At 55.8% G+C, this 269121-nt stretch overlaps 23 protein-coding genes across 32 annotated transcripts in view; 12 read left to right on the top strand and 11 right to left on the bottom strand.

The window, feature by feature from the left end:
- Nucleotides 1–3569, top strand: part of TGOLN2 (trans-golgi network protein 2) — a 5188-nt gene extending 1619 nt beyond the window's left edge. For both annotated transcript variants that reach the window (XM_082298157.1, XM_082298158.1), the window contains exons 2-4: nucleotides 1–79; nucleotides 610–693; nucleotides 1214–3569. The exon at nucleotides 1–79 is cut by the window's left edge. In XM_082298157.1, coding sequence (XP_082154283.1) covers nucleotides 1–79; nucleotides 610–693; nucleotides 1214–1219 — 169 coding nt within the window. In that variant the 3' untranslated portion in view covers nucleotides 1220–3569. The remainder of the gene's footprint in view (nucleotides 80–609; nucleotides 694–1213) is intronic.
- Nucleotides 3570–8276: 4707 nt separating this feature from the next.
- RETSAT (retinol saturase) lies at nucleotides 8277–14147 on the bottom strand (the record flags this gene model as incomplete). The annotated part of the gene is made up of 11 exons (XM_082298217.1): nucleotides 8277–8447; nucleotides 8866–9025; nucleotides 9497–9663; nucleotides 9927–10036; nucleotides 10185–10323; nucleotides 10857–10976; nucleotides 11074–11271; nucleotides 11759–11960; nucleotides 12453–12697; nucleotides 13424–13606; nucleotides 13964–14147. The coding sequence occupies 11 exons, from the start codon at nucleotides 14145–14147 to the stop codon at nucleotides 8302–8304; spliced, it is 1854 nt and encodes a 617-aa protein (XP_082154343.1). The 3' UTR covers nucleotides 8277–8301.
- A 753-nt stretch (nucleotides 14148–14900) lies between these two features.
- On the top strand, nucleotides 14901–20386 carry ELMOD3 (ELMO domain containing 3). The gene is made up of 11 exons (XM_082298188.1): nucleotides 14901–14917; nucleotides 15170–15241; nucleotides 15515–15584; nucleotides 15892–15954; nucleotides 16198–16289; nucleotides 16413–16536; nucleotides 17176–17298; nucleotides 17872–18002; nucleotides 18523–18599; nucleotides 18683–18810; nucleotides 19407–20386. Exons 2-11 carry the CDS (start codon nucleotides 15173–15175, stop codon nucleotides 19568–19570), a joined length of 1041 nt encoding a protein of 346 aa, XP_082154314.1. The 5' UTR covers nucleotides 14901–14917; nucleotides 15170–15172; the 3' UTR covers nucleotides 19571–20386.
- A 981-nt stretch (nucleotides 20387–21367) lies between these two features.
- Nucleotides 21368–28995, top strand: LOC309582976 (glycerol-3-phosphate acyltransferase 2, mitochondrial-like). The gene is made up of 22 exons (XM_082298421.1): nucleotides 21368–21387; nucleotides 22039–22118; nucleotides 22750–22866; nucleotides 22938–23011; nucleotides 23935–24045; nucleotides 24230–24343; nucleotides 24997–25096; nucleotides 25168–25301; nucleotides 25379–25478; nucleotides 25562–25768; nucleotides 25965–26072; nucleotides 26257–26342; nucleotides 26428–26522; nucleotides 26627–26697; nucleotides 26922–27180; nucleotides 27628–27776; nucleotides 27919–27993; nucleotides 28075–28200; nucleotides 28280–28400; nucleotides 28503–28553; nucleotides 28661–28716; nucleotides 28793–28995. The coding sequence occupies exons 2-22, from the start codon at nucleotides 22104–22106 to the stop codon at nucleotides 28907–28909; spliced, it is 2286 nt and encodes a 761-aa protein (XP_082154547.1). The 5' UTR covers nucleotides 21368–21387; nucleotides 22039–22103; the 3' UTR covers nucleotides 28910–28995.
- Nucleotides 28950–31297, bottom strand: LOC309582977 (oxaloacetate tautomerase FAHD2B, mitochondrial-like). Of its 2 annotated transcripts, none has more exons than XM_082298422.1 (8): nucleotides 31239–31297; nucleotides 30603–30784; nucleotides 30037–30253; nucleotides 29905–29964; nucleotides 29661–29823; nucleotides 29334–29442; nucleotides 29169–29256; nucleotides 28950–29067 (listed from the first exon to the last, which is right to left on the bottom strand). In XM_082298422.1, the coding sequence occupies exons 2-8, from the start codon at nucleotides 30779–30781 to the stop codon at nucleotides 29005–29007; spliced, it is 879 nt and encodes a 292-aa protein (XP_082154548.1). In that variant the 5' UTR covers nucleotides 30782–30784; nucleotides 31239–31297; the 3' UTR covers nucleotides 28950–29004. The 2 variants fall into 2 exon arrangements, with proteins under 2 accessions (XP_082154548.1, XP_082154549.1); XM_082298423.1 differs by having other exon boundaries at nucleotides 31235–31265.
- A 965-nt stretch (nucleotides 31298–32262) lies between these two features.
- LOC309582835 (calsenilin-like) lies at nucleotides 32263–35169 on the bottom strand (the record flags this gene model as incomplete). Its single annotated transcript, XM_082298221.1, has 8 exons — nucleotides 32263–32468; nucleotides 32792–32854; nucleotides 32936–33040; nucleotides 33129–33236; nucleotides 33503–33573; nucleotides 33676–33745; nucleotides 33831–33955; nucleotides 35067–35169. 8 exons carry the CDS (start codon nucleotides 35167–35169, stop codon nucleotides 32421–32423), a joined length of 693 nt encoding a protein of 230 aa, XP_082154347.1. The 3' UTR covers nucleotides 32263–32420.
- Nucleotides 35170–36272: 1103 nt separating this feature from the next.
- Nucleotides 36273–37927, top strand: COX5B (cytochrome c oxidase subunit 5B). Its single transcript, XM_082298405.1, has 4 exons — nucleotides 36273–36408; nucleotides 36525–36598; nucleotides 37134–37233; nucleotides 37707–37927. The coding sequence occupies exons 1-4, from the start codon at nucleotides 36315–36317 to the stop codon at nucleotides 37817–37819; spliced, it is 381 nt and encodes a 126-aa protein (XP_082154531.1). The 5' UTR covers nucleotides 36273–36314; the 3' UTR covers nucleotides 37820–37927.
- Nucleotides 37928–39523: 1596 nt separating this feature from the next.
- PURB (purine rich element binding protein B) lies at nucleotides 39524–44525 on the top strand (the record flags this gene model as incomplete). Its single annotated transcript, XM_082298173.1, has 1 exon — nucleotides 39524–44525. The coding sequence occupies one exon, from the start codon at nucleotides 39524–39526 to the stop codon at nucleotides 40526–40528; it is 1005 nt and encodes a 334-aa protein (XP_082154299.1). The 3' UTR covers nucleotides 40529–44525.
- Nucleotides 44526–47255: 2730 nt separating this feature from the next.
- LOC309582981 (histone H2A.V) lies at nucleotides 47256–51993 on the top strand (the record flags this gene model as incomplete). The annotated part of the gene is made up of 5 exons (XM_082298434.1): nucleotides 47256–47444; nucleotides 50556–50633; nucleotides 51120–51233; nucleotides 51304–51433; nucleotides 51681–51993. 5 exons carry the CDS (start codon nucleotides 47256–47258, stop codon nucleotides 51740–51742), a joined length of 573 nt encoding a protein of 190 aa, XP_082154560.1. The 3' UTR covers nucleotides 51743–51993.
- A 1250-nt stretch (nucleotides 51994–53243) lies between these two features.
- MAT2A (methionine adenosyltransferase 2A) lies at nucleotides 53244–58338 on the top strand. The gene is made up of 9 exons (XM_082298399.1): nucleotides 53244–53397; nucleotides 54829–54906; nucleotides 54984–55106; nucleotides 55186–55298; nucleotides 55372–55515; nucleotides 55595–55813; nucleotides 56184–56366; nucleotides 56471–56604; nucleotides 56952–58338. The coding sequence occupies exons 1-9, from the start codon at nucleotides 53307–53309 to the stop codon at nucleotides 57052–57054; spliced, it is 1188 nt and encodes a 395-aa protein (XP_082154525.1). The 5' UTR covers nucleotides 53244–53306; the 3' UTR covers nucleotides 57055–58338.
- A 539-nt stretch (nucleotides 58339–58877) lies between these two features.
- On the bottom strand, nucleotides 58878–66074 carry GGCX (gamma-glutamyl carboxylase; the record flags this gene model as incomplete). Its single annotated transcript, XM_082298303.1, has 15 exons — nucleotides 66046–66074; nucleotides 65749–65961; nucleotides 64815–64973; nucleotides 64434–64599; nucleotides 63710–63788; nucleotides 63533–63639; nucleotides 62811–62974; nucleotides 61967–62226; nucleotides 61575–61706; nucleotides 61024–61175; nucleotides 60425–60594; nucleotides 60024–60154; nucleotides 59807–59954; nucleotides 59117–59306; nucleotides 58878–59034 (listed from the first exon to the last, which is right to left on the bottom strand). Exons 1-15 carry the CDS (start codon nucleotides 66062–66064, stop codon nucleotides 58878–58880), a joined length of 2247 nt encoding a protein of 748 aa, XP_082154429.1. The 5' UTR covers nucleotides 66065–66074.
- Nucleotides 66075–66400: 326 nt separating this feature from the next.
- On the top strand, nucleotides 66401–68653 carry VAMP8 (vesicle associated membrane protein 8). The gene is made up of 3 exons (XM_082298307.1): nucleotides 66401–66486; nucleotides 67738–67926; nucleotides 68464–68653. The coding sequence occupies exons 1-3, from the start codon at nucleotides 66484–66486 to the stop codon at nucleotides 68605–68607; spliced, it is 336 nt and encodes a 111-aa protein (XP_082154433.1). The 5' UTR covers nucleotides 66401–66483; the 3' UTR covers nucleotides 68608–68653.
- A 716-nt stretch (nucleotides 68654–69369) lies between these two features.
- LOC309582940 (uncharacterized protein) lies at nucleotides 69370–71954 on the top strand. Its single transcript, XM_082298378.1, has 3 exons — nucleotides 69370–69473; nucleotides 70219–70350; nucleotides 70858–71954. The coding sequence occupies exons 1-3, from the start codon at nucleotides 69471–69473 to the stop codon at nucleotides 71119–71121; spliced, it is 399 nt and encodes a 132-aa protein (XP_082154504.1). The 5' UTR covers nucleotides 69370–69470; the 3' UTR covers nucleotides 71122–71954.
- Nucleotides 71955–72429: 475 nt separating this feature from the next.
- Nucleotides 72430–74163, bottom strand: LOC309582925 (UPF0561 protein C2orf68). Its single transcript, XM_082298354.1, has 4 exons — nucleotides 73986–74163; nucleotides 73735–73853; nucleotides 73227–73366; nucleotides 72430–72646 (listed from the first exon to the last, which is right to left on the bottom strand). The coding sequence occupies exons 1-4, from the start codon at nucleotides 74096–74098 to the stop codon at nucleotides 72524–72526; spliced, it is 495 nt and encodes a 164-aa protein (XP_082154480.1). The 5' UTR covers nucleotides 74099–74163; the 3' UTR covers nucleotides 72430–72523.
- A 137-nt stretch (nucleotides 74164–74300) lies between these two features.
- Nucleotides 74301–80023, top strand: USP39 (ubiquitin specific peptidase 39). The gene is made up of 12 exons (XM_082298240.1): nucleotides 74301–74638; nucleotides 75260–75329; nucleotides 75416–75510; nucleotides 75967–76103; nucleotides 76368–76520; nucleotides 77072–77297; nucleotides 77672–77749; nucleotides 77823–77890; nucleotides 78404–78735; nucleotides 79315–79450; nucleotides 79533–79619; nucleotides 79717–80023. Exons 1-12 carry the CDS (start codon nucleotides 74305–74307, stop codon nucleotides 79762–79764), a joined length of 1764 nt encoding a protein of 587 aa, XP_082154366.1. The 5' UTR covers nucleotides 74301–74304; the 3' UTR covers nucleotides 79765–80023.
- A 4950-nt stretch (nucleotides 80024–84973) lies between these two features.
- On the bottom strand, nucleotides 84974–92906 carry MXD1 (MAX dimerization protein 1). Its single transcript, XM_082298431.1, has 6 exons — nucleotides 92796–92906; nucleotides 92616–92712; nucleotides 89716–89745; nucleotides 88721–88835; nucleotides 88079–88238; nucleotides 84974–88000 (listed from the first exon to the last, which is right to left on the bottom strand). Exons 1-6 carry the CDS (start codon nucleotides 92866–92868, stop codon nucleotides 87813–87815), a joined length of 663 nt encoding a protein of 220 aa, XP_082154557.1. The 5' UTR covers nucleotides 92869–92906; the 3' UTR covers nucleotides 84974–87812.
- Nucleotides 92907–93821: 915 nt separating this feature from the next.
- On the bottom strand, nucleotides 93822–96329 carry SNRNP27 (small nuclear ribonucleoprotein U4/U6.U5 subunit 27). The gene is made up of 6 exons (XM_082298193.1): nucleotides 96157–96329; nucleotides 95317–95437; nucleotides 95015–95124; nucleotides 94827–94906; nucleotides 94668–94732; nucleotides 93822–94133 (listed from the first exon to the last, which is right to left on the bottom strand). The coding sequence occupies exons 1-6, from the start codon at nucleotides 96191–96193 to the stop codon at nucleotides 94079–94081; spliced, it is 468 nt and encodes a 155-aa protein (XP_082154319.1). The 5' UTR covers nucleotides 96194–96329; the 3' UTR covers nucleotides 93822–94078.
- Nucleotides 96330–97213: 884 nt separating this feature from the next.
- LOC309582829 (beta-adducin-like) lies at nucleotides 97214–106737 on the bottom strand. Its single transcript, XM_082298215.1, has 14 exons — nucleotides 106544–106737; nucleotides 105687–105825; nucleotides 104993–105144; nucleotides 104032–104112; nucleotides 103809–103958; nucleotides 103114–103257; nucleotides 102933–103031; nucleotides 102535–102714; nucleotides 102183–102440; nucleotides 101259–101378; nucleotides 101080–101169; nucleotides 100416–100566; nucleotides 100245–100334; nucleotides 97214–99422 (listed from the first exon to the last, which is right to left on the bottom strand). Exons 1-14 carry the CDS (start codon nucleotides 106715–106717, stop codon nucleotides 99124–99126), a joined length of 2127 nt encoding a protein of 708 aa, XP_082154341.1. The 5' UTR covers nucleotides 106718–106737; the 3' UTR covers nucleotides 97214–99123.
- A 17009-nt stretch (nucleotides 106738–123746) lies between these two features.
- On the top strand, nucleotides 123747–152597 carry HK2 (hexokinase 2). Its single transcript, XM_082298339.1, has 18 exons — nucleotides 123747–123923; nucleotides 131845–132007; nucleotides 138470–138618; nucleotides 138822–138941; nucleotides 140860–140955; nucleotides 141081–141180; nucleotides 141454–141637; nucleotides 142542–142697; nucleotides 142821–143054; nucleotides 143270–143574; nucleotides 144138–144286; nucleotides 145015–145134; nucleotides 145232–145327; nucleotides 146124–146223; nucleotides 146328–146511; nucleotides 146794–146949; nucleotides 147444–147677; nucleotides 148476–152597. Exons 1-18 carry the CDS (start codon nucleotides 123861–123863, stop codon nucleotides 148618–148620), a joined length of 2754 nt encoding a protein of 917 aa, XP_082154465.1. The 5' UTR covers nucleotides 123747–123860; the 3' UTR covers nucleotides 148621–152597.
- Nucleotides 152598–153288: 691 nt separating this feature from the next.
- GMCL1 (germ cell-less 1, spermatogenesis associated) lies at nucleotides 153289–170584 on the bottom strand. Its single transcript, XM_082298374.1, has 14 exons — nucleotides 170325–170584; nucleotides 169736–169859; nucleotides 166941–167037; nucleotides 166508–166605; nucleotides 165922–166034; nucleotides 164832–164897; nucleotides 164585–164669; nucleotides 164319–164409; nucleotides 163994–164134; nucleotides 159908–159977; nucleotides 156644–156719; nucleotides 155935–156080; nucleotides 155673–155760; nucleotides 153289–154593 (listed from the first exon to the last, which is right to left on the bottom strand). Exons 1-14 carry the CDS (start codon nucleotides 170489–170491, stop codon nucleotides 154465–154467), a joined length of 1491 nt encoding a protein of 496 aa, XP_082154500.1. The 5' UTR covers nucleotides 170492–170584; the 3' UTR covers nucleotides 153289–154464.
- A 589-nt stretch (nucleotides 170585–171173) lies between these two features.
- ANXA4 (annexin A4) lies at nucleotides 171174–182004 on the bottom strand. Its single transcript, XM_082298331.1, has 13 exons — nucleotides 181766–182004; nucleotides 178453–178507; nucleotides 177302–177377; nucleotides 176816–176910; nucleotides 176423–176536; nucleotides 176162–176252; nucleotides 175428–175507; nucleotides 174978–175034; nucleotides 174461–174554; nucleotides 173865–173960; nucleotides 173372–173430; nucleotides 172966–173088; nucleotides 171174–172706 (listed from the first exon to the last, which is right to left on the bottom strand). The coding sequence occupies exons 1-13, from the start codon at nucleotides 181888–181890 to the stop codon at nucleotides 172647–172649; spliced, it is 1125 nt and encodes a 374-aa protein (XP_082154457.1). The 5' UTR covers nucleotides 181891–182004; the 3' UTR covers nucleotides 171174–172646.
- Nucleotides 182005–191438: 9434 nt separating this feature from the next.
- Nucleotides 191439–263695, top strand: AAK1 (AP2 associated kinase 1). Of its 8 annotated transcripts, none has more exons than XM_082298257.1 (22): nucleotides 191439–191617; nucleotides 191716–192024; nucleotides 216109–216227; nucleotides 218244–218352; nucleotides 220459–220601; nucleotides 225666–225787; nucleotides 227188–227269; nucleotides 229069–229201; nucleotides 230429–230532; nucleotides 231480–231559; nucleotides 232893–233047; nucleotides 233132–233406; nucleotides 233599–233814; nucleotides 236915–237141; nucleotides 237998–238155; nucleotides 238517–238633; nucleotides 240321–240416; nucleotides 247892–247993; nucleotides 249002–249103; nucleotides 249953–250063; nucleotides 252818–252922; nucleotides 262211–263695. In XM_082298257.1, the coding sequence occupies exons 2-22, from the start codon at nucleotides 191862–191864 to the stop codon at nucleotides 263341–263343; spliced, it is 3852 nt and encodes a 1283-aa protein (XP_082154383.1). In that variant the 5' UTR covers nucleotides 191439–191617; nucleotides 191716–191861; the 3' UTR covers nucleotides 263344–263695. The 8 variants fall into 8 exon arrangements, with proteins under 8 accessions (XP_082154383.1, XP_082154387.1, XP_082154384.1 ...); XM_082298261.1 differs by lacking the exon at nucleotides 262211–263695 and adding an exon at nucleotides 254523–256675; XM_082298258.1 differs by lacking the exon at nucleotides 252818–252922.
- Nucleotides 263696–263829: 134 nt separating this feature from the next.
- LOC309582860 (smad nuclear interacting protein 1-like) lies at nucleotides 263830–266300 on the bottom strand (the record flags this gene model as incomplete). Its single annotated transcript, XM_082298265.1, is given in 2 exon segments — nucleotides 263830–265567; nucleotides 265569–266300. Coding segments are annotated over 2 exon segments (942 nt in total), but the record flags the coding sequence as incomplete, so codon positions are not given.
- Between the last annotated feature and the right edge of the window lie 2821 nt (nucleotides 266301–269121).

The raw sequence follows: 269121 nt of genomic DNA, 5'->3' as shown, positions 1-269121 counted from the left end.
CAGCCACTTCTTTGCCTACCTGGTGACCACGGCCATCATCGTCGCGGCCCTGTACGTGGCCTACCACAACAAACGGAAGGTGAGCAGCCCTGCTCAAGTCCTGAGGGTTGGGACTGGGGCCCACTGAGTCCTTTCCCCTCATCCTGGCTGGTTTCTCACCAGTACCTCCTAGTTTGGTTCATGATCATGTGGTCCCAACAGCAGTGGGAGGAGCAGGGGAGTTGTGACCAGGAAAGGGGTCAGATCTGGTGGAAACTGAGTGTTCTCAGCTCTGCTGCTGATTTTCAGCTGAGAGGTGTAAGCACAAAGGGGTGTGAGATCTCTGCGTGTTTTCTGCTGAGTTTTCTGTAGCAGGTTGCACAAGATTGGGGTTGTTTTTCCTCACATAAAGCTGGTTTTGAGGGAGGAGAAAAAAACCAAATTCTTACTGTTTTCTGCTTGTTGAGCAAACCTCGTTATCTGTCGTAGCTGGGGTCAAGTACTGGGATTTATATATTTCAGGTGTCACAGGAAAAGGGTTGTAAGAGCAGGCGAATGAAAAACCACAAGTAAGCCTGTGTTGGAGGCTGCTGTCCCACTCACCCTGTCTCCATTTTTCTCTCTCCAAAGATCATTGCTTTTGCTCTGGAAGGAAAAAGATCGAAAACTGGTCGGCGGCCCAAATCTGGTGATTATCAGAGACTGGATCAAAAGGTGAGACCCAGCCCAAAGTGGGGGTTGGCGTGCCTGGTGTGCATTGGAAATACAAAATATCGGCCCTTTGCATTAGAAAGGGTCCCAAAGCCCCACCTCAGTCAGTTTGGGAAAGCAGAGTTTGGTGCAGAAGTAGGGTTTTGCCAGGAAATGGAAACAGTAACACTGAGAAATGCTGGCAGAGCTAACCCAGGGCAGAGGTGGGACGCTCTAAAGCTGGACTGTGCTGAACCACTTTGTCACTGATCCAAATGACTTGTCAGAGAGGTTTTTAGTGGGACACGGGTAGGATTTGGGGAGAAATCCCTTTCTCCTCTCCCTTGAAACCTTTTTCCACCTCTTGCTCTTCAAGGCAGATGTGCCTATAATTATTTTCTGCTGTGGGAAGAGGAAAGGGAGGAAAACAAAGGCAAGAGCTCGTGTTTGCTTTGGGAGCTCCTCAGCCCACTCAGGTCTGGACAGAGCAGCAGAGTAATTCTGAGCTTCCAGGTAGTTCCAACCTTTCCTTTTGCCTTTCCAGATCTAGATTTCTCCTGGGGTGATGATGGCCGGCGATGGGAATGCTGTGCTGCCACAGTTGGATTTCAGTCCACAGGAATGAGGGGAAACGCTTTTTGTTTTGCACCTGCACCTTGATAAAACCTCTCACTTCCCTAAATTGCTCCTTTCCCAGCTGCCTTGTCTTCCCCCTGGGTGTCTGGCTGTGGAAAAGCCAGTCCCAGAACTGCACACCCAGGACTTCTGTGTCCCAGTGCAATGGAATTTGCCATCCACTGGACTGACCCCTCCTTTTGGGGAGGGGGAATTAAGGATCTGCTGCACAATGAGCCATGGGACTGTCCCTTGCCTGGAAACGGAGCTGCCTTGGTCTCCTCCTCCTTCTCCTCCATCTCTTGGGTTTGGATGCTCAAGTTGGGAGCATGTGCATTCTCTTGCACTTGTTTGGAATTGATCCACCACAGACTTGGGTTTGGGTTTTCTCTCCCTGATCAACTTTCCAGTTCCACACCCAGGTTCCCTTTTCCACACACACTTTCCGCCATGCTGAAGCAGTTTTTGTGGTGTAGCTCAAACCCTTTGTGCTCTATGCAGCTCTTTTCCCTCCCAGTGCTCCCAGTTCAGCATTTGCACTGGGGGTGTTGGTTGTGGTGTGGTGCTGTGGAAGAGGGAAGAGGCTGGGGAAGCTCCGTGCCCTGTCAGGGATGTAGATGGGAAGATTGCTTCCTCCCCCTTGTCAGGTGTAGGAAGGAAGGAAGGAAGGAATGTAAATCTCTGAGGAGTTTGGGATGGATGAGTGAAGCTCCCAGTCCCTCAGCTCCCCCATCTGTGTTGGGCTGGTACCAGTTGAACCAAGGGCTGCCAGAGGGGTTGGTGCCCCAGTTACACCTGTGAGGTGGTTTTCATGCCTGTAATTCTACTCCTAAGAGGTTTGTTCGAGCTGGGATGTTTCTGGAGAGGGCACAAAGTACCTGCTTGGCTCCTGCTTTGGATTTTTCCAGTATAGGCAGAAAAAATGGATTTGAGGAACCCAGAGCTACTCACGCAGGCACCCAGCTGTGCCACAGCAGGTGCCAGCCGTGTGCCAGTCCCGCATTTGCCGACTGACTGCACAGGAAGGATCCCAGGACAGTTAAATTCCCTCCTGGAGGGCTTTTTTCTGGCCTTCCCAGGCTTGGGAACAATCAGCTCCTTGCTCTGTGGTCGCCTTGGACAAGGGCAGAGCCATTTCCTGGTCACTGTGAAAGCTGCAGCTCTAGTTTTGATTTCCTGATAGTTCATTCCAAGAGGGGAGAGAGGGCTTGACTTTCTCCAGACCCTAAAATCATCCTTTCCCTTTTTGCTGGCTCTTGGCAAGCACAAGGAGCATGAAAGTCCCTCTTGGCTTTAGAGAGTTCTCAGGAGTTTCCCTAGGAAACATCTAGGATGCAAAAAGGACTTCCAGGAGTTGTTCTGGAGAACAGGAGGGTGGAGGGAAAGGAAAGGGAAACAGGAATGTAACTCTCAGGGAAGAGGATGGGAACCTCATGCACCCTGCTCCAGAGCTGCTGTGGGATCAGCCGGGCTGGGGGGCTGCTTTAGGGCAGGGCTGGGGAGGGGGACACTGACTTTTGGCTGGTGACAGTGGGGAGACAAACCCTATTCCAGTGTGTGGAATTCCATGTGCTCCTGGGCTGCTCTGGCCACGATTTTTGGAGTGTGTGTGCTTTTTGGAGTGTGAGTGCTCCATGCCTGCTTTGTCCTGTTTTGTTTCTTTTTTTTAATTGAATGATAATTTAGAAAGGTGGGGGGTTTTTTTTCACCATCTACTCATTTTTCTGTCCTGGGAGCTGTTTCAAATCTCTCTTGCTCCAGGCTGTGGGAATCCCACCCTGCTGCCAACAGGGGAGGGAATATTTTGGACCTCAAACACCTCGATCCCAGGCTGAGCCAAGCACAAGCTCATTGGGGTAATGAGGATGCACCTCACGGGTCTGGGGAGAGGCAGAGCTCACATCAGGCTGACTTGGGGGGGTTTTCCCCCAAAATCTCCCTGCCAGCACTTCCCGAGGCTGGTGTGTTCTGCCAATGGTCTGGGCTGCCCGAAACCTCTGGGAATTGCTCCCAGTTTGTTGAGTTTATGGTATTTATGCAACATGTCCCAAAGGGGTCAAGGTGTGCAGAACCTTTTCCTTTTGGACACACGTGTTTTCCATGGATGGTGTCTGTCGGTACAGAGGGGTTTTTTGCCAAATATTCCTACTTTTTAGGTTTGAACGAGCACTTGATTTGTTTTCTGCTGTGAAACGCACCTTGCTTGGAAGGATCAGAATTTTTTACAGTTCTTTGTACTGTTTTTTTTATTTTCTGTGTGGCGAAGTTAGTAAATGGATTTTAAAAGACCCAAAACGCTGAGTTTTCACTTCTGTCTTGGTTTTGTTTTTTTCACATTCTTTGCATGGTTTCCGTTGACACCTGGCACCAAAGGTGCAAGGTGTCTCCTCTTCATGCAAAACCAATTTGATTTTGATAAAAACACCTGGTTTTGTGGAGCTGTTTGTGCTCAGAGCCCCGTGTGCAGCCGGAAGGAGCCCAGACAGGCCCAGGCCAGAGCGGATTTGAAGTTTCCAGTCTGATTTCCAGTATGAGCCCAGCTCCACCGGGGCTGGCATAGGGTGGTGTGAGGTCAGGGCCCAAGAGGAGATTAAACTGCTCTGGACAGAGCTTAGTCGTGAGCTCTCCTCTTGGATTTCTTCTTTCTCCTCCAGAGAGCCTCAGAGGGCAGGACATCCCAGCTTGTTGGAGCAGCAGCAACTGGGAGACTGGAAAAGAGAGTGGTGTGGCTGCTGCTGCCAGCCAGCTGTGGGAAGGGATGAGACGGTGCCTGATCCCCGGTGGATGACGAGGGTACTTCTGGGGAGTGTTTCCTGCAGCGAATGGAAGAAACTCCCTCCTTTCCCCCGCCTCTTTTCCCTAAAAGGAGGAAATCCCGCCTTCCGCTCTCCGCTCCGGTCCGGGCAGTGGCGGACGGGCCCGGCTGGAGACAGGGAGGGCCACTGGATTTCCTGGGGATGGGGTTACTGACAGCTTGCAGGAGGAAAAACGGTGAAAATGGGGAGTCAAATGAAAATTCCCATGGGGATGTGGGGTCGGGAGAGACCTTACAGACCCCCCCAGTTCCAAGCCTTGCTAGGAGGGCTCAGAGCTCTGCTCCATGTCCTTAGGATGAGTTCCCAAAAAAACCCACTGCATTGTGCTCCAAGAGCTCGCTGAACCCCTTGCCTGCTCTCACCCTGATGTGAGAGGGCTGAAAAGGTCCCAAAATACTTTGGCAGGCAGAGCAGGGGTGCTGGGGCAAGAACAGCCCCTCAAGTCAGGTCCTGTCCCTGGGCGCAGGAAGCAATGGGAGCACCCCAGGGGTGTGGAGTGTCTGGGGGGAGTCATGTTGGGGCAACTGCCCAGGAGTCAAAGTCCATGAGTGGAAATAATGTCAAATAAAATCAGAAATGCTTTGCCAGCTGGGTTGGGCGCTACTTACCAGGGCTGGCTTGCTGAGACATCCCGATAAAGGCAGTTCAGCAGAGAGGCCCGGAGGGCAGAGGAGGTTTAATGCATGAGAAACTGGGTGGAACTGAGGGGGGGCTGGGGCTGGGTCTGTGCCCTTCAACCCTCCTGACTGGAGAGCGGTGCCAGCTGGGGGTCGGGCTCTGCTCCCAGGGAACAAGGGACAGGACAAGAGGAAACAGCCTCAAGCTGTGCTGGGAGAGGTTCCGGTTGGATATTGGGAAGATTCCTCTGTGGAAGTGGCAGTCCAGGCCTGGCACAGCTGCCCAGGGCAGTGCTGGAGTCCCCATCCCTGGGGGGATTTAACAAATGTGTGGATGTGGCACTTGGGGACACGGGTCAGTGATGGCCTCGGCAGTGCGGGGGATCAGCTGGACTTGGTGGTCTCAGGGGGCTTTTCCAACCCAAATGATTCCATGGTTCTGTGAAATGCTCCTACTCCCTGACCTCTACTCTGGATCCCCAGTGAACCCAACCTTCAAACCCTGTTAACCACCCCGGGTTTATTTTATCTTATCTTCTTTGCTGAAATCTTTAAATCTTGCACGGCCTCCTGAGCAAACACGTGAGCCTGAGCTGGTCTCACTGCAGGTATTTTCCTTAGGGGCAGGGCACCAGCCAAGCAAACACATCAGCTTTGCCTCTGCAAGACAAATTCCATGGCCTGGGAAGGTTTGTTTGGATTAAAAAACCACCAAAAATGAGTGAGATAGCATTTGCAAGGTTGGAGCTCTTTTGGGTGAGAAAAGCAGGAGGAGAGGCAGGTCTGGGTCTCCTTGGAACTCTGGGAGCCATGGGGATGCTGCTGGGTGTCACTGCACTGTTCTGTGCCTAAATCAGAGGTTTCTGCTCTGCAGAGGGTCCCTGGGAAGAGGATCTGGCTTGTTAAACCCTCCTCCCAATAGCTCTGGTGCCTCAAGTTGAGCTGCTCACCTTCCCAGAGGGATTTTTGGTTGGTTTTTCTGTAACTTGTCCCTCTGTCTCCATGTGTGACAGGGAACAAGCTGCTGCTGGTCACCCCTCGGTCTCTCCCCCTCAGGACCCCTCAGGGCTGAGAACAACAGATGTCTCCAGCAGGCTGGGAGTGAGGCAGGGCCTCGGTCCCCAACCTCCAGGACCCTGCAGGAGCGTGGATCCACAGGGGCTGAGAAAGGATGCTCAGCCTGCAGGGTGAAGGGAAGGACAGGGACATTGGCTGTGCCCTGGCCCTGCTTTGTCCTATTTTTTTGGCAAAAGGAAACTCTTCTGGCTGGTGTTGGTGCGTCAGGGGCTCTCCCTTGCCTGGGCTGCAGGTGAACATCTCAGTGGTCCAGGGAGGGAGGGGGAGGTAGTCAGAGATCCGACCTGGATCAGCCTCCAGCTCTGCACTGTCACACTCCACATCTACCCCCAGTCGAATCTTCCCCCTGACAAGTCTGTGGGGAGAATGGCCACCTTGAGCTCCCCCAGTTCTGCTCTCTGGGGGCCTTGGGGATTCCCTGTGGGCCTCTAACCCCAAACAAGAATCTGTGGCTTGGGAGAGACCTTGAAGCCCATCCAGTGCCACCCCTGCCATGGGCAGGGACACCTTCCACTGTCCCAGGCAGCTCCAAGCCCCATCCAACCTGGCCTTGGACACTGCCAGGGATCCAGGGGCAGCCACAGCTGCTCTGAGCACCCTGTGCCAGGGCCTGCCCACCCTCCCAGGGAACAATTCCTGCCCAATATCCCATCTAACCCTGCCCCCTGGCAGTGGGAAGCCATTCCCTGTGTCCTGTCCCTCCAGCCCTTGTCCCCAGTCCCTCGCCAGCTCTCCTGGAGCTCCTTTAGACCCTGGAAGGGGCTCTGAGGTCTCTCCGGAGCCTTCTCTTCTCCAGGTGAGCACCTTCAGCTCTTGCAGCCTGGCTCCAGAGCAGAGGGGCTCCAGCCATCTCCATGGCCTCCTCTGGACTCTCTCCAGAAGCTCCACATCCCTCTGGTGTTGGACCCAGAGCTGGAGGAAGCTCTGCAGGTGGGGTCTCAGCTGGGCTGTGGGGCTGCAGCTGCTGGAGGTGCCCAGAGCAGCCTCCCCAGTTCACTGCTGTGCCCTGGGAAGATTTCAGAGTCCTTCAGTAGGTGTAATCTCTCTCCTCCTCCTTGGAGCTGGGTTGTGGGCCCACCTCCAGGGCCTCGGTGGAAAATTCTCCCGATGTGTTCTGATGTTGAAACAGTACAGAAGAGAAGGGAAAAACTGAAGTTCCAGGAAAACAAAGTTCAACTCTCCGTCTTCCTCCAGAGAAAGGAGCTGAAAGCTGGCTGAAAAGCAAGCAGGGTGCTTCCTCCACTCTTGCTGCTGCAGGAGGACACGGAGGAGTGTGTGTCTGTGTCCTTGAACAACTGCTTTGTAAAGTTCACTCGGCTTTTTCTTCTCCCCCCTCTCAGGCTCGGTTTAAAGGCACAGAATTAATTTCTGGGCACAGAGCAGCGATAGGGGATGCAACATCATAAAGTCACCCCAAGACAGGGGTTTTGGTGCGCACTGGGCACTTCTCCATGATCAAATCTGGAAAATCCGGGTCAGTTTCATGGGCTTTGAGCCACAGCCCAAGGTGCCCCAGTGCTAACGAAGGACTCACCGTGCTCACAGCAGTACCCCCCAGTACCAGGGAATTCCTTCTTCCCATGGCTGTCTGCTCCAGGGAGGTGGGAGGAAGGTAAGTCCATGCTGGCCAGCTGCTTTTCCTCACTTGGGGTCCAATTTGTGGCCGTTCTGCCATAATTCCTCCCCAAAACTTGGCTGGTGCAGGACAAACCCCCAGCAGCACGTTCACAAGGATGGGGCTGTCCCTTCCCCTTTCCCTTCCCATTCCACTTTCCATTCTGCCTCCCCTTCTTTTTGCCTTCTTTTTCCCTCACAACCCCCAGCCCTGCTGACCCATCATGAGGCACAAATCCCAGGATCATCATCACTATTTTATTACTTCAGTCTCATGTGCTTCCCTTCCCATCTGGAGAGGACTTTGATCCTGTTACCAAGCTTTTACCAGCAGACAGAAGGACTTTGCTGCTGCCAAAGGAGCACATGCTCATGCCACCAGTGCCTTGGGGCAATGGGGGGAGAGCAGCACCCAAACATTGGGAATGCTGGGGGGTCAGGGTCCTGCTGCTGCCAGGGATGACTTTGGAATCACTGGACAGCCTGCAAGCACCACTGCTCTCAGACAGCTCTGGGGGCTGCAGGTGGAGGTTGATGATCCTGATGGGATCAAGCAGCAGCACCCCCGGCTGCTGGGCCATGCTGGTACCTGCTGGTGCCACCTGTTTTAGGGTTATCTTGAGTTCTCTCCTGGCCATGGCTGCTCAGAGCAGCTCTTGGGGACCTTCTTCATGGCCAGGGACCAGCAATGGACATGATGGTGGAAGGTGATGCATTTTTTTTGTGGGGGTGAGGTCCAACATGATCTGTCTGGGAATGGGAACAGCATCTTCTTGGATTGAAATCCCTCAGTTTGGCAAAGAGACGGATCTGCTACAGGTGCGTGAAAGCTGAGAGTGAGTTAGGGGTGCTGTGGTGAGGAGTGGGGGTCCCTGGTGGTGCGACAGTGGGCCTTAGTCTCCCTTCTTGGAGCTGGTGGCCTGCAGGCACATCTTCAGCCACACCATGTCCAAGTAGAGGTTGCGCTTCAGGACAGCGCTGGCACAGATGATGGCTCCTTGCAGGGCTCCCATGAAACCTCCCAGGCACAAGTCCTGCCCTGAAAGGAGGCAGCAGCAGATGTGGCCCTGCTGTGAGCAGCTCTCACTCCCCATTCCATCCCAGCCAACCGTCAGTGGTGGTTCAGGCATTACCTTCCCCACATTCCAGCTGCCCCCACTCCATCCCTGGGATCTGAACCCACAACCCTCTCCCTGTCTGACCATTCCTTCTCTCCAGCAGGAAAAGGGCCTCATCCTGCCTTGGGCAAGGAGACAACCTCCCAGAGCTGGAGGAGCACAGCCCTCTCCTCCTCCCCATGTGGGACCATGGAACTCCGCTTTCCCAGCGGTTCTTCCATTGCCCCACAGCATCGCAGTGGCTCTTCCCTTTATTGCATTTCAGGATTGAAGGCTTTCTCCCCCCCATCCTGCTCCCCCAGAGCTGTCCTCATCTGAGAATGCTGGTGGCCCTGTCACCTGTCAGGTAGAGGTTGGGCACGGCCGTCTCTGCCCGCACGGCAGCAATGGCTTTGTCCTGCAGGCGGGGAATGCCGTGGTCGGCGCCGTAGAACTCCCCGCGGGGACTGGCGATGTAGTGCTGGTTGGTGAGGGGAGTCCCGCTGGAGAGGTACTCGATCTGCAGGGGACAGGGGACAGGGTGGTCTGCAGGGGTAGCAGGACCGGGGGCCATTCCAGGAACCCAGGTGTGGGGCTGGGACGGGTCTCCTTGCAGACCCTGGGCGGGTGGTTCTGGCCAGGTTTTGTCCCAGGATGTTTCTGAAGGATCATCCTGGGATGGTCATCCAGGTCTGCCCAGGTTGGATGGGGCTGGGAGCAATTTGGTCTAGTGGAAGGTGTTCCTGCCCATGACAGGGGGTGGAACTGGGTGAGCTTTAAGGTCCCTTCCAACCCAAACCATTCCATGACGCCATGGTCACTTGCCCTTGCAACATGATGAGGCAGCAGTGATGGATTGGTGCCACACTGGGCCTCATGTGCAGCAGGTCCAGCCCCAGCTCCAATGCTGGGTGGGTAGAGGGGACCCAGAGAGGAGCTGGAAGACCCCTGAACCCTGAGTTTAAGACCCCTGAACCTCGTGTTTCCTCACCCGGCCCTCGATGCGAGGGTAGAGCTTGAAGACAGTCTGCATGATGGCATCCACAAAAGTCTTCTTCAGGTCCTCATAGTCATCCCCCCTCTTGTGGACCTGCTTGTCCTTCCACTCCTCAAACCACTCGTACCTGGCGAAGGTGACGATGGCCAGCGTGGATTTACCTGCGTGAGGACAAGTCTGGGGCGCTTGTCCCTCTGCCCACCCTCATCCCACCCTGTCGCTGCCCCAAACCCGGGAGATGTCCCCAGATCTTTGGGGTTCCATGTCCTCCATCCAGATATCCCAAAGACCACATTCCATGAGCCCCGTGCTCAGCGGCTTTGATCATGTACAGCTGAGTAGAAACTCCTTGTTTGGGGTCACCAAACCCCAACAAGAGCTTTGAAGCCTCTCACAAGCATTTGTGGCTGGGTGTCAGCCTTACCTGGGTGCCTCATTTCCCAGGTGGGGTCCTTGGCTGATGGAGAGGTGACAAAGAGGAGAGGGATGTTGTTGGCAGCTTCTTCTCTGGACGAAGCCAGGTAGCGCTTCATCCTGCATGAGAGGGAAGGGCTGAGCTGGGGCTCGATGCACACCTTCCCCTGAATCCTCCTTAGGGCCAAATCCCCATTTTCTGAGTCACTGCCCAGGAATTCATCTCCTTACGCTCAACGAAGCACATCCAAGGTGAAGCCAAACCTACATTCCATCCAGGTCATTCCCTGGGAACATGAAGTAGTTGGTGGCTTCCAGCCCCAACTCTTCCCTCGAGCCGCTGAGGCCGATGAAGATGGTGAAACCCCCCTCCCCATGGGTCACCATGCGGAGCTGGGACTGGATCTCTGCAGTATGGAGGGAAAAAGGGGAATTAGTCTGTTCTGGGGGAAATCAGGCTTTTCTAGGATCCTCAGCTACAAAGAAGTGGTTTCTCCAATCCTGACCCCTTCCCACCAAATGCTGACCCTTCCCAACCACACAACCATCCCCCTTCCACCCAGCTGTGCCCCTTCCCACCTACCTCTGTCCTCTTCCACACAACCATTCCCCTTCCCCCCATCCATGCCCCTTCCATCCATCCTTGCCCCTTCCAGAAGATTTTCTGGCAAATTCCACAAATTTCGGGGCCCTGCACTGTGTTTTTCAGGGAATCCTCGCACCAAACCGGGACTTTGCAAACTACAGTCAACTTGGGCCAATTAATTTAAGCTTAATTAAAACCCCTGTGAAGAAATGAGCGGCCAGGGCTGGGCTTTGAGGGCTGTGGCACAGGAGCAACAAGGGGTTTGCCAATGTTAATTGATAAATTCACTTTCCGATGAGGCTTAGGATGGGATTAACGCTGTAACCCCACCGGAGCCCAGCGCTGATGCGGTACCTGGCAGAGCCCGTGCCTCCGCTGGCAGCAGCCTCTCGTAGGTGTTGAAGATCCCAGCATCCGAAATGACCACGGGAGCAAAGATGTCCACCAAATCCTGGCCTTTTTTGACACTCACACCTGGGAGGGAAAAGCCAGAAGGAGAAGAATGAGGTGCTGGTGAAAGGAGCCCCACTTTGGGGAGCAGCCCCACGCCCCGTTCCGGGCCGGTGCTCACCGCAGGCTCTGCCCTGGGGGTCCAGCAGGATCCTCTGCACTGGCGCCTTCCCAAACACGTTGCCTCCAGCCTTCCGGATCACGGGAATGATGTGGAAGGCAATTTCCCCAGCCCCACCCTTGGGGTACCAAGCGCCATGGAGGAAGTGGTTCACCAGGATGCTGTGCATGGAGAAGCTGGCCTTGGAGGGGAGCACACCTGGGAAAAGGGGCAGGGTTTGGGCAAATAATGAGTTTGGGGCTTATCCTGAAGATTTCAGGAGGAGGAACACCCTGGATATGACACTGCGAGGAAGGTGAGGAGCCTGGAGGAGCAGGGAGGATGTCGGGTGTGGGTGTCCCCATGGCAAAGCCTGTGGTCACCAACCTGACCAAGTCATGGGGGGCTGTAAGCCAAGCCCAGGTGCTGGGATGGAGGGAAGGGGGAGGCTCAGGGGCTATCAGGGAACATTCCCTTGTGCAGGAATGATGTCGCCCCATCGGGAAGGAGAAGAGCACAGAGGGAAAGAGATGGAGATGAGCAACGGGGATGTGTCATCTGCCGGTGACTTGGGGACAAAGATGCTGGTGAAGCATCCACCACAGCATCCCTGCAAACCTCCCAAAAGCATGGAAAAAAGGAGTTTGTTACCTTTTCTCTGTTTCTAAAGGGTTTAATGTCATCCCAGAGCCTCCTGGTCACCTACCGTAGGTAGGGAAGATGTAGCTGAGGACAGCCCGGAGCTCGGGGTTGGGGGTGAGACCATCCACCACCTCCTTGAGGCTGCGCGAGGCCAGGCGGGAGAAGGGGCAGAGGCGTGGGAGCAGCTGGGAGCGGATCAGGAGCCCGGCCAGGAACCGCGGGAGCATCTTCAGGATACCCAGCAGCACGACCCCGCGGCCGGAGCTCTGCAGGGAGAGCCTGGGGCTCACTGGCACACCCAGGGGCTCAGACACGACCCAAAGATGTTCCAAAGCATTTTTTTCCCCTTAAATTCATTGCTGGACATCCTGGGGAGCTGTGGGCAAGGGGAGTACTGGCTCCCTCAAAAAGCTTCCCTCGAAAACCTCCCTTAGGAAAAGCTTCCCCAAAAAAGCTCCCCCACTGAAACTGCTCCAAAAAGGTCCTCCCGAAAAACTCCCCCAAAAAGCTCCCTAAGAAAAAGGTTCTTCATAAAAGCTTCCTTAAAGAACTCTGCCCAAAAATCTCCCCCAAAACATCTGTGGTGCTGCATTTTTGAGGCAGAAAAGGGTGATTTTGGATTTGTTTCGCAACGCTTTTGGGGTGATGCCATTATTCCCTGGGGGTGCCCGGTACCCAGGTGCTGGGGGGGTTCCCCTCTTTGTGTGACCCCCAGATCCAAACTCCCCTCGTTTTATCCCACCCAGATCTGCCTCTACCTTCACCAACCGCTGGAACTCATCGATGGCCGCTGCCTCCCCGGGGAACTGCTCCTTCAGCCTCCGGAAATATTCCCGCTTCCCAGAATGGAGGTGGTAGGTCTTTCCAGCACCCTGGGGGTCCCCCAAAACCACGGCATCGTAGGTGGCTGGGAGCTGGGCCCACTCCAGCTGCCCATCTGTCAGCTGGTCCACCAGGAACCGCATCAAGGAGCCCTCCTGCATCTGCCCCACATAGTGGATCCCTAAAATAGACATTTTTCCTTTATTTTCCCCTTTTTTTTCTTTTATTTTCCCACCCCAGGAAGCACCAAACCCACCTCTTATTTATCCATGTCCACCCCATCAGCTCCATGTGGAAAGGAAAGGGAAAATCTGGGATACACCCATCTCCTACTTAGGGTACACAGTGCTCGCCACTGCATTTTTAATTAGGAGTTTGGGGAATTTTGTTACATTTTGGTATTTTTACTGGTTTTTTTCCACCCTGGGATGTACAGAACCCTCCTCTTATTTTTCCACCCCCCAGCCCAGCAGCTTCATATGGAAGGGAAAGGGAAAAACTGGGATATACCTGCCTCTCAACTGGGGTGAATGGCACTGGCTTTAGTGTTTTTAACTGGTAATTTTGGAATTTTGTTACTGTTTGCTATTCACCTCTGCTATAAATAATTAATCCCGGAGATTGAAAGCCGGACTTTGTCTTGCCACAAAAAGTGTGCCAGCAAGATGTGTCCTGAGGTGACATCCCCCGTGCTGGGAATTACATAGGGGCTGGATATAGGGAATTTGGCAGGTTTGGTATCCTACAGCCAGAGGATTTTGGGATGAAGAACAGGAAAATGGGTTGTCTAACGCGAGGTATGTGCTGGGGAGCCCCAGTCCTCACCCCAACGGGTGCAATTCCCACCCTGAGGGTCTCCCATGCCCCTCCCCTGGGTCCGGGGGGAATTTGGGGCACCAAATCATACCAGTGTCAAACTCAAAGCCTTTCTCGGTGAAGGTGTGGCAGCAGCCCCCCAGCTTCCCGTGCTGCTCCAGCACCAGCACACGCCAGCCGGCCTTGGCCAGCAGAGCCGCAGCCGCCAGGCCGCCCACGCCGCTGCCCACCACGATGGCATCGAGCCCCTGAGGCACTTTCTCTGGGGAGAACACTGCGGGGAAAGCAGGGAAAGTCACTGAGGGGGCACCCCACGGCATGGGGGACCCCCGAAACCACGGCGAGCAGGTGGCACGGCGGGGGTGATGCTGGGGGGGGGGACAGTGCCACCCCGGGGGGGGCTAATGAATGCTGCCGCAGGTGGAGATGCCACCGTGGGGGGGTCAGTACTGGCCCGGGGGTCCAGGACAGCCCGGGGGGTGATGCCACCCTCGGGGTGATGCCGCTCCGGGGGGATTAATGACACCGCGGGGGCGGTGCTGTCCCGGAGGATGACACCACCCTGGGGGGCCAGGGCTGTCCTGGGGGGCGGTGACACCCTGGGCTGTTGATGCCCCCGGGGGTCCCGTACCTGTCTTGACGACGGTCCTGCGCACAGCCTTGTCGGTGACGAGCGGGGCGGGCGGGCGGCGGGTGTCGGTGGCGAAGGGGTTGCGGCTGCCCGGGACCCGCGGGAGCAGCAGGGAGAGGAGCGGGAGTAGGACGATGAGGACAAGGAGAAGGAGGGCGAGGAAGAGCAGCGCCTGCAGCCACATGGTGCTGCTCCGTCCGGCCTGCGTGAGCCTCGCTCTGCCCCGCGGAGCCGGGAACAGCGGCGAGGACAGCGGGAACCGGAACAGAGGGGAAGGGGAGCGGCTGCCGCACTGGGCGGGGGGATGCGCGGGGAGGGGCGGCGGGGCGGGGGCTGGCACTGGGAGCTGGGACTAGGAAGTAGCATTGGGCACTGGGAACTGGTCCTGCACACTGGGAGTTGGGACTGTGCAGTGAGAGCTGACACTGGGCACTGGGAGCTGACACCGGGAGTTGGCGCTGGGATGCTGGGAGCTGGTACTGGCAACTGGTAGTGGGACTGGGAACTGACACTGGGCACGGGAGCTGGGACTGGGCACTGAGGGCTGGGACTGGGCACTGAGGGCTGGGACTGATCGCCACGCTCCCGACCCCGGAAGGTCCGACCGCCGTGCCGGGCAGCACCGCCGTTCCAGCTCCGCCGCCGTGCCGGGCAGCACCGCCGTGCCGGGCACCGCCGTACCGGGCAGCACCGCCGTTCCAGCTCCGCCGCCGTGCCGGGCACCGGCCCCGTTCCAGCCCCGCCGCTTGGGGCTCGCCCCGCCCCCGGCCCCGCCCCGCCCGTCTCCGCCCGCCCCCCGGGCCGCGGCTCCGCCCCGCTCAGCTCGGTGCGACCCCCGCGCGGCTGTCGCGTGGTGCACGCCGGGAGCTGTAGTCCCGTGAGCCTCCCCGGCGGGCCGAGGCGCCGACTGCAGCTCCCGGCGTGCGGCGGCCGCGGGCTGAGGGAACCCGGAGGGTCCGGGGCTTCTGAGGGGCTGAGGGGGGGCTGGAAGGGGCTCCTGAGCGGGTTGGGGGGCTCCCAAGAGGCTGAAGGGGGCCTGGGAAGGGTTCCTGAGGCGTAGGGGATACTGAGGGCTGCAGGAGGCCCTTGAGGGATGGGGAGCGCTGAGTGGCCCAGCGGGCTTCCTGAGAGCCTGGGCTGGGTTCTGGTGGGTGTCAGTCGCCGGGACTCCCCCTTCCCACCAGCTGATCCCCTCCTCTTCCCCAGGCCATGAGCGGCGCCGGGGGCTCGGAGCGGCTGGAGGAGCGGCTGGAGGAGCGGCAGCGCGTTGTCCCCCCGGCAAGTCCCCGCCCGTGCGTGTCCGGCCGGAGCCCCCGCCAGCGACACCCGCGGGGGCCCCCCACGCAGGGGTCCCAGCCCCCCACTTCCCCTCATTGCTCCATTTCTATCGTTGCAACCATAAAAAAACCATCTTGGGACCCGAAGGGGTCTGAGCCAGCTTCCTGCGGGGCACAGGGTCTGTTCCCTGGGGGAAACCCTTGGGATTCGGGGTCGGTTGGTGTTCGGGGTTTGCCGCGGGGAGTGACACTGTGTTGTCTCTGTCCCCTTCAGGTTCTAGCTCTGGGGCAGGAAGGTGTCCTGCAGGAGCTGGTGCTTGGAGCGGGGCAGCCCCCAGACCCTGGTGAGCTTTTCCTGCTTCCCTTGGATCAATCGCGGTGTTTCCTAGTGGGAAAGTCACCTGAGGGGCTGGGAAGGACTCCAGGGATCAAGTAGCGGGGCGGTCTCAGTCAAATCCATCTGGTCCCAGATTGTTCCCCCAATTCATCCAAGATAAACCTTGCAGTGCCTTGGGTGACTCCGGCTGGGATTTTCCTTGGAAAAGAGGAAATACAGCCCCAGGGTGTAATGAGGGTGTTGTGGAAGGGAGGAAACCTCCCACTCCATGCCTCCCACCCCGATCTGACTCCTGCACCCCTTCCCTTGGACAGGGATCAGCGAGGAGCAGCGCCGGGCCCGGGAGGAATGGGAGGCTCTGGAAGAGATCCAGTCAGGTACTGGGACTAACAGGGGCTGGCAGCTGGAAAGGTCCAGGAAGGGGGAAAGGACCTGCATCCTGGAGGGCAGGAGGGGTGGGGGAGAAGCTGGGGGCGTTATTTGGGGGTGGAGGGGAGGGAGGGGGTGGGAGATTCCGTTTTCCCCCAATTCCCCCTCGGCTTCATTCTCCTGGAATCGGGGATCATTCGGGGGGAGTCCGGGGTCACTGGGGGTCTGACCCACTCCCTGCCTCCCCGCAGGGTTGGGGGGCACCTCAGCCGCGCCCCCCCCTCCGATTTCCTTCACTGAGGCGCTGCAGCACTTCCAGAGCGCGGAGCTCTCCGAGAGCCGGGTACGGCCGGGCTCCGGCTCCCGCTCCGTGGTGGGAGTGTAGGCAGTAGGAGTGGGGGGCACCAGCCTCCTTCCCCTGCCTCTGGCCTCATTCCCTGATGGGTTTGGGGTGTTTCTCCTGCAGGGGAAGGTCCGCGTGCCAGGACACCGGGGCATCCTGGCTGCCCTGCTCCGCTGCCTCCGGGGGCCACCCCGGCTCCGGCCGCAGCTCCAGGGAGAGCAGGAGCTGGCGCTGGCCATGGCACAGTGTGAGTGGCCCCGGGATTCCCTTTGCACCCTGCTGGATCTCATCCCTCCTCCCTATGGACACAGCTCCAGGCAGGAGCCCTCTGGCTCCACAGCCCTTCCTGCCCCTCAGTCCAGGGGCAAACGGGATGGGATGGGATGGGAATCACCCAGTCCCTTGGCATGAAGGGGTCACACACACATGGAAACCCTGGGCCTGTGAGTTTGGGGGCTGAGTGGCCTTTTTTGGGCACCAAGGGGTTTTTTAAGGTGCCAAGTTGTGTTTTTTAGATGGTGTGAGGGCATTTTTGGTGGATGGGGGGTTTGGCTTTGGGCACTGAGGGACATCGTCTAGGCACTGTGGGGTTTTTAGGGTGTTGAGGGGTGGGTCTGGGGTCTTTTGAGTGCCAAGAGGCATCTTTTGGGTGCTGAGGGGTGTTTTTGAGGAACTGAGGGGGTTTTTACGGTGGCATGGGGCATGGGTTTGGGTGCTGGGGGGTTTTACAGTGCCAAGGGGCGTTTTTAGGTAACAAGGGGGGTTTTTTGAAGGATGTGATGTTGTTGTTTTTGGGGGCCCAGCGGTGTTTTTGGGGCACTGAGGGATGTTTCCTAGATCCCAAGAGTGTTTTTAGCCAGCTGGGGTGTTGCCTCCCTCCCTCCAGGCGCCCTGGATGACTCAGAGCGGGTGCACATGCGGATCCTCCAGACCATCTACCGGCAGCTGATGCGCTCCAGGCTGGGCTGCCCGCGCTACGGAGCACACTGGGAGCAGCTGGGCTTCCAGGGTAGGAGAGGGAGCACCCCTCTGCCCAGGGAGATTCCCATTCCCAAAATCCAACTAAACCTCCCCTGGAGCAACTCCGTTCTATCCCAGCTCCCTCAGCCACTCCCTATGCTCCAGACCCAGCTCCATTGCCCTCTCTTGGACGTGCTCCAGCACTTCAGTGTCCTTCTTGGACCCCAAAACTCCAATCCTCCCACTCCTCTCCATATCCCTACAAAATTCTCAAGGGCACTCTCAATCCCTTTATCCATAGAGGTATTAAACCAAACTGGCCCCAGTACAACATCTGGACTGGTTGGCTGGGTCATCCCAGTACCATGTTCCTAAAAAAGTTGGTAATTCCTGGAAAAGTGTGGGAATGGGAGTGGTGGGGTGGAGCAGGGGCTGGTTAATGCCCAGATGACCAAGATGATGGCCCCATTAGGGAAATTCCCTGAAAGCTTTCCCTCGGGAAAGGGAATCCCTAGGATTCTTGGATTCTGGAAGGGCAGTGACAGGGAAAACAGGGAATAAATAGCCCATGGAAGTGGGAAGGTGACAGTGAGTGGCTCCATGCTGTCTCTCACCTTCCCAGGTGTGGATCCTGGGACCGACCTGCGTGGGACAGGAATGCTGGGGCTGATGCAGATCCTCTTCTTTGTCCTGGATTCCCGGACACTGCCACTGGCACAGGAGATTTTCCAGCTCTCCCAGCACGAAACCCAGGCATGACCTTCCCCTCCTCCCTGCCAGGGAGTCTCCCTTGGAATTCCCAATGCTCTGGGAAAGGGAAGAACAAAAACCTTCTAAGTTTTTTTTGGGATGCTGAACCACCTCGTGCTGGTGAGGGGAAGAAGGTGGTGCCCAAGGAGCCCTGATCCAGGCTGGGGCTGAGCTCCAAGTGCTGTATTTATGCTGGGAGTGGGATTTTAGAGATTTGATACTGGCTTGGACTGGGATAAACAAGCTGGAGAGTTGGGCAGTAGGAAAATGGGAGTGAGGGGAGCCCATCTTCATAAATTCCACATTTTAGTCCAGGTTTAAGCATGGGTACAAGGTCTGCTCAACCCTCAGCATCCATCCAAGCCTGGATCTGTAGGGCTGTTATCCCAGTACATGGATCCCAGGGATCCACCCCATGGAATTGTGGATGCATGGATGCAGTGTCGAAGGGACGGAGGTGCCAGAGGGGAGGTGGGTTTTCCAACTGAGCTTTCATAATGCTGGAATTCTGGTTGTTTTCCAGAATTTTCCCTTCTGCATCATGTCAGTGAACATCACCCGGATGGTCATCCAGGCGCTGCGGGAGGAGCGGCTCTCCCGGTGAGGGGGTGCTGGTTTTGGAGTCTCAAACTGCATCCAGAGTCCTTCCCAGGATGTGGCTGACCCCTCTCCCCCTTTTCCAGGGAATGCAACCGGCGGCAGCAGGTCATCGGAGTGCTGAACGACCTCTACGCCGCTGCCTTCCTGCGGCTCTTCCGCCTCTGGAAGGGGCAGCACGGGACCATCGCCGACGCTGGCTTCTTCCTCAAGGGTTTGTCTGCCCCGGTTTTCCTGCCCCTAACTTTCCTTGGGGAAACAACAATCTCAAAACACCCCCCTCTGTGTTCTCAGCACATCCCAACCCAAGGCCAAGGGCTGCCCTGCCCAAGAAGTCCGAACGTTCCCAGTTTAATCCTCACACTGAGGTTTTTCCACACTTTTTCCCTATCCCAGTGCTTCAAGGGGTGTTTTTCCTCCTGTTTTGCACCCCAGAGGGATGCTGTGATGGGGCAGCTCAAGGTGGGTGACACGTGGGGACATTCCCTGCTCCCCAGGCTCGCACAGAGGCACAGCTTAACCCCCATCCATGAATTACTTACTCCAGAGAGGATTGCTGTCAGTGGAACCAATGTATCCCTTGGAGATTGGGATCCAGCTGGCACTGCTGGGCTCCAGCTTTGCCCCACCTTCCCTGGATTCCAGTGTCAGGGGGCTCAGGCTGGCACTGAGCTTTCTGTGCTCCCTCATCCCAAGGAAAGAATGAGCATGCCCTTTCCCAAGGGAAATGTCAGGACACCAGATGTATTGGACCTTTGACACCATCCAGGCCTTGCTCCCCTCAACCTTTTCCCCCTCTGACCATTCCAGAGCTGGAATTATCCACCAAAAAGAAGCCGAGGCAGCTGCTGAAATCTCTGGAAGCCTACATGAGCCGTGGCCTTCAGCCTCCCTCCTCTCCCTCCTCCCAGATCCACTTCACCAGCATTTGTGACCCTGGGGTCGAGCTGGAGGGAGATTCCCAACTGATCTGACACGGGGTGGGATGCTGCAAAGGGAATTCTGCTGGTGGATCGGCCCTTGGAGAGAGACACGCCAGTGTTCCCCCTGATTTGGGGGCTCAGGCAGGGCCAGGAGAGGTCACAGAGCCAGGATTTTGCCTGCTCCAGGTGGGAATCTCTGGAAGCGAAGGAGGAGGAGTCGGTGGAGCAGGGCATTCCATGAGCCTGGCGCTGGGATAGTCCCTCTGTCCATCCCAAATCCAGGGTCCCACCTGGGTCCTTACCCTCCCCAGGTGGAGCTGGAAGGGGGTGCCGGGTCCCTGGGTCCCATCCCAGCTCCAGCAGCGCCCAGGACAGGTAACCCCCACTTTGGGCTGCGACAGCTTCATGGGGGCTGGGTGACCCCAGGGTCACTGTGGGGTTTCAGCACCCAAAAAAGTTATTAAAGGGGGGAGATGAGGTATCTGGTGGGAAAGAGAGTTTTGAATTTGGATCCTGTGGCTGGGAGGGGGAAAGGCGAACTGGGAGTGCCCAGAGTCTGATTTGGGGTGAAAAAGGTGTTGTGGAGGAGAGAAGTGAGAGTTGAGAGCTCCAAGGAGGGGAGGAAGGGTTATTCCCTCTGGGAGCAGATCAAGGCCAGTGCTTGGGAATGTCCCCAGGCCCCTAAAAATGGGGAAAAACAGCCCCCAAAGCCCAAATCTGGAGAGAAATGAGGGGTTTTGAGGAGAGAAGTGGGAGCTGGGGGGAGAGTGGAGTATTGTGGCCCCAGCCCCCCTGAGATGGCGATGATTCCTGGGGGCTGAGAATGCTCCTGGATGGAAAAAAAATACAATAAATGGAGAAAAAGGAGCCTGGAACTGGGGTTTGCCTTCCTGATCTTGAATTATTGTGGAAATTGAAGGGATCGGGATCCCTTTCAGGTGTTCTGGGGGAACAAAGAGGTGGGGTGAGGCCGGGGGTGGTGGGGGGATGCAGGAGGATGGGAGTGCCAGGAACGGGGGGGAAGTGCAGGTGGTGTGCAGGACCAGGGAGGGATGTGGGTGCTGGGGAAGAGGTGGGTGTCACCTCTTGGGGAGGGCAGGGGAGTCTTGCACCTGTGGGAACACATCTGGGAGCGGTATCTGAGATCTGGGCTAAGGGGGGATAGAAAAAGCAAGAAAAAAGGGAAAAAGAAAGGATGGTATAAAAGGGGAATAAAAGCAAAGAGACAAGAAAAAAGGAGAGAAAAAACCAAGAAAGAAATAGAAAGGACAAGAAAAAAGGGAGGAAGAAAAAGATGAGGAAAAGGAAAAAAAGCCAAGAAAAAGGAAGGAAAGAGGACAAGTGGGGTCCCACAGGACCATGCTGACCCCTCCCTATCCTTATCCCACCCCACGAGCCTTTCTTTATATTTCCTCTGCCCTGTCCAGGTGAGGGAAGGGATGGAGTGGCTTGTGGAGCACCTGGTCTCCAACCACCATGGGCTTGTATTTTCTTTTTTGTTGTCTTTTATTTTTTCCCATTTTCCCTATCTTTTTATTTTCCCCCATTTTCCTCATTCTCTTCTTTTTTCTTTCTTGTCTTTCCCCTTTTATTCTCCCTTTTCCCCATCTTTTTTTCTCCTTTTTTCTTACTTTCTCTTCTTCCCCACCACTCTTTTCCTAGTATTTTATTTTTCGCGTTTTCCCTTGTCTTTTCCTTTCCCCCCTCCTTTCTCCTTCTTTCTTGTCTTTGCTTGTTTTCCCCTCTTTCCTGCCATTCCCATCCCCTCCCTTATCCCAGCTCCCGGGTACCGCTCCTTGGTGTGGTTCTGCAGGTGAATTGGGGCCTTTTCGGTGTTTCCAGGCCGCTGCAGCCCCTTGGGCTCGGAGGTGTGGGAGAGACAGAGCTGGGGTGGGCTCGGGCCGGGGGGCTGCTGGCCCTGGGGGGGACAGGGCCCGGGGCTGGGGCCGGGAGCCCACGGCGGGGCCCGCTGTCCCCAGGGGTGTCGGGGACCAGGGCCAGGGGGTGGCGGGCCCTTGGGGGTGATGGGGACCCGCCGGTGGCTGGGGTGGGGCTGTCCCGGGCCGGGGCAGGAGCGGGGGGTTCCGGCGGGGCCGGTTCCGGCCGGGCCGCCCGGGGGCGGAGCGGAGCCGGGCCGGGCCGGAGCGCGGGGTCTGCGGTGAGCGGGGCCGGGCGGGGCTGTGACCCCCGGAGCTCCGCAAGGGCTGTGGGGCTGAGCCCCTCCGGGCCGAGGGGGAGCGGGGCCGGTCTGGGGGTGACCCAAGGAGTCCGTGGGGGCTGTGGGGCCTGTGCGGGAGTGCTGCCCCCGCACCTCGGGGCCTGGCGGGGCTGGCGGGCCCGTGTGGGGTGTGTTTCCCCCGTCAAACCCTATAGGGGATGTGGAGTGGGAGGGGTCGGTGTGGGGTGTGCTGTCCCCCCACACATTCCCTATGGGGAACGTGTGGGGTCCTTTTCCCCGCCCCTGTTCTGTGTGTCCCAAACCTCCTGAAATCCCCCTTCCCACCTGTTTGTGTCTCCAGGATTTTTCCCAGGACCCTCGAGCACGAGTGCCTCTTCTCCCCAGTTTGGGGGCGTCCCCCCAGCCATGACACCCCCCAAGGTATGTGACACCACGGGAACCCTCCGTGCCACCAGCCTGCCCCTCATGAATCCCCTCCAAAACCCTGCCATGGTCCCCTCATTTTCCCTTTCTTTTCCTCTCCCCCAGCTACATTTTAAACCCAAATTGCTTTTTCTTCCCCTGTTTTTTAGGAAATAAAATTTGTTAACCCTACCCTACAGAAAGGGAGGGGGGGATCCCAATTTGAGAGCCAGGAGATTGGAATTCCAGTGCTCCAGGGTACCCTGTGACTCTGGCGGTGGGGGTGGAGAGGACTGATGAAGGATCTGGGGTCTCCCCGGATCCCACTGAGCCCACTCAGGCCCGTATAGCCCAGCTGATTATACTGGATCTGGGTTAATCCCACTGGATCTGTGTGTCTGAGGGAGAGAAAACCCAGTGCCTGATCCCGCCAGGGTGCTGTTTCCCCCAGAACCAGGCTGATTTCCTTGCATCCAGGTTGATCCAGGTCCACACAGTCACCAAAACGTGACACCAGCTTGTCCCAGCTAAAATTCCTTTATTCCTTGCCATTATTGAAACCCCCCCACATCACAAGCGCGTTTTGGGGTGTATCCACCCACATCTGGCATTCCCAGATGCCCCTTCCCGTTTTTCTTTCCCCCCTCAGATGCAAACGTGGATCAGCAACTCGTACCCAAAGCTGGAAGTTTTCATCCCATTCCTGGGAAAATACCACCGCCCGGTTTCGGGGCGCTGCTGCCAGACCTGCACCCCCAGGAGCTGGGTAGGAGAGTTTGGGATCCTGGGATGCCGAGGATCCGCGTTGGCAGTGACTGATCCTGTTTTTCCTGCCAGGATGGATTCTATCCCAAGGATCTCGCAGCTCTCGGGTTCTGCGACGTCAGCCGCGTGACGGAGACAGACACGCGGTAAGGATGGACGAGCTCTGTGCAGAAAACATCTGGAAAAACACTTTTCCCCCCATATTTCACCAAAATGCCCATGGGAGTCCCTCTCCATCCTCCCCGGTTCCTCATTATCACAAACCCAGCTCATTAATCAATTTTGGGAGGCTGGAAGTGGCGTCTCTGAGGGCTTGGGCTGTGCTCCAGCCATGGAATTGAGGATTTGGGGTCATGCCTTTATTTGTTTGAGCGAAACTTGGAATCTTAGTGGGAAGAAAGTGGAGGTGGAGGGTTGTTTTTCTCTCTGGCTTCAGCTGGCGTCTCTCGGAGTGAGCCTGGCTCCCAGGGAAAAGGGAAAACAGCTGCTTCCCCCTAGAAGGAGGAAAAGTACCAGGAAAGGCAAAATCCTGGTTATCCCCCCTTTTCCTGTGGGCGGGAGCTGCCCCAGAGCCATTTCCAGATATTTTCATTCTTGAGGTGCCAGATCGCTTTGGCTCCACTCCCCCTTTAGGGAGCAATCTCTGGATTATCCAGTTTTTGTTTTTTTTCTTCCCAAATCAGATCATTATCCTCTGTTCAGTTCCAAATGTTCGCATCTTCAGCTTTGAAAGGCTTGGAAGAATCCATTGGGATCACAGGGAATGCAGCTCCCCTGTCCCACTCCAGCCCTTCCTGCACGCTCTGGGATATCCCAAAGCTCCCACCCACCCCACTCTCAGTGCAGATTTGGGGGTAGATTGGGAAATTCCTGTGATTTGGGATGCCCTGAATCCCAGGTTTCCTTCCCGCTGGGCAGCCTGAAGCATCAATTCACTGGTGCCTCAACATTTCCAGCTGTGAAATGGGGAGAAACGTCTTGAATCCTGGCAAAGAGGCAGCTGGGGGGGCTCTGATCCCGATGGAAAAGCCCCCCCCCCCACCAGGATGTCACCATGTGTCCCCTCCAGGTTTCGGGGCTGGCTGGTCCGGAGGATCTGTGCGTTCCTCTCCACCTGGGAATGGAAAATTCCAGCAGAGACCCCCGGGGAGCTCCTGGAGCGGATCTGCAGCAGCAGGAGGTGGGTGGGAGCAGCCGGGGGAATCCCAGGAGCTCCCTCACCCAGGAGGGGCCGGCTCCCTGTCCTGGGGGATCCTGTTTGGTCCCTGGATCCCAGCTTGGTGTGATCCTGGAATCCACTGAGGCTCTCTGGACCCCGACACGGGGCTGCTGGGCTGCTCACCCCCTCCCCATTCCCTCCCTAGGGTGCAGGATGACCCGGGGTCCGGAGGGGATGAGGGATCCCGGCGGTGCTGGAAGGAGGAGATCTGCCAGATCCTGAGGGAAATCCAGGCCCCGCTCTCCCCTCTGCTGCTGAGGTCATGGATGGTTTGGGGAAATACTCTGGGATTCTCTGGGGGATGGGTACAGATCTTTTTGGAGATAGTCTGGGATTTTGGGGGGCTGCACATGGATCCCTTGGGTGGTTTTCTAGGATCCTTTTGGGTGATGTGCTGGCATACTTTGGGGGATATTTTGGGATCCTTTGGGAGCTGCACACAGATCTTTTGGCTGGCTGCCCTCAGGGTCCTCTCTAGCTCCTGGGGCCATTCCCCCAACTCCTTCTGAGGAGCTGGGAAAATCCAAACCCTGCAGGAGGGAGGGAAGCAGAGAAAACTTTCCCTTTCCTTCTCCCTTTCCCATCCCATCACTGACAACTGGGAATCCAGGGCTTCATTGCTGGTCTGATCCAGTGGGAATAAAGAGCACTTCTGAGCCGTCAAAGGGAAGGTATTCCCCTGGGAATAAGATCCCATCGGGGATCCCAAGTGGGGACAGGGCGATGGAGGGAATGCAGGATATCTGATGGCAGCTCTGGTTACCAGTGGAAAGGGGGATGTCTCATCACATGCAACCTTTCACGTGTTAAAAACTGGGAATTTTGAGCAGGGATGGGTTGGGGAAACTGAGGTAGGGAGGGTTTGGGGCAGCCCCATCCATGGCGAGATCCTCACTCCCAGTTTTCCCACAGGCTGTGCCACTGGCTGCTCCCCAAGCTCCTGACCCGTCTGTTCCTGGGCGTGCAGCTGCACCGGGGGCAGCTGGAGATGGTGCTGCAAGCTGCCAGGACGGTATGGAGCCCGGCCCGGTGCTCCCAGCCCCTGGAATGCCAGGAATTCACCCCGGGATCCCTTGCTTGCAGCCCGAGGTGCCGCTGGTGTTCCTGTGCAGCCACCAGTCCCAGGTGGATGGGCTGCTCCTGTCCTTCGTGCTCCTCTCCCAGGGGATCGGGGTGCCCAGGGTGACGGTGGACGCCCGGACCAGCCCTCGCCTCCGGTAAGGCGGTGGTGTGGGATGTTCCCAGAGGATCCAGGGGGATGCAGTGGTTGCCCACGGTGTCCTTCCCTCGCCAGATCCCTGCTCCAGCACCTGGGAGGGATTTTCCTGCCTTCGGGAATGGCACAGACATGGAGTGACTGGGATGAGGGGCTGCCGGGGGCTGTGCTGGATGCGGTAGGTGCACTTTGGGCTGAAAAATCCCTCTGGAGCACTCGGGAAGGTGCTGGCAGCTCCCAGAACTCCCAGTCTCTCCCCAGTACATCCAGGAGGTGCTGCGGAGCCGCCAGCCCCTCGTCCTCTTCCTGGAGGAGCCCTCGGCTTCGCTGCGGCTCGCGGACCCCGCCCGGCACTGGCTGCTCCGCGTGCTCCGGGCGCTGCGGGACGGGGCCGTGCCCGACGTCCTCATCGTCCCGGTGGGAATCGCCTATGACGTGGCTCCTGGCAGAGCGGAGCAGGATGGAGCGGTGAGAGGGGGGCCAGGGGGGTCACCGGTGCTCCCCCAAATCTCCAGGGTGGTCCCTGGGGAATGATGCTCCGCGTTCCCGTAAATCTCTGGGAAGATCCCTAGGGAGAGGCGTTGCCCCTGATCTCTGGGAGCATCCCTGGGGAGTGGCATCCCTCCAAATCTGCCATTAATCCCTCAATGCCATCTCCTCGTAGCCCCCTCGGCCCCTCGGGATCGGCACGTGTCTGCGGGCAGCATTCCAGGCCCTGCGCCGGCCCCAGGGATGTGCCCAGGTGGATTTCTCACAGCCCTTCTCCTTACGGGTACGGCAGCTGCGGATCCCCCTGGATCCATCCCGGCACTGGGAGATAATTACTGGGATGTTGGTGGGGTTTGAGGTGTCTGGGTGGATTTAGTGAATCCATCCTGGGGACATCCAGGCTCCTCCCAGCCCTGGGGATCCAGGGATCAAGTCAGCTCATGGTGCTTCTTCATCCTCGTTCCCAGGAATTTGTGGACAACCACCTCATCTGGCCATTCCTCACAGGGAATCGTCCAGAGCAGCTGCTGCTTCCCACCATCCTGGGCAGGGGGTGAGGAGCTGAGCCCTGGGCAGTGTTTCCCCTTGGATCTCTGCTCCTGGCTTCTCTCCTCACCCTTCTCATCCTGATGTCCCAGCCCGCTGGATGTTGGGAATGTGGGGACTTTGAGTCCCAGTTTGGGGACTGAAGAGGAGATTTTGGTGACGGCGCTGGGGCTGCACGCGCTGAGCGGTGAGGGGGCCGGGGGTCCCTGCATCCCCTGGGACGGCGTCCGTGCTCGGGAGTGGGCGTGGAGGTCAATCCCCCCCGGATAACGAGTCCCTCTCCTGCTGCAGATTCCAGCACCTGCTCCGCCATCACAGCCGTGGGAATCACTGCGGCGCTGCTGCTCCACAGGCACCGGGAGGTGGGACAAGCTTTCCCTCTTTCCCTTCCCTCAGAACAGCGTTCCCAGCAGGACTCCCCATGCCATAGGGCAGCATGCCCAGTGGGAATCACCCTCCTTTAACAGGGAGTCGCAGTCCTAGTGGGAATCATCCCTTCTCTTCTCAGAGCAGCATTCCCAGTGGGAATCACCCCCTCTTTTCCCCAGAGCAGCATTCCCAGCACAATCCCCCTCTGTTCCCCCAGGTCGTGCTGCTGCCCCGGCTGATGCGGGATTTCTCGGAGCTGCTGGAGCAGCTCCTGCTGCGGGGCCGGGCTGTGGGGTTCTCGGGGCAGCTGCGGGCGCTGGTGGGGCACAGCCTGCGGCAGCTGCAGCCCCCCTTGGCCCCGCACCCGCTGGGCCCCCCCAGGGCCGCGCTGGGGCCCCCCAAGGCCTCGGCCCGGGCGTGGCTGGGGCGGCTGGCGAGGGGTGTCCGGCACTGCCTGGCCGGGGAGGCCGTGGGCGGTGAGTGGGGACACTGGGAGCGGGGATGGGGCGGCACTGGTGGCACCAGGGAGCGGAGATGCCGTGGGAATCGGTGACCAGGGCTGAGTGGCACTGGGGGAATCGGTGACACCGGGGATGGGCGATGGCTGCGGTTTAGAGAACAGCAGGGGTATTGTTTATATCGTGGGGGCCGATGACATTGGGGATTTGGGACAGCAGGGATCGGTGATGCCGGGGAGATGGTGATCCTGGGGGATTTGGTGACACCAGGGGTCAGTGGCACTGGGGAAATTGGGGGTGCAGGGGATTACTGGCACTGGGAATTGGGGATGGGGGGGATCGGGGCTGCCAGAGGTGGCGGACACTGGGGGAGTTGGAGACATGGGGGATTGGGGATGCCGGGGAATTTGGTGACTCTGGGACATTAGTAATTCAGGAGAATTGGTGACAGCCCTGTCCCATCAGCCTGTGCCATCCGTGCCCTGCTGCTGGAGGTGCTGCCTGTCCTGGGTCCCCCCTCCAGCCTCACCAGGATCGTGCTGAGCCGGGACGAGCTGCTCCGCAAGATCCTGGAGCTGCTGCAGCTGCTGCCGCCAACCCTGCTGGGGCTCCAGGTGGGGACATGGGGGTGGCCTGTCATCCCCAACCCTGCTGGGGCTCCAGGTGGGGACATGGGGGTGGCCTGTCATCCCCAACCCTGCTGGGGCTCCAGGTGGGGACACGGGGGTGGCCTGTCACCCTTTTCTGTGTCCCCAGCCCTGCCAGCCACCTGACTGCCGCAGCCTGGACATCCTGGACAAGCTCATCCTTGGGGGGCTGCTGGAGGAGGAGGTGGGTGACACCCCAAGACCTCTCCTGGGGCACGGGGACAGGGTGGCTTTGAGGTGAGGTGACACTCTGTTGTCCCCCCAGGCAGAAGGTGAGCGCTGGGGTTGTGACGTGGCACCCCGGCCCTTCGTGCGGGGGCATTCCTGGGGATCCTTCACCGATGACAGCGACAGTGACAGCGAGCACGGGGTCCCCAAGCAGTGCTACAAGGTACTGGGGGGCTCCCCTGCTGCCTTCAGGCTGGGGGGAGGGTGGTCTCCCCCAAATCTGGCTGTGTGTCCCCCCACAGCTCAGCGAGCCCCAGAGTTTCCCTGGCTTCCTCCTCTTCCTCTGCCGCCTCCTGAGTCCCATCCTGCAGACCTATGGCCGGGCTGTGGAATTCCTGGAGCGACGGCCCTGGCCCCAGCCTGGTAGGACCTCCCCAAAGTAGGGAACCCCTTGGGACTCCCTGGGGCCACTGAGGCACAGCTGGAGCCCCCAGGAGCTGGGAGCTGACACCCCTTCCACTGCAGAGGCAGACTACGTGGAGGCACTGCTGGAATTCCTGGCTGAGGATGAGGATGGTGAGGGAAAGTGGGGGGGGGGTCTTGCTTTTAGGGGTCAGTGACCCCCGAGCCAGGCTCTTGGGAGGTGGCATTTGGGGGTTCCCTCGGGATCTCTCTCCCCACAGGGTATCCCGACAGGAGCCTGGCCCTGAGCTCCCTGCAGAGCTTCAAGGACATGGGGGTAACCACAGCTCCCCCAGCCCCCCAACATTCTCCTGCCCCCCCTCTGCCCTCCTGACCTCCCTGTGCCCCCCCAGGTGCTGGAGGAGCTCCAGACCCCCACTGGACCCCTCCTGCAGCTCTCCCAGCCTTTCCAGTCTGCTTCCAACCGGGAGAAGCTGGGAGCCTTCATCCACCAGTTCACCCAGCTGTAACCCCCCAGACCCATAAAGGGGCGCAGGGATCCGATGGCTCCTGGATTTATTGACCCCACGGGGGGGAGGTGGGATTTCGGGGGGTCTCTCCGCCATCAGACCACCCGGTTGCAGATGGTGCCCAGCTCCTCGATCTCACACTGCACCTCGTCCCCACGCTGCGAGGGGGGACAGGGGGACATGGTGGCATCTGTCCCCAGAGGGGTCCACTGTGTCCCACTCGCCCCCAGCCCCACCCGAGCCCCCGCTTTCCCCTCACCTGAAGGAAAACGGGCGGTTTCCGAAAGACCCCCACTCCCGCAGGGGTCCCTGTTAGCAGGATGTCCCCAGGGACCAGTGTCACGAACCTGGGGGCACACGAGGTGTCAGCCATGACCTGGTGTCAGCCTGGGCTTTGGAGGCTCCCGGCCCCCCCCATTCCTACCGGGACACCCAGGCGACGAGGGCGGGCACCCCAAAGATGAGGTGGCGGGTGCTGCTGTCCTGCATGCGCTGCCCGTTGACGCTGCAGCGGATCCACAGGTTGTGGACGTCTGCGGGAGGTGACACGGGGGACATGGGGACAGTGCCACCACGACCCCACCTCGGGGAAAAACACGGGGGAGTGGGGAACACGGGGCTGTGATGGCACCAGTGGCAGGCAAGAAAGAGTCGCTGTCCCATCCCAGTCTTGTCCCTGTCCTGTTCTCATCCCACCACTGTCCTGTTCTTGTCCCGTCCCTATTCTGTGCCCATCCCATCCCCGTCCCACCTGCCACCGCCTCCTTGGTGACGATGGCCGGCCCCAGGGGACAGAAGGTGTCGAAGGTTTTCCCCAGCAGCCACTGCCGCCCGTTGCGCCGCATCTGCCAGTCCCGGGCGCTCACGTCGTTGGCCACCGTGAACCCCAGCACGTGCTCCAGCGCCGCCGCTTCCTGGGGACAGCGGGGACCCTCTTATGGGGGGACACCCCCACAGAGCCCCCGAAGTGAGGCGGGGGCCGGGGCAGGGGGTACCTCGATGTGCCGCCCCCTCTTCCCGATGACAGCAGCCAACTCCACCTCCCAGTCCAGCTCCTGTGGGGACAGAAGGGGGGCTGGGAGTGCCATTCCCCGGGGGGCTGTGGGGGTGGGTCCCGGGGTACCCACGTTGGTGTCCTGAGGGTGCACGATGTCATCGAAGGGCCCGGTGATGGCGCTGGGGAACTTGCTGAAGATGAGGGGCTCCTTGGGGACCTTCACGCCCTGCTCCTGACAGTGGTCGTGGTAGTTGAGCCCCACGCAGATCACCTTCTCGGGGTCCCCCACGGGTGCCAGCAGCTGCACAGTCGCCCGGGGCACCCGGTGCCGCCCCGACTCCAGTGCTCTGTGGGAACAGACCCCCCCCTCGGGATCGCCCACATTTTGGGGCACCCATTTCTCAGGGGATGCACCTTTGGGGGGCCATGCACGAGGGTCAACTATATTTTAGGGACTCTCTTTTTGGGGACATCCACATTTGAGGGGACCCACTTTTTGGGGTCGGGCACTCTTGGAGGTCACACCTCGCTAGGGGTCACCCATGATTTGGAGTACCCACCTTTTTGGGGGGCCAGCTGTTGGGGTAACCCACTTTGGGGTCATCCAAAGCAGCACGCAGATTTGGGTGGACGCTCCTGGGGAGGTCCATGAGGATACCCCCTTTTGGGGTTCACTCTCCTTTGGGGAGCACCCACCTCTGGGCGAGCGCCAGCCCGCGGGGGCCGATCTCCAGGAATTCCCGCATCGATCGGGGCAGCTCCGGCTCCGCCGCGCTCAGATCCACCAGATCCCCCCCGGGCGCCTCCTCCAGCCCGAGCCGGGGCCCCCCGCCCGCGGCCCCCCGGAACCGCAGCAGCCGCAGCGCCCCGCGCATCCCCTGCGGCACCGGGGGATCCCTGACCCCGGGGGATCCCACACAACCCCAGTGCTGCAGGGTCGCTCCCCCCGATCCCAGGGGATGCCCCCCCGACCCCGCACTGCTCCGAGCCCGGAGGACATTCCCCCCATCCCGATTCCGCCCAGCCCAGTCCTGGGGATCCTGCACAAACCCACACCCGAGGGATTTCTCCCATTTCAGTCTGATCCCAAGGAATCCCCCGGCTCCGTAGGATTCTCCACGCCCCCCACATTCCCCCCACCCCGACCCCGAGTTCCGCACGGTCCCGATCCCGCACAGCTCCGATCCCAGGACCTTTATCCCACATAGCCCCGATCCTGGGAATCCCCCCGCTCCAAGGGGTGCCCCCTCCCGTCCCACACAGCCCCGGTCCAGGGGGTTCCCCTGTTCCCGGGGATCCCCCCCATCCCGGGGTCCCGGGGGTCTCACATACGCTTGTTCCCCCGTTCCGCTAGGGGGCGCCGCGGACCCCGGCACCACGCGCGTCACGTGTCACGTGTCACGTCACGTGCCGCCCCCCCGGCCTCCCGTCTGAAGGTCGCCGCGCCGAGGCCCCGCCCCCTTTTGGCCGTCCAATGGGAGCGCGAGGGGGCGGGGCCAAACTGCAACGAGAGCCAATGAGAGGAGAGCGCTGAGGGGCGGGGCCCCGGGACCGGGACCGGGACTGGGAGAGGCGTGGGAGAGGCGTGGGAGAGGCGTGGGAGATGGGAGCGGGACCGGGAACGGGACAGGGAACGGGACTGGGAGAGGCGTGGGAGATGGGAGCGGGAACGGGACTGGGAACGGGACTGGGAGAGGCGTGGGAGATGGGAGCGGGAACGGGACAGGGAGCGGGACCGGGACCGGGACCGGGAACGGGACCGGGAGAGGCATGGGAGATGGGAGCGGGACCGGGAACGGGACAGGGAGCAGGAACGGGACTGGGAACGGGACTGGGAGAGGCGTGGGAGATGGGAGCGGGAACGGGAATGGGAGAGGGGACAGGGACACGGGCAGGGATGGGGAGCGGGACAGGGACTGGGACACGGGCAGAGGTGGGGACAAGGAGCTGAGCGGGGACCGGGACACTGCGCGTCTCTCACATCCCTCTTGACTCAATTTCATCCCTAATTCGTCACTATTCGGTTTATTTATAAAATCCCCCCCTCTCCCCGCGCCTGGGGGAGGGGGAGCTGTGGCTTCATGGGGGGGTCCCCTGAGTGTTGGGGGAAGGAAGGACTGTGTGCTTTCGGTTGGTGTTTGGGGGCTCCATTTCATGGGTGCGATATGGAGACCCCCACCCAGAGGGCCCCCACATCCCGGGGGTCCCCATCTCTGAGGGTCCTCACGTCCCAGGCAGTCCCCATGTCCCGGGGGTCCCCACCCTGGGGACCCTGGGGTCGGGTTTGTGCTGTGTCAGGTCCCTGCACTGCCAAGGGTGGGGGGTCCTTGTGGAGGGGAGGCTCAGCCCCCCAAAACGGGTCCGTCTGGCAGGTGGGAGCACCGTGCCGGGGGGGCTCTGGTCGCAACGTCGTCCTTGTCCTATCCCGTCTCCGGGAGCCACGTGCTGGATTTCTCCTGACTTTGAACTTCTTGTTTGTCTGAAATAGTAGAAAAACTCCGGGGGGCCCGGGGTCTAGAGCACGTTGTGGAAGATCTGCATGGAGCTCATGATGTCCTTGTCCTGGCGGGGAGAGATCAGAGGCCCCGTGTCCCGCTCCTGACCCCCCCTCCTCCCAGCTCCCCTTCTCTTGTCACCCTTTTGCCATCTTCCTCCTGCTCCCCTCATCCTGTCCCACTCATCTGCCCCCTCCTGTCCCTACCCCGTCCCCCACATCCCACACTTCCCATAACAGTCCTCGTGTCTCCCCTGGATCCCTCTCCCAGCCGCTACTCCTGTCCCCATCCCATCCCTCCCAGGGTGACCCCTTTGTCTCCCTCTCTCCTGATGCCCCCAGAACAAAGAGGAGGAGGATGGTGCCCCCCAAGCCCCCCAGAGCCCCTCACCTCCTGGCATGTGGCCAGGAACTCCTCGAAGGTCACCACGCCGTCCCTGTTCCTGTCCATCTTCTGCAAGGGAGTGGCCAGAGCTCAGCGGGGCCACCCCTGGCCTCAGAGTGGCCCCGGGGGTGACAGTGGGGACAGTCTCACCTGGAAGAACAGCTCCACGTGCTGGGCCGGCGCGCTGGCCCCCAGGGCGGGCTCGGTGCAGCGGCCCATCATGGCATAGATGGATTTCATGATCTCCAGCATGTCCTGGGGGACACAGGGCGCTGCCAGGTCCCTGTCTGGGTGTCCCCACCCCACCAGCCCCCCAGTGTCTCCCAGTGTCCCCCAGGGTCACCTCCTTGGTGACGTAGCCGTCCTTATTCACGTCGTAGAGGTCAAACGTCCACTTCAGCTTCTGCTGCTCCGTCCCCCGCAGCAGCACCGAGAGTCCCACGGCGAAATCCTGCAGGAAGGATCGTGGCTGTGAGCGGGGAGGGACCCTCGGCCCCCTGCCCCCTCCCTCCCGCTGCCACATTGATCCCGGGCCGCCCGAGGGATTTCATTCCCTATTGATCCTGTTATTTTTACCCCCAGCGCCGCAGCGCCCGGCGCTCCCCCCACCCGCGGGGGAGTTTGGCCACAGCCTGGGAGGGGGAAGAGGAGGAGGAGGAGGGGGAAGATGTGATGAATCACGGTGCTGGCACAGCCATTCCCACCAGGAATTCCCACCTGGAAGCAGAGAGCCCCGTTGCGGTCGGCGTCGAAGGCGTCGAACAAGAAGTGGGCGTAGGAGCTGGCGTCTGCGGGGGGAGGGCGGCGGTGACTTCCCCGCACCGGGGTCGGGAGTTTCCCGGAGGGCCCCCCCAGACCCTCCTGCCGGCTCTGGGGACCCCCCGACTCACCGCCTTGAGGGAAGAACCGCGAGTAGATGAGCGTGAAGGTTTCCTCATCCACGAGGCCGCTGGGACATTCCTGGGAGAGGAGCGGCGCCGGTGACCCCGAGGGAAGCGGGGACCCGCGGATTTGGGGGGTCGGGGCGACGGACCCCCAGACTCACGTTCTTGAAGCCGCGGTAGAGGGATTGAAGCTCCGTCTTGGTGAAGTTGGTGCGAGCCAGCAGCTGCTCCAGCCCCTCGGGCTGGTGCCGGATGCTCGGGAGCTCCACATCGGCGTCGCTGCTGTCTGCCAGGAGAGACCCCCGGGCAAAGATCCCCCTTAGAAACAACCCCTCCGCCGCTAAACCCACCCCCACCCCCTTAAAACCACCCCTGTCCCCCTAAAACTACCGCCCAGCGCCTCGGCAGACCCCAAGTCTCCCTCGGGAGCCTGGAACAGCCCGGGTGCTGCATCCCGAGGGGTTTCCCACATTCCCAAGGCGCAGAACATTCCCGAGCCGCCTCTTGCCAACTGCTGCTCCCGCCCGGCCCAGCGGAAGGTAATTAATAAATGATGGTTCATTAATAATTTCAGCCTGGGAAGCCCCTGCGGAGCCGCTCAGCACAGGGGGGTGTCAGCAATTTTGGGATGGGGTTGGGAGCCCGGAAAATTCCCAGGTGCTGTCAGAGGGGGGTGAACCCCCAATTCCTGTTGAGCCGGGGGGGCCTGGGGGGCCCTGGTGTGTTTTGGGGGCTTTTGGGGATAGTGGGGGATTGGAGGGCCCTGGTGTCCCATCTCAGGGGGGTTTTGGGGGTCAGTGAGGGAGTGGGGGACCCTTGTGTCCCCTCTGAGGGAGGTTTAGGGGCTGCTGCAGGACTTGGGGCTCCCTGTGTCCCACCTCAGGAGGTTCTGGGGATCACTGTGGAGTCGAACCCCCCCAGACCCCACCTCCAGGGGCTTGTTGGGGGTCAACGCCAGCTCAGAGCCCTCCCGTCCCACCTCGGGAAGGTTTGGAGGTCACTGGGGGTCCCCGTTATCCGCTTCTGGGGGTTCACAGGGCACGGGAGCCCTGGGATGGGTGGGGGGTCTCTGGGGAGGAGGGTCTCCACCCCCCCGGGTGTTTGGGGGCCGGTGGCAGCACAACCCCCCGGGGAAGGTGGGAGCACGGCTGGGCCGTGCCTGGGGGGTTTTGGGAGCCCTGCCTGCTCCCCCCGCACCCCCAAATCCTCAGCCTTCACCCCGGACCCTCCCGGGGTGGGGAACCCCAAAACCAGCCGGTTCCACTCCGCAGAGACCAGTTAGAGGCCACCAGGTCATTTAATGCTGGGAGGAGGGACGGGGACACCCCGGGGTGGGGGAATGGTAATTAATTTAATTCAATAATTAGCATTAATTAAGGTTGGGGGGGGGGGGGTACCTTCTACAGAGATGGGCTCCAGGATGCCGAACTGCTTGAGGACGGCGATGAAGAGGAGGATGACCACGGCCACGGCGCACAGCTCCATGCCCTGGATGCCCATGGCCCCGGGGGGGATCGGGGGTGCTGCGGGAGCGCGGGGCGGGTGCTGCGCCCTCCGCCCGTGTCCGGCTGTCCTGCCCTCCTCCTCCTCCTCCCTTGGCACGCGCCCACCCCCCGGCCCCCCCGGCGCTGCTTCCCCACATTTTATTTTCAGTTTCCCAAAGAGAGTTGGGGGCTGGGGGGGGGGGACAGGGCCGCTGCCCCCGCTCCCCGCAGCACCCGTGGGTGCGGGGTTCACGGCCGGGGGGGGTCAAACCAGTGCGAGCCTCAAAATCGGGTGAAAAAAAGGTTGTTTTGCCCCCCCGCCCCCGGTGGGATCGATGGGATCGATAGGGATGAGTAAGCAGCGAGGGGAGGGGAAACTGAGGCAGGGAAGGCGGGGGGGCTGTCCCTGTTCCCCCAGAGCTGTCCCCACCCCTCTGTCGGTGTCCCACAGTCCTGGGGACATCGGCCCTGCTCCCCGAGGACTGTCCCTGTCCTCCCCGGGGCTGTCCCTGTGCCCCTAGGGGTGTCGCCTCCCCCCGTGGCCGCAGGAATGCCTCTCCGCAGTGTCCCGGGCTGGCCTTGTCCCCAAGTCTCCGGGGACATCGGCCCTGTCGCCCCGAGGCTGTCCGTGTCCCTCGGGGTGTCCCACAGGACATCCCCCGCGTACCCCGGGGCGCTGCGTCCCCGAGGCCTCAGGAGCATCTGTCCTCACCCCTCAGGGGCTGTCACGTCCCCACGGTCCCCGCCTCACCGTGCCCATCCTCCGGGATGTCTCATCCTCGCGGTCCCAGGGACACCATCCCTGTCCCCATCACCTCCAGGGTATCCCCGCCCGCCCCTCCATCCCAAGGTGTCCCATCCCGGTGGCCCCCGGGCACATCGTCCCCATCGCTCCCCTCGGGCTGTCCCATCTCCCATCCAAAATCTCGCCCTCCCCCACCCCCCCCAAGTGCCCACCGGGCCGGGACCGGGGGGGGCGTGACCGGGACCGGGGGGGGCGTGACCGGGACCGAGGGGGCGTGGTCGGGACCGGGGGCGGGGCTCTGTGGTTGTGGGCGTGGCCAAGGGCGGGGCTCCGGCCTGTGGCGCGCGGATCGCTCTCAAACCCCCAACGTCACTTCCGTTTCCGCCCGTGCCGGAAGTGCTGCTTCTCTCGCCGCCATGGCCTCAAGGTTACTGCGGGTGAGCGCAGCCCTGCGGCTCCTGCCCGCGGCGTCTGCCCGCGCCGTGCCCGCCCGCCAGCTCGGCGTGCCCGGTGAGCGGGGACCGGGGGAGCGGGGAAACGGGGGGGGGGAGCGGGGGAGGAACGAGCGGGACCAGGGAGGGGCCGGGGCGGGGTGTCTGCACCCCCGGTGTAACGGCGGCCCGCAGGGAACCTGGCCAGCGATGAGGAGCAGGCGACCGGGTTGGAGCGGAAGGTGATGAATGCCATGAACAAGGGTCTGGTGAGTGCCGTCGTGCGGCTTGGGCCGGGCCTTCGGGGGGATGGGAGCATCTGTGGGGGACTTCCCAGGGGATGGCGGGCGGCTCTGGGGCGGCTTCAGGGTTCGACTGTCCTTGGACGGGCAGAGTTTGGGGGATGGGTGTTCGGGGGAGTCGCAGGGTGTTCTAGGGGGCTCAGGGCGTGGCGAGGGGTTTGGGGTTCTTTCAGGGTTTCGGTGCCCTTGGTGGGGTCGGAGGGGGAAGGGGTGAGAGGAGCTGGGGGCCCCAGGGGGTTTGGGGAGTGCTCGGGTGGTGGCGGGGTCGTCTGAAGGGGTTGTTTCAGAGTTTCGGTGTCCTTCGAGGGTTGCAGGGTCTGGGTCTGGGGCTGGGGAGTTCTCGGGAAGGTCTGGGGGTCTCAGAGTTGGGGGAGCCTCAGGGACAGGGTGTCTGAGGGACGCCAGGGTGGGGTGGCCAGTTTGGGGTCCTCGGGGGGTGTTGGGTGTGAGGGACGGAGGGGCAGGTGGGGGTTCTGGGGCGCTCACCCTGCGGTTTCTGCAGGACCCGTACAGCATGTTCCGGCCCAAGCGCTACGCGGGCACCAAGGAGGACCCGAACCTCGTCCCCTCCATCACCAACAAGCGCATCGTGGGCTGCGTCTGTGAGTGCCCCTGTCCCTGTGTCTGCCTGTCCCGTCCCTGAGTCCTTATGTCCATCCCCGTGTCCGTGTGTCTGCCCATTCTTGTGGCTGTGTGTCCATCCCTGTGGCTGTGCTGTTCCTGTGTCCATTCCTATGTCCGTGTGTCGTCCTTTTCCTGTCCCTGTGTCCATTCTTGTGTCCGTGTGTCCGTTTTTGTGTCTGTCCTGCTCCTTTGTCTGCGTCTGTTCCCATGTCCGTGTGCCTGTCCTGTTCGTATCCGTGTGTCCATCCTTGCATCCTTACGTGTTTTTGTGTGTCCTGTCCCCTGTCCGTTTGTCTGTCCCCACGTCCATCCTGCCTGTCCCTGTGCTCCGTGCCACACTGTCCACGTCCCCTGTTCCCCTCCCCCATGCCTGTCCCTCCGTGTTCCCCTGTCACAGTGTTCTCCCTGTCCCTCCCTGTCCCTCTGTCCCACGCTGTCCCTGTGCCCCCAGGTGAGGAGGACAACAGCTGCGTGGTTTGGTTCTGGCTGCACAAGGGCGAGGCCCAGCGCTGCCCCTCCTGCGGTGCCCACTACAAACTGATCCCCCATGAGCTGCCCCACTGAGGGCCCACGGAGGGGCTCGGCTGCCCCACTCCACCCTCACCTCCCCGGGACCCCCGGGGCCCTGTTGAACCCCCCTGAACCACCCCAGATAAAGAGGTTGTGTGGAGAGCCTGACTCTGTCTGTGCTGGGGGCAGCGGGGCCACGGGGGTGTCACCGTGGGTGGGGAGGGGACATGGGGGATCTGAGTGGGACACCATGGCCTTGGAGCAGTATTTGGAGCAGGGGGACCCCATTTCAGTGTCCCTCTGCCCTGGGAGGTGCTGGGATTGGGGGCCCTGGGTGCAGCTGGGGGCAGAAAGTCTGGTGGGTCCCGTTGCTGCTTTGTCCCCTTTGGGCCTCCTTGCCCAGCCTGTGGAACACCCCTGAGCACTGAGGGGGGTGAGGTTGGTCCCGTAGCTTCTTGGGGAGATCACAGCCCCCCACACACACAAGGAACCCGCCAGTGTCCCCTGGGGGCCGGTTTGTCCCCTTGGACACGTGCTTGCCTGTCCCGTGGGTGACACCCCTGTGGGCAGGAGCCTCCTCCTGCTGATGGAGGGTCCCAGGGCACCGGTTCTGCCAGGCACCTGTGGCTCCATCTTCCCGTGAGGGGACTCGGAGGGCCCTGCCAGATGCCGGGAGATCCCCAGAGGTTCCCCAGAGATCCACACGGGACCTCAGGAGTTGTCTGAAGGTTCCCAGGTGATCCCAGGTGGCCACAGGAGATCCTCACTGGGCCACAGGAGGTTCCTGATGGTTCCCAGGAGGTCCCCCTGGGAACCCAGAGGTTCACAGATCCATGAAGGTCCCATGGGGCCACTGCAGGTTCCTGAAGGATCCTGGGAGGTCCTTGTTGGTTCCCATAAGACCCCCAGAGGCCTGGCGTGGTCCCGGGGTGTCCCCTGGGGGCTGCTGCATCCCCGGCGTGAGCCCCCCTCGGGCAGGTCCCGTCCCCAGGCAGGGGGAGGGTGGGTTCTGCCTTCCAGGCCCTGCTGAGGGCTCCGGGGGGCCCGCCCAAAGCGTGGCCCCAGCGCTACTGACGAGCAGTGATGTCATCGATGACGTCACACTGATCGTCCATGACGTCATGCACCCCCGGCTGGAGGGGGCGGAGCTGTGAGCCTCACTGACCAATCGGGCTCTGCTAGCAGTGAGTGACAGCCAGGGGGCGGGGCTTTGGCCTTCACCAACCAATGGGGGCTGCGGGAGGCTGTGATTGACAGCTGGGAATTGCGCTCGATGAACGACGGGAAGGGAGGAGCTGGGGGCGTGGCCTCAGGGACCAATAGGAGCTGCCGGCGCTCGTGACTGACAGGCGGGGGGAGGGGCTGCGCTCGGAGCAGCAGCGAGGGGAGGGGGCTGGGGGGGCCTATCGGGGGCGGGGCCCTGGGCCGCCCTGACCAGTAGGGGCCTCCGTGGCCGTGATTGACAGCTCAATAGAGCAGCGCCCGAGAGGGGAGGGGGCTGCGGGGCGGGGCCTGTGCACGGCGGCCAATGGGAGGCGTCGCGGCCGTGACTGACAGCTGGGGGCGGGACCCGGCTCGGCGGGATTGGCGGGGAGGGGGCTGCGGGGCGGGGCCCGGCGGGGGGCGGGGCTTGGCCGGGGGCGCGCGGGGACGCGGCGGGCGGGGCTCCCGGCGCACGTGACGGCGGCGGTGCGGCGGTGACGTCAGCGGTGTCGCAGCGGGGCCGGAAGCGGGCGGCGCGCGGGGCGGGCGGACAAGATGGCGGACGGGGACAGCGGCAGCGAGCGCGGCGGCGGCGGCGGGTTCGGGACCGCCCGCGGCGGGGCGGGGGGGGCCGGCCCGGCGGCGGGGCCCGGCGGCGGCGGCGCGGCCGGCCCCGAGCAGGAGACTCAGGAGTTGGCGTCCAAGCGGCTGGACATCCAGAACAAGCGCTTCTACCTGGACGTGAAGCAGAACGCCAAGGGCCGCTTCCTCAAGATCGCCGAGGTGGGCGCGGGCGGCTCCAAGAGCCGCCTCACGCTCTCCATGGCCGTGGCCGCCGAGTTCCGCGACTACCTGGGCGACTTCATCGAGCACTACGCGCAGCTGGGCCCGTCCAGCCCCGAGCAGCTGGCCCAGGCCGCGGGGCCGCCGGGCGAGGACGGCTCCGGGCCCCGCCGCGCCCTCAAGAGCGAGTTCCTGGTGCGGGAGAACCGCAAGTACTACCTGGACCTGAAGGAGAACCAGCGCGGGCGCTTCCTGCGCATCCGCCAGACCGTGAACCGCGGCCCCGGCGGCCCGGGGGGGTTCGCGGGAGGCCCCCCCGGGCTGCAGAGCGGCCAGACCATCGCGCTGCCCGCACAGGGCCTCATCGAGTTCCGCGACGCCCTGGCCAAGCTCATCGACGACTACGGGGGCGAGGAGGACGAGCTGGGCGGCCCCGGCGGCGGCGGCCCGGGCGGCGGGGGGCTCTACGGGGAGCTGCCCGAGGGCACGTCCATCACCGTGGACTCCAAGCGCTTCTTCTTCGACGTGGGCTGCAACAAGTACGGGGTGTTTCTGCGGGTCAGCGAGGTGAAGCCGTCCTACCGCAACGCCATCACCGTTCCCTACAAGGCCTGGGCCAAGTTCGGCGGCGCCTTCTGCCGCTACGCCGAGGAGATGCGCGACATCCAGGAGCGCCAGCGGGACAAGCTCTACGACCGGCGCGCCGGCCCGCCGGGACCCGGCAGCGGCAGCGGCGCCGGTGACGACTCCGACGGCGACGACGTGGACGACGACTGAGCCGATCCCCCCAGCCCTCGACCCCAACGCCGGCCCCCCACCACCCCCCCCCCGAGCCCCGGGGCGAAGGGGTCCCCAATCCCCCCTCCCAGTGACGGGGCAAAGGGGTTCCCGACCCCCCCCCCCCCCAACAGCGATGGGGCGAAGGGGTCCCTGAGCCCCCCCACCCCCCTCCCAGCGACGGGGTGAAGGGGTCTCCAAACCCCTACGTCCCCGCTCCCAGCAACGGGACGAAGGGGTCCCCGAGCCCCCCCCCCCAGCAGCGGTGGGACACGGGGGTCCCCAGGCTCCCCTGTCCTGCCGCCACCGGAGAGAGAGAAACCGGCCCGACCGTGCCGCTGCCCGCGGCCCCCCCGCCCCCTTCCCTGCTCCCACCATGGGACCCCCCGGCCCCCAGGACTCGCTGCTTTGGGGGGGGATAGGGGGTCACCCGCAGCCCCCGCCCCTCCCGGTGCCCCCCTATCAAAACCAGCACCCAAGGGCCCCGGAGCCGAGGGCCAGCGGCAGCGCTGGGGGGGCAGCGGAGGCACCTTGGACCAACGGCCGTTCCCTCGGCTTGTGAGTTTTCCTTCATTTTCATTTTCCTTTTTTTTTTTTTCCCCCTTTTCTCCTCTTTCCACTTTTTTTTTTTTTGTTTGTTTGTTTGTTTTTTTGGGATGCAAACTCCGGGCGCCCGAACTGGAACCCGCGGCTCCCTGACAATTAGGGAAGATTTCCTCGGTTTTGCCGATTTCTGGCCGTTCTTCCCCCCCCTCCCTCCCCCTGTTTCCCGCCGGGAAGGGGGAGGTGCCGGCACAAAGCACAAGGAAAAACTCGACGGGGCGAAACATCTTCCCCTTCTCACCAAATAAGGTGCCTCCGGCCCCGTTTCACCAGGACCCGCCGGAATCCGCCCCTTGGCTTCACCCAAATTGGATTTTCCGGCCCCAAATCCACAGCCACGCCCGGCCCCGGCACCTTGGGGGTGGATTTTGGAGGTTTATTGTTATTTTTTGCCTCCTTTTGTCTTTTTTTGCCCCCGTGGGCCCAGCCCTGGCGTCGCCTGGTCCCTCCAGCCACCTCCTATTAAACACATTTTTCCACTCTCAAATAGTCTTTTTTTAAAATTCTTTTTCACTCCCTCAGCTCAGTCCTGCCCTGTCCAGAATTCCGGTTTTTCACCCCGTTTTCCCATAACTCTGAACTCCATCGCTCTCATTCCAAAGTTTTGCCTCTTCTTCTCCAACGGTTTCACCACTTTTAGGACTTTTCTTTTTTTTTCCTTTTAATCCATTTTTGGGAGCCCAATCAGCTGCCTCCTTAATTTATTACCACGGATCCGGCATCTCCCTCTCTCCATATTTATTGGGAAGTGAGGAACAGCCGCAGACCCCTGGGGGACCCCCTGCGTCGCAGGGATGCCGCTGTCTGTCTGTCCGTCCGGCCGGCCGCCGGCCCCATCCCACTGCTCCCGCTGCTCTTGCTGCCGTCGCTCTTTTTAAAGGGATTTTTAAAGTGAATTTCTTCCGTTTATCCCATTTTTAAGCCTTCTCCGTCGCAAAGGACCCGGATCCCTCACTCACTCACACGGGAGCAATAGTCCTTCCTCGATGGCCGATGTGTCCGTACTGTATTTTGTACCCTCAGGCAGCTCTTTCCGGTGAATTCCTGCTGTATCCACCCATCCTCCTGGTCCTGTGTTCTTTGCCACGGAGAAAAACCATAAACCACGACGGCGACGACGGATTTGGGGGGGAAGAATGCTCCCAGCTCCGCGGGACTCACCGGCGTCCAGCCGCGGGACCTCTCCTTTTATTTTTGAAGAGGATGAGATATATATATATATATATATATATATATAAAAATATATATATATTCCTTTGGGTTTCTTTCTTTTGGCTGAATTGCGGTGATTTAGCCTTATTTCTACTCTGGGAGAGCAGCGGAATCGCTGCCGGCCCGGCCCAGCTCCAAGGAGTTGGCTAGAAATACATGGAAGAGGAGAAAAAAAAAAGGCAAAACCACCAAAATCCAGTAATAAACCCAAAAAAGCAGCTCCCAGCGTCAGCTCAGGGAGCCTTTCCTGGCCAGAGAAGTGCTGGATCCATGGACACAACCTCCCACAGCTCCATTTGGGTGGGAAGAGCAGAGCACGTCGGGGGAAGACAGCAGGAAAAAACAGCCAAAATGAGATAAAATTGGGAAAAAAGGGGATTTGAGGCGCCAGCAGGAGCGAGGGGAGTGGCCATGAGGGCTGCCATGGGGGAGGGGAGCTTGGGGGGCAATTTTGGGGTTTTTTTTTCTCTTGGAGCCCCCCAGGAGCTGTTGGGTGTTTCCCAGCAAAGGGGACAACACCGACACCTCCCCTGAGCCCCCTTCCCATCTCTGTGTATAGACATGGCTGTGTGTACATAGGTCAGATTCGGTTGGGTTTTGGGTTGAATTCTGTAGAGAATGGGCAAATTGCTTTTTTTTTTTTTTTAATTTTAAACCACAGATAGGGGGAAAAATATCCCAAATTCCTGGTACTTCCAGCTTTGCTGCCCCAGAGGGGCTGATGGAGAAGGCGATGATGGCTGTACAGACAGAATATTGGAGGTCTTGTACAACGCCCCAAAACCCACTAGAAATACCCCAGATGGCTGGGTCTGGAGCGGGTGGTGCCTCCAGGGCAAGTTCAAATAGCTTCAGTTCTTTTTGCCCTAAAAAATATGGAAGAAAATTGGGATTCTCCTGCCTTGTTTCCAGGCGATTTGGGGGTGGTGTGGGATGGTTTGGGGGGGCCGTGCCAGTGGTGGCTCCTTGTGTTGGTGACAAAACCAACCCAACCCCTCACTGGCCTCTCGTAAAAAAGCAAAAAGTGGAAAAAAATCGCAAAAAACTGGAAAAGATTTAAAAAAAAAGCAGCTGAGGGAGCACTGGGGGTATGCAGGGCGAAGCACCACAGAGCTCGGCAGGTATTCCCAGTGGGAAATCCCAGCCAGCTCCATGGATGCTCCCAGATGTTCCTGCAGGGCGAGGCCCAGCCACGGGAGCCATCGCCCTCCTCATCCTCGCGGAGCCGGTCGAGCCGGCGGCACCGGAGCCAGGCCAAGTGGAGCCGGGGGTGGGCGTTGGCGGGAGAGCCCGGAGCCGGGCGGGATGGCCGGGGAGGAGCACGGCACGGCCTGGAGCCCCTGCGGTCCAGGCCCCGGAGCAGCGGCTGACAGCGGGGCTGGCACGGGTGGCTCATCGGGCCCCAGCACATGGGCCACTCCAGCCAGGAAGCTGGGGCAGCATCGGTGGGGAGAGCACTGGATCCTCCTCCAAGAGCCGGGTGCTCTGAGGGTTGGGTTCTCTGACAGCTGGGTCCTCCAAGAATTGTATCTCCGAAAGCTGGATCCTCTGAGTGCCCGATCCTCCAAGAGCTGGATCCTTCAAGAATTGGGTCCTCCAAGAGCTGGATCCTCTGAGCACCAGATCCTTCTCAGAGTGCTAGATCCTCCTCCAAGTTGGATCCTCTGAGAGCCAGACCCTCCCAAGAGTTGGATCCTCTGAGAGTTGGACCCTCCAAACACTGGACCCTCTTCTTCGAGCTGGGTTCTTCTCCAAGTGGCAAATCCTCCTCGGAGAGTTGGATCCTCTAAGAACTGGATCCTGTGAATGTTGGATCCTCCTCCGAGCACCGGATCCTCCTCAGAGCAGCAGATACCTGGGAGCGCCACTTCCCTCCCCGAGCGCTCGCCACGACGTCCCTTTGCCGAAAAGAGAAAAAAAAAGAAAGTTTTATTCCTGTTATTTTTTTAATGAAAGAAAAACAAAAACTAAAGCAAACCTGCACTTTAGGCGGCCGGGGGGGCCGGGGCCCCTGTGTCCCTTCCCTGCGGCCGGCGGGGCGGCTCCAGGGGCCGGAGGCAGGTCCTGGGTGTTACCACTAGCGCAGACGAGGCCGACGCGACGAACTCCTCCTGCTCCGAGCACTCCTGACGTAGCAGATTTTTGCAAATGGAGTTTTACAGTCTATATTTAAAGAATTGTATGTTTGTAACAAATAAAGTATGCGGAAAAGTGAATGAAAACCAGCCCAGGCCCGACTTGCTCCTTGGGGGTGCTGTGGGGGGCCCTGGAGGGTGGAGCTGGTGCCACCGTTGTGGTGAGGGGTGGGGTGGTCACCCTGGGGCATTACAGGGACACGCAGGATTGTCGTGAAGGTGCTGGGGACACAAACAGGGAATGTGGGGTCCCCTACCTTGTCTTGAGGGGATTGCCTGACTCAGGGAGTTGGGGGTGTGAGGTACCAGCACAGGGGGGAGGGAGGAGGGTTGGTGTGGCTCAGGTGTGTTGTGTGTCCCAGCTTGGGCTGGTGTGTGCACCGGTGTAAGGTGCGTGTGGGCGTGTGAAAAGTGTGTGTAAGCCGTGTGTGCCATCACACGGCTGCCTGGTGTAGGGGTGTGTGTGTAAAGCGTGTGTAAGCCGTGTGTGCCATCACACGGCTGCCTGGCGTAGGTGTGTGTGTGTAAAGCGTGTGTAAGCCGTGTGTGCCATCACACGGCTGCCTGGCGTAGGTGTGTGTGTGTAAAGCGTGTGTAAGCCATGTGTGCCATCACACGGCTGCTCGTCGTGTGCGGGTGTGAGGCTGGGAGGGTTTGGCGTGGCTCGTGTGTGGTGTGTGTGCCATGGCTCAGGCAAGTGCGTGCACAGGTGTGAAAGGCTTGTGTGCCACGCACACGACTGCATGGCGTGTGTCAGGTGCGTGTGTCATCCCACGGCTGCGTCACACGTGCAGGTTGTTACCGGGTGTGCGCACAAGCACGGCGCCGTGCCCGCAGCTGTGTGCCGTGTCCCCTGTGTACCCGAGCCGTGTCCCCACCGGCGGTGCCGCAGCCCCCGCCCCCCGCGCTGCGGCTCCCTGCGGGCTCGGGCTCATCTGAGGACACGCGGGGACCCGCCTGCGCATGAGCCGCCGCCGCCGTCACCGCCATCACCGCCATCACCGCCACCGGGGCCTGGTGCGACCCCCGAGCCCCCCGCGGCTCCTGCCCATGCCGAGCCCCCGGCCCGCATGTCCCCGGGGCCGGGGGGAGCGGCTGCTCCGGCCCCATCCCCGGCCCCATCCCACCCCGCAGCTGCTCCGGCCCCCCCCGGCTGGACCCGGGGGTCGAGCGAGCTGGGGACAGCTGGAGGGGCCCCGGGACAGCCGGGGGGCCCCTGGTTGAGCCCGGGGGGGCCCGGCCTGCGGCAGTTGCTGCCCGGGGCAGGTGCGGGCGGCATTGCCCGCCCCGGGGCGCCGGGAGCAGCTGCGGGATGAGGGGATGGGGGCACCCTGAGCCTCCTCGGCAGCTGCAGCGAGGGGCGGGGGAGGCACGGTGCCCCCCAGCCCCTGCCCGGGGCTGGAGGGAAGCTGATGGGGCAGGGCAGGCACCCGGGGAGGACAGTGACAAGAGGCCTTCGTCATCCTCCTCCTCCTGCTCCTCCCAGCCCGTGCCTCGGCCCTGGTGCAGCCGGGGCAGGGCAGGTGTGGGAGGGGGGACTGGGGGCCGCCTTGAGCCCCCCCAGCAGCTGCAGCGAGGGGTGGGCGCTGCACGGCGCGCCTCGCCCCTGCCCATGGCAGGGAAACTGTGGCACCGAGGCCGGGAGAGCCGGGGGGGACCAGTAACAGGTGCCTCCCTCTCCCTCCCCCCAGCGCGTACCTCGGCCATGGTCAGCCTGGAGCAGAGTGGGCGCGGGGCTGGGGACACCCTGAGCCCCCGGCAGTGCAGCGAGGAGCGGGGACTGCGCGGTGCCCTCCACCCCGCCCGGTGCTGAGGGAAACTGAGGCCCGGCGGGCAGGACAGCCGGTGGCGGGCGGGGGGCACAGTGACCGCGCCGGGTGCAGCCGGGCTGGGGGCCCCGGCGGGGCTGCGCGGTGCGGAGCCCACCAGCTCCACAACCGCTGGCCTCTCACCGAGCCGAGCTCGGGAATCCCCGGTTCCATTTATGAACTCACCTCGTCACACAATCAGGTTCCATTTGACACTGGAACGGGCTCGTCATGAGAAACTGAGCCGAGTTTTTATTTACTATGACCCGTTTGTCCCGAAAAGGCGCCCCCTGCCCCCCAACAGTGCCGTGAATTTTGGGGATTTTTGGCCACACTTAACCCCTGCTGTCACCACTGACAGTCCCTTCAACTCTCAGGGTCCGCCCCAGCCCTCAGTCCGGCCCGGGGGCTGCGGGGTCCCTGTTACCTCACTACCGCTGCCCTTCTCACGCATCCTACGGGGCAGCGCTGCGTTATTTCTGTACTGCCTGAGAGAAACACAGGGACGGTCAGGCACACCGGCGGGCCTGGGTGTCCCCGGGCGGGCTCTCCTCCTGCCGGGGCCTCTCTCAGCCCCGAGCAGGGTCGGGCCATATCAGGGGTGAAGCCCCCGGCCCGGCGGAACCCTTTAGCAGGTCTAGGGCCCAGCGGGACCCTCCGGCGGGGCTCGGGGCCCTCCTGGAGCCGCCAAACTCCCGCCCCCCCGTACTCCCCTCACCGCCCACCCCCCCGCTCCCTCACACAAACACGGCCCGAGGCGGAGCGATGAAATGGGCGGGAAACACTGGCCGCTTCCTATTGGCTCTCCCGGCTGTCCGTCCGCATGACCCCGCCCCTCGCCGCGGCGCTCGTTATTTCTATTCGCCGGGCGATGACGTCACCGACGCGAGCACGCCCCGCCCTCACCCCGCTGCGTGCCGTGTGCAAAGGTAACACAGCCGTTAAACGAGCCGCGGGGCGGAGCCAGCGATGGACGGGGAAAGAAGCGGCTCGCCCATTGGGCGCCGCGGGATGTTCAAACTAGTATGGGAGGCGATGATTGGCGGCGACGCGGCGCGGTCCGCCGCCCCCGCCCGGGCGGGTCATTGTCTGGCGGCTCCTGAGGCGGGTCGGGCGCGGCGGCGGCTCTGGGGCTCGGACGGCGGCGGCGGTACCATGGTGAGGGTAGGGGTAGTCGGAGAGCTCGGGGCTCGGGGGGCCGGCCAGGACAGCGCGGCTGGGCTGAGCCGGGCCCCGTGGGGCCGCCAATGGCCGCTGCTGTCAGCCCAGGCCGGGCGGGGGACGGCCCCCGGTGCGTGACCTTGGGTCCGGCCCGGCGCTTCCTCAGTGCCCCGTGGCCGCCGCCGCCGCCTGGCTCCTGCGGAGGGGATTTGTCCTGCCTTCCAAATCCGGCCCCGCCGGTGCCGTCCAGCGCTGTCAGAGCGGTGCGGTGTCAGCCGGTGTCTCCTCGGTCGCGGCTTGTACCGGTTGCGGGCCGGTTGCACGGGAGGAAGCCCGCAACCGGCACAAGCCGTTGTCGTGGGGGAAACGTCAGTCGAGGGGGCCCGAGCGGGGTCTGTCAACCGCCCGGCGCCTCCTTCGGGGTTCCGCGGGATACATCCCAGCCCGCTTCCCGGGGGACCGGCCCGGTCCGCGGGGGAAGGAAAGGGAGGCTCGTTCTCCCCCGTGCCCCGTTCCTGTGGCCCCGTGGGGGGAATGGGGGGAGCCGGGTCTGGAGCTGTCAGCGAAGGCAGACAGGGGGATGGGGGTTAGGGAGGCTCTGTGGATCTGTGAGAGGTTCCGTGGATCTGCAGGATGTTTTGGGTTGTTCTGAGGATCCTTGAGGGGGTTCCGTGGATTTGCAGGGGGCCCGGGGGACTCCATGGATTAGCGAGAGGGTTCTGTGGTTACATAGGGGGTTTCTGGGGATTTGTGGGGGATTCGGGTGGTTCTGTGGATCCGTGGGGGATTCTGTCGTTCTGTGAAGATACCCTGTGGATCCACGGGAGGGGTTTTGTGGATCTGCAGGGGGCTTGGGGGGTTGTGTGGATCCGCAAGGGATTTCTGTGGGTTTGCAGGGGACTCGGGGGGTTCTGCGGTACCGGGTGGGGATGGGGTGGTGGGTGTTTGAGGGGATTCTGTGGACCCTTGGGGGAGTTCTGTGGATCCACAGGTGGAGTCGTGGGGGTTCCGTGGGGGGCTCTGGGATTCGCGGAGGTTCCGGAGCCAGCGGTAAGGGCCCCGATCCCTCAGCGTTAATGGAAACACCGTTGGGTTACGCAACTCCTGCTGCTGCCAAGAACTTGTGCTCGGGGATGTCTGGGAATGTGCGGCAGGAGATAAGTTGCTGTTTGAAGGGGTTTTATCCTGTTTGAAGCAACAAGAAAAAACAATGTTTGCCTGCTGTGAGGGATCCAGCGGGTCAGACCCAGGGAGGATTTAGCACGGGAATGTGCTCCCAGCGAGGGACTTTGGTGGAGAGAAGGGATGGAGATGGCACAAGGATTGCCTGAGTCCCTGGGAGCCCCAGTCCGGAGGTTGAGGAGAGAATCCTCGGGATTCGTTCCTCAGGAGGGAGGAATCCAGGAGCCTTCATTCCCAGCATGGAGTTGGATGATCTCTCATAGGGAGCTGGGGGCAGCTGGGCTGGGAGAACCTCCCCTTTTCCCTGTGCAAACCCCATGGAGGATTGGTGAAAATCAGGACAAACCTCGGGATTTCCATGGCGAGATCTTTCTTCCCTCTTTTTGGTCAACCCCCCTGTAAAGATGTATCAGGCAGGCAGCTCCAAGCTGGAAAACCTGATGGGGCAGTGGGAAAGTTCACAGCTGGCTGATAAAAGCCCTCAGTGGGAACAGCCCGTGCTTTTCCCAAAGCTGCCTTTTATTCCTAGAGGAAGGAAATATCCACAAATCCCCCTTTCCTCCCCCTTTCTTTCCCATAAATCTCCCTTTCCACCCCTCAAATCCTCCCTCCTTCCCCCCAAAATGCCCTCCCTGAGTTTTGCAGTTTTATGGAGCGATGTTTTCTCCTGATGAAAGTGACTCCTGGTGCTTCACCATTTCTCCGAGTTATCCCTGAAGACTCTCCTGTCACGGCTGCTGGGACACAGGGCGGGCTTGCCAGGTCCTGGCATCCCCAGAGCCAGATCCCCTGTGGCCTCACCCCGTGCCCTCTGCTTGTTTTAATCACCTCGGGATTAATTAATGCCCCCTCGTGACTGATTTTTTTTTTCCAATGTTTGAGCTGAAACGTAACTCCCACCTGGCTGGGATGGGACCCAGATCTTGGACATTCCCAGGTTAACCAGCATCTTGTTTTGAGGATTAATGTGCTCCACTTTCTCTCCCGGGGTCTCTGGATCATTTCAGCTCCCTCACCAAGAGCCAAAATTCCTCCTTTTTGAGGGGCTGGGGATTGTGGGATCAATATGTGCTATAAAAGCAAGGATTATGAATATCCAGGGTGTTTTCAGGCTCTCATCTCCCTGTGCTGTTGTTTCTTGTCTCTCTGTGGGCTGGAAAGCTTGGCTTTTGGGATTATTATCCCTGTTTTTTTTTACCTGGAGCTGATTTTGGGTTGCTGACGTCTTTCCCCTGGAGCGTGCAGCTCCCTCTGCCTTCCTGCGTCACCCGTGGCTTTCACCTTGTTAGGAACAGCTTTCATTAGTGATTAGTGACGTCATGGGGTCTTCCCACATCCCTGGAATGCATGGATTTCCTGACAGCGGATGGGAGAGCCCAGCAAACCCATGCTCGGCTCTTCCTTGTTACTCAGCAACTCCCAAACTCTTGGCTTTGGCATTTCCACCCCTTCCAACATGATTTTCATTAAATCCACAATTTCTTGGGCTCCCGGGTGATTTCCCAGTCTGGAGTAGGAAGGGAATTACCCCTGGATCCCACAGGATCACTTTCCCATATGCAGGAACAGGTTCCTGCCTAGTGCCCAGTGTCAATGTGTGGAGGAATCAAATCTGAAATCGAACTGGGATCACAACTGCTGGAAAAAAATGCCCAACAATGGGATTTTGGGCTGGTTTTCCCCCATCTGGCATTTTCTGGAAAATAGTGGGAATACTGGCAGCAGGAATAGGACACCTGGGTGGGGGAGCAGCTGCTGCACCCTGAAAACCTCCCTTGTCCCCTTAAGTCCGGGTGGTTTGAGAGGCCCTGAGTTGCCAGGGAGCTGCCAGATTATCCTACAGCAGGTCCCTCTGTCTTCGAATTAATGAGATTGTTTGGATTCAGGGATTAATTAGATTAATTAACAGGCCCCTTTCTCCCCCAGGCTGGTGGCAAGGCGGGCAAGGACAGCGGCAAGGCCAAGGCCAAGGCCGTGTCACGCTCCCAGAGAGCCGGGCTGCAGGTATGGCACGGGGAATCACCGGGAAACAGAATTCTGGGCAGCTGGGGGGCCCCAAACCTTCTTCTTTGTGGTCAAAACTGAATATTTTGGAATTTGGAGGCTTATGGAGCAATGAGGAGCCCTTGGGCTTGCAGAGGGGATTTGCTGTCAGGTGGCACAGAGAGGATGGGAGGATTAATTGGGAGAATTAATGATTATTTTGATAATTAATTTAAAATACAATTATTTTGTGCTATACAAGATGTAGTTACATCTTACTAAATTACATGATAGCAATATACAATATATTTATATAACAGTGTAATTTATTATTATAACAAGACATTAATACTATATATTAATTAGTAATAAATTGGATAGTGATAATTAAATCCTCTGTTTGAAGAGTTGCTCCTGGAAGCCACAGCCCAAATCAACAGTGTAGGGTGTAAATATGCACGTTGTGGGGGCTGTAGGTGTTAACGAGGTTGTTAATTGCCCCCCCAGTTCCCAGTTGGCCGCATCCACAGGCACCTGAAGACTCGGACCACCAGCCACGGGCGTGTGGGAGCCACGGCGGCCGTGTACAGCGCGGCCATCCTCGAGTACCTGACCGCTGAGGTAGGACCCCCCGTCCCCACACCCAGCACCCCTCCCCTCGGCATTCCCACCTCTTGCCGCTGTCCTGCAGGTGCTGGAGCTGGCCGGGAACGCTTCCAAGGATCTCAAAGTCAAGCGGATCACGCCCCGGCACCTGCAGCTGGCGATCCGCGGTGATGAGGAGTTGGACTCCCTGATCAAAGCCACCATTGCTGGTGGAGGTGGGTGTCATTCCCGTGTTTCCATCCTGGGGAGGGGATTTAGCAAGAAGGGGAAGTATGGGAAACCGAATAGGGATTTGGCAGTTGGCGTAAATACATGGGCTTGCTGCTTCCCTGGATTCAGACTGAGGGGGATCCACTTGATGTTCACACTGGATTTTCACAAAAAAAGGGAATTTAGGATTTCTTGGAGTTTCTTGAGAATTCTGCCAGTGACTTGACAAGAATTCTCCCTTCCTCTCTGCAGGTGTCATTCCCCACATCCACAAGTCCCTGATTGGAAAGAAGGGACAACAGAAAACGGCGTAGAAGGAGTGCGGCACCGGATCCCCCCCCGTCATCGTACTGTACCTGGGCACAGGAACATCTCGGGGATACGAGAAGTTTTTTTTAAGGAATAGTTCAAAGGAAGAGCATAGAGGATTGACTGTAGAGGAAACATTGGGATGGGTTTAGATTCTGAGTAGGACACACCGTGGGCCGTGGGGCGGCAGCCGGGGGTGGGTGAGGGGCTTGGCTGCCCCTGTGTTTTATACAAAAATGGAACCCATAAACCATTTTTTACAAAAAAGCAGACGGTCTCCAGTGGTGGCGGGGAGGGGGGGTCGGGAGGGGGTGGTCGGGACCCCCCCCCCCCGGCGCTGGGCAGAGGAGCCTGGTGCCCCCCCATGCAAATGAGCCCGCATGCAAATGCACGGTGAGGGACAAGCGCCGCCCATTATGCAAATGTTCTGGGGTGGGTGGGGCGTGCTCTGCGTGCCGGGAGCACATGGCCGCGTGTGTCCGTCTGTCTGTCTGTCCTGGACGCAGCAGTGTGTCTGTGTGTGTGTGTGTGTGTGTGCCTGTCCCGGCCGTAGGGGTGTCCATCTGTACGGTGCCCGGCGGTGCCAGCGGTCAGGCAGCCCGCAGCACAAGGGCCTGGGTGTTCACCGGACCCGGATCTGCGTCTGTCCGGGCCGTCTGTCCGGCTGTGGGTGTCAGGGTCCGTCAGGCCTGAGTGTCACTCTGTGCTGGCCACATGGGGCCTGCCCAAGCTCCCGGTGCGCCCCGTGTGTAGCAGCTGGGCACGGGGGTGCGCCGGGCCGGGCGCGGAGGCGGTGCCGGGGGGAGCCGGAGCCGGGCGGCTCCTGCACTGGCAACACCGGGTGCTGGTTGCATCAGGCGTCAAGTGGCCCCAACGGCCTAGGGCACCATCAGGGCCGTGCCCGGGCTCAGACCCGCCCCGCGGGGCCGCAGCGCCTGGGGGAGCCGCGGGCCCGGTTGCGATCGGGGGCAGGGGCAAGGGCAGGGCGGGGCCGGGCCGGGGTCGGTCCTGGCGGGCCCGAGGTCGCACAATGGCGACGCCGGTCTGCGCAAGATGGCGGCGGGGAGGCGGGGCCGTCCTCGCTGCCCGCGGGCCGTGCATTGCGCATGCGCCCTCTGTGCCGTCGCCGGACGCATGCGTGCGCCGCCGCGCGCCTCGAGCTGCCGGGCCGCGCGGGAGGCACCATGCGGCCACCACGGGGGAGTACGGCGGGGGCATCAGTGCCCGCCCCCAGCACTGCGCCATGCGGGGCAGAGGAGACTGCCTGACCGAAGGTTTAACTCTGCTGAGTGTCCAGCTGACGACGGCCCGCTCCGGGCTGCCCCGGAGGTTGAGGCCAAGCTCCGCGTTATGTAACGCTCTCCCCCTCCCCGGCTGCAGTGGTTCTGCCCCCCCGCCCCCGCGGTGCGTATTACGCTCGCCATTGGCTGGGAGCGGTAGCGGGGCGGGGCGAGGAGGCTATAACTAGAGGTGCTGAGGAAGGGGCCGCGTTCAGTCTGCCGCGGCCGTGCTTGGGTTTTGTTGTTCCTGTGTTTTCCCCTTCCGCCTGTCGCCGCCCATCGCGCCGCCATGAACGGGCAACTGAACGGTTTCCACGAGGTGTTCATCGAAGAGGGCACCTTCCTCTTCACCTCCGAATCCGTGGGCGAGGGGCACCCAGGTGCGGGCCGAGCGGGGCTGGGCGGGGCGGCGATCGCGCAGGCGCGGCCGGGCGGGGGGGGAGGAGGAGGAGGATGGTGAAGATGAAGATGAAGGAGGTGAGGATGAGGATGGAGGGGATGAGGGTGGGCCGGGGGCGTGGGGGGGGCGGTGACGCGGGCGGGCGCGCGCGCAGTGTGAGGCGGGCGCGCGCTCGCCGCATTGCGGGCCCGGCGCGCACGTGCTGCCCGCGTGGGGCGGGACACGGGGGTGACGATGGGGCGGGCGGGGGGGCCGGTGCCGCCGTGACTCAGCCGTGACTAAGCAGCTGCCGGTGCCCCCGCACCCCGCGGGACCCCCGCCGTGGGCTCCCTCCCCGCGTGGATGCCGGGGGTAAGACGGGCCTGGTGACCCGCACACACCCCCCCCCCCCCCCCCCGGGGCGGAGTGCCGCCTTCAGCCCACCCCACATCCCCCGATGGTGTCCCCGATGTCGCCCAGCCGGAGATGAAGCGTCGTGGGTCTCCCCAGATGTGCCCTCCCGCTGCAGCCGGGGGGTTACACTCCTCCCGGGGGGTGGTTGGAGCCCTCCCCAGCTCGGTACCAGCTGGTGCCGGTCTCCCCCGGTCTTTGTCCTCGCTGGTTTGGGGCACATGACCGTTAATCTCCGGAGGCAGCTGCCAACGCCCAGCGCCCGCTACTTGGGCACAGCCAGCACCCCTGAACCCCCTCAGCTCTGGCCACTCCGGCACCCACTGTCAGGGCACACCCAGCACCTCCCGAGTTCCCCTCAGCTCCAAGTCCCCCTCGGGCCCCACAGCACCCCACAGCTCTGGTCCTTCTAGCTCAAGCACCCACAAGCCCGATGGCACAACCTGCGGCTGCTCTGGGGCTCCCCCCACGCTGCCTGAGGGAGGAGGCTATGAGGTCTATTTCCTCACTCTTTCCCCCCAAAAAGCATCTGGGGGACCCCCCTCCCCTCACCCAAGCTGGGCACTGCCTTGTCCTCACCCAGATCCTGCCCGGAAGGTCGCTGCCAAGGACGCCCGCAGTCCTGGGGACACGGGTGGCCCCTGGGACACCCTGGACCCCCCCCCCACTGGCGTAAAACACCCCGGGAGCAGGAGGGAGCTGGGTGTCCGGTGGGGTATGGCTGGAACAGCTTTGCCTGGGGGCAGAGCTGCTGGAAGCTGGCATGCTGCGGATTTGGGAAGCTGGGATATGGGTCTGATCCCCTCAGTGGTGCCACAGGGCTCAGCCGTAGTTGGAGCTGGAGCTTAACTGGGACATGCCTGGAATTCCAGACTGGGGACGAGGCAAGGGCTGCGTGCACCCTGGGGGGCTCCTGGATTATGGGGCTCTGATCCCTGTGCCGGAGGCTCCGGAAGGAAGGGCTGTGCCGTGTTGGGCTGTCCCCCGCCACCGTGACGCCTCCTGCTCTCCGTGTCCCCAGATAAAATCTGTGACCAGATCAGTGATGCTGTCCTGGATGCCCACCTCAAGCAGGACCCTGATGCCAAGGTGGCATGTGGTGAGTAAGGGCACCAGGGGACAGCAGGTGGGTGACGTGGAGGTGACGCTGTGCTGACATCACTCTTGTCCCTGCAGAGACGGTTGCCAAAACCGGGATGATCCTGCTGGCGGGGGAGATCACCTCCCGGGCCAACGTAGACTACCAGAAGGTTGTCCGGGACACCATCCGGCACATTGGCTACGATGACTCCTCCAAAGGTGTGTCCCGGGGTGCCACCGCCTCAGTGACAGCACAGTGGTGGCACCGGGCTCACCACAGCCCCCTTTGTCCCCCCAGGTTTTGACTACAAGACATGCAATGTGCTGGTGGCCCTGGAGCAGCAGTCCCCGGACATCGCCCAGGGCGTGCACCTGGACCGCAGCGAGGAGGACATTGGCGCCGGTGACCAGGTGAGACCCGGGGCCGTGGGGTTGCCGTGGTGTGACCGAGGGCTGGGTGTGACCCCCTGTCCCTGTGCCACAGGGGCTGATGTTCGGCTACGCCACGGACGAGACGGAGGAGTGCATGCCCCTGACCATTGTCCTGGCGCACAAGCTCAACGCCAAGCTGGCTGAGCTGCGCCGCAGCGGAGCCCTGCCCTGGCTGCGCCCCGACTCCAAGACACAGGTGAGGTGCTGATGAGTCCCCAAAGCCCTTGGGAGCCCTTTGTTCCCCCGCCTGGCCTCTGACTGGTGTCCCCTGGCAGGTGACAGTGCAGTACATGCAGGACCGTGGGGCGGTGATCCCGATCCGGGTGCACACCATCGTGATCTCGGTGCAGCACGATGAGGACGTGTGTCTGGACGAGATGCGCGACGCGCTGAAGGAGAAGGTCATCAAGGCCGTGGTGCCGCCCAAGTACCTGGATGATGACACCATCTACCACCTGCAGCCCAGCGGCCGCTTCGTCATCGGCGGGCCCCAGGTGCAGCCGAGGGCACTGTGGTGGTGGTTCGGTGGTGGTGGTGGTGACAGTTGTGATGGCACGATGGTGGTGCTGGCAGCGACACCACGATGGTGGCAATGATGGTGCGGTGGTGGTGGCTGAGGGGTGGTGACAAGATGGTGACACAGTGGCGGTGGCACAGTGGTGACAGTTAACAGTGGTGTGATGGTGGTGGCACAGTGGTGACAATGGCACAGTGGTGGCAGAGACGGTGCGGTTATGGTGGCGGTGATAACACGACGGTGGTCACAGCATGGTGCGGTGGTTGGCAGCGGCAGCACGGCGATGGCTCGGTGGGGACGACGCTGGTGACAATACGGACAGGTTGTGACGCTGCTGTCCCCAACAGGGCGATGCGGGGCTGACGGGCCGCAAGATCATCGTGGACACGTACGGGGGCTGGGGCGCGCACGGAGGCGGCGCCTTCTCGGGCAAGGACTACACCAAGGTGGATCGCTCGGCCGCCTACGCCGCGCGCTGGGTGGCCAAGTCCCTGGTGAAGGCTGGGCTGTGCCGCAGGGTGCTGGTCCAGGTGGGTGTTGGGCTGGGTCGAGGCTGCTTCAGATGGGTGCTGCGGCCCCCCTCCCCAGCCTCTCTGGGTCCAGCCTCACCCCCACCTCCACCTGCCCCCCGCAGGTCTCGTACGCCATCGGGGTCTCGCACCCCTTGTCCATCTCCATCTTCCACTACGGCACCTCCCAGAAGAGCGAGCGGGAGCTGTTGGAGATCGTCAAGAAGAACTTCGACCTGCGGCCTGGGGTCATCGTCAGGTAACGGGCGTGGGGGGCTGTGCCGGGGGGTGGGGGTGGGTGGGGGTCCCTCCCGGAGCAGCCTGGGGACCGCCTGGCGCCCTGGACCCGGCGCGGAGCCGCTCGGCCGAACGGAGAAGGCGCGCTCGGGGCGCGGACGGGGTAAGTATCCGCCGGAGCCGAGCGCTTGGAGCTTCCCCGGAGCCGGGAGCCAGCCGGGTGCTTTGGGGAGCAACCGGGGAAGCTCCAACCGCCCCGCGGGGTGGGGAGGAGGCGGAGGCGCCGCTGCGGAACCCCCGGCCAGGCAGGGAAGGGGCGAAGGCAGGACCCCGGGGCCACCTCACTGAGTCGGGAATTGTGTATTCCAGGGATCTGGATCTGAAGAAGCCCCTCTATCAGAGGACCGCAGCCTATGGCCACTTTGGTAGGGACAGTTTCCCTTGGGAAGTGCCCAAAAAACTAAAATACTGAGGAGAAAAGAGCATTGTTAGGGCTTTTCCCCCCACTCCCGCGGGCGTAGGTTACAGAGAAGCCCGTGGGCTCTGGGGGAAAGAGCTCCCAGCCCCCCCCCAGGCTCCCCGGCCCCGCCATTGTCTCTCACCATCGTTTTGGTTGTGTGGGGACCACGTGCCTCTCCTGGAGCCCACCCCTGTGTCCCCCCAAATCCCTCCGGATGGTTTTTAACAAATCTGTCTTTACTCCGAGCTTGGAGATGGGGAAAAAGGCCCAAGTGCCCTCTCAAGCCCTCCCCCATGCCCCCACAGTCCCACTGTGGCAAGGGCCACCCCATTCTGAGTCCCAGCAGTACTGCTGTGGGGGTTACCCCATTTTATCACTCCCCATTCCCCCTTGACCCCGAATTCCACTACATCAGGGGGACCTCCCATTTTTGCTCCCACTGTCCCCCCCCCATCCTGGTGCGGGGGGGGGGACACACAAACCTCTCATTGTGGCTCCCTGTGTGTCCCTCCCCACAGTCCCCATTCCACTGGGGGGATACTCATTTTGGCTCCCCCAGTCCCACTGGTGGGGGGGGACATTTCCCATTCCACCTCCCCACCCCCCCCTGGGACCTCGCTGGTGCTGGGTTTGGTTCTTAACCCTCATTTTTAACCTCTTGTTCCAAAAATGCACATTTTGGGGGGGACACGCTAAAGCCGACCCCCAACCCCCCCCTGAGGGTTCGGTACCAGAGGAAAACATTTTACATTCTTTTTTTTTTGGGTTTTAATCCAAAAGCTGAAGCGACTCCCCAACTGCACAACTCCTCCACACCCCCCAACTTTGTCCAGATTTTGGGGGGGAAAGGGGGGCATTTGGCGCTTGATACTTGAAGGTTTGGTGTATTTATTGTGCGCCGAGGCGGGGGCGTGAGTACAGAGAAGTCCCCGCACTCAGCCGGCAGCTCCTGATCCCTGAAAGCCCCCCCTTCCCCTCCCCCTGCCCTCCCCCTGCCCCCCACCAATTTGGGGCGAAATGGGGGGGAAATGGGTTTGTTGGAGCGCCGGGGGTGCCTGGGCGTGGCGCTGGTGGCCGGTGTGGTACAGAGAAGCCGGCTTGTTTACTGCCCGCCCGGGCTCCGGCCCCCAGAGTGCCTTGGGGGGGGGCAAGGGGGGCTTTCTCCTGCCCCTGAGGATTTTTTTTTTTCTTGGTTTTACTATTTTCGGGAGGTTTCATCCGAATGTTTTGATCCACTGAATCCAAAAATGAGTTTAAAAAGAAAAGAATCTTAATAAAAGTGATGGGTTGGATGGAGCCACCTCGAGTGTGTGGGGGAAACGGCGGGGAGAGACGGGTGCAGGGGGGAGCTGAAGGGTTTGGGAAACCGAGGCACGGGGAGACAGAGAAATTGGGGTACAGGGGAAAGTGGGATATGGAGGATTAGATAGGGAGAAAGTGTAGGGGGGGACCAGGTACAGGGGAAACTGAGGCACAGGGTCCTGGGATGGGAGAAAGGGGCATGGGGGGAGCTGGGGGGGAGTGACTGAAGCACAGGAGAAATGGACGGGGGAACTGGACACAGCTGGAACGAGTATCAGGGCAGCAGGGATGGGGGACACTGGGGTTTGGGGAAATGGGCACGGGGGGAACTGGGGTGCAGGGGAGACTGGGATGGGTGAACTGGGAAGGGTTGGGGAATGTGGCTGGGGAGCTGGGGGATGGAGGGAAATGGGTACACGGGGTGGGGAACGCCCAGGGCAGGGGGAGCCAGTTACCGTGAGAATCCGGAGCACGGGGGGAAACTGAGGCACGGGAGGATTTCTGGCTTAAAAAATAGCGTTTATTTAGAGTGTTCAGAGCTCGGGGCCCCTCTGGCCCCCCCCATCGGTCTCGGGCCGAGCCTCCTCCTCCTCCCCGTTCCAGCTGGCGAAGGCCACCTCCTGCGCCAGGCGCTCCGGGGACGGGCGGCCCAGCGCCAGGTTCCGCAGCGCGATCAGCGTCATCAGGGCACTGCGGGGACAGCGGTGGGCACCGGGGGGCACGGGGGGCAACGGGGGCGGGGACAGGGGGACAAGGGGGCTTTGGGACTGACCTGCGGCGGAAGAGGACGAACTTCCTGCGGAGGAAGCGCCGGAGGCGCTGGGCCAGGCTGGACTCGTGCTCCCGCCGCTGCTGCCGCCGCTCCCGCCGCAGGAACAGAGACACCACCGGGTCCAGTGGGACCCCCGCGGGCGGGGGCTCCCCCAGGATGGGCCGCAGCTCGGGGGGCAACGGGGACTGTTCTGGGGTGGAGGCGGGAGGTGATGGGGATTTTGGGGTCCCTGTGATGCCCCCAGTCTGGTGATGGGAATTGGGGATGATGCCCTGATCTCCCCACACAGGGATTGGGGTCCTCCATGATCCCCTCAGCCCAGTGCTGCCCAGGGGCTGAGGTGATGGGGATTTTGGGGTCCCCATGTCCCCTCTGCTGCCCAGGGGATGAGGTGATGGGGATTTTGGGGTCCCTGTGACCCTAGGGCGAAAACTGACGGATTTTTGAGGGGTTGTCTTCCCACTACTCAGAAAGACGTGAGGTGCCAGGAATTGGGGGGGACCCTGTCATTCCTCCACCCCAGTGACAGGGATTGGGGGTCTTCCTGGGACCTCCCCCCATGGCGTAAGATGCTGGGGATTTTGGGGTCCCAGAAAGCAAAGTGTCAAGGATTTTGAGATTCCCAGGTGTGAGGTGTTGGGGATTCTGGGGTCCCCAGGGATGAGGTGCTGGGTATTTGGGGGTCCTCACCGGTGCCGTTGCGCACACGCTCCCGCAGCTCCCGCAGCTGCGTCAGGTTCCGCTCCAGCTGCAGCGCCGTGGTGTTGACGTACAGGTACATGTAGCACGAGGGCTCCGGGGACACCGTGTGCACCTTGTGGTACTGCCCCGCTGGCAGCTGGGGGGGGGACACGGTATCAGCATCCCCAGGCACCCCCAGGCCCCCCAGGGTCCCCCCGAGCCTCACCTGCATCCCCTCACCCTCCTGCAGCGAGTGGTTCTGCTGCTGCTCCACCAGCTCCACCAGCACCTTCCCCCGCAGGACCCGCAGGCTCGTGTTCCCCAGGTCCTCGCTCACGAAGTTCTCCAGGTACAGGCCTGGAACAGAGCTGGGTCTGTACCCCCACCCCGAAGCCCCCGGCCCTGTGCCCCCACCCTGAGCCCCCGGACACTCCTGTGCCCTGTACCCACAACCCCCCTCAACCCCAGGATTCCCCCACGCCCTGTACCCAACCCCTGAACCCCTGGGACCCTTCGTTCCCTGTACCCACTGCTGACCGCCCTCCATGCTCTGTAACCCCTGGCCCCACAAGTGCCCTGTACCCCACCCCCAGGACGCCCTGACCCCCAGGGCCCCTAGGGCCGCACCGGGGAAGTCTGCAATGAACACGGTGTCCGTGTGTCCATCCAGCTGCGCCTCCATCTCCTGCAGCTGCTGACGCCACGGAGAGAGATCCACGAGCAGCGGGAGCAGCCACGGCGTGGGGGTCCATGGGGACCATGGAGCACGGACCAGGTCCACCCGGGGGTCCACAAGTCTGGGGGAATGAGGTGTCAACACCCCTCAGCACCCCCAAATCCTGTGGGACTATAGGACCCACGGCGTGGGGTCCACAGGGACCACAACAGGTCCACCTGTGCAGATAAATCACCTGTCCCTGTGTCCTCCCCAACCTCGGCTGGAAGCAGCAGCTCCACCAGCAGCAGCACCCACAGCTGTGGGCCCACAGCTCCCACACCAGCTCCACCCGCGGGTCCCCCACCCTGTGCAGCCAAGCCCTGCGTCCCCATGTCACCCAAAACCCCGGGTATCCCTCCAGAATCCCATGTGGCCCCCACAAGATCCCGGGTACCCCAAAGGCCTCTGCCTGCAGCGACAGCACCCACAGCACGAGGTGCCCCAGGGCTCGCGTGCCCCAGCCCAGACCCACCCGCAGGCCCCCCACGGCCCCTGTCCTGTCCCCCACCTCTGCTGGAAGCGCTCGTTGATGGACACCCAAACGTCGAAGTAGATCTGGGGCTCGGTGACGTTGTAGCGCGGCAGCAGCTGGCTCAGGCAGGCCGAGTACTGCTTGAGCATGTCCGCGTGGTCCCGCCAGCGCCGGCTCTGCGTGAACGCCTGCGGGGACCGGGGGGAAACTGAGGCACGGGGGAATGAGGGACGGGGACCACAATGGGGGACGGCGGGGAAACGAGGAATAGGGGAAAACGAAGGCCAGGGGGTGTCCCATGGATGAGAGGTGATGGGGAAACATGGGCAGAAATGGAGGCACAGGGGGAAAATGAGGGATGATGGAAACTGAGGCACAGTGGGGGGCTCATGGGGGAAATCCCTGAACTTGGGAGAAATTGGGGGGGTCACCAGGCACGGCGAGAAAATGAGGGACTGGGGAAACTGAGGCCCGGGGGGGTGTCGGCTCAAAACACTGAGTTTATTTAGACGGATCAGAGTCCCCCATCCCTCCCCACCCCAGGGCCTGGCTCACCCCAGTCTCAGGTGCCGCCAGGGCTCACTCACCCCTGGTTTCAGGTAGCCCACCTCCCCGGTGAGCCCATCCCTGTAGGTGATCTTGACGTGCTGGTGGAAACGGGAATGGACCATCATGTCCCAGGAGTAGCCGTAGAGCCCGTTGGTCCAGTTGTTGTAGCCCTGGGGGGACATGGGGGGGTCACAGAGCACAGGGGTGTCCCCACCCCAGGGGACAAGGAGGGGACAGGGACCCCCATACCTACCACCAGCCCCCTTTTACCACCCTAAGTGCCCCCCCACAACACCACAAAATGTTCCCTACATGCTCCCAAATGCCCTCCACATCCCCCAACCCCCTCCCCGTGTCCCCAAACTCTTTCTTACTCTTCTCAGACCACCCCCATGTCCCCAAACCGTCTCCCCAGTCCCCCCGCGCCCACCTGGGTGATGAAGTGGGAGTAGGGCAGGAAGAGCTGCTCCAGCACGTAGAGGATGGTGAAGGCTGCAGCCAAGTGCTGGCGAGGCCGAAGGCCCCCTCGCGCCCCCCGGGCCTTGTAGTGGCAGTCAGGGCTGGGCTGGGGAGGCTCCGTGCTGGGGAGCCACCCCCGCAGCCAGGGGGGGCAGCGGGCCAGGAGCCCCCGTGGCCACTCGGGCCGGCAGAAGAGCCCGTTGGTGGCCAGCATGGTGTAGGAGAACATGCCTGGGGGGGGACACTTAGGGACCCCCACTGCACCCAGGGGTGGGGGGTGCCCCTGTCTGGGATCGGGGGGGTCCCTGCACAGGGCCAGGGTGTTTTGGGGTGTCTGGGTAGCCCTGTTGGGGACTGGGGGGGGGATTTGGGGGCCATGGAAGGGGAACTTGCTCTGGTTGGGGGTGTTTGGGGGTCCCCAGGTGCCCCTGCCCTGGCTCAGGGTGTGTTTGGGGGGTGCCCAGGTGCCCATCCCAGTCTGGGGGTGATTTAGGGGAGGGCTAAGGGGTGCCCCTGCCCAGAATGAGGCTGTTTGGGGTTGTCCTGAATGAGGGTGATTTACAGGGAGTATCTGGGTGCCCCTACTATGGATAAGGGTGATTTAAAAGGGGTTGGAGGGGTGCCCCTGCCCTGGCTCAGGGTGTTTTGGGGGTGCCCAGGGGTCCCATGCCCAGGTTGGGGGTGCTTAAGGCGAGTCATAGAGTGGCTGGGTGCCCCCACCCAGGCTCAGGCTGCTTCAGGGGGTGCCCCTGCCCAGGCTGGGGGTGCTCTGGGGGTGCCCTGGGGCTGTCTGGGGGTGCCATGTCCCCCCTCACCAATGCTGAAGAGCTGGGAGTTCATGCAATGGAAGTAGGTGACGAAGACGAGGGCGAGGGGCCGCGTGGCGTCGAAGAAGAGCAGGAAACCGGCAGAGAGGTCGAGCACCAGTCCCCCACCGTGCACCACCAGCCGGCTGGTCAGCTCCTCGGACAGCACCAGCCTGGCCACGGAGCCTTCCTCGGCATCGGCCTCACCCTGCCCCTCCTCAGCCCCACCCATCACCTCCCCCCCTTCCTCCTCCTGTCCGTCACATTCCTCATCCTCAACCCAAACCCATCCCCCTGAACCCGTCCTCATCCCATCCCATCCCTGTCCTAACCCCAGCCCATCAGCCCCCCTCCCCTCCCCATCCTCCTTCCCCCTCCCCATCGAACCTCCTTACCCTCATCCTCACTCCAACCCCATAACCCTCCTCATCCCATCCCATCCCATCCCATCCCATCCCATCCCATCCCATCCCATCTCATCCCAATCCCATCCTGTCCCACCCTCGCCTTCATCCTCATCCCTATCATCCCCCCTCACCCTCCTCTGCCCCATTCCTGTCACCCCATCCCCATTACCTCCTCCTCATCCTCACCTTGGACCCCACAATTCCACTACACCCCCATCAACTCCCCTCACCCTCCTCATCCTCACCCCAAACCACCTCTCACCCTCCTCATCCTCAGCCCACCCCTGTCCCCCTCCTCACTCTCACCCCTTCCCCTCCCCTGACCTGAAGGGTGCAAAGAGCCAGTGCCGGGCGAGGGTCCCCATGGAGAAGCCCCCGACCCAGTCGGCATCCAGCTTCTTCAGCCCCGCGATGAAGTACACGATGAACACCTGGGGGGACACGGTCAGGGAGTCCCAGGGGTGCCGGGGGGCCCCGGGGGTCCCAGGCAGGGACACCCACCTGGGCACGCAGCAGGGCGTAGTTCCACAGCGGGACGTGGGCGTTCCTCTTCTGGGGACGGAAGAGCCCATCCACAGACCTGCAGGAGCACGGGGCACCCCGGGCACAGGGGGACAAGGCCACTGTCACCCCATTGCCAGAGCCCTGGGGACACCTGTCACTGCCCCAGGGGACACACTGGCAACAGTGCCAGGGGTGACACCGGGACCTGTCCCACCGGGTGGGCACTCAGTGCCAAAGGGATATCCCCTGGGGACACAGCACCATGGGGACCCCGGGACCCGTGCCACCTGCTGGGGACATGATGGCCTGTGCCATCCCAGGGGGCCCCCGTGCCACAAGGGACCTCAGAACCTGTGCCATCCACAGGTGACCCAGTGCCACAGGGGTCCCCAGGGCCTGTGCCACCTCCTAGAGACAACGGGGCCACAGGGGATCCCAGGACTTGTGCCACCCCACAGGAACCCAATGTCATGGGGGTCCCGAGGACCTGTGCCACCCCCTGAGGACCAAGTGCCATGGGGACCTAGGGGTCTGAGCCACCCCACTGGGACCCTGGTGCCACAAGGGACCCCAAAACCTCTGCTGCCCCATGGGAACCCCAGCCCCACGTCACCACCCTGCTGCCTTGCAGAGCCCTGGGATCCCCAGTGCCCCCCATGTCCCCCGTGTCCCCACAGGCTCCCTGTGCTCTGGGGGTCCCTGCAGCCCTCCAGGTGCCCACCCGTAGCGGTCAGCGCCCAGCAGTGCCAGCTGGAAGCCCAGCAGCCCGTAGAGGTAGGAGTGGTTGTTCCAGGAGGTTTTATCCAGCAGCAGCAGGTACCAGTACGGGCACAGGAACGCGATGCAGCTCAGCCGGTAGCAGCACCCCAGCATGATGCCCAACGCTCCTGCGGGCACAGGACCCCCGGTGTACCCCCCAGCCCCTCCTGGTGCCTGTCCCCAGCCTCCCTCAGCTCCCTCCCAGTCCCAGTGTCCATCCCAGTGCCCCTTCCCACCCCAGTGCCAGTCCCCCCCGTGATTCCTGCCCGTATGCCAGCCCCGTTCCTGCCCCAGTGCTGTCCCCTGCCCATCCCGCTCCTCCCGGGCCTGTCCCAGTCCGTACCCAGGAACATGATGGTGTAGAGCAGGTACATCCAGTCCAGGGGCAGGGGCTGCAGGAAGGGCAGCAGTGGGAAGCGACACACGTCCAGCCCATCCAGGTACCGCTGGTCCAGGTGCCCCAGGCCCCGCTCCTGCGGCACATCCAAGGCCATCAGCAGCCCTGGGGGGATGAAGGGGGGTCAGTGATCCCACCAGGCCGGGGGGACCCAGGCAGCCGTCGGTCAGTGACCGTGTCCCCCCATCTGGCCGCAGGAGGCCCCAGGCGTCCGGGCGGGCACTGACCCCCTCCACCCACCCAGGCCGCTGCCCAACCTTTGTTCCGGTGCTGACGTGTCACGGCTGGACGCCACCGGCCCCCCCCGGGTGGGGGGGACCTCCCGGACCTCAGTCCCTCCACTCAAGCCCCTGAGCCCTCCCAAAGTCCCGGTGCCCCCCGGGCCCCTGGATTCCCCGAGCCCCCCCAGGCCCAGCCTCCCTGTTCCCCCAGAGTCCCCACGGAGCCCTCCCGGAGCTCCCCCATCCCTCCAGAGCCCCCCGGCCCCCGCAGCCACTCCGACCCCGCCAGCCCCCCTCCCCTGTTCCCCGTTTCCCCTCCCGAGGCCCCTCTGGCCCCCCAGCCCACGATCTCCCTGTCCCCCGCCGTACCCTCCCCGGACCCTCCCATCCCGTGCCCTCGGAGCCCCCCAGAGCCCTCCCAGCCCCCTCGGGCCCCCCCCAGCTCTTGCTCACCCTGTCCCCCCGGTGTCCCCCCGGTGTCCCCCCGGTGCCCGGTCTCCCTGTTCCGGTGCCCCCGAGCCCTGCGGTCTGTGTGCCCCTCAGAGCCCCTTGATCCCTCCAGCCCCCGGTCTCTCTGTGCCCCCGAAGCACCTCCGGCCCCGCCGGTCCCACCCAGCCCCGGTTCCCCCGGAACCCCGCGGTGCCCCTTCCCCGCGGACCGAAGGCTGCGCGGAAGGCTCCGAGCGCAGCGGGGTCCTGCGGCCGGTGCAGCAGCCGGACGAAGCGGTGCCATCGCGTCAGGTCCCGCAGCTCGAACCCCAGCAGCCGCTGCGCCAGCCCGGGGCCGGTACCGGGGGACTTGGGGGGCCCGGTGGGGTTCGGGGGCCGCCCCGCCGCCTCTCCCCGCTCCGGCCGCCTCCGCCGCGCCGGGCCTGCCGGGGGTCACAGGTCAGGGGTCATGGGGGTCACGGGGGTCACCGGGGGTCCGGCACCCCCCGCCCCGCCCCGCTCCGCACCCGCCGCCGCCGCCGCCATCGCCCCGACCTCGCCCCGCCGCCAGCGCAGCACGTGACGGCCGCGGCAGCCAATCAGCGGCGTGGGGGGCGGGGCCTCCGGGGACACACCCAGTCAAACCCCGCCCCTCCCCTCAGACTCCGCCCCCGCCTCGCGACCCCCGCCCCGGCCCGGCCTCCCCCGCCCCGGCCCGGCCCCCCCGGCCCCGCCCCCCCGGGCCCGCGACCCCCGGCCCGCCGTGACCCCCGACCCCACCCTGACCCCGGCCCCGGCCCCGCCGCTCGCCCCAGCCCCGGCACCCCCCGGCCCTACCCCGCCGCTCCCCCGGCCCGCCCCCGGCCCGCCCCCGGCCGCCGGTGCCGCCGCTCCCGGAAGCCCCGGGCAGGCGGGGCGGGTCCGGGGCCGCCGCGGGAGCGGAGCCGAGCGGGGCCGGACGGGCCATGGTGGGACAGGGGCACGGGGGGCACGGGGGGGGGGCACGGGGGGTCCCTGTGGGGGCTCCGGGGCGGCCCGTGGGGAGCGCGGGGAAGGAGCCGGGGTGTTCCTGGGTGTCCGTGGGGTGCCAAGGGGGTGTCCGTAGGGGCTGAGCGGTGCCCGTACGGGGCTTGGGGGGTCTCTTTGGGGCACGTGGGGGGGTTTGGGGTGCCCGCAGAGCGCTGGAGGAAGTGCCCAGGCTGCCGTGGGGTGCCCATAAGGTGCTTATGGGGTTCCTCTGGGGTGCGTATGGGGGGGCTGGGTGCCGAGAGGGTGCCTGTGGGATGTGGGGGGTGTCCGGGGGACCCACAGGATGCCTGGGGAAGCGCCTGTGGGGTGCTTGGGGTGGACGTGGGGCACCTGTGGGGTGCTTTTAGGTTCATATGGGGTGCCCATGGTGCATATGCGGTGCCAGGTGGGTTCACAGAAGGTGCTGGGGGTGCCTGGGGTGCCCATAAGGTGCTTAGGGGGTCTCTTTGGGGTTTCTGGGGTTCATATGGGGATCTGGGGTACGTATGGGGTGCCAAGGGGTGCACACAGCGTGCTGGGGGGTCCATGCTGTGCCTGCAGGGTGCTTGGGGATATCCATGCCTGGGGGGCGTGTGGAGTGCTCAGAGGGTGCCTACGGGGTGCTGGAGGTGTTGGGGTGTGTGGGATGCCTGTAGGGGCTCGAGGAAGCGCCCAGAATGCCTGTGGGGTGCTCAGCAGATGCTTGGGGTGGGCATGGGGTGCCTGTGAGGGACTCAGGGTGCTTATGGGGTACTTCAGAGTGTATATGGGGTATCTAGAGAGCATATGGGGTGTCTGAGATACATACGGGATGTCCTGGGGGTGCCATAGGGTGCGTGGAGAGGTGCCCAGAGTACACACAGGGTGCTTGGCAGGTGCTTGGTGTGGACCTTGGGGTGCCTTGTAGGTACTGCGGGGGCACTTTTGGGGTACGTGTAAGGTGTGTATGGGGAGCGTATGGGGAGTGCTCAGGGGGTGTATATGGGGTACCCATGGGATGCTGGGGTGCCCATGCAGGGATTGGCAGGTACCGTTGGGGTGCTTGGGGTGTTTGTAGGGTGTCCAGGGTATCTTGGGAGTGCTGGGGGTGCCCCAGGGTATGCATGGGGTGTCTGTAGGGTGGTGTGGGGTGTTCATGCGATGTTGTGGGAGTGTCCAGGACACATGTGGGGTGCTGGAGGTGCCCCCCTGACCCCTGCCCTGTGTTGCAGGCGAGGGTCCCGGGGGGGGTCCCGGCGGATGTCGCGACAGATGCCGCGGCGGGCGACGGGCGCGTGCGGGCGCTGCAGCGGGAGGTGCAGGGGGTCACCACCATCATGACCCAGAACGTGGAGCGGATCCTGGCGCGGGGGGAGAACCTGGAGCAGCTGCACAGCAAGAGCCAGGACCTGGAGGCCACTGTGAGGGGGGCACAGGGGGCGTGAGGAGGGGCATGGGGTCCCAAGGGTGGGTACAAAGCTCCCTGAGGTGACTCAAGGCCCCTGAGGTGGCACGGTGTCTCTGAGGTGGTGCAGGGCTCCTGAGGTGGCACTGGGTCCCCAGGGTGGGTGCTGGAACCCCAGGGCGAACACAGGATCCCCAGGGATCCCCAGGGGAGACCGGGGTCCCTAAGGGGACTGCAGGGTGCCCAGCGGGTTGGCAAGGGACACTTGGGTGGCAGGAGCTGTCACTAGGATGTCCGTGGGGGTCCCCAGGGTTTCAGTTGGTGTCCCCAGAGTGGCAGCAGAGGGTCCCCAGGGTGTCAGGGATGTCCCTGGGGTGGCAGTTGGGATCCCCAGGGTGTCAGGGGCGTCCCTGGGGTGGAAGTTGGGATCCCCAGTGTGTTAGGGGCATCCCTGGGGTGGCAGCTGGGATCCCCAGGGTGTCAGGGGCGTCCCTGGGGTGGCAGTTGGGGTCCCCAGGGTGTCAGGGGTGTCCCCATGTCTCTGTCCCCCCAGTCGGAGCACTTCCGCACAACATCCCAGAAGATGGCCCGGCGCTACTGGTGGAAGAATGTGAAGCTGCTCGTCATCCTCGGCCTCGTGGGCGTCATTGTCCTCGTCCTCATCATCCTCCTGGCCACTGGCACCATCCCCACCTAGAGCCAGTGTCCCCACGGAGACATGGCCACCCCAGGGCCCAAATACAGATGGGGGAAAGAACCAGTGGGACTTGTGTGTGTGTGTGTGGTGGGGGGACATGGGGACATGGGGAGGGACACAGATGGACATGGTGAGATGGGCATGGGGGGACACAGGGACGTGGGAGGACACCAAGGGGACAGATGTAGGGGCACGGGAATATGCATGGGGACACGGGGGGACCGGCCCCAGGGATGTGGGGATGTGTGGGAACACTCACGTGGGGTCATGGGGGGGACACGTGTGGGGACACAGGCATGAGGGGGTGCGTGGGGGGGTGGGTGCTGTGCCAGGGCACGGGGGGCGGTGCCAGGCACCGAGGGACAAAGGACACTGTGGTGGCACTGCCACCCTCGGAGGCTGGGTGGAAGGGGGGGAGAAGGGGGAGGGGACAGGCGGGGACAGGGACGTGGGGGCTCCTCCGAGACCCGGACATGGGGGTCCTGGTGAAGGCCCATATCTGCAGGGACCTGGGGACACCGACATGTGCGGAGCTGTGGGGCCCCTTTTCTGGGGGACAGGGCAGCCCCCAAAGCACACACGTCGGGGGGTCCTGGGGACACGGGGGCCCGGGGGGCTGTAGGGACACGGGGCTCTCCGAGGGTCCTGGGGACATGGCGGGCCCGGGGGACCCGGCTGAGTGGGGGGTCCTGGGGAGCCCCGTCCCGGGGGGTGCGGGCCGCGGTGTCCGGGGACTGCGGCCCCTCGGGGGTGGGGCGGTCCCGGTCCCTCCCGTCGGGGGCGGCCGCTGGGGCCCGAGACGGGACGGGTACAGGAACGGGCGCACCGGTACGGGACCGACACCGACCCGCGGTACCGGGACCATGGTGAGTCCCGGGCCGCCGCTGCCACCGCTTTCGCTTTCGCTTTCCGAGGGGGCAGAGCCGAGGTCGGGACCGGGATCGGAGACACGGGACCCGCCGGGCTCGGGATGCCCCGGTGCCGGTCCCGGTCCGCCCCCCGGGCTCTCCCTGCCGAAGGGAGGGACGCGGGCCCCGGGGGTGGCGGGAGGTGGCCCGCGCGGGACTTTCCGTGTCCCTGCGTGTCCCGGCCCCGCGAGTCGCTCGTGTCCCTCGCCGTGCCCCGGTGTCCCCTGACGCCGCAGTGCTCGTGTCCCCCCCGGTCCCCGTCCTCAGGTGACCCCGTGCCCACGTCCCCACGGTTTCCTGTCCCCGTGGTCCCCGTGTGCCCCCTCCCGCAGCTCCAGTATCCCTGCGGTGCCCTTGTCCCCATGGTCAGGGTGTGTTCCTAGGGTGGTATTTTCCCCATGGTCCCCGTGTCTCCATCGTCCCCATGATCTTCGTGTCCCCTGGTCCCCACATGGCCCATCCACACAGTCCCCGTGGTTCTTGTGTCCCCATGTTCCCCCAGTCCCCCTTCCTCATGGTGCCCATGTCCCCGGTGTCCCTGCCTGTCCCCGTGGCATCTCCATGTCCCCACGGTCCCGATATCCCCATGTCTGTCCCTGTGTCCCCCTGGTCCCCCTTCGCTGCAGTTCCCATATCCCCAGTGTTCCCGCAGCATCTCCCCCGTGTCCCCACGGTGTCCCCACATTGTCCCCCGTGTCCCCAGGCGGGGCTGGCGCGGTGCCAGCGCGAGGCCGAGGAGGTGGCGGAGCTGATGCGACAGAACGTGGTGCGGGCGCTGGAGCGGGAGGGGCACCTGGAGCAGCTGCAGAGCCGTGCCCAGGACCTGCGACAAGCGGTGGGACCACGGGGACACAGGGACCGGGGGAGGGAGGGGGCTTTATAGGGACATGTAAATCCGGGGACACACAGAGCCCAGGGGACACTGTAGAGGCATCAAGCCCCAGGGAGGACCGTTACAGGAACATAGGGCCTGGGGGGGACAGTATAGGGATATACAGCCCTACAAGATACATACAGAGCCCTGGGGGACACCATGGGGACATAAATCCCAGGGGTGGACTTGCTCTAGGGACATCGAGCCCTGCTGCTTCCTCCTGGGGAACTTAGAGGGCCCCAGGAGGGACAAACTATTGGGACACAGAGCTCTGGGGCGACCTATAGTCCTGGGGGGCATTGTGGGGACACAAAGGGGCTGCGGGACACTGTGGGGACATATAGCCTGGGGAGGAGGGACTCCAGGGCCATAGGAGGGCTGGGGGGGTGTTTGTCTGTTCCTATAGGTCCCCCCAACCCCTGTGTAGCCCTTGGGGGACTGTCCCCTATCCTCCCCATGTCCCCACAGAGTGAAGCCTTCACCCGCACCACACAGACGGTGACGCGGCGCCAGCGCAGGCGCCAGCGGCGGTGGCACCTGGTGGCCCTCGGCCTCGGCCTCCTCCTCCTCTTCATCCTGGGTCTGGCACTGGCGCTGGCCCTGGCACGGTCATCGCCCGGGACTGTCACCAGCACTGTCCCCACCGCACGGGGGGAGACCAAGCACCCCCCCAGCACTGCGGGGACCCTGCTGGGACCCTCTGATGACAGAACAACGGGGTCCCCACAATAAATAAACACCAGGAGCTGCGTGGGGAGACCCTACAATAACAGCAATGAGCCAGTGGGATGATCTTCAAGGAGACTCAACAACAGCAAACCTGGGGAGCTCTGGGGAAACCCTACCATAAATAAACCCTTCAATAAAATCTGCTCTGAAGAGACCCTACAATAAAAAAACCAGCAAGACTCACTCGAGGGAAACACTACAACAAGCACCAGGAGCTCCTTGGGGAGGCCCTACAGTCACAAACCAGGAAGATGAACTTCAGGAAGACCCCATAATAAATAAACACCAGGATCTGTTTTGGGCTGACCCTACAATAATTAAGGCTTCAGAATCTGATTTGGAAATACCCCACAACAACAAATCAGCAGGATGAATTCTTGAGGAGACCCTACAATAAATAAACATCAGGATATATTGGGGAAGACCCCACAACAAGAAGCCTGTGGGATCTACTTCAGGGAGACCCCACGATAAATAAACACCAGGATCTGTTTTGGGGAGACTCTACAATAACAAACCAGCAGGACCCATTCCTGGGAAACCCTACGATAAATAAGCACCAGCACATGCTTTGGGGAGACCCTACAATAACAGAGCAGTGGGGGAGATCCTACAATCCCAAACCCACAGGATGCAGGAAGATCTTACAATAACAAATGTGCCAGAGCCTCCAGGGAGATGCTACGATCAACAAACATCAGGATCTACTTCAGAGAGACCCTACAATAACAAACCCCCAGGATGATCCCTGGGAAGACCCCACAATAACAAACATGGACCTCCTCTGGGGGAACCCTGTGAGAAATAAAACACCGTAACTTTTGTTTGGAGAGACCCTGTGAAAACCAACCAACAGGACCCCATGACAGACATGCTGGACCCTCTCTGGGGAGACCCTACAGTAAATAAACACCACAATCCGCTGGGGGTAGACCCTACAATAACACAGTCATGGGACCCACCCTGGGCACACCTGGCCTTGGCCAGAGGTGCCACCAACCTGGGCTGGGGGGCAGGAAGGGGCTGTGGCCCCTCCACCACGGTGGGGAACCCAGAGGGGACCCTGGGGACACAATGGCACCCGAGGAGGGGACGGGGACTCCAGGGAGGGGGACTGGGGATCCCCAGGGACATGGTGACACCTGGTAGGGACTGGGGAGACCTGGCACCCAGTGTCACCTGCATGGGGCCACCCTGGCAGGTGGCATTGAAGGGGACAAGTGGGAACATGACACTTGGGGACCAAGGGGCCACATCGTTTCCCCCCCATGCCTCAGTTTCCCCAAGCAGTGACAGACGCCAGAGCCTCGCAGCACCTTTATTGACACCGGGGGGGAAGTGGCACCGGTCCCCGGGGTGGCACCGGTCCCATGGGGGTGGCAGTGTCCGGGGGAGTGCGGCAGCGTTACCCGGTGCCCCGGCGCTTGCTGAGCTCGTCCTGCACACGCTGGCACAGGGCCCTGCGCAGGGGGGGCTCCAGCGGGCTCCGGGCGCACACCCGGCGTGTCACCTCCTCGGCGCTGTCCCCCTGCGGCACCCACGTCACCCGCTGGGCCCACTGCCCCACAGAACCCACCCACGGCACCCCCACCGCCCCACGGCACCCCCACACAGCCCCTCAGGGAGCCCCAGCCCTACGGTACCCACGGGGCCCCACAGCGACATCCCATCCCATGGCACCCCCACCAACAGCACCCCACGGCACCCCCATGCCGTGGCAGCACCCCCTGCCCCATGGGCTCCCCCCCATCCAACGGGAACCCACCGCTCCCCCACACCCAGGGCAGCGCTCTCTGCCTGACATAACCCCCACCCACCACACCTCAGCCTCTCAGCAGCGCTCTCTGCCCCACAGAACCCCCACCCACCACACCTCAGCCTCTCAGCAGCGCTCTCTGCCCCACAGAACCCCCACCCACCACACCTCAGCTCCTCAGCAGCGCTCTCTGCCCCACAGAACCCCCACCCACCACACCTCAGCTCCTCAGCAGCGCTCTCTGCCCCACAGAACCCCCCCGCCGCACCCCCAGCCCCTCAGCAGCGCCCACCCACCGCGTCCCCGGCCTCGCCCCGCTCCGTCCCCACCCCCGGCGGTCCCGGGGCCGCACCTGGTGCACGATGACGGCCGTGACCTGCCCGTCGTCCCCCTCGTACTCGAGGCAGAAGAGCCGCGGCCCGCGGGCGGGGTCCGGGGGGGTCCCGCGGGCCTCGGGGGGGGGCCCCGCGCTGGCGTCGCCGCCGGGACCCCCTGCGGCACCTGCACCCTCAGGGGGGGCTGCCGGGGCCCCAGGCCAGCGCCCCTTGGGTGCCCCATCCCCTCCTGGAGTCCCCCCGTGCCCCCCGGCCTCGGGTGCCCCCTCCCCTCCAGCCCACCAGGGGTGCCCCCCATCCCCGCCCTCGGTCCCCCCCTTGTCCCTCCTCCCCCGGGAGGTCCCCCCGCCGCCGGGCGCCCACCCGCCCCTTCCCCACCCGTCTCCCGGGGGTTCCCGCAGGTCCCCCCACCCCTCGATGCCCCCCCAGTCCTTCAGGAGCCCCCCGCCTCCCCCCTCCGCAGCCACTGCTCGAGGTCGCCCCTGCGCGCCGCCCGGGTGCCGCCGCCCTCTCGGAGCCGCTCACCGCTGCCCCGGTGGGGCCGGTACACCTGCTGGTCGGGCCGCCGGGGCCGCGCCGGGGCCGGGGTCAGCCGCGTCCGCGCTCGGCCCCGCGCCTGCCGCACCGCGCGGTCGTACGCGTCCCTGGGCACCCCAGGGGCCGGGTTACCGGCGGGGTATCGGGGTTACGGGTGGGGGGGGGGGGAACGAGGGAGCACCGGGGCCAAACCGGCCCGGGGACGAGGGTCCCCGGCGATGCCGGGCCGGTGCCGGTACCTGGCGAGCTGGTTGCGGCGGATGTGCCGCACGAAGCCGTGGCTCATGTCCAGCCGTCCCCCCGGCCGGCAGCGCCAGCCCGGAGCCGCCGTTGTCGCCGCCGCCGCCTCCATCCCGGTACCGGGGCCGGGGGTCGGTACCGGGACGCGGCGCCTTTAAGAGCCCCGCGGGCCCGGCACGCGCACGCCGGCAGGGGGCGCCGCAGCACGCAGGCGCGGCAGCGCCGCTCCCCGCCCGCCGTCTGCGCGTGCGCGCAGCGATCCCGGCGGTTTGACACCGCCCCCGGGGCGCGCACGCGCACAGCGCCCGCGCCGCCGCCATGTCGAGCCGCGGGAGGCGGGACCGCGACCCCCGGGACGCCCGCGGGGCCTCCGCCGCCTCCGCCGCCTCCTCCGCCCGGGGCTCCTCCCGCAGCCGCCGCGACGCCGATGCCGAGCGGCCGCGGGGCCGGCGGGACGCGGAGCGGGAGCGCGCGCGGCGGGAGTCGGCGGAGGCGCTGCCGGTGGATCTCGCGCGCGTCAAGCGGGAACCGGGCACCGGCACCGGTAGCGGCGTCTGGGGGGGCTCCGGCACCGCCGCCCCCGGCGCGCCTGTGCGCGTGAAGCGGGAGCGGGAGCCGGATGGAGACTCCGACCCTGAGCCCGAGCCCGCCGGTGGGGACCGGGAGGAACGGATGGGACTCACGGGCTGAGGGGACACGGGGGACCGGGGGGATGAGGGGGGACAGGGCACCGGGATGGGCTGCGGGCACTGGGGCCGGTGTGGGGGCGCAGCAGCGTGTGGGGGAGCAGCACTGCGGGATCCGGGGGACACGAGCGGGTTTGGGAACACACCGGGTGTGGGGGAGCCGTCAGGTCGGGCGAACCGGGAACCGGGACTGTGAAGGGACGCTGGGGCGGGGGCGGGCGGTCACTGTGGTGTCCCGGAGGACGCGGGGGAAGGCGGGTCAGGGCTGTGTGCTCTCAGGAACGGAGGTGTCTTGTGAGCTGGTGGGTGAGACTCCGGGGTGTGTGAGGAGGGACACGCTGAGGGGAGGGATGGGGAATGGGGGTCTAGGGGGATCCTGGGATGGAGGGGTCACACCAGGGTGTACCGGGAGGCACCAGGACTGATCCTGGGTGTCCTGAGCTCAGCTCTGGGCAGGGTTTGGGGACACTGGGGGGAGCTGGGGCTTAGCCCCGGGGAGCTGTAATGGAGGCAGGGCTGGAGGGTGTGTCGTCCCGGTGCTTTTGGGGTCCTTGTGCTCCCTTTGTTAACACTCTCCTGCCCCCCAGTGCGCTACGGGCGCTTTGACCCCGAGGACCAGCGCAGCCGGCACTGCCCCTACCTGGACACTATCAACAAGTGGGTGACGGGGGTGTTTGGGGTCCCCCTGTCCCTGGCGGTCCCCCCAGCTCCCCCGCAGCCCTGTGACACCACCCTTCCCCCAGGAGTGTCCTGGACTTCGACTTTGAGAAGCTCTGCTCCATCTCCCTGTCCCACATCAACGTCTACGCCTGCCTCGTCTGTGGGAAGTACTTCCAGGGTAAGACCCCCCCTCGGGCTGCTGCAGGGCATGGGGACATGGGGAACACATGGGGGCTGCTGAGGGGGGCATGGGGGACACCCAGGGACTAGAGTGGGGCACAAGGAGTCTGGGATGTTGCTGAGTCCCCCAGGGGCTGTGGGGACACCCACGGACAGCGGTAATGCCGAGGGACACGGGGAACAGCCAGGCACAGGGATTCTGCCTGGGAAGGTGACAGGGAACAGCCAGGGACAGGGTGCTGTCAAGGGGTACAAAGAGGATGCTTGGAAGGGACACCATGGGGACAGCCAAGGACAGACAGGGTGGCTGCTGGGTGAACTCAGGGACCTTCCGGTGGGCACAGCTCCCCCGTATGTGGGCAGGGGATCCTTTGTGTGCCCTTTTCCTGTTTCCGTGGCTGCTCTGTGCCTGTCCCTGGTGTCCTGTGTCCCCCTGACGGCGCTGTCCCCACAGGCCGCGGGCTGAAGTCCCACGCCTACATCCACAGCGTGCAGCTGAGCCACCATGTGTTCCTCAACCTGCACACGCTCAAGTTCTACTGCCTGCCTGACAACTACGAGATCATCGACTCCTCGCTCGAGGACATCACGGTGCGGGGTGGCTCCGGGCGTACCCTGGCTCTGTGGGGCACATGTGGGGTCCCCAGTTCTGGGGAGTTGGGTTTGGATCCCCCCGGTGCTGAGGGGGTCTGGTTTGGGGTACCCCGCCTCAGAGGTGTCAGGTTGGGATCTCCCCAGCTCTGAGGGGTTTGGGTTGGGGTCCCACAGGCTCTGAGGGGTTTGGGTTGGGGTCCCCTGGCTCTGAGGGTTTTGGGTTGGGGTCCCCCAGTCTCTGAGGTCTGTCTCCCCCCACAGTACGTGCTCAAGCCCACCTTCACGGCCCAGCACATCGCCCACCTGGACAAACAGGCCAAGCTGTCCCGGGCCTACGATGGTACCACGTATCTTCCTGGCATCGTGGGGCTCAACAACATCAAGGCCAACGACTATGCCAACGCTGTGCTCCAGGTGACACCAGGGCAAAAGGCTTCCTTTCGGGGTGAAAGCCCCCAAACTGCACTGTGGGCCTGACAGGGAGGAATCCCACCTTGTTTCCTGTAGCTGTACACTGTGAGAGTGTTCAGGCTTCATTCTGGGGTGAAACCCTCCCAAAATCATGCTCTGGGGGTCTCAGGGATGAATCTCATCTCTTTTCCCACAGCATATGCACCTGGGGGGTGCTGCCTTCATTTTGGGCTAAATCCTCTCTGAAATCCTCCTAAAATCCCACTCTGGGGATTCTGAGAGTGTATCCCACCTTCTCTTCTACGGGCATTATACACCCGGGGGCTGCAGGTGGCCTTTTAAGGTGAAAGCCCCCCCCTAACCCTCCCTGAGCCCCCGCTGTGGGGCTGACAGGGATCAGCCCCACCTCTGGGTCCTTTGCACCCCAGGCTATTCTGAGATTTCCCGCGGGCTTTGCACCCGAGGCGGTGCAGGGTTTGCATAACTCCCCCAAAACCCTCCCAGATCGCCCCTCTGGGCATCCCGGGGCTGAATCCCCCCTGCTCTGTCCCCAGGCACTGTCCAATGTGCCTCCCCTGCGGAATTACTTCCTGGAGGAGGAGAACTACCGGCGCATCCAGCGCCCGCCCGGGGACATCATGTTCCTGCTGGTGCAGCGCTTCGGGGAGCTCATGAGGAAGCTCTGGAATCCCCGGAATTTCAAGGCGCACGTGTCACCCCACGAGATGCTCCAGGCTGTGGTGCTCTGCAGCAAGAAGAACTTCCAGATCACCAAGCAGGGTGGGGTTTGGGGGGACGCAGCTGGGGCTGGGGGGCAGAGCTGGGTGTGAGGGCAAGAGCTGGACCTTGGAGGCTCTGGATTTGGGGGGACAGAGCTGGATTTGGGGGGGGCAGAGCTGGAGCTTGGGGCCTTTGGATTTGGGGGGCAGTGCTGGATTTGGGGCTCTGGATGTGGAGGGCAGTGCTGGATCTGGAGGACTCTAAATTCAGGGAGCAGTGCTGGATACGGGGGCTGGGTTTGGGAGGCAGCACTGGGTGTGGGGGCTCTGGATTCGGGGTGCAGGGCTGGGTTTGGGAGGCAGCACTGGGTCTGGGGGCTCTGGATCTGGGGGGCAGAGCAGGATCCAGGCTCAGCTCCAGCTCTGCTGTTGCAGGGGATGGGGTGGAGTTCCTGTCCTGGTTCCTGAACGCGCTGCACGCGGCACTGGGCGGCACCAAGAGGAAGAAGAAGAGTGAGTGCGGGGAGGTTCTGGGGGGGCCCTCGGGGGCCGCTGTCCCCCCGCTGAGCCCCCCCTGTCCCCACAGCCATCGTCACCGATGTGTTCCAGGGCTCCATGCGCATCTTCACCAAGAAGCTGCCACACCCTGACCTGGTGGGACTGGGGGGTGCAGTGAGGGGGGGTGTTGGGGTCCAGGGAGGGCTGTCAGAATATGGCGGGGGGTGAGGGATGTTGGGGTGCAGTGTGGGGTGTTGGTGTCCAGCAGGATCCAGTGGGGGGAGTTGGGCTACAATGGGAACGGCAGGGTCTAAAAAAGCGGTGTCATGGTCTGGTGGGGGAGTGCTGGGGTCAGCTGGGGGCAGTTTGGGAGTGGTGGGGGGTGTTGGGTGTAATGGAGCACCTGGGCCAGGGGATTGGAAGTGTCCAGTGTCTCATGGGGGGGTGGGATCAAATGAGGAGTGTGGTGGGGTCAGATGAGGGATGGGGGGTGTTGGGGTGTGTGCGGGGGGGTGCCTTTGGGTACAACAAAGGGGGGTTAGGGTCCAGTGGGGGTGGCAAGGTCAAATGAGTGGTGGCAGGGTCCGGGGTGGGTGATGGGTTCTTGGGGGTGATGGCTCCAGCGGGGCTGATGTGCCCACCGGGGCTGTCCCCGCGGGTGCCCTGCAGCCGGCGGAGGAGAAGGTGCAGCTGCTGCAGAACAGCGAGTACCAGGAGCGCATGGTGGAGTCCACCTTCCTGTACCTGACCCTGGACCTGCCCACGGCGCCGCTCTACAAGGACGAGAAGGAGCAGCTCATCATCCCCCAGGTGCCCCTGTTCAGCATCCTGGCCAAGTTCAACGGTAGCACTGAGAAGGAGTACAAGACCTACAAGGAGAACTTCCTGAAGCGCTTCCAGCTGACGCGCCTGCCCCCCTACCTCATCTTCTGCATCAAGCGCTTCACCAAGAACAACTTCTTCGTGGAGAAGAACCCCACCATCGTCAACTTCCCCATCACGTGAGCCATGGGCAAGGAGCTTGCGGGGCTGGGAGCTTGTGGAGAGGGTTATAAGCACCTAAGAGGAGATTGGGGGTATCTGGGGGCGTTTGACAGTGTCTAGGGGTGGTTGTGGGTGTCTAGGGGGGCTTGAAGGCTTCTGGGGGGGATCTGTGGGTACCTGGGAGGGTTTGTAGGCATCTAGTGGAGGTTGAAAGCATCTGTGAGGGGTTGAAAGTGTTTAAGGGGGCTTTTGTGAGTATCTGAGCAGGGTTGTAAGCATCTAGCAGGCGTTTGAAGGCATCTGGTGGGGGTTGGAAACACGTGGCGTGGATTAAAACCATCTAAAGGGAGATTGTAGGTGTCTGGGGGGGTTGTGGATATCTGAGTGGGGTTTGTAGGCATCTAGGAAGGGCTGAAGGCGTCTGGGACAGTTTTGTGGGTATATGGGGGGCTGTAGGTATCTAAGGGGGTGTCATGGGCATCTGGGGGGTATTGGAACAGTCCAAGAGGGACTTGGAAGCACTTTGGGGGTGTCTGTGTGTGCTGTGGGGGTCCCCCGTGGCCGGTGCCCCCCCTGAGGCTGCGAGGGGTCCCCAGGAACGTGGACCTGCGGGAGTACCTGTCGGAGGAGGTGCAGGCCGCGCACGCCCACACCACCTACGACCTCATCGCCAACATCGTGCACGACGGGAAGCCCTCGGAGGGCTCCTACCGCATCCACGTCCTGCACCACGTGAGTGTCCCCTCCTCGGGGGGCTTGGGGGGGGCCACAGGGACCCCCCCGAGTCACCCCATCCCCTCCCGGGTCCTGGCAGGGCACAGGGAAGTGGTACGAGCTGCAGGACCTGCAGGTGACCGATATCCTGCCCCAGATGATCACCCTGTCCGAGGCCTACATCCAGGTGAGGAGGGACAGGGGGTGATGGTACCCCCAGAATGTCCCCTGACACCCCCTGAATGTCTCCTGTGTCCCCCCAACCCCCTCCTGCTCTCCTGCAGATCTGGAAGCGACGCGAGGAGGATGAGACGAACCAGCAGGGCGCCTGAGACCACCGGGGGCCCGCAGAGACCCCCTTGGGGACATCCCCAGCCCCCTAGGGGTACCCTGAGACCCCCTTTGGGAGCACCTCAAGCTCCCCAGGGACACCCAGAGACTCCCAGGGACACCCACAGCCCACCTCCATCCTCCCTTGCCCCCAGGGGAACACCCAGACAGCCCCGGGAGCACCCCTGACCCACCTGGGGACACCCCCAGTTCCCCCGGAGGTGTGCGTGTCCCAGTAAATGCCACCCATTATTTTTGTAACTTCTTTTCACGTTTTCTCTGCTTGGGGTTTGTGGTTTCTGCTGCTTCCTGTGACCCCCCAGCCCCCATCACACTCCGAAACACCCCAAAACACTGAGGCAGAGCTGCATCCAAGGTTTATTGGGCAGTGCTGGGGGGGTCCTGGTGTCCCCCTACAGCCAGACGTGCTCCTGGCAGTGCTGCAGGGCCTGTGAGGGGCACAGGGGTCAGTTGGGGTGGCAGCCCTCTGTCTCTGTCCCCCCTGTCCCCCCTGTCCCCCTGTCCCTCTGTCCCTGCTCACCTGGCAGCGCTGGGCGGCCTCTGGGCCGGAGCACCAGAAGATGGGGCCCAGGGCACAGGGGCCCGGGGGCAGGGACAGCGCGGGGGCACCGACGCCCTTGGGATCCTGTGGGGGGGACACAGGGTCAGGGGTCCCCCAAGGGTGGGGGCACCCCCAAAGCCCCCTCCACAGGGCTGTGCCTTGAGGACTCTGGCACTGTCCTCTTGAGGGAGGGTGGCACTTACTGGGGACCTTGCCGTGTCCCCAGGGCTGGTGGGACTGTGATACCCCAGGATCTGTCCCCTTGGGGCTGTGACACTCCCGGATGTGTCCCCTCGGTGCTGTGTAACCCTGGGGTGCCCTGTCACCTCCTGGGGCCTGTCCCCCCCGGCCATCCTCTTCGTGTCCCCCTCGTGTTCTCCGTGTCCCCCCTCACCTCCTCCCTGACACACTCCGCCAGCCGCACCACGACGGCCTCCAGCACCCAGGGGGGTGGCAGCGTCCCCGCGTCCGCGTTGTCCCAGTTGTCCCAGTTGTCCCCGTTGCGACAGGCGAGGAACAGGCGGCAGAGCAGGCGGGGGCCCAGGCGGCCCAGCAGCCCCTCGAGCAGCAGGGCCGCGTAGCGCTCGGCCAGGCACTGGCACGCTCCTGCCACGGGCAGCGGCAGCGCCCGGCACAGCCCGGCCACCGCCGCGGCCAGCGAGCCCACGGGGACGGCGGCCTCCGCCCGCTCCACGAGCTTGCGGCACATCCAGCACAGCGGCACCGGCAGCGCCTCCGGGGACAGCCCGGCCCCGCCGGAGCCCTGCGGGAGGGGACACCGCAACCGGGGCTGGGGACACCGCAACCGGGGCTGGGGACACCGCAACCGGGGCTGGGACACCGCAACCGGGCCTGGGGACACCGCAACCGGGGCTGGGGACACCGCAACCGGGGCTGGGACGCTGCAGCCGGGGCTGGGACACTGCAGCCGGGGCTGGGACACCGCAACCGGGGCTGGGACGCTGCAACCGGGGCTGGGACACTGCAGCTCGGGGCTGGGACACCGCAGCCGGGGCTGGGACACTGCAGCTCGGGGCTGGGGCTGCGGCGTGGCTGTGCCCCCCCGCACCGCGCTGGCCATCGCCTGCGGGGCCACCGCCACCCTCCCCCCGCTGCCCCCGGGTCCCGGTACCTGCAGGTGAGTGCCGGGCACCTCAAGGACGGGCACGGCCGGGGCGGCCCCGGGCTCTCCGTGGCACAGGTTCACCGTGGCACAGACCTGCTGGGGCTTCTGCGGGGCAGCACAGGGTCACCCGGGCACCCTGGAGTGTCCCCAAGCCCCCAGCAGCCCGCATGTCCCTGGGGGCCACAGTGTCCCCAGACCGCCTTGCCACTCATGAGGTAGAGGACCCGTAGAGGAGGCGATGGACAAGCGCCTGAACCAGGTCCCGGCACGGGATCACCACAAAAGGCAGATGCAGGCACAGAATCCTCACCACCTGATCTAGCACCACCTGCACCAGGACACCCACAGTGACACCCACAGTGACACCCACAGTGACACCCACAGTGATGGCCTCACCACCACCACCGCACCCCAGCCACACCTGTCACCGCTGCACCGCTGGTGCCCATGGGTGGCACCTGTGGCACGGCACCTGTGGCCATGGCACACACGATGGCATCCATCCTGTCGCCTTGCCACCGTGGCATCTGCTGGCATCGGCCACCACTTCTCCCCCCAGCCCAGCACCCACAGTGGCACACGTCACCATGGTGGCATCTGTAACCACGGCACCCTCAGCGGCCGCCACCACCTCATCAGCCACAGTGGCACCTCCCTGTGTGGCACTTGCTGGCACCCACCATGACGCCCAGTGGCACCTGTGCCCATGGCCCCCACGGTGACACCCAGAGTGGCCCCTGACCCCATCCCCACAGGCACCTCCTCGGTCGATTGGTTGGAGATGTGGCGGAGGAAGCCCACGAGCTGCTGGCACATGGCACAGACATCCTGCAGGAGAGGACAGCGGGGACATGTGAGACGTGGGGACACAGAGAGGTGAGACACAGGGACATGGGGATGTGAGACACGGGGACACGGGGATGTGAGACATGGGGACACGGGGATGTGGGACATGGGGATAGAGGGATGTGGGATATTGGGGAACGACAACAGAGGAAGACAGGGACACAGGGAGCATGAGGACATGGGGACGTCGTGGCACAGGGATATTGGGAGGTGGGACACTGGGACACAGGGGAACGGGGACATGGGGGATGCATGTGGACATGGCATGGGACCATGGTGGGAATATTGGGACCCCTGTGGAGTTTTGGGGACATACAGGGGGTACAGGGACAGAGGGAAGGGTGGAGGGACATCAGAGGGGTGCTGGGGACGTGGGGGGGTCTCTCACCACGTCAGGAGGTCCCTGGGTGAGGTGGGGGCAGCGCCCCAGGGCCCCACAGCGCAGCGCCGTCACCCAGTTCTGGCACCAGGCGGAGGGGGGCACCCCACAGCCCCCCCCCGGCGCCCCCAAACCTGTGGCCACTGTCAGCACCCGGCCAGGGGGACCTGGCAATCCGGGCCCCCCCCAATACACCCCCCTCAAGTCACCCTACTCCAACACCAGACCTCTTGGGGGGACCCGGGTGTGGGGGAACCCTCAACGCACCCTCCCGCTCCAATACCCCATCCCGGGGGGACCCCTGGCACTGTGACCCCCACCTCAGAACACCCACAGCCCCCAAACTCCACTCCTGCCATCATGGGGGGACCTGGGTGGAAGGAACCCCCCCATTACACCCCCTGATACCACATCCCTCCCCCACCCATCCCTCATGGGGGACCCCCGCCAGTGACAACCCCCCCAATACCCCATCCTAGCCCGAGACCCCAAGATGGGTCCCAAGGGCCCGGACCCTCACCCAAGGGCCCCCTTCCCCCCCTGCCCAGGGGCATCCAGGCATCCGCGTCCCCATCACTTCACCACAGGGTCCTTAAGGGGGTGCCCAGCTCTGGGGGTGCCCAGCCCTGCCCTGGGGGTGCCCAGCCCTGCAGGGACACTCAGCTCTAGGGGTGCCCCCGGCTGTGGGGATGCAGGGGCCCTACCTGGGGTGGTCCCGAGCAGGGCGAGGAGCAGCAGCAGTGCCAGGGCCATGGCGGGGGACAGGGCCGAGGACGGGAACAGTGGCTGGGCCATGGCAGTGCTGGCAGGGCCGAGCCCGTGGCCTCTTATAGCCCCGCAGGCGGGATGTGGCCGCTGGCACCGTGCCAGCGCACGGGGACAGGTGTGTCACACACACGGGGACACTGCGGGGCCTGCCACCCCCGCCCTGCCACTCTGCTGCTGGCCCCATGCCCCGGTGTCCCCACAGCCATGTCCTCATTGGGGTCCCCATTCAAGGGGATCCCTTTTAATGTCTCCATGTCCCCACTGAGTCCCCATTGCTGTCCCCATGTTCCCTGTTGGGGTCCCATGTCCCTACTGGGGTTCACACTGGGGTCCCCATGTCCCCCACTGGGGTCCCCCTGTCCCCATGTCCCCACACCCCCATGCCCCCCCGCACTTCTCCATGTCCCCAATCCCCCCACATCCTCTCAGCCCCACCATGTCCTCCCCACCATATCACCACCTCTCTCCCCTCTGCTGTGTCCCCACACCCCTATATTCCCATGTCCCCTTCGTGGCACCACGGTCTCACACCCCAATACTCCCCCCATGTCCCTCCATATCACCCTCCAATCCCCCCCAGCCCCCTGTGTTCCCCTGGTCCTTCATGTCCCCCCGTGTTCCCTCACCCTGCCATATCCCTCCAAAATCCCCAATGTCCCCCATGTCCCTCCGGGTTCCCCGATGTTCTCCTGTCCCCACTCCGGTACCAGTATGTCCCCCTCCGTCCCCTCCCGCTCCTGTCCCACGCCCCCTCACCCCATGTCCCCCACAGTCCCCGAATCTCCCCATGTTCTGCCCATCCCCCAGCCTCGTGCCCCGCCACCCCCTGGCTGTGGCCCCCTCTCCCCCTCGCCCCCCCGCTCCTCTTCCCGGCACGTCCCTCCCCGGTCACCACCCTGTCCCCACTCGCCACTCGAGAGCCCTCAGCGCGGGCGCGGCCGGAGGGCGGGACCCCAAGGGGGGCACCTGCCCCGGGTGAGGCACCGGGATGGGTCCCAGGCTGGCACAGCCCCCCCGTGCCCCTCGGTCACCCCGTGTACCACCCCCGTGCCCTGTCCCCCTGTCCCTCCCACGTCCTTCTGCCCCCCTCGTGCCCCCGTGTGCCCCAAATCCCCGTGCCACGCCCCGCGCCGCAGCTCCCAGTGCCAGCCCGCACCTCCCGGCTCTCCTGTGCCCCCCGTCCGGCAGCTCTGGGGCAGGGGCTGGTGCCGGTTTGCTCCGGCTGATCCAGGGGTGACCCCCGGCACAGCCCAGGGACCGGACAAGGGACAAAGCCCCGGCCCCGGGAGCGGCCGAGCCGGGAGCAGCACCGGGATAGAGCCGGGAGCAGCACCGGGATAGAGCCGGGAGCGCCTGGGAGGGCTCGGGGATGAGGAGCGGCGGAGGAAGCTGGCGGGGCTCAGCCGGGAGAGAGGAGGCTCAGGGGCGACCTCACTCCCCACAACCCCCCAGAGGAGGGTGGATCCCCATCCTCACCCTCCCCGGGCCCTTCCCGCTCCCTTCCTGCAGCAATTCCAGCTCACGTGTCTCTTTCGTAACGAAATAATTTATTTCCTAACAATCAAACAAGACAGAAATATCCATGGACACAGCAAAGATCTCCTAAAACACGGAATTCCTAAAAAAAAAAAGCACCATTCTATTGGCTTGACATGGGATTCAGCCCAACAATGGGATATTTACAGCAGGAACGGCTGGAAATGGGATCCGTGTCCACTCCCGACTGCCCAACGGAGCCGAGGCTGGGGTGGATCCACTTCTTGGGAAGCAAAAAGAACAGAAAAAATGATGGAAAAGCACAAATAAGAGGTGTCCCAAAGAATAATAAAGGAAAGGTTGAGTGGAGACGGGATGGCTCCACTGGAAAAATTAATAAGGATGAAACAAACATTTTGGTGCTTCCCGGGACTGGCGGTTCGGGATCTGCCTTCCATAAGGAAAAAGAAAGGAAAAACAACCCAAAAATGGGTGGTTTTGATTCCCACCCATCCGTGCCTTGATCCGACTCCCCCCACTCCCTGGATTTTTGTCACAACCTATAAAAAAAGTCCTTCCTGCAGCTTATTTCATAGGAATGCTGGTGGATCAGTGAATTCCAGGAAAAGGCTGGCACCACCAATGGGGACCCGGAGATTCCGGGTTAGTGCAGCGTTTTGGGGGTTCCCGGAGCACAGCCCGACAGTGCAAAGGGCCAGGAAGGGTCAGTCTGGGAGAGGAAGGAAAAAAGGGGAAAAAAAGGCGCTGGGAACTCAAAAAGGCACAAACCTGCCAAAACCCCTCATTTGTGCTGAGGCCAAACCTTCAGAATGTCCAAAACCAACCAAAAATCAGTATTTTGTACCTCTGGAAGGGTCTTCCCAAAGCGGGGAATCACCTGCCCCGAGGGTTCCACTGGGATTCCCCAGGTGAAGGATGGAGCTTGGCAAAAGCCACCTGAGCCACTGGCCCCCAAGGACTGATATTCCTCTTTTTCTTGGTGTTTTCCATCTTTTTGCCTTTTTTTCCCTCTTTTTGAAGGCGCAGGGAGTTGAGCTCGGGTGCCCATGGTCTGCAGCAATGCCGGAGTGAGAAATTCCAGCAGCTTTAAAGGAAAATTCCTTGTGGTTTGGGCTTTTTTTTTTTTTTCTCTTAGGAGCCAGCACGTAGCAAAAGAGCCAGAACCTGGGGAATTTGGGCAACTCGTGGGGCCTGAGGGCAGCTTCCCACTTCCCCAAGTGAGCCAGGAATGGGATTGGGGTGTTGAAAAGGAAAGGATAACAGGAAAAGGAGAAAGGGGGAAAGGGGAACAGAAAAGGAGAAAAGAAGGAAAGGAAAAGCAGGAAAGGAGGAGAAGGAGAAAAGGAGGAATGAAAAAGAAAAGGAAGAAAGGAAACAGGAAGGAAAGGGAAAGAAGAAAAAAGAAAAGAAAAGAACAGGGAAAAGAAAAAGAAAAAGGAAAGGAAAGGAAAGGAGAAAGGAAAGGAGAAAGGAAAGGAAAGGAAAGGAAAGGAAAGGAAAGGAAAGGAAAGGAAAGGAAAGGAAAGGAAAGGAAAGGAAAGGAAAGGAAAGGAAAGGAAAGGAAAGGAAAGGAAAGGAAAGGAAAGGAAAGGAAAGGAAAGGAAAGGAAAGGAAAAAAGAAAAAAGAAAAAAGAAAAAAAAAAAAAAGAAAAAAGAAAAGGGCAAGGACAAAGGAAAGCACTGGAGTCTCCCACTGCTCATCCCCTTGCACTCCATGGAGCATCTCGATGCCTTTCAGCACCTGTGTTTCCTGAAAGGGACTGGCAGAGCCGCCTTTGTATCCTAAACCCTTGGAGAGCTCCTTGCCGACTCCTCCCCAGGGCCTGGCCAGCTCCATGGGGCTGGAAAAGCCCTTGGACCAGCTCGAGGGGAAAAGGAAGGGGTTGGAAGCAGAGCTCTCTACATGTCAGCATTCCCAGAGCATCTCTACAAGCAGGAAGTGGTGGGAATGCTCCCTCCAGTGCATTGGGAAACGAACACACACCACGGACAGCTCACGTGTGCTCCGGCTCGGAATCCCCCTGCCCTCCGGGGCTTCCCTCCCTGTGGTGGCTTCTGGAACCCTCCACGAGCCTGGAAAAATCCCAGATCCGGGGAGTCCCGTGGGGTTATTGCTGAGCAGAGGCATCATCTTTGTGCTGAAGGGGTGGAGAGAGTCCATGGGCTCCCTCCGAGGTAGAAAAAATTGTCCCCGAGACTAGAAGCGTGGAAAGGGAATTCCAGGAGCCTGGAATGCCGTGCCACGGGAGGTGGGACGTCCCATTTGGGTTTAGGGAGGGCAGAAACTTCCCAGCCCGGAGGCGGCCGACCCGAGGGGTGAGGATGGCTCTGCGCCCCCGGAGCGCTGCTCCCCACGCCAGGAATGCTCCGGGACGACTGGGATGGGGTGTCCCTGAATATTTAGAGTCGGGGGGAAGGGACCCCCGACTGAGGCTGATCCCTGTGCCCGAAATGCTCTTTGTTCCCAACCTGGCTCCGCTCTGTCCCGGTGGAAACTCCACAAAGGGCCGGTTCTCTTTTCGGATCTGCTCCCAAAAACTCAGCTTTTTGGGTCCTGAGGATCGGGAACGTGATGTCGCCACCCAAATGTAGAGAAGATCGGGAATACCGGGCAGTGACAGCCTGGGAAAGAACCCAGGGAAGGCTCTTGAGGTCGCTGTTATTGCCAAGATATTCCCGGGCGTTTCCGCGTGTGGCTGGAATGTAGGGCCTGGCAGAGGAGATTCGGCCGGGATGAGCGGCCGGCGGTGCAAACGGAGCCCCGGGAGCAGCTGGATCGGCGGGACGCTCAGGTTTTTCCGTGCAGGGAATGCTGGGGGGGTCGGTGTGCTGGCTAACGGGATCCCAAGGGAACGGCGATGGGAAGCGCTTCCTAGATCCCGACAGGAAGCTTCCGGCTGCTCGCCAGCTTCGCCCTGGTCCCGCCGGAGCTGGAATATCCCTCGTCGCTGCCGAGGCTCTGGAGGCTCCCGCGCTCGTCCGAGTCGCTGGGGCTGCTGCTGCTCCAGTCCAGGTCGGCCGGGAGGTCGTCCGTGCTCTCCACATCCACATCCATCTCTTCTGCCAGAGGAATGGGAATGGTTGGAGTTCCAGCACGGCCAGACCCCGCGCCGGCCGTCCCCCAGCACGGGCTCTCACCTCGATCCGAGTCAGAGCGCTCGGAGGAGAGGCTGGAGCCGATGCTGTCTATCCTGACCCGCTCGATTCCCAGCTTTTCCAGCTGCCGCTGGAGGTGCCGCTGCTCCCGCTGCAGCTGCTCGATCTGGTGCAGGGCCCGGCGCTCCTGGTCCTCCAGCTTCTGCGGAGGGGGACACGGCACCCTGAGCTCCGGGATGCCCTCGGAACCACGGCACCCTGAGCTCCGGGATGCCCTCGGAACCACTTGGCATTCCCGGCCCAAACCAGCCCGGCGCAGCCACCACCGGCTCCCGAGGCACTCCCGTCTTCAACACGCCTGGGACGTGGAGCCATATGGATCCCAACTCCCGCAGTTATCCCAGCCCAGTGCTGGTGCTCTCCCAGTTACCCCAGCCTGATCCAGCACTCTCCCAGTCACCCCAGCCCAGTACCGGCTCTCTCCCAGTTATCCCAGCCTGATGTCAGTGCTCTTCCAGCTATCCCAGCCCAATTCAGCACTCCCCCAGTTACCCCAGCCCAATCCCACTCCTCCCCCCATTATCCCACCATGATGCCAGTGGTCTCCCAGTTATCCCAGCCCAACCCAGCACTTGCCCCGTACTGGGATGCTGCTCTTGGCACTGATCCCGTTTTCCAGCTCACCTGGATGTGGAGCCTGGCCCTGGTGAGGAGGCTGAGCGTCGTGTGCCGCCCGGCCGCCGCTCCCAGCGGCACCAGCCCCTTCAGCCTCTCCAGGCACAGCCGGAGCTGGGCACGCCTGGAACGGGAGCACACAGCTGGATCAGCTTCCCCAATGGCATTCCCACCCCACTGGTGTGGGAAACTGGGGTGGTGGGAGCTAAACCTGACCAGGAGCCTTCCCAGCCTCCGTGGGCTTCCAGAAACTGTGAGAAAACTGCAGCCAGGCAAAAGGATGTATTGGAAAAACCTCATGGATAAACCCTGCTGGCATCCTGGGCTGTTGGGATGATCCCAGGCAAGGAAATGCCAATAACCTTGGAATTCTGGGTGAGAATATCCACTTTTTGTCATTCTCTTCCCAAAAAGGTTCCACCTCAGGAATGCTGTTTGGTTCCTGCTGACAGCTGAAGCTGCCTAGGCTAACACCCAGCTGCAAATCCCTTGGAGTGCTTCCTTTCCCTATTTTTAGTAGGAACAGGGTGGTTTTGGATACAAAACAAAACCAGGTCCCTGCAGGAGCACTGACTGTGCTCCAGGAATCCTCCCTCTTCCTGTAACTTCTGGATTTTCTCCACATTAACAGGTAGGATGTTAATGCTGGAGGGAAACTCCAGCTCCTGGAGGAAATCCCTTTATCTGCTGAAAGCAGGGATGCTCCCAGCACATCCCAGTTTCCCTGTGTCCATTACTCCAATCCCAACATGTAGGTCAGATCCTCGGGAATGGGCTGTAACACCCATCTCTGAACCGCCCGATCCCAGGCAGCTCCAAACGGATTTTGCAATGACCTGCTGGTCTTGTTTGGGATACACTGGGAGTGAACAAGGTTTCCTCACCCAAAGGACCTCGGGATGACAACACAGGCAAAAAAAGTGGGATTTACTCAGGACAAATCTCAGCTGGAATACCTCTGGAAAAGCAATAATTCCCCCCAGCCCAGCTCCTCTGGCACTCACCTGTTCTTTTCCATCTCATTGTGTGTCGACCTGGAAAAGAAGGAAGAAGTTAATTCCTCTGCCTGATTAGGGATTAACAGTTGGGATTAACATGTAGGAATTAGCAAAGGCTCCCTGGAAAAGATGCAAACCCGAGGGGCTTCCAGAGCTCCATACCCAGGGATGGTGAATGGTGGGATGCAGCTGCAGAAATTGCCAGATAAATGGCAATAAAAGGGTCAGGAAAACCATAACATGGGATTTTTATCCAGAGACTCAAATTTAGAGTTGGGATTGGGATTAACAGTGGTATCAGTGCTGGAAGTTGCTCCATCTGGCACTGGGCAGCATCTGAGTGGTCGTGTCTGACTCCAGGATCTGGCTCAAGACTGAAACTTCGAATGTCCATGATGCTGGGAAAAGGTGGAAAACACAAGCTATGACTGATTTTCCCTCCACTGAAATCCAGGAAAGAAGCCACAGGAGGCCACACTGCTCGTGCTCCCAGGAATGGTGCTTAGGGAAGAGCAGCCTCCCTGCCTACTGACCTCCAAAAACCTACAGAGACCTCAAGCAGCTCCACTCTAATTTGGGAAAAACATTGTTACGTGCCTGAAAGCATAAATGTGGGAATAACCCACAGGCTGTTTGGAGGGGGGTGTCTACTGGGATAGCCCCACAAGATCTGGGAGTGCTGGAAAAACAAGGGATGTCACCAAAGGGAAAATAAGGGATGGACCAAAGGAAAAATGAGGGATGTCACCACCACAGTAGTGGGAGATGCTCTCTAAGGTCTCCTTCACTTTTCCAGCAGCCCTTCCTGATGGATCACCCTGCTCCAGTGGCTCTGTTGGCTTTCTGGCCATATCGGGGCCACACCTCCCACATCCCCAAAAATGTTTTTCCCACTCCAATGGCTGGGATTATCCTGGCACAATGGAAGGGCTCAGCTCTCCGGCTCCCGTGCAGTCGCTCCATTAAATGTTTTCCTGGATAAATCCATATGTTTCACACCCAGCCCTTTACCAAGGGGTTGCCATGGGCTGCAGCCTTAGGAGTTTTTTCCTTGATCCTAAATTATCCAAACACTTCCCGAGCACTGGTACGGGCAGGGGTGAAGCTCCCATCACCTCCACAATCATGAATTACAAATCCATCCTCTCTTCCACCTGGATCCTTCCTGGAACGGTTGTTTTCTCTTTTGGCTTGCATTCACCATCACCAGTATTTAGAAAAATATGAATTAATTGATGGATTTTAATTTTGGACAAAATAAACAGGGAGAGAGGGGATGGCAGCTTCACCCCGGGGCAGGTGGAGCTCCCACACCTGTGGCTCCCACATCCTCTCCAGAGCGATCTCGTGCCCACAGAGTCACTGATTATGATTCCCACCAGTTTAAACCTCAGCTGATCACCAGCTTTCCCTTCAGAATATGTTTTTTATTCCTGAAAACCGTAATAGACTGGCCTGAAGCAAACAAAATATTCTGAGAAGGAAACCTGGAGCGTGTCCAGGCAGCACAAACCCCTGGATTCACCTGGAGCCTGTTTGATTCAAGCCCAGTGGCCTCAGCTGCCCCCCGAGGGGCTCCTGACACCCCAAACCCCAGCGTGGGCGGACACGGAGCCGCCCCGGCCCTGGGAGACACCGGGAATCCCAGCACGGACAAATCCAGGTGGATTTTTTCCGGCAGCTGCCAAAGGTCGGCTGCCGTGGCGTCGCGCAGACGGGATCGCTCCCAACCAGGAAAGAAGTGACAGATGTGGTGCCATCAGGGCCTGGCTCCTCCCTGGCACGATCTGGCGCCGGTGACGTGTTGGGATGGACCTGCTGCCCCTCACAGCTTCCCCTCGGCTGGAGGCACATCCTGGAGCCAGCCCTTCCCAAAATCAGCTGAAGGTTCCCCCACCATGAGGATCCAAGTGATTTTAAGGTTATTAAAGGAATGGAATAAAGCCTCCAGGATGGTGGGATTTGCTCCTGAAATTCAATGTGGGTGCTTGGAGCCAACTTCCAACTCAGAAAAAAGGTGGTTTAGAATTTAAAATCAGCGAGGAATAAGAAGGAGGAACAACCAGGGGGGAATAAAGGGGAGGAAAAGCCAAGGAGGGATAATGGGAGGCTCAGGGTGGGTTTCAGGGTGGATAATTAAGGAGGTGACAGGAGGGTCCCCTCCACCCCTGCCAGGGCCCTGTGACAGCAGGACCTCTCTGGGCTGGTCACCCAGGGACAGAAAGGTCCCACCCACGGTGTCAGACACCCGGTGACAGGAGGACTTTGGTGACAGCAGAGCCCCACCCAGTCCTGTCACACACCCAGGGACAACTGAGCCCGGTCACCTGATGACAGGAGGGTCCCCCACTGCTGTCACCACCCAGTGACAGGAGGACCTCCCTGTACCCCAACCACCTGGAGACAGGAGGGTGCCCCCGGCTCTGTGACACCCCCAGGGGCGGCGGGGGGCCGCTACCAGAGCCCGGGGACTGGGGGGTCACCCCGGCCCGGCCACAGGCCCAGTGACAGCAGGGCCTCCCGGCGCCGGGACACCTGGGGACAGGAGCCCCCCGGGCCTGTCACACTCCTGGAGACAGAGGGACCTCAGCAGAGACTGAGCAGCGTCCTGACAGGAGGGTCCCCCCGGCCCTGTCACACACCCGGTGGCAGCGGGGCTCCACCAGAGCGCGGGGACCGGGGGGGTGACCCCGGCCAGAGGCCCAGCTACAGGGGCCTCGGCGGGCACGGACACTCGGACACGGAGCCCCCTCGGGCCCGTCACACACGCCCAGTGACAGCGGGGGCTCCCCGGGCCCGGCCGCACGGTGCGGGCGCTCCCCGGCCGGGCCAGGCGGGACCCGCAGCCCTACAGCGCCCGGGCCCTTTCGGTCCGGTTCCCCCGCCCCGCCCGGTGCTGCCGTCACCTGCCGCCGCTGCCGCTCCTCCGGGTCTTGGCGCGGCGCCGCGGGGCCTCCCCGTCCTTCCCGCCGGGTCGCAGCGAGGCGTAACCGTGCTCGGCTTCTGCGGAGACACAACGGCGGGCGCGGGTCACCGCGGGGCCCGGCCGGGGGCACCGGGGCCACCGAGGGGGGCGCGGGGGGTACCTCGCTCCCGCCGCTCCAGGAACTCGGCGGCCTCCAGCAGCATCTGGATGCCGAGGCGGGGGGGGGCGGCCATGGCGGGGCCGGGACGGGCCGCAACCGGCGCCGGGGGGGTCGCGGCGGCCTCTGCCCGCCCCGAGCGGCCGCTCCGCCAGACCCCGTGCGCGCCACGCCCCCGCCGCCGCTCATTGGCGGATGCGGAAAGAGGCCCCGCCCAGCGCCACCGCTGATTGGAGGATGGGGGCGGCCCCGCCCAGCGTCTCCACGAGCGGCCGAGAAGGAGCGTGGCCGCGCCTGAGGACACGCCCCCCGCTCGCCGCCATTGGACGAGAGCGCCACGCCCTCCTGCCATTGGTCCGACCCCCCGCGGCGCCCCGCCCACACAGCCGGCCCCGCCCCGCTGGCCGCACGCGCTGCCCTGACTCACTTCCTGCCGCCGAGCCAATGGCGAGGCCGGACGGGGAAGGGGGCGGAGCCTCGGCTACGTGCGGCAACGTGAGGCGGGCGGGGACCCCCCGGACAGGGACCCCGGGATGGGGAGAGACCCCCCCGGGATGGGGACAGACCCCCCCGGACAGTGACCCCGGGATGGGGAGAGACCCCCCCGGGATGGGGACAGACCCCCCGGACAGGGACCCCGGGATGGGGAGAGAACCCCCCGGGATGGGGACAGACCCCCCCGGACAGGGACCCCGGGATGGGGAGAGACCCCCCCGGGATGGGGACAGACCCCCCCGGACAGTGACCCCGGGATGGGGACAGACCCCCCCGGACAGGGACCCTCCCCGGGAACGGGGACAGACCCCCCCCTCCCCCCGGATGGAGACAGACACCCCGAGAACGGGGACAGACCCCCCCGGGAACAGGGACAGACCCCCCGGGAATGGGGGCCCCTGGGACAGGAACAGACACCCCCCCAGAGCTGGGACACCCCCACCCCGGTCAGGGGTCAAACCAAGATGGTATCAATTCCCAAGGATTTGTGTGAGGGGGAATCGAGGCCCTGCTTTATCTCTGAATGATAAAAAATAAAGGAAAAAATAGATCTGGGGTTTTATTAACAGGGAAACAAACCAAAAGCAGGGAAAACACAGCAAAATCCCAGCCAGAAACCGACCTTTTTTGTAAAAAAATAATAACAAAAACCCGGGAAACGGAAACTCGTGGTGGCTCTGGCTGTGGGATTTGTTGGGAACAACCCAAATTCCACTGGAATCCAGCATCGGAGCCACCCAGGAGAGTGCAGGGAAGCAAAATCCTTCCGTGGTGGGAGTCATGTCCCAGTGTCAGGCGATGAAATCCAGGGGCCTGTTGAATCCTCCTTTTCTGTTCATGTATTGCCTGGATGAGGATGGAGCCAGAGTCAGCCCTGGATCCAGGGAAATCGGGACAAAAATACCTGGGGGAGGCTGGGAACAGGACTCAGTGGCCACAGGGACCCCAGTTCCACATGGATTTGACCGAGAAATGGGCAGGAAGGCTCCCAGCGAGGAGCTGCTCTGGAGGCTGGGCTGTGTGAGGATCCCACCAGCACTGCCTGGCCCTACCCCCAGGCTCCCATCAGAAGGGGAACAGAATTGACAAAGTTGGGTGTTTTTTGGGAATAAACCAGGGGAACAGTGTCGCTTCCTGCTGCTCCCATCCTGTTCAGGCCTCACTGGGCACATCCCACCTGTTCCTAACATGTTCCTCACTCCTCATCCTGATTCCCCCATTCCCAGGGGGATCTGGAGAACTGTCACCTCTACTTTTGTGTCTCAACCTCACAAAATTCCCGTTTTCCCAAGGCCTGGAAGCCGGATCACCATGAGACAGAGGCCACAGTTACCTCACAAAACAAAATCCTCTTTCTATCCCAAAGGAGGGGGGACACACCTGTACTTCCTCTTCTGGGACACGTTGATGGCGTAGGCATTGGCGGCGCCGTCCACCTTCTTCCCCTGAGGAGAAACGTCCCAAAACCCCATGGATTATCCCCAAACAGGGCAGGTGCCACAGCGGAGCCCCCAGGAGTGGCCCCGGGCCTGTGCTCACCTTGGTGGTATCGAAGGAGGCAAACCCCATCATCTTCATCATCTCAATCTCCTCCTCTGTCTTGCCCTGCAAATCCTCCTCTGCGGGAAGAAATTCGGGCTGGGATTCCCAAAAATCTGGGTGTCCCTGGGCTGGTCCCGGCCCCACAGGGCATCTGGGAGTGTTCCAAGAGAAAAATGCCCCCTCACCTGTGATCTGCCGCTCCTTCTTGGAGTCCTTGAGCTCCTTCTTCTCCTCATCCCGGCGCTCCTTGGGCCGCACTGGTGACGAGGAGCTGGAGCGATGCCGGCGTGGGGACCTGCTGGGGCACACGAGGTGGGGCTGCAATTCCCACCTGGAAATCCCACCTGGAGCTCCCATCGTCCTCGGGTCACTCACACTGCCCTCACCTAGCTGCGCCCACCCCATGCTGGTGTCCCTGCTCTCTCCTGGATCATCCCTACTCTCACCGGAAAATCCCCGCCCTCACCTGGGTGGTCCCTGCCCTCACCTGGATCGTCTCCGGTGTGGGGAGCGGGACCGGCTCCTCCTCCTGTCCCTGTCCCGGGACCGCGATCGCTCCCGCCGCCGCCTGTCCCTGTCCCGGGACGTGGAGCGCGAGCGCCGGCGCTCTGCCCGGGGAAGGGTCAGCTCCTGCTTCCGTGCCCGCTTCCCAAAGGAAATCCCCGCAGAACATCCCAGGTCCCAAGCAGACACCCCGGGACAGCCCCTCCCAGCCCTCCCTGACCCCCCAGGACAGTTCTGGGCTGAGGGACCCCTATGGGCATCCCCAGGAGTGGAAAGAGCAGCAGGAAAAAGCTCCACCTGGAGCGGGGGGAATCATCCGGGGAGAAATCACCCGGAGGGGGCTCAGCCAGGAAGGGGGAGATCCAGCTACAGGGTGATGGTCCCCAAAAACCTGGGGAAGGTGGAGACGGGTGGGAAGAGCCGGAGGGGGGAGGAGAGGAAGAGAAGGAGAGGTGAAGGAGGAGAGGAGGAGAAGATGAGGATGGGGAGAGGGAGAAGAGAAGGAAAAGGAGATGAGGAAGAAAAGAAAAAAGAAAAGAAGGAGGAAGAGGAGGGAGAGAAGGAGAGAAGGAAAAGAATAAGGATGAGGAGGAAGAAGAGGAGGATAAGGATGAGGAGGGAGGGGGTCTCTGCTCTCCCCAGAGCGAGGAACCGGGGCCTCCCCGCCGCCCCCCGCCCTGAGGACCTCAGTCCCCGCCCGCGGGTTTGGGGGAGCCCCGGGCCCGGCCCTTCCACGCGGCTCCCCCCGTGCCCCGTCCCCCGGGTCCCCCCCGACCTCCCCCGGGGCTCCCTTGCCCCCCCGGTGCCCCCGGTGCCCCCTCACCCCGCCGCGGCGGTGACCGGGAGCGGCTGCGGCCCATGGCCCCCCTCAGCCCCGCCCTGGGGCTCCCCCGGCGCCGACGGCCCGGAGCGGGGCCGAGCCTGCGGGGGCCGAGCCGATCAGCACCGCATCAGCCCCGGCCCGCGAGCCCGCCCAGCCCGGAGAGCGAGCGGACGGCAGGAAGGGGACGGCAGGAAGGGGAGGGGAGGAAGGCGGGGCCGTCACCCTGCGCTGGCCGCTGCTCGCTCGCTGCGTCCTGCCCGGCCCGGCCCGGCCTTTCCCCGCCGCACCCTCGGTTCGGAGCCCCGGGTTCGAGCAGGCGGGCGCAGGCCGGTGCCGGCCCGGCCAGGAGTCCGAACGTGTCTGCGGCTGTGCCTGGGTTTGGTAGTGGGGGGCTCAGGAGGGGCTTCTCTGAGGAGCGGCTGGAACCTTCCCCCTGTGCGGCACCTCCAGTGCCAGCGGCTCCGGGCCGTCTCAGTGAGGGCACTGAACTGGGGAGTGCCATTCCTAAACCGTGACACCATCCCATTCTCACCCTCAGCCCCACAGCCCCTTCCCATTTCCACCTCTACCCCCGTGCCAGCCTCAGCTCCATCCCCGACCCATCCCATCCCCTCCCCTCCCCTCCCCTCCCATCCCATCCCATCCTCAGCTCCACCCCCCTCTCCACCTCCATCCCAGCCCCCACTCCGTCCCCGACCCGTTCCATTCCCATCCCATCCCCACAACCACCTCCATCCCCATCCCACCCCCTCGCCCCTCAGTCTCCGAGCGCTGCCGGGTGCCAAACACGGGGTTTATTTACACCGGCGTTCCACGCGCTCCCGGCCGCGATTGTCACACGCGGGGACATGCCACATCCCGGTGGCATTCCGGGGGGTTCAACACCCCCACCGCCACCGGGGCCCTCCTGGGCAGCCCCAGGTGGGAGGACGGATGCTGAGTCCAGCTGGACTTGCCTTTCCCCGTTGCCAACATGCGATCAGCCTCTGTTTTCCAGGGGAGGTGCAGATGCGGAGGCCCCGCATCAGGGATTTGCCCCTCCCTGCCTGCCCCTGGAGAGACCCGCACCCTGAGCCTTGCTGGATCGAGGGGAGGGAGGGTGGGGGAATTTCCCGAAGGGTGGTCCTGGGATGGGATCTTGGCCCTGTCTCCTTCCAGCTGCGCAGCCAGGACCCTCATCATGGTGATGATGCTGGCACTGGAGCCTTTGTCCCTTCCTACCTGAAACTCCCCAGAATTTCATGGGAGGGGGAAATCAATCCCACCGCTAAGCCAGTGTCCCTTGGAAAAAGGGGTGACAAAGGCCCTGGGGACAGACTCCCAGGGCCAAAGGGGTGACAAAACCCCCGGGGGAGCCTCCGGGCTGGGCTGGGGGGTGTGGCAGTGCTGTCATTCAGGAATTCCCCCCAGGTGTGACAGTGCTACCCCGGGGAGGTGACGCAGCTGTCTCTGCTGCCCTGGGTCACGAAGGGGGAACAGGCCCAGGGACAAAAACGGCCTCAAAGAGCCTTAAAATCAGTGGCAGTGAGGAACAGCCCCCCCAGTGACAGGGCTGGGGATGCAGAGGGGGCTTAGGGGCTCAGTGTGTCCCCTCGGTCCCCCCTATCCTGCAGGAGTGGGATGGGGACCTGTGGGGGGACACTGGGCAGGGGGACAAAGGCTCTCCCCAGAATCCAGGCTCAAGTTGGCCATGGGGCTCTGGCAAGATCCCTGTCTGGGGGGTCTCTCTGCTATTTTCTGTGCCCCAGTCCCTGCCTGCACCCCCCATTCTGTGGGCTTCCTGCTCTTCCAGAGGGATCCAACCCCCATGAGCTGTCTCACAGCAGCGAAAAGGTTTGAAACCACAGTGATGGCACATGGGAAAATCCTGCTGGGGTGAGAAAAGCACAAATGGGGGGTGTTCTGGGGCATTCCAGACCTCCTGGACAGGACTCCATGGATGCAGGAAGGCTCAGGGCAAGCACCCCAGGAAACTGGGAGGGTGAAGGGCTGATCCCGTTGGTTTGTCCCCAAATCCCAGCGCTGGAATGGCCGTGGGGAACATCGGCATGGCTGCGGCTCTTCCCGGGAAGGGGTTGGCCAGGAGGTTGTAATGCTGGGAGGGAAGGGAACGCCAGGAAGGATTGAACTTGTGCTGGGAATCCAGAGCTGGGAAAAGCAGGGATCCGGCATGGACAGGGTCACTGTGAGCGGAGGCCAGCGGGAATTGGCAGCGTGTGTTCATCCCGAAGTAGCACTTAGTGAGTGAGTTTTGCTCAGTTTTAAATAACACAGACAATTTCCGGAGTTTTTTTCCCCTATTTTCCCAGGTGCGGGTCGTGCAGTGAGATGGGGGCTTTTCCAGTGGTGGGAAATCCTGCTGCTCTTCCTTGGCTGGGGAGGACACAGGGTGGGGGTACCAGGAGAAGGGGATGAAGTGGTTCTTTAGCCCAGCGAGAGGAAGATCACAATCTGGGAAGGAAAAACCTCAGCTTCTCCTTCAGGAAAAGCAATCCCCTGCCTTCAGCTCTATCCCATTCTCCTGGCGAAGCGATGGACAGTTTTCCCTGGGGATGAAGCCAGTGCCATTCCAGCAGAGCTTGAAACAGAAGGTGAAGAAAATAACCACAAAACACCCTTTTCTTCCTCAAATCAAGCAGATCTGGGCTCTGGTGGAGAAAATTCAACCCTCGGCCCATGGTGGAAAGGGGCCGGAGCCCAGGAGGGAAAGTGGGGAGGGAGATGCAGCGGGAATTTCCCCAAACGGGGACCACAGTCTCTCTAAGCTCGGTGGCCACCTCCAGAGGCGGGTGACAAGGGGGACGAGGTGCCTTGTGCCAGGAGGACCCGGAAAACAGCCAGAATCCGGGGGTTTTGGGCCGCGCCTCGGCCAGACGCACGAGGCAGGAGCTGCCCCCCGCCCCGGCGCTCCCGGTCTCAGAGATCCCGGGGATCCCCGGGATGGCCACGCGCGAGGCCTTGGGAGACTCAAGATTCAATCTTTTCCTTCTTTTTGCCTTTTTTCAGGAAAGATGGGGTCCGGAATTTCTTCTTCTTTTTGGAGGGTGATTTGGAGGGTGAACCGTCGGGGGACACAGGGTTGCTGGTCACTGTCTCCTTCTCCTTGGGGGCATCCTGATCAGCATTGGGGGTTGTCCGGTCTGTCCCTCCTTTTCCAAGGTTTTCCTCAGTGCTTTGCTCTTCATCCTTCCCGTTCACCACCGCTGGTGGCTCCTTCTTGGCAGTGGAATCAGGGGGGGCTTGGCTGCCATCGGCCTTCTTATCACCTTGGGAAGGGGAGAGGGAACAGGGAATTGGGGAAGCAGCACTGGTGTTGTGGGGATTTTATCCCCTCAGATCTCCAGTGGGACCTGGGGAGGAGCAGGATTTGGCCTCCACAGGTAGAGAATGCTTGGATTTGATCCTGTCCTGCCACAGGCACCACTTCCCCGAGCCTCCCCCCTCCCTGCGGGAAGAAGCGATGTGGGATGGAGAGCCAGGAAGAGGCAGCAGGAAAAGCAGGAAGCAACAAAAAGGAGGGATTCCCCAAGGGATTTCCTAAGGGATTTCCCCTGAGTGGGGCTGGAGTGGGCCACGGAGACCGAAGATCCCCCCGAGCCCATGTCCCTTGTCCGGGGTGGCCTCTCCGTACTTACTACGGCGCCAGGGATTCAGGGATAACTCCTTGGGTGAAAGGCACACGGGGAGGAAAGAGAAAGGAGACGTTGTGGAGACAGACAGACAGACAGACAGACAGACACCACGAGACACCATGGCAGAGCCAGCAGCCCCGAGCCGCGCCCCGGCACCCGCTGTGGATTGGAACAACGGGCCCATCGCACCCGCCGGAGCGTGAGGACTGGGATGGGGGACAGGGGTGTCCCCTGCACCCCACAAAGCCACCGGCAGACACTCACATCCTCCTGCCATGAATCCCCATTGGAGCTTGGCCCCTCTGGAGCAGAGAGCCCCCGGGGACAGGCAGGGGGACACAAGGTGACAGCGAGCTGCGTCTCAACGTGGTTTGGCCACAGCTGCCCTTGTGCCCCCACTCCCGCTGCTCACTGGGACCCCACCCCTCGTTTTGGGGTGCTCATCACCCCACTCACCCTCCGTAGGCTCTGCAGGCGCTGGGGGCTCTGGAGGGGGTGGCTCTGGTGGCGGAGCCCCACTCTCCTCTGCTGCCGCGTCCTTCTCACCTGCCACAGAGAGACATGCTGGCCCCAGGTCCCCTCAGTGCCACCCAGGGCTGTTTGGGGATTTTGGGGTGTCTCTCCTACCCTGTAGGCGCTTCTTCCTCTCCACCTCCTGCTTGTATTCCTCCAGCTCCTGGTCCGTGAGCTGGCTGAAGGGGTTGGGGGGCTCTGGCTCAGGGGGAACCTCTTCCTGGCCCTCCTTGGCCTCTGCATCCCCCAAGTGGCTCTCAGTGGACTGAAAGAGACCCCCAGAGTGGTGTCACCCCCCCGGAGAGGTGCCACACCCTCTGGAGCTGTGTCAGCCCCCCCACCCTGAGCAGTGTCCCCCCTGCCCTCGGAGTGGTGCCACTGCCCCTGGACCTGTGGAATGCTGGGGAGCCAGGGAAAGGCTGGGTGCTCTGGGAAGGGGGACTTGGGGCTGGGCATGGGGGGTGGTGTGGGGCTTGGGACGAGAGCTGACATGGGGTGATAGTGGCCTGAGGATACAGTGGGAAGATGGGGGGCACACAGGGTGACAGGACTGTGTCTGGTCTCAGCAATGACACTGGTCAGCAGCTGTGACGGGGGACATGGGGTGTCATGGGCTGGCGACATGGGGTGACACGGGTGCCATAACGGGCTCCGGCTGGTCTCAGTGATGATGCTGGCCAGCAGCTGTGACTGGCGTGACATGGGCTGGGAATACCAAGCTGGGGACACGGGGTGTCTGTCACAGGGCTGGGGACACGGGGTCACACAGGTGCCATACGGGGCTGCGGCTGGTCTCGGCGATGACACTGGCCAGCAGCTGTGACTGGGGCCCGGCTGACTTCACGTCCTGACGGTTTTGCTCCCGGATCTGTGGGTGAGGACAGGGATAAATCCCCCTCCAAGGACAGGGATAACCCCCCCCAGCACCCCGAGGCCCCCCTGTCCCCCAGCCCCCACCTTGTTGCGCATCTCCAGCACCTCCTGCGGATCCGTGTAGAGCGGCACAAACTGGTTGGGGTTCTCAATGCGAATGGGGGTCCCACTGCTGCCCTTCTCCACCTCATCTGCTCTCAGCCACTGTGGGGCCGGGGAAGGAAACCCGGGAAAGGTGTTTTGGGGAGCAGGAGACCCCAGTAGTAGAGGGGAAACACCATAAATGCAGGGAGACCCCAATGGTGAAGGGAGACCCCAATGGAGAAAGGAGACCCCAATGGAGAAAGGAGACCGCAATAAACACTCCTTGCATAGAAGGAAGACCCAAGTAAATGCATCATACATAGAGGGAGGACCCCAATAATAGAGGAGGACCCCAATAAAAACATCTTGTGTAGAGGGGAGACCTCAATAAACAGGTCTTACATGGAGGGGAGACCCCAGTAAACGCATCTTGCACGAGGGAGACACCCCAATAATAGAGGGGAGACTCTTATAAACATGTCTTGTGTAGAAGGGAAGACCTCAATAAAGGCACTTTATGTAGCAGGGAGACCCTGATAAATGTGGGGAGACCCCAAACAATGCATCTTGCGTAGAGGGGAGACTGCAATAAATGCATCTTACATAGAGGGGAGACCCTGATAATAAAATGGAGACCCCTATATCTTGCATAGAGGAAGACCCCAATAAATGAGAGGAGACCCCAGTAAATGAGAGGAGACCCAAATAAATGCATCTTGCACAGAGGCAAGACCCCAATAAAGCCGATGGCACTCGGCCCCACTGGGATGGGGAGGTGGGATTTCAAAACAATCATTATTACGGGATGAAGGTGGATCCCTAGGACTTCCTACACCCCAGATTTTAGTGGGATCAATAACCAGGACACCCTCCACCTCTCTGGCTGTTGATCCCCAAGCCCCTGTCTGCCCATCTGCTCCTCACCGTGGTCTTTGTCCTCTGGCCACCGGCACTGCCCTGCGGCTCCTCGGCCAGGTTGACCCTGGTGTAGGTGTTGGGGGTGTTGAGCCACCTTGTCTTCTCCTTCTGCTGCTTCTGGGCATGCTGGCGCAGGGCGGGGGTCCCTGCGGGCTCCTCCTCGAACACGAAGGCTGTCACGGTGGCAGGGATCAGCACATCGCTCTTGGGCTTGCTCTTCTCCTGCACGAAGGGGTAGCGGTACGTGTAGCCCGTGCGGTATCCCTGGAAAAGCGCAGAGCGGGGAGTCAGGAACACGGGGATAAACCGAGGGGTTGGAGCGCAGTTTGGGGGGGGTTGGATGGGTTTTGGCGCTCACCAGGTTGTCCAACATCCTCATGAGGGCCTCGAACTCATGCTCGCCCAGGCGGCTCTTGTGCAGGGGCCCGAAGGTGGTGCCGGCACGGCGCACGGCGCCCAGGCCGTGGGGCACGCGCTGCTGGGCCCGCTCCAGCACGATCAGGTTCTCCGCGCCACCCGCGCTCGCCAGCGCTGACACCTGCGTGGGCACCGGGCACCGCTGAGCTGGGGACACTGGGGATGAGCCCCACAGCCACCCTTGTGCCCAGCGCTGGCACCCGGGGGAGTAACAGGGGTGAGACCTGGCACAGCTCAGCGGTGATGGAAGTGGGGGGCTGAGAGCTGGCACAGCTCAGGGCATGCTCCTGGCACAGGCTGCTGGGCCCACACGCAGCTCACCCCACGGTCCGCGCTCACCTGGACCTCGCAGGCGGCCTGCAGGTGGAAGATGCTGTAAAAAGCCTCCTCAGCTGTGTCCCCCAGCGCCAGCACCCCGTGGTTCCGCAGCACCAGGATCTGCAGCACCCGCGCAGGACGTCAGCGGGGCGGGCAGGGGATGGGGGGGGTGACCCCCGCGTCCCCCGGGGTGTCCCCTCACCTTGCAGGTGGGCCCAAGGCACTTCTGGAGCTCCACACGATCGGCTTCATCCTCCACCTCCCCACGGAAGTCGAAGTAGGCGACGTCCCCCAGGAGAAGAGCAGCGCGGGAGATGGGCAGGAGCCCGCAGCGCATGGCTGACACCTGGGCACGGGGGGGAACAGGGCAGGGGGGCCAAGGAACCCCAAATACCCCCAAGAAACACCAACACCCCATAAAAAGCCCACCCCCACAAAAAAACCCCAACCCTTCCAAAACTCCTCTCCAAAAATCCCATAACCCCCCAAAAAAGTCCCCAAAAATCTCCAACCCCACCAAATCCCTCCATAACCAACTTCCTAAATTTCCCCAAACTCCCCACCTCCCAAACTCCAAAATCCTTCCAAAAATGAACTGCCCACGAAGAACCCCAACCCCCAGAAAACCTCCATCACCCAATCACCCCAACCCTTCATGTGCCCCCAAAAGCTCCCAATGCCTCCAAATCCCCCAAACCCCTTCAAACTCCCAAGGCACCCAAGTCCTTCACAGCCCCTCCAAATCTCCAAGATCCCCTTGTCCCCCCAAAAAACCCAACCTCCCCAAACCCCCAATCCCCCTACGCCTCCAAAACACCCTTCCAACCTCCCAAATCCCCCCTGAACCCAGCTTCCCCAAAGGCCCCCAAGCCCCGTTCCCCCATCTGCAGCCCGTACAGCAGCAGCAGCGGGGGTGTGCAGGCGCACGATGCAGCGGATGTCGGGGCGCGCGGCGTAGATGGCGGCGTGCAGGCTGAAGCTGCGGGCGTCGGGCGCGAAGCCGGTGCTGCCCTGCTCCACCACGGCCCCCAGCACGTTCACCTTCACCTTGGGGGGCACAGCGGGCTCAGGGGGGGCTGCTCCCCCCCAGGCAGCCCCGTGGAGGGAGGGGGAGGCTCACCAGGCTGGCCGCTGTCACCTCGCTGCATGCCAGCCCCTGTGGGGCCACCAAGAAGTGCTCCTGCTCCTTGCTGACCCGCAGCTGCCATGGGGGACGGAGTGCGGTGAGAAACACGCCAAAAATATCCCCAAATAAACACCACCTCTGAACCCCGACACCTCTCTGATCGCCCCCAAACTGTTAAAAAAAAATCTCTGAAACTCCTCTCCCAACCAATACCCCGAAGGAACCCAACAACCCCAAAACCTCCAACCCCCACAGACTTTGACCCAAAATAACAACCCACAAACCCTCAAAATCCCAACCAACCTCAAATATCCAAAACCCCTCAAGAGCCCCTAAAATCACCAACATCCCTCTAGGAACCCAACAGCTCCCAACCTTGTAAGATTCACCAAACCCCCCAAAACCCCGCTAAAGAACTCCAAGTCCTAAAACTCCCCAAACCTCAACCATCCAGAACCTCCCCAGACACCCAACTCACCCCCAAAAAACCACAAAACAGCCACCCTCAATCCAAAATCCACCCAAAATCCCACACGTCAATACACAACACATTCTCCTTAACAAACTCCTCCCCAAACCCAAAACACCCCCAAACCCTCCTGTCCCCCCGTACAGGTTTTGGGGTGCTGATGGTGTTGGTGGTGTGCTCTAACTGCCCAGTTGAAAAGGTCCAGCAAACTCCAAGCCCCCCAAAACCACCAAATCCCACCAAAATAACCGAAATTCCCCCAACATCCACCTCAACCAACCCCAAACCTCCTCCAACTCCCCCAAACCCCCAGATCTCCTGTGGGGTTTTGGGGTGCTCACAGTGACAGCAGCGTGTCCCAGTTGTGCCCAGCCTATACAGGTCCAACAGGTACCAAAAGCCCCATTAACACCCAAATTCCCCCAAAACAACCCCAAATCCCCCCAAGACAACCCCAGCCCCCCATCCTGGTGTTGGGGTGCTCACAGTGACGGCAGCATGTCCCAGCTGTGCCCAGCCGTACAGGTCCAGCAGCCGGTGGATGCTGCCCACCTTGCAGCGCATCAGCCGCTCGCCCTTGGCTAGTGCTGGCCCCTCCGTCCCATGCAGGTCATTGATGGGGGTGACCGAAGCCAGCCCTGGGGATCAGGGACCCCCCATCAGCACTGGGACCCCCCCAAACCATGGGGGGTTCACCAGGGACAGGGAAGCAGAGGGCTGAGGGAATGGGTTTGGTGGCTGTCAAGGTTTGGTGGATCCAAGGGTTTGCTGGACCTCAAGGTTTGGTGGCCCCAAAAGTTTTGGGAGGTCCCCAAGGCCTCAAAGGTTTGGTGATCCCCAAGATTTGGTGGTCTTCAAAGGGTTTGGTGGCACCCCAAGATCCCAAGGAGTTGATGATTTCAAATGTTTAGGAGTCCCCAGGATCTCAAAAGTTTAGGGGCCCCACAGTTTGGTGGGCCCCAAAGGTCTCAAAAGCTTGATAACCCCAAAGGTTTTTGGTGTCTTCAAGGTCCCAAAGGTTTGGTGGTCCCAAAGCGTTTGATGCCCCTGAAGGTCGCAGTTGTTTTTGTGACCCCAAAGGTTTGGTGGCCCCCAATGTTTTGAGACTTTTCCCATCCCCCTCCCCCAATTAAACCCCTTTTGAGTGTCCCCAAACCGCCCCGTCCCCAGCCCCGCGTACCCATGGGGGAGGTGGGCAGGGTGGCGGGGGATGTGGTGGCCATGAAGTCAGCGATCTGCCGCAGTGCCCACACGTGGGATGAGTTGTTCCCCTTCTTCATCTGCTCTTGGATCAGGCTCTCCAGCTCCTCCCGGAAGGACTGCGGCACCGGGGACAAGGTGACAACGGGGTGGATGGGACCATTGGGGACATTGGGGCGGGGGCAGCATCACTGGCTCAGTGGAAGTGGCACTGCTGGCTTGGTGGCACGGTGATGGTGGCACTGGCAGTTTGGTGTCAGGTACAGCATCGCCTTGGTGGCATGGCAATAGTGGAACTGCCAGCTGGGTGACCTGGTGGTGGCGGCACTGCTGGCTTGGTACCAGTGGTACTGGCAGTTTGGTGGCTCAGTGGTGGTGCCAGCATCACCAGCCTGGTGGCAGTATCACCACTAGCTTGGTGGCACAGTGATGGTGGTGGTGACAGCATCACCAGCTTGGCGGTAGTAACATTTCCAGCTTGGTGACAGAGTGGCAATAGTGGCATCACCAGATTGGTGGCATTACCGTCTTGGTGGTGTCAGTGACCCCACTGGTTTGCTGGCACAGCTCACCGTGGCAGTGACATTGCCAGGTGGGGAGATGCACCACCATGTGGTGACAACTATTAGCTTGGGGACACGAGGGATGGGGCGGAGACAACAAAGGATGGCGCCAGGGACAAGAGGGCTGGGGTAGGGGACAGGAGGGACGGGACTGGGGACGCAAAGGAAGAGGTTGGGGACACGAAGGACAGGGTTTGGGGACAGGTGGGACGGGGCTGGAGACAGGCGGGAGGGGGTTGGGGACAGGGGGGCCAGCGTGGGGCCGGGGGCTCACCGGGCTCTGCAGGATCATTGTCACCCGCTTCTTCTGCTCCATGAGGTTGAAGTCCTGGCGCAGGTCCCCGGTCCCGCTCCGCGCCCGCAGGAACTCGGGGTCCTCCTGGGGGGGGCAGCGGGGCCCGGGGGCGGGGGGCTCGGGCAGGGGCTCGGGGCTGGCGGCCGTGCTCATCCTGCGGGACGCGGGGACACGCGGCGTCACCCCCGGAATACAGATTGGGAGAAAGCACCGAAAACACCGCGCGGCTGTGCCCGGCTGATAAGGCCCGCGGGGCCCCCGCCCTGCCCGGCGCCTTTCGGGGACGAGGGGACAGGCTGGGGACACTCGGCGGGGGGGAGTCCCCGGCTGGTGGCACTGCCCAGGCTGGGTTACACCCCTGTGAGGACGCCACAGCTGAGAACGGGCACAGCGCAGCGCACCGATGGGACCGTCGGCTGAGAACGGCACAACTCAGCACACAAACGGGTGCCGCAGCCGAGAACAGACGCAGCTCAGCGCACCGATGGAAGCAGCCACCAAGCACGGGCACAGCTCAGCGCACCGACGGGAGCAGGAGCTGAGAACAGGCACAACTCAGTGCATAGGTGGGAGCAGGGGCCAAGAATAGGCCCAGCTCAGCGCACTGATGGGAGCTGAGAACGGGCAGCTCGGCACACTGATGGGAGTGGCAGCCAAGAACGGGCACAGCTCAGCGCATCAGTGGGAGCTGCGGACGGACAGCTGGGCACACCGATGGGAGCAGCGGCTGAGAACGGGCACAGCTCCGCGCACCAATGGGAGAGGCTGCTGAGAACGGGGGCCACTCGGTGCACGGATGGGAGCTGCCGTGGGGCACAGCTCGGGTCACCCACGGGAGCCGCGGCTGGGAACGGGCACAGCTCAGCACACCCATGGGCTCTCCCCCCCGAGCCCAGTCCCGAATTGGGGTCACCCACTATCGGGGGTCGGCGCCGTGCTGCCGCCGCACCTGGGGGGGTTCCCAGCCTCCCTCCCCGCCCGCGGACCCCAAAAGGACCCTCCCATCCCCTCCCGGTCACCGTCACCGAGCGCCTCGGGGATGCTGCTGCCAAGGGCCCCCCAACCCAGGGCACCCCAAAACACAGGGTGGGGCTGGTCCCCCAAATCCCGGGGGGCGACCCCCCCAGTCCCCCCATAGCTCAGGGCAGAAGGGGACTCCCCACAAATTTTGGTGCTCGGAGCGCACCTGGCTCAGCGGGAAGGGGGTGCCATGGCCGGGATAAATCCAGGGGGGCCCCGGTGACCCCAGGCAGCAGGGCCCGAGCAGCCCCGGGAGAAGGCGGGGGGGTCTCGGGGGGCTGGGCTAGGACCCCCCAACGCTTCCCCCTCCCAGCATCCCCCCCCCCGCCTCCGCCCTCGCCGCGCCCAGCGCCGCTGCGGCAGCCGCAGGGCGGGGGGGGAGAGGGAAAATCGGGATGAAAACCGGGATGGATCCGGGGGGGGCGCAGCATCTCCCCCCCTCAGGGGTGGGGATGGGGGGAGGGGTGGGGTCGGGTACCACCGAGGGATGAAGGCCTGGGAAAGGGGGGACGGGTGGGATGCAGCCCCCCCACACCTGCATGCAGGCAGCTGGGGGTGGGGTGCGGAAAAGGGGGGGTCATCCAGCCTCCCCCCACCCTCCCCAAATCCCCCCTCCCCCGAGGGAGGCTGCGGCCGGGGGCTGCTGCCATCACCCACCTTCCTCCTCCTCCTCCTCCTCAGAGCATCCTGACAAAGGGCCGCCCCCCCCCGACACACCACGCGTGTCCCCGCACCTCCCCCCGCCCCGCCCTCCCCCCCGCACCCCCCCGGGAACTCAATCCCTGCAAATAAACAAGGGGGGACCCCCAAACCCAGCGCTGACGCTCCGACAATCCCTTCTTATCATGCAGTTGATTTGGTTTATATTAATAACCATTAATAAGCCCTTACCTGGGGGGGAGGAGCAGCTAATTACTAATTACAATTTCATAAAGCAATTAATTACAGCTCTGCCCCCCCCAACCCCCGCGTTTTAGGGGTGACAGACCCCCTGCCCCCCAATTCTGGGGTGCGGGTTTTATGGGGTGCAGGGCTCCAGGACAGGAGCGTGACCCCGAAAATGGGGGCTGAAGCCTTGAACTTGGCCTTCGGGGGGGACCCCCACGGGCCCCCCCGGATTTTTAGGGATGTCAGGAAAAACCTTAAAGAAAAGAGAAAAATTAAGACTTTTCTCACCTTTGGAATATTTTGGGGGGAAAAGGTGATTTGAAGCCCCCCTTGTTTATGCCAATATTACCCAGATGCTCCCCCAAACCCTAAGCCCATGGGTGTCCCCTCCTTGGTGCCCCCCCCAGGCTGCTCTATCCCCACCCAGGTGACACCCCAAACCCCCAGGGAGTCCCCCAAGGTGCTCTGTCCCCCCACCAGGTGCCTCTCCCGAGCTGATCCACCCCCACCCAGGTGCTCCCCCAAATTCCCAGGGTGCCCCCCCCAAGGTGCTCTGCCCCCTCCGTCTGCCCCCCACTCACCGTCCCCCCCCCCTCTGGCAGTACCCCAGGCTGGGGGAGCAGGAGGGGGGGTCCCCACGGGCATGGGGGGGCACTGCCAGGCCCCCCCAGGGACACCCCGCCAGTGTCCCCCAGCTCCTGCTCAGTCTTGAGTTCCTGGGAAAAGGGGAATTTAAAAATATATTAAAATTGGGGGGTGGCCCCCCGATAATAACATCCCCCCCCCCCAGTAATTCAATATAATTATTAAATTAATTCCAACCTCAAAAACCTCAAGCAGGAAAATCTCCACCAGGCCCCCAAGCCCCCACATTATAGGGGGGTTCTGGGTCAGTTTTGGGGCTTACCCTCAATAACAATTCAATTTATTTTGAATTTTTAAATTAATTCCAACCTGAAAAACAAGAATAAAATCCCGCAAAGCCCACATTTGGGGCATCGGGAAGATTGGGTCCCCAGAGGTGGGGGTCAATTTTAAGGCCCCTCCTCAAATAATAATTCCATTTAATTTTTATTATTAAATTAATTCCAAGCTGAAAAGTATCAAGAAAAAAAATCCCATGAACCTCCCCAAACCCCAACATTATAGGGGAGTTTGGAAGTGGAGGGTCGGTTTTGGGGTCCCCAGATGCTGGAGGTCAGTTCTGGGATGTCGCCCCCCAATAATTACATTTATTGTTAATCTTAAACTGAACTCCAAACTGAAAAATTAGAAGAAATTAGAAGAAATCTGTCCCCACTCCATATACCCCATCCCCAACCCGGCACTCCCCCTATCAGCCCCCCCACAAATTCCATATTATAAAGGGGGGGGGGGGGGGGCTGGAGACCAGGCCTCAGTTCTGGGGTGCCCCACAAAAACTTAATAATTAAAACCAAACTGAATTATTAATTCCAAGGTGAAAACCAGCAACGAAGCCTCCATCAGCCGCCCCAAATCCCTCATTCTGGGGGGCCGGCTTTGGGGTACCCACCTGGCAGCCCCCCGCGTCCCGCAGCACCGCCCGCAGCAGGCGGATGTACTGGGCGGCCGCCCGCAGCGTGTCGGCCTTGCTGGGCCGGCGGTCCCGCGGCACCAGCGGCACCAGCGCCCGGAGCCGGGAGAACCCCGTGTTGAGATTCCGGATCTGCGGGACACGGGGACCCCCGGGGAGCCGGGCAGAGACCGAGGGGGACCCCAAAGGGACCGCGGTTAGAGACCCCCAAAGGGACACAGAGAGGGGACCCCCAGGTTACACCAGGACCCCCCCAGGATCAAACGGGGATCTCTTAAAATCAAACTGGGCCCACCCCCAGGATTCAACTGGGCTCACCAGGAATAAACCAGACCTCCCCAGAATCAAAATTGGGGGTCCCCCCCACCCCGGAATTAAACTGAGCCCCCCGATTCAACCTCCCCTGGGAGTTAAAGTAGGTCCCTCACAGAATCAGACTGGGGTCTCCAGGATTAAATTCGGGCCTTCACAGGTTTAAACAGGGCTGACCAGAATTCAACCTAGAATTGAACTGTGACCCTTCCAGAATAAAACTGGGCTCCCCAAGTTTAAACTAGGCCCCATCCCAGGATTAAAACTGGGACCCCAAAATTAAACTGGCCCCTTCCATGATTAATCTAGGCTCTCCTAGAGTTAAACTGGACTCACCAGGACTAAGCATGACTCTCCTAGAATTAAACTGAGACCTCAGAATTTAACTCTGCCCCTTCTAGAATGAAACTGGCTCCTCCTAGATCTAAGTGGGTTTACCAGGATTAAATTGGAGCACCCTAGAATTAAACTTGGGTACTTGGGATTAAACCAACCTCTCCAGGATTAAATTCGGACCCCATAATTAAACCGTGTCCCTCAGGGTTAACCTGGGGTTTCTCCAGGATTAAACCAGACTTCACTCCATTAAACCAACTCCCTCTTCCCCAGGATCAAACTGGGCTCCTTGGAAATTAAACTCAGCCCCCCTAAAATTTAACCAGAGCTCCCCAGGATTAAAACAGGCTCTCCTGAAATTTAAGTGGGCCCTCCCAGGATTAAAACAGGGCCCTTCCAGGATTAGAGCCACTCCTTCAGGGTCAAATTTGGCTCCTCACAATTAAACTCACCCCTCCTAAAATTTAACCAGAGCCCCCCAAGATTAAACCGACCAACACAGGATTAAACCAAGCACTCCTAAAATTTAACTGAGGCCCTCCAGGATGAAACCCACCCCCCAAATGCGAAGTCCCCCCACACCCCCCCTGTGCTGGCACTGCTGGTGTCCCCACCTAGAGCCGCCCTGGGTGCCACCACGATGTGACACAGCCCCCCGGGTGGGATTTGGGGCGGGGGTCAGCAGGTTTTGGGGTCACTCACCCTCTCCCTCTCCTTGGCGTTGGCCGCCTGCCGCCGCTCCAGCACCTCCGCCAGGTCCCCGGTGGGCTCGTAGGCCCCAGCGGGGCCGCGCCGCAGGCGGGCGATGGTGGCTGGGCAGGGCAGGGGCCCGAAGCGCTGCCTCAGGAGCCCCTCCAGCACCTCGGGGGGCGGCGTGGGCTGCAGGACCCCCGGGACCTCTGAGGGCTGTGGGATCCCCGGGGGCTCCGAGACCTCTGAGGGCTCCAGGACCCCTGAGGGCTCTGAGAACCCTGAGGGCTGTGGGATCCCCGGGGGCTCTGAGACCCCTGAGGGCTCCAGGACCTCTGGCCACCCCCCAGCTCTGCTGGGCTCCCCCATCCCACAAAAGGAATGAAGCTGCACCCAGTGAGCTGACACTCAAAAGAGGGGGGGGAATTGATGGAAAAGGGCCTTAAATATCCAGGACTAAACAAGGCACAGGTGGGACCTGTCTGAGCCTGACAAGCGCTGGCTCTGCCTCAGTTTCCTCACCCACCATCCCAGCCTGGTATCCACAAAGAGCTGAGCCCAAAAAACGGCCCCCCAAAACCACGCTGAGGGACATTTGAGGGCCTGGCATGGGCATGGGATGGGCACCTGGATTCACTCCAGAGAGAAATGGGTTGGTTTGAGAGGCCTGGTGTGTTCCTAAAAACGTGGGAAGCACTTTTGGGTGGGGAAAACAGAAATGCGAGGTTTGATACCGCGAGGCCTGGCTCGGTAGGTGGCAGTGTTAGTCCCTGACATGCTGCAAAACTCAGGGAGGCTGGGAAAAAATGGTAAAACCTCCCTTTTTCCTCCAAAAGGTCACTTTGGGTTACCCACCATGGAGGGAGCCCCATCCCAGTCTCACCACCGGGATGGATTTCCCCTCCCCTGTGGTGTTTTCATGGGGAAACGCCCTCCAAGGGGGCTTATCCTGGTTTTCCTGGGGGTTTTGGGGGCTCCAGGAGGGAGTGGGTGCTCTGTGGTGACGTGCAGGGTTGGGGCTGCCTCAGTTTCCCCAAACCTGGAAGCACCTTCGAGGGCTGGAGACCATCCCCCGCTGCTCCGGGATCCTGGAAGTTCATTCTGTGTCCATAAGGAGAGTGAGGGTGCAGAGCAAATTGTAAAGAAACCCCTAAATGACCCTAAAATGAGCCTCAGAGGCACCTGGAAGTTAATTGAGGTTTTTCTAAGAACTTAGAAAAACCCAATTTTCTTCTCTTTAATGCTCTGTAATGAGCTTCCCTATCCCACAGCAGGATCTGGATAATCCCATTATTCCTGCCCCGATCTGGGCATAATTCTGGTATCTGACAAATTAATCTGAGGGCAGGGAGGTGTAAAGTCACGCCAGAAATGGGCCTGTGCCCAGCTGCTCACCTGTGCTCACCACACGTTGGACCCCCCAGCTGGGGTTTGTTCCTTCTCTGTGTTGGGAAGAGCTGGGAAATGCTCCAAGTTGAACGGAGGGGGATTAAATATTGAGGGAAAAATGTGGGGTGGGGGGTGGAGAAGGGGCTGGTGGAAACGGGGTTCCCCTGAAGGGAAATGAGTAGAGCCAGTGGAGAAGGAATTGGGGATTGGGATGATTTGGGGTCACAGTTACTGGGTGTGTCATGGTTGTTTGGGGTCACAGTTATTGGGGGTCAGGGTGTTTAGGGGTCACAGTTATTAGTGACCTCATTTTAGGGGTCACAGTTATTAGGATTTGGGGTCAGTAGGGGACACAGTTATTAGAGGTCATGGTTAATAGGGTTTGGGGTTATTAGGGGTCACAGTTTTAGGGGTTAAAATTACTAGCATTTGGGGTTATTAGGGATCATGGTTTTTAGGGGTCACAGTTATTAGGACACACATTTTTAAGGGGTCACTATTTTTTGGGGTCACTGTTATTAGGGATCTCATTTTTCAGGGGTTGTGTTTTTTAGGGTGACAGTTATGAGGGGGCAGGGTGATGAGGGGTCCCAGTTAGGGATGGGAGCTTGGAAAAGGCTGAACTCCTGTGAAACATCATCCCAACAACTCTGGGGCTGCTGTTTTGGGAATGCCCATTGGGAATGTTGTTTTCCAACCCCTCAGGCTCAGTTATCCCTCTCATTTTCCCTCTCTGAGCATGGACAGAGCAGCAACCAGATCCCAATGCTCCGTCCCAGGCTGCTCCCTAAATCCAGGTGTCTCCACCCCTTTGGGGTCACCCCATGCCACCCACCCCAGTGCCAGTGATCCATCAAGGATCTGACATTTGCCAACATCATGAGACTGGAAAAACGTCCCGCGGGTTTCCAGTTACTGTGGCGGGGTGGCCTGGGAAGGGGGATGGTGCCAGGGCTAATCCGGGGCCGGGGCAGCTGCTGGCATGGGATTAAACCCAGTCCTTCCTGGCATGGTCCCAAATGTCTTGAAAGTGTCTGGTCCCTGCCAGAGCTGCCGGCCTCGTGCTGGCTGCGTGCTGCCCAGATCCTGGCCATGGGTGGGGAGAGTGGGAATAAAATGTTCCAAGGGGTTTTATGGAGCTGTGGCAACACCTCCGGCCACTTCCACCTCTGCATCCTCCTCCCTGTCATGCTGCCAAACACATCCCAGGACACCTGTTCTATGGGATACATCCTGGGATTTCTGGCATCATTCATAACTTGCTCCCTGAGCTCTCCAGGAGTCGAGCCTGGGTTGGCACCAGGATCCCCATCCCACTCCCAGCGGGTTCTGGGTGCCCGGGGATGAGCTCACAGCTGCCAGTGCAGGGAAATGCGGGAGTGCAGGTATTCATATGGACAGGGAGGCTCCTGGAAAACTTCATGCTGTCATTAAAGTCATGAAATCCTCTCTCCTGCTGCTATCGGTGCTGCTGGTGACATCAGGACCGCATCTCCCAGGTGCCTTATCTTTGCCAAATATCCCGGTGCTCCCATGAGGGACACAGAGATCTCTCCTGGCTCAGTTTTCCCGGCTCACCCAAAAGTCTGAGGGGATATTTGTGAGGGACTTCCAGAGGCTGCGTTTGCCTCTCAATCCAGCCCTGGGGTCGATGCTGTGGGATTTGTGGCCGGGTAGGTTCCCACTGCAACGTTCGTGGGTCCGGGGGACATCCCAGGGACATCCTGGGGAGCATCGCCATCCTGCTGCATCCCAGGCACTCGCTCCTCCAACCCCTCCTTATGCAGGGATTATTTATCCCCCTTTTGTAATGAAGAGCAGGGGGTGGGGCGCTGGGGGGTGGGGATTGTCCCGGCCACCCACCGAGATTCCCGGGAGTCCCACGCCGGGAAGGGGCAGGTCTCACCCCCGCCATGGCTGGATTATCCATGAGGCGGGAGAGACAATAAAGGGATTTATTGGCAGAGCGAGGATTCCGGCAGGGACAGCCGGGCTGTGGGGCTCGGCACCGCTTGGATCCCCTCAACACCACCCGTTATTCCAGGGGGATATTAAACAACCCTGGCTTGGTTAAATCCAAATAATGACTAAAATCCTACTGGCACTGGTGGGAGGGAGTAAATCCGGCACAAGCAGCGATGCCCCAGCGCTCATCTCCCACCACCCAGCGCTCGCGGTTCACTGATTCCCTCATTCCTGGAGATTCCCGGGAAGCGGATGGAGCAGCCGGAGGGCCGGTGCCGGTTCTGCCGTGCCGGCCGCGGTCGGAGCGGGATGAACAAAGGCGGCTCTGTCCGTCCCGGGTGAAGGAGCCTTTGTGCGAGCTGTGGGCGGCGGAGGGAGGATCCCAGCCTGGAGCAGTCGGAGTTTTCCCCGAGCGCAGAGGAATTTTTGGAGATAAAAGAAGTTTCCCTTGGATGAAGGCGCTGTCAAACCCCCATCATGAGGCAGGTGGATGCGGGCACAGCTCGGGGTGGGGGTCTGGCTGTCCCAGGGTCCGGATGAGTCCTGGGCTGTCACCGACAGCCATGTGCCCTGAGAATGGGATGGGATGAGGATGGGTAGGGACAGGGACAGGGACAGGGACTGGGACTGGGACTGGGGCTGGGGCTGGGACAGGAAAGGGATTGGGGATGAGATGGGAGAGGAACCAGGACGGTGTAAGGGATGGGGCAGGGATGGGGATGGGGATAGGACAAGGGTGAGATAGGGACAGGGATCAGGACAGAGATGGTGACAGGGATGGAGATGAGAATGAGGGTGGGGATAGGGATGAGGACAGGGACAGGGATGAGGATGGGGATAGAGATGGCACAGGACCAGGATGCAGACATGGATGGTGTCAGGGATAGAGATGGGAATGGGGACAGAATGGAGATGAAACGGCAACAGGAACCAAGACAGGGATGGGGTCAGGGATGAGTAAGGGAACGGGATAGGGACTAGGATTGAGATGAGGATAGTGACAGTGATGGAGAAGGGTTTGGGAATGAGACAGTGACCAGGATGGGGACAAGGATGGTGTCAGGGATAGGGACAATGGGATGGGATGGGGACAAGGATCAGGATGGGGTTGAAGTGGGAACGGAAATCAAGACAGAGATGGTGGCAGGGATGGGGATGGGAGCAGGTTTGAGATGGGGATGGGGATGAAGATGGAGATGGGACAGGGCAGGGATGAGGATGGGAATGGGATTGGGACAGGGGTTGGGGCAGGGATGGGATGGGGACAGGGATGGGTATGGGAATAGGATTTGGACAGGAATCAGGATGGTGATAGGGGCAGGGATGAGGACAGGGATGGGACCAGGGCTGGAGCTCAGCTCCGCCCTGCTCCCCCAGCTCACACAGCACCTGACCAAGGGTTGGGGCTGAGCTCAGCACCTGGACTAAGATTTAGGTCTGGTCTTAACCTTTAGCCCATACAGGTGGTGCCTAAGCCCAGCCTGGAGCCTGCTGCTCCCAAATCCGAGCTTTACCCCTTCTCTCAAGCCTGTCCCTCTCTGTGATGGGAAAACCTGGGGCTGCAGCTCCATCCTCCTCCTCCCCGACAGCAATTCCTGCCTTTCCCATCCCAGATAACCCTCCAGCACTGACTGCTGGAGCTGCTGGGCCCTCCGAGCTGGATAATCTCTGTTAGAATTAATAAATGATTCAACCTTAACCCTCTTTGCCTGGCAGCTCTTCTCAGCAGCAGGGAGAGGGGCCCTGCGTGCCCACTGTCACGTAGGGATGGACCCACGGAGCCACAGGGTGGGGGAGGAGCCAGGCAGCTCTTTCCCCCCTCTTTTATCCCCCATCCGGGTTTTTGGAATTCTCCAGGACTCTCAAAGCTCCTCACAAGCACAGGAGCCGCCGCTGCTGCCATGGCAGATGCCGCAGATCCCAATTAAGCCCCTTGCCGGGTCAGATCCATGTGGGAGGCCACGTGTCCCTGTCCCACGTGTGCCCTCACACGCAACACACATTTGCACACGCATGATGGGTCTCCAGCAGACTTGGGGCCGCACGGACTCGTTCTGCCTCAGGGCTCCCAGCCCCTCCAAACACATCCATCCTTCCTCAGCAGGGGATTTTTCCATTTTATTTTCCCTCTCTGCGAAATAGGAGAGAGGATTCCTCAGTAAAACTCTCTGCACTGAAATTTGGGCTGGGGGCAAGCGAGGTCACCCCCACAGGGACAGAGCAATGCAGGGCTGATCCATGATCTGGCTGCTCCTTATTGCCGTGCCAAGGGGTGCGGAACGGGGTGCACCTCTGTGGGGGTGTCAGCGTGGGGCAGGAGGAGCCCGGACCCTCCACAGAGCATCTCATCCCAGACAGCTCCGTCATTCTCATCCCAAGGCTCCGGGATTACACCACTGCTGCTAAAATCCCATCTCCATCCGCGCGGTGCCCAGCCAATGACCTCGGCGCTGGCACGCAGGGCCTTCCTCCGCAGGGATCAGAGATGATAAAGCCCTCCCAGCCCCAGCTCGGCGCGACGAGGTCTCAGTCTCAGTCTCAGCAAACCATGGTGGATGCTCCAAGGATGATGTCCATGCACACGGAGAACGGGATGGACAGTGAAAGCTTCGCCCAGGTGAGGGGATTTTTGCCCTGGAATTCAGGATTGTGGGGGAGTTTGTGCTCCTTGTACTTGGATGAGGATCTGCGATGGATGCGGCACAAAGGGGTGAAAGGGGAGCAACAGTGGGTGTCAAGGGATCACGGGATGGGTGCTGGGGAATAAGTGATGGCAGGGTGGAGGGGAGTTGTGTCTCAAATCTCTGGCCTTGACCAGGTGGGGTGATGTCAGAGCAAGGTGGGATGAAATATTTGGGGCGATTTTCTGCCTGTCAGAGTGAACTGGTGGAAATACATGTGGCTGGGGACTTTGAGCCATGATCATTCTGTCAGGGAGCGAGGGAGATGCTGCCTGTGGTGAGTGAGGATCCCAGGAGAGACCAGCTCTGCTCCTGTGTCCCAGAGAGAGCTCCGGGCTGGACTTAGGAATCATTCTAGACTTGGGGGACCTGGGGGGTTTCAATCCTTCTCTGCCCACCAGCAGTGCCATGGCTTTTGGCTGGGATTTTGGAGGGGCAGGAGGTGGGTTCCCAGCCCCTTTCTCCCTTGCCAGCTCATCCCTGTGCCTCACCCAGACCCTGAGGATGGGCTGGCAGGCACAGCCATCTGCACGTGGCTTTCCCACGCTGGTGTGGACACTGGTCCCTGCCAGGACACCATGGGACTGAAGGGTGGGATTCTGTCACAGCTGTGCACCCGCGTCTTCCTCGAATCCAAGTTTTGGGCGATTTCCTCCGATTGGGTGGGAAGGATTTCATGGGGTAGGTGCGAGCTGGGTGTGGCTGTGGCATGGGACCATCAGGGTGGTTATCCCACTCCCAGATGAGACCCCTGGGATCCGGCTTGCTCACACCCACAGCGCTGGGAGAAAGGATGAGGGTCCCATGGCAGAGGCAAGGGAAAGCCCCCTGGCACTGAGCATTCCCTGCCCAGTCCTGCTCGTGTCCCTGCTCCAGTTTGGTGGCATCAGGGATGTGGTGTGTCCCACGCCGTGGGACGTGGCGGTGCCCACGGAAAGTGCCCCAGGAGAAACCTCCCCTTTCCGCTGTGATTGGGAAAGTGCCACACGCGGGAGTTGCTCATCCCAGGGCAGAGTGACTCAGGGTCCTGTGTCCTGACCGGGACTTTTGACCTCGGACCTGTGCCAGGTTTTGTGGCACCTGGCACAGCCTCTCTGGGATGTCGGACGGTCCTCAGCTTTCCCTGCATTTGGCCATGCTGGCTTTTGGGGACACCTTTCTTCCTGCCACAGCTCCTGCCAGCTCCAGCATCCAGGCTTTGGGTACTGGACTGGGACTTTTGGGACCTTCCTGGGATGTTGGGGACAGTGTAGCTCCTGGGAATGGAAGGGGCCAGATATCTCCTCTCCCTGTGGTGTCACGGGGCTGATCCCGTGGAGCAACCAATGGATCAGGAGATGTTTGATGGATCTGGCAGGCTCCTCTACAGCTGGATGAGCTGGCACTGCCCTGAGGGAGGTCTGGGCAGGCCAATGTCATCTTCATGGTACGGTGATTCGGGAGGTGGCAATAGGACATGCAGGGCAGGAGCTGGGAGTGGAGGGGGAAAATGGGATGTACCGGTGTGGAGTGTCCCACTACAGATTCCCCCTGGGCAGAGGGGGCTGCTTGGGGATGGAGATGATCCCTAGGTTGAGGGTCACCATCACCAGTGGAGAGTGGCCACCACAGAGGGACGGTGGCCACAAGCAAGGAACAGTGACCATCACTGGAGGCAGATGGCTGTCACTGATAGAAAGTGACCATCACTAATGGAGGGTGGCCAGCACCAGTCCTGGATGGCTGTCACCAGTCAAGGATGGCCATCTCCAGTAGAAGGTGGCCATCACCCCCAGTCCCCTCCTGGCACAGGTCTAGTGACCCCCATGCCCACCCACTCACACCCGTCTCTGGGTGCCGCTAGCCAGCCAAACCCCCTTTGGATCCCTCCTGTCCTGACTGGTGGCCTTGGTGGCTTTGAGGGTCACACAGGGTTGGGGGAGCGAGGGAAGAGCCGGAGCAGTGTGTCAGTGACACGTGAGGACGCTAAAATTAGGCGGCTCCAGCTAATCTAATTTAATCTCCCCTTTTCCGTCCGTTCTGTGGAGATTAGCCCGGCGAGTGGGGTGGGACCCAGGCTGTGGGAGCTGGGGCAGCCCAGCCCAGGGACACCCAGCCCGACCCCCGGGGAATCCCTCCGCCTGTTTTGGGGAGGGGTGGCTGTGGGGGGTGATGTTGGGGTGCAGCTGGGGTTTGGGATGGGCTGGAAATGGCTCCGGCATTATGAGATCTGCAGAGGAGCAGAAGTGGGATGGACGGACAGATGGATGGATGGATTCCCACCACCCCCAGCGCGGGCAGGGCACAGTCCTCCCCTCCCTCGCCCTTCATGGAGCAGTTTGGGATGGGCGAGCCCCCTCCCTCACCGCAGAGCCAGGGAAAGGCTGTTTCACCCAGCTCAGCCCAAGGTCACGCGCTCATCCTGCGGCTGCTGAAGAAAGAAAAGTTCTCCGACCGGTTTTCTATTCCCGGCCCCGTGCGAGGGCTGGGTCCAGCCAAGTCCAAGGTTTCCGGTGCTTTGGGTGACAGGGCAAAGTCAATAACTGGTCACCGGTGTCATCCTGGTGCCGATGGGTTCGTGTGTGTCCATGTCCTTGTCCAATGAAACCTCGTTGGAAACTATGTGGAGCAGCGCTGGAGTGATGAATCACGGGGCAGGTGATCCCAGATGAGTTCATGCCTCTCCTGGAGCAGCTCCAGCTCCGGGATCATCCCAGCTGCTCCGTGCTCGGATGGTCTGGTTCCCAATTCCTCTATCCCCACCTGTGCCTCAGTTTCCCTGGCATAAAAATGGGACATGGCCCTCAGTGGGTTCCAAACGGTCTCCTGGGGGTCCCCAGGAGCAGCAGTGCTCCATGGGGGGCTTTGCTCTGTGCTGTGGGTCAGGCTGGTCCCAGGGTTCCAGGATGCTCCGTCCCTGCTCCGGCCGCTGGGCATGGCTCTTCCTCACGCTCCGACGTTGTTATTACTGCATCACCCATCCTTAAGGAATCACATTAGAGAAATTAGAGCTGGTTGTAGCTCCAGTCCCTGCAATCAGCCGCTTCCTTTTCCTAAGGAACGCGGCATTAAATGCCGATAGATTATTACAAGCCCATGTAGTGTTGGGAAGCAGCTGGGATGCCTTGAAAAGATTTCCATTGGGAGCTTTATTCTATGAAAGGAATTCCAAAATCAACTGAAAAACCTCAAATTAAAAAAATTACTTTATTTAGAGGAACTGGTTGAGCAGAGCCCAGCTCCTCCTGTCTTTTCCCGACTAGGGTGTTATCTGGCAAATCAATGGAGTCTTGGGGAATATTTTCCCTGAATAAACTGATTCTGTGGGACAGAAGGATGAGACAGGTCCCTCATTTTGCGCAGACAGTCACTTCCTTCATCCAGCCAGGCCGGCGGCAGATGGGGAAGGCAGACAGATGTGTCCAGCTATTTTTAGGCTCAAACGCTGCTTTAATTTCAACTTAACCATGGAGAATTTGGCTTTTTAGGGTAAAAAAAAAAAGCTGGATCAGAGGGTGAATTGAAATGTAGGGGCAGTGACAGAGATTAATGGAATATCCTGAGTTGGAAGAGATCCACAAGGATCATTGAGTCCAAATCCTAAAATGCATCAGGTCATGATCTGGGGATTTAACTGGAATGCCTGACAGATTCATGGTGGGTCCAGCGGGACTGGATCCTCCAGGAAAAGGTGTCTGGTAGCAGGATTGGCTCGGCTCTGGCTTTGGTTGCTTCTCCCCCTCTTGCCTTTGAAACGGAGTTACAATTCCTTGAGCAAAACCACCAAAATGATGTAAATGGCCGCGTAGAAAGGACTCTTGAGAGGCTGAAGGCAAGAAGAGCCAGAGCTGCTCCGAACTGGTTGGGAAAGCGGCGGGAGCGGGCAGACGGGTTGGGTAACTCCTGCCCCAGGGCTGCTGGGACCGGCTCTGCTGGGAGCGGGGAGCGGGAGCCGCTCCGGAGGGCCAGGACGTGCCGCGGCCCTCGTAGGGCTCTGGGCCACCAACGCCCGGCTGCGGCCCTCGGACTCGGGGATGGAGCCGGCATGGAGCTGGGATGGAGGCGAGGCGGAAGGCGGGGTGGTGGGGGCAGATCCCAGCCCCGGTGATGCTTCCAAACGATGCTTCCCAAGGTTTTCGGGGCGCAGCGGGCACCCCCCGCCGTCCGTGGCTGCGCACGGGGAGCGGGACACGCGGGCGTCGGAGCGAGCGCCACGGGCCGCGGGGTGATGGATGCGACCTGACGGGTGCACAGGGCCGCGCACGTTCACACGCATGTGACAGCACCGGGCACACCGGGGCGGGAGCGGCAGCTGCCCGGGACACGGGCTGCGGGCACGGACACGGGCTGCGGCACACGCGTGATGCACCCCCAGAGCACCCCAAATACAACCCCCCCAGTAGATCCCCACTGGTCACCCTCACTGCACCCCAATGGATCTCCAATGGACCCCCCCCCCCACGGCACCCCCAACCTCCAGTATCCCCCCATGCACCTCCAATGGCACCCCCAGGGCACCCGCAGCCCCCCAGTGCACCCGCCATGCACCTCCCCAATGCATGACCCCCGTACGGGCCCAATACAGCCTAATTCACCCTTCGGTCCAACCCCAACCCCCCCAAAAGCACCGCCGATGCAACCCCAGTATACCCCAGTGCAACCCCCCACGCACCCCCAGCCCTCCTCAGTGCACCCCCAACACACCCGCCCAGCACCCCGCAATTCACCCCTCCGGTGCACCCCCAGCCCAGCCGTGCCCTCCTCGGTGCACTCACGGCCCCCCGGTGCACCCCCGATAGACCCTCCCAGTAACCCCCACTGCATGCCCAGAACCCCTGGCATAACCCAGCCCCCCACTGTTCCCAGTGCACCCCCCAACTGCACCCTCAGTGCCCCCCCCAGTGCAACCCCCAGCCCTCCCAGTACCCCCCCAATCCCTCCAGTGCACCCCCAATACACCCTCCCAGAGCACCCCCGGGCCCCCGTGCCCGCCCCAATGCACCCCCAGGGCTCCCCCAGTGCCCCCCAATTCACCCCTCCACTGCACCCCCAGCCCCCCAAGGCACGCCCAGTACCCTCCCAGTGCACTTTCAGCCCTTCCCAGTGCATTCCCAGTGCATTCCCAGCCCCTCAGTACCCACCCCAATTCACCTCTCCAGTGCACCCCCAACGCCCGCAATAACCCCTCAAGTGCCCTCCCAGTGCCCTCCCCACTGCCCCCAGTGCACCCCCAGTTTCCCTCCCAAATCAACCCCAGCGTCCACCCCACTGCCCCTCCAGTGCCCCACCAATGCCCCCCCCACTGCCCCCCCGGTGCCCCCCCCACTGCCCCTCCAGTGCACCCCCAGTGTCCCCCAATTCCCCCCCGGTGCCCTCCCAGTACCCCCTCGGTGCCTCCCCAATGCTCCCCCAATACCCCCCCAATGCCCCCCCCGGTGCCCCCCCAATGCTCCCCCAATACCCCCTCCATACCCTTCCCAATGACCCCCAGCTGCCCCCCCACTGCGCCCCCATTGCACCCCCAATTCCCCCCCGGTGCCCCCGCAATGCCCCCCCATTGCCCCCCTATTGCACCCCCAATGCCCCCCCGGTGTACCCCCACTGCCTCCCCAGTGCCCCCCTATTGCCCCCCTATTGTCCCCCCAATGCCCCCCCATTGCCCCCCCAGTGCCCCTCCAGTGCCCCCCCAATGCCCCCCCATTGCCCCCCCACTGCACCCCCATTGCTCCCCAATGCCCCCCCAATGCCCCCCCACTGCCCCCCCACTGCTCCCCAATGCCCCCCCATTGCCTCCCCACTGCACCCCCATTGCCCCCCAATGCCCCCCAATGCCCCCCAATGCCCCCCCACTGTCCCCCACTGCCCCCCAATGCCCCCCCACTGTCCCCCCAATGCCCCCCCACTGCCCCCCCAATGCCCCCCATTGCCCCCCCACTGCCCCCCCACTGCCCCCCCATTGCCCCCCATTGCCCCCCCACTGCCCCCCAATGCCCCCCCATTGCCCCCCCACTGCCCCCCATTGCCCCCCCCTGCCCCCCCACTGCCCCCCATTGCCCCCCCATTGCCCCCCCACTGCCCCCCCATTGCCCCCCCAATGCCCCCCATTGCCCCCCCACTGCCCCCCATTGCCCCCCCCTGCCCCCCCACTGCCCCCCAATGCCCCCCCATTGCCCCCCCACTGCCCCCCCATTGCCCCCCCAATGCCCCCCCATTGCCCCCCCACTGCCCCCCAATGCCCCCCATTGCCCCCCACTGCCCCCCCACTGCCCCCCCGTTCCCCCCCCGCGGGTGGCCCCGCCCCTCCCGCGCGCGCCGCGCACACACCCTCGCGGCTCAGCCAATGGGGAGCGGCGGAGCGGTCACGTCACCGGGGCCGGGGGAACCTCCTCAATGAGCCCGATTGGCGCGGGGAGCGCGCGGCGCTGCCGGGGCCGCTCCGCTCCGCTCCGCACCGACCCGAGCGCTCCGCTCCGCACCCGCCATGATCGCATCGCACCTCCTCGCTTACTTCTTCACCGAGCTCAACCATGACCAGGCGCAGAAGGTGAGGGGGGCGCGGGGCAGAGGGGCCGCGGGGGTGAAAGTGGGGAGGGGGAGGGAAGAAAATGGAGAGGGAGGGGGAAAGGTGGAAAGGGAAAAGTGAGGAGGAAAAGGGAAAGAAAAAGGCGAAGGGGGGAAAAAAGAAAGGGAGGAAGGAGGGAAAAGGGGAGAAGAAAAAGAGAAAAAAGGGAGGGGAAAAAAAAGGATGGTTAAAAGTAAAAACAAAAAAAAAAGCAAAACGGAAGGAAAAGGAGAAGGGGAGAGTGAGGAGGGAAAAGAGAAAAAGAAAAAGAAAAGGGATGGAAAGGGAAATAAGGGAGGGAAAGGAAGAAGAATGAAGGAAAAAAAGAGAGGGGAAAAAAAGTTGAAAAAAGAGGATGTAAAAGGAAGGAGGAAAAAAGAAAAAAGCAGAAAAGGCAAAAAGGGGAGGAAAGCAGTAAAAAGAGCAAAAAGGAGGGGAGAAAGTGGAAAAAAAAGTAAATGGGAAAAAAGAGGAAAAACGGGGAAAAAAAAGAAAGAAAACTTTCTAAAAGGGAACAGGAGGTGGAATAAGCCGGGGGCGGAGGGGAACCGGGGCGCAGCGGGCCGGGCCGGCGGGCGGAGGCCGGGGCCGCGTGCGGTACGTGCCGCGGCTGCGGGACCCCGCGTGGCCGGGCGGGCGGAGGGGGAGGAGGAGGAGAAGGAGGAGGAGGAGGAGGAGGAGGAGGAGGAAGGGGGGGAATCTCCGTGCCTCTCCCCCGCCGGAGCCGGGACCCCGCGGCCGCCCCGCGCAGCACGTGTCGCCGCTTCCCGCCGGCGCGGAGCATCCGCGGGCGCGGAGCATCCCCGGGAGCCGCTTCCTCTGCTCGCCCCCCCTCCCAGGGCACGGAGCCGAAGCCCCCGCGGGGAGCGGGGTCAGCCCGGGGCGCGGGCCAGGAGGTGCCGCTTGCAGCTCGGGTCCTGTTCCCCACGCTGTGCCCCCCCACCCCAAACCGCGCGTGTCCCCCCATCCCTGCACTGACAGCGATGGAAAACACCTTCCTGTCTTCCGTTCCCTTCATTTTGGGGGTCTGAATCCCTAATTTCGGGGTCCTGAGCTCCCCGAGCCTGTTCCCAGACTGCAGCCCCAAGCAGCAGCGTCCCGTTGGGATGCGTGGAGTGTTGGTCACCCCTCGTTCCTGAGTTCAGGCACCGGGAAAGCTCGAGTGTTCTGCTCTCCCATGACTGGGGGAGCAGCTGGCCTTTGTCTGGCCGGGACAGCGCTTAGGCTGGGCTTAATAAACTATTCCTGGAGAAAAAATGCTGGATGGGAGAGAGTGTGGAGGCTCAGGCTCTTCCTGCAGTGCTCTGCTGGCATGTGGGAACGGGGCAGAGGATCTCATCTGTGATCCCTGACACTGGGAACTGGTCCGGATTTGCTGATCTGAGTGTGAGGTGGTCGGGATTTGCAAATATCGCCATAAAAAATGAGGGAAATGCTTGGAGAGACCTGGGCTAACCCTGGAGATGACACCGGGGAAGTGAAACCTGCCACGTTGGCCCTTCGCCGGTGTTAAATAGGAAGGAAATCGAGGGAGAACATGAAAAAAAAAAAAAAAAAACGACAACAACAAAAAAACCAACCCCAACCCAACAAAGTGCAGGGAAAACTTCCCAACGCAAAGCGATCCGTAAGGAAATACGGGCTCGGCTTCTCCCTCCGCTCGCCAGTGGCCCCGGGGTTGTGCAACAGCCAAATCCACGGGAAGGGGTTGTGTAACCCGAGCAGAAATAGGCCAGCGGCACAGCCCGGCTCCGGGCTCCGGGCTGCTCACGCCTTCCTTATCGGGAGCCGGGAATAATGGAGAGGGAAAGCTTGGATGAAGGAATTCGCCTTCCTTACCCACTGGGAGAAGGGTGTGCGAAGCCTCAGGAACCGGCTTCGTTTCCCTCCCGGCTCCAAAACCCAAATTAAAAAAGTTGTTGAGATGTGAGGGAGAAAAAAAAATATCCAGGAGCTGCCGGCCGGAGCTCGGGATGCTGTGGGAGATGGCACTGCCCTCCCGGCTGCCTCCACAACTGGATTTCTCTGGGATATTTTTAAACACATTCCTGTGAATCCTCCCAGTGAGGCAAAGCTGGGAGAGAGCATGGAGCTCAGCTCGGCTCAGGGAAGGGGAGGGGGGAGAAGCCAGCTGTCCGACCTGGCTGCTGCTTCCACCCTGGGTGTCAAAATTATTCCTGGTTTATAAATCTCTCCGTGCAAAGGGAAAAGCATGGGGAAATGGAGGCGGTGAAATTCTTGGAAAGCTGCGATTTATTTGGTTGGGTCTTTCTATCAAACCCCCTACTTGTGACAAAATCTGGGGGAAAAAGATTGCAGGTGGTAGCCTGGTAGTTGGGTTGGGGTTGGTTTTTTTGTTTTCCCTTTGGATCAGGGAGAAAAGGAGCTCAGCTGGGGTTAAAAAGTGCCTTTTCCAATAGCTGTGGTTTGTGTCCACCTCAAGGCCTTGAAAATAGCCTCAAAAATGGGATTTTTCTTCCCATTCTTGCCATGGAGCAGCTTTACCTGCTCTGCCACTCATCTGGGGGCACATTACCTTCATCCCCAGCTCCTGCCCTTTTCCTGCTTGGAAAGTGGGTTGTCCAGACTTATCTAACCCCCAAGGGATTGTGCAAACTTTAATTAACCTCAGCAGCGTCCTTTGAGATCCCAGCTTGAAAGTCTGCCGCCGCTGACCTGCGTTCCCTTGGGATGTGCCGGCTCACACTGGGCTTCCTGCTCCCTCAGCCTCGTCATGCCATGGGAGTGGGAGCTGAGCGTCTCTTCTTCCCCATCCCCCTTCAAAAGGGAAAATCTGGGGATGGAATTGGTTTTCCTGCATTTGTGGCCGTTCCCAAGCAGGGGCAGGTTGTCCTCGGGTTGGGTTTTTTTTTTTTTTTTTTTTCCTTTGCCAAGGGATTAGTTTTACCCGGCTGATTCCTCCCTGGCTGCCTCTCTGGATATGGGAGGGGCACCTGTGGCAAATTCCTGGAAAACCAACTTAACAGCTTCCCTTGAGGCTGCCGAGGTCAACGGCAGAAGCCAAGGTCAATGTCAGGACAGCTTTTCCCACCTTTGGGAAACTGTCCTGTGTCCCCTGGTGCCTCTCCACCTCAGCAGAGCTACCCAGCCTCAGTTTCCCCTCCGCAGTGGGATGCTCCCACCATCCAGGGGGGGATTCTTGGGGCCAGTGAGGCTTTGCCATCCAACATCCAAGTGGCATCTCTGCCCCGAAGACCTTCTGGGTTCAACATGGGGGAGAAGGAGGACGAGTGGCAGGGTGGTGCCTCGAGGGCCGGTGGGAGACAGGAGCAGTTGGATGTCTCCAGTTCCAGAACGGGGAGGCAGAGCACTTCCCTGGTTGAGCTGGGTTTTTGTGGGGCTGGGGGGCAGCAGGGTCACCTGAGGATGGGTCGGTGAGTGCTCCGTGGTGTCACTTCCTCACCGTGGGTGCCCAGCTCCACCTCCAGCGTGGATCCAGCTGCTGTCCTGGGGGTGAGGATGGGGAGGAACCGGCAGAGCAGGAAACATCTGACTCACCCGGGTTCGGGATGACTCCGGGCGTGTGTCATCCGAGGCTTGGCCATGGCGGGGAGGGCACGTGGGCTTGGATTCGGCGTGGAGGAGCTGAAGGACGTGGGTGCCACCAGGGCCAGGGCTGGGGAGGGTGGGTGCAGCCCAGCATCACCCCTGTGTCACCCACGGGAGGTCGGGGAAGGGGACGAGCCGGTTCCCTGCGCTGAGTCACCTGGGGTGGGAAACAGGGACAGGCATGGGGAGCGCAGGGACCGAGGACATGGAACAGGGAATAAAACCTTCCCAGTGCTGGAGGCCTTCACCCTGCAGCCCCTGCTGCTCCCTCTGCCTCGCTTTCCCCGAATTGGTCACGTCCCACCACAGATTCGGGTGGGGTGGGAGCACAGCTGGTGCTTGCACAGCATCCCCCTCCCAGAGAAGCAGGGAGAGTGTCAGCATTCCCTAAAACTTCAGGGACAGTGTGCTTGAAGTTAAAAACTGGAGTAGGGAGGGAAGTAATTTAAAGACAATGTAATTCCCAGCAAAAATGTCGCTGGAGCCAGGGGTGACAGTGCGTGCTGTGGGTTTGGGGTGTTCCAGCCTTCCCCAAATGGGAACATTCCTCTGTCATCTCACACACAGCAAATGTTTGGCTTTTTTGCCAAAAAGGTAAAGAATCTAGCCCAGAAAGCAGCCACCCTCTGCCAGTGTTCTGCTTTTGCTCAAAAAGCTGCTGGAATTAGTCACATCCAGCTGAAAAGTACCAGCGGGAGGATGCTGGGGGATTGCAAACACGTGCTCCCGCGCCAGGTCCTGGCAGCCACGTGGCTCTGGAAAAGGATCCAGAGTAAAACGAAAACAAAAGGCAAACAACTTCCCTTTCTCGGACCCTGGGGTCATTAATGGGAAAGATGTATCTGGGACCTTACTGCACAGGAACAAAGCTCCCCGGGCCCTTCCCCTTCCCGCTGGGCAGGAAGCGCTGGCGCAGTGCCGGAAGCGCCGTCGCGCTGCAGCTTCCAGCGGCCACAGCAGCCCTGGCCCGTGGCCCTGAGTGATGGGGAGAGGGTCCCCAGGGTCCCTGCAGGGGCAGCGTAGGAGCCAAGGAACTCTTAGAATCCTGGAATGGTTTGGGTTGGAAGGGACCTTAAAGCCCATCCAGTCCCACCCCTGCCATGCCCAGGGACACCTCCCACTGTCCCAGGGTGCTCCAAGCCCCAATGTCCAGCCTGGCCTTGGGCACTGCCAGGGATCCAGGGGCAGCCACAGCTGCTCTGGGCACCCTGTGCCAGGGCCTGCCCACCCTCCCAGGGAACAATTCCTTCCCAATATCCCATCTAACCCTGCCCCCTGGCAGTGGGAAGCCATTCCCTGTGTCCTGTCCCTCCAGCCCTTGTCCCCAGTCCCTCTCCAGCTCTCCTGGAGCCCCTTCAGGCCCTGCAAGGGGCTCTGAGCTCTCCCTGGAGCCTTCTCTTGTCCAGGCTGAACAGCCCCAATTCTTTTCTATGGATAATGGCATTGACTTGGAATTCAGTTATTTGAAGTCTAATTAATATTTCTACAGCACTGATCCCTTGGCGTCCGGGCTCTTTCACAGGAGTCTTGAGGAGTAGAACAGTGTCCAGCTGCAGTGCTGGCACCAGAGCCATGAGTTTGGAAATCAAAAACTGTTTTTTGGGTTGCTTTAAGCTCAGCTCGGCTTTGCTCAGCTCAGGTCACACAGCAGCAAAAATTGGGCAAGTTGAGGTTTCCTCAGTTGCGGGGCAGGCGGACCTTTCCCAGCGGTGGCCGTGCAGCCGGGACAGGCGACCCTGGGCACCTCTCCAGCATCCGGCGTGGAAATGAGCTGAGCCTTGGAGACAGCCTTGAGCCAGGAGATGGGGATTTGCTGGGGTTTGGTTCAAAAACGTGGCATTGAGCTCATTACACCCACAGCTACTCCGTGATCCGGAGCTTTAACACGATGTCCTGGGCTGGGGTATGCCCAGCGCTTCCCAGCTTCCATCCCTTCCTTCTCCCTTCAGATTGTTTAGATTTCCTCCAGGAAACACTATTATTTAGGCTGGAAGCTTTCCAGGAATTCAATTGCCCCCTTCAGGATCCTAACCTAGTGACTTTATTTGTTTGGAATTGGCAATCTGACCCGAACTATTCCATGATCTTCAAAAACATTAAGCAGCTGAGAAGGTGTTTTGTCTTGAAAGATGCTCAGACCCCAGTGCTGCAGGCTGAATTCCCCCTGTTTTATCCCATCTTTGTAACAATTTGAGGGGTGCTCGGAATAACGAGCTGGGCCACAGGGCTGGGAAGCTTTGGGAATGACAGTGGCCGTGGCTCTTCCTTGGGGGGACAAGGCACAGCCAGGGTGGTTTCAATGGGGAAGGAATGTCCTGCTGCATGCCCTGACCTGCCTTAGCTGCCAAGTGGGGTGATAACTACGTTGGGAGAAGATGATCCAGGTTTTAAAGGGCTTTGGAGATTAGAGGGAGGTCACTATGTTCCTCGGGCTGAGGGTTATTCTTGGTACGCTGGAGCTGGAGGACATGGGGGACGTGCCAAGCGGTGCCTTTCCTGGGGAAGGAGGTGAAGCCTCGGGATGGTTTCCTTTTGCTGGGATTTTTGGGTGAGGGGTCTTCACTGCTGAGGAGCAGCTGAGCTCCCAAAGCACCCGGCTTCTCTGGGGTGAGGACCCTCTGTCCTGGGTCAATGGTGTTGACTGATAACCCTTGGTGAAGCTCAAGGAGAGGTTTCCTACCCTGGGGCTGGCATGGAGGTGAGCTCCAGCCCCAGAGGCACCTCTTAACCAGTTAACTGGTTACTGGTGCCAGTAACCAGAGCCTCAGCACACGGGAGGGAATTTTCAGCAGGTGAAGGCAAACAGGAGGGGAGGGAGGAGAGTGTTTGACTTCCTGCTGCTGGGCTGGATAAGGAGAGGCTGGTAAACAACTGGTACCAGGAAATCTCCAGGTTTCCGTCTCCTTGGCCTTTCCCTCGTGTCTACCTGGTCTTCCAGCTCCTGATTTTGGGCAGAAGCTGAAAGCACCAGGAGAAAGGGGGAGGGGGTTTTACCCATCACACTAGAGGATGCTGCTCCCCAGGGGATGCAGCATCACTCCTGGAATGTGCTGGGCCGGGCTTTCCTCCATCCTCTGACCTCGCCAAAGGGATCTCAGCTCCCGAATTTCCAGCAGAACTCAGGGTGGGGAAAAAAGGATGCGCTGGAGCATCCTGAGCCTGAGACACAGGCAGCCAAAACCGCAGCAGGGCTGTTGTATCCAGCCCAGGGTCGGATGGCACATCCGTGAGCGAGGTCACGCTGGGGCGGCTGCAATTAGGCACCCACAAAATGCCCATTTCCTCCAGCGTAGCCCCATAAAGCACAATCCGAGCCCGGGTTCCGGTGACCCGGTGTTACGTGCCTGCAGACAGGTGAGCGCGCGGGGTGGAGTTTTCCTCTTGACTTCTCAGGGCTTGCAGCTGCCCTTTAATTAATTTTAAGTGAAGCTAATTGAAACAGGGCATCGTTTTGGAGTGGGCAGTGTCCGCCTCTCCTGCTGCCTGCTCCGGCCAGGCTGCACGGACACGCGCGGTGCTGATGCGTGGCTCGGGGAGGAGCTTTTCCATGCCTTTCCCAGGCAAGACAAGGTGCTTTGATGCCATTTATAGAAGGGCTTCTCCATATCCCCAGCTCAAGGGTGTAACGATTTCCAGGAATGGGGGATGGATTTCTTCCCTCTCCGGCCATGGCATCTGCTTGTGTCACTCCAGCTCCCACTTCTGTCACTCCAGCTCCCACTTCTGTCACTCCAGCGTGGTTTGCTTGAGGGTGTTGAGTAGCTCTTGGTTCTTGAGGTGATCTCAGCAGTGGAGAAATGACAGGGCAGTGGATTCCTGATGAGCATCCGCGGTGTAGGAAGAGGCCCCGGGGGTCAAGGTCAAGATGTGTTGATGCCGTGGAATGGGAAGGGCTTTGCACCTGGAAAACCTCCACTGCCGACCTCCTGACTCACTCCTGAGTTTGAATTCCTACTTCTGTAGCAACCTGTTTGGGTGTCTGTAGGTGACTGAGTGGGAAGATGCTGTGGAGCATCAGGAGCAACTTGTGGTTCGGCATTCCCAAGCTGGCAGCAGCCTGGGAAGGGGATGTGGGATGGCATTTGGTGAGCTCCTTGGAGAGAGGGGCAGGGCAGTGGTGTGTGATGCCTGGGATGAGCTGTTCCAGCAGTGCTGTCCCTGTGCTGGTGCTGCCATGTCCTGCCCTTTGGGATGGGTCAGAACCTGCTCCTGCTCCTCGTGTCACCCCCAGCAGCTGTGGGAGGGGCTGGACGCTGTCCTGAGCCTGTCGTGGGGCCTGTGCCCACATCCCAAGCCCTCCACCTGACCTTTGGGCTTTATCTCCACCTTTCAGATCGACAAGTACCTGTACCACATGCGGCTCTCCGATGAGACCCTCCTGGAGGTGTCCCAGCGTTTCGAGAAGGAGATGGAGAAGGGGCTGGGAGCAGAGACCAACCCCACTGCCTCCGTGAAGATGCTGCCCACCTTTGTCAGGTCCACCCCAGACGGGACAGGTACTGTGGGACAGGAGATGCTCCTGGGAGAGCAGAGGGAAGGCTGGGGACACCCGTCCTCCTGGCACTGCCAAAACAGGGATGGCACCCACGGCCACCTTCACTGCTGGTCCTTGGGGCTTCATCCTGCTCAGGCTGAGGGTGGGGACAGGCCTCGTTCCCCACGCTGTGCTGGGACTGGAGGGGCTCCCAGTTCCTGCTGGTGGGAGGGAGGGAGGGAGGGAGAGAGGGAAGCCGCCCTCGCGTGCCCTTGCTGGCAGGACAGAGACAGTCACGGGTCCGGCTCATCAGATTTCGTTAGCAGCGAGGCGGCAGCGGTGCCAGCGCTGTCTGAGTGCCACCAGGGCCCCGGCAGGAGCAGGGGCTCTGCAGTGCTCACAATGTGGCCTTTCTGCCTCTCCCCGTGCCGGCAGGGCCGCGCTGCCCATGGCACGCTCTGGCCAGGCACATCCTCCTCTCAGCCCAAAGAGCTGCTCCCTCAGGCATCCATGGGGGAAAGCTCCTTGTTCCCTCTCCCAGCCCGCTGTTTTGAGAAGGAGCTTGTCTCCATCCCTGTGGGAATCACCCCTTGCCCTCAGTGTACCCGGGGCCCACCAAGTGCTTGGAGCAGTCCTGGCTGCTGAAAGGAAGGAGGGACAGAGCTCTGAGCAGCTGAGGCTGCTCCAGTTCCACACCTGGGCTGGCAGCAGCCCTGGAAAGGGCCCCAGGGATGGTTGGTTGTGTTGGATGGAGTTGCTTGGAGCTGGGGCTGCTCTGGTGCCGGCACCTACACAGGGATCTGTGTGAACCCTCAGTGGCAGAGGCTGCTGTCACTAGCAGAGAGGTGGACGAAGAGGGACAGAGCCCAAATCCCTGATGGCTGCTGGCTGTCCACTCCCTGGAGGCAGGGACAGAAGTGACAGAACCATGGAACCACAGAATCAGAGAATCATGGAATGGTTTGGGCTGGGAAAGCCTCTACATTGGTCAAATCCAACCACTCCCCAGCACTGCCAAGGCCACCACCAACCCATGTCCCCAAGGGCCACATCCACACAGCTCTTAAATCCCTGCAGGGATGGGGACTCCACCAGGGCCCTGGGCAGTCTGTGCCAGGGCTGGACAACCCTTTCCATGAAGGAATTTCCCCAGTATCCAACCTGAACCTCCCTTGGCACATCTTGAGGCCGTTTCCTCTTGTCCTGTCCCCGTTCCCTGGGAGCAGAGCCTGACTCCCCTTGCTGCACCTTCCTGCCAGGGAGTTGGTGACAGAAGGTCTCTGCAGCACTGGGCACTGCTGGGTGTTTGCTGGTAATGTCTCAGTGAGTCTGGGGATGGTGGTGGCATCTCCCGTGTCCCTGGGGAGAAACAGGAATCATGGAATGGTTTGGGTTGGAGGGGACCTTAAATTCTACCCAGTGCCACCCCTGCCATGGGCAGGGACACTTTCCACTGTCCCAGGTTGCTCCAAGCCCCATCCAACCTGGCCTTAGACACTTCCAGGGATCCAGGGGCAGCCACAGCTGCTCTGGGCACCCTGTGCCAGGGCCTCACCCCCCTCACAGGCAGGAATTCCTTCCTAATAATATCCAACTTAAATCTCCCCTTTTTCAGTTCAAAACCCTGTCCTCTCACTGCACCCCTGCTAAAAGTCTGTCTCCACCTTCCTTATGAGCCCCTCTAATCCTTGAAGCATCCCCTGATCTCAGCCCCTCCACCTGCACCTACACCCAAAAGCTGGACCTGGCTGCCTGCCCCAGGATCGAGATTCCAATCTATTTAAATGTTGGAGAATATTTTTAATTACAGGGATAGCCAGGAGCCGCCCCTGGGCACGGGAACTGGTGCAGCCAAAGGTGCTGGGTGCTGGTGGAGCATGTGTCAGCACTTCCAGCACCCTGACCCACTGTCAGGAGAAGGAGCAATCCCTCCCCATGCCCTTACAAGACAGATCCTTGGCACCCTTCCCTGTATCCAGCTTCTCCAGTGTCCCAGCTGGCATTTTTCACCCGGGGGAGGGGGGAAAGGGGAACAGCAGCATGGAAAATGTCACATGAGAGGGATGCTGGGGCAGTCACAGCGCTGCAGCTGCCCAGGGGGGCTGGAAAATGTGGGAGTTTTGAGCAAATCCCAGGGAACTAAGCTGGGATTCCCTGTCCAGCTCGAGCTGGATCCAGCCTCTGAGTGGCATCAGTGTCCCTTGGGTTTTGGAGAGGGGGCTGGAAGGTGGCACATCAGGGTTGGGGGCTTGGTGCCCTGGCACAGACGGTATGCCAACAGCTTGGGAGGAGCTCAATGCCCAGGGCTACGTCCTTCCTTCTTCCCTCTTTTTAAAGCTCCTGGGCAAAGTCTGGCCTGGGCTGGGCACCAAGCCCCGCTCCCACTGTCCCCAGGCAGCAGCAGCTGCTCCCAGCCCAAGGTCATGTTTTTCCTCTGCTCCTGCCCTGCTCCGACCCAGTGCTGGTGCCACAGGGCTCCCAACCACCCTCCTGTGGAGTGTCTCTGTCCTCCCTCCCCTCCTCCTGCAGCACCCGTGTCCATCCCTGTCCCCTGCTGCAGCACCCATGGCTCTGCTCTGGGATTAGACCCCGTTTAATGCGCAGCTCCCGGGATCCAGGAGGATGAGAGGCGCTTATGGAAATACAAGGTCACATCTGCAGGTTAAGCCAAAACACAGCCCTGGCTCCCGGCTCTCGGTGGCTTTGCCATTCCAGTGTGGTGTGATAAGAGGGGGGAATTCTGCTTTGGAAGCAGAAACTCTTCTAAAAACAACTTTCCTTGCTTTGCTCAGCTCTGGCACCCACTGGAACACCACCATGCCGTGCTGGCAGCGAGGTGATAGGGATCCCAAATAAGCTTCTCCTTGGAGCCCCCCCATGTCTCTCCCAAGGGCTCTCCCTGCTCAGTTCAACCAACACCCTCCTCCCTGCTCCATTCCTGGTTTTTCCAGGCTTTTCTGGGGTCACCAGGTTTCCTCTTCCACACTGGTGTTGACACAAGGATCTTGTGGTGCATCCTCTGTTAAGCCCCAGCAGCTGATAACCCCAACCAGGAGCTTTCAGGAGGATGCTGCAGGACTTGGGGGTCAAATCCCTGGAAGTCTGAAGGATGGCTCTTGGCAACACCTTTCCCTTGGTTGGTGGGCTCAGCTCCTGCCAATAACCTTCCTCTGCAGGAAAACCAGCTCATGTGGCACACAGGCTTGACAAAAATTGCTGTTTTCATGCCCAAAGTCCCGTGGTTGGGGATTTACTGCATTCCCAGCAAAGTTTCCCAAAGAAGCCATGTCTGCCCCATCCCTGAAGTGTTCAAGGCCAGGCTGGATGGGCCATAGGGCCTGGTCCAGTGAAAGGGCAGGGGAGTGGAACTGAAAGGTCCTTAGGGTCCCTTCCAACCCCAACCATTCCATGATTCCATGAATTAGCTGGAAGGAGGGAGGGCCTGCCAGGGTGTGGCAGTGGGAAGTGCTGGAGTCTGTGCTTCCACCTTCTCCTGCATCTCCCTGGAGTCTGTGTCTCCCAGCCCTTCCTCTTCCTCTTATTTTTCATTAATCCGATTTGCCGGAGGATTCCTACGCAGCGGAATTGCAGTCGGCTGGAAGCCTCGAGGGAGGGATCTCTGAGGTGCTGGGACGTGATCCCACACTCGCTGCCCTGGTCCCCTGGCCACGCTGCTCTGCCCTGCCTGCTCTTCCCAGGAGCACAGCGGGTTTTCCAGGCACTCAGCTCTCACCCTTTGCCGAGAGCAAACAGCCCCTGGAATCAGGGCTCTGTGTTTGCCCTCCCTGTTTGGCTTGTGGGCTCAGCACCAGCACGGATACCTTATCACAGGACCTGGGAGCCCAAATGGGGGACAGTGCCCAGACCTGGTGCCGGCCCATGGAGCCTATCACGCGTTCCCAGGATGGCTGGGAATTTTCCAAGGGAGAGTTTGCTGCCTTTTTCCTCCTGCTAGGCTGATCCACCCAGGAATTCCCCTCGAAATGCTTGTGCTCCTCCCGTGGTGCTGAGGGGGTGTTGGGCGGTGTTTGGGTCCTGCTGGGCCTCCGTGGTGAGGGCAGAGCAGAGCTGGTCCCACACAGCTCCGGGGCCATGAACCCACGGGGTGGCTTGGCCGAAGCACCAGGTGTGTGAGGCTGGGCAGGACAGAAGGACGGCCCCATCCGGGCTCCTCAGCCCCTTTTTTGGGATCCTTCTGGGTTCCCTGCGTTACCTCCAAGGAGTTCAGCAACCTGTGACCCTCTTGGCTCCAGTGCCCTTATCCCTGGCACATTTATCAGCCCCCCTGAGGTGTTCTCCATGCTCTGCTAATGAGCAGAACGGCCTCAGTGCCGATGGCCAGGGAAGCGGGAGCACAGTGACCCGTGTGAGGGGCAGGACGCGGTGCCAGCGCTGCCCAGCCGGGCACCACATCCAGCTCTGCCCTGCTGTGGCTGAGGGTGGTGCCCATGGTGGGCTCACCAGGGACAGTGGGGCAGTCGGGAGCTTCTCCAAGGTTTTCCTGGTGTGTTTTCCATGTGAAGGGCTACCGTGGCCATGGCATGCCCCGTGGCTGGCAGACAGGCTGTGAAACGAGCTGCCAAACTGGCCTAAAGCTCATCACTGCAAAGAGTCAAGGGGAGGAGGAGAAAGGAGCACCCAGGGATGGACTGAGGCAGCGCAGGAGCTCAGGGCTCTGATGGCTCTGTGCTCTGACCCCCCTGGGGGGATGGGATGCTCTGACCCCTCTTGGGTAATGCACTGACCCCTCTCTCGGTGATGTCCTGGCCCCCCAAGTGCCTTCCCCATTCTCCATCCCCATCTCCGATCCCGCTGCAGCCACACATGACCTTGGAGCCCTCTCATTCATTCCTCATCTCCTTGGAGCGCAGCAACTGCTTTCCATGGCCCTTTTCCACCTCTATAGAGCTGCTCCAGCTCCCAGTCGCTCCCGTGCCCCGTTCCCTCGCCCCGAGCCCTTGGAGGGTCAGCCCAGGAAAGCCGCCAGGCCAGATGGAGCCCCACGGGCTGGGACCAGAGCTGCCTTTTCAGCTGGAGTCACTGGAGATGCACACTGGCGTGTGCATACTAATGACCCGCGGGTTTTGTTCCAACTGTGGCCCCTTTGTACCGCACAAAGCGGCCCCCGGGCGCCGGGATCGGCCCAGGGGAGCCAGCACAGCACATTTAATGCATTCAGGACTCCAACAGTGCTGATAGAGGGCTTTCCCCGGCCCTCTCCCCACTAAAACAGCCAGCTGGGCGCTTTTCCCGCTGCCCGGCTCCCGAGTGCAGCGAGCTGCCTTGAAAACAAACGTGAGGGGACACTCCGGGCTCAGCCCTTGGGGCTCCCCTTGCAGAAGCCGGGTCCCAGCTCTCCTGGGGACGGCAGCAGTGAGGGCCCAGAGGGCTTTTGGAGCTTCTCCCTCCCTGGTTTCCTGCTGCCACGTCCCGTGTTGCAGCTGCATGCCGGGAGAGTGTGGGATTCCTGGGATTCGCAGGGCAGCGAGCTCGGCCGGGCTGGGGAGGCTGAGCCTGAACACGAGGGTCTTTTGAGTATATCAACAACTTAACCGAGCTCCAGTGTTGCCACAGCTGCCATCAGGGTTTAACCCCTGAGGACGGAGGTTTAGGAGCTTCCACAAGCATCAGTAGGGTCAGGAGTGGCTCGCTGCCTTCTTCCTTTTGGAGCCTGAGTGTTGGAAATGAAAAAGAGTCCGACGACTCCGGCGGGGGGAGAAATTGCAGTCCCAAACCAATGTGGTTGATAAGAGCAAGCTCTGTTCATTAGCAATCCAGAGGCACTTCTATAGTATACCAGCTTGGTAACTCTTAAGTGGCTTAAAACTTATCAAAGCACATTTTTACTTCTACATAATTGGACTTACATTGGCAAGCTTCTACAGTTATGTTATGATTAAAAGAATTCAGAGTTTACCTCCCCTTCTCCGGGTCTTATCTACACAGCTGTAAATCTTCAAAACTCTCTTTTTGTTCCCAGCCCTGTTTTTTTCACACAGGGATTTTCTCATGGAGAGTTTTTCTCACACACAGGCCTTTTGCTTGCAGGCCTATTGCTTGTATAGTTCTTTTATTGATCCCATAATTCTATCAATGATCCATGTCCCTGATCCTCTAACCAAATCCCAACACCTGAGGCTTGAGCTCATCTTCCCTGGCATCCCTGTTGGTTTGGGCATGGGCTTTTCTGGGCTGGGCTGGTGGGATTTATCCTCCCTCCCCAAGGCATCTGGATCTGGCTCAGTGATGGTGTATTGATCCTCCATTGGCTGTGGGGTGCCAGGGGGCAGAGGAGGGGCAGGGAATACAGTGACTGCTCCAATAAAATACCAAAAAATATAGTAATGAATAAAATAATGAAATATATTTAAAAAATCAGACCTTATCCTTGTACCTGGGAGGGGGCTGGTTACCTCAGGGCTCTGGCGTGGTGTGGACAGAGGACCCTCCGAGTTAACGGGTTGTCCTTGTCCTGATCCCACAGAGGATGGGGATTTCCTGGCGCTGGACCTTGGTGGCACCAACTTCCGCGTGCTGAGGGTGAAGGTGTCGGACAACGGGCTGCAGAAAGTGGAGATGGAGAACCAGATCTACGCCATCCCCGAGGAGCTCATGCGTGGCAGTGGGGTGCAGGTGGGTCCTGGGAGAGTCCCTGATGTGTCCTGGGGCTGGAGCAGGAGTGGCCATCCCTGCCTGGGCCAGGGGATCCTGCTGGATCTTGTGCTGGGAGCTCCTGGCAGCCAGCACGGCGATGAGTGAGGGCGGGCAGGGACGCGGGCACAGCGTCCCCTCCGAGTGGGCAGCCAGCTGAGGTGCCACTCTTCACCTTCTTCCAGCTTTTCGACCACATTGCTGAGTGTTTGGCCAACTTCCTGGACAAGCTGCAAATCAAAGACAAGAAACTCCCCCTTGGCTTCACCTTCTCCTTCCCGTGTCACCAGACCAAGCTGGATGAGGTGGGTGAGGGGCTGAACTCTCACTGTGGGTTCCACACCAATTTAGCTCAGGCTTTTAATTAGGCTCATTGATTTTGGGCCATGTGACCTTTCCTGAAGGGCCACATCTCTCATTCCTGTAAAGCCGTTTCCCAAGCTCTGGGTGAGAGGAGCCTAAGAACAGCACTGTCCCTTTATTTTTATGAATATTTTTTGTTGGCGCAATGACTCAGTGGCTGCAGGATCAGGGACAGAAAGGATGGAACATTCCTTCAGGGAATGCAGAGCTTGGCATCACTTCCCAATAACCCCGTTGCTTGTCATCTTCTCCAAACACACTGTTTAAAGGAAAAACAAATGTTTGCTAAGGATATGTGTCAGGTTGCCTTTTTTAAAGCTGTTTGATGACAATAAGTGGTGGTGGATCTCCCGTTTTAAACACACCTGGCCAGGTTTTCATAGGAGCCTGGAGTTTGGTTTGGAAGGGACCTTAAGGACATTCAGAGTGCCACCCCCCTGCCATGGGCAGGGACACCTTCTGCTGTCCCAGGGTGCTCCAAGCCCTGTCCAACCTGGCCTTGGACACTTCCAGGGACGGGGCAGCCACAGCTGCTCTGGACACCCCGTGCCAGAGCCCCTCCCCATCCTGGATTTCACCTGATTTATCTTGAGGGTTTCTCAGCCACCACCCATCTGTGAGCTTTGACGGGGTCCTCGTGGCCCAGGGTCACGGTGTGTGCCAGCAGGGCGCGGTGCTGGCGGAGCGAGGGACGTGTCCCAGGAACTGCAGGGGTTTGGGAGGTGACGTTCCCGTGGGATGCCTCCACGGAGAGCAGCTTTTCCCTGCCTGCACCAGAGCTCCAGACGTGCCGAGCATCACATCCCCCCGTGCAGCCGGCGCAGGGAGGGGGGTCCCTGTCCCCCTCCGCCAGCCCCGGGCACCGATGGCTGTCGCTGTCACTGTCACTGTCAGCTCTGCCGGGAGCCGTGACCTCGCCGGGAGACCAAACATCCCCGAGCCCAGCGAGGCACGTGGCCCCCGCCGCACCCACCCGGCGCTGCTGGCTGCGGGAGGGGGCGATGCGATGCTCCTCGCCCCACGCTCCCCGCCCGATGCTCCCCTCCTCGCCCCACGCTCCCCTCCTCGCCCCACGCTCCCCTCCTCGCCCCACGCTCCCCTCCTCGCCCGGGTCCCCCCATGGAGCGCGGCAGCCCCGGCGCGTCCTCCCGGCAGGAGCCGGCGCCGCGCTGGGGAACGGCGCCCGTGCCGCAGCCCCAGGGAGGCATTAGCGCTTTCCTCTAGGTAGCCACGGGGCTGTGAAGAATGCTAAAACACAGAAGCTGCAGGGGAGGCGTCTGTGGCCCGTGACCTCGCCCGGGCTGCGTCGCTCAGTGCCTCAGTTTCCCCAGCTCTAAGGCGGGGCGGGTGTCTGCCTCCCCTAGGGCGCTGTGGCCGTAGGGCTGGAGATTTCAAATGTAATTGAGTCCTTTCCCTCCCCCCGGGGTTCAGCTCAGTCCCCGGCCAGGTGCCTCTGGCCACAGGGCACTGCGAGCCCCCCACCCCACAGGGACAGGTCAAGGAGCATTCCTTAGGCACAATGAGCCTCTCACCGCATGGGGCTGGGTCAAGGAGCATTCCATAGGCACAGCAAGCCACCCACCCCCCAGGGGTGGGTCAAGGAGCATTCCTTAGGCTTGTGAACACATTTTGCTGCAGGGCTCGATCAAACCTGGTGATGGGAACCGCTGTTCCTCCTGCCAGGGGAGCAACGAGCAGCTCACACGTTATTTCATGGCCATAAACTTTATCTGACACGGAAGCTGTGGCTGATAGCGCAGCTGGTGAGCTGATAACGGGGGTTCCCCCACAGGACCATATGTCCCTTGTGGCAGGAGCCAGGTGTCACCTCCAAGCTCCCCTCTTGCTGTTCCCCCACAGAGCATCCTCGTGACGTGGACGAAGGGGTTCAAGTGCAGCAGCGTGGAGGGGAGGGACGTGGTGTCCCTGCTGCGCAAGTCCATCAAGAAAAGAGGGGTAAGAGCCTGGGCAGGCGGGATGGGGGCACACGGGTCCCTGGGACAGGAGACCTTGGCTCCATGGAGATGTTTCGGTCTGTTTTGTCTGTGTTGGGTCACCCACACTCCTTTCCACCATCTCAGGACTTTGACATTGACATCGTGGCTGTGGTGAATGACACCGTGGGGACCATGATGACCTGTGGCTACGATGACCACAACTGTGAAGTTGGCCTCATTGTTGGTGAGCTGCAGCAGGGGGGAAGAGCTGGGGTCCATCCATTCAGGAACTCCGGAGGGAGATCCTGCTTCTTGCAGGTCTTGGAGGTCTTTGGGGAAAAAGGAGAGGGTGATATTGGTGTTGGAAAGCCAGCATTGCCCAGTGTTTGCTTTGTTCTTCACTTTCTGTGGTGCACTGGGCTGTGGCCAAAGGGAAATGAGGGATAATGGGAATGAAGAATAATGGGAATGAGGGAAAGGCAGCGTCCTCGCTCACCCTGTCCCCGTGCTTGGCCAGGTACCGGCACCAACGCCTGCTATATGGAGGAGATGAGGCACATTGACCTGGTGGAAGGGGACGAAGGTCGGATGTGCATCAACATGGAGTGGGGGGCCTTCGGCGACGACGGGGTGCTCAACGACATCCGCACCGAGTTTGACCGTGAGATCGACATGGGCTCGCTCAACCCTGGCAAACAATTGTGAGCAGATTCTTGGCTCGGGCTCGGGCTCGTGGTTTGCTCAGCATTGTCCGTCCTCCCATAGCGCTGGTGTTACTGGGACTGGGGAGGTCATCCCAGCTAACTGGGTCACCGTGTCCTCTGCCACCAGTGCAGAGAGGGGCAGTGTCCCATCCCAGGGCAGTGTCCCAAACTGGGGCAGTGTCCTAACCCAGGGCTGTGTCCCAACCTGGGGTGGTCCTGCCCCACCCACTGCCCTCGTGAGCCCCTCGTGTGAATGTGCTGATTCCTGTTCCCTTCCTGGCCAGCACAGTTATCCACCAGCCCAGGCAGGCACCCTCACCTAATGTCCACATCCCAATCCTACAAATCTCCCATTCCCCACAGGGCTGCTGTGGCGTGAGGGTGATCTGGGGGTCCCTGCAAACTGACTGAGCCCCTTCAGGTGGCCACGAGCTCTCTTTGCAGAATGATGGTCGTGTCCACATGGCTTCATATTTTCACTGATGGGATAAACTGCTCTAGGAGGGGATTTCCTAGATTTCATTTGGGATGGGGAGGCTGCCAATGGGGTTTTCAGGTCAGCCTGTGGCCACCTTGTGGCACATGCAGCCAAACTCACACATAGTTTAGCCTGGAGAGAAGGAAGCTCAGGGGGGAACTTATGGCGAGATAGGATAGGTTCAGGTTAGATATTAGGGAAAATTTCTGCTGGGAAAAGGCGGTCAGGTGTGGCATAGGCTGCCCAGGGCAGTGGTGGTGACACTGTCTCTGGAGGGATTTAACACCTGTGTGGATGTGGCACTTGGGACATGGGTTACTGGTGGCCTTGGCAGTGCTGGGGAATGGTTGGACTTGATAACCTTAGAGGGCCTTTCCAGCCCAAACCATTCCCTGATTCTATCTCGTGCCTCCCCATGGGCAGGTTTGAGAAGATGATCAGTGGGATGTACATGGGGGAGCTGGTCAGACTCATCCTGGTGAAGATGGCCAAGGAAGGGCTGTTGTTTGGGGGAAGGCTCACACCGGATCTGCTCACCACTGGCCATTTTGAGACCAGATTTGTCTCTGCCATTGAGAAGTAAGTAGGATCCAGGGGGTTTCCATCTCCCGACATCCGTGGACGGACCATCACTGACCAAACCCAGACCATCACACAGCAAGAGTTGGATTCCCTGGCACGAACCCCTCTTTGTCCTTCCAGGGAGAAGGAGGGGCTGCAGAAAGCCCACGAGATCCTGAGCAAGCTGGGCCTGGAGCCGTCACACGAGGACTGCCTGGCCACGCTGCGCATCTGCCAGATCGTGTCCACGCGCTCGGCCAGTCTGTGCGGGGCCACGCTGGCCGCGGTGCTGCGCCGCATCAAGGACAACAAGGGCGTGGAGCGGCTGCGCTCCACCGTCGGCGTGGACGGCTCTGTCTACAAGAAACACCCGCAGTGAGTCCGGAGACAGGGACAGGGGTCTGGGGCATGGTGGGGACAGGGACACAGAGAGGGATCTGCTGCTGCCAGCAGTGGGTACAGCTTGGCACACGAGAAGTATCTCCAAATATTCCCTTGGGCACCTCATTTGGATGCCAGGGAGTCCCCGGAGGGTCACACTCGGGTCCCCAGAGGGTCACACTCGGGTCCCCCTTCCTCCTCCTCCACAGCTTTGCCCGTCGCCTCCACAAGACTGTGCGGAAGCTGCTGCCAGACTGCGAGATCCGGTTCATCCGCTCGGAGGACGGGAGCGGCAAAGGGGCGGCCATGGTGACAGCAGTGGCCTACAGGCTGGCTGCACAGCACAAGGCCCGGCAGAAGATCCTGGAGCCCCTGAAGCTGAGCCACGAGCAGCTGCTGGAGGTGAAGGGAAGGATGAGGATAGAGATGGAGAAAGGGCTGGGCAAGGAGACGCACGCGGAGGCGACGGTGAAGATGCTGCCCACCTACGTGTGCTCCACTCCCGATGGAACAGGTGATGTGTCCTGTGTAAAATCTCTGTCTCTGAGCCCATGGATGTCCTGTGTCCTTGGGAGAGGCTGGCTCCTTTGCTGTGGCCGGTTCCTCTTTGTGGTGGGAGTGGCATAAACCTCCAGTTTGATACTGGGCAGAGCACTGAGCCTTTGGGACGTTCTGCACCTGACTTAACACAAAGCCTGGCTCTGTCTGTGGTTTTCCCGACCATGGGATTCTCCCCACCCTCATCCTGGGTTGTGTTCCTGGTTCTGCCTGTGGCTTGGGCGAGCGCCTGACCTTGGCTAGAAGCTTGTGCAGGTCCTGTGCAGGGCCGAGAGCTGGACTTCAGTGATCCTTGTGGGTCCCTTCCAGCTCAGGTTTATGATTTGAAGCATCACCCCAAGTCTGGAGCAAACCTCTCCATCCCCTTCCTACCTGCACCCTCTGTTCTTACCTGTATCCCCAGCTACGTCTCTGTTTCCATCCCTCTCCCTGGAAGGGGGCAGATTCTTGTCTGCTCTGTGCCACATCCTGGATGCCCCATGCTGGGATCTCTCCTGATGATCCTCTCTCGGGTTGCAGAAAAGGGAGATTTCCTCGCCCTGGACCTGGGAGGAACCAACTTCCGCGTGCTGCTGGTGCGCGTCAGGAACGGGATGCGGCGCGGGGTGGAGATGCACAACAAGATCTACTCCATCCCCGTGGAGATCATGCAGGGCACGGGAGAGGAGGTCAGGATGGGCACATGGAGAGGGGAAAGGGGTCTCTTCCCTAGGGTGGCTGGAGCAGGGCTGACCACGGAGCTGGTCTTGCCTCTCCAGGGAGCAAAACCAGGAGTGGGGAGGGCTGGTGCTCTCCTACTCTTGGAGCAGCGAGTTCTGCCCAAGGCTCTGGGGTTTGGGAAGCTGGAGACTGTTTTTTGGTTAGAAATGGTGTTATTCCCAGACATGACTGAACCTCCCTGAATCCCACACACTCCACAAGGGCAGATAAGCATCATCCCCATTTCCCAGATAGGGAAACCACAACACAAGCGCTGGGAGACGTTTCCGGAGACACATTTGGAAAGAGTTTTGCAAACCACTCCAGGCGATGCTTGGGGACTGGGAGTATCTCCAGCAGACTGGGCTGGAGGGCTCTGGGGATCCCTTGCAGAGGGACTGGATTCCTCTGTCACCTCCCTGCTGGCCCCCTCCCCTCCTGGGACCTGTGAGGTGGAGATAACACGGGGATTTGGCCACGTCGTGGGAGAGGAGGAGGGTGAAACCGAGCTTTTTGGGGTTGCTCACCTCCCACAGTGCAGCTGAGCCGTGTCCTGCTCTGTTCAAAGTCCTGGGAGTGATTTGAACATTCCAGCAGGCCTGGGAATGGGTTGGAATCCCCAGCAGTTTGGGCAGGCTGGCTTCCAGCTGGGCTCTGGCTGTGGTGGTAACATTTCCCTTTGGCTTTGCCCATCCAGCTCTTTGACCACATTGTCCACTGCATCTCCGACTTCCTGGAGTACATGGGAATGAAGGGCGTATCGCTCCCGCTCGGGTTCACGTTCTCCTTCCCCTGCCAGCAGAACAACCTGGATGAGGTAACCCAACCCCTCCTGGCAGCACCCCTGGCTGGTACCTGGCTGTCCCTCCTACCTGGTGTTGAGGGGGACTCACTGGGGGTTTTTTCCACAACAGGGAATTCTCCTGAAGTGGACAAAAGGTTTCAAGGCGACGGGCTGCGAGGGGGAGGACGTGGTGGGCCTGCTGAAGGAGGCCATTCACAGGAGAGAGGTGAGCAGCCATGGGGCTGGGAGAAGCGGGCGGCTGCTCCCACATTCTGACTGTCTTTAGCATCATTAATTGACCTGTAAAACAAATTACTGGGCTGAGCTCAGGGCTAATGAGTGTCAGAATTTTCACAGTCGCCCTTACTCATCACTTGAGGTTGGATTTTCAGACCCTGGAGCTACAGGCTGGCCCCTGGCCAGGGCTAGAGCAGACTTGTCTGGCCCTGAGCTCAGGAGACACCGGCTCATTTCCTCGGCACAGACCACTCCAAGCTCCTGCCCAGGGGCTGCTGCTCCTGGCAGGGCTGACCCAGCCCCTCAGCAGCTGGAGGTGTCTGAGGTCTGAGCCCTACCTGCAGACAGGTGGGGCTGTGGGAAGTCCGTGGGTGCCTCCATGTCTGTGGAGGTCGATGGTCATGGAGGACAAGGGAGAACAGTTTTAAATTAAAAGAGGAGAGATTTAGGTTGGATGTCAGAAAGAAATTCCTCCCTGTAGGGTGGGGAGGCCCTGGCACAGGGTGCCCAGAGCAGCTGTGGCTGCCCCTGGATCCCTGGCAGTGCCCAAGGCCAGGCTGGATGGGGCTTGGAGCAGCCTGGGACAGTGGAAGGTGTCCCTGCCCATGGCAGGGGTGGCACTGGATGGACTTTAAGGTTCCTTTCCACCCAAACCATTCCATGATTCGGTGACTCTATGACTCCCATACTCAACAGACAGACAGGTCCTTTCCCAGCCATGGGAGCAGACTTAGCAGGAATTCCAGGTCCTCCAGGAATAACTCGTGCAATCCATCCCTCTGCAGGAATTTGACCTGGACGTGGTGGCAGTGGTCAATGACACAGTTGGCACCATGATGACCTGTGGGTACGAGGATCCCTACTGTGAAGTTGGGCTGATTGTCGGTGAGAACTGAAACCTCCTTAGGGAGCTCCTGGTCTGTGGTCCCACACCTGCCCCGTGGGGCACGGGAGGTGTCCCAGGGCTCTGATCCCGCTCCTCTCCACAGGCACAGGCAGCAACGCCTGCTACATGGAGGAGATGAGGAATGTGGAGCTGGTGGAAGGGGACGAGGGCAGGATGTGTGTCAACATGGAGTGGGGGGCCTTCGGGGACAGCGGGTGCCTGGATGACATTCGGACGGAGTTCGACCTGGCAGTGGATGAGCTGTCCCTCAACCCTGGGAAGCAGAGGTGGGTGGTGGCTTTGGGGGCTGGAAGGGACCCCGATGAGACCGAGGGTCCAGGAGCAGTTCTGCCCCACCAGCCCCTTGGTGGATCCAGGGGATGACAAGCAGGGCAGAGCCTGGCATTGGGACACGCCGGTGTGTCCCTTGTCCCCTGCCCGTGGGTGGGGGCCGTGCTGCTGGGCTTGCTGGAAGGATTGTACTGAAGGCACCTGGCAGAGCTGGAATCCCCATCCAGACCCAGTGTCCCTTCCTGTCCTGATGTCCAGCCTCGTCCTCTCATTCCCAGGTTTGAGAAGATGATCAGTGGGATGTACCTGGGGGAAATCGTCCGCAACATCCTGATGGATTTCACCAAGAAAGGGCTGCTCTTCCGGGGACGGATCTCAGAGAGGCTGAAGACCAGAGGGATCTTTGAGACCAAGTTCCTGTCTCAGATAGAGAGGTGAGGTCCAACAGGCGAGTGAGCACCAGCTGCCAATCTGAGCAGGGATGGAATGTGGGGAGAGAGCCCCCAGGGCTGCTGGGAGAAGTTCCACATGCTTGGTCTGGAGCCAGGGTGATGCAGGATGGTCCCACACAGATAAATCAGCAGACCCCACGTGGTTCTGGCAGTGCCAGTGTGGAGAGACAAGGAGGCTGTCTGGGGCTGGCAGCACAGATGGCTCTTTATCCTCTGCCCTGGGCAGAGAGGGGCCGTGGGTTACAGGGGTGTCACACTCCGATGGCTTTGTCCTGAAATCGCCTCCCTGATTAGGATGTGACACCAGGCCACGTGTAGGTCTGAAAGCTGAGATTGAAGAGGGGCTGTAGAGTCCCCCCAGCCACTGCCACCCAAGCCATGAGTCCCTGGGCTCTGCAGGATGTAGATCAGGAAGGGGAAGCCACATGTGCCGGGTGCTCCATCTCCTAACACTGCCCGTCCCCGTGTCCCCCCAGCGACTGCCTGGCCCTGCTCCAGGTGCGCTCCATCCTGCAGCACCTGGGCCTGGAGTCCACGTGCGACGACAGCATCATTGTGAAGGAGGTGTGCACGGTGGTGGCGCGGCGCGCGGCCCAGCTCTGCGGCGCCGGCATGGCCGCCGTGGTGGACAAGATCCGCGAGAACCGCGGGCTGGACTTCCTCAAAATCACGGTCGGCGTGGACGGGACGCTCTACAAGCTGCACCCTCAGTGAGTGGCTCTGGTTGTGCTCCAAGGGGGCTGCCCCGGGGCACCTGCCCACCTTGGGTAGTCGGAGGGGCTCAGGGGGAAGGTTCAGGGGATAAAGGGGGAGGATTTGAGGTGTTTCAGGGGCTCGAGGGCTGCCGGGAGCTCTGACCCAAACTTGAGGCCCAGCAAGAGTCAGCTGCTCCCGTAAGGACAGGGCACCAAGACGGGTAACACAGCAGGGGCTCCTCCAGTCCCACTGGACCTGACCCAGACACGGTGCCCAGGTTTGGCCAGGACTCTAAGCGATGGGGATGAGGCAGCTCTAACCAGCCACAAAGGTTCATGGCCACACAAAAACTTGCCTGTGCCAGAGGTGGCGGCTGGTGTTACTGGGCAGGGGGGCTCAGACAGGGACTAAAACACTGGGCTGAGCTTAAATAGGGCTCAAGAGCCTGTGGGCAAAGGGAGACTCTGAAGACTCCCCCCAGATGGGGCTGGTCAGAGTTGTTGAGGCTCATTAGTGCTCCCAGGGCTTGGTGGGACTCAAAAAGCGGCTGGGTTTAGTCCTGAGTGAAGGCACAGCACGGTTGTGTTGTAACTATGGGCTTGGGCTGAAGTGTGGAGACTTGGGCTTTCCAAGCTTCATCCATCCATCCATCCATCCATCCATCCATCCATCCATCCATCCATCCATCCATCCTTCTCCTCGGGGTCTGCGTTGCTCTTTGAGGCTCTGTGCAAGGCAGCAAAGGGGTTGGGACTGACACCTTCATCCCATGGCCGGTTAATTCAGAACCTCTCCCTCCCCTTGCCCTGCAGCTTCTCCACCGTCATGCACGAGACAGTGAAGCAGTTGTCCCCCAAGTGTGAAGTGACCTTCCTGCAGTCGGAGGACGGCAGCGGCAAAGGCGCCGCGCTCATCACGGCCGTGGCCTGCCGCATCCGCGAGGCCGGGCAGCGGTAGAGGGAAGGAGGTTTGCCCAAGAGCTTGGTTTCAGCAAAACAGGACGTTTCCTCACCCAATCCCTCCCTCTCTCTGCACACACTCACACACCCACGCACCCCCTCCCCTCCAAGCAGACTCGTAGCTTTACTTGTTCTCCAAGGCACCACGGTGGGACTGGAGACGCCGTGGGCTCTGTACAAAGTGTTGTCGTAGGAGTTTCCTTGCATGCCATAAAACCGCCTGTCGAGTAAAGCTCACAGTGTCTTTTGGCTTCTCCCTGCATTTCCAGGTGGAGCTGGAGCTGTCCCACCCGCAGCCTCCATCACACCCCAGCTCTCCCCCCACCGCTCCGAACCTCTCCCCTAACAGCAGTAGGGATAACGCTCGGATAACTGAGACTGCATTGTCACTTTAACAGTACCTATTTATGTCTGTCGGAGTTGTAGTTGTCCGTGCTGTAGAAGCAAACCTCTAAGATTGGGCTAAAGACCTCCACTAGTCTTTTACCCTGATCAAGGCTGTATTATTTCCATGAAAGTCATGGTAACTCTTAAAGCACAGGGTGCAGATTTCCACCGGCGTGGCCGCGGCTGCACTGGAGGTACCACGTATCTCCCTTGGTGAGCAATACTAGAGAACCTGCTGGAGCCAGGCTCGAGGGGCCCCTCGGCCAGCTCTGGCAGAGCATGTGCCTGGAAATAATTGGGGACTCAGGGTCTAATCCCATTTCCCGACCTCTCACCCGCACCCTGAGTAGCGTGTAGGAACGTGGCGTGTACGTAGGGTCGTGTTTCACCCCTGGACACCACTCCCCCCTTCCCTGGTGCATGTGCAGGCACGAGGAGCTGCTGCCACGGGTCGGGGTCTCTCCTGCCAAACCCCAAACTCGTGGCCGTGTGTCTGCCCTTGGCGTGGAGAGTCTGGTTTGCTTTGTGTCTGTGAAATAGTTCTGAGGCTGCAGCCTTTAGGTGGCACCTGGATTTATACACTGTATATTTATGTTTTAAGAGATCTGATATCTTTTTATGTACATAGTCTTGGGGGGGTTGTATCACTTAATTTTAACATCACCTTTTCATGTTGTTGACAAACAGTACAGAGTAATTATTTTCTTTTTTTTTTTTCTTCTGTTGTGTAATTTTTTTTTAATTTAAAATTTTCTTGGGGTAGACTGGAGAAAGAGACCCAAATTCCTGAGGATGGTTGTACAAGAGGTTTGGGCATTCTGACTTTATCACCAGGACAAAAGGGAAAGCAGAAGGCCAGGGACGCGGCGTGCAGGAGCAGCGGAGCCCTGCGGTGACGCTGTTGGGTTTAGGCTGGGTTTAACCTTAGGAGAGGTTTTATTTTGTCCCCTGCCCTCCCAGCTGTGCTCTGGGGGGGTCACAGCCATGGGTGGATGACATAACCCAGGGCTCTGCAGGGCTCTCGACCTCACACCACCGTCCTGGTCGAGCGCTGGCACCGGCAAAGCCGAGCTCATCTCTCGGTGAGGGGACACAGCTGGTGCCACCTCATCCCCATGTGGCATCCTCAGGGCTGCCCGTGAGCCGTGCCCGCAGCATCACTCGTGTGCCATGGTCAGACACAGGGATCCATTTTTGCCAACAGAAAACTCTGGATGAACTAAAAGCTGCAGGTCTCTGCCTCAGTGAGCAGAGGCAGACAGAGGATGGGGGGGTTCTGTAAATATTTAGCAGAAGTTAATGAAATTCCAGTGATGTAAAAAAAAAAAAAAAAAAAACAACAAACTAATAATCCCCACAAACAGCCCTTCAGATTGGAGGATAGAGTTTTTGTCTATTTTTATGTATATTTTTATACTGCTTGGGGTAACCTCATTACCAAAAGTCTCTCTTCTGTGTTGGGGGTCAAGTTCAGTAGCACAATTTTAAAGCAAAATTACTCTTTTGGGCATTTTAAATGCTTATTTTTTATAAGCCTCAAGACAATTATAACAAATAAAACCTGTGTATAGAAATGATGTAAGAAACCAAGTTTAGTGGAAGTTTTAGAAGCTGTCAAATAAATCTCTGAAGGATGATACAGAAATCCTCTAATCTGGTACCAAGCAGTTTTGTGTGATTTTTTTTTCCTCAGAAAACCAGCATTTTGCCTATTGAAAAATGGAAACACAAATGTTTTTAGTTGCTGCACTGTGCAGAGTTGCATTAGTGGCTGTTTTTACTCTTAGCCAGCTGTACCCCTTCTGAAATCCATAGTGTTTTCATCAGTTAGTGAGTGAAATTTTATACAACAGTAGTTTTGGGGGCAGAATGGGAAGGATTGGGATCTGAGCAGCCCTGCTTTTGATTCAGGCTCTGTTGGAGCAGGGGACTGACAGGGTGAGAGAGAAATTGGGGAGCTGAGTACCTGGCCTGGAGCAGGGCCAGCACAGCCCCCTCACCTGTCTGGGGTGAAGGAGGGGCTGTAGCTTCACAGGGGTGATGAAGGATCACCCTGAGCTCACAGGGTGGGGGTGGATTTTTGGCTGGGCTTGGTCAGAGGGATACACACCTGGATACCCACCTGGGTGTCCGAGGCTCCCGTAATGCTGGAAAGCTTTTGCTTAGAATCAAGCAGGGTGTGGAATGTTCCCAGTTAAAAGCAGTACTTGAAGCGTTACAAGACACCTGTGTTGCCTGTTGAGTGCAGATCCTCCCCGGGGCTGCAGGGAGGGGTTTGGGGAACGCCTGGAGGAGTTTGTGCTCCTCGTGGTCCCCAAGGGCACGAGCACCCGAGGTGTTTGATGTACAGTCTGATTGTGACGGCTGGGACCGGAACCTCACGCCAAAACGTCGCCATGGGATGTTCTGTGAATGTGTTTAAAATGAAGAAGGGAAGAATAAATCCTAATTATTGATATGAAGGGAAGATCAAATGATTATCTGTAGGGACAGACGGACAGACTGCTGAGCCTGACTTGCCCAGTCTGTGTCTTCCCTGCAGCAAGAAGCGCTGCTTTGTGGACTTAGGATGGTTTTGTTTTGCTTGGTTGCTCCCATTTGGATGCATTTTCTTTGCACTCCCGGGGTTCTGGGATGTTCTCCGGCCAGGCAGGCAGGAGGGAACAGTCTCTGGCCTTTCCTCCCTGGCAAGTCTCTCCTTGTTGGTACTTTGGACAGGATTTTATTGGGTTTTTAGTACAGATGTAGATATATATAAACAAAATCTGCAAATTACTGAGCCTTGCAAGCAGAATTTGCCTCTTCCCTTCCTGGAGTCCAAGGCTGGGAGGGACAAGCTCCTGCTCAGTGGCCCCAGGGGTGTGAGGGTATGGGTGGGGCACAGAGCCCTGGCCTGGCAGCAGCCAGGGTACAGTTTGACCGGAGATAACTCCTGCCTGCTCTCCCTTATCAGGCAATCCAAACCCATCTGGCTGTTGGAGAGATAAGGGGGTGAAAGGTCCAAGTGCATGGGAGGGGAGAGGTGTAAAATGGTGGCAAATGCATCGTGCAGGGGTTGTGAGATACAAGATAACAGCAAAATAAACTGGAGTGGGGGGAGCCCTGGCCCCAGTCCCCTCCAGATAAGGAAATGCCTGCTTTGGGCAGATCATTCCCTTGCTCTGGTAGGAAAATGGGCACTGAAAGCAAAGAGGCAATTCCTGTTCTCAAGGTCATTTGGAGAGAGGGAAATTCTTTCCCTCGTGACATCCCTGACCAGTCTTAAATCTTTCTGGCCTGAAGCAAAGAAAATGCATCCTGATGTGGGCGCTGGCTCCGTGCGGGCAGGGGAGTCATAAAGCCAAAGACTGTGTGGCTGCTGGCAGAAACGAGTGCTGTAGATTCACCTGATGTTGTTCTTTCGTGTTTACAATATTTATTTTTAGCAATTGACTGCAATGATATTATATATAGGCTTCCTTATTTTTGTACTTTTCATACCGTTTCCTGAGTGTGGTGTACTGCTCAGCTCCCCTCGGCCACCACTGCTGCTCCTAGTCAGTGACAATAAACGAGAGAAAAACAACCACCACCCATTTTCTGGGGTCAGTGTCGTGTGTTTCGGCTTCTGTGCTCCCCTCGCCCCTCAGCAATCCCTGAGGAAGGGCACCTGTGCCCACCCCATCCCAAATCCCTGATCCTGGCCCCTGGAAAGAGGGACCCAGCTGGGAAGGGGGTTGTTGCCTTGCACTGACAGTGCCTCCACAGCCAGGAGGGCGAGGGAGGGCACGGGGAGAGGACAGCCAGGGATCAAGGGAAGGGGTTACTGCCTGGAAAAAATACCAGTATGAGTTTCCTGCTCCACATCCCACATCCTGGTGACACTGGGTGGGTCCCAGCTGAAGGGGGACCCTGGGATCCAGAGGGCAAAGCAGGATCGGTCCCTGGCAGGGGTGCAAAGCCCTGCACAGCTCAACCCACCCCCAGCTCAGCCTTCAAGGATTTGGGGTACCTGTTTTCCCTCTGCCATTAACCAGCAGCCCCTGTTGCTTTCCACTGAATCAACTTTAAGGAGTTGGTACTTCTAATTAAAACCAGAGTTAAGTACCTAAATGCAATTAATTCAATAAATAAATTCTATGCCATAGCAGCTGAACACCTGAAAATGCTTCTGCTCTCTGCTGCCAAAGCTGTGACACAACACAAGATCACACAGAGGTGCTGAATCCACAGGGTGGTTCCAACACAAGAAGCTATTCCCAGCAGGAAAGGACAGACATGGGTGAATATTCCACTTGAAATCATTTATTGACAAGTTGCCATGTTTTTCTATCTTGCCCAACACATTTTCATCCTTGTTATAAAGTACAAATGGTTTTATATTTTTCTGACATTAAAAAAATAGGCTAACAAGGCAAAAATTCCCACTTTGAATCAAAAAATCCTGCTGTAAGAATTCAAAGTTGTAAGAGACAAACATAAAACCCAACGAAGACTGAACAGAGTGTACCATGACATGACACATCCATCAAACCAACTGGAGAGGAATCCCTTGTTCCCAACTCTGCCTTTGGATCCTGTGACCTTGCTGAACTGATGTGAAGTTGGTGTTACACATACAACTCAAAAGGCACTCAAAAGTCACGAGTTCCTGAGCTAACACGGGATGTATTCCCAAGGTAACAGCTAAAACAAGCCACAGAAAATGTTTAAAAACTGGTATTTGGTTTGTGTGAGTAGAGGCAGCGCTCAGCAGGACTCCAGCTGAGAGCTGCTGCTGACAGGACTCAGTGATGGTGAGGACATTGGAATATTTGCTGTACATGGAAAAAATAATTCACTTATGAACATCCTTATTAGTAAATTAACCTGCTGAAAGACAGAGAATTACTGGCTGCAGTGTTAGAACAAGACCAAGAGTGAAACTTGTGTGTGTGAGCTGCAAAAAAAGCTCGAACCCAGCAGGTGGGAAAGGCTGTGCAGTTAAATAACCAAAGTTGAGAGGCCACATTTACAGAGATTATTTGGCCCTAATGGAAAAGGACCAGGAAAAAAAGCAAAATATGCATCTGGTATTTACAGATCAGTTATTAAAAAACCCAACATATAATACAACCAAAACCCACACTAACAAAACCCACACAACCTACAATGTGTGCTCAGAGTCCAACAGATAATTTCCTAAGTTGTGATCCACACAAATTCCCTATTTCCAGTTTGGCTCAGTTTTCACCCAGAAAAGCCCTAGTGTAACACTTCTCAAGCACGGAATGGCTACTGCCTGACGATGCAGAACAGAAATAAAATAAAAAATAAAAAGGGTAACTGGTTTTGGCCTACCTAATGTGTGATCTCTTCAGAGCTGCATAGGAGAGCACTAAGGCCAGGGCTGTTGCTACAGTGTAAGGCCTGCTTGTCTGAGCTTTGGAGCAGCATCCAGGGTGGGAAAGGGGCTGCCACAGACCCCAGGGAGGTCTCAGGCTTCCAAATTATCCAGCTGGGCCTCGCTGTCTGCCCTCTTCTCTGGCGATGTGTACAGGAAGTTGCAGCAGATGTAGAGGGGGAACGTCAGGAGTCTGCTGTCCAAATTCATCACGATCTGCTCCTGGAGCACACATGGGACATTTGCATGGTGAAGGGTGGCCAGAAAGCACAAGGCTGATAACAACAATCATTCTGCCCATTTTAATGACTATGGATTAAAATCAGAATATAAAAAAATAAAGCAAAGACAATTCACCTTCACCTCAGGTTTATAACGCTGACACATTCTCAGCCTGCCCACAGCTCCCACCCCTCTGCAGCACAGGGAACAACCCCAGGAAATGCTGGAGTAAAATTCCCCTCCAACATGCTGGGGAGAAATGGAGAGTTTTCAGTTTCAGGAGATTTCACCAACCAGGCATTCCCCAACAGTTTATACTTGAAAGCAAATTTCAGTTTGCAGGTAGGAATTTTTTGGTTCCACTCTAGGAACTGGTTTTAGGGTAGCAAAATTGAAACTTCGCCCTAGTGAGGATGCAAAGCAATCGAAACTTCAAAACTGAAACCTCATCTCCCAGTGAGGATGGCACTGACAAGGAAAGGTTTTCTGTGTTCTCACCACCTTTGTCTCACTGCTGGCTGGCATTTGAGAAACTTGATTAGCAAGTCCCACACATGCCTCACTAAATCCTGCCGTCATCAATGGGTGGGAAAGGGCACATGCTCTAAGAAAACTCCCCTCTTCTCTGGGGCTTTTATCAATTTATTTGAGTAATAAATCCAACCCTTAAACAACATGTAGACATTCTTTTAACTCCTCATCTTATAAGAGTCTTCAAATCCCAAATTTGCCTCTAAATAAGGAGTCTGATGGACAGATTATGCAGTGCTGGAAGGCTGGGAGAGCAGCAGAACACGACACTGGCAGCAGACAGCAGCACCACAGGCACCAATTTCACTAATATGGGAACTAATTTCATGTTATCAACACTAATGAAACCCACACTACCCTACTCTAGATCCACTTCACAAATTAGCTTAATTACCCACTACTTCTAACAGGAATGCCTGAGATTCCACATGAGCAATGACAACAAGAACAGCAACTCCTCTTCACAAACCCTGGTGACTTCTCAGCATTTTTTTCATGCCTTGAACTCCACCATTCAAGTTCAACAGCTCAAGAACCCACGGCCATACCTGATCCTTCTCCAGGGTCAGGATCTGATAGCCCGTTGTCCTGCTGCAGATCATCTTCCCGCTGCTATTGAACGAGGCCAGGCGCAACCTGGGGGCAGAACAGGGAAATCACTTCAGCCTGCCCTATTTTTTCAGCACAAGGAGTTTCTCCCAAGGAGTCTGGGTAACATTTTTTTAATATAACTGACTCGGTGGCAACACAATCTAAGGCAAGCAGGGCTGGCAGCGCTGAGGGAGCCCCCCGAGCCCCGCTGGCTGGCACCTGAAGGCGATGCTGCGGCGCGGCTGCAGGCTCACGGAGCCGCTGCACGGCTGGTTCAGAGTGTTGCGCTTGAAGATGATGTAGCGGTTGGTGTAGGTCACCAGCAGGTCCAGGCCGAAGTTGAAGCCAGTCCAGCGCCAGCAGTACTGCAGGACAGAGAGGGGACACAGAGAAACCAGCCTGAGGATGGGCTGCAACACGGACCGGGAGTGCCACACCAGCTCCGATGGGTCAGTCCTGGGAATGGGGTGCTGGGCTACAGAGAGTGGGGTTCAGGGATCCCTGCCAGCACCTGTCTGAAACAGAGAACTCAGTGGGAACAACCCTCACCAGGTGACTCCGTGAGAGCAGCTGAGTGTCAGCTGCCTCCCAGACAGACAGGAACACGTGTCACACCAGTGGGTGTCAAATACTCAGCACTGGGTAACGGGGCTGATCTGTGAGCCCCAGTCATGTCCCAAAGCACTCCTTGGGGTCAACTGCCTTAGGTTATGTGACTTCAGTTGGAAAAATTCATGTTTCTAAGTTTTCCCTGTCTCGCAGCACAAGAGCACAGTGAAACACCAGTTCCTTACGCCTTTCAGAGATAATTGCTTCCATCCTTCTGGATCTTTTGGATGCAGTTTGACAATGAGGACCTACGTGATTTGGAAATGCCTGACTTGTCTCAGCCGTGCCAGCTCTGCAGTTAGCCACGTGCCACACTTACATCACCATCCTTTGCCAGTTTGCGACCACACCTCATGCTGTTTCCTTCCAGTTCCTCTTTATTGATTTCTTGAGGCCTGAAAAAAAACCCAAACCAGCATCTTTAAGGACACTTCAACACTTTGTACGATACCTTAATGTGGGAAAGATGAACAGACTGGAGTAAACTTGTCTGACCACACAATCATGGAATACCCTGAGTTGAAAGGGACCCACAACCGACCCTTCTTTGAGCAGCGGTGTGACTAGATGAGCTCCCAGAGTCTCTTCCATCCCAAACTGTCCCATGAACATCCACCTACACTACAAAACTGCAATACAAACCAGGTTGTGACACCTCAGTTAGGCAGGACTTCTTTTACAAAAGAATGTTTCCAGATAACACAATAATAGCTGTTGCAATGAAATACATTCTCCCAGCCCACTTGAAAACACAAGTGTTTTTCAAACACAGCAGGCAATGATTTCTTAGGCACAACCAGAGACAAGTGCTGAGGCACAGCTGCAGGGCTCTGCACAACAGCAGTGCTATGAAGCAGCAGCCACGAGACACTGAGAGAGGTTTCTCAAGGGGCTGGTTACACAACCTGGTTAAAAAAACCACTTCCCCTCAGTGCTCATGAAGTGCCAGAGCCTCTCAGAGCTCCCGAGGTGCCAGAGCCCTTGCTTGTATCATCTCACACCATCAGCTCCTTTCACCCAACAGCTCTCCCTGCATCCAACACGTAGAACAGTCTTGCAGAGCCAGCACGAGTGACATCAGTCTTGATTTTCCAGAAGTGTGTTGTTCACTTTGCTTCACACACCATGACATCATTAACCCAGCACCCACTGCCAGAAAGTGTTAAGAGTTACACCAGGCCAAGGGCTGGCAGTGAACTTTATTAATCCCAGTGACATCAACCCCTGCAGGTTAAACTACAAACCCACAAGACCCAACAATGCCCTCCAAGCCAGGAGATGCAGCATCTGTTCTCCTCCTACTGCTTACACACCACAGCAACTTGCAGCTAAAGCTTTTGTAAACTCAGCCACACACTTGGGTCTTTTCTCCCATTTCTGTAAAAACCAATCCTGGGAGGTGAAGCGTTCAATGAACAGGTTACGCATACAAGCTCATCACACTTGAACAAATGCACCAGGAACCTCCCGTGTGCTTTTCCACATCTTCCAGCTGAACTGGTTCCGTGGCTGACCTAAATGCAGTAATGGTGTTAAAGGATTTATTTCTGTTTAATTAGTGACAAATTTCACAAACATTAGTCCATAATGCTCAAACTGACATTAACATCCCCCCTCCATCCCTCGAGCAGCCTCAGATGATGCAGAACTTCAGTTTCAACCACTTCCACCAGCTGCCACACAGTGAACAGTGGAGTTATTCTGCTTCCTTCTTACACACTGCCAAAGAGACTGCTAAGAGCAGAAGTGAATCCAGTCCCAGACTTGAAAGATCTGTCTGGCTTCTGCCACAAAACACATGTTTAATTAAAAAAAAAGTGATCCACTTTAACACAACAAGTAAGCCTTGAACAGCTACAGTTCAAAGCCACAAACCCACTGCTAACACTAAAAAATTCTCAAGTTCTGAAGAGCGAGTAAGATGTTTAATCCTTTTAAATGCAAACTCAAAAGTAGAAGGGAAACACTTTCTTCCCCTCCTCTCTATAAAGTTACCAAGACAAACCACATCACACGTTTCCAAGCAGCGCCATTTCCATGTTGGCAGTGTTAGAATAAGCAGGTGCAATTATGCCCTGCACCAGGTGGGACATGGAAATAGCACCTTACTTCAGCTCACAGGAGCCAGGTTCACGTCTTGCTCTGATTCCTAAGCCTGCTTCCTTACCCCTGAGGGAAAACATGTGTTTGATACTGATATGGGCAGTAGGTGAGAGAGGAAGAGCAGCAGAGCTGGATAAACGATGGGCTTATAAAACCTGAATTCTTTTCCTGCAGCTACAGGTTGGTCAAATGGCCAAAATATTTGCACTCACACAAAGGAACAGCTGCATCTGTGCCCTTCTAAGGCTGAGACTTTTGGTTTTTTTTCTGTCTTAAATGAAATAATAAACCCATACTGCAAAAGAGAAAACTAGACAAGCAAGAAAAATGTGGAAAAATACTCTGCCCATTCCAAGAGCCATTGAAATCCTCAGCTGTAGCTGAATATGAAAGTTGCTCTTTTCCAAGCTGGATGACCCCCATCATCCTCACTGCAGCTCTGTGGGAACTCACTTTTCCAGAAGCATGTCCAGTGGCTGACAGTTCAAATGCTCCCACTGCACTAAACTACCAAAACACATCAAAATTAGCAAATACAGGGTCTTATCTTGTATCAGAATTCTTGTGATGCACTTCCCTCTGAACCCTGGTTCCCCGTAAGCCAGGGGGTGACATTTATCTGCTCTCAGATACAGCCACGGCAGCATTGCAAAAGCCTTCCCAAGAGAGCAGCATCAGAAACAAGCCAGGGCCACCCAAAGTTCATCTTCAGGAGTTGAATAAGACAGTCACAATTCTGTACTTTACCTCCACCATTTCTTAAAGGACTGCTGCTGAAGAGAACAACTTTTTAAAGATCCTGGCTATTCTTCAGACCAAAGTTTTTCTGAAGTTCCTGTTACAACCCAACACATCCCTGTCCACAACAGCACTCACGGGGTGACATGACTATGGAAGAAAGGAACAAGCCAGTCTCTTGGGGTTTGGGAGGTAACAGGCATTCTGCAGCTGCCTGACTTGGCATTTTTTCTCCACAAAGCTCTCTAGGAACCAGGAGAGAAGACAAAGGCAGGATCAACTCCCCCAGCTACATTTTGCTGTAGCTTTGGTGTTAAATCAGGGACCTGGCTCACTGCAGCATGGCCAAAAGCCAGCAGAAGGAAGGGAAGTTCGATGGCCAAAGTATCCTTAAAATGGAAGGCTCAGAAATTACCCTTTCACAGCCTCAACACACACTTTCAGGTGAAGTACTAGTGAGAAGCATTAACCAACATACATGAAAACACAGAACATGTCCCCCACCCAGCATTTCCCTCTGGGCCCATTATACCAGTTTTCCAGAGTTCTACTGGTTGAAGGATGGGAGACCAGCCAGCCCAAGGGAACAGAGAGCTCCACAGAGATCAACAATTTAAAAACACTGAAGTATGCTTCCCCCCTCCTTTTAATGTAAACTCCAAAGTAATTCATGTCAGAATTTATATGAGAGGAAGGTTTCTAATCTAAGAAAGAAAGAAAGGAAAGCCTGTAATATACCTACCCAATATCATTGTCTTGTTCTGCTCTGAGCATGGCAAACCACTGCTGTTTGTAAACAGAGGACAGCCATTCTAAAATTAAAAAAAAAAATAAAATAATAAGCTTGGTGTTGTCTTTGGAGCTGGGAATGGGGATGGTCATATACATTTGAAATAGAGAAATAAAATTACATTGAAATAATAAAGTTACACTTATGAACTGGACAGTCTGTGCAACCCACACCCTGGTAACTCCCTGTGTTCTCCAGCTCCCAGCCTCAACCGCAGGGGAAGGGATAAACATCCACAACTAACAGGCAGTCACTCCAGACTGGTCATCTCCTCAAACATCCACTGCTGCCACAAGTGATGCAACTCCACACATTTTCTCAGCACACAAAGCTCTGTTCAGCCAAGGAGCTGGTTAACAAGCTCTTGGGAGAAGGTGCTGTTTTCTGAATCCCCAATGGAGTTCTATGTAAGTTAAAGAAGAAGAAAACACAATCAAGGGATAAAAGAAAACAGTGACTTAACACAAATATGGCAAAACAAACAGAAAGTGTCCCCTGCTAGGAATAAACATAGATCATGTCTTCCTTGGAGAACACATAAAGATTTTACTGGCTGTGTTAATTTAATGTTGCAACGGAGAGATAGAACAAAACTCAACAGTTTGTCAGGCAGTTACACAAAACAAAGCATGGGGTGTTAAGAAGTTCTTAGCCAAGATAACAAATGGGGCAAGGGGCCAAGGTCATGTACGAGAACCAGCTCTGGGAAATGGGCTGGGTGAGAGGAACAGGGAGAGCCACTGTGGCCAAAAACCAACCAGGAAGCTGATGAACATGACATGAGGGAGGAGGGGCAAGATCACGGATAGAAAACTTAAAACCAGCCTTTGTTCCACTGACTCCAGAGTGAAAGTGCAGACTGTGATAGGAGCAAACTGGGAATTAACCAAAGTACAACAGAAAATAAAAAATGAATTAAGGAAACCTACACAGGTAAGGAATAGAGAATGGATGTGCTAGAAGGGAAGGAAAAATATATCAGGAGGGAGAGCACCTTCTCTCTGTGTATGTGCATGTATCTATTTCCTACCTCACATTTCGGCTGCAGTTCATCTGCTGATTTATGAAGAGGGAAAGCACAGCTTAGGAAATGTTCAGAACTCCCCAAGTAAAACAGAACAACAAACACTGTGCTCACACAGACACATTATGTATTCCTGTCTCTTGCACTTTTTCTGCACAAAGATCAGACTGCAGTGAACTAACACAGAATTTCAGTTTTCCCCTGCAGGCACTACACACACTGAGTATATAAATAAACAAACAAACAAATAAATAAATAATCACAGTACTATTTTCAGCTTCTCAGTGATGTGCTTCTCTACCTCGAGAACACTTTAATCTGTAATAATCTAAAAGGCTTCCACCAGAACACAAACTACCCAGCAATGGCCCCGTCTGCAGACCCTCAGGTACGAAGCATCCCCTCAAACACCAAATGCTGGCAGCCAACAGCCTGTTCCAAAGTGCAGCCCAGGATTCATCTAAACCTCCTTGTAAATGAAGAGCAAAAGTTCTGATCTTAACACAGCTTGTGGCTGTAGCTTGTGGCTGTACCCTGGTATGAACAGATTACAAGGGCAGGCAAGGACCGAGCCCTTAGCAGCACCTCCCTCCCCGCGGATCCTCCTCCTGCCCGGAGCTCGCGGCCCTTTCCCGGTGCCACAGTGCCACCCAGCCTGCGCTGCGCTCATCGCAGCCCGGACTGCTTCCTGCACAGCGAGCACTCGGCTCTCTGGCCCCTCGTGAGCTGCACACCAATTCCACCTCCTTTTTCAATAGGCACAAGGAAATCAGCCTCAAAGATGCGACTAATCTCAGAACAATTCTTCCTCTGACAGACACAGGTAAAGGCTTCTGGGTTTGAGAACAGACACAATATTTATCACTGAAGAGCACTATGAAAGGCTGCCCATCACACTGTAAGGGGTAACAGCAGACATCAGGAGGAGGAAGTCAAGTGTAGCTCCAGAAATTTTCTGGTTTGCAACACTTTACTGACATGCTGACAAAGCCACTTCACAAGGATACAAATCCACTGCTCTCCTGTGTCACCATTAAGGATCTAAAGAGTCATTCACCCAAAGTTATTTTTTATAATAACCTTTGCACTTTGCCTATAACTGGTACCAATATCACTCTGAAGTATGATGGATTATACTTTATACATCACTTAAGCATGTAAAATATCATGTAACAGAGCTGAGACTTGTTCTTTTGGGGTTTTTATGCGTAACAAAATGTTATCAGACATCACCAGCAGGATGAGAAGGGGCTTTTCATTTTCCAGTGATACTGAGATGTCAATATCAGTAATCTCTAATAACCTTGTCTCGGTTTTGGAGACAAATCTTCAGGAGGAAACACTCCAGAATGGGTGTCTCCTCCGAAGGGAAAAGGGCCTCCCCTTTTCCTCCACCAGTAAGACAAGTGGGTCACAGCAAGTGAAAAGTGGAAAAAACAAACTAAACTGTTTATTAACACACAAACAAAACAGGGTAGAACAGGGTAAAAAAACCCTCAAAATACAACAAATTCCTGGAGAGGGAACAGACACGCGGGCTCGGACCAGCCAGGGCTGCCCCTGCAGGCTGCCTGGACTGGCGAGGAGGGAAGGGAGGCAGTGAGGCAAGAGGAAGGAAAGGGAAAAAAGAACAAGAGAAAAACCCCACAGAACGTTTTCCCAGCTAGCTGGAACACAAAGGAAACCCAGGAAAGCAGCCCAGTGCTCCCAGCACACCCCCTCCCGAGGCGCTGGGCCCCCGTTACACTGCCCCGCACTCGGCCCGTGGCCCCGGGTCCATTGTAAAGGCACAGACACCGGCCCTGGGCATTGAGAGGATGGTTAAGGAATAAAGCAGCTTCACAACATCACCCCAGGACAAACGTGAAATGGCATTTCACTCTCTGGGCTTCAAAAAGCACCAGACCCTAAGAGGAGGATGTATTTTATACAAGTCAAAATGCAGAGAAATGAACAAGAGTGGAATACTTGAATATCCTCTCTGCTCCAAATCATCCTAAATCTCTATTAGTAAATAACATTTGTTTTAGAAGAGGGAAGAAGAGTTCACAGCATCTTGTGCTTCTTATTTTGATTTTCAGGTTTTATTCCAAATCCTATAAAAACCTGTCCAGCTCTTTTTAAAAAACAATGGCTAGAAAACAGCTGAGTCTCAGCAAGTGTTACTCTCCCAAAAGTAAGATGATTTTTTGCTGATCTGGGCCCCTGGGACCATTTAAACATTGATAAAGTACTATGTATTGATTGTAGAGCATTTTGACAAACTGACTGATGAGCAGAATGCTCATCACGTGGTGATGACACCTACATGGGTGCCTCTGCAGACTTTCATGCCTATAATTTTCATACTCAGCTTCTGCTGAATCTTCAACCACAAACCAGATGCTGGAGATAAACATGTGAGCAGTAAGACAAGTAAACACCCTGAGATCTTCCAATTACTCTAGGGCAGGACAGGCTGGGGAACGCACACAGAACACGATCAGTCGAGAAGAATCATGGAATGATTTGGGCTGGGAAAGTCCTCTAAGGTCCATGAATCCAACTGCTCCCCCAGCACGGCCAAGGCCACCACTAACCCATGTCCCCAAGTGCCACATCCACACGGCTGCTAAACCCCCCAGGGATGGGGACTCCAGCACCGCCCTGGGCAGCTGTGCCACAGCTGGACAGCCCTTTCCATGACAGAACGAATTTTCCCAATATCCAGCCTGAACCTCCCCTGAGACTGTTTCTTCTTGTCCTGCCCCTGTTCCCTGGGAGCAGAGCCTGACCCCCCCCACCCCGGCTGCCCCCTCCTGTCAGGAGGTGTGGAGAGTGAGAAGGTTCCCCCTGAGCCTCCTCTTCTCCAGCTCCCTCAGCTGCTCCTCATCAGACTCGTGCTCCAGACCCTTCCCCAGCTCTGTCTCTCTTGGGACATGCACCAGCACCTCCCTGTCTCTCTTGGGGTGAGAGGCCCAAAACTGAAGCCAGGAATTGAGGTGAGGCCTCACCTGTGGCCAGCACTCACTCACCTGAGGGCAGCAGGGCATCTCTCTCCACGATTCTGGCTGAGGCCAGGTCACTGATGATGTACTGCAGCCTCAGGTGCGCGAACACGGGCAGGAACGCGTTCCCCTGCGCCGACTCCAGGAAGGCAACGTCACCCCCAAACTCTGCAACACACAGTGCCCACATGGCAGTTTGCTGCCCTAAAGATTTTCCAGACCCTATTTATGCTGGAGTTTTTACGTACTGATTAGAGAAGTTATTATGGGCAGGCAAGTCACCTTTTGCCATTAAAATTAAGAAATTACTCGCATTCAAATCCCAAACCAAGGCCAGGCCAACTCTTCCTACCTCTCCTGCGCTCAGCAAACCAGGCGTCAGCTTCAGTTAACACCTGCTTGAAAGACCCATTCCAAGAAGGCACGAGCTGAAGGAACATCCACTGGGCAAAATAAATAAATTCTAGTGAGTCAGTTGAAGAAGGTTTCAGATAAGTAATCTGCATGTTAATAAGACACATTTCCACAGTGCATTATTTCTATAGAAGTTCGGCTACTCCATTAAAACTTTCAGTCCATCCCACAAAAGTTCCACTGCAGCGAGCCCCAGGCAAGTACCTTTTTGAGAGCAGTGTACACATCCATTTCCACCTGCAGCACAAATAGGTTGGAGGAGCTGATCAGCTGCTTCATGAGGTTTATGCTGAAAAAAATAAATTGCAGCAGGTCAGTGAGACAGAAGAAAGAAAAAGAAGGGGAGGTAGGGAACAGGCAACCAGCAGTAGCCCAGAAAGTGATCTGCAGGGAGCTCCAGACTTGGGCAGAGACTGTCCTTCATCCCTGCAAGGAAGTGCAGCCCCAGTACCTGAGCTCCTTGAAGAGTCCAACACTCTGGTGAGTCATCAGATTGTTCAAGAGCCACTCAAGGCACCTGCGTGGAAAGCACGAATTAGGACCTCTGCTGTTTCTTCTCGATGTCAGCATTCCTGCAACAGCTGCTCCCTCAGTAAATTTGCAGACAATGCTGAGCTGGGTGGGATTGTGGATCTGCTGGAGGGCAGGAGGGCTCTGCAGAGGGATCTGGACAGACTCAATCAATGGGCTGAGGACAACAACACGAGGTTCAACAAGGCCAAGTGCTGAGTCACTGCGGAAAGCCCCTGCAGCTCCAGGCTGGGCCAGGAGTGGCTCAAGGGTTGCTTGGCAGAAAGGGACTTGGGGGTAGCTCACAGCTGGCTCAGCATGAGCCAACACTGTGCCCAGGTGGCCAGGAAGGCCTACGGCATCTTGGCCTGTACCAAGAATAGTGTGGCCAGCAGGACTAAGGAAGTGACCATTCCCCTGTACTTGGCACTGGTAAGGCTGCACCTCAAGTGCTGTGTCAGTTCTGGGCCCCTCACTTAACAAAGGACATTGAGAGGCTGGAGCATGTCCAGAGAAAGGCAACAAGGCTCATGAAGGGTCTAGAAAACATGTTTTATAAGGAACAGCTGAGGAAGCCGGGTTTGTTTAGTCTGGAGGAGGCTCAGGGGGACCTCATCACTCTCTACAACTCCCTGAAAGGTTGTAGTGAGCTGGGGCTGCTCTCTTCTGCCATGCCTGCAGTGAGAAGACATCAGGAAATGGCCTTAAGCTGAAACATGGGACATTCAGGTTAGGTATTTAAATTTTTTTTTCCTGTTTGAGTGGTCAGGCATTGGAATAGATTGCCCAGGAAGGCAGTGGAATCACCACCCCTGGAGGTGTCTGGATCTGGCTCTGGGTGATGTGGTTTAGTGGTTTCAGAGGTAGTGTTGGGTGGATGGTTGCACTGGATGATCTTACAGGTCTTTTCCAACCTTGATGATTCTATTCTAAAAAAATACTAAGACAATTAACCTGGTCATTATGGTACTGTGTGTAAATTCACTGTTAATTGGCAGTGTTCAAAGCAGCTTGGGGACAGTAATTCTTACTTTTTCTTCACGGAGTCCAGCCCATATGTCCCTGCAGAATTGTAATAACCACACACGGTTTGGGCAGTGATGGTTTCCTTCATTGTTTCACCACATTGCTGGATTAAGCCATCCTGCAGGGAGGAAAAAACACACAAACGTTCTGAGTGTTCATTTCCCAACATGAAATGTCAGACACTGTGCTGTTCATACAGATTTTCATGCCTGAGCCATCCCCAAAGTCCCACAGGCTGCAGTGACCAGTGCTACACTGTTCAAAACATTTAAACCACCATTCCTCAGAAACACAGATGTTCCTTAAGAATATTTCCCATGAAAGAAAAGCATACTGAATACCCTCGGGGTAGAGCAAGTGAGCTCCAAAACCTATTTAATCTACTTTTAGATATCACTCTCAAAGCCCTTAATCTCACACCTCAATCTTAGTCACAGCATTTTTCAATAAACCCACTGCATTGTTTGGGATTTTCCCCACTTAGCCTGAAAAGCTGATTCACTCCTCTGGGTGAAAAAGGCCACATGGCTGAGGATATTCTGAACTCCTTCTTTCCAGGTAAAGACAAAAATATTGGCATTTCTGACTTACGAGCTGCAGCATGCAGGCTGCTGCCAGCAGGGCGACCACGCGGCTGGGGTTTATCAGCACATCGTCCCTGTAGAGCGAGCCAAATGCCACCTGCAGAGCTGCAAAGGGAACAGGAGTCCAACAGAGACACAACACTGAGCATGGGGCATTGAAAGAGTCCTTAAACACAACCAAACCCCTTCACTGCACACCTTCTCTATGGTCTCAGCACTGGCTCTTTATCTAGAGCAACTGACCAGACAGAGAACACAACATGGGGCAGTAACCAATCCATTACTGAGCTTCCACGAGTTAAACAAACTCTTCAGCACCCCCTGAGAGCTGTAAAACTGCACAAAAAGAAGTTGAACCTCATGAGCCTTTTCTAAGCATCATGATGTTTAACTTAACCTCTCCCTTCAGGGTTTTGTCAAAATAAAAGGCTCCCACTTACCTTCTACATCAATATTTTGATCAGGAATCTCCAACTCTATGACATTCATGCTGGATTCTTTCCAAGAGCCACTGAACATACTGGAAAAGTAGCCTGACTGTATGAGGGAAGAGAGAAAAAGAACTCAGCTAAGAGATTTCATCCCAATTAAAACTGCCAAAAGCAGCACATGGAACCAAACATGGTTAATATTTACCTTTATGCAGAACAAAATATATTAAGGGAACTTTCACAAGCTAAAGCATTCTGACAGACTCGAGGGGCCGATTGTAGTTGCTGTTTCTGACACTCAAAATGCCTACAGGAAAATTTGGGCTACGTGTGTGTAACCAGAGTAAGGAAAGAGTTTGAAAAGGCCAGAAAAACCACACAAGCTCTTTTCCCACAAACCACATCACCAGTGGGGACAGAATTAGTCCAAGAACTAAGTCCTTAAGGTTACTGGCAAACAACAAATCCTGCAGGCATTAGGGAACGCCAGTTTGGGGACTGGGGGTGGAAAAAAAAAAGAAAAAAAGGCATGCAAGACATACAAATTACTGTACAAGGCTGTAGTCTCATACCAAGGACACAGACACACACACCATTTACGGCAATATACCTTTTATTATTAAGTGAAAAGCACATAAAACTAGAATTTGAGGTTTCCATCCAAATGAAGGGAAAGATAATGCTCTACTGGGGTTCCTGATTTTCCTTCCCAGCAGCAGATGTGCCCATTATGAGATGCTATCAATGAAGTTTACCTGAGAGATCAAAAAAATAAAGTCTATTTGTACAGCACCACATTCCCTGACCTCGTCCCTCAGCATTTCAGCTCAGCAAATAACACAGCTTTGATTTCATTTGATCAGGTCAGTATTTCTGTACCCTTGGCATATTCCTAACTCTGACAACACACAACATGCTCCGATCAAACCCAGGACCTCACTCATCTTTGTCTTCCTCACAAGGCTGTCTCAGCTTTGCCATAGAGACCAACTCCTCAGTTTCATAAGGATTTATCATTTTTGTAACAGCATCGGGAAAAAGAAACCCCCCATTTCTCAGAGCTGTGGTGAGCAGGCAGAGCAGCACCTGACTGTCCTTCATGGAATGCAAGGCAGTGCCTGGAGAGAGCAGGGGAGCAGAAACAGCCAGGCTGAGTCTGATCAGGGGCACAGAGGAGGAGTCACAATGGCATTAAGAGTCATTTACATGGAGTTATTTCTAACCTCCAACACTGCTTTACCTACAGTATCATAATCCCAATGCAGGAGCGTGCCCTGAAACAGAACCTGCCTGAGCAGAATGGTGAACTCCCCCCAAAGCTCATCTCCCCAGAACACCGCTCCTACAACAAGGCCTCTACAGACAGCCTCACAATTTTCAAACCCCATTAAACAGCTGCATCCACAGACGGGATTTCACACCCACTTTCAGTCACCAACCCGCGCTAAGGCTTCAGGAGCAGCTTCACGAACTTGACATGCAGCAACCACAGAGCCACAGTGACAGGAAACACCAGCAGCCTGAGGCCACACCAGCACTGTGCCCACCCTGCACAACCCAGCCCTGACTGTCCCCCCTCCCTGTGCCTGCCAGCTCTGCTCCTGCCACATGCCCCACGGCCCCGCCAGTGCCACTGCTCCAGATCTGCCTCACACAAAGGACTCTCCTGCTTTCAGTTTATGCTTGCTAAAGGTTCTCACACTCCAAAAAGAAAAGGCTGTTTCCTACAAGAAAGCAATGAAACACTTCCCTCACTGGAGCCATGCAAGTAATTGCTGAAGCTGCCCTGGAATTCTGGCACTGACACAGCAACAGCCACAAAAAATCCAGAATTCACTCTTCCTGTCACTTGTTGCACCAGAGAAACTTCAGCCACGTGCAGAGCACCTCCCGGTGCCACCGTGTCACACTCCTGCTCTGGCTCCCACTGCAGCTGACACGCAAGTGCCCTCCTGTCCAGGTACAGCACCTGGCAGCTTCACATCAACCCCTGGCAAGCCCATGGGCACAACTGAATTCGGTGTTTCATGGCACAGTCATGGCTCCTCCCCACTTCTGCCACAGCAGGAGTGACACAGAGAACAGACAGTGAAGCCAACAGCACCTCTGTGTTCCCAAAACACAGACACAAAGGACTCCACCTGAACACATGCCCAACAGAAAAGGTCTGTGGAAACAGCATCTTTTTTGGACGTATGCACTAAGATTTATTCCTTTTTAGAGTTCCTGAGCAAACATTCCTCCTGCAGCAGCAGGGAAGCTGCAAGGAATCCTTTTGTGAAGGCTCATAACAATCATGTAACAGCAACAGAGACCCAGCACCAGCAACTCCCTGCAGGGCCCTGCACACCAGTCCAGTAGACAGTAAAACTGAGCAGGGACACCACAGGCTTTACAAATCCCTTCTGGAAGCGCCTCCTTTGCTCTGCAAGAATATTCACATCACAGGCGCATCTCAGCCACTTGTTCAGCAAACAAGAACATGTTCTCAGGACATCAAAGACAACTGTCAGGACTGTTTTCACAGAGGATGCACCAATATTAAGAATAAAATAAATGAAACAAAATTAAAAAATTAAACAGTAAGAGAGAGAAGCAAAGAAATTGCTCTAACACGAAGCTACAGCTCTGCTTCCCAACATTGCTAACAGGAGTTGGTTAACTGTCTGCATCTACAAAAAGGGTGAAAGTCCTATACATAAAGGGGGGAAAAAAGGAAAGATATTCAGTCATACTTCACAGTTCCCAGACATTCTTTTATTAAGAACACAGTTCCTACTGGGAGTTAGAAAGGAGCCACTTACCTGACACAAATAAATCTTGTGCAAGTTCCACTCCTCTCCCAGAGCACAGATTTTGATGTCACTGTTCTCCCCATTCAAAAACAGCGTCTGATAAATATATTTCGATGTGCTTTTCAATTTTTTCCTAGTAAAAGAAAAAAAACAACAAACCACAAACAGTGAGACACACTCCTTCAAATTCTCCCGTTACAGCGGCAAGAGTCGGTCTCAAACCCTCGGGGGGTTCGTCCGGCCCGGCCCGGCCCGGCCCAGCCCAGCCCGACTGCCGTCTCCCCCCTGCCAGCATCCCTTCCCCGTGCCCGCCGCTGCCGCCGGGGCCTTTCCCGAGCGCCCCAGAGCCACCCCCTGACCCGGGGGGCCCCCTGAGAGACCTGACCCCGGCATCTCTCCCCTCCAGGCCCCGCTCCTTCCTGCACGACGGGCTCCGACGGGAGGCCGGGCCGGGCCCTCCAGTGTCCCCTCAGAGCCGCTCCCCCAGCCCGGCCCTGCATCCCCCCAGCCCCTCTGCCCAGCCCTGCAGCCTCCCCAGCACCCCCGGCCCCCTCAGAGCCGGCGGCGCCGGCGCCCGTCCCTCAGCCGGCCCCCAGACCTGCGGCCCCGGAGGTGGAGGAGCCGCTCCTCCCGCTCGGCCTCGCCGTCGCTGTCGCTGTCCCCCGGTCCCTCGGCCCCGCTGCGCTTCCTCTTGCCCGCGGCCGCCGCCTCGCCCCGCGGGAGCCCTGCCTTCCGCCGCAGCACGCGGCTGCCCAGCGAGCCCATGGCCGCTCGGCCGCCTCATGGGGCCGCGGCGGGAGCGGGGCCGCAGCGGGAGCGGGGCCGGAGCCCCGGCGGAACCTCAGCCCCGGCCGGCGGCGGCCGCGGCCCCGCGGCTCTGCGCCTGCGCGGGCGGGCCCCGGGCGCTCCTGCGCTCCGGGCGCCAGAGAATCTCCTGATGGTTTAGTTAATGGTTTAAATTGACTCCTGAATTTATTGTTTTACTTAATCACAACTAATGCGTATGTGTTAATAACAAATAGTGCGTTACTCTTAAATTATTCTTAGCCAGCATTTAGCAAAGTTGTCATAAGCTGCTTTTGTAGAAAGCTTGGGAAAATTACCGAAACTGTTAAGTTTTGGTAAACAAACTCTGATGTGCTTCGATGAACAAAGCCTGGGAGACAACCGTGGTGGTAAGGTTGGACATCTGGACTGTAGAATTTATGGACAACAAGGACAATTCCAGAAACCAGAAGATAAAGAGGAGACAAAGACTGAGTTTATGCGTTGGAAAGTCCTTATCGAAGGTAAAAGATACTAAAAAGACTAAAACCGTGGACTAATTAGCATAAGGAGCAGCCCCGCAGCCGCTCCTCACCCCGCCGGGGCCCCGCGGCAGAGCACGGGAGTTCGGGACAAAACAAGTCCTGTGTCCCCTCCCAGAACACACCAGCGGGACAGAAAATACAGAAACAAATTCTTTATTCATTTTTCCATACTCAGCAACCTGACCCAAGGCATTGAAACCCAACACGACCCACGGCACTGAAACCCGCCCCCAGCCCACGCACGTCTGCAGCTGCTGCGCTGTGCTGGGCATTTCCTTGTCCTGGACAGAGCCCTCAGAAAAACTGGATGAAGCTCTGCCTCCTCTCCCGGCAAAAGTCAGGAATGTGTCTACAATGGCAGCCCAGAGAACAAGAAAGGAAATTATTTTATTGGAGGTCACAGAGGCATCTCCTATTCCAGCCAGCAGCAGCCTGTTCTAGAGGAAAATGATGACAGAATTGGGGTGTAGCCGCCTCAGTGTTTCAGCTTGGACGATGCAGCCTCAGTCTGATCCTTCACAATAGGATTACGCACCAGCAGTAAAAAATAAAATTGCCAAGCCAAAAGAGAATCCCATTTTTGTAGTGAAAACAGTGATCAGGCAGGTGTGTAGGGGGAAAGTCTCTCCCAGAGGTTGATGTGGACGTCCAGAAGAGGCCTAGGCACAAACACAGGATCCCTCATGGGCCCCGTGACACGGGGCAGCTGTCAGCCAGCGTGGGGACACCTGGGCAGGTGTCCCAGGGAGCTCTGGGGAGTTACCTCAGGGAGACTTGGGGAGCTGCCACAGGGAGATCTGGGGAGGTGTCCCGGGAAACTCTGGGGAGCTACCCCAGCACCAGGCTGATGAGGTGGGGTTTTGGGGACAGCTCATTCCTTAAAAGGCACCATTCCAATGACATCACTTTATCCAGAGCAGGGTTTGTATTATAACCCTAATTATTTATACTCCCATGACCAAGCAGACAGACCAAAAGCACAGGGCTACTCTAACCAGGGTAGAAAAAGGTTTTTCTGATGTCACCAATGACAACTTCCCCACTTGCAGATGTACAGGCAACATATACATACAGTACAGCCAGGCTGTTAATGCTCCACACCAACAGAGGCAAGTTAATATGTAAACGTGCTTGCATTTTAGGTATTTGGGTTCTTTGTGTTTTAATTCTACCCAGAAACTGAAGCAAACCTGTGTTCTGCAGTCTCCATGTACCAATGAGGTTGGCTTTTCCCTATGCAGCCTCTCACACTTTGCATCCAGGTTTGCTTTAGTCGATGCATTTTGCTGGTGAACACAACAGCAAAGGGGCAGCTGGTCAGAAAACAACTTTTATACCTTTGGTTATAGCATTCTGTGTAAGATGGGCTTCATCAGCCCAGTTAGTAGGCAAATGGGTCTTCCAAGCATAAAAGTGTATCAAAAGGGTCAACCAGAGTGGCCACTATCTAACCAGTGCATGAACTAACCTAAGTCAATAATCAGAGTAATTAATAAGGCATTTGGGAAAAAATAAAAAGAAAGAAATCTTTATCATGATTGGGCTCGATGATCCTAAAGATCTTTTCCAACCTAAACAATAATTTTATCAGCAGGTCCCCCAGGCCTCCTTTAATCCTCCCCACCACACAGCCTGAGCAGAACCTTCCTGTAGTCCCCTGAGCAGTCTCCCTAGAGAGAGCAGAAAAAAGGAACACCATTAATTTTGCAGCTCCATGGAAAGCAGGATTCCTTCCAGCATAAATGTCTTATTGTAGTGTTTGTACCCTCTTTGACAATTTAATAACCAAGAACATTCAGGGAAGTTTTCACTACATAAATGTAAAATCTCCTTAATTCCACCTCCTCTAAAATACCCAAAAGGCATTGAGAGGGTCTCCTTGAAGCTGCTTAGCAAATCCAGGTGTGTTTGTAAGATTCCAGAGCTTACCTTAATGAAGGAGTGGAGCGATTTCCCGTACATGGCCAGGAACTCCCTCCTGATGTACAGCATGTCTATTTCCGAGCGGGACACCATCACCCGGATCAGCGTGCTGTCATCTGTGCCCAGGCCCTAAAGGAACACAACAACCAGCTACAGCTGCAAAGCACTTTGGACAGACCAGTGACAGACACAAAGGTTTGGCCTTCTGTGGAATCCATTCCTAGTTACATCATTTTTGCATTAATACAGGGATCCACTACCAGCTCTGAGCTTCCTGAAGGAAAAGAGGTCCACAGAAAAGCTCAGACTTCTTTTTTTCCCCCAATTAACACAGTTTCTTTTTCTCTAACTGCTGTCATGCTAGTGACTCAAGCATGGAGAAGCAGGGGGGAAAATACCAAAAGCTCTTTACCTTCATGGATTTGTACAATCTTTCAGCAAAATATGCAGGTTTATTCCTCAAGCACTTCACTGTAAGGGGGACAAGAACAAGAGAATTAAAGCAAATAAACACTGAAGGAGAAGGTCTTCCAAACCCTTCCAGCACTTTCTCAGTGCAGATGTTTATTCTGCAGAAGTGCAACTCAACAAGAACAGTGCGGACATCCAGAATCAGTGACCTGCTGTCAATCAATGTCTCTGTGCCCAGTGTGCAGCAATAGAGTATTTTTAAGGCTTTAAAGCTTCCAGACAGCAAATGTCAGCTGCCAAAGCATCCCTTGGGAGAGAAATACAAAGCACAAAGCCTTCCTACCAGGTTGTATCTGCAAAGATTAAAACACTGTGGCTTGTAAAACAGCGAAAAAGAATCCGCCTCCTGAAGCTGTGCAAACAGTCAGGGCAAGAGACAGTATCTTTAATTATTTAATTAGTTTGTAGACCAAGTATAAAAGCAGGGAACTCACCCACAGCTAACAAAGCATCCTCGAGGTCTCCTGACATCTCGGATTTAATGCTCTCTGTGATGTCCTTATTAGCAATCCCTCTGTACACATCAAAAACTAGGAGAAAGAGTTGGATAGAAAGAGCCAAGTGAGCTGCTTCAGTGTAACCCCCGAGGATCATTTTGCAAGATCAAGCTCCTCATACCCTGTACAAACATTGCACCATTACTGTGACATTGTAAGCTAAATCAGGGCTACCCCTCAGAAATAATTCATTTTAATTATCAGCTGTCTTGCTAATTAGCCAACCACTGCTGCTAGGATTTTCCAGAACTGCTATTTAATGCAGACAGTTTCTATGCTTAGCTCTGTCCCATGGGAGTCACACTTCATTATCTCCAATTCACAGGCTAGAGCAAGTTGTGTGGATGTTTTCCTCAACTCCCATTTTGTCTCAGGAGGGAATAAAATGGTCCAAAAGAATTGAATCAGTTGGCTCCAAGAATATCTGTTGTCTCAGGAAGGGATCACAATCAGTTAAGGAACAAGTACAAAGCTCCTACAAAAGTACTGTTCTCAAACAAGGGAAAAAGTCCAGGACACCAGAGAGGTCCTACCTCTTAGCAGGTGGCACCTGTTCCGTGTGCAGAGGATGGACATGAACTGCACCTCATCTGTTCCCCAGTTCTTCTCCCCAGCTTCATACAGGCACTTGAAGACATTGTGAACAGACAAAGTGAGAACACCAGGTGTCTATAAGGAGGCTTTTACTTCATAGAACCATTTGGTTTGGAAAAGCCCTCTAAGGTCATCAAATCCAACCCTTCTCCTGCACTACCAAGGCCACCACTAACCCATGTCCCCAAGTGCCACATCCACAAATCTGTTAAATCCCCCCTGGGATGGGGACTCTACCCCTGCCCTGGACAGCCTGTGCCAGAGCTGGACAGCCCTTTCGGGGGAAAAATATTTCCTAATATCCAATCTAGTCTCTGCCTAGGGCACTGCTGACTAACACAGCTTCAGGCTTACTCATCTACCTTGAAAAAAACTGGTCTAGAAACAGCAGGGATTCACCACACATCACACATACAAACCCAGACAGTTCTTGCAAGGAAGCAAATTGCTACACACCTGAGCATCTTGTTGAGCAAGGGCCTCATCCACAAATGTTCCCTCATCTCTGTTACCCTGCAGAGACACAAGGGTGAAAAAACTCATTTCAACAGAGCAACTAATGGAAGTAAGTCCTGCAAATTCCCCATTCAAAACCAGTTACTGGAGATGTATAATGGAGTTCTTAACATTGAACAGTGGGTTTCAAATACAGCAAAATGTGATTCAGAAGTGATTTGTTCTTCCTTTTGAAACAAGCAGCCATCCACTTTAATTTAAAAAGAGCACATGGCATTAAAGCATGCCCACAGTGAAGCTGTTCTCCCTGCAGAAGCTGGTGTGAAATGCTGGTGAGGTGAAATGCAAGAGAACTGAAATAACAGCCAGCCTGAAGCACCTCATCAGTGAGTGAGAGATGTCCAGCAAGCAGCAGATTCACTCCCCTTATTTCCCCGATCCTGGACTCACCGTCGCGAGGGACACGAGGACTCTGCGGAACATGGAGGATGTGTCAGAGACAATGTCGTCCTCAAGGGTGGAGCCGTATTCTGCCAGAGCGCACACACACAGAGCACATCTGTTACTAACAGCTCACAGAACCACAGAACTTCCTGAGTGGGAAGGGACCCACAAGGATCACCAAGTCCAACTCCTGGAACCATCCCCAAGAGTCCCAGCTTGTGCCCAGGAACGTTGTCCAAACACTCCCTGAGATGATCCATCAGGATTGGTGCTGTGACCTCTTTTCTGGGGAGCCTGTTCCAGTGCCCAGCCACCCTCTGGGTGAAGAACCTTTTTCTAATATCCATCCTAAATTGTCCCCAGGATTCAAATTGCCTCAGCAGTGCCAGCACAGGGGGACAAGCACTGCCCTGTCCTGCTGGCCACACTGTGACTGGGACAAGCCAGGATGCCCCTGCCCTTCTTGGCTTTCATCCCAGCAATCCAGCTATCTTATTGAGTGGTACAGGGCAAAATTAAGAAGCACAGCCAGCATAAAACTGGCAAAAGAACCACTGTGGCCAGACCTCCAGCTGACAGACATAACCACCTCTGGGTGCCGTTATATTTACACCGACTCAATTTCTGGGTGGAATTCTAGTCCTTGATGCTGACAGACCCTTCTCCTGCCTCTTCACACACCTCTGCACACATACAAGTGGCTTCTCAGCCAGTATGAAGTCGCAGAGTGAGCTACGTACGGAGCTTGTAGTTCTCGTTGATGTGCCGGATCTCTGCGTTGGTGCGAGAAGCCAGGATTTCAATCAGGCAGCCTTCATCTGTTCCTGCTCCCTAGGGAACCAGAGAGACAAGAGCCAAGAGTATGACAACTGTTTTGAAGGGCAACTACAACTTCTGTTTATTATATTTAGGTTAATAAGAAATTAATAATTAAGATACAATTATGCCATTGCATACTTAATTGACCGTAACTCATGCAACGTAAAAGAAGATTTCCAAACCTTTAGAGCCCTCCTCAGTTCATGCACATCATACATGGTGGTAGGAGTCATCAAACCAATGATCACCGTTTCAAAATTCCCACTGAGCTCAGACTTCAAGTCATCAATCAAATCCTAGAAGACAGAAAGAGAAGAAAGGAGAAGACATGGCCTTTGAGAAGAGGAAGAACTCGTTCACCACTTTTCTTCATGCTCCAACCCTCCTCAGATGAACAGTTACTCTGAAGTAAACAAGACCAAAAAAACTTGGCCAAGGAAAGCTTGTGCTCAGCGCCAGTCATACTCTTGTGGAGACTGGGACGTTCTTCACATTTCACCCGAGTGATACAAACCAAAAAAGATCCAAAAAACCCCCAGTTAGAGCCACAGCCACTGATCTCTGAAGAGACCTACCCTGCCAATAGTGCTCTTATAGGTGATCAGAACTTGCTGACGTTGGGAAACGTTCAGTTTGGTCAAGGTCTCAATGATGGCATCTTCATCCGTGCCTGGAAGGAAGCAATGAAAACCAGTCAAGCTGCTTGTACCAGAACCAGAGGCCTGCTCTGGCCTTGCCCAGGGTGTGCCATTGGCCACACAACCTTACACACATCCTTGCACAACCTGGGCCTCATCTGTGCACAAGTGCCTCAGCCCAGCAGCACCACACCACAGGAGAGAGAAAACAAAAGCCTGATTGAGGATGCTTTTATGGCCAAAACTTGGATTTCCTGAAGGAAAAGAGGGGGGGTTCAAGTTGCCCAGTTCCCTCCAATGCCCTCACCGGGCAGTGAGGTGATGCAAATGGCTGAACTTCCCTTCCAAAAAACCACCAGTAAAAACCTTCCCAACCATCACAGCTAAAAAAGAAGGTGTAACAGTGGAGGGAGAGCAACTTACCAAATCCCTTCATGGCCTTCCTTAGTGCCTGTGCTTCTTGCTCAGCACTGAAGGTTGAGATGCCCTTGACTGTTGCCTAAACCCACACAAGAGGAGTTATGAAAAGTAGTCACAAAGTGAGACACACACAGAGTAGAGCTGAATTTTTTAAAAAAAGACAATTCAAAAGATGCAAACATATTTTTTGGAAAGTGGCAGCAAGTAAAGTCCACCCTCCAAACATGATTGACTTTATACCAGGCTCCATCCTATCCTAAAAAGAAATGGTTTGTTCTAGAGCGACTTCCCAGCCACAGAAGAAATAAGCCACAGGGACTCAACTGAAAGGAGAAAATATCTTAATGAGGCTGCCCATGGAGTATCTGCTTTCCAGTTAAATAAGGCCTAACATTTCTGTTCAATCCAGCTTCTAACCATCAGTTTTCCATGTAAATCATAGAAGAGGCTGTTCCCATCAAAGCCCCATTCCTGACTTCTCTAAGAGCAGTCAAGGACCACCATTCTGTTGAACAGCACACCAGGAAGTGCAGTGTTTTACCTGAAAAGGTGATTCACAAACAGGTTTCTCCTGCCTCTGGTCTAGTGCCATTTCTGGGGAAATACACTTTTCTTACAAAGCTCTTCATGTTCCCAAGAAAATCATCAGCAAAACACTACTTAACATTCAATGGGCAGAAAAATGTTCCCCTGTCCCTGGAAGTGTTCCAGGTCTGGCTGGAGGGGGTTTGGAGCAGTCTGGTCTAGCAGAAGGTGTCCGTGCCCATGGCAGGAGGTGGAACTGGATGACATTTAAGGTTCCTTTCAACCCAAACCATTCCAAGATTCTGTAATAACAACCATAGAAATGGCTGCCTTGCAGGCTCAACCTGGAAAGAATAATATGCCCAGGAAGTTTATCTGGAGAAATTAATGTTCTTTGAATTAATATGTGATCAGGTTTTCCATTAACTCGCCAAATGCAAAAGCCTGTAGGTGTGGGTCATTCTCCTCTACAAGAAGGAAGCAGAGAGAGGCGATAAATTCATCCCCTTGAAGAGACAGACAGCGACAGTGTTCTTCCTGCTGTGTCCTTATCTGAGCTACACTCCCCACATTGATCAGGTCAGAGCAAAGGCTTGGCACAGCCTGGCACAGCAAACACACACACTCACCATCGTCTCGGATTTGGTCAATCTGTTATTGTCTGCGTCTGGGGCACTTAGACAGCTGTAATAAAAAACACAGGGAGTGTTAGTTTTCTAGCAAATAATTAATAGAATACACCTTCCCTTGAAGGTTAATGAAGCTGGTTAAGTAACCATCTAATTCTTTGAGGATTAAAAGCAAGATTGAACAGCCCAAGTGAACGCCCAGAGCAGCTTCCCGGAGTGTCCAGCCCTGCTTAGCGCTGGGCAAAGGCTGGATCACGACAGCACAGGGCCAGGCCCAGGCTGGAAGGGATGTGGTGGACAGGCAGGTGATTAGCACTGGTAATTTAATATGATTTTTTTCTACTGCCAGCGTGACAACCTGGCTCAGGCTACAAGGAGAAGGAGACAGTGTTGCCCTGGGAGCAAAGAAAATAGACTTGATTCCTATGTCCTTCAAAACACATGGCTTTGACCTTGGCAGGTGAGAGCCTGAGGGTGAAGCAGGGTGAGGATGAAGTAGGGTGAAGGTGCCCACACAGCCCTAAGCCTTCATGAACCTTCCTAGGAGGCAGAGACATCGTGGTGTAGGTGAGCACACAAAGGACAACCTTACTTGAGCACTGGGCAGGAGAATTATTTTTCCTCTTAATATTTTAATAGAACATTTTATATTCAACATCCCCTCAGTTTGGTGCACTGTGTCCTTCCTTGTAGGGCTGCAGCTTTAACTGACAAAACCCTTGAAAAACCCCAAAGCTTACTTGCCATCTGCCCAGGGTTATTAGTTCTGTTCATAATTTTGTTTTCAATCATAGAGCCTTTGCATGAACACACCCAAATTTTCCTGTATCCCTGGTCACTTGGCAGGACATCACGTACCAGGACAAGGTTCACTTCCCCACAACTCAAGTTTATCCCAGAATCTCAGGAGAGGAGTTAGGAAAGGCAGACTCAAAGAGATACCTACATACAGTAGGGTTGAATTAAATAAAAAATAAATTCAAAATATGCCAACACAGTGACAGCAAGTAAAGTCCACCCACCAAACATGTGGTTTTATTCCAGGGCTGAGTGAGTTCTCTCATTAAAGCCCTGAAGCAGAAGCAGAGGTGCCAGCAGCGAATGACATCTCTCCCCAGTTCTACTCGTGGTGCTTAATAGCTGCTATCCAAGAGCCCAGACAGTTGTGCAAGAACAGGAGTGTGTTTGCTCATGCTCCACATGACTCCTACAGCCCTGGGTGTGCTGTTCGGGCCAGTTAACTCTCAGTGTGGCACTTGCCATGGATGTGTTATGCACAGGCACTCCTGCATGCACCTCCACCTTACTACACCCTGTGCAATCAGGCAACATACGGCCATTAGTAGTGTTGAGTTTGCTTTCTTTCATCTGATCATAAATTCCAGCGATCACATTATGACCTAGACCTCAGAAAAGTCATCTTTGCTCTTCTCTAATCTTTTACAGAAGTAAAAAGCCAATTCTATTTGCTTTAGTCAAACACTAAATGAAGGCTCCGAATTTCACTGCTGTTTTTATGATGCAGCTTTACCATCCAGCTGGTTTGTACAAAAGTTTAGCAAGTCAATTAGAGAGCAAAATAAAGGTCAGTAGCAAGGGAAAGGGAAGCAGAGAAATTCTGAGCGCAAATGAGCTGGCAGAAGGAAACCAAACTATGAGGAGAGGCTGCATGTACTGGATTCAGGGCAAATGCTCTCACAACATCCATTTACAGCAGAAATACCACACTGAATATTGACTGCAAGATTCTGATTTCTTCATCCGGTGAACATCACTGGGAATTGAAAGAGCAGAGCACTGAAAAGGCAGCAGTGCAAACCGCACTGCTCAATCTGCAAATGCTGGTTTGTTCCTGGTGCATTTCTGTGGGAGAAGGAGCCACTGAAGTTACAGGTGGGAGAGCTCAGCAGCTCAGCCAGGCTGTCCAGCAATGGCCCCTGTAACCCTTTCACAGCTGAAGGGGTCTGCAGCTGGGGCTTTAGACGAATGAAACTCTCCTAAGCCACCCCTTGGCAAGCAGAGAAGGGAATTTGTCAGCAGATTTGCCAGCGCTCAGCAGCTTAACACAATTCCTGGCCTGCAGCTCCATCAGGAAAAACAGCTTCAGGATACGAACAATACTTCACTCTGTGTTTTGAAGAATTAAACTACACATGCAAGAGTCAACCAGCCAGTGCTATGGTCCTGATGTTATTCGCTTCACCCCAGAATAAAGGCCTGGTACAGTAAACCTGGCTTAGAACAGGCTCAAAACACTGTGCCCAGGTGATAGAGTGCAAGTGTAGGAGGGATCCCTCCCATTATTCAATTATTTTTTCCACGGATGATCTTTTCCTGGCAGGCTTTATCAGCTAATCAGCCTGTTTTAAGTCCATACCAACATCCTCTAAAAGCTGAATCCAGAATAAACTCAATTTATCAGGAAAGTGCTGAGACTATCACGTATGCTGGCCAGTTCAAGTTCAGGCTTGAACACAATCAGGTTTTCCTGACTGTGCTCAGAGCACACACACACAGGAGCCAGCAAGGAAAGCTTCCAACAGCTTAAGAGGATATAAACACAGGGCGTTTTCCCCCCCAGTTTGAGTTCGCAGCGTTGCCTGTCCTACCGCTCGGATCTGGATGGAAACCCACTGATTTGTGACCCTTTTCCTTGCGAGGCAAACATTGGACTTGTCTGACGAGTTCCTTCATTCGCTGCACGTTTACCCAAACACAACCCACACCCTGCGCTGGATCAGCTTTTCCACAGCTCCGTCACGGCCAGCTGTTCCCGGTGCGCGGGATGCAGCCCTGGCAGGGTCACTGACTCCCGAGTTTGCAGCTCAGGAAAGGATCTCCCGTCTGCCACGAGCCCCGAGCCAGCTGAAATATCCCAGCGCCTGCCACACGCTGACCTTTAGCTGGCCACTGCCCTCAGAAGGAATAAAAATATGATTTTATAGCCTTGTACGCCTCATTCAGCCTGTGCGCCCACCCCGAACCGCGTCAGCCCCCGGCCATGCCCTCCGCGCTCCAGCGGCCAGCGGGGCGGACGCGCCAGCCTGGGCACGGCACAAATAGGAACCAAAACCCGCACTCCCTGTGCCCGGGAAGGGTCAGCCCTTCCTCCATCCCACAGCTGCCCCCTGTCCTTCCTCAGCCCCTGGGCTGCCCCCGTGCCTTGGCATCGCCCAGCCCGGGGCTGCCACTCCCGCACTGCCGGCACTGCGCGCTGGAAAGCGGGGATGGCGCTTGGCAGCTTCCCAGGCACCTCCAGCCGAGCAGCCCCGTCCCCATGCCAAGGCGGATCCCCAGTTCGCTTGGCACTCACCTGCTGTCCCACGCGGGTCCCTGGCAGAGATGGGGAGAGCTCTGGTGGCTGTCCTGGGTGGCAAAGTCCCCGCCCTGGCGACACGCGGCAGTGACGTGAAGGAGTTCCAGCCCGGCTCTGCCCATCCCTAAACAGTTGGTTGTAATCCAGAGCAGGGAGAAGTTGCCCGGGGAGCCTCACTCACATTGCACGTTTGGGATGAAACCCCAAACTGCACTTTTGGGGTTACACGGAGGGCTGGCAGGTTGGGACGGCTTCCACGCTCCCCGGCATTCCCTGTAGAAATCCCTGGGAACAGAGGGGCTCTGCCTGCAGGCTCTGGTCTCTCACTCATGTCTGCGGCAGGGCACACCCGAGGGGGGAGCGAGGGGGACGACGGCGTGGAGCGCACAGGCAGCAACATCCTCGGACAAGAAGTCCTGTTCCTCCCCCGGTGTTGTTTGTGGGGATTTCTTATCTGTGTCGTGCCTCCTTTGCTCCCTCAGCACCCCTCTGGGTCTTCAGTATCCTCACCCCTCGTCTAAGAACTCTGCATTGCAAATAGCCATGATTTCAGTAAGGATGATTCTTTGCATAAAGATTATTCGTTTTGCCCCAATAAATGGCAGTGCCCTCAAGCCAAGACCCTTCAGGCAAAGGGACTTCACTTTTGCCCTGATGTGCCCCCGCCAGGGTCAGCCATAGACATGATCACAAGGCTGACAGAGGGAAATGGGCCTTGCAATAGACATATCTTGTCCTCGAGTATTCATCCTCAGGACCTTTGGTCTCCTCTGATGCCAAAAGTGCTGTTATTATCATGGGTAAACCAACAGTCTCAGTTTTTTTTCCAGCTCATACGACAGGCCTGTCTCATCCCTGTGCCTCTTTGCACATGCTCGTTTGCTGGAAGGGACCTAAATTTAGCAGCTTGGATGCAGGCAGGCTGTGCCCCAGTGAGCATGTCTGTGTGGTTTATTTATTACAGCTCCTGCTGCAGCTCAGCCTCCCAAAACAGCTCCACAGAGCCCAGCACTGCTCATGCAAGGGGACATGGACCAGGGGAACAGAAAAGCCAGGTTCAAGCCTCAAGCCCTCTCCTTTTGCATTGCAGAGCCTCTTTCCTTGCAAAATCTGGCACGTGACCCTGACCAGGATCCAGTGTGGACCAGCACGTTATAAACTGTCTCTAAGGAGAAACTCTTCTCTTTCCTACATCTGTGAAAGTTTCCATTCTCATCTCTTCTTCTCACGTCAGCAGTCCCTGCTCTGGGCCCATTTTAATCCACCAGCAGAACTGCTGTGTTTGTCTGTCTTACGTTGCCAGTGATTTTTTTAGCCTGTGCATTTTCATCCTTCTGTTTGCTTCCCAGCCTCTTCAGCCCCCAGGACTGGAAGGCTCTGTCACTGCAGTCACTGATATATGCAACAGTAATTATTCAAGACCATAAGTTATTAATTTTCTTTACAAATTATTTATCCTTTAAATATTGCACCAATCTTGCCATTCATGATTTTCATAATTTAACCTTTTCTTTCCCCCTGGGAGAGGCACCAGGTAGGAGGAGTACTTGAAGATGTGTTTGTGTGGATGTTTTTGGCCACCTGGAATTAGTCATGTAGGTGTAGTCCATTCAGCAGCTAGATCCTGATGCAACACACAGCCAAGTTCCCTGTAATCTTGGCTGGTTACGGGTGCTGGCTCTGGGGCCATCTGATCCAGTCATGATTATCTGGACCAGAAAGGAAAAAACAAAAGAAAAAAAGGGCACAAAAGCTTCTGAGCATGCTGAGAGTTGGCTGAGCTTCTCTGGAAGGTGGATAGAATGATAGGGGGTTTGTTGTATCTTGCTACAGGAGCTGCTCCCTTCAGGAGGGAGAAGGGTTGTTGCTGTATTTTCCTACACAAGGTTCAGGTGACAAAGCTTTGTCTCTCCAGGAGCTCTTTGTAGGGTCTGCTCAGCTATCAGCTTTGTCTTCATCTCTGAAAGGATGGAAAGGCTATGGTTATCCTTCAGTATCTCCAGCTGAAGCACTGGCTGGCATAGTTTTGCTGTCTTTGCATCAGAAGAGGGACAGCAAGGGACAAGCCCACAGTCCCTCTCCATGCAGTGACAGAGGGCATTGCCCTTCTGTTCATGGATATTTCATTTGTCCCGTCAATTATTATAACCACCCCAGTTATAAAGCTCTCAACCCGCCAGACTTTACTCAGTTACCCACATCCTTTCTATTCCCATTCCATCTTGCTGTTCTCCCATCGACAAAAGACCTAATAAAAATTAAAGGTCACAGAAAAACAGGGAAGGCAGTGTGCATTAAGTAAATAAATTGAGCTCAAGCAGCAGCCCGTTAGGAAGGGGGTATTTATTCAAAGTCCCACAATGAGAACAGAGCTGAACCTCTAGAAAATGGCAGCATTTGTTTTTGCCTGAAGGACCTGACCTTTTAAATTTGCACCTCCGAGAGCAAAGGAGCCTTGTGCTAGGAGGAGAGATTTTCAGTGTGTCCTTTCATTAGCAGGTACCTGCCTTTAGCTTTAGAGAAACAGCCTCACCTCATTCACTGAGCTCCAAATTCTGACACTAATGAAGTCATTCACCAAGTGAGGGTCAGAATTTGGGCCTTTGGGAATTAAGCAGGTGTTTTTTAGGAGGCTCATAAGTGAAGTGTGCGGAGAGAAACAATGGACTCTACATGACTCAATGTGAATCAGGCAGAAGCCATTTTATTGATGAACTACTGTCCCTAATATACAATTCTTGCTTTCCCTACATGCGATCGTGCATAATTATTATTGATCAAGGCCTATTTTCATACGCTACTTTATGCTTTATGATTGGCTCCTGTGTGTGTGTCACATCGTCCGTCATGTATGTCACAGCTGTCCTTCAGTTGGCATTTCCTTATCCTTTTCTTCCTTTGCTTGTTCCTCGTTCACATCCTCCCCAATGCTGCTTGTTCCTTTCTCACAACCTTCCCATGGACTCTTTCCTTGTGTACATGCTTAAGTCCTTCCGTCTTACATGCTCTCTTTTTTTATGGCTGGTTCACGATATGTCCATTTTCTTGTAAAAACATGGTTTCCACAGAAGTGCTCGTTTCCATACCTGACCAACGGCAGTTTGCAAGCAGCAGCCCCTAAAAATGGGGTTATTGAAAGGTTACACAAGTGCTGTGGGAGTGTGTTGGATGCTGTAGCTCAGTGTTGTCTCCATAGCAGCAGTACCCGAAGGTAGGGTGGAGGCTGAAAACCAGCCCTTGCTTTTCTAAAGCACCGAGTTCTGTGTGCTTGTAAGAGGGTAAAGAATTCTCACATTCTGTGTATTAATGTCACAATAGTCCCAAGGTGAACTGCAGTTGTTAGGGCTCGCTGCAGAGATCCAGGGGCACTTCTGACCTTAGAGCAAGGGTGTGTCCTTACCTGCTGTTCAGCACCATGTAAGGTGAAACAGCCATTTCCTCAAGTCAGAGGTGTTTCGGGAAGAGGTGTTTTGGGGAAGACCTTTAGGAAGAGGCAGCCTGGAGCTTTTGATGTATGATTGGACTAGAGCCCTTTTAACACGAAGAGAGTAAGGAAGATGATATTTGAGGTGGGAAAATGGAACTATTCCAATTCACATAAGAAATCAGAGTGCTCTTAACTCTTCATAACCATTAGAAACACTGCTTCTGCACTCAGTATTATCTGGGGAATGCGCAGCACTCTCCCTTTTAGCAATCCAGGCAGGATTTAGAAGCCTGAGCACAGCATACCAGCACTGCTATGCAAGTCAAAGGCTCTCTGGGTAGATTACATAAACATAAATGTCACACAAGGCCAAGAAGGAACTGGGGAGCAGAACTGATTTGAGAAAATGCCTGTAACCCAAGATGCCTTTAAAACAAGAGACCACTTGGACACGGGGGCCCACGTGCCTCAGACAATAAGTTGTAAGGGGAGACAGCAGTGAGCACTGTAAGGATGAGACAGCCAGGAGTCGAATTCCCCGTTTCAAGTGTGCTTCAATCACCGGGTTTTTAAGGTGGGGATGCTCGTGTGTTCTGCAGGCAGGCACACAGCAGGGGATCTGGGATGCTCTCACAGTTCCTCACGCTGACAGCTCTAACAGCATCTCGGGTGCTGGGGTCTCTCCACACTGCTGTCCCCCAGCATATGCTGTGCTGACACTGCCTCAGAGATGCCCACCCACTCTGCCTTTCTCCCACAGAGAAACTGAAGGCTGCACTTGGCCACGGGCCCAGTCTGCTGTTTTCTTTTATTCACTAAAGCTATAAACAGCAGGGAATGCAAACAGTCCGGGGCCATCGGTGGTCTGATGGATTCGTTGGCTGCCTGTGTCCATGAATCCATCCAACGGGGAATGGGCGTCAGCAAATACCTCCAGAGTGGGGTTGTGAGGATGATTAGGCACTTGTGGGGTGAGACTTTTCCCATCAAAAGAGCCCCTTGCTGTCATACATTTTGTCTTTTGCTTTTGATCCTACTTGTATTGTCTCACTTGCTGTTCGAAGTGAAAACAGGGCTGCTATAACATCTCCAGCGGGGCCTGAGGCACACGCTGTGGCAGAAGACACACAGGAATCTGCACAGGATCTACGGCTGCCTGATAAACCATTCCCATTACTCCCTGAGAGAGCTGGGCTGCTTCCCTTATGGAACCAGGCTGAGCTGGAGTTATTTGGCCTGGAGAGGAGAAGGGTCTGGGGAGAACTTGGAGCCCCTTCCAGTTCCTAAAGGGGCTCTGAGAGAGCTGGAGAGGGACTTCAGACAAGGGCCTGCAGGACAGGACAGAGGAGAAATGGCATCCCACTGCCAGAGGGCAGGGTGAGATGGGATATTGGGAAGTGAATTCTTCACTGTAGGGTGGGCAGGCCCTGGCGCAGGGTGCCCAGAGCAGCTGTGGCTGCCCCTGGATCCCTGGGAGTGTCCAAGGCCAGGTTGGATGGGGCTTGGAGCAACCTGGGATAGTGGGAGGTGTCCCTGCCCATGGCAGGGGTGGGACTGGATGGGCTTTAAGGTCCCTTCCAACCCAAGCCATTCCAAGATTCTATGAATTACATTGCTTGTTGTGCTATAGCCTGTTTACATGAAAGACAAGAGATGGGCTAGAGACCACTGCAATTGCATTTACATTACAATTTTTGTACAAATACAGTATTTTTCTCTTGGACAGCTACTCCTCATCAAGACTAACTGATACAGTTTGGGCCCCACACCTCAAGGCATTTGCCAACTCCATGGAGAACTGCTCAGTCAGGAAAGTTCCCAGTGCCCTGTGGAAGCTGTAGATTATTTGTGGCCCCTCCTTCCCCAGAGCTGCAGGCTATGAACTGCTACACCATTGCTTTCAGCAGCTTTAAATGCATTATCAAACTTAAATTTCATTTAATAGGCTTAATGAATGTTTACTTTAATTACCATACATATAGTTCTGAAGAGGAAATTAGTAGCTTTCACTTTTTTCTTCTTAATTAATATCTGCCTCCATGTAGTTTTATCTTACTTAGCCGCTCTGTAATTTGACTATAACCCAGCTCTAGGGGATGGAAACGGAGCTACAACTGCCCAGCTCAGGACGACTTCTCCTGACCCTGCATTTAAACAGAAGTGAGCAAAGGGTGTTGGCAGAGACCCCAGTGAGGTAGCTCGGGGCATGAGGAGCCCCAACAGGATCCCAACACTTGAAACACAGCTGCTAAATCCCTTGTCAGGGAGAACCCAACCCGCAAATTTCCCTTAGCGTAACAGCAGCTGCTTTGAAGGACAGTGTGGAGCTGTGGTGCAAAGTCATGCTCCATGAGAAACACGGCTCTTTCCTGCCCAGTGCTCCATCCCCTGGCTGTACACAGGGTCAATCCAGGCTATTGCATCCCACGTGCATGAGCCTGCAGAGCTCCATCAGCTCCATTATTTCTGGGTGTGCCTACTAGGGTGCCATTACTGTGGATGGAAGATGTGGCTTCCAGCCACAGGAAGCAGAGCCATTGCTGGAGCCAGTGAGGAGGTCCTGCAAGGGCAAACAGGAGCACCAAGGAGGTGGAAACTTCCAGTTTTTAAACATGTAAAATACACGTCTGAGTCTTTTTGTTCTTCTGCACAACTCTGAACCCAGTAAAGCCCAGCTCCATGATAATGTGCTGGAGAACTGACCTCTTCTTGGGGGTGATGAAGAACAGTGGTGGTTTTTCTGGTCATACTAATAGTGCACGACTATGCACTTGGAAAGAAATCCTTGAAATCCAGAAAATCACAGCCAGAGAGATGGATAGAACAGTGGCTCTATCCTTTAGCTGGTGAGAAGCTTAACCGATTTTTTTGCAGTAAATGTATGTTTAAAGAGACAGAATTGTGGAATGGGTTGGGTTGGGAGGGACCTTAAAGCTCATCTTGTTCCAAGCCCCATGGGCAGGGACACTTTCCACTATCCCAAGGTGCTCCAAGCCCCATCCCACCTGGCCTTGGACACTTCCAGGGATCCAGGGGCAGCCACAGTTTCCCTGGGCACCCTGTGCCAGGGCCTCACCCTCCTCAGAGGGAAGAATTCCTTTCTTATATCCAATCTGAATATCTCCTCTGTTACTTTGAAAGCCCTATCACTGTCTGCCTGTGTAAAAAGTGGCTCTCCCAACATCCGTATCAAGATAGACATAACCGTGTGATTAAGACTTAATTATTATGCGGTGAATTCAGGAAAATGTGACCATTGCTTTGTTTGCCCTGGACAGTTAAGTGTCACTAAGAACAGGAAGCTGTGCCGGCTCTTTTCTCCGTCGTTGCCGCTCCTCGAGCTCTCCAGAAGGGGCCAGTGTGCCCTCGCCTTTCGGGGACCGCAGGAAACTTGTCCAGGCCTGTGTTTTTATTTAGAAAATGCTGAGCTGTCTGGAAAGTTTGATGAAGTGGGATGCAGCTGTTTTAATGTGCTTCTTCCTGGGGATTTGAATGCATTTTCTGAGCAGTGCAGGAGAACCAGGGATCAGGGAGACAATGTGCAGGGAAGCAGCTCTGCTGACCACACTCAGATATTCTAAACCTCGCGTCATGGGATTTTTAGCAGCTTAAAATTTGGTGTTTAGGATTGAGCGTATTAGTCAGACTGAGGTTCCTCTTGCAGCAGGACAAGTCTGGGAGCACTCTGGAGTCGCTCTGGGCTGGCATGGGAGAAGCACCAGGCCATGTCTGTGCTGCAGTCACTGATCAGGTTTTTCACTTAGAGCTTTCAGGCTCAGTTCCCTGATCCCTGTGAAGGTCACTGGGATTGCAGCAGTGCAGCCAAGCCTTGTGCCTTCTGGAATAAAGAATCTCCTCAGCATCTGCAGCCAGGGATGGCTCCTGCTGTGCTTCTGCTCCCCAAAATGGTCGTGGATGGGGTTTGTGTGCCCGTGGGCTGAACATCAGAACCCCCAGCCGTGCGTGGGTCTGACACTCCCTGCATTGCACTGCAGGTATGGTTAAAAAAAGCCCTCTCAGAGCCAGGGAGGAGGCTCAGCAGTGCATCTGCAGCTCTCTGCATGCAGTGGCTTTTATCTTCTTTAGTTGGAAGTGAGTCATTTCCCTGTACTCTACAGAGATGCCCAATTTCCTTGGAAATTGTTCAGTTCTGCAGAGTTCCCAGAAATCCCTGTTGATGGGACCTGATTTTTGCACTGGGTGTTTTACCTCAGTCTTGAGAGATGCCTGGGGATTTTCACAGGTTAGAGGAATTAAAAAAAATAATTTAAGATAATGGATAGAAGCAACTGAGACTTTACTCAGTTTGTATTTTTCTGAAGGGCGCATGAACCTTCTGTATTGACCACTGGCAATTAATTCATCACAGAGCCCCAAACCGCAAGCAGGTTTCATGCAGATTAAAGCCTGCAAATGAAAAAGGGACTGTTTTCACACGTGTGTTAGCTGCCTGGATGAAATGATTGCAGTTTCAGCTGTGTGGACTTGGGGTGTACTTGGAATTGAGGTGCAGTCAGGAGCCACCCTACAAATTATGGGTGACTGAAGGTGGTCAGAGGAGGACTTTGAGGTCTGCAGGGTGGGCTTGTGGGCACTTACCTATAACACCTGCTGAGGACAAGGATGGTGGAAGAGGTGTAGCATGATCCACAGTAAAGAGGCACAGTGGCTCAGCACAAAAACAACTGTGCCGTGCCGTGCTGTCAGATCTGTGTATCCAGGTGCTGAATGTTACCACCAGCAATTTTACCTGCCTGTTCTGAGAGCCATATGCATCTTAGAAGTCTTCAAATACTGTGAGGGAAGACCAATTAGATGCATTTACAACATCCTGATCCAATCTCACTTGGGCATTGCTGGAAGCCCGAGACCCAAGCGAGGCCGGATGAAGAAAAGGGCCGTGTGAAGGGTAAACATTTTTGTCATCCCAAAGTAACTGGGGCTGGCCTATCCGCTGGGGACAGGGGATGTCAGCAGGATGGCTGCAGTTATTACTGTAATACAGGAAATAATAGTCATTGGGAAAATGGGACCATGCTTTGGTTTCCTGTTCCATCCCAGTCAGAGGGGAGGAAGGAGAGTGGTGTGTGATGGAGGTATTCATTTGGCACCCACATGCTGCTTGTGTTTTGTATTCTAGGGCTTCATTGTGGAAAAAACAATTTTGCCATTTTAACATTTCCCTCTGCTGTTTGAAATCCCAACTCCAGAATGCATGCCATAGGCTGGGAAAATCTCCTGATTTCTGAGGAAAAAACGCTGAAAAGAACCCAAAGTGCATTTAAAGTAAGTTTCCCAATATTTGAGCTAAAGTAAACCTTTCCAAAGCCTGACCCAATGGCTTTGGGCTCTGGAGGAGCTGCAGCGCCTCTGATGAGCACCTTGCCGGTAGTTGGGCAGGAAGGAGGAGGAAGCTGTAATTTAACAGCAAATCCAAGGCACAGGCTTTACAAAACCAGCTACTAGGTGTAAAACACTAAAGACATTCTGAGGGCTTGGGATATCTCTGTTTTTAGGATTTTTTTGAGGCTCTCAAACCAGGCACTAGTAGGGCCTGTGTGAAGATAGGCCTTGTGCTTCGGGTTAATCCCAAGATGTCACAGCAGTGGCCTTTTATTATTATATCACAAAAAACATCGAGTTCAGCGCATTATTTCAAAGATAAACGTAAATACCAGTCACCACGCAAAGCCCCAGTGTGGGCCGTGGTTCCTCACGGACAGGATTTCTGCACTCATCCCTCGCGACGAGGAGGACACGGAGCCCCCGGGCCTCGTCCGCTGTCCCTGGGGCGGCCCCCGGTCCCGGCCGGTCTGAGGGGCGACCCCGGCCCGGACACTTCGCCACAGCCCCTGAGGGCCCCGCCGGCACAGCGCCCCCTGCCGGCCAGTGCCGCGCGGCATGCCGGGACTTGTAGTCCTCGCCGCCCCAAGACCCCCCTCCGGCCCCGACGCGGAACTACCGCTCCCAGCGTACAGTGCGCGGCGCCGCCATCCCACCGAGCCCCCGCTCCCCCTCCCGCCGCGCTGTGGGGCGGGGGGCGCACCGAGCGCTCCGGGACAGGACATTCTGGGACGCGGCATCCCGGAACGGGGCGGAGCGGGACGGGACAGCCCGCGACGGGACACGCCGGGGCGGCGAGGCCGGGCCGGGCCCTGCAGCTGGCGGAGGCGCGGGGGCGGTGCTCCCGACGGCAGCCGGGACTTCCTGTGCCGGCCCATTTCCTGGTCGGATGGGGCCGGCGGGGGGCGGCGGCGGCGGGGTCGGTCCCTGTCCCTGACGGGCTCGGTGGCCGCCGGTGACGCCGCCAGGCAGCGATGCGGGCCCCGGGCCCTGCCGGCAGCCGGCCCCCGCCGTGACCCGGTGGGGCTGCGCACGCCGGCCCCGCGGGGCGCATGGAGGCACCCGCCGCCCTCTGCGAGGTACCGGGCAGGGTCCCTGTGGGTCGGGGCTCGCCGAGGGGCCCACGGCGGCCCGCGGGGGTAACGCCGCGCCCCCGTTATCCCCTGTGGTTTTGCAGGTGTGAGTCCCCGGCGGACAGCGCGGCTCGGCCCCGCCAGGCGAGCGGCCCCGGGCCCCCCTCAGCGGCCGCGGCAGGAGCCAGGAGGGGCTCGGGACCTGACAGCGGCATCGCCCCCATCGCCGGCAGCTGCCGCCTCCTGAGACATGAAGAAGTTCTTCGACTCGCGCCGGGAGCAGGGCGGCTCCGGGCCCGGGTCGGGCACCAGCGGCGGCGGCGGCGGCAGCAGCGGCCCGGGCAGCGGCTACATCGGCCGGGTCTTCAGCATCGGCCGGCACCAGGTCACTGTGGACGAGGTGCTGGCGGAAGGTAAGATCCCGGTGCCTTTCAGAGCGCTCGACGTGTGCTGGATTTCCTTCCCCAAGCTGAAAGGGAGGCCTTGAACTGTTCTGGGCACCCAGCCTCCTCCTTGACCCCCAGATTCCCGAATATTTCATTGTCCTTGACAGAATTGCAGCTCAGTGGTGTCTGTAAGCTGACGTGTCTGGTCTTCCCATCTGTAAATCCAGTGTGGGTTTGCTGGATTTGGCTTTTTTTTTTTTTTTTTTAATGCTTTAGAAATTGGGGGGTTTTCAGAAGTTAATTGTTTTCCACTTCTCCTAAACTGGGAGTTACAAAGACACCCCCATCAAAATATTGTCAAATATTTTGGTGCAGAACAAGGTGCTGTAAATAAAGAAAGCAGTGTCCTTCACTCTTAAACTTTCTTCAGTTGTTACCTCCTTTCCTACCTCAAGCAGAGAGGATTAAAACACTGGAGTAAATTCCTTGTAGCTATGTCATCCACATAGGTATAGGCTGAGCAGGACTGGCTGTGAGCTGGGATGAGGGATTTCTCTGTGTGTGGGGTTTCTGCATGGGGAAGGTGTGATCCCAATTGCTTTTTTTTTTTGTTTGTTTGTTTTTGTTTTGTTTTCCCCCAAATAAAACAGTTAAAGACCTAGAAATGAATCGTAGGGGTTATAGAACTCGTAACGTGTGCAGGCCTTGCAGTGCAGCAAGCTGCTGGTGGCATTTGTTTAATTGTAACCAGCTCTGCTGCTTGAACTATCGTTTTACATTTCATTTGTTGGGGTTGTAAGGAACCTCCTGAATGGCTCTGGCTGGTAACCTTAGCCTCGACCTTCAGAGAGATGTTGGCCTCCTTAGACCCGCTCCTGGTCCCTCCTGCGCAGCATCCTGGGCAATTTTAGTCAAAACAGTGTTTTGTTTTGATGGTGAAGGAGAGCTGCTGGGAGAGAGCTGAGTGGGAGGACCTGTGTTGGCTTTTACAGAAAGAGCCCTAAAATGGAAAAGGGACTCTGTGTACGCTGCCTGTGTTCAGGTTTGTAAGAATTCACCATGGTGTACAAGAAAATAGGTCTGTGACTTGTTTTTTAGACATGGTTTCTGATATGTTCTGCTGAGAGGAGCACCGAAACCAGGCTTTTAACTAGTAACTATAGTGATTTTTTTCTTGAAATTTGCAATATAGGTTTGCCTTGACTGATATTTCCAAGGCCCTTTTGGCCCTGGAAGCTTAGGACCTACGTGAGCTAAACTTGAGAAGCTGTCAGTCTCTTTTTAATGCAGGATGGCCTCATCCTGGTAACATGGGAAGGCAGAGGCTTTTTTTGCTGATGAGTAATCTGCTGGCAGGTTCTGCCCTGTGCTGACAGCCCCGGGAAGCGGAGCCGTGTGTCACCGGGCTCTCCTGCTCGGCGGGGCTGAGCTGCAGCAGAGGTGGAGGTGGTAGCACGGATTGCCTGGGAGAGAAGTGCCTCCCTTCCCTGCCTCGCTGTCCTGGGGGAGCTGCTGCTTGTGGGGGCTTTTCCCTGCCACTCCTGGTTTCCTGGCTGGCCTGTGGGATGGAGCATGGCCTGCAGCTCTGGGATCCTCACACACAGGCCGAGCACACCTGTGAAATAGGTGCTGTGTTCTGTTCCTGTGAGGCAGAGGGAGTTCTTCTGGTGGAAGGTGCTGCACAGGTATCTTCCTCACAGTGGGACTCTGCTGTGGGCAGTCTGAAATGTTTCTGCACGCAGAGCGAAGCCTCTGAGGGCACAAGAGCAAGGTGGTGTGTTGGTTTGCAGGTTGTCACCTTTTTTTGGAACAGAGAGGTGAAAATGCCATTTCCTCTATAGGAAAGTTGGGCCATCTGGGGAGACAGTGTGGGTCAGAAGTGCTGCAGCTCTGCATGCCTGTGGCTGAGTGTGCTGGTAAACAGCCTTTTCTCCCTGACTCAGCTGGAGACCTGGGGAGCTCGTGGGCAGCCCGGTCCCTGCGCTCCTGACGTCTGAGACCTCGGCTGGAAAACCTCCTTGTATCTGCAGTGGTGTTTCAGCAGTGCTGAAAAGGCAACTCTTGGCTATTTCTGCTAAAAGGAAAAGTCCCCTGGGAAGCACTTTGTAGGAGGAGTGTCCTGTCTGGGAAGGAAAGACCTCTCATCCCCGTTGCTTTAGGAGGGAGTGGGGAGGCCTGGTGCAGCATGTGAAACATTAAAAAAAAAATGAGATGTGAAAGTGGCTTAAAAGAGAGACTCAATGAAGTGATGAATGGTGTGGAGGAGACTTGAGTTGAACCAGAACTTATGGAATTGAAGTGTTGGGATTTACCTCTGTCAGAGCTGTGCCTGGTCACCCTGAATTCTGCTGAGCAACCCTGCTGACAAGGAGTGTGTCCTGGCTGCAGCACTGCATGTGCCAAGTGGCAAATGGCTCCATGTGCCTCTGGGCTCTTGTGTAGATCCCCCAAAATATCTGCTGTGGTCAGGTGCACCCCCACCCCTGAAAAATAGTTGTGTCTGGATACTTGCCTTCCTGGACAGGGAGGAACATCCCTTCCTTTTGGAAGGAAGTAGATGGGAATAATATAGAAGGAATTTGAGAGGTTGGTTGTGGTGTTATGATTCTGGTGAATCAGTGGTTTTGTTACAAACAGGGTGTTGCAATAGGTGATTCCTGGTTGGGTCTTCGGAGCTGTCCTGCTCTAATCCATATAATAGCACAAATAATCTCTTGAAAAATTCCCCTCAGAGTTTGCACAAGGATTATCTCTGGTGGGAGGGCAGTGCTGCTGTCCCTGGTGGTCTGCAGGGCCAGGTTTAAAGTCACACAGTGCCCCAGTATGGGCTGAGGGGTGTTGTGACTGGTTTTGGGGTGAGTGGTGTTTCACAGAGCTGAAGTGAATGCCCGGGAGCTGTTGCAGTGTGGGGCTGAGTCAGGCTGCTGTCTTGCTGTTTTCCTTCTGAAAGGAAACCAAAACAGTGTTGGACCAAGTCAGCTAGTGCTCTTTGTTTCTGCCTGTGCATAGAGAAAAAAACAAAACAACAAAAACCCACCCCAGAGCCCCACACTGGAGCTGTAGGGAGGTTGGTGTCCCTCGGATGAGGATCAGAGCAGCAGAAATACTGAGAAGGATGTTGCCATAAATTAGGAATTTGCTAAGGAGTTTGAGAGGTGTACGTGTGTGGCAAAGTACCACAAGGCACGGGTACTCCTCCGAGCTAAAACAGGGTGGGGATTGCCCCAGTGTCCCATTTCTGAGGGCCTCTGTGTTTTGTGTGACTCCGTGCTCACGGTGTTGTAAGAGAGTGTTGAGCTGACCCGAGGTGTGTAAACACTGATGGGGCACGTGTTTGAGCAGAGTTTTGTCTCTCTCTGCTTCTAGCAAAAGGTACAGGCTGCATTGCTGCAGGTCTATGAAAAGTTACTTTTAAAATCAGTATTATTTTTCTGTAGGTCTTTTCCCCTTGAAGTGTGTAAGTAAGGGATTCAGGTTTAATAGTTGTTGGATATCTCACTGGAGTTTTTCAGGTACATGCCTGTGTGCTGGTAGCTAGTGTTGATTTGAAAGCATTTAATGGTTGATATTGCGAACCAGTGCAAAGTCACCAAATCATCTTATGTTTGCCAGATGTATTTTTTCCTCTGTTTTCAAAAGAGGGACATTGTGGCATTCATCCTGACTTTTCCTTGGCAGACCTGCAGGCCAGTGCATGTAGGAAGCATCTGGGAGAGGCTGTGAATGCCCAACCCATGCCTGGTGGGAAAGGGGGGTTCCCTGAGCTGCCCACTGGTGTGGCTGGGCTGAGTGCAGAGGGTTTCTGCTGACCCCTGCCCTGCTCACCCTTGGCACGTCCTTTCTCTGCAGCACCATAAGCTGAAGTCACTGAAAATACAACTGAGCTTCCTCTAAAATAATTTCACTTTAAAGCAAACCCCATCTGAAGTACATTTTTCAGATTTATGTGATCCTCAACCCAATTCCAGTGTGGTTGGGTTCAAGACATTGCTTTGAAGTGTATTTTGTGAGTTACTGCTTTCTAGCTTCAGCCAAGGGCCAGCTGCTAATCAGCTGACCAGTGACATTTGGATTACGAATTAAACTGTTTCTCCTCTTGGAATGGGACATGTGATTTTTATTTTTTTTTTCCCTGTTGCTTTTTCTGTGTTTCTTGTGACATGTACTCTGCTCTGCTAGGTAGGATGTTTGATTCTGTGTTCTAGCAGCCTGGTTTTTTGAGGGTAGGAGCCAGGGGAACTTGTGAAGAATCCCAAGGGAGTTATTTGGTAAATGTTGAGGTATCCCAAGTGTTTTGGTGCTTTTAGCAGCACAGCTTTTGCTGGGACAGTGTGTGCTGTGTTCTGAGATGTAGTCAGGGAGGAAAGGCAGGTGTTAATGGATTTAAGTGTGCAAGAAGTTGTGTAGGCCAGAGACTGGCCTGGCCTGGCTCATGAGCTTTGTGCAGCCTGTCAGAGAAGGGGTCTGGGTTGTACCCAGGGGGGCTGGTTCCTTGTGTAACAGCTGTGGTAGCTAAAAGCTCGTTTTGAGGCAGTGTTAGTCCAGGGCAGTCATGGCAGGGGGAGTTTTCTGCAGTTATCATCCCAGGAAGAAACCTTCCATGTTAAACCAAAATAGTTTCTGTTGCAAGCAGTCCTACTATGAAGCTGTCAGTTAGTTTAAGAAAGCTTAGTTTTGGGATTCTGGCTGGGGATAATACATGGTTTAACTCTCCAGCTGGGGTCTTGTAGAAGTGTTCTAGTAGTTACAAAGGAACAGGTCTCTAACCTCCAGTTGCAACATCAGCACTGACATTGTGGCTCCCAGGAGAACGTGCGCTGCCATAATGTTTTTATTGTGGTGTGGGCCTTCTCCCCTTTGTGCAGGAGCTTGTCAGCAGCTGAGGAGAGCAGGTGGGAAGTTACAAATGTGCTGAAGACAAGTTGGAATCCACTCTGGATTTAGCACTTACTGCCTTCCAAGCTCACCCACCTGCATTAATCATGGCTAATAAGAGGTCAGGACTGGCTAGGTGCTGCACACTTGTGTTGGGACTGGGAGCTGCTTCCCTTGAAGGTGACTTTTTTCAGTGTAAATAGTGTTCTGGGCAGGCTGAGGCTGTGCCTGTTGGGAAGGCAGTGTGCCAGCTGCAGGGCTGGTGCTGCTTCTCTGGAAAGTCACAACCAATTTGCCTTCGCTTGTGCTAAGTGTTTACTTGTGTTCCACAAGTGGAAGGAGACAGGAAGTCTCTGAGCAGAACGTGCCATAAGCAAACTCGGTTTATGAAGGAGTTATCTTCTGATAACAAGAGGTAACTAAGTACGTTTCCCAGGAAAGGGTGCTGGCTTCCTTGGATGGGGGAAGCACAGGATGTCCTTGTGGCAGTATCATGCTGGAAACAAACCTCCTTGGATCAGATACTGGCTGCTGTACTTTTTGAGAGTAGGAACAATACTGACAGTGATTTACAAGCACAAGGAAAAGATTTGGAAAGGCTTAAGTGAGGCACTGCAAGGTAATTCTCATTTGTGGCTTTTTGTCATTATGGAAACTTTCTCCTTTTGTAGGAGGTCCAGGAATTGCCACTAAATGAAATGAAGGTTATTGTTAGCTGCCTACTGTGTGGTGCAGCAGAGTGAAAGCAGAGGGGAGCTGCTGCAGCTCTGCTAATGTGAGGAGCTCTCACTACCCAGAGTATCTGAGCTGTGGCACAGTCTGTGAATGTGTCCTTCCATCCCTTTTAGGGCTGCTGGGAACTCAGATAGGGAGGTGAAGCAATGCAGAGCACGTGTGGCCAAGTCAGGAATTGATCTCTGGCCTTCCAGATTGGGTGCTTTAATTGCAGTCTGTGTTTCCTCTCAAGTGCTGCCTCTCTGTGATTTCAGTGAGTGTGCTCTTGGCACACATGTGATTTGGGTGTAAATTCATGCTTGCTCTGTGGCAGAACCCCTGCTGACACCAGGACCCTGGGCCATGTGTTGCAGGATTGGATTAAAGACATTTTTGGAACAAGATGCTCATAGCATCTGGTTTGCTTCATGATTTTGCAGAAACAAATTACGTACCAGTGACGGGTGATCTCATAGATTAAAAATAAAAAAAGCCATCAGCAGCTGAGTTCCCTGAGCAGGGATTTGTGTGTGCATCCCCCCCACAGCTGAGCTGGAAGGTGCTGTGATGAGGGCAGGTAGAGCTGATCTTCATTCACTGTTAGTCACACATCGGTTTCCCTTCCCGTTAGGTGATCATGGGCCTGTTTTAGAGGGCCCCAAAATGTGCCTGTGTGAACTTACAAAGCAATCTGACAAGCTGTTCTCGAGGGTGTAAGAGCAAAATGCAAGATCTTCTGAGGCTCTCTAATTGCACAGCTGTTGCTCAGATGATATCTTAGCTTGTCTCTCCTTCTGTAAGCGAAATGATGCTTGCAGGGCTGACATGTGCTTTTGCTGCACAAATGGCAGCAGTAAAATAAACTCAAGCTTGTCTGAAAGATGTGCGGAATGCTCCGTGAGGACACGATGTGCCTGGTTCCTGTGGCTGTCACTGAACATCAGTCTCTCTTCAAAGCACCAAAGCAAGCAGGAGGAACCCTTGGTTTGGTGTGTTATACGTGTTTTGTGACTTCACTGCTATCCCAGGTTGCGTGTGGGTGCTATTCAGATCTTTATGAGAGTGATGCAAAATTTGGAATTTCAAAGTGGTTTGAAATACTTAAAATCAACACAAGAAATCAGTGCTGATGTGAGAAGCACACAAGTACAGGCCTTTTGCCTTATGTGACTTCTCTGCATGACCTACCTGCTAATTCAGTGTTACTTTAGTTACCTGTTGTGACCCTCTGAAGGATTAATGGCTTCTGACTTGGGAAGTGCTTCAGCCATAAAGACCTCTCTGGCACTGAGCTGCTGCTTGGGAGGAGGGAGCTGGATCGATGGGAAATCCTCACTTAGGGCTGCAGTGTGTCCACTCATGGGGTTATTGGTGGCTGCTGCTGGCCCAGGGCTCTGCTCTAATAGCTCTCTTCATGACCTTTGGCAAGAAGTGTGTGATACCGGCGGTATGCAAATGGCTGGAGGCATGAGCAATACCGTGAGATTCTTAAAACACTCTCTGGAGTTAGAAGGATCTGTGAAAGCACCTGTGTGTGTGCAGAGACTCAGGTGCTGCACACTTGCCTTTTCACCCAGATTTTGTAGCAGCTCTCCTTGGACAGGCATCCAGGTGGTGGGTAGGGAGTAGGGATGGGGTACAGCACAAACAGGCAGGAGATGTTGGCTGGGGGGAAGAGGCAGTGCCATGTCTCTTTGGAAGAGAGGTGGGAAAAGGCAGGATATAGCAAGGATGGCTCAGGGGCTGGGGTGGATCCTCTTTGTTGGATTCCATAGGATCCTCTGACTAAGGTTCTGCCAGTGTCCCATTAGGCAAATACGCACTTGAGAGGAACCTGCTAAACTCCTCTGATGTCTCTGTGCCTTATTTCTCCCTTACAGTGTAGGAAACTTCAGTGGGATGCTCGTGGCCGTTTTGGGAGCAGCTGATGTGGGCTCTGCCTGGTGTACACTGGCTGTTCCCTGGGAATTCCAGGCAGTGCTGCTTGCACAGTAATGTGTGTTCTGACTGGAGGGAGCTCTTTGGTGCCTGTGTATTTGTCACAGCCCTCTCACAAGGCAGGCAGTGTAGGATGACACATGAGGCCAGCCCCACTTGTCAACTGATGAGATCCTGCTGGTTCTTATGTTTGTGGTTTTTACTGGTTATGTTTGTAAGGAGATAAAGAAATGCACAGAGCCCTGACCTGTGGGCTGTAGGGTGGCAAAGGATGCAGGAGGGACAGTGTGGCAGAGAGAAGGGGAGGGGGCAGTACAGGCAGGTAACACTGTCCTGTGATCCTTGGGCACATATTTCTGGCGAGAGCAAATCTGCTGAACGTCAGAGCCTTTCCTTTGGCCTTTACCTGTTGCTTTGAGTCAGAAGATGTACTTGCACATGCGAATATGAGTTTACCCTTCTGTTTCTGTGCTCCATTACCAGTTGTAGTTTGAACTGCTGAGCTATCTCTGCTCTCTGGAGAGGTGAGGTGTCACACAACCTGTGGTTCTGTGCCCGTCCCCTCTCTGCAGAGCAGACAAACAGATGGTGGGAGGGAGGCTTATCAAATTATTTTACAAATGAGAAGCTGAAGCCTATGAAGATGAAGCCATTTGATAAGGGCTGTGTAGGAGAGCAGGGACAAAGTCTTGTATTAAATGCAAATACACTCCTTGCCTGGTGTTTTAATCACAGGGTCATTAATATTCATGTCACCATAGTATCCAGGAACTTTTATCATGGACCAGGGCCCTGTGTCCCATGATGCAAATGCAGAACAAAGCCTGTCCTTGCTTCTTGGAGATTCCTGGCCCTTCCCTGTGCCTGCTGATTCTCAGTGCCATGCTTGGTACCTCATGTGCTGCTGCCTTAGGAGGTCTGCTCAGAGAGAGGGTGTTGGGTACAAGCAGCTGTGATGGTACAGCTGATCACGGTGTGAGAGTTGATACACAGGATCTTCTGGAGATCTGATATTATTCAGAGACCACGGGAAACACATAAACTCAGCCTTGCTCACCCAGATTTCAGCAGAACATGTGACAGGATTAAATGTATTGGATTTTTTTAAAAATTAAAATGATGCTATTTTTGAAGAGGGGCAGGTGGTGGTTTTCTACCTTTTGCTTTTGTTTTAAACTTAACACAACAAGCCCTTACACTTGAAAAGTCTTACCTTTGAAAGTCTTTCTGCTGCTGATGCATTTAGTAATATATTTATTATATTTAAGTTGGGATATAAATAAATAAAGCAATTATTTACGTTCATTTGAGCTGATGAATTCAATCCCCAATGGTTATGGGCTTGGTGAGTAACAGTCACAAGGCTGCAGGTTCTGGACCCCTGCAACTGTTTCCTGCTCCTGGAGATCTGACAAATGAACAGACAAATAGTTCATCTCTCTCCCTCCTCACCGTGTATGTGTAGAAAACTCAAAGCCCTGTTTCATGTAGAGCTGATTTTTTTCCCCATTAAATGCTGAATGCTGGATACTGTGTGCTCCTGGCTGTACCTGGGGGTTTAAATTCCCTGAGGTCTGCCTGGTGGCACATGCTTGTGCTATCCATGCTTGGCATGTACTGAGGAGTTGAAAAGTTCAGTGCTGTCTTCAGGGGTTGATCAGCACGGGCCCTTGCAGAGGAATGGGATGTGTCCTTAAGTTGTGTTTTCCTGTTACTCAGGGAGGTGGCACTTCAGTGGCCCAAGGGTACCTGTAACCTGTAGTTACATAGGTATCCATAACCTGTAGTTATATGGGATTCCTGGAAAGGCTGAACTCTGGATTCCTGGGTTTAAGGAGAGGAAGCTGGTTGGAGAGAAGCCTTCATCCACTGCTGTGAAGCTCTGACAGTGTCCTGTTGGCTGTAAGCTCGGGCTCTTCCTGGAATGTATGTAATAGAGTTTTGCTTGGGGTTCTCCTGCTGCTGTGCTCAGGAGGCGTGTCTGGGTGCTGCCATAGTAATCAAAATTCCTAAATGCCTAACTTGTCTGTTGCCGTGAGCTGTCCTCGGATCCTTGCATAATTGCTTCCCAAATGGAGTGTGCTGTTACCATGGCACTTCGGGTCTCCATGGCCTGCTCTGCCTTGCCCTTGCAAGCCAGTCCAGTTAAAGATCAGTCCCAGCCCTGGCCTTCGTCTTGCTTTCTCCCTCCTCTACACCTCCAGCTACAACCTGCTCTCTGCTCGACTAGTTTAGCTTTTTTCTCTCCTCTCCTGCTGACATGATTCACTGCTTCCTTGCCTTTCCAGGGAAGCTTTTCAGATGCCTGCAGTTGCTGCAGCTTCTTGCTGGCTTTGCAGTTCCAGTCGTGTTCACTCAGAGCCCGTCATGCTCCGCAGCATGTTGATGCCAGTGCTAATTTCACTTGGAGATGAACAAGGGCTCAGATGCTATTAGTGGCTGCTTGGAATAATAGCAGCTGAAATGTGCTTTTTAAAGGGCTGACTGATAACTAAACAAATGACTGTTTTTAATTTTTTTTAAGCTGTGAGTTATTCATGACCCATTAATTTTTATTTTTTTTCAGGCTTACAGTGGAAGTTCAAGGACTAAAATTGTTACAATTGAGAGGGACTGAGTCCGACTTGCCAAGTAATCTATTTGGAGGCAGCGTGTCTTGCTGCATAGTAATAAAACACTGTTCTATCAGCTTTGGTTTTCCAAGTCTGCCTGTCAGGGAGGAATGGAGTGGATGCACAGGGCTGTGCAGCAGAGCACATGCCCAGCAAATCTCCCCACGTGAGCACCTAAACGTGCTTCCTGCAGTGACAGCCAGTACAGTTTCACCGCCTTTAGTGAGCTGCTGTTTGTTACAAAATTGCTGTCACAAATACTGCAAATACTGGGAGACTTTAATGCCCCTGAGTTGGGGTGTCTGGGCTGTGCTCTGCCGCTGCTCTGGGAATGCCAAGCCGCTGCTGCCCTTGGACCACAGCTTCTGACAAGAGTGTGGATTTAATGCACAGGCTGGATCTTGCCCACTGATTATTTTAGGCTTCTAAAATGCTGTTGCATGGAAGAGATTAATTTCCTTCCTCTCCTTTCTCTGCTGTGTTGTGATTTACAGCTTCCTCTTTTGTCCTTCTCCGTGGACCTGGCTGGGAGTTGCAGGATTGTGTGGGGAGTGAGGTGTCTCCTAGAGGTAATGAGATGAGGTCCTGAAACATTCAAAGAAATGAAGCTGAATGGTTTTAAATCAGCTCTGTCAAAATAACCCCCAGAGAAGTGACAAGAGGCAGTTATGTTTTTTCCATGTCATCCAAGTGGTGAAAATGCCTCTAACTATTATAATTATTTTGTGTCTATTTGCTGTTGTGAGCATCATAGCTGATAGACTGAATATTCACTCCCAAAACTGCCACAATCCCTAGATAACCAGTCCTGCTCTCCTAAAATCAGGAGAGGTAAAGGCCATGCTTGTGCTGTGTGTTGGATGAGGTTCTGGGTTGTATTGTTTTGCACAGTTCAGGCACTTGTGGCTGGCGCTGCCACACCAACATTAATGATGGTGACGTCCTGCCTATTTAAAAGGAGAGGGTGGAGCTTGTAAATCTAAATCTGTCTTGTCATGGCCTAGATATTGCAGCAGTGACACTAAGCAAGCGCCCTATAATTATGTTGGTAATATTGGATAATTGCATTAGGATTCTCAGCTGTGGTAAATCTGTGTAGGGCTGACCATGGCCCTGCTTTCCCCTGGCTGTGAGTCTGACCCACAAACTCTGTGTAAGCTGAAGCCTTTGTTTAACCTGGGGAGAAGTCCTTTGCTCAGATGTGCTGGATGTTCCATTAGGGTTTTCCTGGTGGTATTTAAAGCCTAAAGCTTAAGCAGTGCTGGAGCTGGAAGAGCTGCTGCTTTCTGAGTTGGGAGTGAGAAGGGTTTATGATCAGCAGGGCTTTGCCTGGGCTGTTCTGCTCTATTGGAAGCAGACCTTTGCCCTGATGATGGGTGTTGTCTGATGGGCTCTGGAGGTATCTTTGAAGCTGGGTGTTTGTTTTTTTTCCCCTTTTTCTTCCTGCCTCCTACTGAATCCCAGTTGCATTTTGTGTGGGCACCAGGCTGACGCAGATGCCTGGCTTTCCGTGCCCGGAGAACTCGCTCAGCGTGAGGCTGCCTGAGGGATTTGTGCTGGCCAGCCATGGAGGCTCCTCTGCTTGCTGCTTTAACATGGAAACTCTATTGCTGATGTGCAGATTGACTTTGTGCAGATCAAATTCTTCCCAGCTCGAATGTGAGCTGTGTGGAGAATTCCTGGCTGCTTAAAGTGGTTATTATTGGAAGGACAGTGCCTAACTCTGGGAGCTGTGGAGTTGTAGGGCTGCACATGTATTTCTCTGGTATGGACTGTGTGGAACAGTGAGTTTATTACCTGCCCTGCTCAGAGCTGCTGTTGTTGTGAATATGAACCAGGTGAGCAGAGAATCCACCTCAGTGTCCCAGCACTGCCTTCCTCTGGCAGTAGGATGAAGCCTGGGAAGCCCCAGCATTTGCTAGCAGGAACGAGCTGTGCACATGCTTTGCAGGGAGGAAAGGGGAGCTGGTGATTTGCCCAGCAAAGCTTTAATATTCTTCAAGAGTTCGTCCTATGCAATAGAAGCTGCATTTCCTGTATGTTCACTTTAGCTCTGAGCTCTCCTGACTTTTTACGGTTGTAACTGTTACAATCTTCTTTTGAGTATGTTCACTGTTAAATTCCTAATCTTGTTGCAAAAATACCTTCTTAGCTAATTTTCCATCTGGGGAGATGCAGGATTCAGCTGATTCTCCTGATACCATGCCTGTTTCAGGTTTCCTGTCATGAAATACTAGATGTCCTCTATGCTTTATCTAGATGCTGTCGGCTTTCCCTGCAGTTCTGGAGCTCTGATTGCCTCCTACAGCCACTTAAAATGGTCAGAACAGGGTTGAAATTTGAGTTATGGTGACCATTGCTCCTTACACAGATGAGGCTCTTTCAGCTGGAGTTAGTGGTGTGCCCTTTATTTTTTGCCCTCAAGGTAACTCTTAAATGTTCAGGCTATTTAATTGGCAGTTGATGTTTCAAGATCTGATTTGATAGGTTTCCCAGAGCAGTTCTATCTCCACTCCAGGATGAAACCTTTTAAAGCACTGTTTAGGGGCAGTGGAAACAGCCTGAAGGAGCAGATGAAGCCACAACTGAAAGTTCAGTGAACCACCCAGAATCTGCCCTGATTTTTGTTGACTTTTAGTGTGTTTGACTCCCTGTACAGGTGAATATGGTGAGGTCAGACACTGAGAGCTGTATCTCTCCTCTTGGAAATGACCAAGGGGAGCTTCCCAGGGGCTGTGGTGGAAGTGTGGTACGGTGTTTTCTGCAGTCTCTGTGCTCCGTAGCTTTCAGACCTGTATGCACCGTAAGGACTTGTGTCTTGGTGGTCTAGAGCCCTGAGCTGAAGGAGAGCAGCACTGCCCAGAGGCCTCCTGTCTGCCCTGCAGAGACCAGTGGTTTGTGTTGCTGATAAGCAGAGCTCCTTGAAATAGCTTGCTCCAAATACTGCTCTGGGAGATGCTGGGACAGGCCTTTAGATTGAAGTAGTCCCTTAAACTTGGCATGTTATGCTGTAGATAAGTCAAGGGACTTAAAAAAATACGACAAAAACCAACTAAGTAAAGCTTGTTATTTCCTTTGAGGTAGAAAATCTGGGCTGAGAGAGGCCCTGTTTAATTTAGTGTTATTATCTGCTGTTCTCAGCTGGGGAGGCTGTTGGCAGGGGATGAGGGTTTGTTTTGTTCTTGTCCAGAACTGGACCCTGGTTTATAACACACATGTACACAAACACATGCACTGTTTACAGACATTTGGGTGTAGGAAGACCAGGAGATCCACGTTCAGGCCCCCCTGGAGCAGAGCCCGCTGCTGCCGTTGGGTGCGCGGTGTGTGCCGCGCGTCTCCTCTGTCCTCACTGCCGCCTTCAGACAGCTGGGCAGGTGCCACTCACACCTGTGGGTCTGTGTGTGAGCCTGTGGCTGAGCACACGCTGGCAGTGCTTTGTGCTTCAGCTTGCAGACTGTTGACGCAGTTTAGCCCAGGTAAGGAAAATCCTGGTTTTTTAGCCTGGGTTGTGGGGAGCAAACACCAGTTTTGTCCGTTTACTCCTGCAAAGTGATGCAAGCCTGTGCCTTGGGACAGGTTGTGTGTTTTCTGTGCCTGCAACTTGAGGGTGAATATTCTTCACTTATATGGATATAAAATGACATGTAAATACCCTAATGTAACCAGAGGATTATGGAATTGGGTGGGAGAGTGAGTCATAGGCACTAATTAAATCCCAAACCCCAAGTGTCGTGTCTCTCCAACATGTAGTACTGAAACAACAAAATGCAAACACAAAGGAGAACATTAGTACAGCCACCACTGCTTTGAGTCCTTCTAGTCTTCTAGTGCTGGATAATCTGGAAAAGACTCTGTATAGCATGCTTCCAGCTGCCCAGGAGGTTGTGGAGAAAAGATTGGTTATAGCTACATTGGCGTGTAGGGGAAGAACTTGGGGTTGAGATCCAGTGGAGATTTTGGTGAGACTTCCTGGTGGTGACAGGGTGACAACACCCAGAAATGAATTGCTGCAGAGCATGTGGGGAGTGTGAGTAGAGTGGTGAAAGAGCAGGTTAGAGGATGTGCTGGGGGGAGACTGTGGGCAGGGTCAGTCCTGCCAGAGAGAGGCTGAGTCGGGTGAAATCCTTTGTGGTACCTGGCAGTGCTGGGAAACCTCTAAAAATGTTTCTTCCTGTTGGTAACATGCCCTGCCATACCCAAAATGTCAGGAGAAGGTGAACCCTTCAGTCCCATCCTGTTGGGATGACTTGCTGCTGTCTCTTAGTAAGAGATGCTGTGGTTTGAGGGGTCTGATCTGGGCTGGGACCACCTGAAGGTGCAGTTCCAGCACAAATTTGCTTTCTGAAGCCAAGCTGCAGAGCTCCTGTGTGAGAGGAGGTCTCAGGGGTGTGAGCTGGGTGAGCAGGGCCTGTACCTCACCCTGCTGCTGTCAGCGGTGTGTTGGCAAACTGACCCAAATGTTCTCTGGTCAAGTTCTAAGTTTTTTGCCGTTTTTTATTAATCACAGGTTGTCCCACCCTAGTAGCATCCTTTTTAACACCATGGCTTGAAGAACAGAGAAACTACTTGCAAATTGCTTGTGTTTCTGACTGTCTCCGTCTGAAGGAAGTGGGAGCGGAGATAATGTTCCAGGTTGAACTCAGTAAATCATAAATTGTACCAGTGCTGTCTTTACTTTCTTTGATATTTTCATGATCTTGGATATTAACAGCCCTAATGCAAAGTCTTCCTCGTTACTGTGCCTTCTGAACTGCACCTCAAATGACTTCAAAAACAAAATGAGGGAGTTGTATTTTTTTAGAGGTGTTAATGCTGACACTCTGTGACTTTAAAGGTGTTGCAGATGCTTCATAAAGCAAAAAAAAGCAGTGTACAGTGATCCTGATCATTCCAACCCCTTATGTATAACAGTAGAACACTTCACAATGCTGCCTCTGGTTTGTGGGCACATTTGGTAATAACAAGGAATAATACTGGAACAGAAAACTTAATTTGGGGTGAAATATCCTGTCCTGGAAATAAAGAGCTCAGAAGTGATGCAGAAGTGGCATAAAACCAGGGATAATGGGATTTGAAATGGTGTGTTTTCAGCAGGTATGTGCAGCAATATCCTCCTGCTGGGCAATGGAAGAGTGGACTAAAGGCATCAGAAAGAATACATTGGTGCAGATTAATAGCCACAAAAATAGCACTGTAATCCTAATGCCCGTCATGGGGAGCTATTATTAAAATAAAGAGCCCATATTAAAATATGCCAGCAAATATTTGCTTGTGTGGAGGGTCACAGCAGATCATGACACGAGGCAGGATCAGTAGGACTGTTTTCCTTGGCTTCCCTCCCCGTCACTGCTGGGTTTGTGGGACAGTGTGGTGCTTTTTATAGGAGCTGCTGGGGAGCCTCCTCGAGACTCGTGGTGTGGTCCCAGTAGCACTTCCCAGCAGTCACAGGAAGGTTTTCTGGAGGTCTCTGCAGCTCAGCAGCCCCCAGTGTGCTCAGAGGACAGGATCCCAGGGCACCTCTTGTGCTTGTCCTACAGAGGAGTCACTTGTCTCTGTTCCTCCTGGGTTTGGAGGTGTGGGGAACCAAGCTGAGGGTATTCCTTCACCTCTGTTGAAAGCTGGCCCACAGAGCTGTAGGGGAGCAGCACTGGCACATGGAGAGCTTTTCCCTGATGTGCTTGCAGAGCTCTGCTGAGCTTGGCTGTTGTCTGAAATAATTACAGATTATTGTATTGTTTAACTTTGGCCAAACTGTTTTCCTTGGCCTTTTTTCTTTGTGGTGACTCCAGTTTTTAAGTGACTCCAAAGCTGAGGTTTGCTGTAGCCATCTCTGTCTCTGGAAAAAACACCCAAAAACATGGGTGCTTTAGGATCAAGAATCACATAATAGAATAGTTTGGATTCGAAGGAGTGAATATTGTATATACACAACTAGGGGGAATTTTTTTTTTTTTTGAATGAGTGTATGTTGCTCCAGTTAGAGGAGTCAGAGGTGCAGGATGGCTTCCTCAGGACAGCAGCAGAGAGAAAATGGTTCTGGTGTTGCCTGGTGATGATGTCCAGTGATGGGTAATGTGCCATGTCTGTGTGACAGCTGCTTGTGGCTGTGACTGGGGAGAAAAATACATTACTGTGTATTAGTAAAGCTTTGGGAATGGTGAGCTGGAAACACCCCATGCAAGGGAGTCACTATGATTTTCCTGTAACTGGATCACAGCATCCTGACTGTGGAGAAAAAAAACAAAACCTGAGTGAGCCTGCCCTTGTACTTAGGAAGGTAAGTGCTAAGGAAGTTCTTCTGGCTGGTGAGATAAGGCAAAATATGACATAATTCTTGATGGATAAGAATCAGTAAGTATTGGAATTGTGCAAATGCAGTGGCTTTGTGCCTGGTTCAGCAGAGCACTTAATTTTGAGTGCCTGCTGGTACAGCTAGAGCTTAAAATGCCTTGCTGGCTGTCTCTGGAGGCTGAATGTTCCTGGGGCAGTTTTGGGGACACCTGAACAGCACTTGGCTTCTCCTCAGCTGCTGTGCTGTAGCACAGTGGGCTGTCTGCATGCAGAGCATTGAGGGGGATGAGATGGAGCTAAAATACAGCAAGATGGGAACAATTCAGTGGAAAACCATGTCTTGTTTGTCCATCTCAGAAAAGAATTTCACCCCTGAGGAATAACGTTTTTAGTGGCATTCACAATGTTTATCAGGAGCTATGGTAATTCCAGGTATTGTTAATTTGTTTGTGGAAGGGTGATGGAGAAAATCCAAAATGAAACAGTGGATTTTTATTTATTTTTGAAAGTGGAAATTGGTGACCTGACAGTTTCAAGCCTGATGATTTGACTGCCTTAACTGAAAAGAGGAGCGATTCCTCCTCAAACCCAACATAGCCTCGGAAAAAAAAATGAGGGATGTGATTGGAGGAAAACCTTGACAGTGTTTGCAGAGGGAAAACACATCCATGGAGATGTTTTTGTAGCTGCTCTTGCAGAGCTCAGATGTGCAGCTGGGAGGTCACGGAGCTGTGTGTCTCCTTTGCTCCCGGACAAGCAGCGCTCGTGTCTCTGTGAGGAACATTCAGCAGGATTTTAGGAGGAGGTTCTGCCTAATTGTGTTTGGATGAGGCTGTTCCTGTTTTGTCAGTGTTCCTGCTGTCTCTGGCAGAGGCTGTTGCATCAGCACAGCTGGGTAGCACAGGAATGCAGCGTGTTTTGGGAGCACCGATGGTTCATGGAAGGGCCTTTGGTCCTGCAGATCCCATGAAATCCAGCCTGCTTTTCTGTGTGTGCACAGGGCAGAGTCCAGCCCCGCTCCTGGACTATGATTAACTCTGGTGAAGTGGTCTGTTGAGCTGGGGCTTCAAACACTGTCTGGGCTGCAAGTGAACTTGCTTTATTTGGGCCTGGCATGGACAAAACGTGGGGGGATTCTTGGGCTGTCCTGTGCAGGCCCAGGGGTTGGACTAGGGTGATCCTTGTGGGTCCCTTCCAATTCAGGATATGCTAGGATTCTATGAAAACAGGCTTTTCCTGGGGGCCTCTTGTTTGGCAGGCACAACACCTGCCTGTGGATGTGCCTTGTTTTCCTCTCTGCTGTTCCAGGTTACCTGTGAGTGGGAAGATCTGGAGCAGGGCTGAGGAGGTGATGGTGTGTGATGGTGCAGGTGTGGTGCTGGTAGGAAGGGGGTTCTCAGGACAAGCCATTTCGGGTGGTTTCCCTGCTACCCCGCAGTGGTGCCATCCCAGAAGGACCAGGTGGGTCTGTGAAGGGTGAGGGGGTGGCATCCGGAGCACGGCTCGGCTGCAGCACCTGATGAGCTCGGCTGATTTATGTGGCCCTGGTGAAAAGCAGCCCTGGAGGTGCTTGTCACCAGAGGGTGATGGAAGGAGCCCGTGTCTCTGTGGTTCTTCCTGACCATTACATCAGTTGGTGCAAATTCCATGCAGTAACAGTGCTGTGCTTGGTTGCAGGTTGGCATTGCTGCCTGCTTGGGACTTGCTGGCTGCAAGAGGATTCCAGGCTTGCAATCCACGTGAATCCCTTAAACTCAGCACAGCGCTATCTCCTTACCTTGGAGGAGCTGAGAGGGATCACGTGCAGCTCTGTGCAGCTGCTCTTACCTAGTTTAGAAGTGCTTGCCTGGCTGTGAGGAGTTCTGCATCCTGCTGAAATTACAGAAGGGCTGAAAACATAACTACCAGAGCTGGCAGCTGGCCAGCGCCCTGACACAAACCTGCATGGAAAATTGCTTTGGCATCTATATTGACTGGAGATAATTGGAACTTCCCAGTATTTTTTCAGCTTATCCTAAAACCTTTTAGCAAGTACAACAGTCAGGCAGCAGTGTGTAGCATGATAACCATGTTTCCATGCTGTTGAGGCAGGCCTAAAGTGCCAAAGAGACACAAAAAATTTCCCCAGAGAAACCGCTGTAGCTGGTGGAAGCTCTAAGCTGACAGTGATCCCAGTGCTGGCTGTGTGCTGCCTGCTCAGCAGTGTTAATATGTCTTAAGGATGAACACAGAAATAACTTCTCATGTTTTAGAATGGGAATGCTTTTTTAGCTTTCGCTGGCTGGCATGGGAAGAGAGTTGAATTTCCTTCAGAACCTTAAACCACAGGCACATGTGCAGGGGAAAACTGTCCTCTGAGGTGACTCTCAGGCTTAGCTCTTGCTTTTGTTGCTTCTGGTGCTTGCAAGTCTCTGGATTTATTTATTTTTTTGCAGCTGAAGCCTGCACTGGTCTCGTGCCTTTTGCTTTCTACACGTGTACTGGAAAAGAGGCTTTACCAGCAAAGATACGGGGATGTTCCTGGTGCCTGGAATACTTTGCCTCTAAGCTGTGCCTGTGTGTGACCCACCCTCCCTGGCCACGTGTAGCACAGGCTCCTGAGCTGACCTTGGCTGCTGGGAGCTGCACAGATCCTGAGATGATCATCTTTTACATTGGAGCTGGCAGTGCCTGGCTGTTGTCTTGCTGTTCTCTGAGAACAGAAGTAAATGGTCCTGTAATGTGCATCTGGCAGGGCTTCATCATAATTGCTTGTAAATTTGTCTTTGATCTGTTTCCTTTCAACTTTACCCAGATTTAGCTAAGTTGGGGGTTGGACTGGAATAATGAGGGAGAAATTGGTTGTGGTCTGGAGCTCTGGAAGCTGAAAGCCCTTGAGGCTGAGGAGGTGCTGGTAGATGTGTAGATGTGTAGATGTAGATGTGGTGTAGATGTGCAGTGGGCAAGGAGGAAGGGTTAACCAGCTGTCAGCAGTTAAAAGATAAGGTAAGGGTATGAGGCTGACTGTGAAAAACAGAGTTCAGATGGGTGGCTTGTCTGGGCAAAGCCTGTCTGTGGAGTGGGCAGTGACCAGGCAGGGCTGCAGCCATCATCACCCTGCAACCCATGGGAGACACACACCAGCTTCTGGGAACGGCCCCATTTCTGCTGGAAATGCTGTGTGCTGGGTGAAGGGGAGCTCTTAAATCCATCAGAAAGTCTTGGTTAAGCAGTGCTGGCTGCAGTCCAGGTGCTGGGTAGCTCGGTCCCTCCCTGGGCTGTTGTGGGCTGGCTGGTGCTGCCAAGGGACACTCTCAGCCATCTGGTGGGCCCTGCTGCCCCTCTGCTGTCACACCTGAGCTGTGTTTGCTGGCTGCTCTACAAACAGTGCTGCTTCTGAGGGGCCTGAGGAGGACGGGTCCTTCTGAACTGCTTTGTGGTGTGAATTTGATGGCTACAGTTGCCAGTAAAAAGGTTTCAAGTACTTCAAATGCTTCGAGTGTATTGGCCAATAACCCGTGTATGCACCTGCCCCCCAGCCTTACAATGCTGCGCCTTTTCTGCAATGCGACAGTTTGTGGCCATTTTCTTTATCTTTGTGCAGTTCATGAGCAGTCGATAATAAACATTTTGGGCATCTGGGAGGTGAAGGATGGGCCAAAGCTCCCAGACTCGTCTCTTGTGCGCAGGAACTTGACAGGAAATCTCCCCAGCTCTGGGTACGGAGTGCCAGGCATCCCTGCCACTATCTATCTACCTATCTACAGACGTATATATAAAAATAAATAAATATAAATAACACATACAAATTAAAAATATCTGTCGAATTTATTTTGATTTTTATACATATATAAAAGTGTCTAACAGAGGTTGTGGCACAAGAAGCCCATAAGCAGATGTACCTACAGCTCTAACCTTGGCCTGGGAGGACCTGCAGCCCCAACCCTCCTGGAAGGAGCAGGATTCCTGCTGTAGCTCCAATTTGCTCCAGCCTGTGGATGTGCCCAAGCCCCATTCCTGCAAATTTGTGTGAAAGTCGATGGCCTGATTTCTCTGCCCTGTCTGTGCTTCCTTCGGAGGCCAGGTTGGAGGGGAAGGTTTTTAGTCATCTTAAAACTGACCTGTGTGTCCTGCTGATGGACTTGAATCTTAGACACAGAGGGCTCTAGACATACAAAGAGTGCGGCAAGAAGCTGCTGTCCTTTGTGCTTCTTCCCTTTCTCTTCCTGCTGTTTTCCTGTTTGCAGTCCCATTCTCTGTGCCAGACTAGGAGTACTAAAGCCAATTAGCAGTGGAAGGTGTAATAAGTGCAGATAAATTCAAATTCGGGTGGTATTTTTCACACCTTCTGATTTAAATGTGAAGTGGGCAGTTAGAAGTTCTTGATTGTGTTGTGCCTTTCTGGACTGAATCCTGGGTACAGTCAAAGCCTGGGAACGAATGCTGTGGTCTGCTTTGATTGAGGCAGTTGGACCAGCTGAAATAGGAGTTGTATAGAAAGTAAAACTCTCAGATGGGTGTGGGTCATCAAATTTTGCTTCTCTGATGGCACAGTCACTTCCTCTAGATTGCTGTGTAAAAATTGCTGTGTTTTCCCTGATGGAACCAATCCTCATTTTCTCCGGAGGGAGCCGTGCTGCTTTTACATGTAGCAAAATTGTCGTGCTTTAATCTGCAGTCAGTGGGAGCTTAATAATAAAGTAACCACAGTGGTGGGTTTATTTGCAGACAAAATAAATTCAACAGTTTTGCACATCTTTATGTGAGGTGTTTTCAGCTGAAGTTGCAGGAGTCAAAGGTGAGGGAGAAAACGAGGTGTAATTTTACTGTGGCTTCTGTAAGTGCAGATGTCACAGGTTCCTCTTCCTTGGATGTGGCTTCACCTGATGTATTTTTGTCTCACTGCTGCATTTGGAAGATGCTCCAGGCCACAAGTCTGTGTTGATGTTTGAGTCCTGTATCAAAACCCATTAGCTCGATTTCTATTATTATTTTTTAATATTATGAACGTCTCTTTCCTCTGAGCTCTCGGGATGCTTTATCTGTGTTCTCCCTTGCACAGACTGTAGTTTTGTGTGCCAGTTGGCTTGTGCATGATGTACATATTCTAACGAGGGTGCTCTGGAGGTGACTTTGTTAATTAGCCCAGGATCCTGGTGGAGGGAAGGGACCTGTGCTAATAAGGCATTAGCAGTTGGTCTGAAGAGGCTCCAGTCCCACTCAGCTGAAGCAAAGATTTGGGAGGAGGTTCTTGAGGGTTAGTGGAGCTGCTTTTTTTTTTAAAAAAAAAGTTAAATTGATCTATTTTGCTGCTCAGCTCATGTTTCTTTCTGCTGAGCACAGCACTGTAAACAGAGATCCCGTATCCTGCTGGCCTGGCCAGAGCTGGGAAAGGGAACTGAGCCCCTGGAATGGAGCGGGGGCTTCTTGTGGGTGACTGCTCATTTTGGGGAGAGGAAGGGAAACCCAAGTGTTCTGTGATTACCAAAAAGTTTTGAGGATGGCTGAGACTGTAATAAACTTTGAAAAACCAACCCTTTGGGGTTTTGTTTGGTTTCTGTTTTTTTCTTGTTTAATGTTTTCTCTGGTATTTTTCTGAGATCCATGGAAGTATTGTACATAAATTAAAAAAAAAAGAAGTCCAAGCCTGATCTCTCCAATAATTCTGAAAAACATAGACTGTTAGGAAAGTAGGTTTTGGGAAAATTGTGTTGGTTATAGTCCCTTATTTCTTCCTGGCTCCATTGTGGGTTATAAGAGGGGGAAGAAAAATCAGTGCAGCGCTGTGTTCCTCTTTTGCACAGCCACCCTTTGGGCTAAAGATTCACAGCGGGATGTGCGGATTTGTTCTCCAAAAACGAGACAAATGTGGCTGGGGAGAACAATAAGGCTACTGCTGTGGGTTCAGAAACTCTTAAAAATGACTTGTAATTTGAGATCCTCAACTTGAAGCAGCTTTGGGGAGAGAGTCAGGGTTATTTTTGGGTCTGAATCGAGCACTGTGCACAGAGGCTCCTCCAGAGCTGCGAGGGGGTTCGAGCAGCTGTGATGTGCTGCATCCCAGGGCCATGTCCCAGTTTCCTGAATTTGAATGTCCATTTTGCAGCCTGGGTATAGCTTTCAAGACCTTTAATAAAGTCTTCATGCTTTTTTTGGGAAGGGGGGAGGAGTGGGTGTTTTTTTGTTTGTTTTGCTTCTTCTTTCTATTGCATCTTTCTGCTACATCTCTGGGGCTGCTTCTAAAAGTCAGTGGGGCTTCCTCGAAAACCCTGCCCTAGTTCCCGTGGTGAACTGTGCTGTGTAAAACTGAGGGTTTGCCTGCTGAGAGAGATTCGTGCTGGCAGGTGTGTTACCTGCATGTGTAACTCCTGTGTTGGTGTGGAAGAGGAGCTGTTATGTTGTAAAAGCCATTGATAAGAAACAGGGAGAGTTGTACGTTAAACACAGCAGTGTTGTCTGGTTCTTTGCTCTTTTTCATTCTTTTCTTGTCATATGCCACCTATTTTAACCATAAATTTTACCCAAGTGTGGCTTTGTTTGTCACTTGTCACGCGATGGGGGCAACCCGTGCAAGAGCTGGGTAACCACGAGGCACAAACGTGTCCAGTGGAGCTGTGTGTGGCGGTGATCTGGTGGTCTCTGGCAGCCTGTGAAGAACGGGATTCCCTAAAGGGCTCAGACTTGGAAAAGGAGAATTCTGTGGGATGTGACTTGACTTCTGTGGTGTGTAACTGCTGCTCTCCTTGTCGTGGGACTTCTGAAGACACGTAACTCACTTGTGAGCTGAGCCTTTACGAGTCCTTGAACATAAAAGAAGTATTTGGTGCGGTGTAAGGTGCCGGAGAACAGATGAAGTGCTGTTGGGTTGTGGCATCAGCAGTGTCATTGTGCCTCCCTTTTTACCAGTGTGCAGCACTTCTGGCTACTTGGATCTGTGCCACTCGGCCCAAATTCATTCTGATCTCCGGAGCCAGGTGTGAAGCTTTTGATGCCTCTATCCCTCCATCCTCCATCAGCTTCCTATTTCTGCCAGGACTACAAATGTAAACCTTTGTATTTGGATGGAGAGCTGACAGAGATGAAAGGCTTTCATCTGAAACAAGTAATTTATCCTGGGAGTCCTGACTTTACTAATAGCAATGACCACAGAATTGTGGGTTTTTCCCCTTGTTCTTCTGTCCCGATTTAAAAGCATTAACATCAAACCGCATGTGGGAGATGTTTCTTCTGCTTCTTGCACAAATCAGCTTTGTAATGTAACTTAGATGCTTCAAAGTTGCAGAGCCTTTTAAGTTTAGGCCTTTGGTGGTTCAGTGTGTGATGTGTAGCTCTGATTTCTGTCCAAGGCAGCATTGCTGTCCTTCAGCTTTCTTCTTCATAATGGGAATTAACGGAGCAATGAGGGACTGTCTGGCAGGACCAGGGACTGGTGTAATTGCTTGTTTTATGGAGATGTTAAGTGTTAACTTCACTGCCATTAGTTGAAGATTACCCCTTTGGATCCTTTTTAGTTCCTAGAGATCCAGGCAGAGCTGGAAGCTCTGGGCATGAGCACGGGAAGGAGCATTCCCACCATGGAGTGGTGGGAGCTGCTCAGTGCCCTCCCTCTTCCTGCTGTGCTCCCCTGGCAGGGACAGGGTTGGGAGCAAAGAGCAAGAGGTTTCTTGTTAATGAACAGGTGATTTTGTGTCTTCCATAGGTGGCTTTGCAATTGTGTTCCTGGTGAGGACGAGCAATGGGGTGAAGTGTGCCCTGAAAAGGATGTACGTCAATAACGAGTACGACCTGCAGGTCTGCAAGAGAGAGATCCAGATCATGGTGAGTGACTGCTCTGTGCTGGGGCCCCTGGAAGACTGGAATGCAGTGGGGTGGGAGCCTGGTCACCTTCTGCTTGTGAACTCTGGCATCAGGTCACAAACTGCATTTTCCTAGCAAAAATGGCTTTTGTGTGCAAAGACCTGACCCCTGGAGTTATGAAAATCTAGTACTGAACTGTTTCAAAAGTAAATAGTTCCAGTGGACAAGGAAAACCTGGTACCTGAAAAAAACCCCAGGGAATTTCAGGAAAATGAGGGGTGAACTGCATGGTTTAATGAGCAAAGGAAGGGCTGAAGGGGTGAGCATGGCTGGGAGTGTTGGAATTCAGAGTCTATCAATTTTCAGTTGAGAGCTGAAGTCTTCAGCCTTTTAAACTTGATCAGAAGAGGCTGATGATTCTGATATCTCTGAACTGAAATCAGTGCACGAATGGCACACCTCCATCCTGAGATAAATCTATATCACAACATCTTCTAATCCTTTGGGTTGGGATGAAGGTTATCTCTGCATCAGTGAGGTTGGTAGATTAAAACAGTATTTGTGGGGTACTTGCTGCCAGGGCTTTTGAAATGTAAAGTATTTGTAATAAACTCTGGGATGTTTCTCTAGATTATTGGGCACAAGGATTTATATGATGGGATAGCTATTTTTAATAGCTGTTTTAAACTTAGCTTCTGTAAACAAAGACAAAATGGAGATGATCCAAATAGATTTGACTAATCTTGTTTGCAGCATGGTAAACATGGGAGGTGCCACTTTTGAAGTTGTATTCCAAGATACTGATGAGTGTTTAGAGGTGGGGAAGGAAATACAAAATCCTCCTTTCGTGAATTTACCGCACGAGGTACAGGTTTGGGGTAGATGATCTTCATAGCAGAAACTCCTACCTGTAGCAATTCTGGGTGTAATTTTTGAAGTAGCTTTTAATTAGATTAATACCTTTAAAATGAACTGCAGTAGTTTGTGATAGTGCAAGGAAGCTTTGGGCTTGGTTTGGCATCCCTGTGGCTACGTGGGAAAAGGTGAGATTAGATCTCACATCAAAGGTTTAGCTGTGCTCGCAAAGCTTGTTTACTTGGGTTTCACTTGCTGCTTTCTCTTGTCTTCACATCTTTGGAAAGTGAGGGTGAGGAGGGTCCTTCTCACCTGGCAGGGCTGCTTGCTCCTGGGCTGGATCTTTTCCCAGGCACTTGTCTGTGTCCTGAAGAACCAGTGCATCCCTAAAAGGAAATATTTACTTCTTTCCCAGCCTTTCTGCAAGAAGGAATTATTTTACACTTAACTGCAGTTTTTGCAGCCCCACGGTGTTACAGCAGGACCTTGATTTCTTTACTGGGGAAGCCGAGCATCAGACTGGGCTGGCTGTCACAGCTGGGAGTGTGTGTGAAGCTGGCAGTCCCAAAGAAGCAATTTTTCCCTGCAGTTTAGCATGCATCTCCATGGCAGGGGCTTGGAACTTGATGATCTCTAGGGTCCCTTCCAAGCCAAGCCAGTCTGTGATTCTGTGGTAAGTTATTGATGTGAGAACTTGGGCTTTAATCTGTTGAGTTACTTAAAGCACTTCTAAAAGCAAGGTTAAAGTTTATTTTGTTGTTTTAGTGGGTTTTTTTTGAGCATGTGAAGATTTGAGATACGTTTTGTCAGCAGAAGAGTTGGAAGGAGATGAGACAAGTAAGGCCAACAAGTCCTGCGTGGCCACCACCACCATCTGCCCTGTTCTCCCCTCGTGTAGCTCCCAGCAGCTCCCAGGGCCTGGCCTGGGCCACCTCAGGGAATGTGCCAAAATCTGGACCAGTCCTGAGCAAGTTAAGTTAGTTCATCAGGTTGGCTGTTCCTCTGCTGTTTGTCTCAGATCCTTCTGGAAGGAAAACAGGTAGGGACAGACCTGAGGTTTGCTCAAGCTCTGCAGGATGATTAATCCCAAGTGACAGAAGCTTGTGTGGTGTGGAGGAGCCAGGTGAAAACGCTGCTCACTCTACGTGGCTGGCCCATGGTGTGACTTTGTCTGTCTTGCAGCGGGATCTGTCTGGCCACAAGAACATTGTGGGGTACATCGACTCCAGTATTAACTCCGTCAGCAGCGGGGACGTGTGGGAAGTGCTGATCCTCATGGACTTCTGCCGGGGTGAGTGGGGGCCTGGCCTGTTGGTCATGGGGGGGTTTATCCCTCTGTGCTTACAGGGAACTTGCACATCATCTTCCTTTCAAAAGAAGAGCTGTTCCTAAGCTGCCAGGAAGCTGTTCTGAGCTAAGCAAAGCCAGGACTGGGGGTGGAGAAGTGGATGACCCATGAGACTGTGTTGACTCTGCTAATGGGGTTGGTACCATCTTTGCTGCTGCCCAGGATGGTCCTGGATCCCCTCTGTTGTGAAGGAGGACCCTAAGATACATCTTGCTGTTTGTAGAATGGTCCACACAAGAAGTGGCTCCTCTAAAACTGCCAGGAATGTAATTTTTCTTCACTTTAGTCTCATTGCAAGCTTTGATCCACAGCCTGGCTTAGGATTGTTCTGGAAGAAGCATGAAATGGATAATGGGAAGCCAAGAGGCATTCCTCTTACCTCTGACCTTTTTGCTTGGCTGTCTGTAGCCAGACAGGCTCTTCTAGCTGTCCCAAAGCTTTGATCTTTGTGGCTGGGATGTGGTGTTTGGAACATGACGCATGTGCTGGGCTCAAATGCCACTTGCAGGAAGAATGTTCAGCAAAAGTAATGTTTTGGCCAGGTGACTTCAGGAGCCTGTGGCTGGTTTGGATGGTGGCAGCTGATGGAAATGGGTATTTTTGGGCCTGTCTGGCTTTGGGGTCAAATGTAGCAAGGACATGTAGATGTGTGTAAATGTGCCCAGTGCAGGTTTCTGCTCTGCCGTGTCCTCTTTGCTGCTTTGCTTTGATGCAGGAATCTTGACTGCCTTGCACTGGGTTTGTTTGCTGGTGAAAGGAAGAACTTTGTGTGTAGTTTTGCTGAAGGAATCCCTTCATAAGCTCTCTTTAAGCTTAAACCTAAACATGACAAGACCTGTTGTAAGCTCTAGGCCTGGCAGTGCTGCTATGTCCCTGCTCAGCTCCATGTGCAGAGCCCGCTGTGGAGGAGGTACAAACCTGAGTTGTTCACATGCACCCCCCCAGCTGCAGTACCCAAATTTTGGGCCAATGAAGTAAAATCCATCTTTCTAAGGCGTTTTCCTTCCATCTGAAAGGAGGAGAGCTGCAGGGTGGCATTTCTCACGTGGCTCTTGCCAGATGCTGTGCTGAGCACACGCCGGCCGCTGTCTGCAGCATTCCCACTGCAATGGTTGTTACACGCTGATTTTCCCTTGTTACTTTCCTTTTGTGGCCAGCAGTTTCCAAACCAAATCAGTGTCTTTGTGTGCAGAACTGCATTCATTTTGAGTGTAAAATGTTCACAGCTGTAGTATTCATTAAACTGAGCTTTTCTTTCCTACCATGAAAGTTTTCCAGCACTTGTGATGTGGAATGATACAGTACTGCTTCACCAGAGCTTCAGAAAGGAGTTTTTCTCTGTCTGTCTAGGGTGTTTAGAGGAGAAAAGAACCTCTGAATTGTTTGGGAAAGGCCTTGACAGCAACAAAACCTCAAAGCTGAGACAAATTCAGGGCTTGTTCATGAAAACTTGCTTTTGTTTTTGCAGAGTTTCCCTTGTTACAGATGGATTCTGAATTTCTTTGCCAGTCAACAGCTTTAGCCAAGCCACTTCATGTGTGGGTTTTCTGAGTGTCTCCCTTCCTCCCTCCTCTTGCTTACATGTGGCAGACTAATCTGTGGACTGTGGGTGCCCCAAATTCAGCCTTTTCTGTCTGACTAGAGGAATAATAAATCCTATTTGGAAGAAAAAAACAGAAAATTACATGGCTTAGTTAGAATGACTTGAGTGCTGACACAGCCAGGGCAAGGTGGGCTGTGGGAGCTGGTGTGAAGGTTTGCTCAGAGCCCAGGTGAGCTGTAACACCTGCCCACAGATTCTGCAAACCCCTGGGATGCAGGGGAATGAAGCAAACTGAGTGATCACATCGTAAACAGCCTCCTGGGAAGGTTTGTTGTGAATTTATTTTGAACTTTTCGTGCGCTGACTGTGGAGCCCCAGTTTGAGGAGCAGCCCAGGACCAGGGATGGTGGGGGACTGAGTCTGGGGGGGCCAGAGCTCACTGTGTGTGTGCTGGGATTTGGGGTGGCCAGAGCTCACTGTCCCTGCTGTGATTCTGTCCCTGCCAGGGGGGCAGGTGGTGAACCTGATGAACCAGCGCCTGCAGACCGGCTTCACCGAGAGCGAGGTCCTGCAGATCTTCTGCGACACCTGCGAGGCCGTGGCCAGGCTGCACCAGTGCAAGACTCCCATCATCCACAGGGATCTGAAGGTGAGCTCTGGCTCCAGGGGTGCAGCAGTGAGGCTGCATCCTCCTCGCTGTGTCTGCCAGCTGCCCACGCCCCAGTGCTGTGCTTCTCTTGCTAGTAGTGAGGGAAAGTGGGCATAAACACACCTCTCTGCTGGAAGATAAAAAAAGAAATGAGCCTCTCAGTGCTGCTTACCATATGTTTGCCATCTATAGATCTACTTAAACACAAATGTTTGTGAATAATTCTGGCTTGCACACGTGCCAGAATGTACCTGATGAATTATTCACAGTGACCTGAAGCACTGCTTATTGAAGGTAGCTCACAAAAAGTGTGCTGTGATGTTGTTTCCTGGACCCAGATTAAAAGGAGCCCTCGAGAAGTGTTGGCCTTGGGGCAGGAATCCTTAGGAGCTTTTGGAAGTGGCCTCTGGAGCTCTGACCATGAAAGTGTGTTGTAAAACTCTGTGTGCTTAGTTGGGAATAGAGCTGGGCCAGCAGGGACAGCTTGGGAAAAATCCCACGCCTGTAATCAAGCAAACAAAAAGATGTTCCCTTTGCTCTCCACGAGCTCGTAAAGTGCCGGAATGGAACATTCAGCCAAGGAGGCTGCTGTGTGCATTTGAAATTCAGATGTGCTTTGTGGGGCAGGTTCTATTTTCAGAGACCTCACAGATATTTGTTTGTGCCACTGGCCATTGTTTTACAGGGACTGAAGATGCCACGTGTACCAAGGAGAGCAAGGTAGAGCAGGGAAAAAAATCCTCAGGGTTTGGTGTGCTTTGGCATGTTTGAAATGACAGTGATGCCACTGCTCAGTTGGTTTGGATACAGAAACAACTCCTGTGTCTCTTTCTGGGGGAAATGGGTGGTTTCTTACCAGTCTGAGTCCTGGATTTAAAGCTGTGAAGTCCGTGGGCAGTTTGCAGGAGTTTGTATAAGTCAGGAAAACTGGGGTGAGAGGATGAGGAACAGGAACCTCCCCAGCTGACATTAACCCCTGCCCTTACCTTTTTGGTGAATCCCTGTGGGGTTTGATAAAGAATGACCTCAGTGTGTTGCAGGGGAATAAATCTGGGATGTCTGTGCTGGATTAGTGAGTTGATCTGGAGTGTTACTTTCTGCCCTGGGTTGCAGCTGAAATGGGCTGTTGGGGCTGGTGTCCAGCCCACTGTTGCCTGCTTAGGTCAGGGGAGGTTTTGCAAGGCCTGACTCTTGGTAAGCTGTGCCCAGAGTCAGAGTTGGCTCTTTGGAGAAGTTGGAGAAGTTTTCTGCTTGAGTAGTGTATTGTTTCTGTCATGGCGACCTCTGGGGGTCTAAGTACTAACATAGAATTAATATTTATATATATTTTGACTTTGTGTTAAAATGTACTATTGTCGAGGGGGAGTTGCAAAGCCAGGAGAGATTAAGGGCCAGAGAAGTTTTGTACAAGTTCTGGGTGTGAGAAGGGACATGTGTAGGTGTTTTCTTGGGGTGACTGTAACCCTGCTGAAGAGGGGGCAGATGTTGACTTTGCAGGCAGCTGCCTGGGGCTTGGAGGCCTTTTTTGCCTTCCAGCTCTTTGATGTTGCTCTGGTGCTGGAGGTTCCTGCCCGGAGAGCTCTGCCAGCAGAAGGGAGGCTGTGAATGAGCTTTCAGCCCTTTCAGACAAGTGCAGCTGGAGAGGAGTTTCAGTGGCCTCTGGCTCTGATTTTGAATTAACCCAAAGGCTTTGCCTGAAGCAGAACAGCCTCCTGTTGGCACAGTCCCCAGCTGGTGGGAAGTGACCAGCAGCTGGGGACAGCAGCACCTTTACCCAGCGTGTCTGTAGGCAGAAGGGGACGTGGCACTGCGAGTAAGGACCACAAACAGATCCTGTGTCACCCCTGGGTGTGTTCAGGTGTCCCCTCCTGGGCTGGTGGTTGATTCAGGTGCTGTGTCACTGCCTGCTGTGCAGTACAGGCTGTGGTGTTTAGTTTCGTGTGCTTTGGTTGCCACAAACCAGGTGTATATTGATGCTGCTTTTTCCTAAAAACGAGGAAGGCCCTTGTGCGCTGCCTCTGCCCCAGCCTGGACCCTGTGAGGCAGAGTCAGCCTGCTGGCAGTAGGTCTGCTTTGAGTGGTTGCCTGTGCTTGTTCTTGCAGGTATTTTCCTCACCCTCAGGGTTCAAAGGCCATTGCTGCTGCAGGGCAGTCCCTGGGGAGTTTGTTTTTTTGCTCCTCTCTGAATAAGAACAATTCCTGTATCTTTGGGCTGGGCCTTTTCACAGCAGAGAACAAATGGCCAAACCTTATGGCAGTCTGTTACCATGTGGTTGGGAAGTCTCTGCTGCTAAGTTGGGATCTATATAAGAACTAAACCTGTCAGACCCCAGAGGAGCAGGCTTTAGGGAGGGAAAAATCTGCCTAGGGCTGATGCTAACATTTACACAACTACCCCACACCTGGTGGCAGTTGTTTGCATGGTTTGTTCCATGTTGAACCTTGTCTTTCCAGTCTCACATCCCATAGCTCGTGTTGTTCAAAGCACGGTCTTAGGACCAGCTTTGATTTCTGCAGGGAGAGGTCTCCCATTTCTGTGCGTGGTGCTTCTGCTGGTCTGAACCCACCTGGCTGCAAGAGCAGGTGACTGGATGGCAGACGAGAGGATGATTTTTTCTGTAGCAGACACACAGCAGAACACACCCAAAAACTGTGTCAGTCAACCCAGAGGATGCTGTTGATCCAAACCTCTTCCTTCCTTTCCCTACTTTCTGCATTGCCCAGAAGTTGTCCTCAGGATGAGGATGTAGTTTCTCCTGCTTTTATTCCAGCAGGAGCCCTCACAGTGTAGCGCTGCTGTGATCAGACAGTCCCACTGTGCTGTTGTCATCTCACTGCCTTCCATCTCTCTTTGCAATGCCAAGTCTTGCCCTGACGCCACCAACGAGCCTTGAATTTGTTAGGAGGGATCTGTCGAGTGTGATGTGTGAAATTGTTCAGTCCCCTCACTCGTGGTACACCCTCGTGCTGGCCATGGCAGGAGTGTGCCTGTGCCAAAATCAGTCAGCGCCGTGTGGATCTCACTCTGTGCCATCAAACACTGCATCGGCTCTCAAAGGCGAACAGCGAGCGCCAGGGGAGAAAGGGAAGTGGAAACATCTCTGAAGAGACCTGGCAGTGCTGCAAAGCAGCCAGGAAGTGTGCCCTGGTCACAGATCCCTCCCAGATCACTACCTGAGCTCAGGAACACTGGTCTTGAAGCCGTTGCTCTCAGGAGAGGGTCACAGGTATTGAATCCGTCAGCTAAAGAAAACCTCTGTCCTCATCCCTGCCCAGCACAGTGATTTTTATTACTCTGCAGTGGTTTTTATTACTTTGGTTCTGTTCTAGCAAAGCAGCATTTATTTTGGAAAGACTGAAGCTAACTACACTTTGTAACCAGCAAAACTTCAGACAACTGATCATCTCCTTTAAAGTCTTTTGTTTGGGGTCTAAATCTGACCGTGCTGGGTGTGTCAAAGGCTGCAGCCAGAGTTACCAGTGCTCAGCCGTGCTGGAAGCTGGAGTGCAGCTTTCTGAGTGTTTGACCAGAAGACACCTCCGTACTCCTTTTAAAGACACTTTTCTCTGGCCTGGCAGTGGGTAGTAGTAATTCTTTTGCTGTGTTTATTTTTTCCTTCTCCTGGCATTTGCTGCTCAAACCTGGTTGTTGGATAGTCCTGTGCTGATGTTTAACAAACCTTACAGGGTGTTTCAGTGAAAAATCACCTCAGACTTCTCAGCCAGATAACGTGGGAGGACTCTTGGGGAAATGCTGGAAGAGTATTTGCAGGGAGCAGGGAATAACACTGCCAGTGTTGATCTGCTGGGGAAGAACATCTGTGTGCAGTGCTTTATTCAAAGCAGATGGATGGCAGAGGGGGAAGGGGGGATGTTTAACCCTTGGTTTCAAGCCAACATTCTCCCCCTCAGCTGCTCTAATTCGGTTGCATTTTCTGGTGCTTAAAATGCTGACTCCTTCTTTTTCTTTCCTTCTTGTAAAGACCATCCTCGATGGGGAGCTCTGCTTCCAAAGGGTTCTGTTAGCAAACACTTATGTGGTGATTTTTGTTATTTTGAACTGTATGAGCAGTGTGTTTGATCTCGTTGTTGCATCTGAGCGTTTGACACTGATTGAAGATAAAGACATGAAGAATTGTGTGTTCCCTCGAGAGAACATGCTGTTAATGCTGCTGCACAGATGAGGAGTTGGAACAAGGGATGCTCTGCCAAAGCAAAGATCTGAACACAGGGTTTTACACTTTTTAAGTCAGTGTTGAAACAGGCAATTTTCTTAGGTGGGTGCAAGGTAGATTTTTTGTTAATGCACAGTTGTGATTGTTGAGGAGAAGGTTCTGCTGCTTCTCTTTGTTTCAGCTGTCCCAGGTGTTTGTTTCAGCATTTGTTTCTGTTGCCCGATTCAAGGTACCAAATAATATTTCAAAGAAAGCGGTCTTCTCAGCAGTCTGGGGGAGCCTCTGTTGCTACAGCCCCTGTTTAGGGACTGCAGACTCTGAGAACAAGCAAATAAGAGTGAGCATGAGCTGAGGTTTGTTTTGAATGAGACCCTCAGGGACAGGTAAAATGCAGGCAAAGACCTGGAGATGTGTTTTAATTTCCTGAAGTATGGAAGCGTGTGTGTTATTTGTTTGCCTCCCCTCTGCCCCACAGACAGTGAGGAGTTACAGCCCTTTGTAAAGGTGGGACAGCTTGGATTTCCTGTCCCCAGTTCAGATGCCAGACCAGGGGCACAGTAGCTCAGGAAGGTTGAGCTCCAAAGGCACTGGGGGACAGTTCTTGTCCTGAAGTCTTACAGAAGGCAGAGAAATGTGCTTGCAGGAGGAGAAGGGAGGGGTGGCAGGATGGAAGGCAGTGTTACAACTGTGCTTCCATGATTTGACTTCTATTTTAGGAGATGTGACAGAGTTTTGATGCCTGTTTTCTTTGCTGTCACATTAGGCTTTAGTGTCAGATGTGTCTGATATGTCTTCAGGCACTTAAAACCTTGACTCATCTGAAAAAAGAACCAAACCCTGAATATTTTTTTTGTCTGAGTGGTTCTGTGTCTGTCTGTGATGCTCCCAGGTTGAAAACATCCTGCTGCATGACCGTGGCCACTACGTCCTGTGTGACTTTGGAAGTGCTACTAACAAATTCCAGAACCCTCAGACAGAAGGGGTGAATGCGGTCGAGGAGGAGATCAAGAAGTAAGTGTACTTTGCCTTTTCAACTCAGCTGCAGTTTGTATATGTGAAGGGTAATTTTTCTTGTGCTGGGATTAATTTTGCTCAGCTTGTTGCAGCAGATTGGCTGTGCTGCATGGCAGTGTCTGCTGCAGGTGAATGAGTGCCCGGGGGAAGGTGAAACAATAAATTGAGCTTGATGTAATTGCTTTGGACCTGGAAGAGTGAGATTAATGCAGAGAAGCAGCCCCACCTCGGCGAGGCAGTGACCTGTTCTGTCCTGTGCAGGGTCAGGCTGTCTCTGTCCTTCATCTGTCTTGGCTTCTGTGAGCTCCAGACAGGGATGGCACAGTCCCATCCCCCTTGAGCTCCCGCTCCCCGTGGATCCGGGCCCTGACTGGGGCTGATCCCGGCTCTGCATGGGAAGTGTCAGGTCCTGGAGGGGTTTAACCCAGCTCCTCCTCCTGCCCCATGCACTGCCAGCTGCCGTGGCAGCATCTCTGGTGCCCCTTGGTGCTTTTTGGGAAGGGGGGTTCACCTGCAGTTCAGTGAGGCCTGGATCAGGCGTGGAGCACACCCCAGGGCCTTGGTCTTGCTGTAGTTTTAACATCACTGCTGCAAACTTGCCACTCCTGTTAATAACAACTTTCTGGCTAGTTAGAAATGTGTACAGATGCCTCTCCTTGTTGTGATTCAGCTATGCCTGCCTGGATTTCCTAGATTTGTTTGACTGGGGTTTTCAGAGTGCTCCTAGTCCGGCTTTGCAGTCCCCTTGGAATGCCCTATTTGTACACTTAAGCCTACAAAACCTTTGCCTTTGGCAAAGCTCTCCTGTGGTCAGGGTAAGCAGCAGGCAGAAATGACAGACCTGCTGATAGGAAATCTTGTCAGAAGAGCCTCCTAATCTGTGGAGCAGTTTCCAGCTTTTCTGGTTGTTGTTAGGGTGAGGCAGATTCTTGCTGTAGTTTGAGGCACACAGGGACCCTTCCCTTGCTTACAGTGGCTCTGAGCAGGAGTGGAAATCTGCTTTTTAGGAGCCACATATCCAGTTACAGTCTCTGTAATACAGTTGGCCACAGCCCTGCAGTGAGGGCACTGCAGAGGACATTTGATTACTGACCTTGTTAATGCTTTGAATCCTTGAATGTTTCTGTTCTGGTTCTTAAAATGACTGTACAGTTTTGTGGTGAATTCTGTGCTTTAGGAAGTATTGTGATTACTATTTTGGCTTCCCAGGGCAGTTTGAGGGGTGTTTTATTGTTTGAGGTGTGTAGCAGGTGATGCTGTTAGAAGATTTTTCCGACAGATATCTTTAGTATCCCTTTCCCCAAAATGAATAGGGAAAGAGTGAATTTTGAATTATTTGGGAATATGACATGCCTGATACACCCCTTTTGAACTCCCTGATCCACCTTCCCCTGCAGGTACACGACGTTATCCTACAGAGCACCAGAGATGGTCAACCTATACAGTGGCAAACTCATCACTACAAAAGCAGATATATGGGTACGTATGGGAACCACTGGGCATCCTCCAGCCAGGCTGCTGCCATTGCCATGTCAGGGAGACGGGGCTGGCCTCGTTTTCTAAGAGCTTGGACAGTTTCTGAATGAAGAGCTCCTCTGATGATGTGTTTGATGAGTTCCTGCTGAGCAGGGAGGCTGGTGGAGAAGACGTGTGTACTCCTCCTGTGTGGTTTGCATTTAGAGATAGATGAAACTCCAGGGCTGAAGAAGGAAAATGTGATTTCATATCTTAAGAGTTAAACCAGAAAATTCAGGATATTGTGGCTCATTGTGCCTGGGCTTAGTTAGTGTGTGAAATCAAAGTTCTGGTCAGAATTGGGTAGAAACCTGAGAAAATGGCCCTGCCCCCAGCAGCAGCAGTGTGCTGATCCTGTGTAACACAGGGCTGAGTTGTCAAATTGGCCAAAGGCCAAACTTCTGCGCTGTTTCTGATGATCAGGGCAATCCTGCTACGCTCTTCATGGTGAGAACAAAATCCAGCTGTGATAGAATCCAGGCCTGGCTAACTTGATCAAGGGGGAAAGGCTCCTCTGGGTGGGACAGAGGTGCGAAAGAGTCTGTGCTGTTCGGAGTGCACTGGCAATGCAGCAAGTGTTTAAAATCATTTAAAATGCTAATTGGGAGCTTGTTTAGTGTTTTTTGGAGCCCTGAGCTAGGAAGTAAGATGGCAGAAGCAGAAAAAGAGAGTTTTGATGTATCTCCAATAGTTCTGCATCTACAAGAGGGAGAATTGCTGGTGTGACATCTGCTGAGAGAGTCTCGTGTCCTCAGCGAGCTTGGCTGGCCCCGGGGAAGCAGCAGCTCCTGTGGGAGCAGGTTTCACTGGGGTCTGTAGGATCAGCCCTGCACTGTGCAGGGTTGCTGGCCTGGAGGGAGTGGAGAGGGGAGTGGAGCTGTGACAGTGGGAAAGGACAGGGCCTCAAAGGCAGCCAGAGGAGAACCAGGATTTGCACTCCTTCCTGTGATAGTGTGGAAAGGGGGAGATCCAAAGGCTCTGCTCTTCCTGGCGTGGCAGGAATTCTGTTCCAGTGACACTTGGAGCAGTGTGTGGTGGTGAGCAAAGTGGGGCCTCAGCTTCCAGGCCTGTTCCAGTGCTTGTCCTGCTGGCAACCTCCCTTTCTCTTAAATCTTATCAAGGTTATTTTAAACCAGAGTGCAATTTCATTGTGAAACCCTGTGACAAAAGGGATGAGCTGATGATGAGTTTCTTAGGATTAGGAAATGTTTCCTGCTCCCCCCTCTGAGATCGGGGCAGTGTTTCATAATTAGTCCTTTGTGCAAAAACTGTTTTCTTTTGCAATAGGTGGTGGTTCTTGCTGCCAAAAGCAGCGTGACAGTAGAGGCAAGGGTGGTAGAACCTGGCAGCCTGCAGAATGAGCTGTACTTCCCTGGCATTTATTTATAGCAGTTGAAAGGTTGTTTGAACTTAGTCTTAGAAACAGTTTGGGTTTCTCTTTGTGAGAATAGATGTATTAACGATGATGGTTGCCATTTATTTGTGCTGTTCCTTTGCTCTTTCCTCCCAGCGTGTGGCAGAAGGGCTCTGCCTGTTGGATGGCACGAAGGGTCGCGCTCCGCGGAGCCGTGGGGAGCGCGGTGATGAGCAATCCCCCGGATCAGTGGCTCAGCCTAACGAGGGAGAGCTCTGCATGTGTTCATCTTCCCCTGCAGCTGTGCCTGTCTCAGGTCCCTCACAGGGCGTTGGTGCAGACCTCCTGCTCCCTGCCGTGCCCTGCTTGCCTCAGTTTGGTGAATCCTTGCCCTGTTCTCTCTCTGCAGGCCCTGGGCTGTTTGCTGTACAAGCTGTGCTACTTCACCCTGCCCTTCGGGGAGAGCCAGGTGGCCATTTGTGATGGCAACTTCACCATTCCAGACAATTCCCGGCACTCCCAGGACATGCACTGCCTCATCCGTGAGTGTCTGGTGGTGCTGTGACCGACTGACAGGCCCAAAACAGCACAGGGGTTTTGGTCTTACATCCCCTGCCCCTGCAGTAAAAACATCAGGTTTTCTCTCCTTTTCAGAGGCTTGCTTGCACACAGAGGTGGTTAAAGTGATCTTTTTGGTAGCTTAGGAGATCACTCTTGGAGAGACAGTCATGACAAAGAGATTTCTGTTTGGCCAGGCTGGAGTGAGCTCTGTGGAAAGGCAGGAACACAGACAACCGTTTGGTTTGAGTCCTACAGAAACTTGCACAATAAGCCTATTTATGCAGAAACGTATTTCTGCAGTAATAAATCTGTTTGGATAAGGAACTGAAAAGACCACAGTGACTTAGGCTAGTGATAAGAATTCATCTTCTGTGAACTGGGAAACAGAACTGAAATGATTTATAAATATCCCACTGACTAGAGTGAATGTGTAATTAAGTGTACAATGCACTACTCTTGGCAAAGCTGGGACAGCTCTCTTGTTTCCAGCAAAGCTTTTGATTTTTTTTTCTTTTCCTAGCCACAGTCTTGACTCACACAGAGTTGGATGTGTTTGCAGAGCAGGCTGGTATTTTCTTTGCTGATGTGGGGGTATCTGCAGTGGTTCCTGTGGCTGCCCTGTCTTCCTGCCCTGCTGACACACTGGGGCTGGATCAAGCCCTTTTCCTGTGGCTTCACTTGGAGGGGCCCAGTCCCACCCCAGGCTATTCCCTGACCAGGCAGCATTTCCCCTCCTTGCCCCAGAGGCTTTGGTAACAGCTGCAGGTCACAGCTCTGTTGGAAAATACGTCCTGGTCCATCCTGACTGTCCTGCCCTGTTCCTAGCTGAGCCCATGGTCAGCCCAGCCCTGCTGAGCCTGCACTGACCATGTGCTTTGAAGGAGACAGGACACCCTGTTAGCACCTGGTTGTACCAAATTTAGGGTCGTGGAATTGCAAGGGACCTTAAAGCCCATCCAGTGCCACCCCTGCCATGGTAGGGACACCTCCCACTGTCCCAGGCTGCTCCAAGCCCTGTCCAGCCTGGCCCTGGACACTTCCAGGGATCCAGAGGCAGCCACAGCTTCTCTGGGCACCCTGTGCCAGGGCTTCCCCACCCTTAGCACAAATAAGTCCTTTGTTGTATCAAGTCTGATGTGCTGCCACAGCTGGCTGCCCTGCATCCGTGTGTCCTGCTGCTCTGATCTCAGCATCTCTCTCTCTTTAAGGGTATATGCTTGAGCCAGACCCCGATAAGAGACCTGACATTTATCAGGTCTCCTACTTTGCATTCAAACTGGCCAAGAAGGACTGCCCGGTGCAGAATGTCCAGGTGAGCACACAGGAGTGGGGGGCTCTGGGAGGGGCTGGGGAGGCAGTTGCTGAATATTGAGCATTTGGCTCAATTCTGTTGGTTGTTCCCCAGTTCTGTAATTAGGAGGGTTTTCTTGTTTGTTTGTAACAGCACAGTTTGGTTTGGATTTTTTGGGTCAGGAATCAGGGTTTCTCATGGTACTTACTTCTGTTTGTCTCTGATTTACCTCCTCACCCAGTCACTAGTGTGAGGCCAACCAGGAGATCTTATGCATGTGAACATGGAAAATTAGGCCATGCTTGGGAAACCAATTTGATTTCCAGGCATGCTCATCATAGCATGTGTAATTTGGCCTGCACTTGGGTTTAAACGCAACAGTTCTGGGTCTGTTGGCTGGGACTTGGCATTTGAGCTGCATCAGACCTTACACAACCATCTGCCCCTTCTTAGTGTGTCTTTAGAGACTTCAGCTGAAAAATAGAGCTGACAATTATTTTCTTATGTTGTTATGGACGCCTGTGACAGACGTTTTATTTTGTTGTTTCTACGTAAATAGAAACTTAGGGTTTTTTCCACATGTTCAGGTGCTTATTTATGGTCTTTATGAATAAGAGATAGTTTGGGTATTATTATTCATGTGTTTTTATAGCATCATTAGTAAGTTTTGTCACTACTGTCCCCGCTTGTCTTTTAAAAATGCCCAGGTTGTGCTGTGGACCTTTGTGTTCATGTTCCATGTTCAATGGTCAAAAAGCTGAGCCCTCTTTTCTTCCTTTGTAAAGACCCTTCCAAGCTATGTCTCCCCATGACATGAACTTTGAGGTGTTTGTTATGTGTCCAGCATGAGGAATAATGGCTTTGGGAATCCTCAGGTCTCCCTGTTTTATTGTGATGCTTTTGCACATTATTTCTTACTCGGTTTTCTGCCCTCAAAATACTAAATTGGTTGGTTTTGGGATCTGCAGAACTCTCCAATCCCTGCGAAACTCCCAGACCCAGTTAAAGCAAGTGAAGCTGCTGCAAAGAAGAGTCAGCCAAAGGCCAGGTAACCCCACCTGCTTTTCACTGCCCTCTTTTGTTGCCTGTTGTCTCTGCTGTTCATTAGCAAAGGTGTATTTAGCTGCTTCCTTGGGGACATGAGTTGCCAAATGGGGACAAACACTGCGGTCCTGGGGTTTCTCCAGTGCCAGGAATAGCCCTGAGCTCGTGGATCTGAAAGGCAGCAGATGCAGATAGTGGGGGAGTTTGTCTGCAGGGAGGTGGGATTTGGGCGCTCCTCAGCAGGACTCAGCAGCTCTTCATCCCAAAGGCTCTGCCTGAGAGCAGCACTCGGAGTTCTGGCACTTGGATGAATCCAGTGTGTCCATCAGGAGCATGGGAGTACCTGAGAGCAGAGTCAGGAGAGAAACTGCAGCTGCTGCAGTGGCCCTGGGATCAGCCCAGAGAACAGGAATCTGCTGAGAAACTGCAGCAGGGTCTGACCCTCGGCACACCATGACCTGACCCCGTGGGTACTGCACAAAACTGCTGTGATTTCTGCAGGAGTCCTGTCATTTCAGTGGGGAAAACACAAAAGCCCAATTGCCTAACCCACTGTAGTGCTGTGGGTTTTCTCTTGCTGCTGCTTGCTCTGCTTGTGGCTCTGTAATTGAGATTTCTTAGTTCTGCTGGACAAACCTGGTCTGAAGTGGGATGTGCCCTGTCTGGCAGTCCCAGGAGTCTGTCCTTGTGTTCATAACTGAGCACGGTTACTCTCCCATTAGTCAGGTTTGTCAGCTACCAGAAACAATCTGGTATCAGGTTTGTTAGTTATCAGGGACAGTTTGGTATCTACAAACCACGGTGCTCACAGAAGGCTGGGGGGGTGGCTGCTCCTCTCTCTTGCTGTGCATTTTTGGAGCTCAGTAAACATTGAGCAGAGATCAGAAGAGTTCAATGACCTGATTCTGGGGTGTACCAAAGTTAAAGTACATCTAAAGATGGCAATTTAGACAACTCTGCCCAAAGGTACCAGCTGCTCATGAGCTGACTTGTGTCCCTCATGTGCTCATTCAGAAGTCTGAGTGGATTCAAGCAATATGTTGTAAGAAATAGTTGAATATAAGTTGAGTGGTTTTGACAAGTCCCAGCTGTCCACCAGGAGAAGATGCCACAATTGGCAGAGAAGTCAGAACGACAGTGTTGGATTAATTGTTGTGAATGCATCCAGGAGGTTTTACTGTGCTTGGTGTGTCTGGGTGCTCATGAGTGTTTTACCTTTGTCAGTCACACACAGCTGAAGTGTGTGTGAGTGTTTAATCCTGCTGTGTGTTCTGTGCACCAGCTGCCCAATTCCCAGGCTGTGCTCACTGTCCTTCCTTCTTCTCCTTCCTTAACAGGCTCACAGACCCCATCCCTACGACAGAAACGTCCATAGCACCCCGCCAGAGACCTAAAGCAGGACAGACCCAGCCCAACCCTGGAATTCTGCCCATCCAGCCAGCCCTGACGCCCAGGAAGAGAGCCACAGCCCAGGCAGCCATTCAGCCACAGGGTGAGTGACGTGTGTCTATGTGGTCCCTGCACCCTGTGTGCCTCAGGGCACTGACCTAACATTGGGTTTGGGTTCTTCTCCCAGTTGCAGGCCCGGCTGCCCTGGGCAGTGCCCAGCCCTCGCTCCCTGCCAGCACCCCCCAGCCAAAAGCAGCCCCCCAGCAGCCTCCAGCCCAGCCCCCGGCCAAACCAGCAGCAGCGCCCCAGGCACAGCCCCAGGTCCCCTCAACACAGCCCCAGGCCACCCCTCAGCATCAGCAGCAGCTTTTCCTGAAGCAGCAGCTCCTGCAGCAGCAGCAGCAGCAGCAGCAGGCTGCCTACTTCCAGCAGCAGCAGCAGCAGATGATGCAGGCACAGCAGGTGGGTGTGTGCGCCGGGTTCATCACATCCCCGTCTGCAAGGCTGGAGCTTTGTGTTTGTGGCAAGCTTCCTGTGCTTTTGGGGGAAATGGGTGCAGCTTTTAGGCGTTTCCAGTGTGTCCCCAGTCCTCTAGCAAGATGATGGTCTACGTCCACCACACCTCAAACCTCTCACCCAGCGGTTGTTTCCCAGTTCCCAGTGATGCAGCAAGGAGCACCCGCGCAGCAGCAGCTGATGCAGAACTACTACCAGCAGCAGCAGCAGCAGCAGCAGCAGCTGATGGCCCAGCAGGCAGCCATGCAGCAGAAGACCACAGCAGCAGCAGCAGCTCAGCAGAAGCAGCAGCCGCCGGCGCAGCCCCAGGCCCAGCCCAGCGCGGCCGCACCGGCGCAGCCGCAGGAGCAGGGGGTGAGGCCCTGGGGGAAGGCATGGGGCACTGGCACTTGGGCTGCTGGCAAATGCTCCTCTGCCAGCTCCTGTGTGCTGGGGACTCCTCAGCTGGCTTTTCAGAGCCACAGAGCCCAGATCACAGATGCCAGGGGAGGTTGGGGTTGGATCTTAGGAAAATTTCTTCACCCAAAGGGTTGTCCAGCCCTGGCACAGCTGTCCAGGGCAGCGGTGGAGTCCCCATTCCTGGGGGATTTAACAGACATCTGGATGTGGCACTTGGGGACATGGATGGTGGTGGCATTGGTAGATCTGGAGAAATGTTTGGACTTGATGACCTTAGAGGCCTTTTCCAACCCAAACAATTCCGTGGTTCTGGGGCCTGATTAGTAATAACTCAGTTACTACTGAGTCACAGATGTCGGCGCTGACCTTGCTTCCTCAGAGATGTGCAGTTGTTTGGGTTTCTCATTCCAGCAGGATGCTGGACTCCGGAATTGTGCTCTGGGTCCATAGAAAGCAGATGAGTAATGGATGAGTAGAAAGCAGATGAGGAGATCTAAGTAGCTGCTTAATGCAGCTTCTCTTCATCCCCTGTCACGTTGCCATAGAAGACAGGGGAGAAACTCTCTGAAACATTATTTGGACTTTAAACACCAGGATGGGCACCAGGCACCAGAACTACTTCATGTTGCTGCTTGTTTGGAAAACTTTTGTCTGATGCTCAGGGAAAGGCACAAACAGCTTCCTGGTTGTTCCCAGCACTGGGTTAACTTTCTAATAAATGCAGGGGGAAGGAGACTTTTCAAAGGACACTTTTGAAAGCACCGTATCTAAAAATAAATAAATCAATCATCCACTTTACTGATCATCTGAATGTGCACCTAAAATAAATGCTCTTTACTTGATGGAAAATACGTCCGTGTGCAGAGGAACAGGCAGCTGCCCCCAGGGAGGGGCAGGGAGCTGTGCCAGAGGGCCAAAGTGCTCTGCAGGGCAGTGGGAGGAAGCTGTGCCTCTTGCTTCCATTGCTGTGCAGTCCCATCTGCTCTTCCCTGGCTCTGGGAGCTCAGAGGGGTGTCCCTAACTCTGATTGTGTGCTAGGAGTAATCCTGGGCACCAGGCAGGAGGAGGCTGCCAGTGTTTGTGCTGCACCTGGCTGCAGGTGTGCAAAGCAGGCAGTGTCTGATGACAACCCTGGAAGTGTCCAGGGCTGGGGGGGGCGAGTGGCATCCCTGCCCATGGCACAGGGTGGAACTTGGTGACCTTTAAGATCCCTTCCACCGCACACCATCCCGTGATTCCATTATTGCAAGGGTACACAACTGTTTGAGTCCAAGCTGAGGGTCCCTTTGTGTGCTGGCTTGTGAGCTGCCAGTTAACTCCCCTCTCCAGTTTCCTTGGAAGTGACCTCAGGAGTTCATTTGACTGATAAACTCAAAAATCCATGAACTGAGCAGTGCTGGGGCAGCTGTTTGCTCTGCTCTCTGAGGTGTCTCAGGGCTCTGCCATATCCCCCCTCTGCTGTTGCGTTTCCAGCCCTGGTTTGGGTGGGGGATAGGCTCGGAGCTGTTGTGTTCCTGGACTTGTTCCTGTTCTGGTGAATGACCTGGGGCAGGTCAGTTTGTTGGAGTTGGGAGATTTTCAGTTTGTGCAGACAGGTTTTGAGTGATGCCCATTATTACTCTGTTCCTTTTAGAGCAGAAATGCCTCAAATGGAGCACTGAATCAAGAGCTTTGCTGTGATTTGCTAGCACAAGAACAGTCTTAATTTTATTAAATCAGCTAGCTTGAAAATGAGCCTTATTCCCCTGGTAGGCTGATCAGAATGGACACATCTGGACATGTTTCTGCTCCTGCAGCAGTCAGGAAGGAAAAACAGTGGTTGGCTCATTTAAAAAATGATAGTGAAGCCTGCTGTCTGCAGAGCAGAGTCTCTGAGCAGAAGACACCTGGCCAGGACCTGTCAAAACCTTTTCACGTTGGGAGATTCCAGCTTAATGAGCTCTGCCTTCATTCCTGTGGCAATTTCGGCGCTGCCCTTTTATCTCTCAGCACCAAATGTCCTGTTCTGCAGTGACCTACATAGGAGCTGGGTGCATGGGGAGCAGGCAGGTCACTGCCTTTCTGCAGTGAGCGAGTTTGCCTGGAATGCCAGAGGAGAAGCATGACAGCTCCCCATTGTTTGCCTTCTCCCACTGGGGTTCAGCACCACACTGGGCATGTAACTGTCTCCTGTTGCCCTCTTAGGTCCTTCCAAGCCCTTCATCTTGGTTGGAAAAGGCCTGGGAACAGGGAGGCAATGCCCAGGCAGGGGAGGCAACATGCACAGCTTGCTGCTCCTTGTATTCCAGTTTTTCTGTTTTAAATCCAGCAGCGATACCTCCCTGACAGACAGATTGTGAAAAATCAAACAATCACAAGTGGTGCTGTTGTTTATCGCTACAAAACCATATTTCAAGTATTTATGGGTTTGTGAGTGTAATAGAAGACTAAAGCAATGGAAAAATGAAATCAGCGTGAGGAAACCCTTTGCAGTTTCCAAAGGGTTTGTAGCTGGACTGTCTTGGCTCACACCTAAACCAAATGTGCCTGGTTTTCTCCTCCAAATTTTAATGACAAATGTTGCTCCTGTGGTCCTTGCTTTCTTTTTGTTTCCTTCCCCGTAAGAGAAAGTTTTTTGCTCAAAATTTCTGCACAAGGCCTCCACCTCTTTAGGCATTTGACCTGTCACACGTTACCTGCAGGCAGCGCTGTCCTTCACCTTCTCCCCCTCCCTGTGTTCCTGTGACAAGACTCCTGTGCTCTGTGATCCGAGTTCTGCTGTGGATCTCAGCCGCTCTACCCCTGAGCAGCTTCGAGTCTTTGCCAAGTCCTAATGGAGGTTTTACCTCCAGAGCTGCACCACAGAAAAGGGAGAGAGTCTCTGCCTGTGCTCTAATCCTGCAGAAATACTGCAGAGCAGCAAATCCCCCCTGCCACGATGCCTTTGCTTGTCTGGCTTTTCCCCTCCGGACTGTCCCCAGTCCACAACTCGAATGCTGGGTCCTCCAGCAGGAGCTGTTTTCTCCCTGTGGCTGCTGTTCCCAACCAAGGACGCTGTGCTTTTCTCCCCTGGCAGGCACAGGCGAGGCAGCAGCAGCAGCAGCAGAAGGCTCAGGGCACGGCCCCCGCGCAGGGGCAGAAGCTGGGCTCGCTCACGCCGCCGTCCTCGCCCAAGGCGCAGCGCGCGGGGCACCGCCGCATCCTCAGCGACGTCACCCACAGCGCCGTGTTCGGGGTGCCCGCCAGCAAATCCACCCAGCTGCTGCAGGCTGCGGCCGCCGAGGCCAGCCTCAACAAGTCCAAGTGAGTGCCCAGGGTGGGGACAGCCTCAACAAGTCCAAGTGAGTGCCCAGGGTGGGGGCAGCCTCAACAAGTCCAAGTGAGTGCCCAGGGTAGGGGCAGCCTCAACAAGTCCAAGTGAGTGCCCAGGGTGGGGACAGCCTCAACAAGTCCAAGTGAGTGCCCAGGGTGGGGGCAGCCTCAACAAGCCCAAGTAGGTGCCCAGGGCCTCGGTGTGGGGCGTGGAGGGAGGGCAGTGTCAGGCTCTGGGAGGTGTTTGATGCAAAGCTCTGAATGGAGGTAGCCACAAAACTCTGAGGTCTGAGTGAGTCTTTGCCTTCAAGAGCTCAGTTTAGGGCTTGGCAGAAGGTGCTGGAAAATCTGATGCAAAGTCCTCATGAGTCCTTTGTGCTCCCAAAAAGCTTTGGTGACCAGGGCCTTCTCTGGCTCACAAAAGCAGTGTCATTTCAGCCGTGGCCCTGGTGTGCACTGCATTCTCACTGCTTGACATCAGCACCTCCTGAAGGTTGGACATGATGGTCTTAGAGATCTTCTCCAACCTTAATGGAGCTCTGATTCCCTTGGAGTATTTTCTGGGCCACTTTTCTTGTCTACAGGCAGGAAGCCTTCCCATGGGCACTGCAGAGAGCTGTTCCCAGTGGGATGCTGGTTTTAACCCCTGAGGTGCAGGTGCTCAGCCAGCTGAGGAGCAGATGAGGCTGAGCGCTCCCAGGCTTCCGAGCATGCGACTGCAGTAACTTACAGTGGATGCTTTAATTGGGAGGTCATTAGAGTGCAGTAGCTCGGACCAGCTGATAGTGCTGGCCAGAGGATTTCAGATGGGTGATTAATGGCTCTTGTGTGGTGTGATCACATCCAGATCTGCTTCCACCACACCCTCGGGCTCGCCAAGGACCTCTCAGCAGAATGTCTACAACCCCCCCGACGTGTCCACGTGGAACCCCTTTGATGATGACAACTTCTCCAAGCTCACAGCTGAGGAGCTGCTGAACAAGGACTTTGCAAAGCTGGGGGACGGTAGGTCCGTGGGGTGCTTTCACACCTGCCTGCTCTGGAAAGGGAAGATGCCACGGAATGGGGATGCTTTTGGGCAGGGACTGCCTGCGTGCCCCATATTATTCCAGTCCTCTGGCTGAGTCCTTCCAGTTTCTTTCTGTTTGCAATTCAGTGGTGCCTCAAAGGCAGAGGTAGCAGCTGCTTTTGACAGTGCCCCTGCTCAGGTGCCTGTGGAAGCCACAGTTTAAACTCTGCTTCATCTGCAGTTGGGATTTGCAGGAGGGGACTTAAGTCACACAGTGGAACAGTGTCCTAAAAATACAGACAAGCAGCCTACTTTCAGAATAGAAGTTTTTCCCCTAATTCTGGGTCTGCATTCCAGGGAAAGCTCCAGAAAAGGCAGGCAGTTCCACAGAGAACTTGATCCCAGGTTTCCAGCCGGCTGCGCCCGCAGCCCAGGCGGATGCGTTTGGTGGCTCTTCCTTCACTGCTGGGCCAGGTGAGTGTGAACATGAACAACGTGGAATGGCAGCTCCTGGTCATAAACTCTTTGAAAGGGAACGAGAACTGATACAAACTGAGCTGGGCCTTGGCACTGGGAGCTGCAGGGAGTAGGGTTGGCACTTCAGGAGAGGAGGTGTCTTGGGAAGGTACAAAGGATGCATTCCCTTGCCACAGTTGGGTGGCAGAGACCAGGATACTGTGTGGAGGCAGAGGTGAGTGAGGAAACGGAGCCCCTTAAGTTCCCAAGGAAGCTTCTTAGTGTGTAGAAGTTCCACGGAGCTCGTAACGAGGAGTAAATAAAACCTGATGTGTGCAGTGAGGGAACTGGCTTGGAGGTGTTGGTCAGACCTGCTGGTCTGTTTGGAGGAGCAGGGGAACAGGGATAACGACATCTCTGCTGCAGAGTGAGGACAGCAGGGATGAGTGAGCAGGGAAGGTCCTTGGAGGAGAGCACGGTTATTCTCATAACCGACGTGCTGAGTGGTGAAGGCAGTAAGCTCTGCACTGGCTGGGCTGTGTGGCTCCAGAGTCCTTGGCTGGTCTGAGGAGTTTCTCTGGAGAAGCCTCTGCTTGTGGGACCTTGTCTGGTGTCTCCTTTGGTCCTTGTGTCCCAAGGTTTTGCTGTGAGCAGCCCCTTCTATGCCAAAACCCCTTAGTGAGTGCTGGTGCTCATTTCTAATCCTTCAGCATCAGTTCTCACTGAGTGCAGCACAGCCCTGCCAAGCACAGTGGTGGAAAGCTGCTTCCAGGAGCTCCAAATGCCAGGGATCCTCCTCCCCCTGCCTTGTGCAGCCATTGTTGTTGGTGACAAATGCACCTGGTTGATGCCTCCCCACAGAAGCAAACAGCTGTTGGTGAGAGGAGTCTGGGAAGAGACTGAAGAATCCTTTGTGGGGCAAGGAGTGACAAATCCTTTTATGCTTATTTCTGTTTATAAAAGGAGATTTCGAGGGGCTTGTAACAGAGCTTGGTATGTTGGTTCTTACCTGAGAATTAAGGAGTTGAAGTCCCCGATACAGGAGTGCTCCTGGGGAGCTGCTTTCTGGGTTTGTCCAGCTGTAAGCAGTTCATGGTGTTCCATCAGCCTTTGTGGATGATGTTGAGCAGCACCTTCTGCAAAGCCTGAGGAGCATGTGTGTGCCCTGGGCTCTGTGGTTGCTGTACCATGGTCAGTTCTTGCAGTGTCTGTCTTTAAAATGTGCCCCTTGACTTTCCAGTCCTGGGGTTTGGCACAGGAAGGTGTCTTGGAAATCTTGGTGCTGGGCTGGGCACTTCCAGCCCTTCTTTCTTTCCTCAGAGGCAGGAGCCTGTCCCAGTCTGGCTGGTGCAAGATGCTGCATCTTTCATTGCAGACACAGAGGCCCCACACGGGCTGTGTGTCCTTCGTGAGGCCTTTCACCTTTTGTGCTGCTGTGAAGGGAGATAACAGCTCTTCCCTGCCAGGGAATGTTCTGAGATCTGTGGGTTAAATTGTGTTGGAGAGCTACATGGTAACAGTAGTTTGGTTTTGTTTGGTTTTTTATTCTCTTTAATAGCAGTGCACACTTGGTCAGAGTGTGCCTGTGTGTGGTTGTGTCAGGCTGGAGCTGGGGCTGTGCCTGTGCTGGGGTTTTGCTTTGTGCTTTCTCCTTTCCTCTTCTCTGTTCACTCTGCCTTTTCTTTCCTTTCCTCTTCTCTACCAGCTGAAAAAACGAAAGACATTCTGAGTTTGGACTCTAGCCCTCCTCTTCTGACTGTGCCTGATCCTTTCATTCCTCTCCCGTTATCCGACACGCCAGGTAACCAGAGCTGAGGGCTGGAGGGGGGCAGAGTCTTGGGCTTTGTTTTGACCTCTTAATCTCCTGGTTCTGTTTGCAGGCACACCTGAAATCCTGGGCACTGCCAGGCTCTGCTGAGCTCACTGGCAGCAGGGATGTGAGATCTTGGTTTTCATGGTGGAGCCTGGGGTTATCTCATTGTTTCTAATGCCAAAAATGTTGGTGTCTTTAAAGAATTAGCATTCAAAGCCAAAAATTATTGGGAGGGCTGGAGCACCTCTCCTAGGAGGGAAAGCTGAGAGAGTTGGAGTTGTTCAACCCAGAGCAGAGAAGGCTCCAGGGAGAGCTCCGAGCCCCTTGCAGGGCCTAAAGGGGCTCCAGGAGAGCTGGAGAGGGACTGGGGACAAGGCATGGAGGGACAGGACACAGGGAATGGCTTCCCACTGCCAGAGGACAGGGATAGATGGGATATTGGGAAGGAATTGTTCCCTGTAGGGTGGTGAGGCCCTGGAATTTCCCAGAGCAGCTGTGGCTGCCCCTGGATCCCTGGCAGTGTCCCAGGCCAGGTTGGATGGGGCTTGGAGCAGCCTGGGACAGTGGGAGGTGTCCCTGGGCATGGCAGGGGTGGCACTGGATGGGCTTTAATGTCCCTTCCAACCCAAGCCATTCCAGGATTCTATGAGAAATAATCCCCAGGTAATTAACTACCTGTTCTGGCTTAAGCTGTTTTTAAATTGTCTCCAGCTTTGAAATTGTAGGTTTTATTATTGTTAATCTTTCTTTCCTTTAAGAGTCAGTGTTCCTTTGGCTTCCAAAGTCTGTTGCAAATTTGAGCATCTTGTGAAGCACAAGTTACATGTGACCTTTTCTGATTTGGCAAGAGTTTCTAGTGCAGTTGGTGCGATTTAATTTACTTTGCAGTGCTGCTTCTAAGCCCTTTCCTCTGTGCACATTTCTGACTGCAGCAGCCAACACTTTTTAGCACAAGATTATGTAAGTGCTTAGGAGCTTATTTGCAAATTGGTGGGATTTGGAAAATGGGAATGTTTTTATCTTGGAGCCTCTCAGCCCTCTGGTGAATGTGTGTGACAGGTCCCGTGTCAGGGAGCCCCAGAGCACCACTGCAGCTCCCATCCTTGTCCTGAGCCCAGGCTCTGGATCAGTGATGGTTTGGAAGACCCAGGCTTCAAAATGTACTGTGAAGATGGCATCTCTCCATGGAGAGTTGAGCAATTCAGGAAAAAAATAAACCTCTTTTTTTCCATAACTCTGTGGAACTTTCCTCCTTCTGGTGGATGCTCAGAGCCGAAGAAATGTGGTTTGGTCTAAAAGGAATTTTACCCATAAATGCAGTTTGAGAGTAGAAGCAGAACTTGGGAGTCTTTGTTCCCTGTGTGAGCCCTGCCAGGAGCTGACCTGCCCAGCTCTACCTTGAAAACAACCCACAGAAGGCAGCTGACTGCATCTTCTCCTTCTTGCTCCCCCCCCCAAATGCTACTGGAAGTGTTGGTTGTCCTGACTGAAGTCACCCAGGCCATTTATTTCCCCACCAGCATCCTCAGCTCGCAGTTGGACACCACGATGTTCCCCTTGTTGCATCTCCACAGAGCAGGACCACGTGGAGCAGCAGTCGCAGCCTCAGCTGGGGGAGCTCTGGAATTCTTACTTGTAGAGGAACCCCTGTGGAGGAATTGTCAGCCCTGCCCTTGGGGCAGCTCATCAGAGCAGCAGAGGATGCAGGGTCTGTGGTGCCAGGTTGCTCCTCCTGCAGATCTGAGCCTGCCTGGTCGTGGATCTCTGCAGGCAGGTGCTAAACCTGCTCTGCCTGCTGCCTGGGGTTCTGTTCAGTGCAGTGGATCCCCATCCATGGGGACAGGACATGCAGGAGACCTGGCTTTGTTCACCTGAAGGTTCCTGCCAAGACATCTTTCACTTGTTTGTTCTTTTTAGAGTAAAACCTGAGGCCAGGAGCTCATGAATATTTTCAAGGACTAGGGCTACAGACCAATCCTTAGCTTTGAAACTAAGAGGGGTTGTCTGCTCATAAACTCAGCAGAAAAGATCAAACTTCTGGATTTTAACTCAGGTTTTCAGCCTGTGTGTGTCATCCAGCAATGTCACGTTTGTTCTGCTGTGTCTGTGTTGCCTGTGCAGGAGCATCCCCAGCACAGAGGGCTTGGCCCTGGGCTGTGCTGCCTGGCAGCTCAGAGGTGTTTGCAGGGGTCAGCAGAGCTGGGAGTGGCTCCAGGCTCCAGCACAGCACCTTGCCTTGGTTCTGTGCAGGAACAGCTGAATATTTGCTTTCTGTTTGGAATATTTTTATGCCTGAGAAGATAGAGAATCTCCTTGCTTTGAAAACATTTTACCTCTGTCTTTATCAGCTGGGAGAAGTGGAAGTGTGAGCCTGCACCCTGTGCCTACCGGGCAGGGTTGTTCAGGGAGGGTTTCAGTACCTGGGTGAGGTTTTATTGGGTGTTTGTCCTACAGAGCCAGTCCTGGGGGCTCTGCCCTCTAAAACTGCAGCAGCTGAGGACTGCTAAAGCTCAGCTGCTTTTTCTGCTTAAGCCACAAACCTCCTCCATCTGGCACCTGAAGGTGCAGGTGGCATCACCTGAGTGTTGGTCAGAGGCCTTGGCCTCTCCCGCCTTGCAGAAGGGCAGATGTGGTCGGGTGGCAGTGGGTGGTTTTCAGTGTGTTCCTCCTCCTCCAGTGTGTAATGGCTGCAGTTCTTAATGGAATTGTAACTAGTGAGAGGAGCTGGCAAGAGGGATGTAAAAATATGGCAAAACATCTGTTAAAATAAGGGAGAATTAAATATTCATGCTGAAAACATATTTCCTTGTGTATGTACAGGGAAATGAGCCAAGTTCTTCTTAATGAGCTTATTTCAGGCTTCACCACTGACTAACCGTGGGGTGTTGGTCAGGGGAGCTCTGGCTGTGGGGTCACTCTGACTGATGTAGGAGGGTCTTCTATTTTTTTTTTGGAACAAAATACTTGATGAGATGTTTTTAATCACCATAACTCTACTCCAGGTTCATAAATTCTGAGAAAATAACTGGGTGCCCAGCTATGTCTGGGTGTTTATAACAACTGTCATAAACAACTGTATTTCTGCTGAGAGTTTATTTGCCCCAAGATGACACATTGAGATAAAGTAGTGACACATGCAAGTTAGGCATGCACAGCAGCTGTGAGTGTGCACTAATGATCTGAGTTTACTTCTTGAGTTGGGAAGATGGAAAAGGGCAACTACTCATGTAGGAACTTGATGGATTTATTGCTGTATTGAGAGGACAAGATGTTGTGATGATTTAAAGCAACAAAGCCAACGGGCCACGAGAATCCCAACGAAGTGAGTGTAAACAGCATCCAGTGTTCTTCTGCCTGGGCTTTGAGTTTGTTCTTAGGGGGGGGAAATTTATTATTTTACAAATATTTGAGATCTTGAACACGAAACTAAAATTGCTTGATTTTGATCTCTTAAGGAGCCACTGTTAAGTGTTGTCCTTTACCCTCCATGGCGTTTACAAAGTCCCGTGCATTCGAAGCATTCCATTTGCCTTTATTCCCCTTCCCTTTCTGCTCGTGCTGTGTAAGAACCCATCCCATTTCACAGCAACTCCATCAGGAGAAAATCCAGTGCCTTCCCTGGACTAGTCCACGTGCTCTGTTGCTGAATACCATGCAGGGCCTCCTTTAATCTGTTAGTACTTGGTCAGTCAACAGGCAGAAACCCTCCCCAGCGACAAATCTCTGCCCACGCTGGTGATTCCCTCCCGCCTGCAGCCCCGCTGACCTGGCAGGATTTTCACAGCCGTGTCTCTCTTCCCAGCTGGCCCCCGAAGGAAAGGACTCTGCTGTGTGCTCTCTTGAGCTGTCTGTGCTGTCCCAGGGCAGCCCTGCAGTGAGTACCAGCCCCGTGTGTGGTGCTGCTGCTGCCCCTCCTGCCTCGGGCATGTGCATCATGTCCTCACCTTGGCACAGAGCTCTGCCCTCTGCTCCCTTGTTAACGTGCAAGTTTCTCAGGAGTCCTTGTTCCTTCTAATAGTCTGCTCTAACCCAAAGCCCCTTTGCCTTCCTCATCTCTTGATTGATATTTTGTCCTAACTCTGGTGTTTCTTGCTGCGTATTCTTTGTGGCTGAAGGGGTGTGTGGCCAACAATAAAAGCAGCATGGCAACAGAGAGTGTCTGGCAGTGGTGGCTGCAGATGCAGAGTCTGTGCAAACTGACTGACTGTAAACTCCATCAGGTTTGTGCATGTGTTAGAAGAGGGATCTGAAAACAAAGGTCAGTACTTTCTCACTGGATTGTCCAAAGCTGTGCTTCTCAGCCAGTGCATGGGGTTTGGCCTGTTTGCTTGTCCCAAGACACGAATCCAGAGTTAATTCAATGGCTTCACTTCCTTCTTATGTTGGTGCAAATCAGAGGAAAGGCTCTTGCTTTCATTCCTGGAGGAAGTGATTTGGTTTTCCAGTCTCTGAAACCACCAGCATCAGCCTCTTGGGGATGCTCCAAGACCCATCAGCTGTAGGCTCTTGCTCTGCTTTTTCTGCAGCTGTTTTTCTTACTCTGACAGGAAACAATCAGTAATTTCTTACTGTGAGGAACAGGGAACTTGACAAATGTTTCCCATTCTTCCTTGAAGGCTGCAGTGTGTAGCTGGGCTTTACCTCAGGAAGGGGCTGATAGAGCACTTTTTAATCCCCCTCTGTGCTTTTAAGCTTAGACACCTTCTAAAAGCTTGCCATGGTCGTCCCTGACTGCTGCACAGCCCCAGCAAACCTGCCCTGGCAGGGCTGAAATGGGGCAAAGCAGAAAATGAAATACCAGTGGTCAGCTCATCCTGAACTGGGTCAGATTTACTTCCCTGTGGCTGGAAAGCATCTGGCAGGTTTTCCATAGGCTGACGGAGGAAAAGGATGTCTCCAAGAGGCAGCTTCAAGTGGGAGCACAGTGATTGGTTAAAGCACGCATTTCCCAGCTGGAGCTGATGAAAGCCCACCCTGAGAGCCCTCAGGAGCTGTATGAGGTCAAATACCTCTGTAAGGGGTTACCTTTTCCTGACCTTGTTTATCCTGGGGCTTGTTCATATGTCTGCATAGGAATGACCTGGGTTTGTCTATTGGATTTGAGGCATTTTATCTCCTTCCCCTTTCATCCTGATACCTTCTTGTTTTTGTTGAACTCCTCAGCCTCCTGAAAAGGGATAAAAGTTCCTTTAAATCCTGCACTGAGGGATGCAGTGGCTGCCTGCAACAGCACTGGCAGATCAGCACCAGCAATGAAGGAGGCAGGAAAGGAGATCTCGTTAGACAAGAAACAAAATCAGACAGAGAACCACTGACAGCCTAAAGCTTTGCATAAAACCAGCTGGGCCCTGGGACAGGAGGGAAAATAAACATGTGGGGAGAATACCATGTTTGTTCTCAGAATCTGTGTGGTCAAAAATGTGGCTGAGCGCAATAGGCAGCTCTGGGAGCTGTCTGGGGCAGTTCCAGTGTGTTACAGGGAAAATCTGCACTACTGCAACAGGAGCAAAGGTAAGAGAGGAGGACTGGGAGCCCTGAAGGGGGATCTAACAGGAATGATTGCTGGGTGTGTGGGTTTGAAGCTGCAGGTTGGGTGCAGGTGCCCTGGGAGGAGCTGGGCACTGACAGGCCCTTGGCAGGAGTCTGCCTGGATGGAGCATGTTCCCTGTCTGCTTGTCCCCACAGCTCTCGGGCTGTTTTCCCAACACACCATAACCACTTCCATCCTCCTTAGCCCCCTCCTGGCAGCATTAACACCTCCTTGTGCCAAGCCCCTGCTCCCAGCCTGTCCCTTCTGCCCCTCTCTGTGCCACAGAAGCCAGGGATGGCACCTGGATGCAAATCCAGCCTCTAAAATGGGGTGTTCTTACAGGTGGGAAGGGTTCATGTATATTAAGGCTGCTGTTTCCATCACATTTTTCCTTTCAGCTGACCTTTTTCACACCTGTAATGATATAACAGGTGCCTCTTGGGCTGATTTTCAGGTTTCCTTCCCCTCCTGGTTGCTTCAGTATGATGTTGGCTTTGTTGTGGGGAGTAGAATTTGTCCTGCTTTGAATGAGCAGTTCCAAAGCCACTAGACTATTTTATTATTTATATAGAGCAAGAAAAAGGGTGGATATTATTCCCACATACGTACCAGTGTAATTTAAACTTTTCTTGGGCATTCTCAGCATGGCAAGTCTTACACAGCAGGATTCCTGTGCTTTTGTGCAGTTGTGAGCAGGGTTTCTTTGGATAATAAATAACAACACCAATCTTTGAACTCAAAAATTAAAATATAGGTGTAACAGTTTGGTAACATTCTAATGTTAGATTATAAATGGAGTAATTTCAACGAGTTGAAGTGGCAAGATTTGTCCATGTGGAGCAAATTTTATCAGAGCTGTTTTGCTGCAGGTGATTACTTCTAGTAGAGCCTGAAATTGTTCTTTACCTTCTTGTTTTGGGAAGCAACCCTTGTGAAAGCTAAATAATTAATCTCATTACTGCAGACCTGGTTAGCGACTGGGAAATCACTCATCCACCAGATGAATAATTGAGATTAACTTCTTGCCCAGGCTCTCTGAGTGTCTGTGTGAGGGATGACAGGAACCTCAGGAGTTGTGCTGCTGAGAGTGACATGTGTGATTTGAAACCTGGTGGTGAAAGAATTGCTTGGTGCCTGGGCAGCTGCGTGACCCAGGGCAGGCCCTGCTGCAGGGGCTCCGTGTCTGGTTCTGCTGCAGCTCCTCAGGGCTGTGTTCCCTCCTCAGGCTGAGCTGGCCCCGAGGCTCTCAGCTCTCCTGGCTCTCCTCATTACACAAACACTAACAAAGATTCCCACCACAGGAAGGGGAGGGAGGGGAAAATTATTTCTTAAATGTGGGGTTCAGCAGGTCACGTTAAACTTACGGGTGGCAGTGCCAGAGCTGTGGGCTGTTCTACAGTGGCTCCTTGGGGAGAGGAGCCCATGGTGGGTGAGGATGTCCTCACCTCTCTTAGGAGGCCGTGGCCCTCTGATGCCTCTGAGTGATACTGAGGGACAAACTTCATAACAGGGCCTGGTGGGACAGGACAAGGGATGATGGTGTTAAACTGAAGGAGGGTGGATTTTAGATTAAAGAGAGAATCTTTTTACAGTGAGGGGGGCGAGGTCCTGGCACAGGGTGCCCAGAGCAGCTGTGGCTGCCCCTGGATCCCTGGCAGTGTCCCAGGCCAGGCTGGACGCGGCTTGGAGCAGCCTGGGACAGTGGGGGGTGTCCCTGCCCATGGCAGGGGTGGATGGGCTTTAAAAGGTCTTTGCAGCCCAGGCCACTCAGGGTTCTGTGCTGGAGCTGTTTGCACTCCCCTGCTGCAGATGCTCCTGTGGGCTCACACACCTCACAGCGAGCCGTGAACTCAGCACCTCATTAATGTTGTCTTTTTCTTTCTTTGCTTTTTCTCTCTGTTGCCTGCCTTCCTCCTCTTCCCACTTGCCCCAGAAAAACTGATTGAGGGACTCAAATCTCCCGAGCCTGCGCTCCTGCTCCCCGACCTCCTGCCTGTCGCTGACCCCTTCGGTAGCACGTCAGACGCTGTCAATGGTAAAGCCCCCAGGCCCTGTCCCCTGTCACACAGCATGGCCTGCCCTGCATGGTCACTCCTGTGCACCCCTGGCTCCCAGAGCAGCCCCTGATGCTGGGGGGACAACGTGAGGGAGGTGATGGGTCGTGCTGAGACAGATGTGCCTTTTCTCCGTGAGATGGGCACTGAGCAGTGAGGATTTTGGTCTGCACCTGAACTCAGGGGCACTGACTGGGCAGTGACATGGCACGGCTGTGCCTTGGGTGGTGTTCTCTACATAGAACAAAGTTAATTGCTGATTGAAGAAGAACATGGCAAAAATACCTTCATTTCTGGTCAAGATTTTGTGTTTAACCATGGCCCAGGCACTGAGCTGGTCTGTCTCCATGGGCCCTCAGCAGGATGAGGAGGAAGGACAGCATTCCCTGGACCTGGGGAGTGCTGGGGGTAAACATGCTAGGCTGCTGTGAGCCTGGATGCAGCAGGCCCCAGGCAGGGTCAGGATTTTGGAGTGCTGCAGAACTGTGTTTTAATCCACTTGCCAGGGGAACTGAAGACAGGCACTGCAGGCTGCAGGTTGTTGCCATCAGCTGCTCATATGGGCTGGGGCCCCATGACCAGCTGGGTGTGACCTGTGGCTCTGACTCACTGTAAAACAACTTCTACTTCTGCAGTTTTTGGCAGTTGTCTGAATTTTAATGATCATTTACTCTGAGTGCAAGGGGACTCCAATGGTCACTGTTCTCCTTTTGCTGGACAAGGATCTTGTGGATATTTTCTTCCTGTTCAGCTGCAGGGCAGGCATTAGTAACCTGCTGTTCCACTCTCTGAGTATTTCAAATTGGGCTTGTACAAATTTAAATAAATAAATAAAGCCAACGGAAAGCTGAAACCAAACAAACCCTTGAGCTGACACATACTACAGGGTCACTAAAGGATTCAGACAACTCCTGCCTCAGTTCCTTCTTTTGCTTTTCCTTGCAAACTGACCTCTGGCTTCTCCTCTGCTGTTCTGCCCCTGTGGAAAGGAAAACCTGACGTAGCTGTGGAGAGCCTCATCCCAGGGCTCGAGGCCCCGCTGCCGCAGCGCCTCGTGTCCCAGAGCGAGTCGGTGGCCTCCAACAGAACAGGTTGGTGAGGCAGGAGGGGGCTGGGGGGGCTCTGAGGACCAGAAAGCTCTGGCTGCTTCCACGGGGGCTGCTCTTCCCACTGCTGGGACCTGGGGCCTTGCTCAGAGAGTGCTGTGTGATTCCCCTTCTCCTTGTGAGGAATGGAGAAGGTTCTTTCCCCAGAGGGTGCTGGGCACTGCCCGGGCTCCCCAGGGAATGGGCACGGCCCTGAGGCTGCCAGAGCTCCAGGAGCGTTTGGACAGCGCTGCCAGGGATGCCCAGGGTGGGACTTTGGGGTGTCTGTGCCAGGAGCTGGGCTCTGATCCTTGTGGGTCCCTTCCCACTCAGGAGATTCTGTGATTCCATGGTACAGTGTTCCTGGAGCCCACCATCACAGACCTGTGGGTGCTGCTGCCTTGCTCCCATGAAGTGCTTTAGAACTCAAGAGCAGTCACTGATCTGTCCCGTGGGGGCAAGAAGCAACTCCTGGCCCTTTCTCATTGTGCAGCCTCGATTGGGCCACTGCCCACAGCAGATGGACTTGAGCTCTTCTCAGAGGTCTCTGGTGGGGCTGCACTGGGTTTGAAGCTCTCCCCTCTCTGCAGAGCTCCCACTTTAACCTGGCTCTGTGGGATTGCTTTGTCTGTTCAGCTTCAGAGAGACAGAAACCCTGCTGGAGGTGCTGAGACTCTCTGCCCTCCCTGAGAGGAGTGGAATCTCTTCCATGACAAGAAATGGCAGCATTTGTGCTGGCTTTGCACCAAAGCCGTGCTCGTACCCTGCGTGTGGGTGGAGGGGAATGTGGGAATGTGAGCTTAACACTGTTTGTGTCCTGTTCAATGCCACCCTGGGATGCTCACCTGGATCCAGACTCTCTCACTGGGGAAGACTCTCTGCTTGACTGTTCTCTGCTCTCTAACCCTGCTGCTGACCTCCTGGATGAGTTTGCTCCCGTAGCTTTTGCAGCTCAGCCTCACAAAGGTAAACTGGCCCTCTGCTCTCGGCCCTGGCCTGCAGCTGATGTGAAGCTGCTCCTGGTTTACATAAACAGATACTCTGACCTGTTCTGCTGTTTTATTGTCCCCAAGCCACTGTTTTGTTTTCTTCCCAAGCTGCTCAAACTTGGCATGTGCACTGAAGTACTAAGGGAGAAAAAAAATCAAATATTCAGCTTGACTGTAAAGACAGAGTTTGTTAGAAATGGTGTTGCTTTCCTTGCAGTGGGGATCCAGCAGAAGGGATCCAGCAGGCAGGAAGGGTGGGCTCTGTGCAGCCCTTCCTCAGTGAATGCATTCTGGGTTTGCTTTCTCCACGTGGGATTTGAGACCTGTGGTTTTTCTGCATTATTAATTCCAGAAGGGAGCCTGACAATCATCTGTCACAAGCTTTTGGAATGAAAGGAATTTTTTTTTTTTTGGTTTGTTGGAGTTAGCATCCCAGGCAGATCAGCTCTTCCAGTCCTAGAGAACGTTGTCCTTCTCAGGAGAAGTTCTTGAGTCCAGCTGTAGTGTCACAGCAAACATGAATGAGAACCTAAGGGGGAAGACCAGGGCGACATCTGGGCTATTCATTGCCCTGAAAGAGAGGCCCAGAGCATCAGTGCTGATTCCTGGGTGCCCCTCAGAGCTGGGTTGTGCTTTGCTCACTTGCTGAGTATCCCTATAGCAACAGAAATGCTCTGGCCATGGAGGAATTGCTGCAAAAACAGTCTGTAATCAATTTTTACACTTGATGGCACTTCAGAATGAGTTTGTGTTTTCCATAGAGCTTTTGGGTTGCACAGGCAGTTGTTCTAATTGCTCAGTGCTGTAATACACTCCTGTGCCACTTTATTCTGCATTGAAGTGCATGTGGAGCAGTTCCTGCTCCATCCTGGGACACAGCAAAGCCCAGATGTGGTGGTGTGGCTTAATGAGAAAATGAATTAACAGGCCCTGCATGGCTCTCCCAGGGCTGTCCCACTGTTCCTCTGGGATGGGAAAGGCTCATGTGTGATGAGGAAAGTGAGACTCTCTTAGCAGCAGGTGGGGGCAAGGTATTAAAATCTTCCAGAACTCATTTATGGCTTGTTTTCAAACCCTCATTTTTAGCTCGGGGTGTGGTTATTAACTGAACATCAGTCTCACTCTTAATTTTTTGCTTAGTTTATCTAGTCCTGTGATGGTGATGACATAAAACACCCCTGGGACAGGTGCTGCTGTCCCTGGTGTCATCAGCCTGTGGAGCTGCAGTGGGACCAGGAGGGCTGGAAAAGCAGCCGTGCTCTGATCCTTTTATCAGTGGGATCTGGGCTCTGAGTGGGGACTGATCCTTCAGCCTTGCCACTGCATCCTTTCCTCGTCCTTCACTGGGCCCTTTGCTGGCCCTGGAATTCGTGCTGAGCCTTCAGGGTCCCTGAATTTGCGTTTGCTGAATTCAGCACCAATCTCTGTGTGTGAGAGGGGGGAGGATGTTTCTGCTTGGGGTGACACAAGTCACTGAGCCGAGTTCCAGAGCTTTGGAGGGGTTGTGCCTGGGTGGGGACATTGGCCAGCCTTGCCCTCTCCTCAGGGCTGTCCCCAGCTGGGCAGTGCTCCTGCAGCAGCCTCGGGAGCTGTGAGCAGCTGTGTGCAGAAATGCCATGGCACTGGGTACTTGCAGGAGCTCCAGGGCTGTTGGGAAGAGGCACAGATAAATAACTCTGGGGACAGAGGGGTCCCGATGACAGTTCCTGTTAAGATGAATCTTTGTGTGTTTGACACTTTGCACTGCTCTCCTACAACCTTTGGGGGTTGTTTTCCCTGGGTCTGATCCTCCAAAGCACAGAGTAGTTCCAGAGTGGTTCCTGGCCTCATCTCGCCCCAAACCTGTTAAGATCTTGGCAGCTTTAGGTAGAAATCTCTTACTCCCAACAGGAGTCAGACAGGAATTCTGGGAAAACTGTTGGGTTGATGTGTCCTTGCTGGGCTCTCAGACTTCATACAGGAATTGAGGAGCAGATCTTGGAGGGTATTGGAGGTGTCTGAGGTGACAAGTGGTGATGCCCAGGGGAGGGTGAGAGCCTCTGAAGATACCTGATGAGGTGGATAAATGATCTCATCTCTGGAGATGGTTGAAAGTGTCTCCCACCAAATGTTGAACTGCAGCTGATGTGGTTTGAAATCAATGGAATTATCTCCCAGAACTGCCCTAGAGGCCTTTAGAAAATCTCTCACAGCATCTGGGTACTCTTCAGGCAGGTAAACTCCTTGGAAACCTGACTTCATGTTGCCATTCTTGTTTCATTGCTGCGGGTGAAAGCTCAGGGTTTTGTCTCATGTAGATGACTGGAATTTCTTCTGTGGTGTTTGTTTTTTTTTCCCCAGCCCTTTTCCTCTCCCTGTGCATGAGAGCTGGGAGCCAGAGAGCCAGACTGAGCTCTCACACCATGCTCATGACAAAGAACACCTTCAGTCCTTGGGCACTTACCCCAGGCCTGTGCCACGGCTTCCAGCTGAGCCCTCAGACTGGCCAGGTTTTGTTCTGGGTCTTGTGACTTGGCTTGCTTGGTTTGGTTTGATCCCTTCCACTTCTGTATTTAATTGGCTCTCTTCTTTCCTACCCCGACTTACCAACTTTATTTCACCTTTTAAATGAAACTCCTGCTTCTAAACGCTGTCTCTGAAAACATTAAGATGTTCTAACATTTCCTGGCAATTCTAACCAGCCTCTCTGCTGTCTTTGCTTCTTTACCCTTATTTCTCTTCTATGCTGCAGAAGATACTAACCTGATATCAGGCTTTGATGCTCCTGAGGGCTCTGAAAAAGTGACAGAAGATGAGTTTGACCCAATTCCAGTGTTGATATCCAAAAATTCACAAGGTAAGCCAGGATGTGAGAGTGAAAAAAGGAAGGAAAAAAGGCAAACAGTGAATACATAAATTGGTTTTGGGGCAGTGGTGCTGCAGGATATGTGACCAGTTCAAATCCTGAGCTGTAAGATACTGTCAGTGTGGTGTTTAGTGAGATGCCTTTGGCCTTGGAATTCCTGTAGATTCTCTGCTTGGGAGATTTCCATGTCCAAAACCAGACATGCAATATTTGAGTTCCCATGGGGTGATTTCTCCCAGCCTGCCAGGAGGGCACAGACCCCTCAGTGGCTGAATGCAGTGAGAGCTGTGTCCTCCCACCTTCTTAGTTACTGTCCAAGCCTTCGGTCTTTTAAGTGAGCTTGGCATGAGGCACAAGAAAGGATGATAATGATGATAATCCTTTATAGCCTAAACTCTTGCTGGAAGTGAGGTTTTTTCACTTCTGGTTGGTGTCTTTCACAGGTGGGAACTGAGTGTGAGAGGTTTGGTCCATGTCCCCACCTCCTCTGAGGAGCTCTGAGCAGGCAGAGTCTGTAGCACAGTGGCTGGAAAGCTGCTCATTTTCACCATTCTGGCACCAGATCCCCTTGATGAGATCCTTGCCAGCAGCCTCAGCCCCACGGGGGTTGTGAAGAACCAGCAGCACTGTTGGCTTAACAGCAACAGTTGTGTTGTGGTTTTTAGCTCTTCAGGGACAGCATCAAGCAGCATTTCACTCGTGGCCAGTGAAGGATCAGTGAAGTGGGTCCCCTCTCTGCAGTCACCCCATTGAAAGGATTTTTTGATGACAGCCTTTGATGTACTTGTGGAGGTTTAAAGACAAAGTCAGGACTTTTTTGGTTTTTTGTGGTTTTTTTTAAAGCTTTTTTGCCTTTTTTTTTTTTTTTCAGTTTGGTCACAGAACCTTTTGGCTTCCCTAAGTCCCAGCTTTGGTCGCAACAGGAATGTGCTGAGCCCCTGCTCTGCACTAGTCTTGGCTTTCAGAGGCTGACACTTGTTAGAAACAGTTCAGACATTACAAACTCTGCTCCTGCTGGAATCAGAGGAGGTTTCTCCCAAGGCTGGGCCAAGATAGGCCACCTTGAGTACAGAGGAGCTTCCTGGGAGGTTGGAACCAGATGGTCTTTAAGGTCCTTTCCAACCCAAACCATTCTGTGATTCTCTCCTCCAGTATCCAAGTCCCAGTTACAGAAAGTCCCACAGTAGCCCAAGCTCTCCTGGAAGCAGCTCAAAGCACCCAGAGGTGCTCCTAAAATAGCAACTAAATTTCAAGATTTAAAATTTTGACCTGTCCTTTCTGTAGGCTGTGGGAGCCCTTGAGTTGTTTTAGAGATCCCTCAGTAAGGACAGGATTCTGCAGCCTGGATAAACTTTGTGGGAAGAACAGGTTTGTAGGGATTTGTTGGCTGCTGTGCTGGTTTGGTCTGGGGGGAGAGGGTGGAAGAGCGAGCAGGGGATTCATTGCTGTCATGGTACAAATAATGAGAAGAGCTTGAGCAAATTTTCTGTTTTGCTTTGACTTTTTTCTTTCTTTCTTGATCTTGAACTTCTGAAACTGTCGTGTGTGTGTGTCCTGTTCAATACTGAATTCCTATCTCTCACACTTTCAGGTGGGCATTCTAGAAACAACAGTGGAAGCTCTGAGTCCAGTCTTCCCAACATAGCCAGGTCTTTGCTGCTGGTGGATCAGCTCATAGACCTGTAGCAGTGACACAGTAGCAGACGCAGTTTCTGTAACGTACCCAAACCTCCGGTTTCGTTGCCAGAAGAGTTTCCTTCCGTTGTGCTTCTTTGGGGCTTTGCTTTGTTTTTTGGTTTTTTTTCTTAATTAAGAGAAAAGTCTGCCAACAGGAGACAGTCACCCACCTCTCTCCCTGTCTTCCCGTGCCCTGGGGAAGATTCTGGCTCAGTTCTCCAGGTAGCCTGTTCTCTCTAAAGCTGGTAAAGCCCTGGGGGAGTTCCCTCTGCACTGTCCCATGGTCGTGTCCAGGGGAGCAGCGTGGGGAGCCCTCCTGTCCCTGCTCAGGGAGCTGTGGCTGCTCTGTGACCCTGCACCAGCCTCCTCTCCCCGGAGCAGGGCGTGAACAGCGTGTCCCAATCTTTGCTTGGTGCTTTTGGCTGTGGTTTTGGTTCTGTTCCCTTTCCCCAGGGCTGGGCAGGAGCAGGGGCCAGGTGACAGTGGTAGGGACATCCCTCAGCTGCAGGACACGGGGTAGGAGAGCTGGTGGCTCTGAATTGCTTCAGAGGAGGAGGAAGCCCCGAGTTCCTCTGGAGCAGTCCGGCCATACTCTGGTGATGGTGCACATGAAGAATTTTCCAGCTGCCCCCAGCTCGTGGTTTGCTGTAACAATCCTGCTGGGACAAACTGCACTTCCTGGGGGAGGGAAAACCAGAGAAAAGGAAAAATAGAGAAAAGAAAAAAGAAAAAACCAGATTGTTAAAGCTGCAGAAATGACCCTAAGTGAAACGTAACGAGGTTTTGAACCAAATCCATGTGAGTATGGCTGTGACTAGTGTTTCACTGACCTTTCTTTGGGTGAAAAGGGCACTGTGGCAGCAGCAGATGTATTTTCTGTGACTTCTTTTCTGTGTTTGACTGGAAAAAAAGAAAATCCCCTCAGCCTACTGTAAATTGTGTATGAAACAAATTGTCCTACGGTTGTTTGTCTATTTTTAATCCTGGTTTTAGTCAAGCATCTGGTATCTGTTCTGGGTTCTCCATTTTCTCTCGTAACTGCTATAGTGCACCCCAGTTCAGTATGGAGCCATTGTTTCAGTAGACAAAGATTCCTGTGGGCCTTTCTCCACCCCAGTCTCTGTGAACACGCATGCACTTGGTTCAGGTGGTTTGAAATCAGTGCTGCTACAACTCGATGGGTTCTCCCTTTTCTTTCCCCCTTCACACGCTTGGTTTGTCGATAGCTGGATACGCTCAACTCGTTTTCCTTGGCTTATCATGAAGTCCGGAATTTCTATCTCGTATTTGAAAGCCCTCTCTGAGCAGAAGGACTCTTCCTCTGTAGTGGAATTCTCCCCAGCTTCCTGCTCCCTGTGTTTGTGTTTGTAGCTGTATTAGTAACAGTGCAGTTCCCACGTGCGAAAGTGCGAGCGACTGAATGTGTCTGTGCTGACCTCGCTGAGAAGGGAAGAACCCCAAGTTTGTGACTCCTCCTTTCCTCTCTCCATCTCCTCCCCACCCCAACACTTAGTTTAACAAATTCTGTACATAGAACTCCCATCGGTTGTGTCTCTACATTACCCTTCTTTTAAAACCTACACTTATTAATAAAAGTATTGCTTAAGTGTGTTGTATCATTACATGTGTATACTGCACTTTCCAAGAGAAGCTTTACATGAGAACTATGGAAATGACCTTAGTAAAATTGTGGATAGAACTTTATTATTTTTTTGTTTTATATTCCTAAAGCACAGGCAAGCTGGACTGGAAAACATGAAGACGCTATAGATAGAAAGTTATTGTATAGTCAGATACTGAGATTATATGAAAAGAGAATGGATTTTAAAAAGTAACCATCTACTGTATATTAGAAACAAAGATTTCTGTGAATTAAAGTACTTTTAAAGAATGTTTAAGATTTTAAATCTAATGGCGCTTGTTCAAGGGTTCTGGAAAAAAATGACAAATGCACTGGGTTGTTAATAATGCTATTAAATAAGCAGATGTGAATGTTTATTTTATTGCTTTTTCAAGTAGCTGTTCATGGGTATGGGTGGAAATCCGATATTTTAGAGACGTCTGTTCTTAGACCTCCTCCATCAGAAAATATTCACCATGTGTTTGCAGAACGAATGGAAATGAGAGATGAGTGGAGATTGGGGATTCATTTTAAACTCTCCGAAACTGTGAGTGTCCCACAGGCTTTGGGTTAGTGTTGGTGCTGCTCAGAACTGAGGAGTTGGTTTGAAAGCTGCTGCTCTGAGGGCACAAACTGAACTTCACCCCGTGTCCTGTGGGACATGGTTGGTGCCTGGCATTCCCCTGAGGGCCTGAGAACGAGCCTGTTGTGGCTTGGTTGGAGCCTTGCCTGGAGCCAGGGGAGATGTTTCTGTCCCCTCTGAAGGGCTGTGGGGCCGGGAGGTGTTCAGTGACAAAAGCAGTCTGTGAAATCCCAGCAGGGCTGTTCTGCTCTGCCCATGAGCAGTGCCCTCGTGGTGGGATGGCACAGGGGGCTGGAGCTGGCAGTGGCACTGACTGTTCTGGTGGATCTCCTGTCAGGGTACTGCAAACACAACCACAGCACATGGAGTAATTTCCCTTCAAGTCAGGGTTGTGCTTTGGGTGCAGGAACAAACTCTGGGTTTGGGTGGCAAAGGTTCAAAGGAGTAGTTGGAATTTTGATGTTGGTTCTCACTTACTCTGTGGGGCTCAGGTTGGGAAAGGCCCTGCCTTTGGAAACCTCCTGGTTCATCTTTAGGTGGGTGAGCACAAGTTCAATCAGCCACCTTGTTTCTGACAGTATCTGCTGTGTTGGGAGCATCTGTCCCAAAACAGAAGGTGCAGCTTCCTGGGTTTGGGCTGTCCAGGTCTTCTCAGGATCCCTTGGGACTTCCTTGGCCAGGGCTTCAGGTTGCTGTACAACCTGCTGGGACAGTGGGTGGAGAATCTTGGCTTTGTGGCAGATCTGCATCTTCCTGCAGCCCACTCATCACAGGCCAGGGCAGCTTGAGCCAATCTGTGTGGAGCAAAATTATTTTTAGAGGGAGCTTCTTGTAAAGGATGATGATGGTGTTCTTTGGCCTAAAAGCTTGCAGGGTACTGCCTCCAGTGGCTGTGCAAAACCACCTTATTTAAAACTTGATTTAAAAAAAACCCCAACGTTATTGCAATGAAATTTTGGATGTGATTCAGGCAGAGTTCAGCAAGTTTTGGGGTACCTGAGCAAACATGAACTGTGGGGCACATGGGTCCCTGACTCCAGGAAGCATCACTGGGCAGCCAGGGTGCTGCAGCAGCAGCTCAGGTGGGGGCATGTGGAAGGTATTTTCAGTCAAACTTTTGTACTTCAAGAACTCCCCTGGGAATCTGTTGGAGTTGCGGAGTAGCTGGTAGGGATGTGAGGGGATCATGGATGTGACATGGAATGCTCTGGTGAGTGGTGCTGATGGGCAGCTCAGTCACCAGCCGTCGGGGGAGCCCAATGTCTCAGTGCTGAGGTGTGGGCACTGCACTCTGAACTGCACCACTCCAGCAGGAAATGCAGGCTTGGGGGAAAAACATGAAGCAGAAGGGTTCCTCTGTAGTTATTTTTGTGTCCTGTGCTGTCCATTTCCACAGGGGCAGACGCTGAGCTCTGGCTCCAGATCTCGCTGTGCTGTCCCTGCACAGCACGGAGGGGCTGCTGGCTGGGTTCTGGAGCAGGGGGCCACCCCATGGAACTGCCCTTGTGATTTTCTTAGGGGGTCCCTGACTGTACCTTAAACAGGACTCGTGTAAGTGCTGGCTTGGGCACAGCACAGCTGAGGGGGAGCCAGAGGATGCTCTTGGTATGCAGGGGTCAGACTGTTGATGAGCTGCTGGAATGTGGGGCGTGGGTTGGTGTGTTTAACTCCTGCCTGGTGCAAATGGCTGTACAAGTGTGCCAGAACTACAGCATTAAATTCCTTATCCTCTGGAACTGAAGGCCCTGGATCTGCCTCCAGGTCTCCCACTGTCAGTGGCTTTGAACAGAAACACTTAATTCTGCAAATTGTCCGATGCCCCAGGTGTCACTGACCTTTGGTGTGCTGTGGTACCTCCTTGCTGGCAGTGCTGTGTGGGGGTAGTTCTGTATTGTTGCTTAATGAGATTGCTTCTAGGAATTGGAATACAAGGAAGATCTCCACAGTGCAAGAATGAAGGAGTGATAAGTCTTTTGACCCTTTTAAAATTCCAAACTAGTAATTCTGCACACTGGTAACTGTGCTATCTTTAGCTACCTGTTCCTGTATGTTGAGTCCTGCCTGACTTTGGCTTGATGAAATCAGGAGAGTTTCCTGGTGAAGGAGTAGCTGTAGACTCCAGGAATTCCTCTGTCTCCCCTGACCTTTTTTTTGGGTCTGCTCCAGAAGTGAGATCCTCACCATTGTGATTACTGCTCTGCCTCCTGTAATAGGGAGTAAATATTTTCTAGTTTTCCTCTTGGTTATTTCAGTACTCTGCCACTTCAAGGCACTGTTTTCCTTGGAAGCTGGGGAAACTCCAGGTGCCAGGGCTGTCACCTGGGGTAAAGCTCTTTCAGGTTGCTGTCTGAATACCTGCAGAGTGTGTTCCTGGGGTACTGAGTGATGAGAGATTCTCCTTCTTGAAAAAGAGCCTGAGTGTAGTTTGGAATCTTTTTTAGTATGTGTATCTGACCTTGGAATCAAATACTGCCCACTGCTGTTGTACAGGGGTAGGGAGAATCCTCATCTCCAAGCTCCAGCTTCTGTCAAGATTTCTGCTGTAAAGCTCATGGCTGTTGCAGTGGGCATTCCTGAAACCTGAGCACTCACTGAAAACCTGAGGGAGGCTTCCCCATGGAGTAACACCCAGATCTTGGGAGTCTGGAGGAGGAGGGGACAGACAGGAACTGCCCAGTCTCAGGAGAGGAAATGCTCCCCCTGCAAAAGGGGCATCTCTGCAGAGGGGTTGTGGGGCTTTGTTGTGTCAATCCAAGCAAATCATCTGCCTGGTTCTGTCAGGCCCCCCGTGAATGGGTCCAAGACCCCACAGAGATGGGCCAGGGCTCCATACCAAGAGGCACTGCCTTAGTTCAGTGAGATTTGTCCTTCACCCTCCTGCTGTCACCAGCTTGTGGAGTGACCCCTTTTCTGTAACACACAACAAACTGCATCCAGGCCTTTTCCCAGGGAACTGTCCCTCGAGTGCCTCAGCCTGGCTGGTCTCTGATCTCAGACCTGCCAAGGCATCCATCAGCACTGGCAAACTGAAATTCCCTGGTGTCCTGTAAGTCAAGGACACCTCTGCAATGTTGGTTGAAAGGCCCGTAGTTACAGCTGCTTGTGGGAAGCACTGCCCTTGTCTTGTTATCTCTTCCCTGACCTTCCCACATGGGCTGGGTTTTGGTTTGATGGGGTATTTCAGTGTCAGTGTAGCCCAAACCCTTTTTTAACATGATATTCACAGCTGGAGAGGAGATGTCTGAGTCGCACAACCAGATGTTAACTAAGGTAAAATGCTGGTATGATGTTGTCTTCATTGTTGTAATGATGCTGCTGTAGCTCCTTCTGGGACCAAGGAACATGCTAAAGAAAAGCTGTGGACCAGTTACAGTGGGATGGGTCTGGGAGTGCCAGGTCTCGCTCATTCAGCATTAGAGAGACATTCCCTGGCAGTGGGGGTGGTGTCCCTGCCTTGTCAGTGAGTCCCCACTCAGGGGATCATCACTGTGCCTGGTTTTGTTGTGTTCAGGTCATTGTGGCCCTTCCCTGGTGGTGCCACTTGGCAGCTCTGACTGAAAGCAGCTCCTGCTGAAGCATCACTTAGATTGTGCCTCCCAGAGTAACTCAGAGCTCCTGTACTGGCCTTGGCAAGGGAGAAAACTGCTGCTGAGCATTTGGTGCCCTTCTCATGTGAATGGGTAGAGAGAGCATCAGAAAAAGTAATTTTTCCCAGAACAGGGCATTCTGCTTCTTGTGCAGTGTCCCCACGTTCAGAGCTGCATGCTGCCAAGCAGATGGGTTTACATCCTGTCCTCACTCTCTTACTCTGTCCCAAGTGTCATGGCCTGTGTGGGCACAGGCACCTGCTAACACACGTCAAAGTTAGAAAGAGAATTCCACCCAAATGTGCTGTTCTTGTGCAGAGTGGGCCCTTGGTCTGCCTGGCCATGCTCTCCATGACGAATGCCTTTCTCCCGTGGTTCAGTGTGGACTGGGGGATCCGGAGGCATTTGCATGACATGGCAGCTGGCCTTGCTCTTGTTCAGCCTGTATCTCAGAAAGTCACAGCAGCCCCTGGCCGGTGTGGGACCAGCTGCCTGGGAGGGAGCTCCACCGGAGCCGCGCTGCTCCTGGAATCCGAGAGTGGCGTCTGAGGGGAAAGCAGTGTGGACACCACGGGCTGCAGGAGAGCGAGAGAGGGTATTTTTGTAGAGGAACTGGTCAAATGTTCGCATATCTGCACTGTCTTTATTTAGCAGTGTGATGTACCCAGGTGAAGAGTTTCCCAATAAATATTGGTTTTGATGCCTAATGAACGACTACTGTGTCTTTACTTGTGAGCAGTGATGGAGAAGGGGATAATTTGTGTATCCATGGGTGTGATGGAGAGGCAGTGCCTGAGGGCTGTGATGGGTGTGTAAACGTGAACAATTAACCTGGGCAGAGTTTTCCCTGGGCAAGGTTCTGTCACTGTGTGTTGGTTGGTGCTTTGCTGTCCCTGGGTACCAACCAGCCTCCTCACCCTTCTCGTTCTTCCTGCAATTCCTACTGTTTAGTTTTCATGTGATTTTCTCCTATCCTCTTGCTAACGAGTCCAATGACACACTTCTAACCTGCCAGTAGTTCTGTGAAGGTAAGAGATCTTCTGTTTTGTCTGTGTGAGTCGTAAGGCAAACTCAGCCTTCTGGTGGGCTCTTGGAGCTGGAGAAGGGCAGGAGAGCCTCTCCCTGCACTGCCTTGTTATGCTAATGCAGAAACAAGTCAGGTCATTGTAGCTATGATCCTTGATTTGAAGTCATGGTATGGAGTGTTTGAAAACCATTTGTCTGGCAGTGGTTAAAAAGAATAGCTGCTACTTAGGATTCCCTAAAAGCTGTAGGCTGACTTTCAGTCTTTGAAATCGGCCTGTTATTTTAGCAGGTTTTCGTTTCCACAAGCCCGAGTGCAATTCCACTTATCTGTGGGCTGGCCCACAGAAAGAGAGGCTACACCAAGCAATAGATGTGCTTGGAGAGCAGCAGTGCAGGATGGAGTGACAGAACTTGTCTGTCTGCTGGAGCTTCCCTCGGGCAGCAGCGTTGGGAAGGGAAACACTCTGTGATGGTGGCTGTCGTCACGGGTGGGTGGGAGAGAAACCTCATGGAATGGTGCTGAGGGTGCTGTGTGTGCCCATGCGTGTGTCAGACATCTCCCATCCTCTGAGCAGTGGTACCCGTGGTGTCCCTGGGCCGTGCTGCAAACACCTTCCCTGGCATTTTATCTTCATTGATTTGCCCTCCCTCTCCTGCCCATTTTCCATGCATGGTGGTGGTTTCCATCTGAGAAGCGTGACATTCTTGTGTAATGTACCTCTCATTGTGACTGCTGACCAAGGAGCTGGAGCTGGGTCACTAACACTCTTCTCTTGTGTTTGTAGGTCTGCAGAGGGATCCGGGCCGGTTCCCAGCTGTAGCTCTTGAGCTCTGTAAAGGAGATTCTGGCAGTGATGGACTCGCTTTATACAAGGGTCAGCCCAAGATGCTGGAGGTGAAAGTGCAGCACAACTCAGAGTCAGAGTACTTGGCCAGAGATGGTCCTTCAAGCAACAGCTCCTTCTACAGCAGTGAAGGAGAGGGGACAGACCATGAGGGAGATATTCTGGATTGCAGCGGGTCCAGGCCTTTACTGATGGATTCGGAAGAGGAGGAGGAGACGTGCAAGCTGTGCCCAGGGTTCCTGCAGCCTGTGCCCAGGGAGAGGCGTGAGGCCTCCAAAGAAGATCCCCACTCCCAGGCCAGAGCAGGGGAGACGCTGTTCCCGGCCTTCCAGTCGCGCACCGGGGAGGTTTTTAACGAACCGGATGTGTTTGCCACGGCTCCTTTCCGAAGCTCCAGGAAGGTGCTTGATGAAGTGGATGTCTTTACCAAAGCTCCTTTTATCTGCAAGGGCAGCGCAGCTCTACGACATCCAGAGGAAGCAGATGTATTTCTGAGAGCCCCTTTCACTAAGAAGAAAAGCATGGAAGAGTTGACTTCCCATAAGGAGCTGTTCACACCACCCGTTTTCCTAAGCCAAGGAGGCGATGGCCGAGCTCACCCGATGTTCCCGTGCCTGGATTCAGCAGCACACGGGTCCGTGGCCTCGGTGAGAGCTCCATACCCTTCTGCTGGGTTTGCTCAGCCAGGCAATCTCCATCCCTGCTCCGTGAGAGCCGTGGAGGCCCAGGAGAGCGTCCCTGCTAAAGCAGTGCTGCCGGAGCAGGGCGATGTGGCCGGTGAGAGGAGCCACGGCCACGCGCTGCCCCCGGAAGCCGCGCTGGGCTCCGTGGCCAACAAGCCTTTCCGTCCGCAATCCCTGTCCAAGTATTCCCGGCACTACAGTCCCGAAGATGGGCCGGGCCTTGAAGCCAAGCCCATAGCTGCTTACAAAGTGGTGTCTCAGACCAACAGACAGGCCATAGCAGGGTCTGTCGCTGTTGTCCCACTGTCTTCCAGGACTACGGAGCTGCCCGGCGCGGATCCCTTCGCCTCGGCGCCCTTCCCTTCCAAAGCGGCAAAGCAGAAGCCTTAATGTGCTGGGAGCTGGGGGCCGTGCTGCCCGCAGGACCACCTCGTGCAGGACCTCGAACCTCTTAGCTGAACTGAATCATATAGCAATATATATATATATAAAATAATTATTATTTTTGGTCAGGACTCTATTTGCAGTGATATATAGTTGAACCATTTAAGTTATGTTTGTCCGAATGCCTGCCTCTCAGGATCCTCGTATCCTTTCCAGTTGCTTCTCAACTTCCTCCTCTCACTGTCTTCCCTCCATTTATTTTTTTTAGATGCTTTTCTCAAACCAGTAGTATTCCATATTTTCTAGTCCTGGGTGGATAAATGCACTACAAGATGAATTAAAAGGTTTATTAATTACAGAGCGAGTCAAGCGGGACTTGCTAATGCTCTGGAAAAGACATGATTTCACAGGTTAAGGGGTTACTGTGACTTTTGCTATCAGTGATACTCCTGCTGCTCGGCAGCAGTGGCAGCCATGGCTCCAGATGTGCTGGTGGGTGCTGTGCCCACGGATCCAGAGCCGTGCTGTGATGTCTGATGCCAGTCTGGGCAGTGCTGGTGAGAGCGGAGCTGTGGCAGCAGCACGGCTTTGCTCCCCCAGGACTGGAACACGTGGCAGTGCTGCTGCCCCGGGGCTGGGGCCGGAGTCAGGGAAGGACTCACGGTGCCTTCATGCTGTGAACGCCAACGAAGCAATCAGGCTGTTGCTGTTGCTGGAAAATCAAACAATTGTGCAAACAATCAGGCAGAGCTTTCACTTTTACACGTGTATTTTGGTCTATGCCAAAGCGTAGGACCTGGAAATCTGCTTATGGTAAAGGAGAGATGTATATTTACAGTATTAAAAGTAGACCTTATGGGGAAATCTTATGATGTAAACAGCTCCATAACTCTCGTGATGTACCTCATGTGGTGTGACTCAGCAGAGGCCACAGCCCTCTTAGACTGGTTTATATTGGCAGAGAGCTTGACTCAAAGTGAATTCTGCCTATTGCTTTCCTGTTGGTTAAGGATGAACCTAAACAAAATCCATTTGCTCTCCTTCTGAAGTGTTACGTCATCATACTTTACCATCACCCAGAGTCTGCAGTCGCTGGGGAGCCCCATTTCACAGTGAGGACCTGGAGGATCTTTCCTGGGCAAGGTTTCCAAGTTTATCTCGAAAGGGGGTCGAGCTTTTATAAGACCAAATCAGCAAGTCAAAGGGACTTGATGACAATTTTGGTGCAGAAATACTTGGGGGTCTGATGGCATACTTCCCGACCAGCCAGGGCCAGAGCTTGGCCAGAGCTTAGGCCTTGACTGGGAGGGTTTCCCTAAAATACCTTACAAACAAACTTTTATTAATAATCAATGGTAACATGAACAACCTACAATCAACCAAAGGAATGTATATAAGTAACATCAGATAAGTATCTTACAGCTAAATCCCTTTGTAAAAACTCCATGTATTAATGTTATGTTGTAAACAACATATTCAGAATCACCAATCATACCGTTTCTTGTGTAAAAATCTTTAGTTACAACTTGAACCCCACAAACCAGTCACTAAACAAGCTCCATTAATCTTGTTCCTTCAGTTTCCCAACAATGAAGCTGGAGTAACCAAGGCTGGTCGGACCACCCTTGCAGGTACCCATCATGGACCGGAATCTGTGGAAACACAAGCATATCCTCACCCCCAGGTTATTAATGGAAAGGGGTTTTCCCATTGATATACTTGAGCTTTTTCGAAGTGAGTTTGTGATACACTAAAACGGTGTTGGACTGGGGTTAGGTCATTCTGAATGCAGTTCAAAAAATTAAGAACATATAAGGCTTTTTGCAGTCTTTCGTGGGAGGTATATCCCATCCCTACACTGCCCCTTTTTTGTTTTAACAGCATGGACTTGAGAGTACTGTGCGCCTGTTCAATTGCAAGGAGTTTCTCTCCTCTGCCCCTCCCCAATTTCTTCCTCATCTGTTAACTGTCAGACTCTTTCTCCTCATCCTCATCATCGTCCTTTGCACTGGCCTCAGATTTATCTGAACCCAAACCTGAGCACATCCTTCTCCTTCAGTTCGTTGTTGAGGAAGGTGCCGTTCCCCGAGCCCAGGTCGGTGATGTAGGGCCTGACCCTGCGGCCCGCGGTGCCGTCAGCTCGGCTGTGCTCCACCAGCCGGTACTGGAAGACGGCGTGCTGCTTGGAGCAGGAGGGGTGGTCGATGGGGATGTCGGCAGTGCGGTGATGGGCGGTGCCGGCCCAGCAGGTACGCGCTCTGCCTGTGGATGTGCATCAGCGGCAGGAGCTCCTCGTTCCTGAAGGGGTACAGGCGCCAGCGCGTCTGGGGGATGCGCGCCTCGGGGGGCTCGCTGTACGTGATCACCAGCCCCCGCAACGTGTTGGCGTCCTCCAGCAGTGCCCCGGACAGCTCGAAGCTTGGCTTCTCTTTCTTCACAGCAGCTTTTCCTTTGGGTTCGCTCTCGGACTGGTCGCCGCTGCCCTCGGTGCCCTGCCGGTGCTCTCGCCTTCTCTCACTGCAGAGCTCCCTCTCTGCCTGCTGCTCCAGCAGGCTCTGCATGTCCCGCTCATGGCCGCGAGCTCCCGGCCCGTCACTGGGCTTCTTTCGGTCCGAGTGCTCCCTGTGCCTGTCCCGGTCACCGCTGCCGCACCGCCGCCGCTCCTGCTCTGACAGGCGTCTCTGGTTCCGCTCCTCGTTCCCCTTGCCACAGTGATGCTCTCGCTCCTGCTTCGCCCTCACGGCGCCGGGCTCCTCCGCCGGGGTGCCCCGCTGCCGCGGCTCTGGGGCCGTGTCCTCATGCGGGGCACCGGGCACGAGAAGCCGCTCCCGGCCGGCCCCGCTCCATCTCCCGCTCCCCGTGGCACCGAAACTGCGGGAAAAACAAAAACCCTCCAACAACGTTCTTAGTGTTAAAGAATCGAGGCCAGAAATATCTGGCCAGGATGTGCAACAGAAATAATTTCATCCACACATAGCCCGGGTGTGTAGAGAAAATCATTCTATGACACATGAGTTTTACGAGATTTTGCACATATTTTATACAGTCAAAACGCCATAGAAACTCATTGGTTCGATGTTCATTGGTTCCAGGTTACGTAGTTCTTAGTACTTGGTTTCCTATTGGGTACAGATCTCTCTCTGCCTCCGATGTTAATCAGGTCCTCATTCTTATCTCTCCTTTCCCAGGCCAGGTGTCTCCGACCATGCCAGGGGTGTTGTGTGGAGTTGATGTTCCTTTGATGGCCTTTAATTGCCGTTGCTGGCTGTTATCTTTTGTGTATCTTCTGTGTTATTCCCAGTCTGTTGAGATGTTAAACTCATCAGGCCTCATCTAGTGGAACAATGTCTTGGAAAGAAACCCCAGCTGCTCTGTGTTCCCTTTCCCTTCCCTTAATTCAGTTCCCTTCCAAAATATTTCCAGTTGCAAGAGACGAGCCAAGTGTTCTGCTGGATGTGGGGATTGCCTGGGAGGGAGAGGGAAAAGCTTGGACTGAGTTCTTAGAGTCTTGGGGTGGGGAGGGAGAATTCTGGAATGCAGGGAGGCCACGTTGGCTCCCACAAGTTGCTGGTGAACAGTGACCAGCCGAGCCCAGGTCGGGGGAGCTCGTGGAGCTGGGACCCTCCTGCCCTGCGCGGCTGCACTCGGAGTTAATAAATATTGGTGCATAGTGGTGGTTATGGGGCTTTCTGTCCTCCATCACCACCTCTTGAAAACAGAAGTACTGTAAAGAAGTTTCTGGGGCAACGCTGATGCTGTTATTATGTTTTGTTGTTTAGTTTTCTGTGTAAATACACACCCGAAAGGTGGTTTTTGTTTTAAGTATCTGTTCCCCCAAGTCATTTGTTGCTGGATGGGATCAGTGAGAGACATAGAGAATGACTGTGACAGCAAACTGTGAATTCAAGGAGAGTGAGTGTGAGGGCCCAGACTTGTTCCAACACCAGCCTGTGTCGCAGCCACACTGAACCAGGAGCTGCACTTGAGCTGCTGAATTTGCTCAGAAGCTGCTGGAAGGGAAGTCAGGCCTTGGTGCTGTGGGATGAACCTGTGGAACAGGGAGGTGCTTTGCTGGAGTGAGCAGGTACCTTGTGTGAACCATGTGGGTTCAAGGTGTTACCTCTGCTCACTGGATTCAGATTCTCCTTCCTTTTCTTCATTTTTACTTGAAAAATTGCTTCTGAATAATTCTGTGAAGCTTCTGTCAGTACCACAGGTCCCACAGAGCTGATGCTGGAGGAGCATCAGCCTGTCCCTTCATGCTCGGAGGAAGGGAAGGTGCGCTGAGGTGTGTGGGCTCAACTCCAGCCCTGCCCGCCTTAGATCAGGCTGAATTTCCAGCTGGCATTTTGGCAGCTTTTCTGTCCTTCAGACACTTTACACGAAGAGCAGGTTAACTGTGCCCCAGAGCTCACGATCCTGCCAGACACATCCAGTGCTTAAACGCTTTTAAATCTTTTCTGGGGGTGGAGGCAGCTCGTTTGTATCTCTGCATGTGACTCATAAAGTAATTGGTCTTCTGGTTATGGTCAGAAAACTCAGTTTCAATGCCTGTTACTCCGATACCCTTCTCGTTTCCAGCCTGTGTTCCTCCTAATCCTGCACTACCACTGCTGCAGCCTCAGTGTGATGAGTTATAAGTGGAAATTTCATTTCCATAGCCTCTAAAGCTTACTGTTTTAATGAATGGGGAAGAATCATGCTAATTATTTGCCACACAATCAGTGATCTTAATGAAGTAAGATTTATACAGACGCAGTGGGGTGTTTTGAAATCAGTGTTCTGAAAAGAACCACTGGTTTCATGTCTTCCGTAATGCTGTAGGTAAATGGTGTTCACTGCCCTGGGTCCTCGTGCACAGAGTGTTTTCACGTCCCTGCGACAATCCCGGATTCCTGCTGGGAGAGGGACTGGCTCTTGGTTCTCACCCACTGAAGGCACTAAAGTCTCTTCCAAGGTGATTAATCAGAGTTTCTGTTTGTGAAACAAGCAGTTGGATCTGTGCTCACTGCCGTGACGTTGGGCCAGGCTGGGAGGGGTCTGTTCTCCCCAGCTGCTGCAGGGCTTTGGGGGCTGTCCCCGTGTCCCCTCTCCCTTCAGCCAGCTCAGCACCAGTCAGAGCCTGTCAGGGTTACACTTCAGCCTCCCGGAGCCAGTGCACACCCGGGCTGTGATGTACGTGGAGCACTCGGTGACGCAGAGCTCGTGACCCCGACCCCACATGAGCACTGGCGACAAGGCCTGAGGTGTCCTCAGTGCAACGCAGCAAAACCGGGTGAGATCTGCTTAATTGCTGAACTCAATCACTCCAAAGTGGTAATCGGTTACTTTAACTCAGCTTCCACCAAAGACTTTTGTGTTGGGGAGTTGAATATTTGTGGGTTTTTGTTTCTTTCCTCACGGTGTTTAATCGATGCCTTTGAGCACACTGACAGACCCCAAAGCATTTTTACAGTAGTATCGTGACAGTGAAATCCTGTTCCAGTTCTGAAACACATTCCTGAAACCTGATCAGCTGCATTAGTGTTTCTAGAAATAACCCACGGCCTGTAGTTTCTGTTGTAGGTGGGTAAATACCCTCACACACACCTAGAAATACTCCCTGTGAAGTTAGAGGGAGAATGTGATCCAGTGTTCCTGATCCCTTGCTTCCAGAGGGATGGGGTGGGAGGGCAGGGGGCTGGCTCTGGTGTGGGATGCATCCTACACACTGAGTCTGATGGGAGAAACTCCTTTGTGTCCACGTGGAGCTGGGAGTGTGCGTGGTCCCCACAGCGACTCACA

The sequence above is a fragment of the Coloeus monedula genome (genome assembly GCF_965178545.1).
Source record: "Coloeus monedula genome assembly, chromosome: 28".
Taxonomy (NCBI): domain Eukaryota; kingdom Metazoa; phylum Chordata; class Aves; order Passeriformes; family Corvidae; genus Coloeus; species Coloeus monedula.
Note: the sequence above shows the minus strand (reverse complement) of the source record. Positions and strands in the feature narration are given on the sequence as shown.

Bases quoted from the DNA above. Each gene is read 5' to 3' on its own strand.
- VAMP8 (XM_082298307.1), top strand. The intron at 67,927-68,463 runs GTGAGGGGGGCA...CTGTCCCCCCAG, and splicing joins GCCAGGACCTGGAGGCCACT to TCGGAGCACTTCCGCACAAC.
- HK2 (XM_082298339.1), top strand. From the start codon at position 123,861: ATGATCGCATCGCACCTCCTCGCTTACTTCTTCACCGAGCTCAACCAT. The intron at 132,008-138,469 runs GTACTGTGGGAC...CTGATCCCACAG, and splicing joins GTCCACCCCAGACGGGACAG to AGGATGGGGATTTCCTGGCG. The intron at 146,224-146,327 runs GTGAGAACTGAA...TCCTCTCCACAG, and splicing joins TGAAGTTGGGCTGATTGTCG to GCACAGGCAGCAACGCCTGC.
- LOC309582940 (XM_082298378.1), top strand. The intron at 70,351-70,857 runs GTGGGACCACGG...ATGTCCCCACAG, and splicing joins CCCAGGACCTGCGACAAGCG to AGTGAAGCCTTCACCCGCAC.
- LOC309582977 (XM_082298422.1), bottom strand. From the start codon at position 30,781: ATGCGCGGGGCGCTGCGGCTGCTGCGGTTCCGGGGGGCCGCGGGCGGG. The intron at 29,965-30,036 runs GTGGGTACCCCG...CTGTCCCCACAG, and splicing joins TGCACCCTCAGGACACCAAC to GAGCTGGACTGGGAGGTGGA. The intron at 29,257-29,333 runs GTAGGAATGGGG...GTGTGCCCCCAG, and splicing joins CTCGTCGCCTGGGTGTCCCG to GTTCGTGACACTGGTCCCTG.
- GMCL1 (XM_082298374.1), bottom strand. From the start codon at position 170,491: ATGGGCTCGCTGGGCAGCCGCGTGCTGCGGCGGAAGGCAGGGCTCCCG. The intron at 166,606-166,940 runs GTAAGTGGGAGC...TTCCCTTTGCAG, and splicing joins TCAAAATATTGATGTAGAAG to CTCTGCAGGTGGCATTTGGC. The intron at 166,035-166,507 runs GTAAGTCAGAAA...TCCTCCCTGCAG, and splicing joins CAGCCTGCATGCTGCAGCTC to GATGGCTTAATCCAGCAATG.
- AAK1 (XM_082298257.1), top strand. From the start codon at position 191,862: ATGAAGAAGTTCTTCGACTCGCGCCGGGAGCAGGGCGGCTCCGGGCCC. The intron at 216,228-218,243 runs GTGAGTGACTGC...TCTGTCTTGCAG, and splicing joins AGAGAGAGATCCAGATCATG to CGGGATCTGTCTGGCCACAA. The intron at 229,202-230,428 runs GTGAGTGTCTGG...TCTCTCTTTAAG, and splicing joins GGACATGCACTGCCTCATCC to GGTATATGCTTGAGCCAGAC.
- LOC309582829 (XM_082298215.1), bottom strand. From the start codon at position 106,717: ATGAGCACGGCCGCCAGCCCCGAGCCCCTGCCCGAGCCCCCCGCCCCC. The intron at 103,032-103,113 runs GTGAGGGGACAC...CGGGTGCTGCAG, and splicing joins GCCTTGGGCCCACCTGCAAG to ATCCTGGTGCTGCGGAACCA. The intron at 100,567-101,079 runs GTATGGCACCTG...GGTCTCTTTCAG, and splicing joins CCGAGACCAGCCGCAGCCCC to TCCACTGAGAGCCACTTGGG.
- ANXA4 (XM_082298331.1), bottom strand. From the start codon at position 181,890: ATGGGCAGAGCCGGGCTGGAACTCCTTCACGTCACTGCCGCGTGTCGC. The intron at 176,537-176,815 runs GTAGGTCTCTTC...TCTGTCTTCTAG, and splicing joins ATAAGAGCACTATTGGCAGG to GATTTGATTGATGACTTGAA. The intron at 173,961-174,460 runs GTAGGACCTCTC...TCTTTCTCCTAG, and splicing joins CAGGTGCCACCTGCTAAGAG to TTTTTGATGTGTACAGAGGG.
- SNRNP27 (XM_082298193.1), bottom strand. From the start codon at position 96,193: ATGGGCCGCAGCCGCTCCCGGTCACCGCCGCGGCGGG. The intron at 95,125-95,316 runs GTGAGGGCAGGG...GTGCCCCAGCAG, and splicing joins CCACACCGGAGACGATCCAG to GTCCCCACGCCGGCATCGCT. The intron at 94,733-94,826 runs GTGAGCACAGGC...GTTTCTCCTCAG, and splicing joins CCTCCTTCGATACCACCAAG to GGGAAGAAGGTGGACGGCGC.
- MAT2A (XM_082298399.1), top strand. From the start codon at position 53,307: ATGAACGGGCAACTGAACGGTTTCCACGAGGTGTTCATCGAAGAGGGC. The intron at 55,516-55,594 runs GTGAGGTGCTGA...GTCCCCTGGCAG, and splicing joins GCCCCGACTCCAAGACACAG to GTGACAGTGCAGTACATGCA. The intron at 56,367-56,470 runs GTGGGTGTTGGG...TGCCCCCCGCAG, and splicing joins GCCGCAGGGTGCTGGTCCAG to GTCTCGTACGCCATCGGGGT.
- ELMOD3 (XM_082298188.1), top strand. From the start codon at position 15,173: ATGAGCGGCGCCGGGGGCTCGGAGCGGCTGGAGGAGCGGCTGGAGGAG. The intron at 15,955-16,197 runs GTACTGGGACTA...GCCTCCCCGCAG, and splicing joins TCTGGAAGAGATCCAGTCAG to GGTTGGGGGGCACCTCAGCC. The intron at 18,811-19,406 runs GTTTGTCTGCCC...TGACCATTCCAG, and splicing joins CGCTGGCTTCTTCCTCAAGG to AGCTGGAATTATCCACCAAA.
- COX5B (XM_082298405.1), top strand. From the start codon at position 36,315: ATGGCCTCAAGGTTACTGCGGGTGAGCGCAGCCCTGCGGCTCCTGCCC. The intron at 36,409-36,524 runs GTGAGCGGGGAC...GGCGGCCCGCAG, and splicing joins CCGCCAGCTCGGCGTGCCCG to GGAACCTGGCCAGCGATGAG. The intron at 37,234-37,706 runs GTGAGTGCCCCT...CTGTGCCCCCAG, and splicing joins GCGCATCGTGGGCTGCGTCT to GTGAGGAGGACAACAGCTGC.
- MXD1 (XM_082298431.1), bottom strand. From the start codon at position 92,868: ATGGCCGCCCCCCCCCGCCTCGGCATCCAGATGCTGCTGGAGGCCGCC. The intron at 92,713-92,795 runs GTACCCCCCGCG...GTGTCTCCGCAG, and splicing joins CCTGGAGCGGCGGGAGCGAG to AAGCCGAGCACGGTTACGCC. The intron at 88,239-88,720 runs GTGAGCTGGAAA...CCCCCTCCGCAG, and splicing joins GGGCCAGGCTCCACATCCAG to AAGCTGGAGGACCAGGAGCG.
- LOC309582925 (XM_082298354.1), bottom strand. From the start codon at position 74,098: ATGGAGGCGGCGGCGGCGACAACGGCGGCTCCGGGCTGGCGCTGCCGG. The intron at 73,854-73,985 runs GTACCGGCACCG...TGGGGTGCCCAG, and splicing joins CGCCGCAACCAGCTCGCCAG to GGACGCGTACGACCGCGCGG. The intron at 73,367-73,734 runs GTGAGCGGCTCC...CAGGTGCCGCAG, and splicing joins CCGGCCCCACCGGGGCAGCG to GGGGTCCCGGCGGCGACGCC.
- LOC309582976 (XM_082298421.1), top strand. The intron at 22,867-22,937 runs GTAGGAGAGTTT...TTTTCCTGCCAG, and splicing joins CCTGCACCCCCAGGAGCTGG to GATGGATTCTATCCCAAGGA. The intron at 27,994-28,074 runs GTGGGTGACACC...TTGTCCCCCCAG, and splicing joins GGGGGCTGCTGGAGGAGGAG to GCAGAAGGTGAGCGCTGGGG.
- USP39 (XM_082298240.1), top strand. From the start codon at position 74,305: ATGTCGAGCCGCGGGAGGCGGGACCGCGACCCCCGGGACGCCCGCGGG. The intron at 77,891-78,403 runs GTGGGACTGGGG...GGTGCCCTGCAG, and splicing joins AGCTGCCACACCCTGACCTG to CCGGCGGAGGAGAAGGTGCA. The intron at 79,620-79,716 runs GTGAGGAGGGAC...GCTCTCCTGCAG, and splicing joins TGTCCGAGGCCTACATCCAG to ATCTGGAAGCGACGCGAGGA.